This window comes from Erinaceus europaeus, chromosome 7 (genome assembly GCF_950295315.1).
Source record: "Erinaceus europaeus chromosome 7, mEriEur2.1, whole genome shotgun sequence".
NCBI lineage: Eukaryota > Metazoa > Chordata > Mammalia > Eulipotyphla > Erinaceidae > Erinaceus > Erinaceus europaeus.
In genome coordinates, this window is record NC_080168.1 from 72,007,834 (window position 1) to 72,296,191 (window position 288,358).

At 41.6% G+C, this 288,358-nt stretch overlaps 4 protein-coding genes across 9 annotated transcripts in view; 2 read left to right on the plus strand and 2 right to left on the minus strand.

The window, feature by feature from the left end:
- The first annotated feature begins 44,600 nt into the window (after positions 1-44,600).
- On the plus strand, positions 44,601-68,144 carry LOC103118739 (zinc finger MYM-type protein 5). 2 transcript variants are annotated; one of them, XM_007528947.3, is made up of 6 exons: positions 44,601-45,081; positions 45,319-45,412; positions 57,317-57,602; positions 59,200-59,365; positions 64,009-64,221; positions 66,772-68,144. In XM_007528947.3, the coding sequence occupies exons 1-6, from the start codon at positions 44,611-44,613 to the stop codon at positions 67,507-67,509; spliced, it is 1,968 nt and encodes a 655-aa protein (XP_007529009.2). In that variant the 5' UTR covers positions 44,601-44,610; the 3' UTR covers positions 67,510-68,144. The 2 variants fall into 2 exon arrangements, with proteins under 2 accessions (XP_007529009.2, XP_060050729.1); XM_060194746.1 differs by lacking the exons at positions 57,317-57,602; positions 59,200-59,365; positions 64,009-64,221; positions 66,772-68,144 and adding an exon at positions 45,547-45,790.
- A 6,376-nt stretch (positions 68,145-74,520) lies between these two features.
- On the plus strand, positions 74,521-176,239 carry PSPC1 (paraspeckle component 1). 4 transcript variants are annotated; one of them, XM_007528941.3, is made up of 9 exons: positions 74,521-74,972; positions 80,292-80,593; positions 86,299-86,394; positions 96,846-97,042; positions 99,373-99,457; positions 106,294-106,399; positions 129,433-129,490; positions 132,449-132,618; positions 134,709-135,650. In XM_007528941.3, exons 1-9 carry the CDS (start codon positions 74,631-74,633, stop codon positions 134,892-134,894), a joined length of 1,542 nt encoding a protein of 513 aa, XP_007529003.1. In that variant the 5' UTR covers positions 74,521-74,630; the 3' UTR covers positions 134,895-135,650. The 4 variants fall into 4 exon arrangements, 2 of the variants coding, with proteins under 2 accessions (XP_007529003.1, XP_060050730.1); XR_009550741.1 differs by lacking the exons at positions 129,433-129,490; positions 132,449-132,618; positions 134,709-135,650 and adding exons at positions 170,070-170,164; positions 170,462-176,239; XR_009550740.1 differs by lacking the exons at positions 129,433-129,490; positions 132,449-132,618; positions 134,709-135,650 and adding exons at positions 170,070-170,164; positions 171,794-176,239.
- Positions 176,240-176,550: 311 nt separating this feature from the next.
- On the minus strand, positions 176,551-235,310 carry MPHOSPH8 (M-phase phosphoprotein 8). Of its 2 annotated transcripts, XM_016190747.2 has the most exons (15): positions 234,873-235,310; positions 224,030-224,185; positions 223,375-223,449; positions 207,736-208,581; positions 204,695-204,794; positions 199,979-200,239; positions 196,430-196,555; positions 195,202-195,290; positions 190,515-190,655; positions 187,717-187,803; positions 185,146-185,300; positions 182,670-182,824; positions 179,390-179,517; positions 179,106-179,189; positions 176,551-177,646 (listed from the first exon to the last, which is right to left on the minus strand). In XM_016190747.2, exons 1-15 carry the CDS (start codon positions 235,083-235,085, stop codon positions 177,602-177,604), a joined length of 2,661 nt encoding a protein of 886 aa, XP_016046233.1. In that variant the 5' UTR covers positions 235,086-235,310; the 3' UTR covers positions 176,551-177,601. The 2 variants fall into 2 exon arrangements, with proteins under 2 accessions (XP_016046233.1, XP_016046234.1); XM_016190748.2 differs by lacking the exon at positions 223,375-223,449 and having other exon boundaries at positions 234,873-235,176.
- Positions 235,311-241,513: 6,203 nt separating this feature from the next.
- The window catches only part of PARP4 (poly(ADP-ribose) polymerase family member 4), a 123,899-nt gene continuing 77,054 nt past the window's right edge, over positions 241,514-288,358 (minus strand). The window contains exons 22-35 of the mRNA XM_060193512.1: positions 285,024-285,161; positions 284,490-284,685; positions 281,953-282,020; positions 280,040-280,227; positions 276,957-277,056; positions 270,972-271,142; positions 269,444-269,524; positions 265,823-265,903; positions 263,000-263,095; positions 262,290-262,412; positions 253,183-254,862; positions 246,896-246,995; positions 244,008-244,140; positions 241,514-242,074 (exon numbers count right to left, since the gene is read on the minus strand). Of these exons, the coding sequence (XP_060049495.1) occupies positions 241,879-242,074; positions 244,008-244,140; positions 246,896-246,995; positions 253,183-254,862; positions 262,290-262,412; positions 263,000-263,095; positions 265,823-265,903; positions 269,444-269,524; positions 270,972-271,142; positions 276,957-277,056; positions 280,040-280,227; positions 281,953-282,020; positions 284,490-284,685; positions 285,024-285,161 (3,351 nt within the window). The 3' untranslated portion in view covers positions 241,514-241,878. The remainder of the gene's footprint in view (positions 242,075-244,007; positions 244,141-246,895; positions 246,996-253,182; positions 254,863-262,289; positions 262,413-262,999; positions 263,096-265,822; positions 265,904-269,443; positions 269,525-270,971; positions 271,143-276,956; positions 277,057-280,039; positions 280,228-281,952; positions 282,021-284,489; positions 284,686-285,023; positions 285,162-288,358) is intronic.

The window sequence follows — 288,358 nt, forward strand, 5'->3', positions numbered from 1 at the left end:
GTCATCTTCCCCTAATATTTACCTCTTTCTAATTAAAAAAAATTTTTAATATTTATTAATTTTCCCTTTTGTTGCCCTTGTTTTTTTTTAATTAATTTATTTATTGTCCCTTTTGTTGCCCTTGCTGTTTTTTCATTGCTGTAGTAGTTTTTTATTATTGTTGTTGTTATTGATGTCGTTGTTGTTGGATAGGACAGAGAGAAATGGAGAGAGAAGGGGGAAAAAGAGAGGGGGAGAGAAAGATAGGCACCTGCAGACCTGCTTCACTGCCTGTGAAGAGACACCCCTGCAGGTGGGGAGCTGGAGGCTGGAACCACAGTCCTCATGCCAGTCCTTGCGCTTTGTGCCACGTGTGCTTAACCCGCTGCGCTACCGCCCAACTCCCGTTTTTTTAAAAAATATTTATTTATTTCCTTTTTGTTGCATTTGTTGTTTTTATTGTTGTTGTAGTTATTATTGTTGTTGATGTCATCGTTGTTGGACAGGACAGAGAGAAATGAAGAGAGGAAGGGAAGACGGGGAGAGAAAGATAGACACTTGCAGACCTGCTTCACTGCCTGGGAAGTGACTCCCCTGCAGGTGGGGATCCGGGGGCTCCAACCAGGATCCTCACTCCAGTCCTTGCGCTGGCTCCAAGTGTGCTTAACCCGCTGCGCTGCCGCCCGACTCCCCCCTTTTTGTTTTTTATTGTTGTAAGTTATTGTTGTTGTTCATTGATGTCGTCATTGTTAGATAGGACAGAGAGAAATGGAGAGAGAAGGGGAAGACAGGGAGAGAGAAAGATAGACACCTGCAGACCTGCTTCACCACCTGTGAAACAACTCCCTTGCAGGTGGGGACCTGGGGGCTCAAACAAGGATCCTTATGCCAGTCCTTGCGCTTTGTGCCACCTGCACTTAACCTGCTGTGCTACCAACCGATTCCCAGGATATATATTTTTTAATAAAGGATGTGAGTTAGAGGATAGAGACAGCCAGAAATTAAGGGAGGAGAGATAGAGACAGATACACCTGCAGCCCAGCTTCACCACTTGCAAAGCTTTCCCCCTGCAGGTGGGGACCAGGGGCTGGTACTGAGGTTCCTGCACACCGTAATATGTGTACTCAAACAGGTGTGCCACTGCCTGCCCCCATCATTTTTATTAATTATTTATTTATTTGTAACCAAAGCACTACTCAGTTCTGGTTTATGGTGAGGGGGATTGAACCTGGAACTTTTGGAGCCTCAGACATGAAATTCTCTTTTCATAACCTTTATGCTATCTAACCCCCCCCCAATTTTTTATTTTTTAAATTTTATTATCATTATATACTTATTGGGTAGAGACAGTCAGAATTCAAGAGGAATGGGAAGATAGGAATAGAGACAGAGAGACACCTGTAACACTGCTTCACCACTTTCCCTCTGCAGGTGGGGACCTGGGGCTTGAACCTGGGTCATTGTAACATGTGCACTCAACCAGGTGCCCCACCATCAGGCCCATTTAATTTTTTACTATTATCTATTTATATGATGATAATAATAAAGAAATAAAGAAATCGAGAGGGAAGGGGGAAGTAGAGAGGAAGAGAGACAGCAAAACACCTGGACCACTGCTCACTATTTGTGAAGCTTTCTCCCTGCAGGTGGGGACTGGGGGCTCGAACCTGGGTCCTTGTGCATTGTAACATGTGTGTTTAACCAGGTGCACCACCACCTGGCCCCCAATAAATCATTTTTTAAATGTTTCTTAAACTTGTGAAAACTATGGAGGTTTGGAAGATCAGAGTGTGGTGACAGAACTTTTGTGGCGAGTGTGCTGTGGAACTATACACTGTAATCTTACAATCTTAACTACTATTAACTACAAAAAAAATTAGATTAAATTGTGGTCCAGGAGGTAGCGCAGTGAATAAAGCATTGGACTCTCAAGCATGAGGTCCTGAGTTCAATCCCCAGCAGCACATGTACCAGAGTGATGCCTGGATCTTTCTCTCTCTCCTCCTATCTTTCTACTTAATAAGTAAATAAAATCTTTAACAAAATTAAATTAAATTAAAAAAATAAGAAATGAGAAAAATAAAGGAAGGAAAGAAGGTTTACAGTCGACAGTAAAATACAGTAGTTTGTCCATGTCTATTTCTCAACTTCCCACATAACAATCTAACCTCCTCTAGGTCTTCCTCTGCCATCACGTTTTTTAAATATTAATGCTTAATTTGAGCACAGCTAAATTTAAGGTGACCTCTACTGGAAATATAGAATTTAGACAATGAGCTGGAAAGTCAATGATTAAATCACTTTAAGTGTGGGTAGAAGAGTTGAGAATGGATAAATCACTGACAGGAACAGTCTCTAAAAAGGGGGTGGTAGCCAGGCAGTGGCGTACCTGGTTAAGCACACGCATTACAATGCACAAGGACCCAGGCTCAATACACTGGTCGCCAGCCACCTGCAGGGGGAAAGCTTCACGAGGGGTGAAGCAGGGTTGCAGATGTCTCTGTATGTCTGTGTCTCTCTCTATCTTCCCCTCCCCTTTCAATTTCACTGTCTATATCCAGTAATAAATAAACAAACAAGCAAATAAATATATATATTTTTAATTTATTTCTTTATTGTGGAATTAATGTTTTACATTCAACAGTAAATACAATAATTTGTACATGCATAACATTCCCCAGTTTCCCATTTAACAATACAACCCCCACTATGTCATTTATCATCCTTCATGGACCTGTATGGGAAGGGTAGGGCAGGAGAGGGAAAAGGAGCTTCTTCTAATATACCTTTTCCACCTATGCTGTGGGAAGGCTTCAGGTACCTCTCCACCTAGTGCAATGCTCAATTTGGTCGGCAGAGGGTAGTGGAGAGTAACAGTGGGAAGAACAGACCTGTATTCACTGAGCTTCACAGTGTAGGTGTGCTGCAGGGATGCATTGGATCGACCTTCTCGTGGTGCATCCCGTGAGTACCCATTCATTGGGGAAACTGACGATCCTTCCTAGCCGACTGAATCCACATGGATCCCAGTCACTTTCAAAGCCACCAACAAGCAGCTCCTGACAGCTTTCAACCTGATGCTGTTGACTGGCTACAGAAGAAGGGCAAACGCTAGAAGAACAGTGTAGGTCACTGTTTCTCTGAAATCAGGTTTCATAAGAGTTCAGCCTTTCCATGGAGTCCAGGTCTTGCAGTAACCAGTGGCCAGCAGCAACAGTTTCCCTGGAAATCCAGCCCCTCAACAGCTTTTGAAGGGGCTTTTGCTCTGCACTCATACACTGAATCTCCCAAGTTCTAATGAGTTTCAGTAAGCTACACCAGCAAACACCCAGAATTCTAGTGTATTTCAGTTGGCATATTTCCAGAAAGTTCTAGTGGACTATGTCCCATCCAACAATGTTATAATGTAGTATAATATAATTAACATAATATAATATTATTTTATTTTATTTTCTGTAGGTGGTTAACCCAGGGCTGCCTGTGTACAGTGCCAACACAGAATAGTCTCCTTAGGCCAGTTTTTTGTAATATTTTTTTAAAAGATTTTATTTATTTATTCATGAGCAATGATAGGAGAGAGAGAAAGAACCAGATAGCACTCTGGTACATGTGCTGCCAGGGATTGAACTTGGGACTTCATGCTTGAGAGTCCAAAGCCTTATCCACTGCGCCACCTCCCGGACCACAAGAAGTCTTGTTTTTGTTTGTTTGTTTGTTTGTTTGTTTTAACCAGAGCACTGCTAAGTTTTTTGTAATACTTTTGGAGAGGAAGAGATAAATGAGAGAGAGGCTGAAAGAAAGAGACAGAGAGAAGAGAATCCATCATCCATAGAGCTCCCTGCTTTCTACGGTATCCCCATGTGGTACCCTATCTGATGGAGCTGTCACCTACCTCCCTTTTTTTTTTTTTTTAAAGATTTTACTTATTGATGAGAAAAATAGGAGGAGAGAGAGAAAAGAACCAGACATCACTCTGGTACATGTGTTGCCAGGGCTTGAACTCAGGACCTCACGCTTGAGAGTCAAGCGCTTTATCCACTGGCCACCTCCTAGACCACACCTTTTTTTTAAAAAAAAAAAAAAAAAGAGAATCATTTCTTTTTAAAAAATATATTTTTTAATAGTGCCTGACATTCACTGTTTTTTTTTTCGATCACTGTTTTTTTTTAATAATTTATTTATTTATTCATGAGAAAGATAAGAGGAGTGAAAGAACTAGCCATCACTCTGGTACACGTGCTGCTGGGGATCGAACTCAGGACCTCATGGTTGAGAATCCAGTACTTTATCCACTGTGCCACCTCCCAGACCACTAAAAAATATTGTTATTAAGATTTTATTTATTTAATTTTAATGAGTGAAAGCTACAGAGAAAGACCAGAGCATTACTCAGCTCTGTTTTATGGGGGTGCTGGGAATTGTACCTGGGACATAGAAGCCTTAGGCATGAAAGTCCATTATGCTGTCTCTCCAGCACTATTTTATTTTTCTTTCCTTCCCTTTTCTCCTCCTCCTCCTTCTCTTCCTTTTTTTTTTTTTTTTTTTTTTTTTACCACAGCACGGCTTAGCTCTGGCTAATGGTGGTGCAAGGAGATTGAACCTGCTACTTTGGAGCTTCAGGCATGAGAGTCTCTTTGCATAACCATTATGGTGTCTACTTCTGCCCTATTTTATTTTTCTAGAAGAGTGAGAGACCAAAGTACTACTCCATCATCCATAGTGCTAGACCTGTAGTCTTACTGTTCTCATGTGGTGCTGGCCATGAAATACAAGGGGAACCCAGGGCCTTCACATGAATCCTCAGTAGAGAAACTGTTGTGTCATAGGTTCTTTTCTAGTGTTAAGAGAAATCTCGATTGTTTTCCAGATAGAATGGGCAAATTTATGCTCCCACCAAATGTGTAGAAAGGTTAAAGAAAAAATATTTTGTCATTTCTTTTTCTTAAAAAAAAAAGATTTTATTTATTAATGAGAAAGATAGGGGGAGAGAGAGAAAGAACCAGATATCACTCTGTGCTGCCGGGGATTGAACTCAGGACCTCATGCTTGAGAATCTAGTGCTTTATCCATTGTGACATTTCCCAGACCACTATTTTGTCATTTCTTACAGCCTATTAATATTCCACTGAATATACATACCTCAAATTTTTTTTTTTTGTAAGTGCTCAATGTTTTACTCACTGTGTCATCTCTTAGATCACATATGGTAATTTTCTTTCTTTCTTTTTTATCTTTATTTTGGGGGGAGATTAATGCTTTACAGTCAACAGTAAAATACAAGTTTGTTGGTTTGAGCCCCTGACTCCCCACCTGCAGGGGGTCTATTCCCAGCAGGTGAAGCAGGTCTGCAGTTGTCTTTCACTCCCCCTCTGTCTTCCCCTCCTCTCTCCATTTCTTTCTGTCCTATCCAACAACAACATCATTATCTACAACAACAATAAAAAACAAGTGCAACAAAAGGGAAAATAAATATAAAGTTAAAAAAAAGAAAATGGGAGCCGGGGATTAGACTTCCAGAGGCAAAGCTACCAGCAGCAGATCGCTTTCTCTCCTCTCCTCTCCTCTCCCAGATCAACTAGGAATACCAAAGGAGACCACCTGGGACCAAAACAAGACAGGACTAGAATGACCACAGGAACCCAGTAAATCACCCTTGAGTACAAACACGTGTGGTTGGTGACAGAGAGGAGAGAGGGGCCTAAAGAGAGATTAAGTGACTGCTAACAATTCAGCAGTTAATCAGTTGAGACACCACTTCCAGTCTGCTCCACCAACAATGGGACAGTTTAAGGGAGGAGAGGACTCCCCAGAGACTCACCAAGTGCAACTCTGAGTCTCCATTGCTACTACCTTCAGAATCTGGAGCAGCAACAGGGAGGGACACCAGGGGACAGAGAATAACCAGGAAACTCAGAAGACCTATACCTCAGTGGCATAGCTGAGGGGCTATGAAAGTCTCTTTGCATAACCACTGGATTATCTCTGCCACACCCTGCTTTATCTCTTGGTCAGGAGTCAGTGATTAAGCTAAGAAGCCTATTGATAGTTTAAAAGCCCTCAGGCTCCCATAGCCTACAGGGAAGAAAAAAAAAAAAGAAAAGGCTTTTAAACCACTGAGCTCCAACTCAGAGATTGAAACAACTGTTAACTTCAACCACTGTGAACCCATTAATTAACTTACTTAGACACCAGTCAATACAGGCAATAGTGATCAAGAATTTGAAAAGTACTGATAAAGGGAACTCATAACATAATATATAAAATGGTTAAAACAACAAGAAGAAATATTGGATAATTGAACCAGGACAAGAGTCCAGCTAAAAGTCCTCCAGAGGGTGAAGCACAAAATAACAAGTACAACATCCAAACATTAGCTAAGGAAATAATAATGGGAGTGAGTAAAGAATTTGAAAAAATTGTAATCAGAAATGCAGGAACAACAAATGAGACTATGGAAGAAAATACTAATTATCTCATGGTTATTAGAGAGCTGAAAGCTGAAATCGCTGAGCTAAGAAGGCAACTAGCTGAACAAGCTAAAACAGTATCAGAGCAGGGCAACAAAATAGATGAACTCCAGAAAACAGTAGAGGGCAGAGAGAATAGAATCTATGAGGATGAAGACAGAATTAGCAAGATTGAGTATGAATTAGAGACAACTAAAAAAGAAGTAAGAGATCTCAAAAAGAGATTAAGAGATGCTGAAAACAACAACAGAGTCCTATGGGATGACTTCAAAAGAAATAATATACGCATTATTGGCATATCTGAGGAAGAAAGAGAAGGAGAAGAAGAAAGCATTTTCCAGGCCATAGTAGCTGAAAACTTCTCTAGTCTAGACAACATCAAAGACATAAAGATTCAAGAAGCCCAGAGGGTCCCAAACAGAATTAATCCAGACCTAAAGACACCAAGACATGTCATACTTAGAATGGAAAGGAATAAGGATAAAGAAAGGATCCTCAAGGCTGCAAGAGAAAAACAAAGAGTCACCTACAAAGGAAAACCCATAAGATTAGCAGCAGACTTCTCCATACAAACACTACAGGCCAGAAGAGACTAGCAAGATATCTATCCAGTGCTCAATGAGAAAGGCTTTCAGCCAAGAATACTATATCCTGCTAGACTGTCATTCAGACTAGATGGTGGCATCAAAACCTTCTCAGACAAGCAACAGTTGAAGGAAGCAACCATCACCAAGCCTGCCCTGAAAGAAGTTCTGAAAGGTCTCCTATAAACAACCAGACCACCACAAATAGGACATATATCAAAAACACTCTAAAACTCTACAAGAATGGCGTTAAAATATCTTCAATCTTTGATATCAATAAATGTCAATGGCCTGAATTCACCTATCAAAAGACACAGAGTAGGAAGATGGATCAGAAAACACAGCCCAAATGGACCTACCCTATGACCCTGCAATTCCCCTCCTGGGGATATATCCTAAGGAACCCAACACATCCATCCAAAAAGATCTGTGTACACATATGTTCTTGGCAGCACAATTTGTAATAGCCAAAACCTGGAAACAACCCAGGTGTCCAACAACAGATGAGTGGCTAAGCAAGTTGTGGTATATATACACAATGGAATACTACTCAGCTGTAAAAAATGGTGACTTCACCGTTTTCAGCCGATCTTGGATGGACCTTGAAAAAATCATGTTGAGTGAAATAAGTCAGAAACAGAAGGATGAATATGGGATGATCTCACTCTCAGGCCGAAGTTGAAAAACAAGATTAGAAAAGAAAACACAAGTCGAACCTAAAATGGAATTGGAGTATTACACCAAAGTAAAAGACTCTGGGGTGGGTGGGTGGATGGGTGGGGAGAATACAGGTCCATGAAAAATGATGAATGAAATAGTGGGGGTTGTATTGCTAAATGGGAATCTGGGGAATGTTATGCATGTAAAAAAAAAAAAAGAAGTAGAAACGCAAAGCAGAAATTGACTGAGTTTGGAGTATGGCACCAAAGTAAGAAAGCAGAAGTATACTAGAGTTTGCAGTGAGTACCTCCCTAATACTGCCTCTCCACTTTTCCAAGCTTTGGGTCCATGATTGCTCAACAATTTGTTTGGCTTTGTATGTTAACTCTCTTTTCAGTCACCAGGTTCCAGGTGTCATCAGGATGCCAGCCAGACTTCCCTGGATTGAAGACACCACCAATGTGTCCTGGAGCTCAGCTTCCCCAGAGACCCATCCTACTAGGGAAAGAGAGAGGCAGACTGGGAGTGTGGACCGACCAGTCAACGCCCATGTTCAGCGAGGAAGCAATTACAGAAGCCAGACCTTCTACCTTCTGCAACCCTCAATGACCCTGGGTCCATGCTCCCAGAGGGATAGAGAATGGGAAAGCTATCGGGGGAGGGGGTGGGATATGGAGATTGGGTGGTGGGAATTGTGTGGAGTTGTACCCCTCCTACCCTATGGTTTTGTTAATTAATCCTTTCTTAAATAAAAAAAAATTAAATTAAATTAAATTAAAAAAAAAAAAAACACAGCCCAACAATATGCTGTCTACAGGAAACCCACCAAATTTCTACTGAAATTCAAACTTCTACTGAAAGAGCTACAGCAATATATTAACAGTAACACAATTATAGTAGGGGACTTCAGTACCCCACTCTCTCAACTTGACAGATCATTCAGGCAGAAAATCAATAAAGACAAGGGAGCTAAATGAAGAGATAGATAAACTAGAACTATTGGACATTTTCAGAGTCATTCACCCCATGAAACTGGAATACACATTTTACTCAAATCCACATGGGTCATTCTCAAGGATAGACCATATATTAGGCCACAAAGACAGCATCAGCCAATTAAAGAGCATTGAAATCATCCCAAGCATCTTCTCAGACCACAGTGGAATGAAACTAACACTTAACAATCAACAAAAGATTAGTAACAGTACCAAAATGTGGAAGCTCAACAGTACACTTCTTAACAACTTCTGGGTCAAAGAGGAAATCAAGGAAGAAATCAAAATGTTTTGAGAATTCAAAATATTTGGGACACAGCTAAAGCAGTCCTAAGAGGGAAGTTCATAGCTATACAAGCACACATTAGGAAACAAGAAAAAGAACAAATAAACAGCCTGATTGCACATCTTAAAGACCTAGAAGAAGAACAACAAAGGAACCCTAAAGCAACCAGAAGGACAGAAATCACTAAAGTTAGGGCAGAAATAAATAACATTGAGAATAGGAAAACCATACAAAAGATCAACTAAAGTAAATGTTGGTTCTTCGAAAGAGTAAACAAAATCAACAAACCTTTAGCCAGACTCACAAAACAAAAAAGAGAGAAGTTCAAATAAATCGGATAGTAAATGAAAGAGGAGATATCACAACAGACACTGCAGAAATTCAACATATCATGCGAGGCTTCTATGAACAACTATATGCCACCAAGCTAGAGAACCTGGAAGAAATGGACAATTTCCTAGATACCTACCAACTTCCAAAACTAAGTAAAGAGGAAGTGGATAACATGAACAGGCCCATCACAGCTAATGAAATTGAAACAGTTATCAAAAATCTCCCCCAAAATAAAAGTCCTGGACCAGATGATTTTACAAATGAATTCTATAAAACCTTCAAAGAAGAACTAATAGCTCTACTTTTAAAAGTCTTCCAGAAGATTGAAGACACTGGAATACTCCCTGCCAGCTTCTATGAAGCCAACATCACCCTGATACCAAAACCAGACAGGGACACAACCAAAAAAGAAAACTACAGACCAATATCTCTGATGAACATAGATGCGAAAATATTGAGCAAAATTCTAGCCAACCGGATACAACAGTATATCAAAAAGATTGTTCATCATGACCAAGTGGGGTTTATCCCAGGCATGCAAGGTTGGTTTAATATACGTAAATCAATCAATGTGATCCACCACTTCAACAAAAGCAAGACCAAAAACCACATGGTCATATCAATAGATGCAGAGGAAGTCTTTGACAAAATACAACATCCCTTTATGATCAAAACACTACAAAAAATGGGAATAGATGGAAAATTCCTCAAGATAGTGGAGTCTATATATAGCAAACCTACAGCCAACATTATACTCAATGGTGAAAAACTGGAAGCATTTCCACTCAGATCAGGTACTAGACCCGGGGTGCCCACTATCACCATTACTATTCAACATAGTGTTGGAAGTTCTTGCCATAGCAATCAGGCAGGAGCAAGGAATTAAAGGCATACAGATTGGAAGAGAAGAAGTCAAACTCTCTTTTCTAATCTTAAAAAAAAAAAAAAAAAAGAAAACACAAGTCGAACCTGAAATGGAATTGGAGTATTACACCAAAGTAAAAGACTCTGGGGTGGGTGGGTGGGTGGGGAGAATACAGGTCCATGAAAAATGATGAATGAAATAGTGGGGGTTGTATTGCTAAATGGGAATCTGGGGAATGTTATGCATGTAAAAAAAAAAAAGAAGTAGAAACGCAAAGCAGAAATTGACTGAGTTTGGAGTATGGCACCAAAGTAAGAAAGCAGAAGTATACTAGAGTTTGCAGTGAGTACCTCCCTAATACTGCCTCTCCACTTTTCCAAGCTTTGGGTCCATGATTGCTCAACAATTTGTTTGGCTTTGTATGTTAACTCTCTTTTCAGTCACCAGGTTCCAGGTGTCATCAGGATGCCGGCCAGACTTCCCTGGATTGAAGACACCACCAATGTGTCCTGGAGCTCAGCTTCCCCAGAGACCCATCCTACTAGGGAAAGAGAGAGGCAGACTGGGAGTATGGACCGACCAGTCAACGCCCATGTTCAGCGAGGAAGCAATTACAGAAGCCAGACCTTCTACCTTCTGCAACCCTCAATGACCCTGGGTCCATGCTCCCAGAGGGATAGAGAATGGGAAAGCTATCGGGGGAGGGGGTGGGATATGGAGATTGGGCGGTGGGAATTGTGTGGAGTTGTACCCCTCCTACCCTATGGTTTTGTTAATTAATCCTTTCTTAAATTAAAAAAAAAAAAGTTAAAAAAAATAAAAACATAAAAGAAAAAAATAAATAAATAAAATAAAAAAATAAAAACAAACATTCCTTTTAAGATAAAAAAAAAAAAAGAAGTCAAACTCTCCTTATTTGCAGATGACATGATAGTATACATGGAAAAACCTAAGGAATCCAGCAAGAAGCTTTTGGAAATCATCAGGCAATACAGTAAGGTTTCAGGCTACAAAATTAACATTCAAAAGTCAGTGGCATTCTTCTATGCAAACACTAAGTTAGAAGAAATTGAAATCGAGAAATCAATTCCTTTTACTATAGCAACAAAAACAATAAAATATCTAGGAGTAAACCTAACCAAGGAAGTGAAAGACTTGTATACTGAAAATTATGAGTCACTACTCAAAGAAATTGAAAAAGATACAAAGAAGTGGAAAGATACTCCATGTTCATGGGTTGGAAGAATTAACATCATCAAAATGAATATATTACCCAGAGCCATCTACAAATTTAATGCTATCCCCATCAAGATCCCAAGCACATTTTTTTTTGTTTTTTTTTTTGTATTTTATTTTATTTTATTTATTTATTTTTTAATTAAAGAAAGGATTAATTAACAAAACCATAGGGTAGGAGGGGTACAACTCCACACAATTCCCGCCACCCAATCTCCATAACCCACCCCCTCCCCTGATAGCTTTCCCATTCTCTATCTCTCTGGGAGCATGGACCCAGGGTCATTGAGGGTTGCAGAAGGTAGAAGGTCTGGCTTCTGTAATTGCTTCCTCGCTGAACATGGGCGTTGACTGGTCGGTCCATACTCCCAGTCTGCCTCTCTCTTTCCCTAGTAGGATGGGTCTCTGGGGAAGCTGTCCCAAGCACATTTTTTAGGAGAATAGAAAAAATGCTACAAATGTTTATCTGGAACCAGAAAAGACCTAGAATTGCCAAAACAATCTCGAGAAAAAAGAACAGAGCTGGAGGCATCACACTCCCAGATCTCAAACTGTATTATAGGGCCATTGTCATCAAAACTGCTTGGTACTGGAACATGAATAGACACAGCGTCAACCCGGCTTTGACCTAGTACATTATGATTGGGCCCTCCTCAATCGCTATCCAACAGGCCATGGCCGGTGCGCCGCTATGTTCCATCGCTGGGGAGCCAGAGACGACCCGAACTGCCCCTGTGGCTACAGACAGACTATGACCCACATAGTCAACGACTGCCACCTCTCCAGATTCAAAGGAGGTCTCGAAACTTTACATCAGGCTCAACCTGACACTGTTGACGACTGGCTATGGAAGAAGGGCAAACGCTAGAAGAAGAACCATAAGCCAGAGATGAGTAGTGCTCTTAAAAAAAGAAATAAAGCAAAAGGAAAGGAAAGGAATAATGACTGAAAACATCCTACGTTTTAATGAAAGTCATGATAATTTAAGAAGTTCAACAAAGGGAGTCTGGCTGTAGCGCAGCTGGTTAAGCACACATGGCGCCAAGCCCAAGGACCTCCGTAAGAATCCCGGTTCGAGCCCCTGGCTCCCTACCTGAAGGGGAGTTGCTTCACAGGTGTTAAAGCAGGTCTGCAAGTGTCTTTCTCTCCCCCTGTCTGTCTTCCCCGCCTCTCTCCATTTCTCTCTGTCCTATCTAACAACGACGACATTAATAACAATAATAACTACAACAACAATGGCAACAAAAAAGGGAAAATAAATTAATTAATTAAAAAAAATCACCAAATTAAAAGTCAAATAAGGGAAGTAGGGCGGTAGTGCAGCGGGTTAAGCGCATGTGGCACAAATCTCAAGGACCAGCATAAGGATCCTGGTTAGTTAGCACCTGGCTCAGCACCATGCCAGGGAGTTGCTTCACATGTGGTGAAGCAGGTCTAGGGGTGTCTGTCTTTCTCTCCCCCTCTCTGTCTTCCCCTCTTCTCTCCATTTCTCTCTGTTCTGTCCAACAATGACGACATCATAACAACCACAATAATAACTACAACAATAAAACAAGGGTAACAAAGGGAATAAATAAATAAATATTAATTAAAAAAAGAAATAAGCAAAATGAAGGCCCTATTTAAAAAAAAAAAAAGTCAAATGAGGGGCCAGAAATTCATTTGAACTTATAGAGATCCATACTGAGAAATACTACAATGATTAAACTTTGCCAAGTCAAAGCCAAAGTTGATGAAAACAACCACATTAAAAAAGAAACTAAATCGGGAGTCGGGCGGTAGCGCAGCCAGTTAAGTGCAGATGGCACAAAGTTCAATGACCAGTGTAAGGATTTCTGTTAGAGACCACAGCTCCCCACCTGCAGGGGAGTCCCTTCACAAGCAGTGAAGCAGGTCTTCAGGCGTCTATCTTTCTCTCCCCTTCTCTGTCTTCCCCTCCTCTCTCCATTTCTCTGTCCTATCCAACAACGAGGACATCAATAACAACAACAGTAATAACTACAAAAAGGGCAACAAACGGGAATAAATAAATAAATATTTTTTAAAAAGGGAACTAAATCTTCACCAAAGAAGATATCTAGATAGTCAAAGTCACTGACTATCAGTTAAATTCAAATAAAGACAACAATAAGATACTACTTTATACCTGTGGTAATGTCATACATCAGAAATGACAGAAGCAAGTGCTGGTAACAATGTGTGTGTGTGTGGGGGGGAAACAACTCTCTGGGACCAGGTGATAGCATACTTGGTTGAGCACACACATTACAATGTTCAAGGACCTGGGTTCAAGCTCCTAGTACCCACTGGCTGTGGGTTTTTTACATGTCGTAAAGTTGTGCTGCAGGTGTCTCTCTCTTTATCTCACCTTTTTTTTTAAATTTATTTCTTTATTGGGGAATTAATGTTTTACATTCAACAGTAAATACAATAGTTTGTACATGCATAACATTCCCCAGTTTCCCATTTAACAATACAACCCCCACTATGTCATTTATCATCCTTCATGGACCTGTATTCTCCCCACCCACCCAGCCACCCCAGAGTCTTTTACTTTGGTGCGATATGCCAATTCTATTTCAGGTTCTACTTGTGTTTTCTTTTCTGATCTTGTTTTTCAACTTCTGCCTGAGTCTATCTCACCTTCTTCTCTCAATTTCTCTCTGTCCTATCAAATTAAAAAATAAATATTAAATAAACATTTAAAATTTTTAAACAAAAGGCGGGGTAGATAGCATAATGGTTATGCAAAGTGACTCTTGTACCTGATGCTCCAAAGTCTCAGGTTCAATCCCCTGCACCACCATAAGCCTGAGCTGAGCAGTACTTTGGTTAAAAAAAAATTAAACAGGAGGGGGAAGGAAGATGGTGGACTGAGAAGCCGCTAGCAGCGTGAGCTCTGATTACATCTTCTGGAAACGGTTCCAGATGCCACCAGGATGCTGGCCAGGCTTCCCTGGATTGAAGACCCCACCAATGTGTCCTGGAGCTCTGCTTCCCCAGAGACACACCTTACTAGGGAAAGAGAGAGGCAGACTGGGAGTATGGACCGACCAGTCAACGCCCATGTTCAGCAGGGAAGCAATTACAGAAGCCAGACCTCTACCTCTTCAACCCTCAATGACCCTGGGTCCATGCTCCCAGAGGGCTAGAGAATGGGAAAGCTATCATGGGAGGGGGTGGGTTATGGAGATTGGGTGGTGGGAATTGTGTGGAGTTGTACCCCTCCTACCTTATGTTTCTGTTCATTAATCCTTTCTTAAATAAAAAATAAAAAAAAATTAAACAAATACTTTTACATTGCTGGAAAGATTGTGAATTCAATCCCTGTGGAAAATAGTCTGGAGTTTCCTCAAAACATAAAATGGCCTCCAAGAACAGTAGATTCATCTTGTAGGCAACAAGCCCCAGAAATAACCCTGGAGGAAAAAAAAGGAGATGGGGGAAAAAGAAGAAGAAGAGGAGGAAGAAGGAGAAGGAGGAGGAAGAGGAAGAGAAGGAGGAGGAGGAGGAAGAGGAGGAAGAGGAAGAGAAGGAGGAGGAGGAGGAAGAGGAGGAGGAGGAAGAGAAGAAGAAGGAGGAGGAGAAGAAGAAGGAGAAGGAGAAGGAGAAGGAGGAGGAGGAGGAGGAGAAGGAGAAGGAGAAGGAGAAGGAGAAGGAGAAGGAGAAGAAGAAGAAGAAGAAGAAGAAGAAGAAGAAGAAGAAGAAGAAGAAGAAGAAGAAGAAGAAGAATATTGGGACTATGTGTAAGACTGATAGAATTTAGGGAGAACCACCCCCTTCCTTGGATGGAGGTCTGAGAAGATAACCTCTTGGTAAGTCTCTCTCAACCAAAGTAAGCATAAGGGGGGAAACTCAGATTTGGTTCTGTCCTTCTTGACTCTCAGGCCCACAGAAACCCCAGTACTTCCCTCCATTAACTGTAGGCCACATGGCTGCAGATTCACTTATTCAAAGTCACCTTCTGATCACAGAAGAACACACCTTATCACATACCTCAGACCCCAGAGAAGAGAAATTCCAAACTTTATGGCCTTTTGATATCGATCTTCTCTCTGTCTCACCCTATGGGTTTAACCCCTATGTTTCTCTCAAATACCTTTGAATAATTAAGTTGCTTGTGTCATGGAGAATAACTGTCTTGTATCTCATCAATTCCTGTCATACCAGCCCCCTACCTTAGGGGCATGGCGACCTTTAAGAAACCTGTAATTTCTGACATATTTCAGTAATAATTCCTTCCATTGTTTTTCTATTTAACTCATGTCTATCTTGCTAATAAACGAGTTCTGAATTCTGAGTTAACACACTGAGGAGCTCCCTGGTGTCTTTTACTTCGTGTCACCCCTGTCGTGAGCGAGAAAGAACCAGTCCATTACCTTTCCCCTGGAGATCACCCCAACCAGAGAGAGACCTGAAAGAAGAACAAGAACAACACATAGCTCTAGTATATGTGCTGCTGGGGGTTGAACTCAGCACCTCACACTTGAGAACCCAATGCTTTATCCACCGAGTCACCTCCCAAACCACTAATTTGTAATAGGCTAAATATGGAAGCAACTCAGATGTCCAACAACCAATAACTGGTTAAGGATTTTTTTGGACCTGTATTCTCCCCACCCACCCCAGGGTCTTTTACTTTGGTGTGATATGCCAATTCAATTTCAGGTTCTACTTGTGTTTTCTTTTCTGATCTTGTTTTTCAACTTCTACCTGAGAGTGAGATCATCCTTCTGTTTCTGACTTATTTCACTCAACATGATTTTTTTCAAGGTCCAATATTTTATTTATTTTATTTAGATGCAGACAGAGACAGACACAGAGAGAAAGAAACACCAGAGCACTGCTCAGCTCTGGCTTATGGTGGTGTGGGGGATTGCACCTGGGACTTTGGAGCCTCAGGCATGAAAGTCTGTTTGCATAACCATTATGCTATCTCCCCCACCCTGGTTAAGGATTTGAGATATATATTGCAATTATAACTGCAATATATATAAACAATTACAGAAGCCAGATTTCCAACCTTCTGTGCCCCATAGAGATCTTTGGTCTGTACTCCCAGAAGGATAAAGAATAGGGAAGCATCCAAAGGATGGGATGGGATATAGCATTCTGGTGGTGAGAAGTGTATGAATTATACCCCCTCTTATCCCACAATCTTGTCAATAATTACTAAATCACTAATAATAATTGAAAAAGAAGTTAAGAAATAAGAAAACACAAAGAAGAACTTGGAGTGGGTTTGGTGTACTGAACCAAAGTAAAAGACTGAGTCCCTGGAACCAGAAAAGACCTAGAATTGCCAAAACAATCTCGAGAAAAAAGAACAGAGCTGGAGGCATCACACTCCCGGATCTCAAACTGTATTATAGGGCCATTGTCATCAAAACTGCTTGGTACTGGAACATGAATAGACACACTGACCAGTGGAATAGAATTGAGAGCCCAGAAATGAGGCCCCACACCTATGGACATCTAATCTTTGACAAAGGGGCCCAGACTATTACATGGGGAAAGCAGAGTCTCTTCAACAAATGGTGTTGAAAACAATGGGTTGAAACATGCAGAAGAATGAAACTGAATCACTGTATTTCACCAAATACAAAAGTAAATTCCAAGTGGATCAAGGACTTGGATGTTAGACCACAAACTATCAAATACTTAGAGGAAAATATTGGCAGAACTCTTTTCCACATAAATTTTAAAGACATTTTCAATGAAATGAATCCAATTACGAAGAAGACTAAGGAAAGTATAAACCTATGGGATTACATCAAATTAAAAAGCTTCTTCACAGCAAAAGAAACCACTACCCAAACCAAGAGACCCCTCACAGAATGGGAGAAGATCTTTACATGCCATACATCAGATAAGAGTTTAATAACCAGGAGTCGGGCTGTAGTGCAGCGGGCTAAGCGCAGGTGGCACAAAGCACAAGGATCTGCATAAGGATCCTGGTTCGAACCCCGGCTCCCCCCCCACCTGCAGGGGAGTCGCTTCACAGGCGGTGAAGCAGGTCTGCAGGTGTCTATCTTTCTCTCCTCCTTTCTGTCTTCCCCTCCTCTCTCCATTTCTCTCTGTCCTATCCAACAACGACAACAACAATAATAGCTACAACAATAAAACAACAAGGGCAACAAAAGGGAATAAGTAAATAAAATAAATATTTTAAAAAATTAAAAAAAAAAAGAGTTTAATAACCGGGAGTCGGGCTGTAGTGCAGCGGGCTAAGCACAGGTGGCGCAAAGCACAAGGACTGGCATAAGGATCCCAGTTCGAACCCCGGCTCCCCACCTGCAGGGGAGTCGCTTCACAGGCGGTGAAGCAGGTTTGCAGGTGTCTATCTTTCTCTCCTCCTCTCTGTCTTCCCTTCCCTCTCTCCATTTCTCTCTGTCCTATCCAACAACGACAACAACAATAATAACTACAACAATAAAACAACAAGGGCAACAAAAGGGAATAAATAAATAAATAAATAAAAACAAACAAAAAAACACACACATACACAAAAAAAGAGTTTAATAACCAACATATATAAAGAGCTTGCCAAACTCAACAACAAGACAACAAATAACCCCATCCAAAAATGGGGGGAGGAATTGGACAGAATATTCACCACAGAAGAGATCCAAAAGGCTGAGAAACACATGAAAAAATGCTCCAAGTCTCTGATTGTCAGAGAAATGCAAATCAAGACAACAATGAGATATCACTTCACTCCTGTGAGAATGTCATACATCAGAAAAGGTAACAGCAGCAAATGCTGGAGAGGGTGTGGGGTCAAAGGAACCCTCCTACACTGCGTCTATTCGAGCGTAAACGTGGGAAATGAACTTAAATGATGCCGCATCCCGACGAATATCTGGCGGGGCGATGTTGCTAAGAACTGGCAGCCATGGAACCGGGGTGGAACGGATGGTTCCAGAAATTCCTCATGGAGGAATGTAATTTGGAATCGACCAAGTGGACATGGGGGCTACGGAACCATACTGGGGCACAGTATTCTGCAGTGGAATAGCATAATGCCAGAGATGATGATCGTAGTGTGGAAGCGCTCGCGCCCCATGAGGAGCTGGCCAGTCTTGCAATGATGTGATTCCTCGCGCCCACCTTTGCTGCAGTTTTTATGAGATGTTCGTGAGATGACAGAGTGCGATCGAGAGTAACACCAAGATAGACTGGCTGGGCTTCATGCCGGATTCTCGTATCGTCAAGCTGCACATTAAGCTCACGCGAGGCCTAGGCATGGTGTAGATGGAAAACAGATGATACCGTTTTTGCAGTGCTAGGGATTAGTCGCCATTTTTTACAGTAATCAGATATCAGAGACATGTCTTTCGTGGCTTATTGTAATAAAGGGAATTGAACCTGGGACTTTGGAGCCTCAGGCATGAGAATCTCTTTTTTTAATTATTAGTTTCTAATCTTTTTTTTTTTTTTTTTTTTACCAGAGCAGCACTGCTCAGCTCTTGCTTATGGTGGTGTGGGGATTGAACCTGGGACTTTGGAGCCTCAGGCAGGAGAGTCTCTTTGCATAACCATTATGCTGTCTATCCCCTTTTAACAAACACCTCATCACAGACCCCTGCAAGTGTCAACCCGGCTTTGACCTAGCACATTATGATTGGGCCCTCCTCAATCGCTATCGAACAGGCCATGGCCGGTGCACCGCTATGTTCCATCGCTGGGGAGCCAGAGATGACCCAAACTGCCCCTGTGGCTACAGACAGACTATGACCCACATAGTCAACGACTGCCACCTCTTCAAAGGAGGTCTCGAAACTTTACATTAAGCTCAACCTGACGCTGTTGACTGGCTACGGAAGAAGGGCAAACGCTAGAAGAAGAAGAATTATTATTTTCATTAGCTCTGGCTTACAGGATTGAACCTGAGTTTTTGGAGTTTCATGTGTGAGAGTATCATTACATAATGATTATGCTATCTATCCCACCTGGCAAGAGAATCTCTTTGCATAAGCATTATGCTGAACCCACTGCCCCAATTTTTTTAATCTTTTTTTTTTTTTTTTAATCAGCACACTGCTCAGCTCTAGTTTATGGTGGTACAGGAGACTGAACTTGGGACTTCGGTGCCTCAGGCAGCAGAGTCTCTTTTCATAACCATTATGCTATCTAACCCTGCCCACCCTCTCTTTTCTGGAACTCCCATGACATGTTCATTCATTTGATGGCTCCACAGAGCCCAAGGACTATGTTTTCTTTTCTTTTTTTTTAAATTATATTTATTTATTTATTTTCCCTTTTGTTGCCTTTGTTGTTTTTTATTGTTGTTGTAGTTATCATTGTTATTGTTATTGATGTCATTATTGTTAGATAGGACAGAGAGAAATGGAGAGGGGAAAGGAAGACAGAGAAGGGGAGAGAAAGATAGACAGACACCTGCAGACCTGCTTCACCACCTATGAAGAGACTCCCCTGTAGGTGGGGAGCCAGGATCTGGAACCGGGATCCTTAAGCCAGTCCTTGTGCTTCATGCCTGGTGTGCTTAATCTACTGTGCTACCACCTGACTCCCAGGACTATGTTTTCTTTTCAGTCTTTATTCTTTTTGTTCCTCGGGTTCCTTTTCTTTTTCCTTCTCTTCCTTTCTCCTCTATATTTAGAATGAGACAAAGAGATAAGAGAGGGGCAAAGACATATAGAGATGGACGGAGAGATACTTAAACCCTGTGAAACCCTATACACCACTCATCAAGCTTCCCCTCTTCAGGCATGTATTGGTCTGGGGCATAAAGCCAGATCCTTGTTCATGACATGTGTGCTCTATTGGCTGGAGCCACCTGCCAGTCCCCAGTTCTTTGAGCATCTTTAAGGTGATTAGCATTGTCTAAGGTGATTAGTATTATCTAGTGTATCTGTGATTTCACTTGTTATGGTGGGGCTTCACCATTCCTGACCAACTTTTTCAGATAGAAAATGAGAGAGGGAAAGATACCACAGCACAGGAGTTTCATCCAGGGCAGTGAGGGGCAGGCTCAAACTTGGGTCATAATATAAAAAAAGGGTGGGGGGGCTCGGCGGTAGCGCAGCAGTTTAAGTGCATGTGGCACAAAGTGCAAGGACCGGCCTAAGGATCTGGGTTCGAGCCCCTGGCACCCCACCTGCAGGGGAGGCGCTTCACAGGCGGTGAAGCAGGTCTGCAGGTGTCTTTCTCTCCCCCTCTGTCTTTCCCTCCTCTCTCCATTTCTTTCTGTCCTATTCAACAACGATAACAACAACAACAACAATAGTAACTACAACAATAAAACAAGGGTAACAACAGGGAATAAATATTTTTAAAAAGGTCTCCATTAAAAAAATATATATGTATATATAAAGAAGAAGCTTGGGTCATAAGAATGGGTCTGGGAGTAGCACATCAGGTTAAGTACATATGGCACCAAGCACAAGGACTGGAGGAGCCTCCAGCTCCCCACCTGCAGGGAGTCCCTTCACAAGTGGTGAAGCAGGTCTGCAGATGTCTATCTTTGTCTTCCCCTCCTCTTGTGATTTCTCTCCACCCTATCCAACAGCAATAACAGCAACAAGGGCAACAAAAATGAGAATGGGAAAATGACCTCCAGAAGCAGTGGACTCAGTGCTGCTACTGAGCCCCAGCAATTGCCCTGGAGGCAAAAAAAAAAAACCAGAACAACCAAACAGGCACATTGTCCATGTGAACCATCTTGCCACTTGTCTTTTTTTCTTTCTCTCTCTCTCTCTTTTTTTTTTTGTGTATTATATCACTTGCTTTTTAAGTATTTCATTTATTTTTGGATAGGCAGAAATAAATTGAGAAGGGAGGGAGACTGAGGATAGAGACAGACACCTGCAGCACTGCTTCGCCACTTATGAAGCTTACCCCTACAGATGTGGGGTGGGGACTTGCTCACTGTAATACGTGAGCTCTGCTGGCTAAACCACTTTTTCAAGAACAGTTATTGATTTGTTTCGTCTTTGAGTCATATTTTCCTACTTCTTTTTTAAAATATTTATTTTATTTATTTATTCCCTTTTGTTGCCCTTGATGTTTCATTATTGTAGTTATTATTGTTGTTATTATTGATGTCGCCATTGTTGGATAGGATAGTGAGAAATGGAGAGAGGAGGGGAAGATAGATAAGGGGAGGAGAAAAATAGACACCTGCAGACCTGATTCACTGCTTGTGAAGCAACTCCCCTGGCAGGTGGGGAGCCGGGGGCTCAAACTGGCATCCTTACGCCGGTACTTGCACTTTGCACCACCTGCACTTAACCCGCTGTGCTACCGCCTGACTCATCCTAACTTCTTTTTTAAATTTCTTCTTCCTTTCTTTTTCTTTTTTCTTTCTCTGGTTTATAGTGGTTCAGGGGATTGAACCTGGGAATCTGGAGCCTCAGGCATGAGAGTCTCTTTGCATAGCCATTATGCTATCTACCCTCTGCCCTCGTTTTTTAAATTTCTTTATTAATGAGAAAGATAAGAGGAGAGAAAGAAAAAAAAAACAGATATCACTCTGATATGTGCACTATTAGGGATAGAACTTGGGACCTCATGCTTGAGAGTCTTATGCTTTGTCCACTGCACCATCTCTCAGACCACATAAAATGTCTTTTTATTTTATTTATTTTGTTATTATTATTTGATATTTATTTATTTATGTTTTGTTGCCCTTGTTTTTTTATTGTTGTAGTTAGTATTGTTGTTGTAATTATTATTGTTGTTGTTATTGATGTCGTTATTGTTAGATAGGACAGAGAGAAATGGAGACAGGAGGGAAAGTCAGAGGAGGAGAAAGATAGACACCTGCAGACCTGCTTCACCACCTGTGAAGCAACCCCCCTGCAGGTGGGGAGCCAGGGCTCGAACTGGGATCCTTATGCAGGTTCTTGCGCTTTGCATGACATGCGCTTAACCCACTGCGCTACTGCCCTACTCCTTATTATTATTATTATTATTATTATTATTATTATTATTATTTTACCAGATCACTGCATAGCTCTGGTTTATGGTGGTTAGGGGGACTGAACCTGAGATTTGGGAACCTCAGGCATGAGAATCTCTTAGCATACTCATTATGCTATCTATCCTTACTAATTTCCTACTTCTTTTTAAGCTTTTGGCTTTGGTGATCCCACACTGGACATTTTCTTGGAAGTATATGGTAATCATAATGGCTAAATTAGTTTCCTTGCTGAGTGTTTCTTTTTCTCCTTTCTTTCTTTCTTTCTTCCTTTTTTTTTTTTTTTTTTTTACCAGAGTACTAATCAGCTCTGGCTTGTGGTGGTGCAAGGGATTGAATCTGGGACTTTGGAGCCTCAAGCATGAGAATATCTTTGCAGAACTATTATGTTATCTACCCCCACCCTTTCTTTTTTTCTTTCTTTTTTTGCCTCTAGGGTTATCAGTAGGGCTTGGTGCCAGCACTAAGAATCCACTGCTCCTGGAAGCTATTTTTCCCATTTTGTTGCCCTTGTGGTTATTGTTGTTATAGCTGTTGTTGGATAGGACAGAGAGAAATGGAGAGAGGAGGGGAGAAAAAGATAGACACCTGCAAACCTACTTCAATGCTTGCAGAGCGACTCCCCCTGCAGGTGGGGAGCTGGGGGCTTAAACCCAGATCCTTCAGCCGGTCCTTACACTTTGCACCATGTGCACTTAACCCACAGTGCTACCACCCAACCCCTGCTACCCCCCACACTTTCTACCTCCTCCTTCTCCTCTTCCTCCTCCTTTTAATTTAATGATAGCTTTTGTTTTGAGTGTAACCTTGTTTTACACCAATATTCCTCCATCAGAGTCCACTGGCTACTTCTCCCCTCAGAACCCCTTGACACCCCTATTCGCACTGTCTGAACCAGTCAGCCACCACAGATGCAGCTGGACTGCAGTGAGTGACTGTGACAGAGTTGATAGAAGTACAAGTATTGTTGGGCTAGTGACTTGAGAGAGATGACCCAGGAACCTAGCTCATGGAGGCAAGGCAGTTCAAATCTTTATTTATCCGGGCTCCCCAGAGTTGGGCCATAGTACAGCGAGTTAAGTACACATGGCGCAAAGCGCAAGGGCCAGCATAAAGATCCTGGTCAGAGCGTGCCCACTCTTCTATGCTGGAAAATGGAAGTCACGAGTTGGAAATGGAAGTGGCTTGACAATACCATACATGGTTAGGAAAGGGGTGGAAAACGGTAAAAGGGGACTGGGAAAGACAGGAACTTCCTTAGCAACTGTTGTGAGCGGTTTAACTGGTAGGATTAATAATATCCTGTAGGCAGGGAGGGTCTTGAGGGTAGGAAAAGAATATATCAAATGAGCAGACTGGGTGGGGAATAGGGAGGAAACCTTAAGTCATTTGTTAGACAAAGCAGAACATTGATATGTAGATAATAAGAGAGCAGGCCATTGTATCAAGGAATGCGGGGTGAAGCAGGGGAGCTGGCTTAATGTTTTAAGGAATGCTGAGCCACTGGAGGCAGAAAAATGTAGGGTTTCTGGAGACAGGGAGTGACTGACAAGGAAGCAAAATATTGAGGCCGGTACTTTCTCCCCAGCTCAACCTTAGCAAGAGGGAGTCTGACAGAGAGATTCGTTTCCTCAGTTCCCCATTTTTCAAAGGGATAAGCCTCACCACGCTCAACCTGGTTCTCACAGTATTCCCAGCAAAGTATCATTTTAAAAATTGTCCCTTTAGGGGGTCGGGCGGTGGTGCAGTGGGTTAAGCGCTTGTGGCGCAAAGCGCAAGGACCGGCGTAAGGATCCCGGTTCGAGTCCCCAGCTCCCCACCTGCAGGGGAGTCGCTTCACAGGCGGTGAAGCAGGTCTGCATGTGTCTGTCTTTCTCTCCCCCTCTCTGTCTTCCCCTCCTCTCTCCATTTCTCTCTGTCCTATCCAACAACGAACAACATCAACAATGGTAATAATAATAACCACAATGAGGCTACAACAACAAGGGCAACAAAAGGGGGAAAAAATGGCCTCCAGGAGCGGTGGATTCATGGTGCAGGCACTGAGCCCAGCAATAACCCTGGAGGAAAAAAAAAAATTTTTAAATTGTCCCCGGTGGGGAAATAGCATAATGGTTATGCAAATAGACTCTCATGCCTGAGGCTCCAAAGTCCCAGGTTCAGTCCCCCATACCACCATAAACCAGAGCTGAGCATTGCTCTGGTGTTTCTGTGTCTCTCTCTGTCTGTATCTCTCTCAAAAATAAAATAAATAAAATATTTTTTAAAAATTGTCCCTTCTTTGTTACAGTTCTACCTGGACATCTAGCTCAGGTTCAAGGGGCCCACAGATATGTTAAATCTGTCTTTTGACTCTTAGTTTGGCTTCACTGTGCTCTCAGTCCATCCTCACACTACAATGTCGCACTGTCTTAACTCCTACAGCTTAATTAGAATTATTTTTTGTTTGGGCAGATCATCTTGACACTAAGCCTCAGCATTGCCTTGCAGATTTCTATTGTATTCACAGCCACTTCCTCTAATGGCAGCACGTCCCTAGCTTCCCAAGTTGTAGCCAGAGAAAAAAAGGGGTAAGTACAGAAATATCTAGGATATGACTCCTACAAAACAGACTATCTAGTGGTGAAATACCTGCCTATAAAAGCTATTCGTAAGACCGTGTCCTCCATGGGAAGAATGAAGTAGCCTCATGCTGCAGGTTTGGGATTGTGGCACTCCAGGGAATCACACTTCATCTGAAGTCCACTCAACTCCCTGTCCAAATTCTGGTGTGGAAAGTTTCTCAGGACTTCAAAATGGCTCTGAGCTTCTAGAGTGCAACTGTCTGTGCTTGGCAAGAGACAAGTGCAGCTGCCTGGCTGATCTTTTTGAAGAAACCAGTATGTGTGCTACCCATGATGAAAGTAGGATAATTAGGACAAAGCACATCCAGCTATCATACTTATGGACAACTGATTTTAAAACATCAAATGGAGAAACGAGTCTTATCTTTCTTTTCTGTATGTTAGTTTATTATTTTTTTTATTTTATCGTTGTATTGGGGATGGGGGTTAATGGTTTACCATACAATTGTTGATACAATGAGTACAATTTCTCAGTTTCTTTCTCTTTTTTCCTTTCTTTCTTTTTGTCTTTCTTCTTTCTCTCTCTCATTTTTTAACCATAGCACTACTTAGCTCTCACTTATTTATTTATTTTAAAAGATTTCCTTTTTTAAATATTTATTTAAATTTTATTTATTTATTTTTATTTATTTATTTTTTTTAAAGAGATGCAGAGAGAGAGACGCACACACTGAGAGAAACACCAGAGCACTGCTCAGCTCTGGTTTATGGTGGTGCGGGGGGGATTGAACATGGGATTTAGGAGCCTCAGGCATGAGTCTGTTTGCATAACCATTATGCTGTCTCCCCCGCAGCTCTCACTTATGCTGGTGTGGTATGGGGTATTGAACTTTGGATTTTGGAGCCTCGGGCATGAGGGCTTCCTTACATAACCATTACGAATATCTATCCCCACCTATGGGTACCTTTTGTCATCTCTCTGTGATAAGTGTCTGCAAAACTTACATATTAGAGGAGAAAACATCTAATACATGGAAGAAAACATTAAAATGTGACACAATGTTTGGTTTGGAATCATCTATGAAGACTCAAATCCAAAAGCAAGGAGGAAAAAATAAACCAACAGAACATCAAATTGAAAAGCTTCTCCAGGGCAAAGGACACACCACCCAAACAGAATGACACCCTACTGAATGGGGGAGCATCACCACACACCATACGTATTAAAGGAATATTAACCAAAATATGCAGAGAATTCACAAAATGCAGCAACAAGAAAACAAATGACCCCATTAAAAACGGGAGAGGACATGGACAGACTCTTCACAAAGATAATCCAGATGGGTGACAGACCACTGTTAACCCAGAGAATATGGTGAGAAATAAGAGGCTTAACAGCAAGGCAGCAAAAGTGGACTTACCAGTGCCTCCGACTAGAAGGATATGCGTGGTGCATGGGGTGATGGTGCAGCAGCGCATGGACAGGCTTAAGGATCCTTGTTTGAGTGCCCAGCTCCCTACCTTCAGAGGAGTCGCTTCACAAGAGGTGAAGCAGGTCTACAGGTGTCTATCTTTGTCTGCCCCTATCTGTCTCCCCCTCCTCCCTCAATTTCTCTTTGTCCTATCCAACAACAATGACAGCAATGGCAACAATAATAATAGCAGCAACAATGATAAACAAGGGCAATAAAAGGGGGGAAATGGCCTCTAGGAGCAGTGGATTTGTAGTGCAGGCACCTAACCCCAGAAATAACCCTGGAGGCAAAAATAAAAATAAAAATAAGACACCCACACCAAATACACAGACAACACACACACCAGACACACCACATACACATACAACACACACACCAGACACACACACCAGACACACACATACAACACATACACATGCACACAGCCCACATACACCACACACACCACACACACATACACCACACACATACAACACACACAGAGCACATACACATACCCCACATACACAGGACATACACACACAAAAAAAAAAATAAAAATAAAAAAAAATAAAAATAAAAATAAAGTGGTCCGGGAGGTGGTGCAATGGCTAAGGCACTAGGCTCTCAAGCATGAGGTCTTGAGTTCAATCCCTGGCAGCACATGTACCAGAGTGATGTCTGGTTCTTTCTCTCCTATCTTTCTCATTAATAAATAAATAAAATCTTAAAAAATAAAAGTAAAAAGGTCATTCACCTCCTTTGTGAGATCTCCCCATGGTATTTTTGGGCTCAAATATAAATATAAACAGGATTGAGTTTTTTATTTCCCTTTCCTTTGACTACTTTTTTGTATACAGAAATGCCACCGATTTATGTGTATTGACTTTGTATTCTGCTATTTTACTGAATTTATTATTTCCAGTAGTTTTTTGGTGGAGTTTTTGGGGTTTTCTAGGTGGTGTAATAATATCATGTCATCAGCAAATCGTAATAGTTTGGTTTCTTCTTTTGCAATTTATATGCCTTTAATATCTCTTTCTTGTCGGATCTGCAAAAGGCTTTCAGACCTGAGGGTCTGAAGTCCCAGGTTCAATCCCTAGCACCACCATTAGCCAGATCTGAGCAGTGATCTGGTCTCTCTAGTTCTAGTTCTCTCTCTGCATCTATTACATTGAAACAAATAAACAAAAAAACAAATAAATAAATATTAAAAAATCTGAACTGTCATTAAAGAGCGAGCGAGAGAGTTTTGCATGAGACAAAGAGACAAATAAGAGTACCACTTTAGGGAGTCGGGCTGTAGCCCAGTGGGTTTAGCACAAAGCGTAAGGACCAGCATGAGGATCCCGGTTCCAACCCACAGCTCCCTACCTGCAGGGGAATCGCTTCAAATGGTGAAGCAGATCTGCAGGTGTCTATCTTTCTCTCCCCCCTCTGTCTTCCCCTCCTCTCTCTATTTCTCTCTGTCCTACCCAACGATGATGGATCAATAACAACAGTAATAATTATAACAATAAAACAATGGCAACAAAAAGGAATAAAAAAATATTTAAAAAAGAGTACCACTTTAGTATATGTGATGCCAAGAACTGAATTGGCAACCTCAGGCCTGAAAGTTCAGTGGTCTATTATTGAGTTATCACCCCAGTTGCACAAGTAAATTTCTCTTTCTTTTTTTAATTTATTTACTGGGGAATTAATGGTTTACAGTCAGCAGTAAAATACAATAATTTGTACATGATAACCATTTTCACATTTCCTTTCAACCCCCATTAGGGCTTCCTCTGCCATCATGTTCTAGGACCTGAACCCTCCCCCCTCCCACCACAGAGTCTTACTTTGGTGCAATACACCAATGTAATTTCTTTTTCTTTTCTTCTTCTTTTTTTTTTTTAAGAATTTATTTTATTGCTCAACAAATTGTTTGGCTTTGTATGTTAACTCTCTTCTCAATCACCAGGTTCCAGATGCCACCAGGATGCTGGCTAGGCTTCCCTGGATTGAAGACCCCACCAATGTGTCCTGGAGCTCAGCTTCCCCAGAGACACACCTTACTAGGGAAAGAGAGAGGCAGACTGGGAGTATGGACCGACCAGTCAAAGCCCATGTTCAGCGGGGAAGCAATTACAGAAGCCAGACCCTCTACCTTCTGCAACCCTCAACGACCCTGGGTCCATGCTCCCAGAGGGCTAGAGAATGGGAAGGCTATCATGGGAGAGGGTGGGTTATGGGGATTGGGTGGTGGGAATTGTGTGGAGTTGTACCCCTCCTACCTTATGCTTTTGTTCACTAATCCTTTCTTAAATAAAAAATTAAAAAAAAAAAAGAATTTATTTTATTTATTCATGAGAAGTCTAGGAGGGGAGAGAGAGAGAAAGCCAGGCATCACTCTGGTACATGTGCTGCCAGGGATTGAACTTGGGGCCTCATGGTTGAGAATCCAGTGCTTTTTCCACTGTACCACCTCCCAGACCACAGCAATGTAATTTATTATTATTATTATTTTTTTAATATTTATTTATTCCCTTTTGTTGCCCTTGTTGTTTTATTGTTGTAGTTATTATTATTATTGTTGTTGTTGTTGGATAGGACAGAGAGAATTGGAGAGAGGAGGGGAAGACAGAGAGGAGGAGAGAAAGATAGACACCTGCAGACCTGCTTCACCGCCTGTGAAGCGACTCCCCTGCAGGTGGGGAGCCGGGGTTCGAACTGGGATCCTTATGCCAATCCTTGCGCTTTGCGCCACCTGCGCTTAACCCGCTGCGCTACAGCCCGACTCCCTAGCAATGTAATTTCTTATGGATGGCAACTAAATGGTGGACTTACTATGTGCTACAACGATCACTATACTTTTCTGAGCAACCTACACACACTTGCACATTTTTAATTTAACAAGTTATTTGTCTTCTTGTGTTCCTATAAACTTGCTATTGAAACAGTAAACTAGAAGAAACTGCCCTAGTTATTCTTGGGTTATTGCTCTCTCACATCAAACTATACACTAAGCTTGTCAGGGTCACACAGACAAATAAAATGGTGTTATATTAAATGTGTTAGTTGGAGAAGAAGGGTTATCCTTTGGATACTAAAGTGCCTACTAGGCTGGTTGGTGGTACATGTGACTGTTGAGGTAGTTTCCTCATCTCAGACTCACTGATATTTGTTGGAAATTGTTACCTTTGCATCTATGTTTGCAAAATATATGTTGTCTGTCTGCTAGGTATATTCTTTTGAATAATATTCCATGAGGCCTGTGTTTCAGGCTGTGTCCTGTTATCACAGGAATCCTGCTCTAACGTGAAGTCCAGATATCTCAGAGATTCTACCCATAGGCAGCAGAGGGTCATATAGTCACATGAAATCGCCCATTGACTCTGATGTCTGGCTGCTTCCCTAAGACTTTGGAGATTGTGCATGGGATAACTAAAATAACATCAATATTTTATGGCATCATAGAATGTACCTATATAATGACATTTGGATAATGGCATTTTTAAGCACCCTTATCCTGATGTTTTCCCTCTTAGGAATGTATTCTGATATTTTCCTATGTGGTATATATAACCACCCATTATTTGCACCTTAATACATACCCTTGGGAACTTGGAATGCATAGACACAAACTTGGCACTGTCCCAGCTAGAGATGTCCTATGCGTGTGTTCTTCATGACTTCTGGAGCCGGAATCTCAACCTGGGATCCTTATGCCAGTCCTTGTGCTTGGCACCATGTGCGCTTAACCCGCTGCACTACTGCCCAACCCCCTTATTTAGGTTTTTAAATCTAAAAGAATATACTTCTGTTCAAAATATTTGGTTGATACCTTACACATTTTTTTTTATAAATTAAGTTTATTTATTTATTTATTTTCCTTTTTTGTTGCCCTTGTTGTTTAACATTGCTGTGGTTATTAATGTCGTTGTTGGATAGGACAGAGAGAAATGGAGAGAGGAGGGGAAGACAGAGAGGAGGAGGAGAGAAAGACAGACACCTGCAGACCTGCTTCACCGCTTGTGAAACGACTCCCCTGCAGGTGGGGAGCCGGGGGCTCCAACTGGGATCCTTACACAGGTCCTGGCGATTTGCGCCACGTGTGCTTAACCGGCTGCGCCACCGCCCGACTCCCTCCTTACACACACATTTTTTAAAAATATATTTATTTATTCCCTTTTGTTGCCCTTTTTTACTGTTGTTGTTATTGATGTCATCGTTATTGGATAGGACAGACAGAAATGGAGAGAGGAGGGGAAGACAGAGAGGGGGAGTAAAAGACACCTGTAGACCTGCTTCACCGCTTTCGAAGTGACTCCTTTGCAGGTGGGGAGTCAGGGGCTCGAACTGGGATCCTTGCACTTTGTACCACCTGTGCTTAACCCGCTGCGCTACCGCACAACTCCCCACATTTCTTTTCTGTCCTATAAGTTTTTTTTTTTTCCCCTTTCAGTTTGTTAGTTAACAGAGATGAAACTGATTTTGGGAGCCAAGTGATGCAGCACCCAGTTAAGCACACATAACACAAGGACCCGAGCAAGGATCTGGGTTCGAGCTTCTGCTCCTCACCCACAGGGGGTCCACTTCAGGAGTGGTGAAGCAGGTCTACTGCAGGTGTTTATCTTTTTTTCTTCCATTGCCTCCAGGGTTATTGCTGGGCTCAGTGTGTGCACCATGAATCTACTGCTCCTGGAGGCCATTTTTCCCCCTTTTGTTACCCTTGTTGTTTTAGCCTTGTTGTGGTTATTATTGTTATTGTTGATGTCGTTCATTGTTGGGTATTACAGAGAGAAATGGAGAGAGGAGGTGAAGACAGGGGTAGAGAAAGACAGACACCTGCAGACCTGCTTTACCGCCTGTGAAGCGACTCCCCTGCAGGTGGGGAGCCGGGGGCTCGAACCAGGCAGGATCCTCAAGCTGGTCCTTGCTCTTTGCTCCACTTGCGCTTAACCCGCTGTGCCACCACAGGACCCCAAGTGTTTATCTTTCTTTCTCCCTCTCTATCTCCCCCTACTTATTTTCTCTCTGTCCTATCCAATAAAAATTAAAAAAAAGTCCTCCAGGCGCAGTGGATTCCTAGTGCTGGCACCAAGCCCCAGTGATAACCCCCAGAGGTAAAAAGAGAATAAAAGAAACAGATTTTTAGGGAGTCGGGCAGTAACACAGCGGGTTCAGCGCAAGTGGTGCAAAGCACAAAGACTGGCATAAGGATCCTGGTTCGATCCCCTGGGGAGTCACTTCACAGGTGGTGAAGCAGGTCTGCAGGTGTCTGTCTTTCCCTCCCCCTCTCTGTCTTCCCCTCCTCTCTCCATTTCTCTCTGTCCTATCCAACAACGACATCAATAACAACAACAGTAGTCAACAATAAAAAACAAGGGCAACAAAAGGAAATAAATATAAAAAAAAAGAAACTGATTTTTGTATATTGGTTGCTTATCCAGGAATGGCATAACTTTCCATAATTTCAGTCACTTGTAGACACTTTGAATTTCTCAGCAATCAATCATCTGTAAATATTGATGATTTTATCCTATCCTTCAATGCTTAAGTCTCTTCCTACCCTATCTCATTATCCAATGGGTGTTGCACTAAGGAATTCCTATGAGTGTCCTAGTGTGCTTGCTTATTTTTTAATCTTTTATTTATTTATTGGAATATATAGAGAAAAATTGAGAGGGAAGGAGATAGAGAGAGAAAGAGAAAAAAAGATGTCATGGGTTGGGGAGATAGCACAATGGTTATGCAAAGAGACTCTCATCCTTGAGGCTTTGAGTCTCATGTTCAATCCCCCACCCCTCCATAAACCAGGGCTGAGCATTGCTATGGAGAGAGAGAGAGAGAGAGATGTGCAGCATTGCTTCACTGCTTGGGAAGCCTTCCCACTAAGGTGGCAATGGTAGGTTTAAACTTGGATTCTTGAGCAAGGTAGTATGTGTACCTAATCAGTGTTTTTCTCTGTCTCTATCCAATAATAAATTAATTAAAAAAAATTATAAAGAAAAAGATTGAATCTGGGGCCTTAGGCACGAAAATCTTTTTAGATAACCATTATGTTATCTTCTCAGCCCACTAGAGGCAATAGTTCTTTGAGAAAGCAAAACAGGGTAGGGAAGATAGAATAATGGTTATGAAATAGACTCTCATGTTCTTTTTCTTTCTTAAAATATTTTATTTATTTATTTATTTATTGCCTCCAGGGCTCAGTGCCTGCTCCATGAATCCATTGTTCCTGGAAGCTCGCCCCCTTTTGTTGTCCTTTTTTTCTTTTTTTTGCCTCCAGGGTTATTGCTCGGGCTCAGTGCCTGCACCATGATATCCATTGCTCCTGGAGGCCATTTCCCCCCCTTTTGTTGCCCTTGTTGTTGTAGCCTTGTTGTGGTTATTGTTTTTGTTGATGTCTTTCGTTGTTGGATAGTACAGAGAGAAATGGAGAGAGAAGGGGAAGATAGAGAGGGTGAGAGAAAGATAGACACCTGCAGACCTGCTTCACTGCCTGTGAAGCGACTCCCCTGCAGGTGGGGAGCAGGGGGCTCGAACTGGGATCCTTCTGCAGGTCCTTGTGCTTTGGCCATGTGTACTTAACCCACTGCGCTACTGCCCGACTCCCCAGTAAAAATATTTTTTTAAAAATAAGCTAAAGGTGGGGAGATAGTATAATGGTTATTCAAAAAGACTTATTATGTCTGAAGCTCTGACGTCGCAGGTTCAGTTCCCCTCTGTACCATAAGACAGACCTGAACAGTGTTCTGGAAAACAAAAAAGAATGGTGGGGGTACATAGCATAGTGGTTATACAAAGAGACTCTCATTCCAGAGGCTCCAAAGTCCCAGGTTCAATCCCCTACACCAACATAAACCAGAGCTGAGTAGTGCTCTAGTAAAAATAAGATAAAATAAAATAAACTACCACAAAGCAAGCAAGGGAATGTGGAGGGCCAGCAGCAAAGCCTGCTAACCTGTCCGTTGCTCGCCAAATTAAATTTAGAATAGACTTTAAGTTCTGTAAAAATATAAATGGTGGGGGTTAGGCGGTGGTGCAGCGAGTTAAGTGCACATGGCACAAAGCTCAAGGACCGGCCGAGGGATCCAGGTTAGAACCCCCGGCTCCCTACCTGCAGGGGAGTCGCTTCACAGACGGTGAAGCAGGCCTGTAGATGTCTTTTTCTCCCTCTCTCTATCTTCCCTTCCTCTCTCCATTTCTCTCTGTCCTATCCAACAACGAATGACATCAATAATAATAATAATCACAACAACAACAAGGACACCAAAAGGGGGAAAATATGGCCTCCAGGAGCAGTGGATTCATGGTGCCGGCACTGAGCCCCAGCAATAACCTTGGAGGCAAAATATATATATGATTTGGGTGAGGGAGATAGGATAATGATTATGCAAACAGACTCCCATGCCCGAGGCTCTAAGGTCCCAGGTTCAATTCCCCGCACCAACATAAGCCAGAGCTGAGCCGTATTTTGGTGTTTTTCTATGTCTCTCTCTCTCTCAAAAAAAAAAAAAAAATATATATATATATAATTGATTTTAAGATATTTAGTTATTCGATAGTTAAAGAGAAACTTGTTTCTCTCTTATGAAGTCCCCCCCCCCCGCAAACTTGAACCTATATTCTTGCATCTTCCCCACCCCTCATTAATGAGAAATAAGAGAACCAGAACATCATTCTGGTACACATGGAGTACGTGAGACTTTATCCATTGTGTCACCTCTGGGACCACTATAATTGATTATATATATATGTATATTCTCTGTGTGTCTCTATCTAAAAACAAACTCATGGGGATAGTGCATTTACTTTTTCCTCATCGATTCGGAATGTCTGGTGCCGTAGTGTCCGGTGGCTATTGCCTTGCTGGACCGCAAGCTGACCAGCTCCAAAAGCGACCAAAGAAGGCTCAATATGTGACAGATACTCATCTCTACTTCCCAGAATTGTGGGCAAGCGGTGTTTGCCAGCTTGCAAGCCCCCCCCCCCCCAACGCCTCTGCGGTCACTAACTCCTCCAGGCCTTCTACACCCGGGAACTCCAAAGCCCGAGCCAGCGGTGTAGACCACAAACAAAGAGAAGCCGGGTCGGTGTCGCCTCGCGCTCTGCAGTCAGCGCTGGGGCTGGGGGCGCGCGGGGGCTCTCCGAGGGGGCAGCGCCCCCAGGAGGGGACCCGGGACTCAGTGCCCCTTAGGCGGGGCCCCCGCGGTGGGGCGCTCCCCTGCGGCAGCCCCCACGGCCTCCTCCACCTTGGCGCCTCCTCCCCGCCCGCGGGCCCATGGGGACCCGTGGAGACTCTGCGGCCCCCGAGGGTCTGGGCTGCGTCGGTGCCACAAAATTGAAGGACGCGGCTGCTGCACGACCGCAACGGTCCCTACGGGAGTCGGTGCCCCTCGGCCTCGCCCCGCGTCCCCGTACGCCCCAGCAGCCCGAGCCTCCAGACCCACTGCCACGGGCCGGGGCGGGGCGGACGGGGTGGAGCCGCATGGGTGTGGGCGGGACCTAAGGCTGATGACCGCTCTCCCGGACCACCCGCTTTCCCAGGAAGGCTTCCGGAAGGAAGGGCTCGCTGGCCAATGGACGCACCCAAGCTCGCGCTCCGCGACCGCTAATGGGGGCGCGTGGACTAGGCCGCCGCCTCCTCCGCCTCCTCCCTGCGCGGAGCCGGGCAGACGCTAGGGAGGTTGCGCGCGGGGCAGAGGGGGCGGGCAGGAGGAGGCGCGCTCTGAGGGTGGCGACCGGAACCGGTGAGGCCCAGCCCGGCCGCGGTGCGTGTCTGCGTCCGACAGTGGGGTCGCCGGTTCGGCGGGTCGGCGGGTCGGCGCGACCTCGACCGAGGGCGGAAGCAGCCGGGATCCCGACCGGGACCGGTCTCGCCGCGTAGGCCAGCTGGGCCGCGCTAGGCGGCGTTTCTCTGCGGGGTAGTGCGGTTCGGGCCCGGGGGCTACCGGGTGTGCGTGGGGGGTTTCCGGCGTCCCAGCCGGCGGCTCGCTTGGGATCCGAACCCGCTCTGACCTCAGGTCCCAGCTGGGGCCGCAGCACCTAGGTCTTCTGCGGGGTCCCCAGCACCCGAGTCGGGGCGCCGGTCTGCGCGGCCTTCCGCACGTATTATTTGCGGCGTTTATAGCGGCCGAGGCTGCGGGGTGGGGGGCGGGGCGCTGCCATTGGCGAAGGGTGCCCCCGGCGGCCGGGCGTCGCGTGTTGGGAGCTTAGGGGGCCGCGCCCCGTCAGTTGGGGGCTGGGGGCCACTCCTTCACGCCGCGTCTCCCTCCAGAACCAGCAGCCGCCCTGGGCCTCCCGCCGAAGCCCCGGCAGAAACTGGAAAGCCTCCCGGTGTGAGTCCCCCTGCAGCCTGCCCGGGGCCCTCCTGCAGCCGGGGGTTCCTGCCGCGCCCCCTGGCCGGGAAGGTGTCCTGTCCCCCTGGCTGCTGTGTGCTCCGGACCCAGAATACCACTCCAGTTTCTTGTTTTTGTTCATTTATTTCTATTTTTATGTCTTTATTTGGGGATTTAGGGTTTACAGTCGACAGTAAAGTTTGTATATGTATAGCATTTCCACATAATTAAAAAATTTTTTAAAAAATATTTCCTTTTTGCTGCCCGTGTTGTGGATATTATTGTTGCCGTTGTTACTGCATAGGACAGAGAGAAATGGAGAGAGATGGGGAAGACAGAGAGGGAGAGAGAAAGACATCTGCAGATCTCCTCCACTGCCTGGGAAGTGACTCCCCTGCAGGTGGGGAGCCGGGGGCTCGAACTGGATCCTTACACCGGTCCTTTGAGCCACGTGCCCTTAACCCGCTGCGCTACCGCCGAACTCCCTCCACATAATTTTTAAAAAATGTTTCATGGGAATGGATTTATTTTCATTTCTGCTCAGGATGAACACACATCCACGAAGTCTCCTGTCTTAATTTATTTTTCTTTTCTTTTAAATATTTATTTTAATGAGACATACGGAGAGAGGAGAGAGACCAGATCACCGCTCAGCTCTGGCCTATGGTGGTGCTGGGAATTGAACCTGAGGCCTTAGAGCCTCATGCCTGAAAGTCTCTTTGCATAACCATTATGCTGTCTCCCCAGCCCTATTTTTCTTTTCTTATGAGAGAGAGAAGAGAGGGTGGGGGAAGAGAGACCAAGACCCAGAGCATCACTCTGGCACATATGAGAGTCCAGTGCTTTATCCTCCGCAGCCCCTCTCAAACAACGGTTCCTGTTTCAAGGTGGATGATTTTGTAATGTATTTCCCTTGTGTTTCAGGAGAATTTAGATTTGGGTGGCCTGACAGACCCACATCTAATATCCATAATTTATTCAATAGCTGTCACTTGCTTAGCCACTTGGAGCTTGACCAGGGAATTCGTGGTGACAACCTGATTGATCCCTCGTTGTGAACTTCATGTGCTTCTGCTTGCTGCCAGAAAGTGATCTTGTGCTGCACATTTTAGTCCTATAAAACGTCGTCCCTGCCAGCTCTTCAGTTAATACAGCAGGCAGCTTAGACCTAAGACACTGGATGTCAAGTGCTATGACCAGCTTTTAGGAGCCAGTATTGTTTCAACTGGGTGAGTTTCATGGGTTTCTAAATGGGGTGATACTTTATATGTGATTGGGTGTGATTGTGGTTTAGAGCTATAATGAAGGGGTGATGGAGATAGCATATCATTATGCAAACTGACTCATATGCCTGAGGCTCCCAGGTCCCAGGTTCAGTCCTCCGTACCACCATAAGCTAGAGTTGAGCAGTGCTCTGACAAGAAAAAAAAATTAAAAATAATGAAGCAGCTCAGTGAAAGAGTGAAAGGAGGTTACTGGGGACTGATAAGTTTGGTAAGTCACTAAATAAGATAAATACTTTCTGAGGCCCCCTTGTGGCTCATCCAATAGAGCACACATGTACTGTGCCGGAGGACCAAGATCAGGAGCTTCACGGTAGCTTCATGAAGTGGTGCTCTTTCCCTATCTCCCTCTTATCAATTTCTCTGTCTTTATCAAAAGAAGAAAAAGATAATAATAAAGGGAAAAAAATGGTTGCAGGAAGGAGTTAATTGGTTGTGTAGACACTGAACTCCAGCAATAATCTGGTGGCTAAATAAAAATTTAAGAAAAAGGAAACTATATTGGGGTTGATAGGCAGTAGCACAATGGGTTAAATGCACATAGTGCAAGGCACAAGGACTGACATAAGGATCTGGGTTCAAGCTCCTAGCTCCCCACCTGCTCGGGGGAGAAGCACAAGCAGTGAAACAGGTCTGCAGGTGTCTGTCTTTCCTCTTCTGTCTTCCCCTTCTCTGTCGATTTCTTTCTGTCCTATCCAACAACAATAATAACAACTATAAACAACAAGGGCAACAAAAGGGGAAAAAAATAGCCTCCAGGAGCAGTGGATTTGTAGTGCAGGCACTGAGCTCCAGTGATAACCCCGGAGCCAGAAAAAAAGAAAACTATATTAGAACTCTAAACTGTCCACTTTTTTTTTTTTTTTAGATTTTATTTATATATTAATGAGAAAGACAAGAGAAATAACTAGACATCATGTGCACATGGTACATGTGCCGCTGGGGATTAAACTCATACTTGAGAATCCACTGCTTTCTCCACTGTGCCACCTCCTGGATCACTGTGTTCACCTTTTTAAGCTTGTCATGAGAATTGAAATGTGTATGTAATTGGGGAAAATATTTGATGCATAAATTATGGAATTCACATGTAAAAAAAAAAAGGAATCTTGCGTGGTCCGGGAGGTGGTGTAGTGGATAAAGAGTTGGATACTCAAGCATGAGGTCCTGAGTTCAATTCCCAGCAGCACATGTACCAGAGTGATGTCTGGTGGTTCTTTCTCTCTCTCTCCTTCTATCTTCATGAATAAATAAATAAAATCTTTAAAAAAAAAAAGAATCTTGGGAATGGTTTTACAAAGACTTTCATGCTTGAGGCTTCAAAGTCCCAGGCTCAGTCCTTCCCCCCACCACAGGGCAGAGCTGAGAGATCATAATGGTTCTACAAAAGATATTCATACCTGAGTCTGATATTCCAGTTCAGCAGAGGTCAAATAAAAAACAGACAACCTGGGGTGGTTAAGCACAAACACATATCACCAAGCACAAGGATGGAGGTGGAGCCTGATTTCCCACCTACAGGAAGGACACTTGATGAGCAGTGAAGCAGGTCTGCAGGTGTCTTTCTCTGTCTTCCCTTCCCTCTCAATTTCTCTGTGCTGTCAAAGAAAAATAAAGTAGACAAAGAAATGGCTGCCAGAAGTTGAGGAGTTGCAGTGCCTGCACTGGTCCCCAGTGATAACGCTGGCAGCAATAAAAAAAAAAAAAAAATCAATTGGGAGATAGCTGTAACTCAACAGACTTGCATGCCTTAGGCACCAGAAGTCCCAGGTCCAATCTCTGACATTATCACAAGCCAAGGTTGAGCAGCTTTCTAGTAAAGATAAGTAATGGGCTGGAAAGAAGATTAATGGTCTGGGAGGCATTGGACACTCAAGCATGAGGTCTCAAAAATTTTTTTTTTTTTTTTAGTATTTTTTAAAAATACTCCCTTTCGTTGCCTTTGTTGTTTTATTGTTGTTATTGTTGGATAGGACAGAGAGAAATGGAGAGAGGAGGGCAAGACAGATAGGAGGAGAGAAAGATAGACACCTGCAGACCTGCTTCACTGCCTGTAAAGTGACTCCCCTGCAGGTGGGGAGCTGGGGGCTTGAACCAGAATCCTTACGCCGGTCCTTGCGCTACTACCTGACTCCCTATATTTTTTATTTCATATTCTTTTTTTAAATTTATTTTTTATTGGGGGATTAATGTTTTACAATCAACAGTAAATAAAGTAGTTTGTACATGTATAACATTTCCCAGTTTTCCACATAACAATACAACCTGCACTAGGTCCTTTGCCGTCATGTTCCAGGACCTGAATCCTCCCGCCCTCCCACCCCAGAGTCTCAAATTCAGTCCCCAGCGGCACATGTTACAGAGTGATGTCTGGCTCTTTTGCTCTCTCTCCTCCTATCTTCCTCATTAATAAATTAAAAATAGGGAAGCAGATTAGAAGAGTGAAAGTGTTACCTGTAATTTCCATGTTCTTTTTGCTAGTAATGGAAAAAACTCTGAGCTATCTATAGTACTGTATTTTCTTTTTTCATTATTTTTCTAAAAAATTATTTATACAATAGAAACACTGACAAAACCATAGGATAAGAGGAGTACAGTTCCCACCACCAGAGCTCCATATCCCATTCCCTCCCCTGATAGCTTTCCTGTTCTATTTTTATTTTTTATTTTATTTATCAATGAGAGAGGTAGGAAGAGAGAGAGAAAGAACCAGATGTCACTCTGGTACATGTGCTGCCTGGGATTAAACTCAGGACCTCATGCTTGAGAATCCAATGGTTTATCCACTGTGCCAACTCCAGGACCACTTTTTAAAAAATTTTAAAAATATTTATTTATTCCCTTTTGTTGCCCTTGTTTTATTTTTGTAGTTATTATTATTGTTGTCATTGTTGGGTAGGACAGAAATGGAGAAAGATGGGGAAGACAGGAGGAGAGAAAGATAGACACCTGTAGACCTTATTTCCTTAAAAAAATTTTTTTAAAAAAGTATTTATTTAGTGGTCCGGGAGGTGGCGCAATGGCTAAGGCAGTAGACTCTCAAGCATGAGGTGCTGAGTTCGATCCCCGGCAGCACATGTACCAGAGTGATGGCTGGTTCTTTCTCTCCTCCTATCTTGCTTATGAATAAATAAATACTTAAAAAAAATTTTATTTATTCCCTTTTGTTGCCCTTGTTTTTATTGTTGTAGTTATTATTGTTGTTTTTATTGATGTTGTCGTTGTTACATAGGACAGAGAAAAATGGAGAGAGGAGGGCAAGACAGGAGGAGAGAAAGATAGACACCTTTAGACCTTATTTCTTTAAAAAAATTTTTTTTAAATATTTATTCCCTTTTGTTGCCCTTTTTTTATTGTTGTAGTTATTATTGTTGTTTTTATTGATGTCGTCGTTACATAGGACAGAGAAAAATGGAGAGAGGAGGGGAAGACAGAGGGGGAGAGAAAGACATTGTGAAGCAGGTCCCCTGCAGGTGGGGATCCAGGGGCTCGAACCAGGATCCTTATGCCAGTCCTTGCTCTTTGTGCCACCTGCACTTAACCTGCTTCACTACCGCCCGACTCCCTACAGCTTTCCTACTCTTTATCCCTCTGGGAGTATGAATCCAGTGTCATTATGGGGTGCAGAAAGTGGCAGGTCTGGCTTCTATAATTGCTTCCCCACTGAGCATGGGTGTTGACAGGTTGATCCATACTCCCAGCCTGTCTCTCTCTTTCCTTAGTGGGTGGGGCTCTGGGGAAGCTGAGCTTCAGGATACATTGGTGAGGTTGTCTGTCCAGGGAAGTCCGGTTGGCATCATGGTAGCATCTGCAACCTGGTGGCTGAAAAAGAGAGTTAACATATAAAGCCATACAAATTGTTGATTAATCATGGACCTAAAGGCTGGAATATTTCAGAAGAAGATTTGGGGTTTCTGTTTTGGAAATAGCTAGTAGAGAACCCACTGCTTTCTCCACTGTGCCACCTTCTGGATCACTGTTTTCACCTTTTTAAGTTTGTCATGAAAATTGAAATGTGTATGTAATTGGGGAAAATATTTGATGTGTAAATTATGGAAATAATTTTGGAAATAACTAGTAGGTCTATTTTAGGTATATTCTAAAGGGCCCATGATTTTATGAGTTTTTGCCTGAGCCTGACATCTGATATGCAGGTGGACCCAAGTTACTGTCTGGGGAGATGATGTCATGGAGGACTGTATTTTCTTTCTCTCTTCCCTTCCACAAGCTCACTCCTTCCTAATTCTGCAGAGGGTATTTCCAAGAAAGTAATCTTCCAGAAAACAAGCATTCACCTGTGTTTTGTGAACATAAGCCAAAGGTCCTCTGTTCTGTCCTTTACAGAGAATAAATATCTAGCTGGCCCACCTGTTGAGCACACATGTTACAGTGCACAAAGACCGGGATCAAGCCCTGTATCCCCACCTGCAGGGAGAAAACTTTACAAGTGGTAAAGTTGTGCTGCAGGTGTCTCTTTGTCTTTCTTCCTCTCTTCTCCCCCTTGCCTCTCAATTTCTGACTATTTCTATCAAATAAATAAAGATTAAAAAAAAAAGGAGTCAGGTGGTAGCGCAGTGGGTTTAAGTGCAAGTGGTGGCAAAGCACAACAACTAGCGTTAGGATCCCAGTTGGAGCCCCCAGCTCCCCATCTGCAGGGGAGTCGATTCACAAGCTGTGAAGCAGGTCTGCAGGTGTCTTTCTCTCCCCCTCTGTCTTCCCCTCCTCTCTCCATTTCTCTCTGTCCTATCCAGCAACGACAACAATAATAACTATAACAATAAAACAACAAGGGCAACAAAAGGGAATAAATATTTTTAAAAAAGAGTGAACATCTAGTATGTGTCAGGTGAGGAAGCACCTGCCATCACTCTGGAGGGAAGTTTGGGATTGAGCATCTCTGTATAAGTACCACACGCTAACCGATTGCGCCACTGGAGCTCCAAGGGTTTGAGCATCTCTGATGCTTCTCATGTTAGCCTTTCACCCTCTACTCCCGTAATACCAGAGATTACAGGTTCCCAAGACTCCTGAGGATGCTACTGTGTCCGGTTTATTTCTCAGCTTTTTGCCACGAGCATTTTAGGTTCATTACTCAGGTTGACTGAGTTAACCACTCAATCATTTCTCTTCAGATTATAAAATTTAATTATATTACTTTATCTTCTTTATTCTTGAGAATACGAACTACACTTGGGGGAAAGGGGTCAGGAGGGAATTACTTAGTTTGGGGTTGTCACTCTGACAGCAGAATACTGATATAGTCACTCTGACAGCAGAATACAGTATATTGATATCTAATAGTAATTTTGTACTTAGCCACTGAAATAATCCCCTTGTTATTTGCAATAATTTTTCATTTGATCTTTTGTCTAATTTCATAATGTAACATAAAAACTCATAGCATAGGGGTTAGGTAGTGGCGCACCTATGTGATCATACACGGTATGCACATGGACCTGCAGTTTGGGGCTTACGGGGGGAAGCTTCACAAGAGGTGAACCAGTGCTTCAGGTGTCTTATACTCTCACTCTCTTTTTTGCCATCGCTCCCAGTAGCCTTTTTATTTCTTCTTCATTTTTCCATGTTATTTGATAGGACAGAGAACTTGAGAAGGGAAGGGAAATAGGAAGAGAGAAAGGTAGACACCTGCACATCTATTTCACTGTTCATGAACTGTTCCCCCTGCAGGTGAGGAGCAGGGGCTCTAATCAGAGACCTTTTACATGGTGATACATATGCCTAACTGGGTGTGCCACAACCTGGCTGCCCTCATTTTCTTCCTCTCCTCCTCCCCCTCTCCTCTCAATTTCTTTATCTAAATTAAGTATATCTTTAAAAAAATTAAAAAAAAAAAAGAGTTGGGCGGTAGTGCAGCTGGTTAATTGCACGTGGCACAAAGCGCAAGAACCAGCTTAAGGATCCTGGTTTGAGCCCCTGACTGCCCACCTGCAGGGGAGTCACTTCACAAGCGGTGAAGCAGGTCTGCAGGTGTCTCTCTTTCTTTCCCCCCTCTCTGTCTTCCCCTCCTCTCTCCATTTCTCTGTCCTATCCAACAATGACGACATCAATAACAATAATTACAACAGTAAACAACAAGGGCAACAAAAGGGAATAAATAAATATTAAAAAAAAAAAACTCATAGCATGATGCATGATTCCATGACAGGGACAGGAGAGATTCTGAAAAATAGAAAATACTGATTCATAGGCAGAAAGTTTGAAAATGACAAAAGACACTAGGAGGTCTGGGATGGATAATATCATATTCACTTAAGTATATAGACGTATCTGTACTATAGTGATTATATTTGGACCCTGGGTTACTAGTACTGGTAGAATTATTCTGTTACTGTTTTCTACTTCAAAGAGAGATACAGTTTTTTGTTTTGATGTTTTTCTTACTGTAATGGGTGAGAAGGTTGAATTAAGTACTGTAAATATGTTTTTTTTTTTTTTAAGACAACCACCTAAAATTGGATAATGAGTTTCTATCAAACTCTGAAGGAAATAAGCATTAAATGGCTAATGGGAGAGGAAAAGCAGTATGGGGCATGTTTTTTTTTTCCTGTAGTAGTTAGATAAAAATCACAATAATAGGTGGTCGGGCAGCAGGTTATGCACATGTGGCGCAAAGCGCTAGGACCGGCGTAGGGATCCCAGTTTGAGCCCCCAGCTCCCCACCACAGGCGGTAAAGCAGGTCTGCAGGTGTCTGTCTTTCTCTCCCCCTGTCTGTCTTCCCCATCACTCTCAATTTCTCTCTGTACTACCCAACAACGAACAACATAACAACAATAATAACCACAACAGGCTACAACAAGGGCAACAAAGGGGAAAAAATGGCCTCCAGAAGGAGTGGATTCATGGTGCAGGCACTGAGCCCCAGCAATAACCCAAAAAAAAAAATCACAATAATAGGGCCAGGTGGTGGTGCACCTGGGTTGACTGCACATTACAATGTGCAATGACCTGGGTTCAAGCCCCCACTTCTCACCTGCAGGGGGAAAGCTTTGTGGGTGGCGCAGCAGTATTGCAGGTGTCTCTCTGTCTCTCTCCCTCTTTATCATCCCCATGCCTCTCTTATTTCTGGCTGTCTGTACCAAATAAATAAAGATAATTAAAAAATAATAAAACGAAAAAAAAAAGCACATAATAGGGACCCAGCCATGATACACCTAGTAGCTTAAACATGTTAAAATACACAAGGACCCTACCTACAGAAGTAAAACTCCACAAGCAGTGAAGGTGTCTGGTTTATGATGGTGTGGGGGATTGAACCTGGGACAAATAAGTATACAAAATATTCAAAATAAGTAAATAAAAACTTTTTCTGCATTATCTTTGTTTATTGGACAGACAGCCAGAAATCAAGAGGGAAGGGAGTGATAGAGACAGAGAGAGACACCTGCAGCACTGCTTCACCATTGGCAAAGCTTTCCCCCTACAGGTGGGGACCAGGGGCTGGAACCTGGGTCCTTGAGCACTGTAATAGGTGCGCCACCACCCGGCGCCTAATATACAAAAATTTCAGTCACAGTGACAAAAAATGTTTAATATCATTGGTATTATTTCCTTGAAATGAAATAATAATATAATATACCAGGATTTTTTTTTTTTTTCTTTTACAGGTTATTTGGCATGGATAAATTCTCAGTGGGAGGATTAAAATTGACTGAACCGACTCCTGTCTTACTAGGGAGCACTGCCATTTCAGTTAGTCACATGGAAGCAGGAATTTCTCTTGGTGACACAACAAATCCTCTAGTTAATAGATCAAGAAACTCTTCTATGCCAGAAGATGAGGATGATGATGTTGTGTTTGTTGAATCTATACAACCTCCTTCAACTTCTGCTCCAACAGTAACTGATCAAAGAAATATATCAAGACATGAAAAACTCCAAGGGAATGATTCTCTAACTCTTCCTTCCTCAAGAGATTTGGCTTCTCAGAAGGGAAGTGTAAGTGAGACGATAATTATTGATGATGAAGAGGACATAGAAACAAATGGAGGAAATAAAAAAAATTCATTCAGTTGTCTTGAATGGGGGCTTCCTGGAACTAAGAACAGAACCAATGATTTCTCCACTACCAGTCTTTCAAGAAGTAAGGTAAATGCAGGAATGGGTAATAGTGGTATCACTGCAGAATCGACTCTGAAATTCGTATTACTAATGTTACAACTTTAGAAACAGGTGTAAGCTCTGAATGATGGGCAAGATATGAACTTAATGATTACCCATGTAACATCACTATAGAATATCAACTTGGGAAATGTCGCTAATGGACAACAGTCAAGTGATTTTGGTGATAACATACAAATATACACCCCATCTTTAACTTCACAGACCAAGAATGCTGTAGGACCTTTTAATCCTGGTAGGATGAGTGTGGCAGGAGGTGAATTCCAGAAAGGAGGATTGGCAGCTCACCATAGTCCTGGTAAGCAGTAAATAATAACATGACACATTTCACATCCCTGAGAAGACAAAATTTTGGTTGTTATTTTTTATTTGTTTATTTTCCCTTTTGTTGCCCTTGTTGGTTTTTATTGTTATTGATGTCACTGTTGTTAGGACAGAGAGAAATGGAGAGAGGAGGGGAAGACGGGGAGAGAAAAAGAGACGCCTGCAGACCTGTTTCACTGCCTGTGAAGTGGACCCCCCCCCCGCAGGTGGGGAGCCGGGGGCTCGAACTGCTTATGCTGATCCTTGAGCTTTGTACCACGTGTGTTTAACCCACTGTGCTACCACCCAGTTCCCCATTATTTCTTTTTTATTTTATTTATTTTTTTTAAAAAGATTTTATTTATAAGTGGAAAGATAGGAGGAGAGAGAAAGAACCAGACATCACTCTGGTACATGTGCTGCTGGGGACTGAACTCAGGACCTCATGCTTGAGAGTCTAATGCTTTATCCATTGCGCCACCTTCCGGACCACTTTATTTTAATTTTTTTAATTATATTTATTTATTTATCCCCTTTTGTTGCCTTTTTTGTTTTATTGTTGTAGTTATTATGATTGTTGTCATCGTTGGATAGGACAGAGACAAATGGAGAGAGGAGGGGAAGACGGGGAGAGAAAGACAGACACTTGCAGACCTTCAGCACTTGTGAAGCTGCTCCCCTGTAGGTGGGGAACTGGGGGCTTGAACTGGGATTCTTATGCTGGTTCTTGCGCTTTGCACCATGTGCACTTAACCCGCTGCGCTAACGCCCAACTGCCATTATTCCTTTAAAAAATTTTTAAAAATATTTATTCCCTTTTGTTGCCCTTATTGTCTTTATTATTGTAGTTATTACTGTTGTTGTTATTGATGTCATCGTTGTTACATAGGACAGAAAAATGGAGAGAGGAGGGGAAGACAGAGAGGGGGAGAGAAAGACACCTGAATTCCTGCTTCACCACTTGTGAAGTAACTCCCCTGCAGGTGGGGAGCCAGGGGATTGAACGGGGATCTTTACGCTGGTTCTTGTGCTTTGCGCCACCTACGCTTATGTTGCGCTACCACCTGACTCACCGTTATTTCTTTTTTAATACCCAATACTCTTTACTCATCAGAGGTTTTTTTGTTTCTTTATCTTTATTCATTGGATAGAAACAGAAATTGAAAGAGAAAGGGGTGATAGAGAGGCACCTGCCTGCAGCCCTGCTTCGCCACTCGCAAAGCTTTCCCCCTGCAGGTGGGGACCAGGTGCTCAATCCTGGGTCCTTGTGCATTGTATGTTCGCTCAACCGGGTGCACCACCACCCAGCCCCTTTTTTGTTATTTCTATTGTCTATCTTTTAGTTACATTCCGCATATGCGATATTTTCTCTTGTCTGTTTGATATTAAGATAAAATATTTTACTTAGTTAAAACTCGATAGTCCAGAGAATGTAGGTCAGTGGTAGAGTATTTGCTTCAATCTTAGGCACTAGGACTGCTCTCTGAATTTTCAGGCTTTTAAATTGAACTAGCCAATGTAATTTACATCTCAACGTTTTGATGTAAACCTCTTTAACTGGCACCCTCATTTACTGTGTATATTTGTTATAATGTGAAAACCGCAGAATAAAAAGATGAGCACTGGGGAGCAAGATTCACTGGATAGTCTGCATGCCTTATTATGTCCAGGTTCCAGCCCTGGCACCACATGGCAAGTACTTTGTTTTTGGTACCAGGGTTAGTGAATACCACTCCCCATGGCCATTTCTTCTTTATTTTCTTAGAGTATGAGAAACAGATAGAAGGGGAGAGAGGCAAGAGAGAAGGAGAGATGCTGCAGTATCACTCCACCACTAGTGAATCTGAAGCCCCGCAGGCCATATGGTGGACAGTGTCTCAAACCTAGGCCCTTATGCATGGTGATGTGTGAGCTCTACCAGGTAAACCTTCTGCTGGCCACCTAAATTAAAACTTTAAATTAAAAAAACAAAAATTACCATGGTCAAGCAGGTGGTGCAATGGATAAAGCATTGGGTTCTCAAGCATGAGGTCCCAAGTTCAGTCCCCGGGAGCACATGTACCAGAGTGATATCTGGTTCTTTCTCTCTGCCTACCTTTCTCATTAATAAATAAAATAGTGGTTCGGGAGTTGGTTCAGTGGATAAAGCATTGGATTCTCAAGCATGAGGTCATGAGTTCAATTCCTGGCAGCACATGTGCCAGAATGATATCTGGTTCTTTCTCTCTCTGTCCTTCTATCTTCATGAATAAATACATAAAATCTTTAAAATAAATAAATAAATAAAATCTAAAAAAAATTATCTGAGCAGTCTTGTTCTGGAAATACTTAAATGTAATGGAAGTTTATTTTCCTTTTTTTTTTTTTCCCCCTGTGGATCAAACCCATGGCCCCATTCATGTGAAACACTAGCGTAACATTTAGCTACATATATGATCCCTTAATGAAGCTATATTAAAATTAGCAGGGTAAGGGAGATAGCATAATGGTTACTCAAAGGGACTCAATGCATGAGGCTGCAAGGTCTCAGGTTTAATATCCCCTTCCCACACACACGAATACCCACCAGCACCACCACCCTAAGATAGATTTGGGCATAAGCCAGAGCTGAGCAACGCTCTGGTAAATTAATAATAATAATAATAATAATAATAATAATATAATAATAATGGGCTGGTTGGTGGTGCACATATATTACTAAGTGCAAGGACCTGCACAAAGAGCTGAGTTCCAGCCTTTGCCCCCCACCTGCACTGCAGGAAGAAAGCTTCACAAGCAGTGATGCAGGTCTGCAGGTGTCCCGCTGTCTTTCCCTCTTTACCTCCCTTCCCCTCACAATTTCTGTTGTCCTATGCAATGAAATGGGAAAAAAGATGGCTGCCAGGAGCTGGCACCGAGCCCCAGTGACAACCCTGGAGGCAAAAATAATAATAAAGTAAGAAGTAGTAGATCTTGTTTGGCTTCCCCCCCAAAAAAGTATTTTTTTCATGCTTTTAACAATATCTATATTTAGAATTTTGGGAAACCTAATTAGTGTTAGTACTCCAATGGAATGTTGTCTTTTTCTTTTTTTTTGCTTCCTTTTTTAAAACATTGGCTTTTGTCTCTTTTGTTTTAAGAATACTGTGGTGGGTGGGGCTGCCAGTGCCATACTGCATAGAGCCCACATATTACAATAACCGCAAGAACCGTGGTTCAAGGACCCATGTTCATGCCTCCTGTCACTACCTGCAGGAGGAAAGTGTCACAAGTAGTGAAGCAGTACTGCAGGTTTCTCTCTTAAGTTATCTGTTGATATCTGTTCCCTCTTAAGTTATCTGTTGATTCAAAATAAATAATATGCTTACGATACCATGGTGTGTGTGGGGTGGGGGCGGCAGGGGAGCACTGGCTTCCATGGGTAAGCTTTATTTTTATTACCTTTATTTATTTATTGGATAGACACAGCCAGAAATTGAGAAGGAAGGATGATAGACATTTGCATCCCTGCTTCACCAGTTGCAAAGCTTTCCTTTAATGTTTACTCCCTTTTGTTGCCCTTGCTGTTTCATTGTTGTAGTTATTATTGTTGTTGTTGTTGTTGTTGTTGCATAGGACAGAGGAGGGGTAGACGAGGTGGGGGGAGAGAAAGATAGACACCTGCAGACCTACTTCACTGCTTGTGAAGTGACTTCCCCTGCAGGTGGGGAGCCCGGGGATCGAACCTGTATTCTTATGCCGGTTGTTGCACTTTATGCCACTTGCTCTTAGCCACCTGCGCTTAGCCAGCTGCGCTACCACCTGACTCCCTTTTAAAAAATTTTTTTTTTTTTTTTACCCAAGCACTGCTCAGCTCAGGCTGATGGTGCAGAAGATTGAACCTGGGACTTTGGAGCCTCAGGCATGAGAGTCTCTTTGCATAACCATTATGTTATCTACCCCTGCCCACTACCATTAAAATTTTTTTTTCTTTTTTTTTTATTAATGATTTACAAAATTACAAAATAACAGGGGTACAATTCCACACGATTCCCACCACCAGAGTTCTGTGTCCCCATTCTTCTTATTGAAAACTGCAGTGGCTCTCCCAAGGTCACAGATAAGAGTTGACTTTTATTTCTATTTTTTTTTTAAAAGTATGTATTTCCCCACCCCCCCATGGTCCTTCCAAATGTCCTTCCTTTTTTCCTCTTCTGTCTCTGGGGTCCTAATTAACTTGGGTTTTAGAGCCCTGTAGTCATCTTCCCCTAACATTTCTCCCCCTCTGAGAGTCTGGACCAAAAAAATTGGGGGGGGGGGGATGCAGAAGGTGAGAGTTCTGGCTTTTGTAATTACTTCTCTGCTGGACATGAGCATTGACAGGTTGATCCATACCCTCAGCCTATTTCTATCTTCCCCTAGTTGGGGAGGGATCTAGAGAGGTGAGGTTCTGGAACACATTGGTGAGGTTATCTGCCCAGAGGTCAGGATGGAATCATAGTAGTAGCATCTGCAACTTGGTGTCTAAAAGGCAGTTAAGATATGAAACAAGACCAGATGCTTAACAAACAGGAATCAGAAAGTAGAATAGAGCAGGTAAGAATAGGGATTTTATGTATGCATAAAGTCCTGGGTTCATACCCTGGCAGCAGTAGGTATATAGTCTCACTTCATTTTTGAGAAAATATTTACCAGGCGCTATAAGTGGAATAATACTTTGTTTGGTGCTTTCGATTGACTTGAAACTCAATCTCACCAGTGTTTTTCCTCAAAACAATCTTCATATTTTGGATGTTTTAATTTTTTTTAACTTATTTTCCCTTTTGTTGCCCTTGTTTTTTTATTGTTGTTGTAGTTATTGTTGTTGATGATGTTGTCATTGAAAATTTTTTTTTTAATATTTAGTTATTCATTTCCCCTTTTTGTTGCCCTTGTTGTTTTTATTCTTGTTAGTAATGTCATTGTTGGATAGGACAGAGAGAAATGGAGAGAGGAGGGGGAGATAGAGAAGGGAGAGAAAGATAGACACCTGCAGACCTGCTTCACTGCTTGTGAAGTGAATCCCCTGTAGGTAGGGAGCCGGGGGCTTGAACCGGTCCTTGTGCTTTGCGCTAGTTTTTTTTTTTTTTTTTTAATTAAGGGTAAGAGACAAGGAGAGAACAATAAATTTACTTGCTGTGGCAGGGATCATGGTTAGGCAAATTGTCACACTATTGAGGTGGAGGTTTTTAATTATAACCTTTTGGTTATGATACATGGCAATAAATTCTGATTCATTATAATGTTCCTGTGATTACTAATATTTTATTTCAGGGGACAACTGTTATAGAAATATATCCTTTGGGAGTTGGGTGATATCGCAGCAGGATAAGCGCAGGTGGCGCAATGCACAAGGACCGGTGTAAGGATTCCAGTTCAAGCCCTCAGCTCCCCACCTGCAGGGAGTTGCTTCACAAGCGGTGAAGCAGGTCTGCAGGTGTCTCCATTTCTCTGTGTCCTATCCAAGAAATGACATCAATAACATCAGCAATAATAACTACAACAATAAAGCAAGGCCAACAAAAGGGAATAAATAAATGAAATATAAAAAAATTATTAAAAGGGAATAAATAGATAAATATTCAAAAATAAAAGTATATCCCTTAAGTAATATTTAGTCTAGAATGTTCATGGGGGTCAGGTGGTGGTGCTCCTGGTTAAGTGATCACATCACAGTGCACAAGGACCCAGGTTTAAGCCCCTGGTCCCCACCTGCAGGGGGAAAGCTTTGCGAGTTGTGAAGCAGGTGTCTGTCTCTCTTCTTTATATGTCCCCCTTCCCCCTTGATTTATGAGCATCTCTATCAAATAAAGATAATTTAAGAGCGGGAGTAGATAGCATAATGTTTATGCAAAGCAACTCTGGTGCCTGACGCTCAAACATACCAGGTTCAGTCCTCTGCTCGACAATAAAATAATGATAATATTAAAATTAAAAAATTAAATAAATATATATCTTAAAATAGTTTTTAAGATTAAGATTTTAAAGGTGGCAGCGCACTGGTTGGTGCATTGGACTCTCAAGTGTGAGGTCCCGGGTTCAAGCCCTGGTAGCACATGTACCAGAGTGATATCTGTCTGGTTCGTTCTTTCTCTCTCTCTCCTATCATTTCTCATGAATCAATAAAATATTTAAAAAACAAAACAAAGATTATATGTGATAGCCATCTAAGTTGAGATCTCATATTTACTTGAAAGTCCAGCACTTTAGCCACTAGTGCCACCTCCCAGAGCAGATGTTGGATGATAACTCAGCTGGGTAGTACTCCTGCTTTGTCATGCATGCAATCCAGGTCCAAGCCTGATTGATCCCCACTGGAAGAAGTTTTAGTCCTGATATCTTTTTTTCTTCCCTCCTTTCTCTCTCCCCTCCCTCCCTCCCGGGTTATCACTGGGGCTCAGTGCCTGCACTATGAGTCCACAATCCACTGCTCCTGGAGGCTTTTTTTTTTGGATAAGACAGAGAAATTGAGAGAGGAGGGGGAAAATAGAGAGGGAAAGAGAAAGATAGACACCTGCAGATCTGCTTCACCACTTGTGAAGTGACCTCCCTGCAGGTTGGGAATTGGGAGCTTGAACCGGAATCCTTGTGCTTTGTACTATGTGCACTTAACTCGTTATGACACTGTCTAGCCTCTCACACCCCCTCTTTTTTTTTTTCACCAGAGCACTGCTTAACTCTGGTTTATAGTGGTGTAGGGGATTGAACCTGGGACTTTGAAACCTCAGACATTAAAGAATTTTTGCATAACCATTATACAGTCTCCTCCACCATGTCTCCATCTTTACCTGAAATAAGTCAGCTCAGAACTGCGAAGTCCTGGTGACAACAACCACAAAAAAGATTCCTGAAAGGGAAGTCACTTGTCGAAAGAGCTGTCTTGTTAGTGTTACTGTTTTCCCACTATTAAACCTGAATGTAGAATTGTAAAAAATGTCTAATTTTAGTATTTATTAACACTAAATTTTGTTTTTTTCTTTCTGTCAAAATTAGTATAACTAAACAAGATGACTTTAGAGTAAGAAAGCAACAGTCATGTTGTTACTGTGAGGAAAAAGTATCTAGAGTGTTTTGTTTTTGTTTCTGTGGCATAAAGGCTGGGATATAGCTTACCTGGTAGAAGAATACACTTCACAGTGCCCTAGTACCCAGGAGTGAGCCCCTGGTTACCATTTAGGAACACCATGCTAAAGAAACGAGAAGCTTCTAGGGTAGTGTAGCAGTTTTGTGGTGGTGTCTCTCTTCCTCTCTGTGTCTGTCTGAAGGAGAAGAATTCTGCAGATGTGGAGCCCCAGTGAAGCCCTAGGTCAAGATGATTTTTTTTTTTTTTTTTTGCAGGGGGGAGTAAAGTTGCATTTAAATCTAGGTCTGAGGGAGTTGGGCGGTAGCCCAGCGGTTAAGCGCACGTTGTGCAAAGCACAAGGACCGGCATAAAGATCCTCCGACTCCCCACCTGCAGGGGGTTCACTTCACAAGCGGTGAAGCAGGTCTGCAGGTGTCTTTCTCTCCCCCTTTCTTTCTTCCCCTCCTCTCTCCATTTCTGTCTTATCCAACAACAACATCAGTAACAACAGCAACAATAAAAACAAGGGCAACAAAAGGGAAAATAAAATAGAATAAAAAAAAGATAAATCTAGGTCTTATAGGCTTAAATTTAACTACGAGTGGTCCCCATTTTGTGAATGGGTGTTATTCCTTAAACTAGATAATAAAATTGTCAGTAAACTAGCAACTGCCCCATTATCGGTATTTAGGCTTGCTAAGAGTGGTTTTTCAGTCTTCAAATTTTAGTTTATTGCTACCTTTTGCATTATTATTTTATGTTTTTTTGTTTGTTTGTTTGTTTATTTTTAATGCCCAGGGTCTGACAAGATAGCTCAGTTGGATGGTGTGCTTACTTTTGTCATGGGTACAACCCAAATTGCCACCGACCCCCATAAAGAAGGAAGCTTCAGTGCTGTAGCGTCTTTTTCTCTTTGTTTTTCTTTTTTTTAAATTCTTTTTATCTTTATTTATTTATTTGTTGGTAGAGATAGCCAGAAGTCGAGAGGAAGGGGGGGAAAGAGATAGAGATACCTGCAGCCTGGCTTCACCACTTGCAAAGTTTTCCCCCTGCAGGTGGGTACCTGGGCTCCAACCTGGGTCCTTGAGCATTGTAACATGTGTGCTCAACCAGGTGTGCCACCACCCAGCCCCTTTCTTTGTTTTTCTACCTGAAATAGCCTGGAGTAGTAATGCCACAGTGATAACAGAAAGTTCATTCAGTAGTGTACTAAATATTATAATGTAATTTAAAAAATGGCTTAACTCAGAACTAGGAAAATGTCCACTCTGAATACCTTGAGTTAAAACTTTTTTTTTTCCTAGGGAGGGGTAGACAGCATAATAGTTATGCAAAGAGACTCTCATGCCTGAGACTCTGAAGTCCCAGATTCAGTCTTCAGCACCATCATCAGCCAGAGCTGAGCAGTGCTCTGGTTAAAAAAAAAAAAAGTATTTATTATTGGATAGAGATAGAATTTGAGAAGGGAGAGGGGGATAGGGAAAGAGACAGAAAGACATCTCCAGTCCTCCTATTGTCTTAGCATGTCATCCTGCAGAAAAAAAGATACACAACAATATGATCCTGTACATTTCTAGTTTGAGTTGTGTACTACCTATACATAATTTGCCGTTTCAAAACTAACAGTAATGTGTCATGAATAGATCCCCATATGAATTTAGGAAAACAGTCTTTTCTGTTCTTTTGAAATTTATAAAACATCAGTAGCTAGAAAGAATTACATTAAAATGTTAAGTCTAAGTGACCCTGGAAGGTGGGGTATTGGACTCACAAACATGAGTCCTAAGTTTGATCGCTGGTACCACATATGCTAAAATGATGCTCTGGTTTTCTCTTATTATTATTAAGTGCCACCAGGGTTATTGATAAGGCTTAGTGCCTACCACTCTCTATATCCTTTTTTAAAAAAATTTTCTTAATTTTATTTATTTTCTCTTTTGTTGCCCCCTTTTTAAAAAAATTGTTGTGGTTATTATTGTTATCGATGTTGTCATTGTTAGGGCAGAGAGAAATGGAGAGGAGGGGAAGACGGGGGGGAGAAAGAAAGACACCTGCAGACCTGTCTCACCGCCTGTGAAGATGGGGAGCCAGAGGCTCGAACGGGAATCCTTGCGCCAGCCCTTGTGCTTCACACCACGTGCACTTAAACCGCTGCACTACTGCCTGATTCCCTCTCTACAGCCTTTATTTATTTTCTTAATTTGGTAGGACAGGGAAATTGAGAGAGGCTGGGGAGACAAAGAGGGAAATAGAAAAGTAGACACCTGCAGCACTGCTTCACTACTCATGAAGTATCCCCCATGCAGGTAGGGAGTAGGGGCTTGAACCGGGCTCCTTGTGCATGGTAATGGGTGTCCTCAATCGTGTGTGCCACTGCCTGGTCCCTGTTATTATTTAAGATAAATCTAGGGATCAGGGCAACAACAGTGCTATGTAGCAGACTTTGATAACTGAGACCCCAGAGGTCCCAGATTCAATCCCTATTATCATGTACCAGAATGATGACTGGTTCTTTTTCTCCTTTTTCTCATGAATAAATAAATAAATTATTTTTTAAAATATTATTTATTTATTTTTATTTTATCAGCACTGTTCAGCTCTGGCTTATAGTGGTATGGAGCGTTGAACCTGGGCTTTTAAAAAAATTTTTTTTATTATATTTATTTTCCCTTTTGTTGCCCTTGTTTTTTCTATCGTTGTTGTAGTTAGTATTGTTGTCATTGTTGGATAGGACAGAGAGAAATAGAGAGAAGGAGAAGACAGGGGGGAGAGAAAGATAAATACCTGCAGACCTGCTTCATTGCCTGTGAAGCGACTCCCCTGCAGGTGGGGAGCCGGGGGCTCGAACTGGGATCCTCATACCGGTCCTTGTGCTTTGTGCCACTTGTGCTTAACCCGCTGCACTACCACCCAACTCCCGAAACATACATACATATATATAATTTATTTATTTACTTTCCCTTTTGTTGCCCTTGTTTAACATAGTTGTGGTTATTGATGTCGTTGTTGTTGGATAGTACAGAGAGAAATGGAGAGAGGAGGGGAAGACAGAGAAGGAGAAAGACACCTGCAGACCTGCTTCACCGCTTGTGAAGCGACTTCCTGCAGGTGGGGAGCCAGGGGCTTGAACTGGGATCCTTACGCCGGTCCTTGTGCTTTGCGCCATGTGCGCTTAACCTGACTCCCTGAAACATATATTTTTAAGAATTTATTTATGGGAGTCCGGCGGTAGCTCAGCAGGCTAAGTGCACGTAGTGCAAAGCGCAAGGACCGGTATAAGAATCCTGGTTTGAGCCCCCGACTCCCCACCTGCAGGGGAGTTGCTTCACAAGAGGTGAAGCAGGTCTGCGGGTGTCTCTCTTTTCTATCTTCCTCTCTGTCTTCCTCTCCTCCATTTCTCTCTGTCCTATCCAACAACGACGACATCAATAACCACAATAAAAAAATATATATATAACTTGTCCGGGAGGTGGTGCAGTGGATAAAGCATTGTGCTTTCATGCATGAGGTCCTGAGTTCAGTCCCTAGCAGCACATGTACCAGAGTGATGTCTGGTTCTTTCTTTCTTCCTGTCTTTCTAATAAATACTATATATATATATATATATATATATATATATATATATATATATAACAAAACAAGGGCAACAAAAGGGAATAAATATTTTAAAAAGAAAAAAGTATATATGTATATTTCTTAGTGATAGTTTTTTTTTTTTTTTTTCCCTGGGGGAGGGAGGACCAGAGCATCACATATGATTCTGGGGACTGAACTCAGGACAGACCTCATGCTTGAGAATCCATCGCTTTACCTACTACGCCTCTTCTTCTTTTTTTTTTCCTTTTTTTAAAAAGGTTTTATTTATTTATTTATTTTTATTTTTTATATAATTTATTTCTTTATTGGGGAATTAATGCTTTACATTCATCAGTAAATACAATAGTTTGTACATGCATAACATTTCCCAGATTCCCATTTAACAATACAACCCCCACTATGTCATTCATCATCTTTCATGGACCTGTATTCTCCCCACCCACCCACCCACCCACCCCAGAGTCTTTTACTTTGGTGTAATACTCCAATTCCATTTCAGGTCTACTTGTGTTTTCTTTTCTGATCTTGTTTTTCAACTTCTGCCTGAGAGTGAGATCATCCCATATTCATCCTTCAGTTTCTGACTTATTTCACTCAACATGATTTTTTCAAGGTCCATCCAAGATTTACGCCTCTTCTTGGATTGTTCTTTCACTTTCTGTATGCTAGAAGTCTCCATACTAAAATGTTGGAGGACTGCAGTAAAATATTGCTTTGTTATATAAATAGATAAAAAATACCAGACTCTGCCTTTGTGTTTGTATATTTGCTTTATTCTCTGTTGTATTGCTTTCCTCTTAGGCAAACAAGAAAAATAGCTAATGTTATTTGCAATTGCCCTGTGTACCAGACATAATGCTTTCCTATATGTATTATTTCAGTTACTCTTCAGGTTTCATTGCCAGCTTGTAGCTGAGAAAAGCAAACTGCAATTTAATGTACTTGCAAAGTGTAGTAAACTCAGGAAATGCATTTTGAGCCTGGGGAATCTGACTTAAGATCTGTTGGCTACCCATTGCCCAATTCCAAGCTGTCATTTACATTGTTGGCATAGTATAGTATCATCACTTAAATATAAAGTGGATAGTTCTCTTGGGATCATGCTGCAAGGTTCTCTGGCCTTATGTAGTGACCTTACAGCTCTTTGAACTTGAACATTATGAATATTTTGAATGTTTTTCTGATAGGAATTTCAGATTGTTCCATGATTTTTTTTTTTTTTTTTTTTTTTTTTTTTTTAAGATTCTTGGATCTCCCAGTCAGCATCATTTCCACGTAATCAGAAACAACCTGGAGTGAATTCCTTATCTGCAGTGGCCTCATTTCCTAAACAGGTTGTCCAGACTTCAGTCAAGCAGCACCTTACTAAACCAGCTAGAATCACCTGTGCACACTGCAAAAACCCTTTGCAAAAGGGGCAAACAGCTTATCAACGAAAAGGATCAGCTCACCTCTTTTGCTCCACCACCTGCCTTTCATCCTTCTCTCGTAAACGTACTCCAAAGAAACGCAATGTGACGTGTAAAAAGTAAGCTCTTCCTTCTAACATGGCTCCATATGGTTGAATGCCACCAGTATAACTGTATGTTCTTTTTTTCTTTAATATTTATTTTCCCTTTTTGTTGCCCTTTTTTTTTAATTGTTGTAGTTATTATTGCTATTATTGATGTCTTCATTGTTAGATAGGACAGAGAGAAATGGAGAGAGGAGGGGAAGGCGGGGAGAGAAAGATAGACACCTGCAGACCTGCTTCACCGCCTGTGAAGCAACACCTCTGCAGGTGGGGAGCTGGGGCTCAAACTGGGATTCTTGCACTTTGTGCCACCTGCGCTTAACCTGCTGCGCTACCGACCGACTCCCAACTATATCTTCTATGTTATCGGAGCTGTGTAGATTCACAGTTGTAATTGTTAGTGTCTTCATTCAAGTTCATTGAGCTTGAGTGACCCTAGAGCATGTTTGAGCTGTGAGCTCATTTGTACTGTATTTACTCTTGGCAACAAGTGGAATACAAATACGAAATAGACGGACACTTTCCCTCCACCTTTGCCTCACCTCCTCTCCCATCTTACTAGTTCTGCCAAGTAGTTACCAGCCTTAGTGGGTTTTGCTTAATTTTTTATTTATTGAGCCAAAGTAACAGCACAAGGACCAGAGATCCCAGATTCAGTCACCCACATTACCTACCGTATGCCAGAGCTAACAGTGCTCTGGCAAAATAAATAAATAAACATTACATATTGTAGCCTGGGATATGGCATGGTAGATAGAGTGTTGGACCTTCGGGCATGAGCTTCTGAATTCAAATTCCAACAACACATGTGCCAGAATGATGCCCTAGGCTTCTTTTTCTCTTTATAATTACTGAATAAATAAGTCCTTTTAAAATATTTGTGAGAGAGCCAGACTAAAGTACCACTCTAGCTTACTTGGTCTGGTGGATCAAACCAGGGCTTCAAACGTGCAAGACCTTCACTGTAGTTACTGAATTGTCTTCTCAGCTGCACTACTAGCTTTTTGTGAATGCTTCTTCCAGTCTGACAAGCCTGTAACAAGGTGTCTGTACTTCACAATATTTTACCTCCAGAACTTCTCTTTCCATACTACTTTTTTAAATGCTATTTTGAAGCTGTACATATTTTAATTTTTTGTTATCTTTATTTATTTATGGATAGGGATAGTCAGAAATTGAGAGGAAGGGGGAGCTCAGGAGAGAGACACCTGTAGCACTGCTTTACCACTTGCAAAGCTTTCCTCCTATAGGTGGGGACTGGGGGACTTGAACCTGGGTCATTGTGCACTGTAACATGTATGCTCAACCAGGTGTGCCACCACCTGGCCCCCTCTTTCCATACTACTTAAAAATTTTTTGTTTTTCTTTTGAAACAGACCACTGCTCAGCTCTGCCTTATAATGGTAGCAGGGGCTGAACCTATGACTTTGGAGTCTCAGGCATAAAAGCCTTTTGCACAACTACTGTGCTATCTCCCTAGCCCCATTTTGAAGCTTTTGACAATGCAACCAAGAAGTAGATTTTAGTAGATCTGAAAAATAGATGATTCCTAGAACTAAAGCCTGTGAAAGTGAGCACTGTTTTTAAATGAGTTGTCAATCCTGTTTTTCAGAGATGCACCTATTAAAAAGGCTGCTGTTGTTCCTCAGGTGGAATCGAGTGAATCTTTCCAAACATTTGCTAGTAAATCTTGTGTATCTCTGTATGAAGACAATCAAAATCTTAGAAAAAGACTACTGGCTAAATCAAGATGTATAATCTGCGGTCAACTAACAGAGGTCTGGATTTTTTCTTTTTTCTTTTTTTCTTTATATTTATTTTCCCTTTTGTTGCCCTTGTTTTTTTTTGTTGTTGTTGATGTTGTTGTAATTAGTGGTGTCGCCATTGTTAGATAGGACAGAGAGAAATGGAGAGGAGAAGGCAGAGAGGAGGAGAGAAAGAGACACCTGCAGACCTGCTTCACTGTCTCTGAAGTGACTCCCCTGCAGGTGGGGAGCCGGGACACCAACCAGGATCCTTAGGCCAGTCCTTGCGCTTTGCGCTATGTGCACTTAACCTGCTGCGCTATAGTCCGACTCCCGGATTTTTTCTTTTTAAACATTTTTATTTATTTGATAGCACAGAAAGAAATTGAGAGGGGGAGGAGAGATCAGAACAACACCTGCAACACTGCTTCACTGCTCGTGAAGCTTCCCCCTGCAGGTGGGGCCAGCAGCTTGAATCCAAGTCCTTGAACCCTAGTCCTAAACTAGATGTGCACTGCTAGTTCCTGTGATTTAATTTTTAAAAAAATTTATTTCTTTATTGGGGAATTAATGTTTTACATTCAACAGTAAATACAATAGTTTGTACATGCATAACATTCCCCAGTTTCCCATTTAACAATACAACCCCCACTATGTCATTTATCATCCTTCATGGACCTGTATTCTCCCCACCCACCCACCCCAGAGTCTTTTACTTCGGTGAGATATGCCAATTAACATTTCAGGTTCTACTTGTGTTTTCATTTCTGATCTTGTTTTTCTTTTTTTTTTTTTTTCCTGATTTTTTTTTTTATTGGGGAATTAATGTTTTACATTCAACAGTAAGTACAATAGTACATAGTAACAGTACAATACAATAAGTACAGTATAATACAATAAGTACAATAGTAATAGTAAGTACAATAGTACATGTATAACATGTACATGTATAACATTCCCCAGTTTCCCATATAGCAATACAACCCCCACTAGGTCCTCTGAATCCTTCTTGGATCTGTATTCTCCCCACCCACCCACCCCAGAGTCTTTTACTTTAGTGCGATACGCCAATTCCATTTAAGGTTCTACTTGTGTTTTCTTTCTGATCTTATTTTTCAACATCTGCCTGAGAGTGAGATCATCCCATATTCATCCTGTTTCTGACTTATTTCACTTAACATGAATTTTTCAAGGTCCATCCAAGATCGGCTGAAAATGGTGAAGTCACCATTTTTTACAGCTGAGTAGTATTCCATTGTGTATATAGACCACAGTTTGCTCAGCCACTCATCTGTTGATGGACACCTGGGTTGCTTCCAGGTTTTGGCTGTTACAAATTGTGCTGCCAAGAACATATGTGTACACAGATCTTTTTGGATGGATGTGTTGGGTTCCTTAGGATATATCCCCAGGAGAGGAATTGCAGGGTCATAGGGTAGGTCCATTTCTAGCCTTCGGAGATTTAATTTTACTTTAACATTTTTTTAAATATTTGTTTATTTATTCCCTTTTGTTGCCCTTGTTTTATTGTTGTAGTTATTGTGGTTATTGATGTCGTCATTGTTGGATAGGACAGAGAAATGGAGAGAGGAGGGGAAGACAGAGAGGGGGGAGAGAAAGACACCTACAGACCTGCTTCACTGCTTGTGAAGCGACTCCCTTGCCGGTGTGAAGCCACGGGCTCGAACTGTGATCCTTACACCAGTCCTTGCACTTTGAGCCACCTGTGTTTAACCCGCTGCACTACCACCCGACTTTCTATTTCAAATTTTAAAAATTTCTAGTAATTTATTTATAAAATAAAATATATCGACAAAGTTGATCCATACCCCCAGCCTGTCTCTTTCTTTCCCTAGTGGGGCAGGCCTCTGGAGAGGTGAGGTTCTCAGTCCAGGAATGTCAGGTTGACATCATGATAGCATCTGCAACTTGGTGGCAAAATGCTGGAACTGGAAGATTGACATTCCATGCGTGGTTATTTTAACTTTTAAGACCTACTATATGTTCTTCTGTGTACATAGTGCACATACCTTGAATCTACACAGTATTGTCTTTGGGATCAATAAGGATATGTTAGATCTGTCTCTCAAACAAATACTTAGTTTGCACAGTAAGGAAAATACACATCTATTTCTATGGAATTAGATGTACTTATAAACCAAGCAATAGTTTGTGGAGAATTTTTTTTAAATTTATTTCTTTATTGGGGAATTAATGTTTTACATTCAACAATAAATATAATAGTTTGTACATGCATAACATTCCCCAGTTTCCTATTTAACAATTGTGGAGAATTTTGTTCTTACTAGTAACACAAACTTAAAATGTCAGTTCAGGTGGTCTGGGAGATGGCACAGTGCATGAAGCATTGGAATCTCAAGCAGGAGGTCTGGAGTTCAATCTTTGGCAGCACATGTACTGGAGTGATACCTGGTTTTTCCTCTCTCTTCTACCTTTCTCATTAATAAATAAAATAAAGTAAATAAGTTCAGGGGGCTGGACACACATGGTCAAGTGTGTGTCATAATGCATAAGGAGCCAGGTTTAAGCCTCTTGGTCCCCACCTGCCATTGGAAGGTTTATACGCTGTGAAGCAGTGCTGCAGGTGTCTGCCTATCTTTCTCTTCTTCTTTATTTTTGTATTATCTTTATTTATTATTGAATAGAGACAGCAGAAATCAAGAAAGGGGGTAAAGGGAGATAGGGAGGGAGACACCTGCAACACTGCTTCACCACTTGCAAAGTTTTCCTCCTGCGGGTGGGGGCTTGAACCTGGGTCCTTGAGCATGGTAACGTGTCCACTCAACCAGATGCACCACCACCTGTCCCGTCTCCCTCCTTCTCTGTTTCCCTTCCCTCTCAGTTTCTTTCTGTCCCTATCAAGTAAAGTTAAAAACATTAAAAAGATAGACTTTAAGTTCAGGGCATGAAGCAGATGATACTAATGCAAGAGCATGTGGAAGAAATAGAATGAAAGTATATCAGAAGTTGGGCAGCAGTGCAGCGGGTTAAGCGCACGTGGCGGCGAAGCACAAAGACTGGCTTAAGGATCCCAGTTCAAGCCCCTACTCCCCATCTGCAGGGGAGTCACTTCATGGTGAAGCAGGTCTGCAGGTTTCTATCTTTCTCTCCCCCTCTCTGTCTTCCCCTCCTCTCTCCATTTCTCTCTGTCTTATCTAACAATAACGACATCAATAACAGCAACAATAATAACTACAGAAATAAAAAACAAGGGCAACAGAAGGAAAAATAAAAAATATTTTAAAAGTAGGTCCGCCAGTAGGGCAGCATGTTAAGTGCACGTGGCGCGAAGCACAAAGACCGGCAAAAGGATCCTGATTCGAGCCCCTGGCTCCCCACCTGTGGGGGGGGGTCACTTCATAAGCAGTGAAGCAGGTCTGCAGGTGTCTTTCTCTCCCCCTCTCTGTCTTCCCCATCTCTCTCCATTTCTCTTTGTCCTATCCAACAACGACATCAATAATAACTACAACAATAAAAAACAAGGGCAACAAAAGGGAATAAATATTTTTTTTTAAAAAAAGGGAGTCGGGCGGTAGCACATCGGTTAAGCACAGGTGGCATAAAGCACAGGGACCTGCATAAGGATCCCGGTTCGAGCCCCTGTCTTCCCCACCTGGCTCCCCACCTGCAGGTAGGTCGCTTCGCAAGCGGTGAAGCAAGTTTGCAGGTGTCTGTCTTTCCTCCTCTCTGTCTTCCCCTCAGCTCTCCATTTCTCTCTGTCCTATCCAACAACTACGATGTCAATAATAACTACAACAATAACAAAAAACCAAAAGGGAATAAATATTAAAAAAAAAAAAAAAGAGTCACCTTACATGCACCCTGTATGTAGGTGATGCTGGTTCCCTAAGTCTCTCCCACAGTTTATCTAAGGCAGTGAAGTTTGTCAGCTAAGAACTCCCAATCCATTTCTTTTAAGCAAATCACCTCAAAAGTCCACTGCACCACATCTCAAACTACTGGTCCCCCCTCTTCCTTTCTTTCTCCCCTCCTTTCTTGGTTTCTCTCTGTCCTATCTGCAGGTGTCTTTCTCTCCCCCCCTCTTTGTATTTCTCTCCTCACGCCATTTCTCTCTGTCCTATCCAACAATGACAACAACAATAATAACTACAACAATAAAACAGTAAAGGGCAACAAAAGGGAATAAATAAATATATTTTTTAAAAATTCCCTTGAATGATCCAGGAGGTGACACAATGGATAAAGCAATGAACTCTCAAGCATTAGGTCCCTAGTTCAATCCCCAGTAGCACATGTACTGGTGTGATGTCTGGTTCTTTCTCTCTCTTCTATCATTCTCGTTAATAAATTTTAAAAAATTAAAAAAAAATTCCCTTGAATTTTTTTTCTTAATCTCTATTCACATGCTGGATAGACATAGCCCGAATTGAGAGGAAAGAGGGTGATAGAGAGGGAGAGACAGAGGGACATCTATGGCACTGCTTTGCCATGTGTGAAGCTTTCCACTTGTAGGAGGGGAGCAGGGGCTTGGGTCCTTGTGCACTGTAACAAATGCGTTCAACCAGCTGTGCCACCATCCGGCCCCTTGAATATTTCTTTTACTGATAAATTCCTAGTAAGTCTTTGTCTATATTACTATGCTAATTTGACTTACCTAATAATTCTGTTTTTTTTTTTTTTTTCGTTTCCCTCAGATTCGCCATGAGGTCAGTGTTAATAACGTGACACACAAGCTGTGCAGTAACCAGTGCTTTATTAAGTACAGGTTGGCCAATGGTTTGGTCATGAATTGCTGTGAGCAGTGTGGCGAGTACTTGTCCAGTAAAAGTTATGGAAGCAACATTCTGATTATTGAAGGTCAGCAGACGAGATTTTGCTGCCAAAGTTGTGTTAACAAATATCAGCAGGTAATTCTCTAAATTTGTTTTAAATGACCAGGTATACTATAACTTCTCATTGTTCCTTCACCATGTTGATCCTCGAATCTTATTTGGTTTCATTTATATTATTCTGTTACTGAGATGTCACACCTCAGATTGGTACCGAAATTAATTGTTGAAGGGAGCTGGGCGGTGGTACACTTGGTTAAGTGTACATAGCCCCAAACACAAGGAAAAAGGCTTGAGCACCCACACCCTACCTGCAGGGAGACCTGTTTTGTGCGTGGTGAAGCGGGCATGTAGGTGTTTTATCTTTCTCTCTTTTTTTTTTGCCTGCAGGGTTATTGCTGGGGCTCGGTGCTTGCACCATGAATCCACTGCTCTTGGAGGCCTCTCCCCCCCTTTTTTTTTAGCCCTTGTAGCCTTGTTGTGGTTATTATTGTTATTGTTGATGTCGTTCGTTATTGGATAGGACAGAGAGAAATGGAGAGGAGGGGAAGACGGGGAGAGAAAGACAGACACCTGCAGACCTGCTTCACCACCTGTGAAGCGACTCCCCTGCAGGTAGGGAACCGGAGCTCAACCAGGATCCTCACACCGGTCCTTAGGCTTTGAGCCACCGCTGACCCCCTCTTTTTTTTTCTCTCTCTCTTTTTCTTTCTTTCTTTCTTTCTTTCTTTCTTTCTTTCTTTCTTTCTTTCTTTCTATTTCTTTCCTTTTGATAGGACAGTGAAATTAAGAGGGGAGGGGAGGAGAGAAGAGGATAAAGGCTTGAATCAGGTACTCTGACCTCTGTCTTCCCTCTACCTCCTGTGAAACTCAGTGTAATAAATCTTTTACAATATTACATCTAATAGGATACCAGTCAGATCATATATATATATATATATATATATATATACACATATATATATATTTTTGTTGTTATTTTCAGTTGTGTATTTTTCTACTCTAAAATTGTAATTTGATGTGAAAATGTATCATATTGTCAAGATCCACCTATGCTGCAATACAGGTCTTGTTTTTATTGCTAAATACTGTTCCTTTGTGTGCATAATTCCACATTTTTTTATCCATCAACAGTGGGTATTTCAGTTGAGTTTACTGTTGTGACTAATGTTGCTATTAAGTTTCCTCAAGTCTGTGTGGACAAGTAATTTCTTTTTTTTTTTTTTAACATTTTATTTATTTATGAGAAAGATAGAAAGTTAGAAAGAGAGAGAAAGAACCAGACATCACTCTGGCACATGTGCTGCCGGGGATCAAACTTGGGACCTCATGCTTGAGAGTCCAAAGTTTTATCACAGTGCCACCTCCCAGACCACGTAATTTCTTTTTATATTAGAAAGTCATTTGGCAACTTTTTACCTTTTGAGAAATTAAGGGCGCTGGGCAGTGGCACACCCAGTTAAGTACACATAGTATAATGCTCAAGGACCCTCACAAGGGCTTGAGCCCGCAGCTCCCCACCTGCAGGGGGGACATTTCACAAGCTGTTAAGCAGCTCTGCAGGTAGGTGTCTCTCTTCCTCTCTATCTCCCTTTTCTCTCTCAATTTCTCTGTCTTACCCAATAATATGGAAGAATATCTGCCAGAGTGGTGGATTCGTAGTGCCAGCACTTGAGCCCCAGTGATAACCCTGGAGGCAAAACGAAAACCAGAAACTACAGACTGCTTCAAGTTAGTTGTGCCTATTTACATTCTCATCAGTTCTTTAGAAAGGTTACAGGTTTTTCACACATTTCTGTACTTGTCATCTTTTTTTTTTAATATTTATTCCCTTTTGTTGCCCTTACTGTTTTATTGTTGTAGTTATTATTGTTGTCATTGTTGTTGGATAGGACAGAGAGAAATGGAGAGGAGGGAAGACAGATAAGGAGAGAGAAAGATAGACACCTGCAGACCTGCTTCATCGCTTATGAAGCGACTACCCCTCCTGGGGGGGTTGAACCGGGATTCTTATGCTGGTCCTTGCGCTTTGCGCGCCACCTGCACTTAACCCACTGTGCTATTGCCCAGCTCCCAATTGTCATCTTTATTATGGCTATCCTAGTGGGTGTGAAGTGGTGTGAGGTAGTTTTAATTTGTATTTCCTTGATAACTAAGGATGACCATCTTTGCATATTTATTTTTTATTTACCTTTTTCTTTCTTTATTTTTTATCTTTATTATTTCTTCCTTTATTATTTTTTTTAAGATATTATTTATTTATGAGAAAGATAGGAGGAGAGAGAAAGAACCAGACATCACTCTGGCACACATGTGTGCTGGGGATTGAACTCGGGACCTTATACTTGAGCGTCCAGAGCTTTACCACTGCACCACCTCCCAGACCACTTACTTATTTTTATTTTATCTTTTTTATTGATGGGGTTAATAATGCTTTACAGCATAGTCATTGATATAAGTGTAATGCACCAGGACCCCCCAGTCTTTTCCACCCCTCCTTTCTCCAAGTCGTTTGCTTTGATGCAAAACACCATATTTATCTACTGCGGCACCTCCCAGGTCAAAGCACCATATTTATTTCACATTTTTTGTGTTGCTGACTAAGTAAAATCATCTATTTATCCCCAGATGGAAGCCATATCACAGCAATTGCCAACACCAGAAGAGCGAAAAAGGAATGCTGCTCAAGAAGAAAGTGAAAGAAAACTGAATTCTTGCTTAGGAAGAATTGATGGAATACAAGAAAAAAGGGAAAAGATGCCTGAGCTGCAGGACTCAGCAAGCGGTAGTGCAGCTGTCTCACAGAGCTTACAGGACATGAACTTACCTTTGTCTGTGTCAGCCTTACCTGATAAACTTCAGGAGCAACTGACAGAAGACTCTGTTTTACCCATTGTGCTCTCTACAGACCCAGGTACATGGCCCCGACTTCTGAACATTAAGCAACGGGACATTCTTGTTGAAAATGAACCACATCAAGTAAGAGATTTTAACTTTCCAAAAGACAATACAGGAAGAAAGTTTTCAGAAGCTTACTATACACGAATGCTTCCAAATGGTGAAAAAACCACTAGGTCCTGGTTACTTTATTCAGTTTCAAAAGATTCTGTATTTTGTCTCTATTGCAAACTCTTTGGGGAAGGGAAAAACCAACTTAAGAATGAGAATGGGTGTAAAGATTGGCAGCATTTATCACATATTCTCAGTAAGCACGAAGAAAGTGAAATGCATATCAACAATAGTGTTAAGTATTCAAAACTGAAATCTGACTTGAAAAACAGTAAAACTGTTGAAGCTGCAGAACACAGATTACTTGTGAATGAGAGGAGTGATAGTGTTGTGCTATTACATTCACAGTTTACCTGAGCTTTCCATGACAGAGCTTTGTGTTTTCTTGGAAAAGCTATGTACCTGGGTAGTACCATTTGGTTTTGAGACTCTATTCAGAGTAGCTTGCAAATATTTATTGCAATAATTACAGTAGCGAATAAGGAGTAAAGCATATTTATGTTCCAAATTCCAAGCTAACTGGAGTCAGTAAGCACTAATGCTGATTTCACCAAAGGCAACTGTTAATTTTCAATTCCCACCATTTAAATTGATGTTTGAAGACTGGCAAGTTTGGTTAATTTTCTATATTAATTACTTTGAAAGAAGGGGAGAGATGTGAAATTTATCAACACCAGTTTAAGCACTATACTTAAGTGAACCAGTGTTCTCAATATGATAAAAACACTCAGAAACTTTCTAAGAACATAACGATATCTGAAACTACATACAGCTTTTTGCTATCAAACCAAATATTTGATTTCGGTTGAGAAAAATAGTATTATTTGTTAAATTAAAACAAAAGCCATTTTCATTTGTGTTATATTTTAATTTGTGTTGTGCTTTAATTTAATTTGTAAATGTTTTGGCTTTATTATGCAATATCTATAATAAAGAGTATTTTTATGTTATAAATAAAAGAATTATTAAAATGTATTAATTTTTGAGGGTAAGGGTTGTGTTGCCTTTTTTTTTGTTTTAATTCAGGGCTATTGCTGGGGCTCAATGCTGGCACTAGGAATCCACTGCATTAAGAGATCATTTTTTTCCCTTTTATTGGATAGGACAGAGAGAAGCTGAGAGAGGGAAGATAGGGAGAAAGATAGACACCTATAGACCTACTTCACTGCTTGTGAGGTGACCCCCCTTCCCGCAGGTGGGGAGCCAGGGCCTTGAACTAGGTTCCTTGTGCATGTCCTTGCGTTTTGTACTATGTGCACTTAGCCAGGTGCTACTGCCCAACCCCCACATTTCTATGTGAAATTTGAGAAATGCAAAATGAAAATGAAGAAACTGCATTTAGAAAATATCCTTTATTTTCTTATGTATTTTTTTCTTTATTGGGGGATGGTTTACAGTCAACAGCAAGAGACAGTAGTTTGGACATATGTAACATTTCTCAGTTTTCTTTTTTACCAGAATACTGTTACGCTCTGGTTTATGGTGGTGTGAGGGATTGAACCTGGGGCTTCAGGCCGTCAGGTATCAGAGTCTATTTGCATAACCCTTATGCTATCTACCCCCACTCACATTTCTCAGTTTTCCACATAACAGTTCAATCCCTTCTAGATCCTCCTCTGCCATCATGTTCCAGGACTTGAACCCCCCTCTCCCCCAGCCTGGATGGAATCTTTTACTTTGATATCCTTTATTATTTATTTAAAATTTATTTTTGTTTACTTTTTTGATAGGGCAGAGAAATTGGCATGGGGGAGGGAGAGACATCTGCAACATGATTTCAGAGTTTGTGAAGATTTCCCTCTGGGCAAGGGTAGATTGCATAATGGTTATGCAAAGAGATTGAGGCTCCCAAACTCCCAGGTTCAATCCCCTGCACCACCATAAGCCAGAGCTGATCAGTGCTCTGGTAAAAAATAAAAATAGGGAATGGGATGTTAGCGCAGCAGGTTAAGTGCAGGTGGCACAAAGTGCAAGGACTGGCTTAAGGATCATGGTTCAAGCCCCCAGCTCCCCACCTGTAGGGGAGTCGCTTCATAAGTGGTGAAACAGGCCTGTAGGTATCTCTTTCTCTACCTCCTCTGTCTTCCCCTCCTTTCTCCATTTCTCTCTGTCCTATGCAACAATAATAACATCAATAACAACAATAACTACAGCAATAAAAAACAAAAGGGCAGGGAGTTGGGCAGTAGTGCAGTGGGTTAAGTGCACATGGCACAAAGCGCAAGGACCAGTGTAAGGATCCCGGTTCAAGCCCCCCAGCTCCCCATCTGCAGGGGAGTCACTTCACAGGCAGTGAAGGTCTGCAAGTGTCTTTCTCTTCCCCTCTCTGTCTTCCCCTCCTCTCTCCATTTCTCTCTGTCCTATCCAACAACGGTATCAATAACAACAATAATGACTACAATAAAACAAGGGCAACAAAAGGGAATAAATATTTTTTAGAAAATTATCTTGAAGGGGGTTGGGCGGTGGCGCAGTGGGTTAAGCGCATTTGCAAAGCGCAGGGACCGACCGGTAAGGATCCCATTCGAGCCCCTGGCTCCCCACCTGCAGGGGAGTCGTTTCACAGGCGGTGAAGCAGGTCTGTAGATGTCTTTCTCTTCCTCTCTCTGTCTTCCCCTCCTCTCTCCATTTCTCTCTGTCCTATCCAAGAACGAACAACATCAACAATGGCAATAATAATAACCACAATGAGGCTACAACAAGGGCAACAAAAAGGGGGAAAAATGGCCTCCAGGAGCGGTGGATTCATGGTGCAGGCACAGAGCCCAGCAATAACCCTGGAGGGAAAAAAAAATTATCCTGAAATCGATTTAAGAGAATTAGAATAGCTTGGAACAACAACAACAAAAAAATTACTTCATATGAAAATGTCTCCAGATGGGGGTAGATAACATATTTATACAAAGTGACTCTCATGCCTGAGGTTCCAAAGTCCTCCATACCACTGTAATCTAGAGTTGCACAGTGCTCTGGTAAAGATAAATATTAAAAAAATGTTTTTACATAAAGTGGAGAGGATCCAGGCCTGTATGGTGGCATGCCTGGCAGAAAACATTACAGTGTGGAAGGGCCCAGGTTCAAGTCCCTTAGTCCTCACCTGCATGGGGGAAATTTCACAAGCAGTGAAACAGTGCTACACATTTCTCTATCTCCCTTAATTTCTACCTATTCAAAGTAAAAAATTAAAGAAAAGAGAGGGTCAGGAGTCCGGTGGTAGCGCAGCGGGTTAAGTGCATGTGGTACAAAGCCCAAGGACCGGTGTAAGGATCCTGGTTTGATCTCCCAGCTCTCCACCTGCAGGGGAGTCGCTTCATAAGTGGTGAAGCAGGTCTGCACGTGTCTATCTTTCTCTCCCCGTCTCTGTCTTCCCCTCTGCTCTCCACTTCTCTCTGTCCTAATAATGACAACATCAATAACAATAATAACTACAAAACAATAAAAAGACAACAAGGGCAGCAAAAGGGTAAAAAAATAGAGGGTCAGATGGAGTTGTACCCAGTAGACCACACGTTACCATGCACAAGGACCTAGGTTCTAGCACCAGGGGGAAAGTTTCACAAGACATGGAACAGTGCTGCAAGTGCCTCTATTTTTTTGTGTTCTTGCTTTTTTTTTTTTTTTTTTTTTATAAAAAGGAAACCCTGACAAAACTATAGGAGGGGTACAACTCCTCACAATCCCCACCACGAGAACTCTGATAACAAACGTAACTGAGGCAAGAACAAAAACAGCAGAGAACCTCCTGAGGCAAGAGATATACCAAAGGCTGAAGTAGAAAACAAGACCATAAGGTAGAGTAGGCTACTAAAAAAAAAATGTGGGGGGTGATGAAAGGCTGGGGGGGTGGCTCTCCCCGTTAAGCACACATATTACTATGCTCAAGGTCCCAGGTTTGAGTCCCTACTTACCACCTGCAAGGTGGTGGGGGCGCTTCAGAAGTGATGAAGCAGGACTTTCTCTTTTTTTTTTTTTTGTAACCAGAGCACTACTCAATTCTGGCTTATGATGGTGTAGGGGGATTCAACCTGAGACTTGGAGTCTCAGGCAAGAAAGTCTCTTTGCCACAACCATTATGCAGTCTCACACTTCCCCACCCAGCAGGTATTTCTCTTTCTGCCTCTCTATTTTTCCTTCCTTTCTCAATTTCTCTTATTCCAATTAAAAAAGAAAAGTCACTGGGGTCAATGTATTCGTAGTGCTAGCACCGAGCCCAAGCAATAACCCTGATGGCAACTAAAAAAAAAAAGTATATATATATACATACATACATACATACATATATGGCCAAGAGATGGTGCACCTGTTTAAGCACACAACCACTCAGGCTCAAGCCCCTGGTCCCCCGCCTGCAGGGGAAAAGCATGATGTCAGCTGCAGGTGTCTCTTTTTCTATTTCCTCTTCCCGTCTCCATTTCTCTCTGTCTCTATCCAACAATAAATAAATCAAAAATTTTTTAAAAAATAAAGTACACAGCACCTAGATATGGACCAGTTCCCAAGAGATAAAGCACATGTGTACATGTATCCATAAGTTAGGGGAAAATATAGACCTTAAAGCAAAAAGTGCACAATGGTTTGCAGTGACCCAATTAGTGCAGCAAGCAAGTAGAAAGACCTAAAAAAGATAACATAAAGTACTTAAATAGTTTCTACTTAGACCTAGATATCCTCTTCATCTGCTTCCTATCTCACTTCCCTCAATAACTCTGAGGACTTCAAAAACTGGATAAGAGAAGAGACCAGCATACTTTAATGATGGCTTTTTTGGTTTTACTACCAGGTCACCTCATCTCCTGGGTCCCTAGTCAGGGAGTCCTGGGATTCTCACACAGACATGATGGGCCTAGACCTCTAACAAATCCTTCTGTCCACTGTCACTGCTCATCTCCACCAGGAACAACATAATGGATCATTTTGTGGGCTCCTATAGGACCTTGACCTCAATGTGGATCAACAATGGTAGAGAGACTGACTCATTCTCTGAAGGGAGGTTGGGTCAAAATCCCCTACCACTCGAAGAAGATGGATCTGGCAATGGGTGCAACCCAGAGTGTTCCTAGCTGTAACCACAGAATGCAAGCTCATACCTATAGGGATACAGAGGTTATACAGGCTCCTGCATTGAATATAGGTTTATGGGTTTATAGTTAATGGTATTTATATACTTTTATACATATTTGGGAGTTACTATCTTCCCTGATCCAGCTGTCTACTACTATTTCCAACTCTGACACCATCTCCCCAGACAATTCCTTTGGCTCACTTGCATATTAGCTGTCTGTCTCAGGCAAAATTTAGTAAATTCATGGGCCCCCTAGAATATACCTAAAATAGATTTCCTAGATTTTTCCAAGATGGAGACCCCAAATCTCATCTGCTATATTCTTTTTTTTTTTTTTAATTTTTTGCCTCCAGGGTCATCACTGGGGTTCGGTGGCTGCACTTCTTCTTCTAGCGTTTGCCCTTCTTCCGTGCTAGGTCAAAGCTGGGTTGACGCTTGCAGGGGTCTGTGATGAGGTGTTTGTTCTTTACCTCAGCTGACTGCCAGCTCTGTTTCCAAGAGACTGGAACAGAGAAGTTCAGTGTAGGCGTAGGGGACCAGATTGGGTGACGAGACGTCAAGCGTTGAACAGGGTGGGCGAAGATATCCGCGTATATTGGCAGGTCCGGTCGAGCGTAGACGTGGGAAATGAACTTAGATGATGCTGCATCCCGACGAATATCTGGCGGGGCGATGTTGCTAAGAACTGGCAGCCATGGAACCGGGGTGGAACGGATGGTTCCAGAAATTATCCTCATGGAGGAATATAATTTGGAATCGACCAAGTGGACATGGGGGCTACGGAACCATACCGGGGCACAGTATTCTGCAGTGGAATAGCATAATGCCAGAGATGATGATCGTAGTGTGGAAGCGCTCGTGCCCCATGAGGAGCTGGCCAGTCTTGCAATGATGTTATTCCTCGCGCCCACCTTTGCTGCAGTTTTTATGAGATGTTCGTGAAATGACAGAATGCGATCGAGAGTAACGTCAAGATAGACTGGCTGGGCTTCATGCCTACATGTGGCTGCACTACAAATCCATTGCTCCTGGAGGCCATTTTTTCCCATTTTGTTGCCCTTTGAACCGGGATCCTTTTGCCGGTCCTCGTACTTTCTGACATGTGCGCTTAACCTGCTGCGCTACCGCCCGGCCCCCTCATCTGCTATATTCTTGCCTTTAGGTTCCTGATTACTAAACAATTAGTTATTTTTTTAAAAGTATTTTTTAGAAAAATGTTTTTTTTTAATTATCTTTATTTATTGGATAGAGACAGCCAGAAATTGGGGATGGGGTGGGAGATAGGGAGAGACACAGAGACACCAGCAGCACTGCTTCACCACTTGTGAAGATTTCCTCTATAAGTGGGGGCCAGGGACAACAGTTTGTTCTTCTTTATATCTTATTGCTTTTTCAGCCACCAGGTTCCAGATTGCTACCATCATGATGCCAACCTGACATTCCTGGGCAGGCAGACAACCCCACCAATATGTCCTAGAGCCCAGCTTCTCCAGAGCCCCACCCTACTAGGGAAAGAGAGAGGCAGACTGGGAGTATGGATGGACCTGTCAACACCCATGTTCAGCAGGGAAGCAGTTACAAAAGCCTTCAACCTTTTGCACCTCATAATGACGTTGGGTCCATTCTCCCAGAGGGATAAAGAATAGGAAAGCTATTAGGGGATGGGATGGGATACGGAGGTCTGGTGGTGGGAACTGTATCTCTCTTATCCTATGGTCTCATGGATATATTTTTATTTTATAAATAAAAAATAAAAAAAAAAGCTCTAAAAGAAAAAAGGGTGGGTGGGTGAGTGGGACTACGCAGTGAGATGCCTGGTTGTTTATTTTGAGCAGTACCTTGTTCAGCTCTGGTTTATGAGAGTGTTGGGGGTTGACCCTGGGACCTTTGATGATCTATGCATAATTATCTTGCATAACCGCTGTTTTATTTCCCCAGCCCTAATGAATAAATCTAACGAAAACAAAACACCAAACCCGAAAAGGGATATCACTGTCAGCCCTCACAGCGGGTGGAGCGCGATAGTTGCATAGCTGAGGCTCCTGGTTGGGTACTGGGCGCCCAGTGGCCCGCGATGCTACCCTGGCTTGTCTCAGAGAGACGCTCCACCTCAGGTAAATCAATCAAACAAAGAAGGCACGATTGAGCTTTCATCCGCGCTCATCCGAGTCCCGCATCGGCGCGCGCACACCACCGCCCGCTAGCGCCATCTGCTGGCCGCCAACCAGTGGTGGCGCGGTGCAGTGCGCACGCGCGCCGGCGGGGGCGGAGCTCCGCGGCGGCGTTTCTCCTCAACTGCGGCTGCCGGCGGCGCCATCTTGGACGCGCTGCGGCTCGGGCCAGGCGGGAGCGTCGCCTTCTTCTCGTCGGGTCGTCAGGACTCGCAGCCCGGCGCCCGCCCGCGGAGCGCCCCGAGATGATGCTGAGAGGAAACCTGAAGCAGGTGCGCATCGAGAAGAACCCAGCCCGCCTGCGCGCGCTCGAGTCGGCGGCAGGCGACGGCGAGCCCGCGGGCTCCATGGCGCTGCTGGCGGCCGAGCCGGCCGAGGAGCGTGCGGCCGACGAGGTGGGCTTCACCATCGACATCAAGAGCTTCCTCAAGCCGGGCGAGAAGACCTACACGCAGCGCTGCCGCCTCTTCGTGGGCAACCTGCCCACCGACATCACCGAGGATGACTTCAAGCGGCTGTTCGAGCGCTACGGCGAACCCAGCGAGGTTTTCATCAACCGCGACCGCGGCTTCGGCTTCATCCGCCTGGTGAGCGGCGCCCGGGGCCGGCCGGAGACCGACGGGCAGAGGCGGGGGACCGAGGGGGCCCCCACTGTCGGCCGGGCGTCCTGGGCCGCGGGAGACGCCCCCACCCTCCGTCGGGCGTCGCCTCCTCCCCCCACGCCCCCGGGAGGGCTCAGCCTTCGTGGGAATGGACCTCCCGTCCGTCCCTTCCATCTTCCGTGTGCTGATGCGACAATAGTGCATTCGAGCGCGCCCACCCTCAGCATGCATTGGCATTGGTGGCGGTTCTTCTATGTTTTATTTATTGAGGACAGAGACTGGAGGACGTTGACAGGGAGGGGGAGGGGTGGCCAGGGAGCAGGGCACCTGCGGCTCTGCTCGGCCGCTTGGGCAGCTTCCCCGATGCTATTGGGGACCGGGGCCTTGAACCCGGGTCTCTGCGCACCGCTCAGTGTGTGCGCTCAACCAGGAGCGCCACCACCCAGTCCCTGCACTGGTTTGCTTGATTCAGTACTTTCTTATCTTTATTTATTAAAGGCCAGAGACAGAGCAATTGAGAAGGGAGATAGAGAGGGAGAGACAGAGAGACACCTGCAGCCCTGCTTCACCACTCGTGAAGCTTTGCCTCCCTGCGGGTGGGGTCCAGGGTTTGAACCCAGCTCCTCGAACACTGCAGTGTGTGCGCTGAGTTAGGTGCTCCACCACCTGGCCCTCATTTCTTTGATTTATTTGAGAGAAGCTGACATCACTGGCAGGTGCAATGCCAGGGATTGAAGTCGGACGTCATGCTTGTCAGTTCAGTGCCCCCCTCCCAGATCTCACTTTACCTTCCTTTCTTACCTTCTTCTTCCCCCTTCCCTGTATCTTTCTTTATTAGAAGGATGGGGCTGGCAGGGAACCCCAGATAATTATTCTGGGAGGGTTGGAACACAGGACCTCATGTTTGGTGTTCCAGAGCTCTGTCCACTGCACCAACTCCTAGGCTACTGCTTTGTTTTTTTTTAATGTTTATTTATTTATTTATTCCCTCGTTGCCCTTGTTATTTTATTGCTATAGTTATTATTATTGTTGTTATCATTGTTGGATAGGACAGAGAGAAATGGAGAGAGGAGGGGAAGACAGAGAGGGGGAGAGAAAGACACCTGCAGACCTGCTTCACCGCCTGTGAAGGGACTCCCCTGCAGGTGGGGAGCCGGGGCTCGAACCAGGATCCTTACACTTGTTGCGCTTTGCTCCACCTGCGCTTAACCCGCTGCGCTACAGCCCAACTCCCTAGGCTACTGTTTTAACCTTTAAAAGAAAATAGATTTTACTCATTTTCATAGGACAGAGACCAGAGCACTGCTCAGTTTTGACATGTGGTGCTGTGGGATTTGATCTCATGACCTTGGAAGCCTCAGGCATTCTAGTGTGGCTTCTCCAGTTCCTTTTTTTGGTTTTGTTTTGTTTGTTAAAAGATGAACTTGTTTATTAGACAGCCAGAGCATTAATCTGGCACAGGTGATGCTGGGAACTGAATTCTGGACCTCATGTCAGATGCTCTACTGGACTTCCTGTGGTTCCACTCCTCTTTTAATCTAAAGGTTTTCCAACCACATAAAATATTTTTAATTTTTAGCTTGAACAGTAAGGATTTATACACCTACACTGCAGAATCTCTCCTAGGTCTTCTTTGTGCTATGCCAGCTACACAGAGTTGCCATTCATGTTACATAATGGGTTAAAGTAAAAAGAAATCATTCATTCATTCGATATAAATAGAGAGAAATCAAGAGGGAAGGGGGAAAGGAGGAGAGAAAAGGAAAGAGATCTGCAGCACTGCTTCACCAGTAGTGAAGCCTTCCCCCTGCAGGTGGAGGCTGAGTGCTTGAACCTGGGTCCATTTAACGCATGCACTCTACTGGGTGCACCACTCCTGACTCCACCCATAATGTTGATTTTATTTTATTTGTGATTAGTAGTGGTTTACAAGATTATGAGATTACAGGGTTCTACATACTGCACCCACCTCTGAAGTTCTTTTTATTTTCTTTTTTTCCTTTACTTTATTTTTATTTATTTATTTATTTATTTATTTATTATTGGATAGAGACAAATTGAGAGGGGAGAGGGAGAGAGATAGACACCTGCAGCCCTGCTTCACCACTTGTGAAGCTTTCCCTCTGCAGGTGGGGACCAGGGGTTTGAACCTGGGTCCTTGTGCACTGTAATGTGTGCACTTTACCAGGTATGCCACCGCCTGACCCCTTCCTTTATTTTATTTTATATATTTCTTATTTCTTTATTTATTGGATAGACACAGCCAGAAATTGAGAAGGGGGTTGTAGAGAAGGGAGAGAGACGGAGAGACACCTGCAGCACTTGCTTCACCATTTACAGAGCTTTCCACCTTGGGGGGGTGGCGGGACTGGGGCCTCAAACCTGGGTCCTTGCTAATTGCCACATGTACGCTCAACCCAGTGCGCCACCACCCGGCCCCCTATTTATTTATTTATTTATTTTTAAAATATTTATTTTATTTATTTATTCCCTTTTGTTGCCCTTGTTGTTTTATTGTTGTAGTTATTATTGTTGTCGTTGTTGGATAGGACAGAGAGAAATGGAGAGAGGAGGGGAAGACAGAGAGGAGGAGAGAAAGACAGACACCTGCAGACCTGCTTCACCGCCTGTGAAGGGACTCCCCTGCAGGTGGGGAGCCGGGGTTCGAACCGGGATCCTTATGCCGGTCCTTGTGCTTTGCGCCACCTGCCCTTAACCCGCTGCGCTACAGCCCGACTCCCTATTTATTTTATTTTTTTAAAAGACATATCTAGCGTGTCACCACCACCTGGTCCATAACATTTGTTTTCATTTTCTTCCTATTTGATAGGACATAGAAATTGAGAGGGGAGGGTGAGATAGGGAGGGAGAGAGAATGACCCATGCAGGCCTGCTTCACCACTAATGAAGTGGGGAGTAGGGGCTTGAACCAAGGTCCTATAAAGTATGTGCTCAAATTAGGTACACCAATGCCTGGGCCCCCAAACATTGCATATTTTCTCCCCAAACATTGCAGTTTTTATTGCCCTTGTTTTTTTTTATTAATGTTGTAGTTATTGTTGTTATTGATGTTGTTAGATAGGATAAAGAGAAATGGAGAGGAGGGGGAAAGACACCTGCAGACCTTCTTCACTGCTTGTGAAGCGGGCCGGATGATGGAACTGGGATCCTTAAGCCAGTCCTTGCGCTTTGCGCCACCTGCGCTTAACCCGCTGCGCTACCGCCCGACTCCCACATTGCAGTTTTTAAAAGGACATCATCAGATATTCTAAGCGGCTTCAACAGAGTAGTAGTAGTATTACTAACATTTGGGAATTCTCTTAAAATTTCAATCAAATAGTACATTTTGTACATAAAACTGTAAGTACATTCTAGGGGCATTACACATTTGGGCTTGTTAATAATATTGCATTATGTTGGCATTTACAGAAACAGGCCAGTTGGTAAGATTTTTAATATAAAGCAGACATCTTTTACCAAAGGATCCTTATCCGGGTCCTTGTGAATATACTGGACTCTCAAATATGAGTTCCTGAGTTCAGTCCTTGGTAGCACAAGTTCCAAAGTGATGTCTGGTTCTTTCTCTTTCCTATCATTCTTCATGAATAAGTAAAACATTAAAAAAGATATATGAATAGAGACCGGAGACCTGCTCAGTTCTTGTTTATGATGGTGCTAGAGATTAAACCTGGAATTTTAGAACATCTAATATGAAATCTTTTTGCTTAACCTTTTGCTATCTCCCCAGCCATCTTTTTTTTTAACCATAATACTGTCAAGCTTTGACATATGGTGGTGCTGGCAGTGGAACATTGGGCTTCGGAGCCTCAGGCATGAGAGAATCTTTTGTATAACCATTATGCTATCTATCCCCCCCCACTTTTTTTTTTTTTTTTTTTTTTGCCCCTCGGGTTCTCCCTGCACTGCAAATCCTCTGCTCTGGTGGCCATCTTTTTTCCATTGTTGGATAGGACAGAGAAACACAGAGGAGGAGAAGATAGAAAAGGGGAGAGAGGGACTGCCCAACCCCCCAAGTTCAACCCTTCTTATATACCTCTTGGACTCTTATATACCTCTTGGACTCTTATATACTTATAGAGCCAGGCAGTGGCGCACCTGATTAAGCACCAACATTACAGAGCCCAGGGACCAGGGTTCAAGTTCCACGTCCCCACCTGCAGAAGGAAAGCTTCAGGAGTGAAGCAGGGCTGCAGATATCTGTCTGTCTCTCCCTATCTCCCCCTCTACTCTCAATTTCTGTCTCATAAAATAAAATAAAATAAGAAAATAAATTTGGAAGCTCTTATATACTTATATACCTCTTGGGTTGGGATGTTCTACTTAAAATGTTTAGAATTAGTTATCATTGAATAGTTAATGAAAAATGTGACACCAGGGAGTTGGGCACTAGTGCAGTGGGTTAAGTGCAGGTGGTGCAAAGCGCAAGGACTGGCATAAGGATCCCGGTTCGAGCCTCCGGCTCCCCACCTGCAGGGGAGTCACTTCACAGGTGGTGAAGCAGGTCTGCAGGTGTCTTTCTCTCTTTGTCTTTCCCTCCTCTATCCATTTCTCTCTGTCCTATCCAACAGCAACGACATCAATACCAACAACAGTAATAACAATAAAGCAAGGGCAACATTAGGAAATATTAAAAAATATTTATTTAAAATGTGATACTAGGGCCGTCGGTAGCACAGTGGGTTAAGCGCACATGGCTCCAAAGGCAAGGACAGGTGGAAGGATTTAGGTTCAAGCCCCCTGCTCCCCACCTGCAGGGGGATTGCTTCACAAGTGGTGAAGCAGGTCTGCAGATGTTTATCTTTCTCTTTCCCTCTCTGTCTTCTCCTCCTCTCCATTTCTCTCTGTCCTATCCAACAACAACAACAACAATAATTGTGGTCCAGGAGGTGGCACAGTGGATAAAGCATTGGATTCTCAACCATGAGGTCTTGAGTTCGATCCCTGGTAGCACATGTGCCAGAGTGATGTCTGGTTCTTTCTCTTTCCTCCTATCTTTCTCAATTAATAAATAAATAAAATCTTTAAAAAATAACAATAATATTAACAATGATACACAACAAGGACAACAAAAGAGAAAAAAACGGCCTTCTGGAGCAGTGGATTTGTAAAGAGTGAGCCCCAGCAATAACCCTGGAGGCAAAAAAAAAAGTGACACCAAATTTGAAAGACAAGATGACCTTTAGTTATTTCCTAAAATTTTAGTTCTCTTTCCTAAGGGGAAAAAAGTCACTTTTAAATGTATGTACTATTGTCTTTAAAAAATGATTTTTCCTCCTAAAAAGGAATCCAGGACACTGGCTGAAATTGCAAAAGCCGAGCTGGATGGCACCATTTTGAAAAGCAGACCTCTTCGAATCCGCTTTGCTACACATGGAGCAGCTTTAACTGTTAAGAACCTTTCGCCAGTTGTTTCCAATGAGCTTTTGGAACAAGCATTTTCCCAGTTTGGTCCAGTAGAAAAAGCTGTTGTGGTTGTGGATGATCGAGGTAGAGCCACAGGAAAAGGTTTTGTGGAATTTGCAGCAAAGCCTCCTGCAAGAAAGGCTCTGGAAAGGTGTGGTGATGGGGCCTTCTTACTGACAACGTAAGTTTTAAACATTTTTCTCATTCTCTGTAGTTAATTGTTCACTTAATATGTTGTGGAATTTTGTGTCTTTGTAGTTACCTATAAGTGTTAAGGAATTTTGTCTTTTTTTGTAGTTTATTGTAAGTAGCTATTGAATTAATAATTAATACAATATACCCCAAGTATACCTCTCTTTAGGAGTCACACTTTAAACTTCATATTCATTGATTCATTCTCAGCAATGTTTACTTAAATCAGCTCTGATTTAGAGAAGGTTGTAGCTAGGACTTCTGTAGCCTCAGGCATAAAAGTCTTTCACCTCCCAAGTGTTGGGCCCTCATCAATTCCAGTGCCCCAGGACTGGTCTTTAAATCTCTAAAAAAATCTTTCTGGGGGTGGGGGTAGATAGCATAAGGATTATGCAAAAAGTCTCATGCCTGAGGCTCTGAATTCCCAGGTTCAGTCTCTAGCGCCCCACCATAAGCCCCACCACCCCACCATAAGTGAGAGCTGAGGTTTTTTTTTTTTTTTTTGGTTTAAAAAAAAAAAATTAATTTCCTTTTGTGATACCCAGGCATTGCTCATAACTCATTTCATCATTCTTGGGCCAACATTCTTTCTTTTTTTTGCCTCCAGGGATATTGCTTGGGCTTGGTGCCTGTAGCACAAATCCACTGCTCTTGGAGGCCTTTTCCCCATTTTCTTTCCATTGTTGTATAAGATAGAGAAATCGAGAGGAGGGGAAGACAAGAGGGTAAGAGAAAGATAGACACCTGCAGACCTGCTTTACTGCTTGTGAAACGACCCCCCCCCCCCCCCCCGCAGGTAGGGAGCTGGGGGCTCAAACCAGGATTCTTGGCTTGGCCTGGTCCTAGCACTTTGCACCTTGTGTGCTTAACCTGCACTACTGCCTGCCCCCCCAACTTTTCTATTTTTATTTCTCAGAGAGAAGGAGCAATACCATAACATCACTCCATGGAGCTTCCCTTGGTGCATTTTGTCTCTATGTATTGCTGGGATTCGAACACACGCCAAAGTCTGTTCTTTGTTGGGCTTGCTTTCTTCTAGGCATAGGTACACACCTCCCTATGATTTTTTTTTCTTTTGCCTCCAGGGTTATTGCTGGGGGTTTGTTGCCTGCATCACGAATCCACTGCTCCTGGAGGCCGTTTTCCCCATTTTGTTGCCCTTGTTGTTGCCCTTGTAGTTGTTATAGCTGTTGTTTGATAGGACAGAGAGAAATTGAGAGAGAAGGAGAAGACAGAGGAGGAGAGAAAGACACCTGCAGACCTGCTTCACTGCTTGTAAAGTGAGCCCCTTGCAGGTGGGGAGCCAGGGGCTCGAACCGGGGTACTTGGGCTTTCCCCATGATTTTATATGGAGAAAGACAAAGAGCAAGAGGGTATTCACAGTGCTGTTCCACCAGCAGGGAGCTTCCATTGGTGGTGGTGTGCTTCCATGTGTTGGGGCTCAAACCTGGAACCTTCAGTTTGGTAGAGTGTGCTCTCTACCGTCAAGCATTTATGAATTTGTTAAACATTCATGGTAAAGTTCTTCTCTCAGACTTGTCTCCTTTGCTTAAAACTCTCCAGATTGTTCACAGACCCTACCCGTTCGTATTTTGTTAAGCTACTATTTCATCTGGGAGGATGACTTTTTTTTTTTTTAATTTTAGCAGAGCACTGCTCAGCCCTAGCTTATGGTGGTGCCTTATTTCTTTTTATTGCTACCACTAGGGTTATTACTGGGGCTCAGTGCTTACACTGATCCATTATTTCCTTTTTTTTTTTTCTTTTTTTCTTTTTTAACCAGAGCACTGTTCAGTTCTGGCTTATGGTGGTGCGGAGGATTGAACCTGGGACTTTGGAGCCTCAGGCATGAGTCTCTTTGCATAACCATTATGCTATCTATCCTACGCTCTTTTTTCCTTTAATTATATCGTATAATATATTCATTATTGGATATAGACAGAAATTGAGATAAGAGGGGAAGGTAGAGATAGAGACAGAGAAACATGCAGCCCTGCGTTGTGAAAAGCTTACCCCTGCAGGTGGGGACCAGGGGCATGAACCAGGGTCCTTGCATACTGTAATGTGTGTGCTTAACCAGATGCACCATTTCCTGCTCCCCTTTTTTTCCATTTGTTCTTTCCCTCCAGGGTTAGCCACTGCTCCTGGAGGCCATTTTTATTCCGATTGTTCTTGTTGCTGTTACAGTTGTTGTTGTTGGATAGTACAGAGAAATTGAGAGAGGAGGGGAAGAGAGACACCTGTAGACCTGCTCCACTGCTTGTGAAGGGACCCCCCCCATGCAGGTGGGGAGCTGGGGGCTTGAACTGGGATCCTTGGGCTTCTCACTTGTGCATTTAACCTGGTGTGCTACCTCTAGCCGCTCTTTTTTCTATTTTTTTAATATAATACAACAGAGAGATTGAGATGGGAGGGGGAGATAGTGAGGGAGAGAGAAAGATAGACACCTGTAGACCTATTTATTTCATTGCTTATTTTTGCCTCCAGGGTTATTGCTGGAGCTGGTTGCCTGTACTACGAATCCACTGCTCCTCGAGGCCATTTTACCCCCTTTTGTTGCCTTTGTTAAAAAAAATATTTAAAAATATATATTTATTGGAGGAGTTGGGTGGTGGCACAGCGGATTCAGCACAGGTGGTTCGAAATGTAAGGACCGGCATAAGGATTCTGGTTTGAGCCCCAGCTCCCCCACCTGCAGGAGGGTCACTTCACAATCCGTGAAACAGGTCTGCAGGTGTCTTATCTTTCCCCCCCTCTCTGTCTTCCCCTGCTCTCTCCATTTCTCTCTGTCCTATCCAACAACGACATCAATAACAACAATAATAACTACAATAAAACAACAAGGGCAACAAAAAGGAATAAATAAATGTTAAAAAATATTTATTTGGCCAGATGGTGGCACACCTGGTTAAGCACACATGCCACAGTGTGCAAGGACCTGGGTTCAAGCCCCTGGTCCCTACCTGTGGGGGAAAATTTCATGAGTGGTGAAGCAGGGCTGTAGGTATCTCTTGTCTCTTTCCATATCTACCTCCCCTTCCCTTCAATTTCTCTGTCTATCCAGTAATAAATTAAAAAAATAAAAGTATTTATTGGATAGACATAGAAATTAAGGGTGAGGGAAATAGCATAATTATGTACAAAGGGCAGAGCATTTGAGGCTCTGAGAAAAATCAGTAGGATGGGTGGGGGTATAGCATAATGGTTATGCAAAGAGACTTTCATGCCTGAGGCTCTCAAGTCCCAGGTTCAATCCCCCACACCACTATAAGCCAGAGCTGATCAGTGCTCTGGTAAAAAAAAAAAAAAAAGAAAGAAAAAGAAAAATCAGTAGGGAAGAGGGAGAGAGAAAAGAGACCTGCAGCTCTACTTCACTTCTAGCAATGCTTCCCCTCTCCAGGTGGGGGTGCTGGGGTTTCCAACCTGGGTCCTCATATATTGTAACATGTATGCTGTACCAGCTACCAAGTACGCTACCACCCAGCCTCCAGCACTAATTTTTTAAAAAATATTTATTTATTCCATCCTGTTGCCCTTATAGTTTTATTGTAGTTATTATTGTCATTGTTGGATAGGACAGAAAAATTGAGAGAGGAGGGGGAAGGGTTATTGCTGGGGCTTGGTGCCTGCATCACAAATTCTCTGCTCCTCGAGGCCATTTTTCCCATTTTTGTTGCCCTTGTTGCATTTGTTGTTGTTTTTATTGTTATTGTTATAGCTATTGTTGTTGTTGATTAGGACAGAGAAATTGAGAGAGGAGGGGATGACAGGGAAAGACAGACACCTGCAGACCTGCTTCACCGCTTGTGAAGCGACCCCTCTACAGGTGGGGAGCGGGGTCTAATTGATATCCTTATGCCGGTTCCTTGCGCTTTGCGCCTTGTGTACTTAACTGACTGCGCTACCGCCCAGCCCCTGGCTTAACAGTTTTTTTTTCTTTTTAGTATTTTATTTATATTAATGAGAGAGACATAGAATGAGAGACCAGAACACTGCTCAGCTCTGGTTTATGGTGGTGCTTATTGGACTTTGGAGCCTCAAGCATAAAAGTCTCTTTTTGCGTAACCATTGTACTGTCTTCCCAGCCCTCTGAACACTTTCTTTTCTTCTTAACACTCTTAAAACCAAAACAGTGGAAGATAGCATAATGGTTATGCAAAGTGACTCTCATGCCTGAGGCTCCCAAGTCCCAGGTTCAATCCCCTACACCACCATAAGCAGAGCTAAGCAGTGCTCTGGTAATAATAATAATAATAAAAAGAAAAAAACAATCTTTAAAAAAAAAAAAACCAAAACATGTTCTAATAATTCTTGTCCACATAACAAACTTACATTAATTAGCTAAATGGGCAGGGCATGCATATCACTTGGATTAGTTTTGTGTTCTTACGTTTTTTTTGTTTGTTTTTTAAAGCAGAGGACTGATCAGTTCTGGCTTATGGTGCTTGAGGTTGAATGAGGACCTTTCGGTGCCCCAAGCATTAAAGATTTTTTTGTGCACAATTATTATGCTAGCTCCCCAGCCTAAAATTTATTTATTTATTTACTTTTTTTTTTTTTGCCATGTGTGCAGCAAGCCAGAGTACTATTCTGGTACATCCAGTTCTGGGGTTCAAATCAGAACCCGAAACATGGAATTTTGAAGTCCTGACTGTTTAAATATTTCCCCAGTTGCAATCACAAACTTTATTAAAAGTGATACCTTCGAGTTACATCAGATGTATAAGTAACTTCACATCCAAAAAGCCTAAGAAAACATTCTAGAAGGTCTAAAATGATTACCTAGTGAATACACTTTAGGCTAATTGTGAAATATATCATTTATTTATTTTTTAATAGGACAGGTTGAAATTGAGAAGGGAGAAAGAGATTCATGAAGCCCAACAATTTTTTGTAAAGAGAAGTTGTATCATAAGGAAAGTAGAATATGAGGGGCCAGGTGGTCCGCACCTGCAGATGGAAAGCTTCACAAGTGGTAAAGTAGGGCTGTAAGTGTCTCTCTGTCTCTCTCCCTCTCTATCTCCCCATCTCTTCATTTCTGGCTGATTATTTCTAATACATAAAGATAAAAAAAAACATTACTCTGGTCTTGCCGGAGAGTAAACTCAGAACCTTGTGCTTCAGAGTCCAGTGCTTTATCCACTGTGCCACCTCCCGGACCACATAGTCTACTTATTTATTTATTTATTTTATTTATTGCCTTATAGAGACAGAAATTGAGAGGGGAGGGGAGATGCACTCAACCAGGTGCGCCACCACCCGGCCCCCCGATGTCTGGTTCTTTCTCTCTTCCTGTCTTTCTCATTCATAAATACAATTTTTTTAAATTGGGGAATTAATGTTTTACATTCAACAATAAATACAATAGTTTGTACATGTATAACATTTGCCAGTTTTCCGTATAACAATACAACCCCCACTAGGTCCTCTGTCATCCTTCTTGGACCTATGTTGTCTTCCCCCCTTTCTACCTCCCGCTTGATTGTAAAGGTTCATAGTTTTGATTTATTCTCTGTACTCTAAAACTTGCATTCTTTGTCTCACTTTGACGTTTACCTCTGTCTGGTGCAGCACTTAGTGATGAATTTTAACATTTTTATGAATATTTTTATACTTTCAAATTGTTGTAAACATTTGTCAGGATTTTAATTCTAGATGCTACATTAATATTAATAATGCTTTTCATGTCTTCAGGACCCCACGTCCAGTTATTGTGGAACCAATGGAGCAGTTTGATGATGAAGATGGGTTGCCAGAGAAGCTGATGCAGAAAACACAACAATATCATAAGTACGGTTTTATTAATAAAAATATTTTAGATATGTGCTATAAAGGATATATCATATTTGGTTTAAAGTATTCTTTGAGTGTAAGTTGCTTAGTCAGTCATAATCTAGTTTGTAGTAAGCGGCATGGCCGACATGGAATCCTACTTTTTTTTTTAAGAAATTTTTAATATATATATATATATTTTTAAATTTATTTTTTATTTAAGAAAGGATAAATTAACAAAAACCATAGGATAGGAGGGGTACAACTCCACACAATTCCCACCACCCAATCTCCATATCCCATCCCCTCCCCTGATAGCTTTCCCATTCTCTATCCCTCTGGGAGTATGGACCCAGGGTCATTGTGGGTAATATTTTTTTTGAATATTCCCTTTTGTTGCCCTTGTTGTTTTATTTTGTGTTTGTTACTGTTGATATTGATGTCCTTGTTGGATAGGACAGAGAGAAATGGAGAGGGGAGGGCAAGACAGAGAGTGGGAGATAGAGATAGACACCTGCAGACCCGCTTCACTGCCTGTGAAGCGACTCCCCTGCACATGGGGGGGCTCGAACTGGGATCCTTATTCTGGTACTTGCACTTTGCGCCACGTGCAGCGGGCGCTGTGCTACCGCCTGACTCCCTTTTTTTTAAAAAATATTTATTCATTCCCTTTTGTTACCCTTGTTTTTTATTGTTGTACTTATTGTTGTTATTTGATGTCGTTATTGGATAGGACAGAGAGAAGTAGAGAGAGGAGGGGAAGTCAGGGGGAGAGAAAGATAGACACCTGCAGTCCTGCTTCACTGACTGTGAAGCGAATCTCCTGCAGTTGGGGAACTGGGGGCTCGAACCAGGGTCCTTAGCTGGTCCTTGTGCTTTGCTCCACCTGTGCTTAACCTGCTGCACTACTGCCTGACTCTTTTTGAGAGAGATGCAGACAGAGAGAAACACCAGAGCACTGCTCAGCTCTGGCTTATGGTGGTGTGGGGGAAACCTGGGACTTTGGAGCCTCAGGCATGACAGTCTATTTGCATAACCATTATGCTATTTCCCCCACCCTGACTCCTTTTTTTTTTTTTTTTTATTTGTTAATGAGAAACTTAGGAGGAGAGAGAGGAACCAGACGTCACTTTGGTATATGTGCTGCCGGGGGTTGAACTCAGGACCTGCTGCTTCAGAGTCCAATGCTTTATCCACTGCCCCACCTCCCGGACCACACTACTATTTTTTTTTTTTATAAGTAAAACATTAATTTTCCTTAATTATTTCTATAATGGGGAGGGGTGGGTGCACAGGAGGGGACTGTCAATATTTATGTTAGAGAAACAAATAGAGGTTTAGACTTTCAGAAAACTTTATTATTTGCCATCAAGGTTATTGCTGGGGCTTGGTCTACTTGGTGGACTGTCTGACTCTTGGTGGCCATTTCTTTTTTTGATAAAGACAGACATTTCAGGGAAGGGAGAGTCACACACACACCACCACCACCACCACCACCACCACCCTCACCACCACCCCATCCCTGCAATTGGGGGCTTGAAATATTCCCCTGCCTAGTTCCTCCCCTATAGGTGGGAACTGAAGGGTTGAATCCAGGTCCTTGTGCATGGTAATATGTGCACTCTACCTGGTGGTGTGTTACCACCTTGCCCCAGAATTTTAAAAATTAGTATGATAAGTTATTTTGTTTTTTAAAATATGTATTTGTTTGAGACAGGAAAGTAGGGAAAGCGAAGCAGAGAACCAGGGCATCAGTCTAGCATATGTGATGCCAGGGATTGATCTTTGGGTTTCATGCTTGAGGGACCAGTGCTTTTATATGTTGTGCCATCTCCCAGACTGTAGGCATATTTTATTTATTTATTTTCCCTTTTGTTGCCCTTGTTTTTTATTGTTGTTGTAGTTATTGATGTCATTGTTAGAGAGAAGCACTATAGCACAGCTTTCCCATTGTAAAGCCTCTACTTTGCTTAGTGCTCACACCTGGTGGCAGGAGCTTGAACCATGGTCCCCTTGGATGGTAGAGTGCACTACACTATGTGAGCTATCTCTCCGCCCCATATATATGTATCTATATTTATATATATATTTTAGTATTTATTCCCGTTTGTTGCCCTTATTGTTTTATTGTTGTAGTTATTATTGTTATTGATGTTGTCATTGTTAGATAGGACAGAGAGAAATAGAGAGAGATGGGGAAGACAGAGAGTGGGAGACAAAGATAGACACCTGCAGACCTGCTTCACTGATTGTGAAGCGACCCCCCTGTAGGTGAGGAGCCGGGTGCCCAAACTGGGTTCCTTACACTGGTCCTTGCGCTTTGCACCATGTGCGGTTAACCCGCTGCACTACTGTCTGACTCCCTTTTCTTTGTTTTCTAAACTTTATTATTTTTGTTCTTTTTGTTGCCCTTGTTTATTGTTCTTGTTATTGCTGTCGTTGTTGGATAGGAAAGAGAAATGGAGAAAGGAGGGGAAGGCAGAGGGGGAGAGAAAGATAGATACCTGCAGACCTGCTTCACTGCCTGTGAAGTGACTCCCCTGCAGGTGGGGAGCTGGGGGCTTGAACTGGGATCCATACGCCGATCCTTCACCTGCACTTAACCTGCTGCGCCACTGCCTGGCTCCCTGTATTTATATTTCATGAATGAAAGATCAGAGCACTGCTTAGCTCTGGCGTGTGATAACAGATCACTTGATTATTATAGTAGAATTGTAACACTTATTTACATATATGAAAAACAAATTATTGGAGTGCCTTTGTGCCAGGCACTGTGCTAGGTGTCTGCAGTACAACTTTGAACTGTCTCTGCCCTCGTAATGCTTAAATTCTTTTAAAAATTTTTTATTTATTTATTCCCTTTTGTTCCCCTTGTTTTATTGTTGTAGTTATTATTGTTGTCATTGTTGTTGGATAGGACAGAGAAAAATGGAGAGAGGAGGGGAAGACAAAGACGGGGAGAGAAAGATAGACACCTGCAGACTTGCTTCACCATTTGTGAAGTGACTCCCTTGTAGGTGGGGAGCCGGGGCTCGAACCAGGATCCATAGGCCGGTCCTTGCGCTTTGCGCCACGTGCGCTTAACCCGCTGTGCTACTACCTGACTCCCAAATTATTTTTATTGTTATTATTATTTTTATTTTATTTATTAGATGGAGACAGCCAGAAATTGAGAGGAAAGGATGGGATAGAAAGACACCTGTAGCACTGCTTCACCACTTGTGAAGCTTTCCCCCTACAGGTGGGGACCAGGAACTCGGTCTTTGCGCATTGTAACATGTGTTCAAACAGGTGCCCCACCACCCGGCTCCAGTGCTTAAATTCTTAGAGGTAGAGAATAACTAATAAGCAGTGAACTAAGTATTACAAAACACAAGTTAGATAATGACAAGTCTAAAAGCTTTGTTAATAGGGAAGAAGGAAATAGAGAACCAGAGCATCACTCTGATGTGTGTAATGCTAGGATTGAACTCAGGATCCCCTTGGTTGAGAGAACAGTATTTTGCATTTTGTATCACCTCCCAAACCAGAGTATGTTTGTATTTATTATTTAGTATTGCTAGGGCCTTGTGTATGAGTGATTTCTCTGCTCCTGGGCCATTTGTTAAATAATAGTAATAATAACTTATTATTTTACTAATTTATTTACTTGCATTATTATTATTATTATTACTTTACAAAAGATCTCTAACCTTATTTAGCTCAGTGAGTTAGCGGATAGCAAACCACAAGTAAGTTATAACAGTATGTATGTTTAAAGTTTAAAGTGGATTGGTATGGGAATGTTTATCCAGAAATTAACAGTTACATTTATTGTGTGTGTCTGCAGGCATTTCAGACATACACAATAAATACATATTCACAGCCTCAAGCATGAGTGTCTTCACATAACCATTATGCTATCTGCCCCTGCCTTTGTAGTTGACTTTAAAGGACAAATATGAGCATTTGCTTAAGTGACTGATACTGGCAATTTATGAGGCAATTTATGAAAGATGGAGGGGGGATAAACTAAGTAAATCCTAGTAAAACTAAGGAAAAATGGGAGCTAGGGAGTGGAGTAGTGTGCTTTTTTTAAAAAAAAATTAGGGTGGGGGGTAGATATTACAATGGTTATGCAAATAGACTTTCATTCCTGAGGCTCCAAAGTCCTAGGTTCAATTCCCCACACCATCATAAACCAGAGCTGAACAGTGCTATGGTTAAAAAAAAAAAATTAAAAAATTTTTATTTTATTTTATTTGCCTTCAGGGTTATTACTGGGGCTTGGTACCTGTTCTATGAATCCATTCATGGCAACATTTTTTTCACTTTATTGGATAGGAGAGAGAAATTTGATAGGGAGGGGGGAGATAAGAGAGGGAGAAAGAAAGATAGACCTTTGTGCAGACTTGATTCAGCACTCGTGAAGTGACCCCACTGCAGGTGAGGAGCTGGGGGCTTGAACCAGGATCCTTACATGGGTCCTTTGCACTTTGTACTATGTACACTTAGTCAGGCGCACCACTGTCTGGTCCCCAGTGTGATCTTTTGTACAGGTGATTAGGGAGCCCTACCTGAGAAGTTGCCATTTGATGAACAGCTTGAAAGAGGGAGGGAACTTTCAAAAATGGAGTAGAGGGGCCAGGTGGTTGTATACGTGTTTAATGCATATGTTGCCATGTGGAAGATTCTGGGTTCAAGTTCCTGGTCCCTACATGTAGGAAGGAAGCTTCACAAGTAGTGACGTTGTGCTGTGGGTGTCTCTCTTAACATCTCCCCTCTTGAGTTCTCTGTATTGATCCAAGAAAATAACAATAAAGTATTTAACAATGTGGAATAGACTAGAGACTTACATCCGCAAAGCCCTGAGGAAGAGGGCTTGCTTACAGTGTTCCTAGGGGCTGTATAGAGGCTGTTTTAGTTGTGTAATATGATGAAAGGTGTGGGAATCAGTAGTGATTGAGCTGCAAAAGGGACATATTCAGAAGAGTCCTGATTGCTGGACTTCATAGGTTGTCTACATTAATATTTTTTTTAAAGTTTTTTATATTTATTTTCCCTTTTGTTGCCTTTGTTGTTTTTCATTGTTGTTGTAGTTATTGTTGTTATTGATGTCGTTGTTGTTAGGACAGAGAGAAATGGAGAGAGGAGGGGAAGACAGAGACGGGGGAGAGAAAGACAGACACCTGCAGACCTGCTTCACTACCTGTGAAGCGACTCCCCTGCAGGTGGGGAGCCGTGGGCTCAACCGGGATGCTTAACGCCGATCTTTGTGCTTTGCGCCACGTGTGGCTTAACCCGCTGCGCTACTCCCTACATTAATATTTTATGGGGAAGGCAAGAGTAGAGTGTGACTTAATTTTTGGTATAATTTAAGCTTCCTGATTGCTGTTCTAAAAGTTTATTATAAAGAGTGAAAGGTATTTTTGATACCTGTTGAGTGGTAATAGTGGTGAGACGAGAAGCAGTTAGATTCTTGGATTTACTTTATGAAGGGACCTTGTGGTTTGTTGATACACATAGAGAAGTGCAGAGTGTTAGAAGGACAATTACAGGGGAGTCGGGCTGTAGCACAGCGGGTTAAGCGCAGGTGGCGCAAAGCACAAGGACCGGCATAAGGATCCCGGTTCGAACCCCGGCTCCCCACCTGCAGGGGAGTCGCTTCACAGGTGGTGAAGCAGGTCTGCAGGTGTCTATCTTTCTCTCCTCCTCTCTGTCTTCCCCTCCTCTCTCCATTTCTCTCTGTCCTATCCAACAACGACAACAACAACAATAATAACTACAACAATAAAACAACAAGAGCAACAAAAGGGAATAAATAAAATAAAATAAAATAAAAAAAAAAAGAAAAAAAAAAAGGACAATTACAGCCAGAGAAGTTTTCACTGTTAATCATCAGAGCTTGCCTGCTTGAGGTCCTGGGTTTGATTCCTGATGCCACATATGCTGGAGTTGTGCTCTGATCTTTCATAAAATAAGTAAGTGGTTACACAGACATATACAAACACATCTTGAGAGCTTGTTTGGAGGTTCTAGTAGGGGAGTGCAGCTACTCATTTACCCTCGACCTAAGGAAGACCTGTCCGTCTCTATTCTGAGAAGGCCATCCTCTTTGACCAAGAGAGCACAGCTTTGGGAGGGACGAACATGGAGTGGTGAGGGAAGGGGACACCTGCCTAGCCAGCCAGATCAGTCAAATCAACCCTGGCGATCAATGGGGTGACAGGTGTCACAGCCAGATCTCCCTCACATCCATACATACAAACACATCTTAAGGGGCAGGGAAATGGCTCGCTCACATTGATAGTATGCTGCTTTGCCATGCACACAACCCATGTTCTAACCAAAGCCCACCACAATGAACTAAGCTTCCATGCTGTAGTCTCTCTCTGCCCCTCTGTCTTTAGAAAAGATTATCAAACGCAAGGACCGATGTAAGGATCCTGGTTCGAGCCCCCAGCTCCCCACCTGCAGGGGGGTGCTTCACAAGTGGTGAAGCAGGTCTGCAGGTGTCTTTTTTTTAAAATTTCTTTATTGGGGAATTAATGTTTTACATTCAACAATAAATACAATAGTTTGTACATGCATAACATTTCCCAGTTTTCCATATAACAATACAACCCCCACTAGGTCCTCTGTTATCCTTCTCGTATCTGTATTCTCCCCAACCACCCACCCCAGAGTCTTTTACTTTGGTGTAATACATCAATTCCAGTTCAGGTTCTACTTGTGTTTTCTTTTCTAATCTTGTTTTTCAACTTCTGCCTGAGAGTGAGATCATCCCATACTCATCCTTCTGTTTCTATTGATGTCGTTGTTGGATAGGACAGAGAAATGGAGAGGGGAGAAGAGGGGGAGAGAAAGATAGACACTTACAGACCTGCGCTTCACGACTTGTGAAGCTACTTCCCTGCAGGTAGAAGCTGGTGGCTCGAACCGGGATCCTTACACCAGTCCTTGCACTTTGTGCCACCTGCACTTAACCCACTGCACTACCACCCCTCCCAGATAATACATTTTAGAAGGCTTTCAAATGGATGAACCACGTGAAAATGGGGGCTAGGAGATAGTACATTCAGTAGTGAAAACACTTTACCAAGCACAAGGACCTGAGTTTGAGCCCTGGGCTACCACTTGGAAGCATCTGCACACGGTGCCTCTTTTACTTTCTCGGTCTCTGCTTCCAGTCTCTCCCTGTCTGTTTTTCTGTATTGAGAGCATAGAATAGTATGGCTGCTGGGATCCGGTAGAGTCTTGCAGTCACTTAGCCCCAGTGATAATCCTACTAGCAATAAAAAAGGGGAGTGGGACACACAACAACTAGAGGTCGGGAGATGGCTCTCCTGGTAGAGCACACACTGTATACCAAGTGGTGCAAAGCAAAAGGATCTGTGTTTGAGCCCCCGGCTCCCCACCTGCAGGGGAGTCACTTCACAGGTGGTGAAGCAGGTCTGCAGGTGTCTTGTCTTTTGTCTCTCCTTCTCTGTCTTCCCCTCTTCTCTCCATTTCTCTCTGTCCTATCCAACAATGATGACAGCAATAATAACTACAACAATAAAACAACTAGGGCAACAAAAGGGAATAAATAAATAATTAAATATTTTTTTAAAAGATAGAACTAGGGGGCCGGGTGATAGTGCAGCGGGTTAAGCGCATGTGGCGCAAAGTGCAAGGATCCCAGTTCCAGCTCTGGCTCCCTACCTGTAGGGGGGTCACTTCACAAGCAGTGAAGCAGGTCCGTAGGTGTCTGTATCTCTCCTCCTCTTTGTCTTCCCCTCCTCTCTCGATTTCTCTCTGTCCTATCCAACAGTAACAACAAGGGCAAGAAAATGGGGAAAATGGCCCCAGGAGCAGTAGATTCATAGTGTTGGCACTGAGCCCCAGCAATAACCCTGGAGGCAAAGGAAAAAAAAAGGCAGAACTAGCACTATAGTCAGTGTTTGTATAATTTAATTATACCAACAAGACACACGACAGGATATGACATGATATGATTAATAGAAATGTACAACACAAATGGGAGCTAAGTGACTAAGCTCCGTATTCCCTCCCAGGTTTTAGCACCACATGTCTGAAATGGGAGGCACTAAGTGAGACATGTAGCGTCAGGAGTGTAATCAATGGAAAGTTTAATCAGACAAGTTGAGAGAGTGGCAATTTTCCTGGCAGAGTGACAGAGCTGAGAGGTGAGAGACCTGCTTCACCACCTGTGAAGTGACTCCCCTACAGATGGGGAGCCGGGGGCTCAAACATAGATCCTTTCGCTTTGCACCACTTGGTATACAGTGTGTGCTCTACCAGGAGAGCCATCTCCCGACCTCTAGTTGTTGTGTGTCCCACTCCCCTTTTTTATTGCTAGTAGGATTATCACTGGGGCTAAGTGACTGCAAGACTCTACCGGATCCCAGCAGCCATACTATTCTATGTAAGCTGGGGGCATATCCCTGCCCTGATGCTGTCTCTTTCATGAACATACTTTACAAAAATTCAAGTCATTACTCATGTGATAATGTTGTAATTAAAGACACAAAGTTGAATCTATCCTGGGCCCAATGAAAAGAATCCTTAAGACAGTTTTGCTATAAATTAAAGCTCCAGAAAAATTCTAAGAAATAGCATGGTTTAAACTTAAAAAAATTTTTTTTAAATATTTGTTTTCCCTTTTGTTGCCCTTGTTTTTATTATTGTTGTAGTTGTTATTGATGTTTTAGCTGTTAGATGGACAGAGAGAAATGGAGAGCAGAGAGGAAGACAGACGGGGAGAGAAAGAGAGACACCTGCAGACCTGCTTCACTGCCTGTGAAGCGACTCCCAGGCAGGTGGGGAGCCAGGGGCTCGAACTGGGATCCTTACTCTGGTCCTTGCCCTTTGCACCACGTGCGCTTAACCCACTGTGCTACTGCCAGACTCCCAAACTTAAAAAAAATTTTTTTTTATATTTATTTATTCCCTTTTGTTGCCCTTGTTGTTTCACTGTTGCAGTTATTATTGTTGTTATTGATGTTATCATTGTTAGATAGGACAGAGAGAAATGGAGAGAGGAGGGGAAGACATAGGGGTAGAGAAAGATAAAACACCTGCAGACCTGCCTCACCATTTGTGAAGCGACTTCCCTGCCGGTGGGGATCTGGGGACTTGAACCAGGATCCTTATACGCTGGTCCTTGCGCTTTGTGCCACCTGTGCTTAACCTGCTGTGCTACCGCAGGACTCCCTGGCTGGGGGCATTTTTATACGATATTGGGCTCATTTATTTCTGGCATGAAGGGACGATTCATGTCACAGGATTTATGACCCATTTAGAGATATTTTTGGTCACCCTTTGTGGGTGAGGGGTCTGCTTATTTCTTAGCACCTCCCTTTCAGGTTGTTTGAGCAAATTAAGTTCTTTTCGTGAGAATCAGGCGTCAGACCTCAGCATATTTCCTTCAATGATAATGATTATGATGTAAGGAGAGTCAGGCAGGCTATATAGTAGCATATAGGGATCAAACTTGGGACATTATGCTTTAAGGTCCAAAGCTCTAGTAGCCATTGTGCCACCTCTAAACTAAATTTAAAAATCGTAAAAAGATTTGTTTACTTAATGAGAAAGAAAATGAGACATTAGAGCTTCATTCTGAGAAGTGATGCTGGGGGTTAAAAGCAGGACTTTGGGAGTCGGGCTGTAGCGCAGCGGGTTAAGCGCAGATGGCGCAAAGCACAAGGACTGGCATAAGGATCCCGGTTCGAACCCCGGCTCCCCACCTGCAGGGGAGTCGCTTCACAGGCGGTGAAGCAGGTCTGCAGGTGTCTTATCTTTCTCTCCTCCTCTCTATCTTCCCCATCTCTCTCCATTTCTCTCTGTCCTATCCAACAACGACAACAACAATAACTACAACAATAAAACAACAAGGGCAACAAAAGGGAATAAATAAATAAAATAAATATTTAAAAAAAAAATTCTAAAAAAAATAAAAATAAAAAAGAGCAGGACTTTGTGGTCTGGGAGGTGCCATTGGATTTTCAAGCATGAGGTCCTGAGTTCAATCCCCAGCAGCACATGTACCATACTGATGTTTGGTTCTTTCTCTCCTCCTTTCTCATGAAAAAATAAATAAATTCAAGACTTCACTAAAGTAAGTCTGTAACCACCACCACTCCACTCCCTTGGTTGCGTTATATAAAATTGTTGAGTTAAAAACCAGTGATGTCTTAGTGGAGACGATAATTATAGAAGTCAGGTTGTAGCCCCTGATTACTTTTGTTTGAATCCTAGTTCTGTTACCTATTAGCTCAGCATCCTTGAAGAATTTCTCAAATTCAGGCTTGGTAAAACCGCATTACAATATTGCCTTAAGGTAACTTCATTACTTGGCAGGCATGGGGCCATGAACATTATAAAGTACTCAGTTAAATGGTTTTTTTTATCTTATTTTTTGTTGTGTTGTCTTTTTCTTTTTTTAAAAAAAACATATATCTCTGAATGTTCTTAAATGTAATACTTAGGGAAAGAGAACAGCCACCACGTTTTGCTCAACCTGGAACATTTGAATTTGAGTATGCATCTCGATGGAAGGCTCTTGATGAAATGGAAAAGCAGCAGCGTGAACAGGTTGATAGAAACATCCGAGAAGCCAAAGAGAAACTGGAGGCAGAAATGGAAGCTGCCAGGCATGAACATCAGTTAATGCTAATGAGGCAAGGTAATACGGACTTTTTAAAAAAGCAAAATCTAGTTTTTGAAGTGACCTTGGTATACATGACTACAACATAAGTGTTGCAGAATTACAAGTATAAACACCTTCAGAAATGCTTTGCCACACTACACCTTTCACCAAAGTACCAGTATTCATCTACCAAAATTAAATGGATCCCTTCCAGCCATGCAACCTATCGGGTTTTTGGAAAAGTTTTTTTTTTTTTTTTCCTTTTCAGTCTGCAGGGTTATTTCTGGGGCCCAGTGCCTGCACTACAAATCCACTGCTCCTAGCAGTGGATTTCTTTTTTGAGTTTTTTTTTTTTTTTTTGTGGATAGGACAGAGAGAAATTGAGAGGGGAGGAGGAGATAAAGAAGGACTGAGACAGAGAGACACCTGCAGCCCTGCTTCACCACTTGTGACGTGACCCCCCCTTGCAGTTGTGGAGCTGGGTGCTTGAAATGGGATCCCTGTGCAGGTCCCTATACTTTGTACTATATGCACTTAACCCGGTGTGCCACCACTTGGCCTCTGTCATGACTCAGTTTTTCAGAGAAAAACTAAGAAAGGGAGCTGGGCAGTAGTGCAGCGGGTTAAGTTCATAGAGTGCAAAGAACAAGGACTGGTTGAACGATCCCAGTCTGAGCCCCAGGTCCCCACCTGCTGGGGAGTCACTTCACAAGCAGTGAAGCAAGTCTGCAGGTGTCTTATCTTTCTGTCCCCCTCTCTGTATTCCCCGTCCTCTCTCCATTTCTCTCTGTCCTATCCAACAACAACAACAATAACAACAATAACAAGGGCAACAAAAATAGGAAAAAATGACTTCCAAGAGTAGTGGATTCATAGTGCAGGCACCGAGCCCCAACCCTAGAGTTAGAGAAAATAATAATAAAAAGTAAAGAAAAAGAAAAACATAAAGATACTCAACTTTTCCAACAACCCGGTAGTTCTTCCCCCAGTCCTATTTGGTATAGTACAAATCCATCCATTTTACTACCTCCTAGCACACTGGAAAGCTTTTTAACATTGTGTCTTCAAACCTGAATGATAAACTAATTGAATATACTATTCTTGGCTAAAGGACTTTTCATTTAAAATATTGAATATATCCTTCTCTCTTTTAGTGTTTCTCTATAGCAGCTACAGTACAAATTCTTTCATATCTAATCTAATGAAATTCTGTGGCATGATTGTAGAAAACAGGAAAATATACTCTTCTGAGCAAAGAATAATTCACACTGCATATAAATAGCTAGAGAATAGTCATGGGCTGTTAGGGGGAGATAGCATGATGGTATTGCAAAAGACTTTCAAGCCTAAAGCTGTAAAGTCTAAGATTCAATCCCCAGCAACACCATCAATGACAACTGAGCAGTGCACTGGTGTGCTCATTCCCCACCCCCTCATGAGAAAATCAGTAAATAAATAGCCACAGAGCCTATAAAACTAAAAATAGCACTTTTAAAAAATATATTTTAATGAAAATTACAAAGATGAGAATTTTCTTTCCATAGCACCATAGGACTTTCATGTGACATACTTGAGGCCTCAGACCTGGGCTGGGCATGTGCCTGCAAGCCTTGTTAATATTTTGGTTTTTAGTACTAGTGAATTTTAGCACATGTTTTACTACTACATGTTTTAGTACTAGTGTATTTTAGCACATGTTTTCAAAATTAGAAGTTTATTTCAAGGTATAAATTTATTTTAGTGTTAATGCTACAATTTTTATTTCAATCATTTTTTTTTTTTTCCTCCAGGGTTATTGTTGGGGTTCAGTGCCTTGCCTGCACTACGAATCCACTGCTCCTGGAGGCCCTTTTTTCCCTTTTATGCCCTAGTTGTTTATTGTTGTTATTATTGTTATTGTTGTGGGTTAGGACAGACAGAAATGTAGAGGATGGGAAGATAGAGACGGGGAGAGAAAGACACTTGCAGACCTGCTTCACCACTTGTGAAATGACCCCCACCCCCGCTGGTGGGGAGCTGGGGGCTCAAACCAGGATCCTTATGCTGGTCCTTATGCTTTGCGCCATGTGCCCATAACCTACCGCGCTACCACCCAGTTAAGATAAATGTGTGTGTGGCACTGTTTGCTACTTGTGAAGCTTATTGATCATGCAGATGTGGACCAGGGACTTGAACCCATGTCCTTCTGCACTATCAGGTGTGCCAACCATATGGTTCTTAAAATGTTTTTATTATAATATAGTGAAAAGTTAGTTTATGTGAATATAAGATGCAATGTTTATTTGTAGTAATAGAGGATCTATATGCTTATTGATTTAAAATAGAGAAAGGAATGCTAAGATATTAATCTGTACTCAATTTTATAGATCTAATGAGGCGTCAGGAGGAACTCAGACGTTTAGAAGAACTCAGAAACCAAGAGCTGCAAAAACGGAAGCAAATACAACTTAGGTAAAGCAATATCTCTGTAACATATCTGCAGACATACATAGTTTTCATTGTGTGTTGTTAATAAAGCTCCTCAATAAGTAGGTTTTATGCATTAGAACTAAAAAAAATTGTCAGTTGAATGCCTTAAAACTGTAATTGTTAGTGTTTCTCTTAATTTGTCACGGACACTTTACATACATTGATGGCTTTGGCATCATCGCCTATAATTTATTGTCAGAATTCACTGTAGTTTATTGGATCATTTTTACCAGAGATGGTTACATTTGAGTTGCTTTTAGTTTTTCATATGTTTATTGACATTATTATGAATGTCTGTGCATCTTTTTTTGATAATTTGTTAAAAGAGATTTTTTTTTTTTTTTACCAGAGCACTATTCAGCTCTGGTTTATAGTAATGCTGGGGGTTGAACCTGGGACCTGGGAGCTTTAGGCATGAGAGTCTGTTTATATAACTATTATGCTGTGTCCCCCCATAAAATCCTTTAATCCTTTTTTTTTTTTTTTTTAACCAGAGGTTAAAAAAAAAAGTCTCACCAGAAACCAGAGCTTCACTCCTCTGGTTAAAAACAAAACAAAACAAAACAAAACAAAACAAAACACTTCATGAGTGGTGAAGCAGGGTTGCAGGTATCTCTCTATCTCTTTTCCTCTATATCTCCCCAACTCTCAATTTTTCTCTGTCTATATTCAGTACTAAAATAAGATAAAAAGTGATAACTTTCTTTGTATCTATAATATTTTCTTGTGAAATGTAATGAGATAAATACTTAAAAATTCCTAGATGTAGGGGGCAGGCAATAGAGTGCCTATTAAGCTCATATGCTATTATATGTAGGAACCTGGGTTTGAGTCGATTCTCTACCTCCCTTTTGTTCTCCCCCTCCTAGTTTGTTTCCCCTTCCTTCTTTTTTTTTTTTTTAAAGAATTCATTTATTCATGAGAAAGATAGGAGGAGAGAAAGAACCAGACATCACTCTGGTACATGTGCTGCCGGTGATCAAACTCAGGACCTCATGGTTGAGAATCCAATGCTTTATCCATTGTGCCACCTCCTGGACCACTCCTTTCTTTTTTCTTTCTTTCTTTTTTTTTTTTTTTAATATTTATTTATTTATTCCCTTTTTGTTGCCCTTGTGGTTTTTTATTATTGTAGTTATTGTTATTGATGTCGTCATTGTTGGATAGGACAGAGAGAAATGGAGAGAGGAGGGAAAGACAGAGACCTGCAGACCTGCTTTACTGCCTGTGAAGCAACTCCCCTACAGGTGGGGAGCCCGGGGCTTGAACCGGGATCCTTACATCAGTCCTTGTGCTTTGCGCCACATGCGCTTAACTGCCCGCCTCCTTCCTTCCTTCCTTCCTTCCTTCCTTCCTTCCTTCCTTCCTTCCTTCCTTCCTTTCTCTCCCTCTCTCCCTCTCTCTCTCTCTTCCTTCCTTTCTTCCTTTGTTGGGGGATTAATGTTTTACATTCAACAGTAAATACAATACTTTGTACATGCATAACATTTCTCAGTTTTCCACATAACAATACAACTCCCACTAGGTCCTCTGTCATCCTTTTCCAGGACCTGTATTTCCCCCCACCCCAGAGACTATTTGGTGCAATACACCAACCTCCTTTCTTTATTTTATTTGTTTATTTATTTTATCAGAGCACTGCTCAATTCTGGCTTATGGGGGTACAGGGGGTTGAATCTGGGACTTTGAGCCTCAAGCATGCCAGTCTCTTTGTATAACCATTACTCTATCTACCCCTACCCCCCGGTTTCTTTCTGTCCTATTACATAAAGAAAAAAGTAATGGCTGGTGGGAATAGTAGCTTGGTTATGCAGACACTGAGCCCTAGTGATAAATCCCAGTGGCAAAATAAATAAATTCTGGAGAAAAATCATAGTAATTAGATTTATTTTAATTGTCACTGTGATTATCACTGGGGCCTACTGCTTGCTCATCTAACTCAGTACTCCTGGTATACATTTTGCCTCTTTATTTATTTTTTCCTTTCTTTTTGTTTAATAGGATAGAGTTAGATCAGAAGAGGGAGAAAGAGAGACACCTGCAGCACTACTTTATGGCTTGGTGAAACTTCCCATCCCCAGAGGTGGGGACCAGGGACTTAAACCCATGTCCTTGAGTATAGTCATATGTGCATTCAGTAGGATGTGCTGCCACCCAACTCTACAACTGTCTTTAACAAAGATGTATTCGATTAAAGCAGACTTTAAAATTTTGTTTTTGGAAGTGCTGGAAAGGGAGTTAGGTGTGTTTGATAGGAAGCAGGTGCTTTTGAGAAATAGAAAGTAAAAACATGAAAAAAACTTAATGAAGTTTCCTCATAGCCTGGTGAATCGTAGTAATATTGGCCTCTGTCTGTAGGTACATGTAGTTCTTTTTTGAAAATATTCTAAATTTTACTTTCACCTAGTTATTTTGAAATAATCCTTGCACAGGCTGTATCAAATTATGACCTGGAAAATTGAAAAAGTCTTAAAACTTTTTTTTTTTTGATTTTTAAAAATTTATTTTCCCTTTTGTTATCCTTGTTTTATTGTTGTAGTTATTATTGTTTTCATTGATGTCATGGTTGTTGCGTAGGACAGAGAGAAATGGAGAGAGGAGGGGAAGACGGGGAGAGAAAGACACCTGTAGCCCTGCCTCACTGCTTGTGAAATGACCTCCCTGCAGCTGGGGACCTGGGGGGTCGAACCAGCATCCTTCCTTATGCCGGTCCTTGTGCTTAGTGCCGTATGTACTGCACTACCGCCCAACTCCCCTTTTCATTTTTGCCTTCAGGGTAATCACTGGGCTCTGTGCAGGCACTACTCGTGCAGCCATTTTTTCCTATTTATTGGATAGGACATAGAGAAATTGAGAGGAGAGATACAGAGGGAGAGAGACACTCACCTACAGTCCTCCTTCACTGTTTGTGGGGTGCTGGGGGCTTAAACTGAGATCCCTGAGCTTGGTACTATATGCCTTTAGCCCAGTGTGCCACTGTCTGACTGCCTGACTTGGGGACCTTTGTAACATACTTTTTTTTTTTTTTTCCCTCCAGTGTTATTGCTGGGCTCGGTGCCTGCACCATGAATCCACCGCTCCTGGAGGCCATTTTTCCACCCTTTTTGTTACCCTTGTTGTAGCCTCGTTGTGGTTATTATTATTGCCATTGTTGATGTTGTTCGTTCTTGGATAGGACAGAGAGAAATGGAGAGAGGAGGGGAAGACAGGGAGAGAAAGATAGACACCTGCAGACCTGCTTCATCGCCTGTGAAGTGACTCCCCTGCAGGTGGGGAGCCGGGAGCTCGAACTGGGATCCTTACGCTGGTCCTTGGCTTTGCGCCACATGCACTTAACCCACTGCGCCACTGCCCAACCCCCTGTAATATACTTTTTTAAAGATAAAGAGACCTAGTTTTCTTTTCTTTTTAAATTTTTTTTTAGTATTTATTTTTCCTTTTTGTTGCCTTTGTTGTTTTTTATTGTTGCAGTTATTGTTATTGATGTCATCGTTGTTGGATAGAACAGAGAGAAACGGAGACAGGAGGGGAAGACGGGGGGAGAGAAAGACAGACACCTGCAAAACTGCTTCACCGCCTGTGAAGCAACCTCCCTGTAGGTTGGGAGCTGGGGGCTCGAAATGGGATCCTTCCTCCGGTCCTTGTACTTTGCGACACCTACTCTTAACCTGCTGCGCTACCATCCAACTCCCAAGACCTAGGTTTCTTATTGTTGGACCAGATCAAGAGGCTGAGATTAAAATGAATCCTGTGGTGTTGAGTTGGAATCAGAGGTATCACTATGAACTCAGTGATACTTAATTTGGATATAGAAATGCAGGTGTGTATATGCATAAGTTGATACTTGTAAATGTAATTCAAAATCCTTTTCAGTGAAAGGATCTTTCATAGTAGAGCACACGGAGTGCCCAGATTTTTTTTAAAAAGATTTTTATTTATTTATTTATGAGAAAGATAGGAGAGAGAGAAAGAACCAGGCATCACTGGTACGTGTGCTGCTGGGGATTGAACTCAGGGCCTTATGCTTGAGAGTCCGACACTTTTATCCACTGAGTCACCTTCCGGACCACAGTGCCCAGATTTCTAAACACTGTCTTCTCCAGTAAAAGGTATCAGGACTTTCTTGAAGCAACTAATTTTATGACTAGGAAATCTTAAGAAAATCCTAGAATATTTTGTACCAGTAAGTAAGTAGCCAGAGAGGCTGAAACATACTAGGATGTATATAGTATAGCCACAGTGACGAAATTGTTAACTATTTCAGCAGTAAAGTTAAATATTAAAGAACAACAGCAAATTTTATTTAGTTAGTTAGTTACCAGATCACTGCTAACTTTGGTTTATAGTAGTCCTGGGGGTTGAATGTGGGACTTTTAGTGCTGGAGATATCATAATGGTGATGGAAAATAACTTCAGTGCTTGAGGCACCAGTGGTCTAGGTTCAGTCCTTAGTACCACCATAAACCAGAGTTGAGCAGTGCTCTGGTAATCAAACAAGCAAAAACAAACAAAAAAAACCCCCCAAACATTGTATACTTCAAGCATGAAAGTCTTTTTACTTACCCATTATGCTGTCTCCCTCACCCCCAACAGCACTCAACAAAAAATCCTTTAGTTATATCATTACTTATTCTTAGTGTTTCAGAAGTCCTACAACATATGTGATGCCTGAAAAATAGACCATCTATTGGCATTAAAATTTATCATATTTTTTAGTTCCATCTAAAAATATGTACATAACCTAGGAGTTTATCCTTGAAAGACACTAGATATATAAGAAGTGAAGATTAATATTATGTAATGTGTGTGTGTGTGTATATATATATATATATATATATATATTCAGAATAGGACATGTGTTATCATAGATTTCTCCCACACTCCAGGTGCCTTCCATGAAAAAGTTCTTTCCTGAGTACCTACTGACAGTCACTGTAGAAATAATTGAGCTCTTTTCTTAAACACCCATCTGCTGGGAGTCCAGTGGTAGCACAGTGGGTTAAGCACACGTGGTGCAAAGTGCAAAGATTGGTTTAAGGATCCCAGTTCCTGACCCCGGCTTCCCACCTGCAGGGGAGTTCCTTCACAGGTGGTGAAGCAGGTCTACAGGTATCTACAGGTATCTTTCTCTCCCCCTTCTTTGTCTTCCCCTCCTCTCTTGATTTCTCTCTTGTCCTATCCAACAACAGCATCATCAATAGCAACAATAATAACTACAACAATAAAAAAAAATAAGGGTAACAAAAGGGAAAATAAATATATATAAGAAACAAAACAAAACATCCATCTGCTAACAAATCCCATACAACTATGCAAGGAGTGTCACACAGGCCAAATCAAGGCCCAGACTTTGGACAGTCATGATATGACTGAATCTGTGTATCCTATCTGTAGAGAACAGGGCAGTTTCAAACCCGTATTAGGGGATAAATACTTGGTTGTGGTTTTTGGCCAGCACATATCAGCATGATGAACACATGCTGAATAAACTGGCTAATGGCTATGCAATAAATATTGCTGACTTTGCAAATTATATAATTTCTGACTAGACAGTCAACATAACTCTAATCTGAAGGAAACCATAGCCAATCAGTAAATAGTTATCCTGCCAAACTTCAATTAAAAACTAAATGGTAGGCTTATACCTACTGCAGTGGTCTGCCGAAATGGGGAGAGACGATATATTATGGCTTTCTTTTACACATAAAAGTTCTATTGTAGTCAACAACAACAGCATGGTTTTGTCTGATTTGCTTGTGATGGATCCCAGGGATCTCTCTATACATTTATTTATTTGTTGGGGGCAGAAAGAAATTGAGGGGAGAGCAAGAGAGAGGGAAAGAGACGGCTGCAGCACTGCTTACCATGCATGAAGCCTCGCCCCTGCAGGTGGGCAGGCACCCAGGCTTGAAGCTGGGTCATTGCACATTGTAACGTATGCACCCTACCATGTTGGCCACTGCTGCACATCATCTCAGGATTTCTCATAATATATAAAGTACATGCTAACAGTTTTTATTCTTGATTTTTTTTTTAATTACAAGCTTATTACTATCCAGTTACTGTTGTTGTTCATTTACCCAAGCTATGTGACTTTGATTTCTTTAGTTCTTTGATTCATTAGAAATTTAGAGCCGAGGGTCGGGCGGTAGCGCAGTGGGTTAAGCGCACGTGGCGCAAAGCGCAGCAAAGCACAAGAATCAGCGTGAGGATCCTGGTTCAAGCCCCCGACTCCCCACCTGCAGGGGAGTCACTTCACAGGTGGTGAAACAGGTCTGCAGGTGTCTTTCTCTCCCCCTCTCTGTCTTTCCCTCTTCTTTCCATTTCTCTCTGTCCTATCCATCAACGAACGACATCTACAATAACAATAATGACCACAATGAGGCTACAATAATAAGGGCAACAAAAGGGGGGAAAATGGCCTCCAGGAGCAGTGGATTCATGGTACAGGCACTGAGCCCCAGCAATAACCCTGGAGCCAAAAAGAAAAAGTTAGAGCCAAGGACCCGGGTTTGAGCCCTCAGCCCCCACCTGTAGGGGGAAAGCTTTGCGAGTGGTTAAGCAGTGCTTCAGGTATCTCTCTGTCTTTCCCTTTTTATCACACCCTTCCCTCTTGATTTCTGGCTGTCTCTATCCAATAAATAAAAGATAATAAAAAAAAATTAGAGCCAAAAAAGTGCAGAAAAATATAGTATTCCAGTCATTATTCACTGATTTAGCATGACATATAAATTATTTTGTTTTACCTAAAGTAAAATGACCATCTGTGACTTATAAGTGTGTCTGATGTCTTGAAATTTTATTTAAAATTCTTTTAGACATGAAGAAGAGCATCGTCGTCGTGAGGAAGAAATGATTCGACACAGAGAACAAGAGGAACTGAGGCGACAGCAAGAGGGTTTTAAGCCAAACTATATGGAGAATGTAAGTAAAATGCTAATAACCTAATGTTAGGTGATACATATTTAGAGTTTCTTAGATTTTTCATTGTACAGTTCTATATGTTTTATCTTTCTGAATGTGTCCTGTTTATGCTAAACTAGTGCTTTTTAAAACAACTCTTAACAGTAAATTGAAATTAGTTTCTGAAGATGTTTTATGTTCAACTTTTGTTATTTTGACTTAGTAAGGTACTTTTAAAATATATGCTACTGAATTAGCAGTCTTGCTAAAGCTACCATTTTCATTTAACTGATTTTCGCCATTTATTGATACTAAAACATTTTTTGTTTTGAAACATTTCAGAATATACAAAAGTAGACCTAGTAGTATATGTTCATCATCCAGCCATAATGCTCATTAGTATATAGTTGGTCTTGATCCTTTCATCTCTAAGTATATTCACTTTCTGCAGTCGTTTTTATTAATTTCCACTTTCTTCATATGATTCAATAAATGTTTCAGTATGTATCTTCAAAGGATAAGGACTTAAATACCACTTTTAAAACCTTCTAATGCTTAATTCTGTAATAATTAGTTAAACTGCAAACCTCTCCAGGCCTTTATATATGTATGTGTGTGTGTGTGTGTGTGTGTATACAATTAAGATTGTTACTTTAAAATTTAGTCTTTGTTTTTTAATGATTTTTTTCTCTTTATTAGATTGAGAAAGCCAGAAATTAAGATGTAGGGGGAGATAGAGGGTAAGAAAGACAGAAACAGCTGCAGCCTTGCGTCACCACTTGCAAAGCTTTCCCCCTGCAGGTGGTGACTAGGGGCTCAAATTTGGGCCCTTGTGCATTGCAACTTGCACTCAACCAGGCATGATACCACCTGGCCCCATAATTTAGTTTTGTTTTTTTTTTATTGTTGTAGTTATTATTGTTGTTGTCATTGTTGGATAGGACAGAGAGAAATGGAGAGAGGAGGGGAAGACAGAGAGGAGGAGAGAAAGATAGACACCTGCAGACCTGCTTCACCACCTGTGAAGCGACTCCCCTGCAGGTGGGGAGCCGGGGTTCGAACCGGGATCCTTATGCCAGTCCTTGTGCTTTGCGCCACCTGCGCTTAACCCGCTGCGCTACAGCCCGACTCCCATAATTTAGTATTTTTAATTTATTGTTTTCTTTCCCTTTACCTGACTTTTTTTTTTAAAGAAATGTTTTGTTCCTTACATATGAGAGGTCGAGACTGTCATGACAGAGAGATGGAGGAGATGAGGTAAATCACAGCACTACTGTGATACATGTGGTGTTGGTAATCATTAACATTGGGTTGTTGGAAAAGTCATGACACATTTTTGTGTAGAAAACTTAGAAAAAAATACATCATGACTTTTCTGTTTTTTAAATTATTTTTATTATATTTATTTTCCCTTTTGTTGCCCTTGATTTTATTGTTGTAGTTGTTATTTTTGTTATTTATGTTTTTGTTAGAATAGAAATAGGAAGGGAATACGGAAAGAGAAAAATAGACACCTGCAGACCTTCTTCACTACCTGTGAAGAAGTGACTCCCCTGCAGGTGGGGAGCTGGGGGCTCGAACCAAGATCCTTATGCCGGTCCTTGCGCTTTGCACCGTATGTACTTAGCCCACTGCGCTACCACCCGACTCCCATCATGACTTTTTTAACAACCCAATAGACTGGGAACCTCAAGCATACATGTCTGTTCCCTAGCCTAAACATCACTTACTTTCTGCCTCCACCCCCCCTTTTCAGAGTCTTTGCATTTTGTGTGATCCCACCACTTTTTTGTGGTGTGTTCTTTTTGTTTTTGTTTTTACTAGAGGATGAAAGGGAAAGACACTACAGAGCACTGCCTGGCCCTATATCTTGTTATGCTTCCACTTTGCATGGTGCTCAGCCTGGGTCCTTATGCATGGTAAAGCATACATGTATACACACAGATGCATACTTAGTGTTTTTTCCTCAAACTGTTCAAAAACTGTGATTCTTATATGTAGAAAGCCGGTGTGTGATAGAGGGTACCAGAACCTGGCATTTATGTTGCTGAGGGTACAGCATACAAGTTACTTCCTTTTTTATTTATTGGATAGAGACAGAAATTCAGGGGTTGGGTGGTGGTGTACCTGATTGAGTGCACATAATACTACAGTTTGCAAGGACCCGAGTTCAAGCCCCCTGGTCCCCACCTGCAGGGGCAAAGCTTTGCGATTGGTGAAGCAGTTATGCGTGTGTCTTTGTCTGTTGCCCTATCACCCCTTTCCACTCTTCCACTGTCTACTCACCCCATCCACCAGTTTAAGTGGTTAAACCCACTATCAAGTACTAGGTTTTCCAGAATACCTTTTTTTTTTTTTTTTTTTAAACCAGAACACTGTTCAGTTCTGGCTAATGGGGTGTGGGGGTTTGAACCTGGGATGTTGGAGCCTCAGGCATGAGAGTCTGTTTGCATAACCATTATGCTATCCACCCACGTCTGCCAGAATATCCTTTTAGCTCTGAATTTACTTTTACATCCATTAACAAATTTGTTGAGTGGGTTTTTAAGCATAATTTTTTTGAGTCCTTTGTAGCATTCTTTTGCAATTCTCTTTTCCTAGTTGGATACATTTACTTGTTTAGTGACATTTTAATCTGTGGTCGTATATTTTTGGTTCTTACATTTGAGTATAAATCTGTTGAGTTCATTCATTTGAGGCTATTGTGGAGTAAAACATTTTTTTCTGATCTCATAATTTGAAAACTGGTAAATTTGTTTTTGTCTCCAAATATAAACAATTTCTAAACCACCTGTGATATATTTCATAGGGACACTTAATTTTGGTCCATTAGGCTTAGGAAATTGTTTTTCTACTTAGCTGAACACTGCTTTTGTTGTAATTATAAGTGGTAATGTGGTGGAGTTTGCATTCTTATGCTTTAGTGCCATAGGTTTTCGTTTCAGCAATTGTGTCGCTATTTATAATATGTGTAAATTACTAAGCTAGAAGAAAATTATTAAGTGATACACACACACACACATATATATATATAGTGCTGTTAAAGTTGATACTTTTGTTTTAAAACTCAATTAAAAAAATATTTTTATTTATTTGCTATTGGATAGAGACAGAGAGAAATTGAGAGAGAAAGGTGAGATAGAGAGGAAGAGAGACAGAGAGACACTTGCAGACCTGCTTCACCGACTGTGAAGTCACTCCCTTGTAGGTGGGGAGCCAGGGGTTTGAACTGGGATCCTAACTGGTCCTTGCGCTTAACCCGCTGCGCTACTGCCTGACTCCCAAAACTCAATTTTTTTATTGATATCTCAGTGCTTTTTAAAAAATATTTAATATAAACTAAATAATACACAGACGCACACACCAGATCACTCGGGAAGGGTTCCTCCTGCATTGGGGACCAGGATCTTGAACCTGTATCCTTCCGCACTGTGATGTGTACATTTAATCATATGCCCTGGATTATGCTGGTGCCAGCAACTGAACCTGGAAGTTCAAAACCTCAGCCATGGGGGTGCCGTATGATAACACAGTGCGTTAAGCGCACATGGCACGAAGGGCACAGACTGACGCAAGGATCTTGGTTTGAGCCCCCAGCTCCCCACCTTGTAAGTGGGTCGATTCACAAGTGGTGAAGCAGGTCCGCAGGTGTCTACCTTTCTCTCCCCCTCTCTGTCTTCACCTTCTCTCTTCATTTCTCTCTGTCGTGTCCAACACTTACATCAATAACAAGGGCAACAAAAGGGAAAAAAGTAATCTCCAGGAGCAGTAGATCCATAGTGCAGGCACCAAGCTCCAGCGACAAATCTGGAGGCAAAAAAGAAAAAAAAAAATTCAAAGCCTCAATCATGATAGTCTTTTTGCTTAACCATTATGCCATCTCCCTTGCCCTGCTGTGATATATATTTATTTAATTTTTATCAGAGCACAGATCAGCTCTGGCATATGGTGATACTGAGGGTTGAACTGAGGACCTTTGGTGCCTCATGCAGGAAATATCTATCTCCTCTCTCTCTCTCTTTGCTTTCAAGGTTATTGCTGGGGCTCAGTGCACCGCTGCTTCTGGTGGCCACTTTCTCCCCCCCCTCCCTTCCTTCCTTATTTTAATAGGACAGAGAAATTGAGAAAGGAAGGAGAGATAGAGAGGGAAAGAAAAAGATAGACAACTGCAGACCTGCTTTGCTGCTTGTGAAGCCCCACCACCACCAAAGGTGGGGAGCCAAGGGCTGGAACTCAGATCCTTGCACTATGTGCACTTAACCAGTTGCACCTCTGCCTGTCCCCCCTCTTTTAACCATTGTTTTTCACATGTTCAGAGACATTTAGGGTTGATTTCATTGAATGAGTATCATTTTAATATTTTTATGTTTAGTAAAGTATTTGGAAATTTTGGTACAATGTACAAGTTAAATAATAAATTATTTAAAACAAAAACTCATTGTACTGATGGGTAGAATTTCCAAATACCCTACAAACTTTTGATAATAAACTTAGAAATATTCAGCATATTTATTGGTATTTCAAAAATAGATCAAGATTATGTTCTTTGACATTTGCTAGTTATTTATGTGTATACACACTTTGTTTCCAAGTGTATACTTGAAGTATATTGGTTATTTGAATCCCAAGGTTAATTTGAGTGGGGCCAGTGGGTGCAAACTCTTGATCACTGCACTGGCTCCCTCGGCCCTTTTTTCCCTACCCTCTAATACAGAGTCAAGAATGGTCTTTATAGTCAGTGGTTGGTGGATTAAGAGAAACTTCTTGAAAGAACAGAGAATATATTTTTAATTTACTGCAGACAGAAATTTTGCTGAGTTCTAGGTTGGAATGATTTGTATTTTTTTCTATTTTTAATTAATACTTAAGTAAAAAACTACTAATTCTTAATTTTCTGAACGATAGCCATTTTTATATTATATGTAATGATGAGAGTAAACATTAGAGGATATAAAGTTTTCCAGTTCTAACTCTTTTTAGACTAGAAATTATGACTAGATGCAATCTTGTTTCATAATGCTTGTTTATTTGAACTTAATGCTAAAGAATTAACGAACTAGCCTTTACAGTTCTGTTTTGTGTTAATAGAACCATTGAGGTAATTGTTAGTTATTTTTCATTTGATAACTGCTTTCAGAAGAAATTTTTAAACACTTTCCATGGTTTTTTTTTTGTATTAAAATATTTTGAAATTAGGCCTTATGTACTTTTCTCTTTTTCTTATTGTTTAGTTTAAAGGGAGGAAGCAAATGGTAAGTGGTCAGCTTGTCCAAGTTATAATAGCAAAGTAGGTTTTCTTGGTTTGTTGTAAGATGCTACCTATCCTTTTTTTCAAATATTCCATTAGAAGCATTTTAAACTTTGACGTATAAAACAATCACTGATTTTTATATTTTGTATTTTGAATAGCAGTTTTATAAATTCATATTAGAAGATGAAGGCAAATGCCTCATTTCTGGTGGTGCCTTTCAAGGATATCTATTTCAGCATTTATCAATTCAAGGTTGTAATTTTCTTTCTTTTTTTTTTAAATTAATTTCTTTATTGGGGAATTAATGTTTTACATTTAACAGTAAATACAATAGTTTGTACATGTATAACATTCCCCAGTTTCCCATTTAACAATACACCCCTCACTAAGTCATTTATCATCCTTCATGGACCTGTATTCTCCCCACCCACCCACCCCAGTCTTTTACTTTGGTGCAATATGCCAATTCCATTTCAGGTTCTACTTATGTTTTCTTTTCTGATCTTGTTTTTCAACTTCTGCCTGAGAGTGAGATCATCCCATTCAAGGTTGTAATTTTCATTTCATACCTTATTTCTCATTGGAAAGTCAAGCTCTTTGGTTTCTTTTCTTTTTTTTTTATTTTTTATTTTTTATTTTTTTTTTTTGCTCTTTGGTTTCTGATAACGGTAAAATAATCACTATTTTTAACTCCTATAGCATGACAATTTTGAGTACCTTAAGTAACATATACATTATGTCTCAGTTTACTTATTTGTAGATGCAAATTATCTTGATAAAGGAGAAATTTTAGTTAACATTAAGTTTCTTAGAGTAGACTTTGTTATGCCAAGAAAATGATAATGTAAAATATAATAGCATCAAATAAATTCATTCTAACTTCATTATCTAGTTATGAAAATGTTTTGAATATTTGCTTTAAAACAAATTTATATGCTAATGTAAATATTGTTTCCTTTAAAATGAGTAGTTCTTCAGATATGTTTTAAAATATTAACATACCTTCGTTTAGGATTTTTATTCCCATTTGTGAAGTAATAGCCTTGGATGTTTGAATGAGTATACATAGTATGTTTGGCACACATGCTGAAGTTTGAAGATAAGCCACTTATGTTTCTTTGTCAGAAGTTTTCCATTATAGCATGCGAGCTTTATTTTTAAGTATTCAAGGTAAAAGTGTTAAAAACATACATTTAGTTGCTAAGCGTACAATGGTTCCTTCTAGGTAATGATACTGAGTAGTGCATAATAAACACTCAAGCAACTTTTTAAAAACTGATTTATGGGTAGTGATAGACTTTTGCACACTAACCCTACCAATTTAGATCCTCCACTATGCACTGGGTTTATTTTGTTACATGCCAGAGATTCACATGAGACAAAGAAGCCTAAGCAGCACTCTGGTACATGCATTGGTGAAGATTGAACCTGCAACCCCACTTTTGCAAGTCTTGATGATCTACTTGAACAATCCCCCTAGCTGCTCAGGGTGCTCTTTTGAAAATGTGAATCCTTAGGTATTCAACCTAGAAATTAACTCATTTGTTTTGTAAATACAGTAGATTCATTGATCAGTTAAGAATAGTGATTGAGTTATTGATAGGACAAAGAGTAATCAAGCGGAAAGGTAGATAGAGCAGGAGAGAGACAACGAAAGACACCTGCAGCACTGCATCACTAGCTTGTGAAGCTTCTGTCCTATAGGTGGGGACCTCGGGCTTAAACTCAGGTCCTTGTGCATGGTAGCATGCACTTATAACTTATAAGGTGCATCACCACTCACCTTCTCATTGATCACTTTAAAAACAAACTATGTCTGTTACCATATCTAAATCTGATAGCACCTTGTACCACATCTGTGGAATTTGTAAAGATAACTGACTTTCAGTCTGTCAAATAATTGTTATAATTGGTTGGAATTGATGCCGTGGGATCTGTATTTAAAAAAAGTTTCTTAGCTTTCTAAAATTGAAAACCACCATACATATTTGAAACAAAGTTAAATGGCTTTTTAAAAAAATATATTTATTTATTTATTTCCCCTTTTGTTGCCCTTGTTTTTTATTGTTATTGTAGTTATTGTTGTTGCTGTTGATGTTATTGTTAGATAGGATAGAGAGAAATGGAGAGAGGATGGGAAGTCAGAGGGGGAGAGAAAGATAGACACCTGCAGACCTGCTTCACCGCCTGTGAAGCGACTCCCCTGCGGGTGGGGAGCCAGGGGCTCGAACTGAGATCCTTAAACTGGCCCTTGGGCTTCACGCAACTTGTGCTTAACCCGCTTTGCTACCGCCTGACTCCCTAAATGGGTTTCTTATGGGACCTGTTATTTTGAGTGAAGGAAGGACTTATTGGAGCATTCAGATTGGGAAGCAGGATCCATATAGTATGGGTAGCATAATACTCTCTTACTAGTGTTCTGTGAGTTTTTCATGATAGTTGGACTGAGTATAAGTAAGTAGTATTTTCTCAAATGATGTACTACATTTCAGTGTTTTAAATATTTAATCTGAATTTCGGGATTGACGAATTAAGGTAGGTAGTCCAGGTCCTCACCAAATCTGAACATTATGTTGTGGAGTAATTTTCTTGAAACATAGCCTGCTTTACCCCAAAATGACAGAATTTACTAGTTGTAGCAAAAGTGTGTAAGACTGTATTGGCTATAGTGAATCCCTACTGTCTGACCCTTCACCAGAGTTTGCCATCCCCTGATTTAGGGCTACTCAGAATTGAAGGAAAATATTTATAAAGTGGCTCATGCTAACCAAACTCAAGAATATTTAATTAAAATACAGTTTTATTAATTTATATGTTCTTTTCCAGTGGTTTTAGAAGGCTCACTGAACAGAGCACCTTTTACAGTAAAACCAAAGATCATGAAGATTCCAAATTAGTGTGCAGAAGGCTCCTTGATAGTCTTATTTTGTAAATCAGAGCAAACATTAATGGGGAAAACTGATAGAGCATCAGTGTGCCACTGCTGTATCTTGGAGATTCCAAATCTTTGTTTTTGTTAGTGAAGACACACTACATTGTTACATTTCCTGATCATTGATAATTTCAGATTTGATCTGTTATTTAATCAGTCACTGCTTATGTCAGTTTTCCCTGCTTCTTGAGTTATGATTGTCTGTCACCGTCTTTCCTTGGTTTACTTATAATCAGACACCCTCTGATATTACTTTGTACAAAATTCAAAATTGGAAGTGCTAATGAATAATTTTACTTTCATTAGTAGATGCTAACAGAAATGATTCCGTTGTTAGTAATGAATGTATATATAAAAATACATTTTTTTTGAAATGGTTTGTGTATTTGTAGGAGAATCATCTGTTTTGAGGTTTTCACATGGCCATTTAAATCAAATCGCAAAATGTACTGCTACAAATTAGCTCTAACAAGTGATTTCATTGTGTTACAGTAGGCTATTTTTTGAAAGTTTAAAATGCCGAAGCATTCAGAGGATATGCTTGACGGGATGTTCACAACCTCTTCATCATCCTTTGGAAGTAACCGGAGAATTAGTTGGTGTCATATTTAGGTGTGATCTGCTGGGTAGGTCATTATCTCTGACTGGTAAAATGGCATCTCAGTTCCATTGCTTTGTGATGGAGGGAACAAAATTGGCAAAAAAAAAAGTTAATTTTAGTAATCTTGTATTTATGACCAGATTTGTGACCATATTTTTGTCAGTATTTTTATTAATGCACTAAAATAATTAATTTGTAGTTCTTTCTAGATGTTACATATTGGGAGTTTGATTTAGGCATTTGTAGTGCATGGATACAGAAAAGGGACAAGTGTTTATTTACATATTCTCTTAGAATGAGCTTTGGGAATTTTGATGACTTGGGCTGATAATATGTACTATATATAGCCAGGTGTATACAATTTCAATCTCAATTCAAAAAGATAAGAATTTTATTTATCTTACTGGGGCTAGTGAATATAAATGTGCATAGTGAATGCAGACTCACTATTTTTAAAAACTATTCACTTTTTTAGATATAGGCATGAAAGTGGGATATATGATCTCTCATTTCATGACTATAGGTAGTTCATTCCCCATTTGTGTGTACCTTTCATCTTTTATATTCTTCTGAATTAATCCAGTTTGAAACATGGATTTCCTCTGGCATTTTCTATAACATTAGCAGTGGACACCTTATTGTACTTAATTGTTTCTGTATAAGACATATTTTTCTTTTATATTAGTTATGAAAGTGTTCTTTGAGGCATCATATATATATATATATATATATATATATATATATATTACATTTAGAGAGAGAGACAAATAGATACCATTCATGACATTTCTGTGGTGTTATCTCCTGAAACCTTAAGCTTTTATTTATTTTATTTACTTTTTTTGGATAAGAGAGGAAGAGAGAAACCAAAGCTCTGAAGCTTCCTTCAATACCTTGAACTGTGTCATAAGCATGGCAAAACAGCACACTGTTTAAGGGAGTTGTCTCTCCTCCCCTTAGTTTTGTTTACTTTTTACGTTTTCTTCTTAAAAATGTGTGTGTGTGTGTGTGTGTGTGTACGTGTATATATATATTATTGGATAGAGACAGAAACTGAGATAAAAGAGAGGAAGAGAGGCAGGGAAACACCTACATTGCTTGTGAAGTTTTCCCTGCAAGTGGGGACTAGGAATGTGAGCTAGAATCCTTGGGCATTGTACCATACCACCAAGTAGGTCACCACCGGCTATGCATTTATTTATTTATTTATTTATTTATTTATTTATTTATTTATTAATTATCATAGAACTGTTCAGTTCTGGCTTGTGGTGTGTGTGTGTGCGCGGAGCGTAGGTTGAACCTGGGACTTCCATGCCTCAGGCATGAGAGTCTTTTTGCATAACCATTATGCTTCTCCTGTTCCCCCTTCTTATTAGATATGCTTATTGAGAGAGACAGGCAGAGAGAGGGAGGGAGGGAGAGAAATAAAGAGGGCAGAGAACTGTTGTGGCATAAGTGGTGAATTTGAAAGTAGGATTTCAGCCTACAAGTCTGTTTGCTCTATCAGCTTCTCTATTTGTCCTTTTTTTTTTAAATTTGTTCTTTTTTTAAAAAGAAAAATATGTTGATTTATATTTAATGAAAGAGAGAGACCAGAGCCCTGGTCAGTTCTGGCATATGGAGGTTGTGGGGATCAAATCTGGGACTTCAGAGCCTCAGGCATGAAAGTCTTGCAGAATCATTATGTTCTCTATTCAGCCCTCTAGTTGTGTTTTTTATTTTTGTGCTCTTACTCAAAAAACTAATCAAATCATGTAACACATGAATACAAGTCTACAATTAATTTAACAAACTTAAATGATCTAAGACATATTAAGCTTTTTTAAATGCTTATTCTTAATCCTATTCTTATTACATGCAGACCCCACTTGACATGACATAGCTACATGTCATGTCTTCCCTTTTATGTTAACCTTTCTAGCCACCAATATCCTTTTCTAACATGTTGACACTTTGGCATATGCCCTTACAGGGAATGCTGTATGAAAGAGTCCTTTATTTCTTGATGATTAATCACACCATGAATGCATTTCTTAGGAGTCCAGAGAAATTAATCTTAGATCTAGAAATAACATCAGTCATAGAAGTTTTTTATACCCTATTCAGTTTTGTTGTTGATTTTAATAGTTACTGTGTATTTACTGTCCTCAAATTATTTTCTGACTTTAAAAAAAAACAACAAAAACTTGGGAGTCGGGCAGTAGCCCAGTGGGTTAAGTGCAGGTGGCACAAAGCGCAAGGACCGACATTAGGATCCTGGTTCGAGCCTCTGGCTCCCTACCTGCAGGGAAGTCGCTTCACAGACGGTGAAGCAGGTCTGCAAGTGTCTTTCTCTCTCTCCTCCTCTGTCTTCCCCATCTCTCTTCAGCTTTCTGTCCTATCCAACAACGACGACATCAATAACAACAACAATAATGACAACAATAAAACAACAAGGACAGCAAAAGGGAATAAATAAATAAATATATTTTTAAAACTTTTCTAAAGTTTTGGTTGTTTTTTTGTGTTTTGGGGCCTTCACTGCTCTGAGCTGACTTTATCAAATAGAAGGCCACTAAGCACCTATGCAGGGTGCTATTTTGCCAATATGTTGCATTTACTGTTATATATAATATATTTTAATCATACAGAGAGAATGCATAGCACTGCTCCACTCTGGTTTATGGTAGAACAAGGGACTGAGCCTTGGACTTCAGAACCTCACTTGTACTTAACTTTGTAAGTACAAGCGATTTACATGATTTTTTGAGAACTTAATTTTTTTTTTTTTCAAAAACAAGTACAGCTCTATTACATGGTTCTCATTAAAGTAAAAACTTCTATGTATTGTATTAAACACTTGATTTGAAACTTAAGTGGCTCAGTTCATTTAGGCTTGCATGAAGATTTATATGTTTCCACTTCATAAGAAAAGTTTGCTTACTGTTTAAAATATAATGCTGGGATAGCATAATGGTTATGCAAAGAGACTGTCATGCCAGAGGCTCCAAAATCCCAGGTTCAACCCCCTGCATCACCATAAGCCAGAGCTGAGCAGTGCTCTGAATAATAAAATAAAATAAAATGCTGAGTATCCTGATGGAAACATGAATGAAGAACAGTAATTAAGGTTATCATGTCTAGACTATATAAAGGCAGAATGAGGGGTTGGGCGGTAGTGCAGCGGGTTAAGCGCACGTGTTGCAAAGCTCAAGGACCCATGTAAGGATCGAGGTTCCAGCCCCGGCTCCCCACCTGCAGGGGAGTTGCTTCATAGGCGGTGAGGCAGGTCTGCAGGTGTCTATCTTTCTCTCCCCTCTCTGTCTTCCGCTTCTCTCCATTTCTCTGTCCTGTCTAACAACGAAGGACATCAATAATAGCCACAATCAACAAGGCTCCGACAACAAGGGCAACAAAAAGGGGGACAGATGGTCTCCAGGAGCAGTGGATTCATGGTGTAGCACTGAGCCCCAGCAATAACCCTGAAGGCAAAAAAAAAAAAAAGGCAGAATGCCCGTGTAGAAATATATTCAGAAATAAACCCAGGCCTGAGATTTTAGAGAGACTTTTCCCCTCGGGAATGTCAAAGTTATTACTGAATAGTCTGATAGCTCTGTTAATAAGATTATTTTGAGTTTTGAAACTGATGTAATTGGTATATCTATTGTTGTAGGTATACATAATATCTTTTCAGTGTAAATGGTAAATTCTTATCTTACTTCTGAATAATAAGATCTTTTAGCTAATCCTTTTTGTGGTATTGGAGTAGAGCCAAGATTGGTGAATAGAAGTGGTTAACCAAATATGTCCTTGAAATGTCTAGTATGTGTAGTACTGACAGTAAATTTTTTGTATGTTAAGTACTTTGAGTTAATGATTAAGATTCTAGGAATATTAGAAATTTTGATATGTAACTACTGCATTATGACTTTGTAATGTGTTCTTTAGAAAAAAAAGCACACTCTTTTAGGTGTTCCCATACAAGGTCATTATGGAGAAAAACTTTATTACTATTTTGGGGGGGGGGGCAGGAGGAGGGAAATCAGTATCTGTTATCTTTGGTACTGATATGAAAGGCATGGAACTCTCTTTGATAAAAAAGTTACAATATTGAGGGCCATGTGGTGGTGCACCTGGTTAAGTGCACACATCATAGTGCGTAAGGACCTGGATTCAAGTCTCTGGTCCTCACTTGCAGCTTCATGAGTGGTGAAACAGGCCTGCAGGTGTCTCTCTTTCCCTCTCTACCTCCTCCTCTCCTCTGGATTTCTGGCTGTATCTATCCAATAAATAAAGGTAATTAAAAAATACTTAACAATATTTAGACTTTTGTACCAAACTATATACATTTTAATGCAGTGTACATGTTTAATTATTAATGGTTATGGGCTAGATAGAATCTTTGAGCATGTAAACATACTCTGCTGACAAGTTGAATTTTCAGTTGTTTTGTTAATATGTCTTAAAATCATAAAATTTTAAATACTTTTTAAGAATTCAGATAATTGAAACTGTTTGGGTAAGTTAATTACTTTGTTTTATGGCATCTTCCACTATATCATGCATGTATTCGAAATCCTGGCTTTTCTGGTTATACTTTAAATACACAGTTTATTTGACTTATTAACGTTTTCTATAACCTGCTTTAAAGTAATTGATTTGTTCTTTTTTTTTTTTTTACTTATTTTTTTTGCCAGTTTCATATTCTAACAACTTTCTTTATATTCATTTTGTTGATTTAACTTCTTAGAAAAATATAATTTGTCAAAAATGCAAAGTTTATGATAGTCTATTAAGATAGTTTGTTAGTATCAAACAGAAAAAGCTAATACATATTAGATATGTACTAATTTACTCATTCATTTACCTCATTCTTTGCTTTTTCCACTACTGCTTTTCATAGTTATTTTTGAATTTTTTCCTTTGCAATTTATATTTTTCCTTTTGTTTTATCTTTCAAATGTTTACCATGAGTTATTTTGGTTTAAAGTAGGTTATGTAACTGAGACATTATGGCTAGCAAAATGCAAATTATTTATCAGCTACTTGAACTTTGGTAGAGCGCTGTTAAAGTATCAAGTTTGTGGTATTGTGGATATCTGTATTGTTGATTTTTATCTAGAGTTTGGGATAACTAAAATGAAGGATAAAATAGTCTCAGTCACATTCATATTTTATTTTAATTTAATTTAATTTAATTTTATTTTATTCCTCTGAGCGGTGAACCACCGGCTTCTGGGGAGGACAGGCTTTGAACCTGAAGCTCTGTCTGCCTTAGAGTCCTTGGACAGAGCTGCTACACCAGCTTGGCAGTCTCACATTCAGGTTTTAATACTACTTCTTGAAAGAGTTTGTTATGACTATTGAAAATGTTTCTTTGGTATGCAAATAAAATTACTGAATATAAATTGGTTTGAAAAATTGACATGTCTCAAATACTGTTGCCCTATTTTTTTTTAATGTATAACATTTATCTTCAGTTAGAAAGCTAACTTTTATATATCTGTCAGTGATATATAGTCAGTTGAGTCTGACATTGACAGATACATAGTCTATGCATACATCATTCTAGTTTAAGACTTTAGGTTAATGAATATAATTTCTTCCTATACTTCTATTTATTAATCTTATTTCTGATTCAAAATATGTCAAGTAACATAATGGGTTGTCAGAAAAGCCATGGCATTTTTGCATGGAAAAACAGAAGAATACATCACAACTTTTCAAAAACCCAATATTTCATGATTAAGACCTGTGATGAAAATTTAGATCCGATTTATTTTTAATTAAACTTCTAAGAGCTCATATTACTAGATTTTAGAGTAGTTATGTTGATAACATATTTGAAGAGAAGATACATATACCTCCTTCCTCTACAGAGACATCCTTCACTGTCAAAATCCCACACCACATCTCCAGGAGTTTTTTAAAATTATACCTTATGATCCAAAGTTCATAGTTTATATTAGGGTTTACTCTTGTGTATTCTGTTAATTTTGACAAATGATATCTGCCCACTGTAAATAGTGTGTCATAACGCTAGTCAGGATCGTTTTACTGTTCTAGAAGTCCTATCTGCTATGCTTACCTTCCTTCTTCCATGTCCTGTTGCTTTAACTTTTTCCATTGCTTTCTATTTACAAAATGTCAGATAATTAGAACTACGTATGCAGGCTTACTGTAGTGGCTACTCAATAACCCATCTTTCTTCTCTGACTCTCCATGGCTTGATAACTCATTTACTTTTATTTTTGAGCAATGTTTCATTGTTTTCATATATCACATCCCCATCTGTTCACCTACCGAGGGGTATCCTGATGATTTCAAACTGCTGGCAATTGTGAATATACTTTCTGTAAACATCTATGTTCAGGCTTTTGTATTTTCAGCTCCTTTGGGTTAAACACTAAGCAGTATTGCTAGATAGCATGGTAAGAGTGTGCTTAGTTTTGTAAGAAACTGTTAAATTGTTTTCCAAAGGACATCTGTTCAGGGTTTTTTACTCCAGAGCTTTCTATGTTGTCCCAATATAGGACTTTAACCATTCTAAAGTATATACTGTAGTATTTCATTTCAATTTACAATTCTCTAGCGATCTTATGATGAAAAGTTTTAGTTTTAACAATTATAAAAGAAATATTTTTCCAGTATTCACAGTTAAGAGATGTTATATAATGTACTTATGAGGTCTTATGCATATTAAAAGATTGTCTTATGCTACTAGAAACATTTACACACTACTGTTGAGTAATCAGTAATGGTATGCTTTGCAAACTATTGTTTTTGATTGCTTAAACTATAATTTTTAAGTCTTCCAAGCATTTCATGATAATAATGCAAAATTTGCATGGTATTATTTCGTCTTAATTATCGGCAATTTGTCTTTCCTTTCTCAAATGTTTTTTAAATTGATTATATATATTTGATAGAGACAGCCAGAAATTGAGGGCGTGGATAGAGAGGGAAAGTGAGAAAGAGAGACACCTTTAGCCCTGCTTCCCCACTCGCAAAGCTTTCCGCTTGCAGGTGGAGACTGGGGGCTGGAATGCTGGTCCTTGCACATTATAACATTTGCATTAAATCAGGTGTGCCACTACCTAGCCCTGTCTTTCTTTTCTAGTATAACATTTTAATTTTATTAATTGTTGGTTTTTATTTAGTTTTGTTATTTTAAAAATATATAATTCCAGTCTATGCTCTTGGTACACCTGATTGAATACACATATCAAGGGTTCAAACCCTTATTCCCCATCTGCATAGGGGAAGCTTCACAAATGATGAAGCAGTGCTGCAGGTGTGTGTCTCTTTCTTTCTGTACCTACCTCCCTTTTATATAAATTCTTTTAAAAATTATATATATTTTATTAATACTCTGCATACTTGAATTCTGACCCATTCTTCTACATACATTATTTTTGGATACCACCAGCTCTAATTTCTCCCATAAAGATTTTTTGTTTTGCTTTGTTTCTTCTGGAATGCTTTTTCATTCAGATAGCAAAGGAGAAACACCACAAAATTAGCTTTCCACCTGGCATGTCCCATGTTTGGTTTAGTGTTGGACTTGAACTCAAGTGCTCAATGCAAGCACGCATATCCCCTACCCTAAGAGCAGTCTCTGACCTTTATGAAGTTTTTTGGCTAATTAATCCTTTTTTATTTAAGTTTTTATAGTCTTTTTTATTTATTGTATAGAAACAGCCAGAAATCAATAGAGAAGGAGGAGAGATAGATGCCTGCAGACCTGCTTTGCCATTCTTGAAGCTTTCCACCTGCAGGTGGGGGCTAGGGTCCTGAACCTGGATCCTAGCACATTGTAACTTGTGCTCAACCTGGTGCATCATCACCAGTCCCAATAATAATAATAATAATACTTTCTTCTTTTTTTTTGGGGGGGGGTTTGGCCCTTGGTATTGTTGTTTTTGCTGCTGCTGCTGGATAAGACAGAGAGAAATGGAGAAAGATGGGGAAAATGGGAAAAGATAGACACCTGCGGACTTCCTTCATTGCCTATGAAGTGACCCCCATGCCAGGTGGGAAGCTGGGGGCTCAAACTGGGATCTTTAACGCTAGTCCTTGTGTTTTTGCACTATGTGCACTTAACCCTCTGCACTACTGCCTGGCCCCCAGTAATCCTTTCTATGGAAAATTCCTGTGAAGAAGACGTACCCAAGTGTTTATTTCCTTCCTACCTTTTCCGTCTCTTTTCTCATTTCTCACCCTAGCTCTTCTCAACTCTAATTATGGCTTGATATCTCCAGGCCTTAGCTCAACTTTTTTTTTTCCCTACCCATCTCCCCTTAGCTCAACTTTTTAATAAAAGTTTCTTTTAGTCAGTAATTTTAGAATATTCAGTTACCAAAAAAAAAAAATCATGTCACTAATTGATATGTGTTTCTTTGGAATTGTATTTATCTCAGTGAATTAATATTTAAGAAAAAATCATTTGGGGCCAGGTGGTGGTGCACATGGTTGAGTGCACGCTATAGTGTGTGAAGACCGGGTTTGAGACCCTGGTTCCCACCTGCAGAGGTAAAACTTTGCAAGTGGTAAAGCAATGTTGCAGGTGTCTTTCCTCCTCTTTATCACCCCCTTCCCTCTTGATTTCTGACTGTCTCTATCTAGTAAATAAAGATAATAAGAAAATTAAAAAAAACATTTATTTTAATGAATGAGATAAAGAGAGAAAGAATAGTGTACTACTCAGCTCTAGGTTATGGTAGTGCTGAGGATTGAACCTGAGACCTCAGAGCCTCAGACATGAATTTGTCTTTCATTTTTCCTCTTTCGTCTCAGATAAGAGAAACAGTTTCTGACTTCCTCTGGTGTTTTCCAGATTCCCTTGCCTCTCAGTGATATAAAAACAAAGAAGTCTAGTGACAGATGTTCCAAGTCCTGGTGGAATTGGGGTTGAGTCCTCTGGAGGCAAGAAAGTCTTTTTGCATAACCATTATGCTACCTCCCAAGTCCACAGATTAAGATTTTTCTATATTTGCATTTTTACATTAGGAATCTTAATTTCTTAGAGTCTAAAAAAAAGCACATGTTGATCTTTAGACAGTTATTATCGGTGTCTTTTTTTTTTTTTTTTTTAAAGAATTTATTTATTTGTGAGAAAGGCAGAGAGAGAGAAAGAACCAGACATCACTCTGGTACATGTGCTGCCGGTGATCAAACTCAGGACCTCATGGTTGAGAATCCAATGCTTTATCCACTGGGCCACCTCCCGGACCACTGTCGGTGTCTTTAGTTTGCATTGAGAGTCTATGAGTTAAAGAATAATGATGATTGTGTCTGTCTACTTACATTGATCATGTGTTAGATGAAGATATATTCATTGATTATATATATATATAATCAATTATATATATTCAATGTATATATACATTGATTACAAAATGTAACTTTAGCTGCTATGTTATTTAACTAAATGTGTTAGCCTTTCTTTTTCTTTTTTTTTTTTACACATTATCTTGTACCATGTACCTTCTTTAAAGTTGGTAACCTAAAGTATAAATATATCTAAGTCCTAAATAGTGAAAGATCTGTTCTATATAAAATAATGTTCCACACTTTAGGAAATCCTGTGATTAATTTATTATTATTACAAATCTCTTTTGCTTTAAGTTTCTGTGAAAAACCATAGACTGTAACTGATGAACAGTAGGTATCAGGTTTTTTATGTTGCAACATAGTAAAAATTATTGGATCTGACATCTTTCAGGTAGCTTTCATTTCATTAGGTTCATCATATTAGACATTAGAGAAAAGATCTATGATGTGTTCAAATGAGAAAAGTGGCCTTTTACTATTATTAATCTCTTTACTGTCTGATTTTAATGTGGTGGGGAGTATGGCATTGTGCTTTTTAAGATTAGTTCAATGTGTGATTTCATCTAAATTGGCAGTCTTCGTATATTTCTGCATTCCATCTGTTGCAAAATGGTCTGGGCTTCTTACGGATAAGTAACTTGTAAATTAAGACAAATATATGTTAGTGTTTTCAGATAAGTGTCTATTCTTTGCAATAGTAAAACTATAAATGTCAACAAATGTATAAACTATTGTAAGTCAGATACATGTTGATATTCCTTGATACTGTATAAAACTATGGTAAAACTTGACAGCTATTAATTTCTTACTGTTTTACATTTACATTCTACTGAGCTACCTTGGTTTTTGAGTAACTCTTTTACCAGCCATGCACAATTTTATGTCATGCAGTAAACATTAGAATAATACTGATCAAGTCAGTAATATAATTTTTTTCAAATATTGATGTGTTACACAAAATTATAAACAGATGATGCTTCTTAATATTAGTCATGATGTCATCAGGAAATAACAACCATGTCAGTTATTGCGGTCTGTCAAATACTATTTCAAGTAAAAATCTTCCAAGAAAGAATGCTTCAACCTAATCACAAAACCTAATTCAGAAAGCAATAGAAATCTTTATATATGTATCCTGTCTTGCTGATTAGAATATTGGAAAGGCATACCCAAGGATAACAACTTACTACAATTTATTAAAATTAATCCTTTTTTTCCTCCTTCAGTCTGTTTAAAATGGAAAACTTTGAGGCTGCTGTTGTATCATATGAAAAACATGGTAAATAATAGAAAAAATTGGAAGTACGTACCTTGATAAATGCTGACACCAGGATATTGTTTTTGTGCCATCTTGGAATGCCTGTGGAGTGAAATGTCTAAATCGTTGCATTATAGTTTCTATTGTTGCTAAGACATGAAACAGTTTTGATTTTGTGCATTTCCTAAAGGGATTTTATATGAGTCACATTTTGAGTACTGCTGTCTAAATGGAATATTGCTTTACTATATGGGGCTCTGGAAGTTGTGTTTTACTTTTTGGTCATGTGTAAACTTAAGCATACTTAACTGTGAAACTTTTAGGAATACATATGCATAATAGGTAGCCTTTGATGGAATTTCTTAAAAAAAAGCGAGATTTATAAATTCTACTTTTCTATACATCTGTAGATTACCTCTGTCACTTACTACTATCTATATTACTGTGAGTAAACTACTTAACAACTCTGTGCCTCAGTTTTAAGATTTTTGAAACTGAATAGCAGTTAACCAAATAGGGTTGCTTTGAAGAGTAATGGTTCAATCATTTTCAATAAGTTTTTATTAATAACAGTATACGTTATTCATGTTAACATCACAACTGTTTTTGATAAAATAATCACGGCATCATTAACATTTATATTGCAAGAATATCACATACTGTGGATCAATTTTAATTTGTGTTAGAAGTAAATCATGGGCAAAGTAAATGGTCTTATATACTTTTTGTGTGGTTACAAAGTTAAGAACTTGAAGCAGTTCTTTCTGATGTTCCGTATGTTAAAATATGATACACCGTTTTAATTTTTGCTTATGTAAAGTGCCCTCTTCCAACTTTTCTTGGATTCATAGACTATAACAGTGAGATTAAGACATGACTACGAAGCTGGAAGTTTCTGGAGCTTCTACAATGGTTAGAAAATATGCTACCTTTTAAAAAAATACGTATATTTACATAGTATATTGTGTTCTTACTGTATTTAGCAATTTTTAAGAAAATGTCAACAGTCAAAGACAACATATATTTAGTGAAAAAATGTTTGCATTGGTACTATAATGATATGGTAATTCAGCATAGTTTACTGAAACATAACCTGGTTTTCTTATTTAAACTAATAGATGTTACAACTGGATCTTAATATTGCAGATGATAGTGTCCTCCCACACCTTCCCTCCAAGATAATAGCTCTCCAGTTTGGGATTTGAGTATATAAACATTAGCGTTTATAGTGTTTATATACTGTTCAAAATGTTCATACTATATTGCTTAACTAGTTGGTAATCAAGATTGTATTTCTAATCTTTGTTAATGAAGGCAAATCCCAAAGTATAAACACCATTAACACTTTCAGCTGTTGTTTACCACTTCTTCCAAATGTTTTGATCATAAAATTCATATGTTTCACTCAGTGGTTCTGGAATGCAGCCATCTTTTCAGTAACAGGTATGCTCTGAATAGTATCTGGAAGGTTTGGGACAAACTGGAGCAAATCTGTACTTTAGTGAAGAGGAAATGGTGACTTGATTTATCAGTACTACTGTTACATGTGATTATAAAGTTTTATGTCCTTTTTACAAATCTTACAAAGTTTTTTCAAAAGATTTGTTAGAGGAGTCGGGTGGTAGCACAGTGGGTGAAGCACATGTGGCGCAAAGCACAAGGACCTGTGTAAGCTTCCCGGTTCCAGCCCTGGCTCCCCACCTGCAAGGGAGTCGCTTCACAGACGGTGAAGCAGGTCTTGCAGGTGTCTTATCTTTCTTTCCCCCTCTCTGTCTTCCCCTCCTCTCTCCATTTCTCTCTATCCTATCGAACAGCGACATCATCCATAATAATTATAATTACAACAGTAAAACAAGGGCAACAAAAGGGAATAAATAAATATTTAAAAAAAGATTTGTTAGTTGAACCAAATTGATAGTCAGAAAAGAGCACTGAGGGACTGTAGCTCACCTGGTAGAGTGTGTGCTTTACCCTGTGCAAGAACCCAGGCTCAGGCTTCATACACCATGTTGGGAGCATCGCACCACATAGATTGTACTCAGCCAAAGCTCCATGAATGGTGAAATGATGTGGTGTCTCTCCTCTCTGTGATTCTTTTCTTCTCTGTCAATCTGAACTTTAAAGAAAATAATAGATCAATGATGACCCCCGCCCCCAAAAGAAAAAAAAGAAAATGTCCTTGGAGGTTCGTCTCTCTTACTCCCTCCTTTCTTTTTTTCTCTTGCTTGCTTACTTTCTTTTTCTCTTAGTGCTGGAACTCTAATCCAGGACATCACATATGACAACATGAGCCACCTCTGTGCCCTGATGTTTTTTTACACAATGTGTCAAACTGTTTTCTTTATAATGCTGTGTGGGTAGTCATTTTAAGATTTTATTTGATAGGACAGAGATTAATTGAAAGGGGAAGGGGAGATACAGAGAGGGGAAGATGCCTGCAGCTCTGCTTCACTACCTGAGAAGCTTGCCCCTTGCAGATGGGGACTACTGGCATGAACCCAGGTCCTTGTGCACTATAACATTGTGTTATCCGGATTTGCCATCATCCAGCCTATTACATTTATTTATTTATTTATTTATTGGATAGAGACAGCCAGAAATCAAGAGGGAAGAGGGTGATAGAGAATGAGAAAGACTGAGGCAATTGTAACACTGCTTCACTCACAAAGCTTACCCCCCTGCAGGTGGGGATCAGGGGCTTGAGCCTGGTTCTTTGTGCGTTGTAATGTGTACGCTCACACAGGTGAGCCACCACTTGACCCCCTGTTACCTTTATATTCAGTTTAACTTTTTTCCCAATGAGATTGAGATGAGTAAGCCCTGATAACATCTTAGTAAAATAATAACTGCTTTCCATAGGTTTAAACATTGCTTTTTTTCCCTCCATGTTTTATCCTACATTTAACACATATATCTTTGAGATTATCAGAGGCTAATGGAAATCAGTTATAATATGGTATTAACTAGAGATTTCATTGACGTTATGTTAGAGACATAATCAAATAATTTCTGTACATATATTAAAATTTTAAACTTTTGTATGACCCTTTGTGTCACAGTTAACCTCGCATATTTGTTTCAGAACTTGCCAACTGCACTGTACCATTTTTATTTAGGTTTCCAAATACAGCTGTTCAAATAAAGGAAAGCAAAACTGTCTAGCTTTTAATAATTACTTGTGGTTAATGGGGATATTTATAATTCTTGATGAAATAATGCTTGAGAACTAGAATAAAAATACAAGATGAACTATAACACGATCTGAATATTGAGTATACATTTACTTTTAGCTATTCCATCCACTGTTTTATGTTTAAATGTATTTACATATAAAGGTGGTAATAGTCTTTCCTGTTTTAAGAAATGAATTGTCTCGAGGAAAAGTAAACTCATTCTGGTGATTATTACTAGACTTTTGCTTAGAATCTAGGTATTTGTCTTTGATCTATAGGAATACAAGATTTTATGTAATAAAATCTTTCTGACTGATAATCTGGTAGTATTAACTGGGTGCTTTTAAGGTCTTTAAATAGAACTGAAATCTGAAGTTTCTTTCATTGTTCCTATTACATAAATGACATTGCAAAATTAAGTTAATGGAAAATGATATTCCGGTTTACTCTTTTCTTTTTGATTTTAGATGGGAAATGTAAAGTCATAACATTGATAGGTTGACTGTGACAACTATGCTTGCTTACAGAGAGAACAGGAAATGAGAATGGGTGATATGGGTCCCCGTGGAGCAATAAACATGGGAGGTAGGGATTTGAAGCAGAAGATTTCTGTAACTTCTAATTCTTTGGGGGATTGTACATGTGTTTGTGCTATCTACATATCAGTTAAACACAAAAATATGGGACAAAAATTTGTAATGGTGAAAAACCTTACATTTTATTTGGTTGAAATTAATTAAGTATATAATGTGTAGGAGAAACAAGTACATATGCATAGGAGAGACATCTGGTTTTGCTTAAACTCAAAAAGCTATATTTTGTTTTAGAGATTTAATAAAAGAACTTTTTGAGTTTTTTTTTACAAGTTTCTATTTTAAGATAGTCTTTTTTAACTTTAGAGCTATGTTATTTATTTTATTTTAGTAGTAGTTATTTTTCCTTAATCTGCAGTATTGTGCACAGAAAAGCATTGTTTGGAGGTACCTTTATGACTTCTCAAAGAAAAAGGTTCCTTACATATTTAAATTTTTATACACATCTCTAGACTTGATAATTTTGAGATAGTGCTCAGTATTACCAGTTTTACTTTTAACTGTCTATACAGCCTGATTATCAGGGAATCGGTTATCAGGTAAAGTGAGGAAAACATAAATCTTGGTTGCTAACAATTTTTTTCTTTTACTAAAATTGAACTTTACATAATGCACTAAATTTTAAGTTTTTTAAAAATCTTTATTTGTTGGAGAGAGACAATCAGAAATTGAGAGGGAAGAGGGTGATAGAGAGGGAGAAAGAGAGAGACCTGCAGCACTGCTTCACCACGTGTGAAACTTTCCCTATGCAGGTGGGGACCAGGGGCTTGAACCTGGGTCTTTGCGCACTGTAACATGTGCACTCAACCCAGGTGCACCACCACCTGGCCCCTGTGAACTAAATTTTATACATTCATTTCATATTGGTTCATACTACATAGTACGAGCTAAAATATCTACATGCCACAGAGGTACATACTGTAGATACATTACCATCGCATAGCATGTCAGCATGCACATTGAGAAAATACAGATAGCATCTAGAAAATACATTGTATGGAGTAAAGAAAGGAATCTTCAAATACCTGACGTTTGGAGTGAGCGTTTTCTGTGACCAGTTCTCTCAGTTTATCTCTCATGCCAGTTTCTTTAACCTTGGCAGTCAGGTAGTCTAGTTGTTGCTTACATGGTTACATTTCTTTCTGTACTGGACATCTCTGGTATGCAAAGAAAACATGTCAGCACTCTGTCCCTTAATGTGTGATAGATCTGGGAAATAGTGAAGAGAGCTCTGCTCCAGATTAATAATTATGTTCCGTTTAAAAAGTCCTGGTACTTAATATTCTTTTTTGGGGAAAGTTCAGATAAGATTTTTCTTAGACACTGTCTCTAACTTAGATTTCCCTTGTGGGAAATGTTGAAGTTTAGTTAAAATTTTTATAGTTATGTTAAAGGAATTGAAATGTTCCTAGATTAAGTTAATGTTTTATAAGCAAGAACTTTCTATCATTAAGAAAAGCAGGAAAATTGCTTGGTTAGAGTTGTTAGATTCTTTTGGGATTGGGTTCAGAAAGAATATATTGTGTGTTGCCAAGGAACTGGTAGAGAATGAAATTTCTTCCTCTCTGTTGTTTCACATATATATTAACATGCACACACAGACGCATGCACATACTCACAATACAGCTGCGCTAGGCTTGTTTTTAGATTTATGGGGTTGGATGAAAACTTCAATTCGTGATACAGTGTCTTGATAAATTGAGCTAAGAATGCTTTAAAATTAATAAAATATTAGAAGAAATCTCCAAATCAGACATTATATTATTTAAATAAACATAAAGTATGAATACTTTTAATATGTAATGAAATTGAGTGATACCTAAAACTGTATTTCAGGCCATTAGAAACAGTCTTTCAGCTATCACTCTATTTCAATTAATATGAGGAAGGTGATTGTCATTGAAATAATACAGTACATACTTCATTGTTTCATTTCTAGAATTTCATTTATTTGGAAAATTTTCAGGTTTATTTGAAAAAATCAAAATAGTTGCATACTTATTTTAATGATTTGGTTGCAGTTTTCTAAAATAAGCTTTATTTTATTTTTATTTTTTTTTGTTCAGACTGCTTATTATATATATATGTATTTTTAAAAATTGATTTCATTTGGATAGAGACAAATTGAGAGGAGGGGAGGTTAGAGAGGGAGAGAGATACTTATAGCACTGTTTCATTGCTTATGAAGCTTTACTCTTGCAGGTAGAGGTCAGGGGTTTGAACCCGGATCCTTGCACACTGCAATGTGTTAGCTTAACCAAGTTTGCCACGTGTCAGCCACAATTTGTACATGACTTTCTTAAACAGTTAAAAGTATTGATTTCAGAATTGATTGCTTTTTCTTTATTATTTATTTATTTTTAACCAAAGTATTGCTCAGTGGTGCTGAGGTATATTACTTGGACTTAGAACTTAGGGCATGAAAGTCTTTATATTTAATTTAATTTAATTTTTTTTTTTTAACACACCAGAGCACTGCTTACGGTGGTGAAGGGGATTGAACCTGGGACTTTGGAGCCTCAGGCCTGAGAGTGTTTTGTATAACCATTATGCTATCTACTCCTGCCCATGAATATCTTTTTATATAAATATTAGGCTATTTCCCCAGCCCTTTAAATTGGTAGTTTATAGTCACCATTGTTTTGAAGTATTTTGATAAATCTAGGCTACATCAAACAATACTACTTTTTAAAAAAATTTCATGCATTTACTACCTCATAGGCCCTAAAATAATTGATAGTTGGTTCATTTGTTTTATATGTTCATTGAGTTGTAGGATGAAAATTTTATTATTGCCTTGGTGTCCCATTCTCAAGAAAAAAAAGTGATCCTGATAATTAGTTATATTGTATAGATTGCATAAGTGTTGTTAAAAATTTTTGCTATTAAAAATTTTGCTATTTTATTATACTAAGATAGGACAGCTCTAAGTTTAGATTGTTTTGCATAGATGCGTTTAGCCCAGCACCTGCTGGTAACCAAGGTCCTCCTCCAATGATGGGTATGAATTTGAACAACAGAGGAACTATACCTGGCCCACCAATGGGTCCTGGTCCTGCCATGGGACCAGAAGGAGCTGCAAATATGGGAACTCCAATGATGCCAGATAATGGAGCAGTGGTAATGTATCATAAAACATTTTGCTTATATACTATAATATATACTTCTGTCCCAAAGATAACTTCACACTTAGTATAACTTGGTGTCACTTTCAATGAAGAAAGAGTAATTTTGTGAAGTTATATGCAGATTTAAAAGATAATTTTTAAATATCTCAAGAGCTAAGATTACTGTCTGCTTTTTTTATGCTTAATATATTTTTAGTGCAATAAATTTTTAATGCCTTTTACCAGCATTAAGTGCAATAGATATTTTATAATTGTGTTCTTAACCATTATGGACTACTTTATTTTAGTGGAAGATAAATTGTGTTACAGAACGTGTTTTAGCAAACATTTTAAACAAATAGGATACTTGTGATTAATTTCAGAGAGTTTATGAAACTAAACTCTAAGATACATTTTGATCTTGCATTATTGCATTTATATTATAAATTAATGTTAATAAATTTAAAATAGACTACTTAATGGCTTAAATTTAGAGTGTGAAGATGTCTTTGTGGCTTAAATATTATAAAATCAATGTTCTGATTTTTTTTACCATATTTATTATATTTTGATATTACTACATAGGATACCTTTTATCTCTCTTGAAGCCCATCATTATTTGAGACGTTATATTGGCAAAGCATTTTGTTTTTTATTAATGGATACCGTGTTAACATTTAATTGAGTTTTGAACCAAATACAATAAATTTTAAGCTACCATTTAACTCTGACATGTCATTAGTTGTAAGTCTATCCTTAATCTCAGAAATGCTGAAAGTGGATGTCCATCTTAGAAAAGATGGATGGGAGATTTATTCACTTTTAATTTGGGGGAGGTGATTGGAGAACTTTGTGCTGACACGATCCCACTCCTCATGACCAACATCGTGTAATTTCATATAGAGACAGAGAGGGAAATAGAGACAGGGACAAGACAGAGCAAGGAAAGATACCACAGCATCTCCTCACTGTCTGTGAAACTTCCTTGATGATGTTCACATGTGGCATCTGGCTTTACCATGGTAAAGTGTATCATCAGGTGATCTAACTACTACCTATGGGAACATATCTCAATCGTTTACAAATTTATTTATTGTAGAATATTGTAGAATATAATCTTTTAAAGAATTTGTAAACAGGAGATGAGATAGGTAGTTTGCTGTCATCAGTTTGAACATAGAGTGTTTGCTTTCTTTAGTGAAGGCTTTATCTTATAGTAAATATTTGCAAGTTACTAGAGATTATTTTAGTTAAGCTTGTGTGTGACATGTACTTATGAGCAATGACTTAGTAATAATAATTTCTAAGAACTTAAAGTAGTGAAAGAAATTAATAATAAACTTTATTTACTTCCTTCCCCCTGAAATTGTGAACTTTATTTAAATACCACCTGTTTATTTATTTATTTTGTTCTGTTTTGTTCTTTTCTATCGACACTTTACTACTTCCATAGATAGATTCTCAAGTTTTTAGATTAATATATGTGGTGATTATTTTGCTGTGTTTCAGAACACCTGATTCAGATGCTTAATAGTGCTATAATAGGTCATATTCATTACCATTTAAAAAGTAAATGTCCAATAATTTTCATTACAGAAGACACCTCACATTTCTCTATATAAATAATGGTCCACTGTATTTGTACTATTACTTTCTTTTTTTTTTTTTGTACTATTTCTATGTTAAAAGCATTGCTGTTGACATTTTAAGAATGTAATTTTAAAACATAAAGTATGTTACTGCTCCATAGTATTATTTAATTTTAAAGTATTTTTATTACACAGCATAGTTCAATGCAAGCCTTGAACAAAAGAGCTCAGAGCAGTATTAATATTTTAAGATTGCATTCAGTTTGTAAGTTCTTTCTTCAAGAAATCGGGGGCATAGCATTATTAATGTGTAATTCTTCAGATGCTTCTTTTTTCTTTTTTAAGCATGGTAACTAATTAAATTGCTCCTTTCTTCCTTCTATGTATGATCCTGAATCTGCTGGACTTTCTGCTGAACTTCATGACATCACCACTTGGGATTTTGCCAATTTTTCTTGTAACTTAACTTTGGCGTGTTCCAAATGGACTTCGTATTTATTACGTGTCATTATAGCATAGTGATAGATTTCCTCAAGGACCACCATCTCAGATGGGATCACCTATGGGGAATAGAACAGGTTCCGAAACCCCTCAAGCACCAATGAGTGGTGTAGGTCCTGTTAGTGGCGGCCCTGGCGGTTTTGGTAGAGGAAGCCAACCAGGCAACTTTGAAGGCCCTAATAAGCGTCGCAGATACTAAATATTCATATCTGGCTACATAGAGTGGGGGTGGGGCAGGGTGGGGGGTGGGGAATTAGTGGTATGCCTTTACACTTTTATTTGTTACTTGGAGAAATGGTTTTATTGTTACTGTCTTCTGTAGACTTTAAAGTTTTTCTTTTGTAAAACTTAAGGGTTTTGTATTTTTCTTTAGTCATAACCTTTGTAGATTAGAATGGTAATGATGATGTTCATCATTGTGAATGTTAAAATGTCATGACTAACTAAATATAAGTATGCCATAGTACTGTGACGTCTATGTAGTCATTTAATCTCAATAAAGAAATCATTTTGGATAATTTAAAAATGTTTTTAGTGGTATTCTCTTATAATTTCTCTCAACTTTGCTGTTAACAGTAATATTTTGTTTTAAAAAGGAAGTTAGTTTTTCCTTTTAGTTTGTGAAAGTACACTTAAAACTGAAGTTTATTGAAAGTTAATGTTTGTACAAACCATTGATGTTCTGTGAAATCAGAGTAACTGTCTACCTTTCATACAGATATTCTGACTATTCAAATATTCTCAGAAGGAATATTAAGCAACTCATTGTTCTGTGCTGATTTTTTCCAAATAAATCTTTTGAATCTTGGAAAAAATAAAAGAACTGTTTGAAGGCAAATCTCTCTTGATTTTACAAAATGTCTGTTTTTAATCTTACCATTTTTTAAATTTGTTGTCAATTCCTAGAGCTTGTCCTTTAAACTTTTGTTAAAATAAAGCAATACTTTAGGTTCAATCCTATTTGCTATTTATTTGTTGTTAATATCTAGAAATTTTAATTTCATTCACTAAAGCAATTCTTCAGGTCAAAGTTAGTTTGGTTGTTAAAGTGAGGATTTCCTATGTGGTTTAGAAGAATCTGCGTTGAGAATTTTTGCTTTCTAGAAATTAAAGGGGCCAAGCAGTGGTGCACCTGGGTTGAGTGCGCAAGTACTTGGGTTTGAGCCCTTGCCACTCACATGCAGGAGTGATCCTTTACAAGATATATAGTAGTTCTGCATGTGTCTGTCTTTCTCTTTCCCTTCCCCCTCAATTTCTCTTATTGGATAAAGTAGGAATAAAGAGAGAAAGAAAGGAAGAAATAGTTGCTGGGGACATTGGCTTTGTTGTGCTGGCACTGAGCCCCAGCAATAACCGTGGTGGCAATATAAAAAAATAAATAATGATGCCTGGTTCTTCAGTATTGCAAATTAAAAAAATTATTTGAGAGAGAGAGAGCCAGATATCAAGGGGGAAGGGGAAGATAGAGAGGAAGAGAGAAAGAAAGACACCTGCAGACCTGTTTTACTACTAGCGAAGCTTTCCCTCTCCAGGTGGGGACAAGGGCTTGAATCCAGGTCCTTATTCATTGTAACATGTACGCTCAACTAGGTGTGCCACCACCTGGGCCCTGTGTTGCAATTTTTTTTTCCTAGTCTATTACTAAAATTGTCTTATAAGCTTGATGTGTGTGTTTGCAGGGAATGCAGTTCCAGTGGTTATTTTTAAAAGTAGGGCCATTGGAATCTACATTGGACCCATTTATTGTCAGATACGGATTATCGTTTTAGGGGCCGGGTGGTGGCACACCTTATTAAGTGCACATGTTATAGTGCACAAGGACCTGGGTTTGAGCACCCAGTCCCCACCTGCAGGAGGAAAGCTTTGTGAGTGTTGAAGCAGTGCTGCAGGTGTCTATCTCTCCTCTCTCTCCCTTTTCCATCTTGGTTTCTGGCTGTGTCTATCAAATAAATAAATATAATAAAACAATTTTTAAATTTAATTTTATGGGGAGTTGGGCAGTAGCGCAGCCGGTCAAGCATACATGGTGTAAAGCTCAAGGACTGGTGTAAGGTTCCTGGTTTGAGCCTCCGGCTCCCCTCCTACAGTGTGGGGCACTTCACAAGTGGTGAAGCAGGTCTGCAGATATCTATCTTTCTCTCACCCTCTCTGTCTTCCCCTCCTCCCTATATTTCTCTTTGTCCTATCCAACAACAACAGTAATGACAACAACAATAATGACACAAGGGTAACAACAAGGGCAACAAAAATTGGGAAAAATGGCCTCCAGGAGCAGTGGATTCATAGTACAGGCCCCGAGCCCAAGCAATAACCCTGGAGGCAAAAAAACAGACAAAACAAACAAAAAACATTTTAATTTTCAGTACCAGGAAGAAACTGACTTGTCATAGTATTGGTTCCAAAGCAAAATCATTACTATGTTTTAATATTTCGTACTTAATTCATGCTTATTTTAATATTACATTTAAGGAGTCATTACTGAAACCAGCACTATTCTCAGATCATTGAGTGTCATAATGCTTTGAGTGCTTGCAATATCATGTTTTTAGTATTTATCTGAAGTTTATTATGGTGTTGTGAAATAATTTCTAAATATCTCATATTTCTGGACAGCATACTTTGGGAAATAAATAAACATTTCCTTTAGAATACTCTTCCATAAAAGCTGTTGGTTGTGGGACTGGGCCAGTGGTGCACCTGGTTGAGCACACACATCTTGTGAAAAACTCAGGTCATGCTCCTGGTCCCCACCTTTAGGAGTTGGAGAAGGACTGCAGGTGTCTCTCTCTTTCCCCTTCTAATTCCACTTCCTCCCACCCTGATCTCTATCATATTAAAAGAAAGGGGGAAAGTACGAAATTTATAAAAGTTGTGCATAATTTAAATGCATTTTCTTACCTATTCATACTCTTTAAAGTGGTAGTATGGGTGGAGTTATTTTCTTTTTTTAAAAAATTATTTATTCCCTTTTTGTTGCCCTTGTTGTTTTATTGTTGTAGTTATTATTCATGTCGTTGTTGTTGGATAGGACAAAGAGAAATGGAGAGAGGAGGGGAAGACAGAGGGGGAGAGAAAGATAGACACCTGCAGACCAGCTTCACCGCCTGTGAAGCGACTCCCCTGCAGGTGGGGAGCCAGGGGCTTGAACCAGTATCCTTATGCCGGTCCTTGTGCTTTGTGCCACGTGCGCTTAACCCACTGTGCTACCGCTCGACTCCCGGGTGGAGTTATTTTCTAAAGTGTGTTTTATCTAGTCTTTTTGTCATTGCAAGTTTTTGAAGAAAAAAAAAAGGTAAAGAAATACTGTGAAGACTGTTCTCATATTTCTCATGAATATGGACTGTTAGGGAGGGAATGTTTAATTTCTGATGTAAATTGTATGGGAAGTTATAAAACCAAATATACCTTTCCCATAGTTTTACTTAAACAGTCCTTTGGAAAGTTTTAACTAATATATTTTGCTTCAAAACTTAATATTGTTGAGAAACTCTGTCCTTTGATGTTAACAGCATACTGTATTTAGCCTAGTTTGTGAAATTCTATTTTTAAGATTCTAGGAAATTGGAAAGCCATTGTCAGGCAAGAGTAGATAGTATAATGATTATGCAACGAGATTCTCATTCCTGAGCCTCTGAGGTCCCAGGTTCAATCCCCTGAACCACCATTAGCCAGAGTTAGCAGTGCTCTGGTTTAAAAAAAAAAAAAAAAAAAGCAAAACAAAAAACCTCATTGTCCAAAGAAATGAATTAATCTCCAACTCAGCTCTGTCTTTAAGAACAGAGTTCTGCACAGCTTTTTCCCCTGCATTATTAGGAAATTTCTTGTTCTTTTGTTTGCAAGGTTTAGTTGATCAGTTAGCTTCTGAGTGACACTCAAGTGGAAGATCTGTGAACTCCTAGTTACTCAGTTTTTTATGGGTTTTTAATTTATTTACTTATTTTCCCTTTTGTTACCCTAGTTTTTTATTGTTGTAGTTATTATTGCTACTATTGTTGTTGTCATCATTGTTGGATAGGACAGAGAGAAATGGAGAGAGGAGGGAAGACAGAGAAGGGGAAAGACAGACACCTGCAGACCTGCTTCACCGCCTGTGAAGCGACTCCCCTCCAGGTGGGGAGCCAGGGGCTTGAACTAGTTCCTTGCACTTTGCACCATGTGTGCTTAACCCACTATGCAACCGCCCGACCTTTAATTTTTGTTAATGACTGGTTTCGTCGGTCTTGTTTTCTTATTTCCTTGTGAAATATACCAAGAAAGATTTTTCAATTTAATCGTGTCCTTTAGGGTGGTAGAAATAATAGTTTAACTTTTCCTAAGTAATAAGTGAATTTGTCATGTATCAGTAAGATGTTTTTGTGTCATGGTTTGGAACATACAAGTTTAAAAACTATATTTGTTATGCTATTTGTTTTATTAATCTTAATTACAAAATATTAAATTATTTTTATTTAAATTATAAAATATTTTATATTAATTTATTGGTTTATTTTGGATAGAGCGAGTAAAGGGGTAGATAGAGCAGAAGAGAGAAAGAGACAGACACCTGCAGCATTGCTTACACCACTTGTGTAGCTTCTCCCTACAGATGGGGATCAGGGTTGTGAACTAGGGTCCTTGTATACTCAATGTGTGTTTTTATCCAGGTACATCACCACCTGACCTATTTTATGCTGTTTATAATTAATATGCGCAGTTGCATACAGCAATAACCCATTTCCTAACTGGCTTATTTTTAGCAATGGTTTTTATCAGAATGTCTTTTACATTTAATTTGCTATAAACCTATTGAGATTTTAAAATTTTTATTTATCTTTATTAATTTAATGGATAAAGACTGCCAGAAATCAAGAGAGAAGCAGGAGATAGAGAGAGGCAGAGAGACACTTGCAGGCCTGCTTCACTACTTGTGAAGTTTTTCCCTTGCAGGTGGGGACCAGGGGCTTGAACTAGATCCTTGTGCACTGTAACATGTGCACTCAACCAAGGGTGCCATCACCTGGCTCCTGGATTTTTTTTTTGACATAATTTTTTAAAAAATTTTTTATTTAAGAAAGGATTAATGAACAAAAACATAAGGTAGGAGGGGTACAACTCCACACAATTCCCACCACCCAATCTCCATAACCCACCCCCTCCCATGATAGCTTTCCCATTTTCTAGCCCTCTGGGAGCATGGACCCAGGGTCATTGAGGGTTGCAGAAGGTAGAAGGTCTGGCTTCTGTAATTGCTTCCCCTTGACATAATTTTTAAATAATTTTTGGTTCACTTTTATTTCATGTTATTCTTACTAGAGCTTTTTCAATTTTTGAATTTAAAATCATTGCTGAGATGAGCTGGGGAGACATCATAAGTGATATCAAATAATTTCCATGCTTGAGTTCCCTGATTCAGTTCCCAGCACCACTATAAATTAGAGCTGAGTAGTGCTCTGATTTAAAAAAAAAAAAAGTTGCAGGGTATTCAGTGGTAAATATATAATATATAAATATATATTTTAATGCTAAAATATTAGCAGTTATAGAGGAAAATACCTCTTTAGCTGGAATTGTTATTTAATGGACAAATTGTAAGTGTGAAATGATACATAAAAAGATAATGTTATATCTTCTTCAAATACTAGAAACTTCACATTCACAGTTAATGTTAACATAGTTATTAAATATATATGGCTTCATGTTTTTATATAAAATAATTTTCTATGTGGACTAATAATAACAACTCTAACCTAGATTCTGAGTTAGAAAAAGAGAAAATATGTCTGACTAAAAGCAAATATATTTTGAGGACAGAAAGTAGGAAAAGGGGCCAGGTGGTGGCGCACCTGGTTGAGCGCACATGTTACAATGAGCAAGGACCCAGGTTCGATCCCCTGGTTCCCACTTGCAGGGGGAAAGCTTCACAAGTGGTGAAGCAGGGCTGCAGATGTCTCTCTGTCTCTCTCCCTCCCTATCACTTCCTTCCCTCTCGATTTCTCCCTGTCTCTATCCAATAAATAAAGATAATTAAAAAAAAAAAAAGAAAGTAGGAAGAATGAATCTATAATCTTTTATAAAGAATTGAAATTTCATGTCAAATGGAACTATTCAAAAAATAAAAGGGACCATGATTTTCTTGAGATGGTTCCTTTAGGAGTATTGTAGTTTTGGGGTGTGTGTGTGCGCGCTAAAGGTATTATAAGAGCTGATAAGTATGTCAAATATTTCCTGAAATTCACTGATACTAATGATCTTAAAAGTTAAATGTTTTAAAGCGTAAGACAAAATACATGTAGGCATTTTCATGCATATATAGATAGGTTTGTACACATAGATTTATTTTTTACAGGAAACAATTTTAGTTCACTTAAAATTTTTTTTCCAGTTATATAAAATTTGCTGCTCTCAGTTGCCTTTTTTCAGAGGGGGATAAGGGAAGACCCGCCAGCACTGAAGCTTTCTTTGTGTCATTTGGGCTGGGACTGCTTTGAGGAAACATTACTGAGTTTGACTATTTTTAAAATTCATCTTTAAATTGTGACTATATACATATATATAACTCATTTTTTTATAATAATACACCTAAGTATAGGCAACATTTTGAAATTTTCTCGATTGCTGAATCTTACTGTAGATATACTTAAATTTCTTAGCATAATACTGTTATCTTGAGAGTAATATTTGACCTCTTTCTATAAAGCCAAATTTTGATCTTTTCAAGGGTTCTTTTTGGGTTGATAATAATTTTTCAAGTATATTATTTAGCTCATTAGCAATATATATTTTATGATACGCTTATAAAAATTTTTATAGATTTTTAAAATACTCCCTTTTGTAACCCCTGTTTTATTGTTGTAGTCATTATTGCTGTAATTGTTAGGACAGAGAGAAATGGAGACGATGGGAGAAAGAGACAAAGATAGACACCTGGAGACCTGCTTTATCGCCTGTGAAGCGACTCCTCTGAAGGTGGAGATCCTTTCTTGGGGTTCTTGCACTTTGCACCAGGTGCGCTTAACCCGTGGTGCCTACCGCCCAACTCCCCAGAGTGCCTTTTAAAAGATTTATTTAATGAAAACCGGATCATCACTTCGGCATGTAGTGTGGAATCTGGAACTTGGTACCTCTCTATACCTGCTGTGCCACCTACTCAGCCTTGGATAGGGTATTTTTGTTGTTGGGAGAGGATTCACTTCTCTAAAATGACCCTCAGATTGGACCCGGTGGGGGCAGTGGTGAGAGATACTGCAGCACTGAAGCTTCTTCCCTGCTGTTGATTCATGACTTGAATTACAATCATCAATATCATCTCGTATTCTCTATTGAAGATGTCTTTTTTTTGTTGTTGTTGTTAAAGGTGTCTTATTTCTTTTAAAAAAAATTCTAGGGGCCCCTGGGATGATTTGAGGTAGCATAGAAATGTTTACTAGAGGGACTGGGCTGTGGTGCACATGGCAGTGTACACACATTACCATGCACAAGGATCCTTGTTGAAGCCCGTGGTCTCTACTTGCAGGGGGAAAAACTTCATGAGGTACAGCCATTTGCAGTGTCTGTTTTCCTCCACCTACTACCTCCTCCATTTTTTCTGTTCTATCTAATTGGGGTGGGGGGGAGTCAAAGGAAAAAACCTACTGGCATGGTGGATCCCTGGTTGCAAAAAAAAAAAAAAAAAAAAGCTAGAGTTGCTGTTTTTCAGACTGACTTTCTGATTTACAGAACTTAAAGAGATTTTTCAATGCCTTTGAAGCACATATACCAGAGTGGAAAAAACAAAACTTTTAAGAGAAACATTCTTCTAGTAAGTACATAAAATCCCAGCTCTGTCACAAAATACATTCCTATAGCTAATTCTTTGCCGGTTTTCTCATGTGAATTTGATACAGTTAAATAAAGTGTAGAATTATTACAAACCAGAATTTGAATATATTTTCTTTTTTTAATTTTTTAAAAATATTCCTTTTGTTGCCCTTGTTGTTTTATTGTTGTAGTTATTTTTATTGTAGTTGTTGTTGGATAGGACAGAGAGAAATGGAGAGAGGAAGGGAAGACAGAGGGAGAGATAAAGACAGACACCTGCAGACCTGCTTCACCACCTGTGAAGCGACTCCCCTGCAGGTGGGGAGCTGGGGGCTCGAACTGGGATCTTTATGCCGGTCCTTGTGCTTTGCACCACATGCGCTTAACCTGCTGTGCTACTGGCCGACTCCCTCTTTTTAAAATTTTTTTGCTTATTTTTTTAAAAATACTTTTTTTAGATTTTTAAAAATATTTTTTATTCCCCTTTTCTGCCCTTGTTTTATTGTTGTAGTTGTTGTTATTGATGTCTCTGTTGTTGGATAGGACAGAGAGAAATGGAGAGAGGAGGGGAAGACAGAGAAGGGGAAGAGAAAGACACCTACAGACGTGCTTCACCGCCTGTGAAGTGACTCCCCTGCAAGTAGGGAGCTGGGGTCCTTGAACCGGGATCCTTACGCCTGTCCTTGCGCTTTGCGCCACCTGCGCTTAACCTGCTGCCTTACTGCCCGACTCCGCAGCTTATTTTCTTTATTGGATAGAGACAGTCAGAAACCGGGGGCGGGGGGCGGGGCAGGGCGCGGAGTCGGATGGTAGCACAGCAGTTTATGCTTAGGTGGCGCAAAGCTCAAGGACCAATGTAAGGATCTCGGTTCGAGCCCCTGGCTCCCCCACCTGTAGGCGAATCGTTTCACAGGCCGTGAAGCAGGTCTGCAGGTGTCTTTCTCTCCCCCTCTGTCTTCCTCTCCTTTTTCCATTTCTGTCCTCTAACAACGATGACATCAATAACAACGACAATAACTAACAAAAAACAAGGGCAACAAAAGGGAAAATAAATATAAAAATTAGAGAAATCGAGTGGTGAGAGACAAAGTGACATCTGCAGCACTGTTTCACCACTTGAAAGCTTTCCCCTTGTAGGTTGGGACTAGGGGCTCGAACATGGGTCCTTGCGCATTGTAATGTGCTCTCAGCCAGGTGCACCACCACCCAGCCCCAATTATTTTCTTTTTAATTTTAAAAAATATGTAGTCAATAAGAAATTGTTGCTTATTGACAACAAGGGCAACAAAATGGGAAAAGATTGCCTCCAGAAGTAGTGGATTCATCTTTTTAGATTTTCTTCTATACAAAATGTCAACCAACTAGAGTTTTGTGAATGTATTAAGATTCTCATGTAAAAATAAAACATTATGAGACTTGTGAAAATCACAAAAACGGAAGTTGGGCCGTAGCGCAGCAGTTTAAGCGCACATGGCAGAAAGCCCAAGGACCAGCGTAAGGATCCCGATTCGAGCCCCTGGCTCTCCTGCATGGGAGTTAATTCACAAGAGGTGAAGCAGGTCTGCAGGTGTCTGTCTTTCTATGCCCCTCTCTATGTACCCTCCTCTACATTTCTCTCTGTTCTATCCAACAATGACATCAATAACAACAATAATAACTACAGCAATAAAGGGCAACAAAAGGGAATAAATAAATATTAAAAAGAAAATCACAAAAACAGTTATACTTTTAGCCAGAGTAATCTTACAATTTCTCCTTTTTAAAAATTTCTTTTTTGTATATTTATTCCCTTTTGTTGCCCTTGTGGTTATTATTGTTGTTATTGATGTCGTCGTCGTTGGATAGGACACAGAGTAATGAAGAGACGAGGGGAAGACGGGGAAAGAACGGCAGAAACCTACAGACCTGCTTCACAACTTCTGAAGCGACTCGCCTGCAGGTGGGGAGCAGGGGGCTCGAACTGGGCTCTGCCTTGGGCTTTGCACCACGTGTGCTTAACCCGCTGTGGTACCGCTCGGCTCCCACAATTTATCCTTTATATCACATCACTAACTAACATAAATTTGTACCAGATATGATACTCGAGGTTTATTAATATTTCCTAGGTTTTTTTTTTTATGTAATAAACATTTCAATGATTCTTTTAATATTTTCTGTTTTTTGTGTATGTGTGTGTTGGAGGTTAGTAATTTGTTCAGTGGATACCATCTCCCCTCCAATCCCTGTATTACTTTATTAAGGAAACAGCTCAGGGTTTAATTAAACTGTTAACTTTCTTATTTGGAAAGGTCACTTTAGACCAGACTGGCACTGGCACACCCAATTAAGTGCAAACATTTCCATGTGCAATATTGGGTTCAAGCCCCTGGTTCCCACCTGTAGGGGGAAGAATAAAACAGTTACTTGTAGACTTAATTACAGTTCCTTCCTTCCTTCCTCCCTCTCTTCCTTCTTCCCTTCCTTATTTTAATTTTCCAGATAGACTAGTCCTCTAAAATTGGGAGCTGGGTAGTCAACAGCACCAAAACTTTTGCGTTGTGGTGAGGGCCTAGATCTAACTTGGGTTGTATGTATAACAAAACAAGTTAGCTTTTTTAATTATCTGAATCAATAGAGTTTACAGTTTTTTGTTCTGAGCCTAATTTCTACAGTTCTTATACTCTGACTTTCTTAATCGTGTACTTTTTTTTCTTTTTTTTTTGCCTCCAGAAATATTGCTGGGGCTCAGTGCCTACTACGAGTCCACTGCTCCTGAAGGCCATTTTTTCCCCTTTTGTTGCCCATTGTTATTATTGTGTTATTATTGCTGTCATTATTGGACAGGAAAGAGAGAAATGGGAGAGAGGAGGAGAAGACAGAGGGATAGAAAAAGATAGACACTTGCAGACATGTTTCACTGCTTGTGAAATGACCGCCCCCCTCCCACATAGGTGGGAAGCCAGGGGCTGGAACCAGGATATTTAAGCTGGTCCTTGCACTTCTTGCCATGTGAGCTTAATTTGCTGTGCTCCCCTCCTTTTTTTTTTGCCTCCAGAATTATTGCTGGGGCTTGGTGCCTACACTATGAATCCACTGCTTCTGGCATCCATTTTTTCCATTTTTTTGTTGGATAGGACAGAGACACCTGCAGACCTGCTTCACCACTTGGGAAGCCAAGTCCTTTATAGGTGGGGAGCTGGGAGCTCAAACCAGGATGTTTGTGCTAGTCATTGCACTTCCTGCTATGTGTCCTTAACCCAGTGCTGTGTGGCCCCCTTCATAGAGATTTTCTGAAGAGCCATGACATTCAGAATGTCACTACATCTAATTATCCTTTTTTTTTTTTTTTTTGCCTCCAGGGTTATTGCTGGGGCTTGGTGCCAGCACTACGAATCCACTGCTTCTGGAGGCTATTTTTTTCCCATTTTTGTTGCCCTTTTTGTCATTGTTATTGTTGGTTCTGATGATGTTGCTGGACAGAGAAAGTTGTTGCTGAATAGGACAGAGAGAAATTGAGACAGGAGGCAAAGACGCAGAGTGAAAGATAAACACCGGCAACCTGCTTCACCTCTTGTGAAGCGACTTCCCTGCAGGTGGGGAGCTGGGGTTCCAACTGGGATGCTTAAGCTGGTCTTGGCTCTTTGCGCCATGTGCTCTTAACTGGCCTCACTATGGCCTGACCACCTCTCTCTCTTTTTTTTTAAGATTATATTTATTGGGAGTTGGATGGTAGTGCAGTGGGTTAAGCACAGGTGGCGCAAAGCACAAGGATAGGCATAAGGATCCCGTTTCAAACCCTGGCCCCCCACCTATAGGGGAGTCGCTTCACAAGCAGGTTGCTTCACAAGCAGGTTGCCGATGTCTATCTTTGTCTCCCCCTCTGTCTTCGCCTCCTTTCTCCATTTCTCTCTGTCCTATCCAACAACAATGATGACATCAATAACAACAGTAATAACTACAACAATAAAAATAAGGGCAACAAAAGGGAATAAATATTAAACAAAAGGTTTATATTTATTCATGTAGAATGATAGGCAGAGAAAGAACCAGGTGTCACTTTGGTACATGTGCTTCTGGACCTCATGCTTGAGAGTCCCACACTTTATCCACTGCATCACCTCCCCGAGTACTTATTACTCATTTTACACATCTGTGCACTTTTATCTTCATTTCTAGTTGTAACTTTATTTTTTAATTTTTTTTTCCAGAGCACTGCTCAGCTCTGGCTTGTGGTATGGGGGGATTGAAACTGCGACTTTAGGGCTTCATGTATGAGAGTCTCTTTGCATAACCATTATGCCACCTACCCCCATCCACATTTTTATTTATGTATGAGAGATAACAGAGGGAAAGACACATAACACACACACACACACACACACACACACACACACACATAGTAGAGCACTGATCAGCTCTGGCTTTTGTTGGTGCTGGGGATTAAATCTGGGATCTTGGAGCTTTAGGCATGAAAGCCTTTTGTAAAACCCATTATGCTGTATCCCCAGATGTTCAGAACTGTCTCAAGAGCAGTAACAGAGTCCTTGGAAGTTCATGGACTTCCCTCTAAATCATTGTCTAATAAAATTCTAAATCACCTTTAGGGATAATAGAACAGATGTATGTTGCCTGTACAAGAATTTGATCCTGCTGGTCTCAGGTTAATAATGGTTCATAATGTGCATTGCTATACAGTTTCCGGGTGACTTGGAGACTTCATTTTGAGTGTATCTGTTGTGAAGTGTGTTGATCTTTGTGGTTGCCTCATAATGCATATCCTGTTGCACTAATATTTTAAGGATCCCTGCCTAATCACTGAAATAATTCCACTCAGTGATTTCTAGCCAGTTGTCAGTTGGCATACTGCAAAAACTTAATTTTGACGTCATGAATATGTACTAAGTACTAAATAAATACTGTGTATTTGTTAATCCATATTTAAGCTATTTTATGTGTTCAGAAGTTTAGGAATTTCAATTAATGGTTTGTGTTCTCTAATGATTCTATAAAGGTTTTCATTCAATTGACTTTTAACTCTTAACTTTCTATTCTAGAGAGAGATTAGAAATAGTGTGATCTATTTTCATGTCAGTGCTTATGCCCCATACAAGGCCTGGTGGGTGAAGATAATAGGAATTTGAGTTAAGCAGTTACACTCCTAGTAGAGCAGTGCCTTGCACCAGGACTATGGTTCAAGCCTCATCCCTAATTTCAAGTGGAACAGTGGTGGAGGAATCTCTCTCTCTCCCCTTCTCACTCCTTCCTCTCTCTATTTCTGTCTCTACCAGGAGACAAAAAGAGGACAAAGGGGAAAAAAAAAATAACAACTATATCAAAGCCAAAAGAAATTGTTCTAGTTTTTATTCTGGTAGCTGAATGATTTTGATGTATTAAAAGGTTATTGAGTCTTTCATGTGATTTAATCTTTTGTTCTAGATTGAAGATGAACATGTGATAAATGTATACTCTAAAGCTATGTATTTCAAATATGATTTTCTTTTCAGATTCATTATTTGTCATTTTAGAAAGTAAAGTCCACTAAAGAATTTAGTAGATGGCGGGGCTAGAGGACTGTTAAGTCGTTTTATTGCAAAACTTACCACCTCACCTTTGAGACTTTAAAATCAACATGTTTGGACTAGAGACTTTTCAAGATTATGTAGTATATGAAAGTAAAATAAATCAGTTCATAATCAGAGTCTATAGTTGCTATATTTACATATTTCTTTCCAAAGTAAAAAAAAAAAAGCGATTACATATAGTACATGTGATGCCTGGGATTAAACTCAGGACCTCAGATTTTTAAGTCTTGTACTTTAGCTACTGTACCATCTCCTGGACTACAGAAAACTTGATTTTCTACTATGTTTCTACTTCATACAGTTAATTTCTGATTCATTTTATGGTTTCCATATATGCCTTCATCAATTTACACGTCACATTAATCTCCTGTTTAGATTACACTTGTTCTATTGATCTGCTTTGATTTATGTGTGGTGGTTATTTAATAGAGCTTTTAGCCATTTTTGCTTTATATTTTTTATATGTATATTGTGCTATGTTAAATTATCTGAAAGCAGATATTTAAAAAAAATTAGTCTATGGAAAGTCAATATACTGGCAAAAGAGATCCTCTGAATTTATAGAATGGGAAGTACAATGAAAACGAGCATTGATATTCTTCAGTTTTTCGTTAACTATTTTATTATTTTTATTATATACCAGAGCACCGTTCATCTCTGGCTTAAGGTGTACTGAGGAATTGAACCTGGGGCTTTTGACTCTGGCACACAAGTCTGTTACATAAACCACTGTCTTTTCCTGCCCTTCAGATTCTTCATTTCTTCCTTTCAAATATAGTATAATTATTTAGGAGATATCTTTGACTTATATCTTTGAATTCCTCTATAAGTGTGTAAATTAAACTTTGGTAGTGGATACAGCTATTTTCCTTTAGACATGAATGAGGTAGTGTTCCCAAGGTTGACTGAAAATACAGTTTAAAACTTCAGTTATTATCAAGGGAGGGGATGGGATACGGAGTTTTGGTGGTGGAAATTGTGTGGAGTTGTACCCCTCTTATCCTATGGTTTTGTCAGTGTTCCTTTTTATAAATAAAATAAAATTAAAAAACCAGTTATTTTTCAGTGACTTTGAACTATATGAAGGATTATAACTGCCAATTTCTAGTCACTTTTTGGCAAGTCACATGTTACATAATTTAGCAACATTTAAAACACTCCGTGTGAGTTTTCTACAGTTTCTGTATTGATAGTCTGTGAAAGTAGATCAACTCTCCTGATACATGTGTTCCTGATAATGAAGAAAAAATAGTCATAAATGCAGTTGAAAAAAGTTATCGCTTAGTCATAAAGCCAGAGAAAACTACTATTTTAGATAAAGGAACTGTCAGGTAAGGTTGGGAAAACAACCAATTATGTGATTTTCTGATCAAATGAGTTGTGGCGAATTTCATGGATGTCTTAAATGTAGTAACTTCTGGCTGCTGAGACTTTGGAATGGAACTAGGAAGACTCATGTTTAATGTCACTGTAACTCTAGTCCAGTGATCAGTACAATGATACACATTTGAAACCTCTGCATCTTAAATTTAATGAAAGCAACACAATCATGGGAGGAAGGTTTCCATTTGAATTAGATATGTAAAATATGTACAGGTTTTCTAAGAGTGGAGATTATGAGTATCTTGTATGGCTACATGTTGAAATGACAATCTGGAAATAATGGTCTCTTATAAAAGGTGCTGTAAAGCCAGTTTCACTTGATGCTACTTTCCCCTCAAGATAGCTGTAATGTAACTTCGGAAAATTTAACATTTCATGCATGCCCACCTTTTTCGTTTTAAGTATAGCTTTCTAGACTCCAATATTTATTTTACTTATGTGACTATAATCCCAGAATAATCACATAATCTAACTTTTTTTCTTTTCTTTCCAAGTTAACAGTTTAAGACAACTTCCAGTGTTTACATGTGTATTCACTGTGAGGTAGATTTTCTCTGTCATTATTACTTGTTTGTGGGTAAATGCAAGCAAGGAGTTTGAGCATCTACTTCTTAGGAAATAAATCATTGACATTTACAGCTACTCTTTTTTTTCTTTCCTTTTTTTGGTTACTGTTACAGTTACATCTCTTTTGTGTTTTTATCTACTTGGTACTTCTCATAAAATATTTGCACAAATGTACATCCCTGATTAAGTTTTGCTATGATATGGAGCTCTCTTAAAAACTATGTGAGGTTTTCATGCTTATATTTGTTCACATTATGTAGAATGTCAGCTCCTAAAGTGTAGGTACCTTGTCTAGTGATAGACTGTTAAAATGAAGAGAGAAATTAGGTCACCTTGAGATTGATAGTTGGATGGGTGCTTATGAGCATTAAGCAAGCTGCCTGACCAAGTAGTAATGAAGGGAATAGGAAATGTTCTGAAGATCTAGAAGTGAATAGCTGCTTATATGTGGAAGACTTCATTAAGGGGATAAATTTTAGCACATCTTAAAGGTGAGTAATTACTTACCAGCTGCAGTTTTGGTTTTGGTTTTTGTTCTTGAAGGAAAGAATGAGAATTATGCAGTAATGAAATGGTATCATCAAGAGGAGAATAAGAATATCAGTGAGAGGCTGTATCCATTTAGACAGGCATTTTGCTCTGTACAGAGACTGAGTCCCAAGTCCCAGAACTGTCTGGGAGCATGTGGCCTGTGGGAGTCCTCTACTAGAGGTGAAGTGAGGCTGTGAACTCGTTATTTCTGTCTCTCTGAAATAGAGTGAAGGAGTTGGCCTGGGATCAGTGGAATACTGCATGCCTAAGGTCCTGATGATGTTTTAATAAAAAGCAATCATCCTTATCAACTAGTAAAGAACTAGAGAGGTCATGGTCCGGAAGGTGGCGCGGTGGATAAGGCATTGAACTCTCAAGTATGAAGTCCTGAGTTCAATCCACAGCAGCACATGTACCAGAGTCATATCTGGTTCTTTCTCTTTCTCCTATCATTTCTCATAAATAAATAAATAAATACTATGTAAAAAGAACTAGAGAGACCTAAGACTGGAGAATGGAATAATAAAGTTTAGATAAATGTGATTTAATTTAATCTTTTAAGTCCTAGAATGATTAGATCAGAAATAGTCAACACTGATTATACTCTACCCAGCATGATACTGGAAAGAATTTTTAGTGATTGCGATGATTGTAAAGATTCTAGATGTTAGGGGCCGGATGGTGGCTCACTTGGTTGAGTGCACATGTTACAGTGCACAAGAATGTGGGTTCGAGTCCCCGGCCCCCACCTGCATGGGGCAAAGCTTCACAAGTGGTGAAGCAGGGCTGCAGGTGTCTTTCTGTCTCTCTCCTTCTCTATCACCCCTTCCCTCTCGATTTCTGGCTGTCTATCCCAGTAAATAAATAAATAAATAAAATAAAAGATTCTAGATGTGAGTAATTCAAAAATAAAAAGACTGGCTGGCAAGTGATTTTGGTGGGAGGGAGGGAGGGAGGGGCAAGGTAATCTGGAGAGTTTCTAGTGTGGATGATGTTAAGTGAAATACGGAAGGTAAGTGCACACATGACTGGGAGAGGGGAATCTAAGGGGAGAGGTAGGTGTGATTCACTTAACTTTTGAATATTATGCCTTTTTTAAAAATTTTCTGTGGTGGTTAACTTGGATTGAAAAAACAAAAACCAAACAAATCTCTGGTAAATAACATCATTGTTCTAGACACTATCATTATTAACAGTGACAATACTTTCCTCACTTGTCTTACTTTTACAGTTTGTTTTCCAGATAGTATCTAGGGCATATTGTAAAAACATGAATTATTTCCAGAGTACATGACTTTTTTTTTTTTTTTTTTAAATCTTTGTCCAGAGTGCTGAACAGCTCTGGTTTATGCTGGTACAGGGGATTGAACCTGGGACTTCAGAGCCTCAGGCATGAAAGTCTCTATAATCATTATGCTATCTACCCCTGACCCCATGACTTTTTTTTTTTTTTTTATTTAGTTCATTTAATAGCATAGAGACAAATCAAGAAAGAAGGGGATAGAGGAGAGAAAAAGAGACACACCTGCAGCACTGCTTCACCACTTCAGAAGTAGTGGGGATTGGGGCTTGAACCTGTGTCCTTGCACATTGTAATGTGTGATCTTGAATGGGCATGCCACTAACCTGGCCCCTTGATTTGATTGTTTCTTAGTCTCTTTTTAACCTCATACTTTTCACCCTTGGTAAAATCTTACTAGTCAACATGAAGGTGGTTCCTTTCCCAGATATTTCTGTAGATCTCCTAAGAAAACCTATCACCAATAAAATTTTTGACAACTATCTCTTTCATGCATACCCCCCTTTTAAAAATAATTATTTATTAATATTGGATAGAGTGGGCAGAGAGAAATCAGTAGGGAATAGGGAGATAGGGAAAGAGACAGCTGCAGCACTGCTTCACTGCTTGTTAAGCTACCCCTCTTGTAGGTGAGAACCAGGGACTGGACACCCTCTCCCCCCCAACCCCAACACCCCATTCCTTGCACATTTTAATACCTGTGCTCTGACAAGTAAGTATATCACCCCCTAGCGCCATATGCCACTTTTCTCAGTATGTTTGCTTTTGCTTTTAACATTTTCCTTCCTTCTCTCTCACCCTTTTCTACCAGAGCAATTTAGCTCTGACTTGTGATGCTTTACCTTTGGAATTTTGGTTGGAGAGTCTCTTGCATAACAATGATGTTAGCTTCTTGGTCATTTGCTTCACAGCATCACAGCACAATGTTTGACTTCTTCAGCCAATTGAAAGAAGATCATGAGGAAAGTATTAAATAATGACAGATTTTATAGTTTTAGTAACTATGATAATTCCATATTTGCTCTCTTAATAAATATTGAACTTTATTCTCTCAGCTTGTGGATATAAGAGAAATTTGTATTGGTTCCTGCCTGCTTGGAGACTAGTGAATTTTAAGTGATATAGGCAGAAACCATGGTTTGCTTTGAAAGCATGTATTGGCTGGAGTAAATGGAGTGGTGCTCTGGCATTAAGAGGATCAGAGAAACTATTGCAAAGGATTACCTGCAATGTCAAATCCTAGTCATACATCTTTCTATGAAAATGTTTTTTAAAGAAAACAAAAACCTAGTTAGAATATTTTACATAATCTTTCTTCATCTATGTGTTTTGGTATACACTGAAGATTAGAAGCTGTAAAAGTGGGGAGTTGGGCTGTAGCGCAGCGGGTTAAGCGCAGGTGGCACTAAGCATAAGGACCCGCATAAGGATCCTGGTTCAAGCCCTGGCTCCCCACTTGCAGGGGTGTCGCTTCACAAGCGGTGAAACAGGTCTTGCCGGTGTCTATCTTTCTCTCCCTCTCTCTGTCTTCCCCCTCCCCTCTCCATTTCTCTCTGTCCTATCCAACAACAATGACAACAATAATAACTACAACAATAAAACAAGGGCAACAAAAGGGAATAAATAAATAAAAATAAATATAAAAATATATATATTTTAAAAAAAGAAGCTGTAAAAGTGATGCAAGACTGACTGCTAAGAGCAAATAGGAAATATTCAAGGCTTTTTTTTAAATTTCTTTATTGGGGAATTAATGTTTTACATTCAACAGTAAATACAATAGTTTGTACATGCATAACATCCCCCAATTTCCCATATAACAATACAACCCCCAGTAGGTCCTCTGTCATCCTTCTTGGACCTGTATTCTCCCCACCCACCCACTCCAGAGTCTTTTACTTTGGTGTGATAACTCAAGGCTTTTCTCCTTTTTTTCTTCCTTTTTTTTTTTTAATTTCTTTATTGGGGGATTAATGTTTTACAGTCAACAGTAAATACAATAGTTTGTACATGCATAATATCTCTCAATTTTCCACATAATAATACAACCCCCACTAGATCCTATTCGAGGACCTGAACTCTACCACCCACCCTAGAGTTTTTACTTTGGTACAATACCCCAATTTTTTTTTTTAATTTTATTAAATCATTTTCCCTTTCTGTTGCCCTTGTTTTATTGTTGTAGTAGTAGTTGTTGTTCATGTCATCGTTTTTGGATAGTACAGAGAGAAATGAAGAGAGGAGGGGAAGACATTGAGGAGAGAGAAAGACACCTGCAGATCTGCTTTACCACTTGTGAATCGACTCCCCTGCAGGTGGGGAGCAGGGGGCTTGAACCGGGATCCTTAGGCGGGTCCTTGGCGCTTGGCGCCACCTGTGCTTAACCACTGTGCTAACCACCCAACTCCCCCAATTTTTTTTTTTTTAATTGCCACCAGTCCACCTCTTTCAGTGGCTATTTTTTCCTTTTTTCTCTTTCCTATTTTTTTTTAAAATTTTTTATTTTAAGAAAGGATTAGTGAACAAAAACATAAGGTAGGAGGGGTACAACTCCACACAATTCCCACCACCCAATCCCCATAACCCACCCCCTCCCATGGTAGCTTTCCCATTCTCTAGCCCTCTGTCTCTTTCGTATTTTATCTGATAGGGCAGAGAGGAATTGAGAGAATAGGTGGGATCAGTAGCATAATGGTTATATAAAGAGACTTGCCTGAGGCTCCAAAGCCCCAGGTTCAATCTCCTGCTCTATCATAAACTGGAGTTGGGAGTGCTTTGGTAAAACAAAAACAATCAGAAAAAAAATTATTGCTATGAAAAATTGAGAGAGGCTAGGTAGATATAGGTAGAAAGAAAAAGACAGACACCTACAGACTTACTACACTCTCTGTGAAGTGTCCCCACTACAGGTGGACCCAGGGGGTTGGTTCATACTCTCAGTGTGTTTGCTCAACCAGGTGCACCATCATCCAGCCCTGAATTATCCTAGTTAATAAACCTGCAACAGCTTCAGTTGATAGGATTACCTGTGAACATTTTTAAGTGTGTTCAAATATGCTAATACAATAACTAATTATGTTGATACTTTTTTTTTGATACTTCTAATAATTGCAGTCAAGATACTCTACCACTGAGCTATACCCCCCGATACTTCTGATAATTGAACTCAAGTGATATCATGGTTAAAATTTCATAGATATGTACTTTAATAAAATCCTCATCTTACATGAGAGGGATACTGTTGCATATACCAAAAACATTGAAATACCTCTACATATTTTAGGAGCCAATGCCTCTGATTCATAATTTGAAGAAACAGTTCTCTGATTTGCTCTTTGGAGTTAATGATTCCTATTCAAGAGTGTTCACTACTCTAAATCTCTATGGGGTTCCTGAAAAGATAGCCTCTTATCTTCTCATTGTTTATATTATAACATTATTAAATGTATCTGATTTCTTAAAGTGTTTCTGTACATGTTTAGTTTATGTCATTTTACTCTTGTTTGATTTACACATTTTCCTTAGTAGACATTAGCAGTAGTTACATAGACTAGGAATGACTGATTCTGCAGAAAATATTAGTGGTGTGCAATATTGACTCCACTTGGCAAGTATTTTCTCCAAGACTAAAGTGGTTGTAGTGACAGTCCTTATGTTTCTCAACTACTCATCCTTGGGGAGTCTAGATTACCTTATAATCATGGTCGGATATGGAAACGGCTAAGGGAAAAGTGTAAGAGTGGTAAATATAGAAGGGGTATGGTACATTTTAATGTTCTTGCCTTACATTTGTATAAATTACTAGAAGAATGATGAATTTCAAGACTGTACACATGGACACAAAGTAAGACCTTGAATATATCTTGTGATTGGCTTCTTAGAGGGCCACATGATAATAGGTTACTTAGTATCCTGTTATCCATTAAAAATCACCTGCTACCACAGCAAGGCTACAACAAGGGCAACAAAGGGGGAAAAAATGGCCTCCAGGAGCAGAGGATTCATGGTACAGGCACTGAGCTCCAGCAATAACCCTGGAGGCAAAAAAAAAATCATCTGTTGTGTCCAGCTTCTGTGTTTGGACACAGGTAACCTGACACATTACACACAAAAACATGTAACCAAAATTGTTAAGAGTTTGGAGAACAGAAATGAAATTGAGAGGAAATACTTGAAAAGGAGTTGCTTAGGTTGTATAAGAAAATGTCCCATTAGGAGTGGATTGTAGACGGCAGTCAAATCTTGTAGAGATAATCCTTTACGTGTCTTTTTACTTTAGAAATCATTAACATCTAATACAGATCAGCTAAATATCAAATGTTAGTGATGTATAAATTTTATTATCTTTGGATTTTTAATAATATGTATCTGAGCCTAAGTCGGGGTGAAAGTGTTCTGCAGATATCTATGAGATATCAGACGAGATATCATGTGTTAACTGATGTGCTGTAAGCCATTACCTCTCTGGTAAAGAAATTTGAAAATAATAAAAGTTAAGTATGCATCTGATATAAATATCAGCACAAAACGGCTTGTACATTTCTCTACTCAGAGACAACCATAGTTACTAATTTCAGATGATTGCTCACAAGACTTCTGTGTATTCTCGGGCATGTTTGTATACATTCTGTTTTGTTGTTAAGTTGTATTTACTTCTAGTAGCGAGGCCTGATGTGCCCTACCTGCAGAGCCACCACTGCTTTTTTTCTTTTTAAACAAGGGTGTCACTTCACTTTCACAATGTTCTAGTTTTTGTCTTTTTATGTGGTGCTGTGAGAAACTCACAGACCTCATCTATGATGACATGCTACCTTGCATATAACCTGCCTTATAACATATGTAACTACATACTATTTTGTAATTTGACTTTTTTTAATGCAGTATTTAACTTTGGAGATTATTCCATATAAGTATAGTAAGAGATTTCTCAGTCTTTCTACAGTATTCATAGATTATTGTTAGGTATGTATGAGGGTTTTTTTTCTTCTTTCTAATTGATTATTTCCTTTATTTCTAATCCTATATGCTCTGTAAGGATCTCACTAGACATGTAATAAGGACCATGTGTGAATCCATACCCCCAGCCTGCTCCTGTTTTTCCCTACTGGGGTAGGGCTGTGAAAAGGCAAGGTTCCAGGAGACATTGGTGAGATCATCTGCCCAGGGAGGTCAGGATGGGAGTCATAGTGGCATCTGTAACTTTGTGTTTGAAAGTCAGTAATTTACAGAGCAGCACAAAATGTTTAAAAAAGTCAGAAGCCAAAAAGGAAGAATAAAGCAGATGAGAAAAGGAACCTGAGGATGGAAGGAAGCTAGGAAGTCTATTAATAGTTTTGTTCCTAGGAGCCCATGTCTTTAGTATAATCTTTGCTTGAACTTGATAGCTAATATGGAGGTGGACTAGAAATATTTTCTGAGAAAATTGTGTCAGAATTGAGAATAGAACTAGGAAGCAGGATTACGGCAATTTGAATCAAATATATAAAAATTAACTTTTTACCACATTGATCTAACCCATATCTATTCAGATTTAGCAGAGCAGCCTATATAAGTTCAAATCCCTGTCAGACTGAGCTCACAGTCCATGCTCACAGTTGTGAACATTCTAGACTGTACTCGTTTTCAGGACCAGTCTGTGTGACATGCAGAGTAGGATGACCCAGCCTCCCTTAGGAGAGTGACACAGTTCTTAGCATTGCTAGTTCATAGTGAGAGCAAAGTCCTGAAGAGGCCCACAAGAGGGCTTATGATGTTATAAGTGGCCAGTGATGGAGTGAGGGGTCTATTAGAGGTGTAGGCCCATTGTATCTCTGTGGGAATCCAAACATTTCTTGAGTAGGGCCCCCCAGGTGGTGGGGTGGCCTGCTTTGAGCCAAGAAGGTCCTCATTAAGTTGGCCACTGTTTTGCCTTTTTCTATTTTTTGTAGTCCTTTTGAAATTATTTATTCATTGAACAGAGCCAGAAATCAAGAGGGATGAGGAGATAGGGAGGAAGAGAGACACCTCCAGCCCTGCTTCACCACTTGCAAAGCCTTCCCCCTGCAGGTACAGACTGGGAGCTTGACCTAGTCCTTGACCATTATAATGTGTGCTCAACCAGGTGCACCACCACCTGAGCCCTGTAGTCCCTTCATTGGGAAGCTTAGACTTTCTCCCAATTCTTAATGTTGAAAGTGTTAGGTTTATGGAGTCTGGCCCTGAGTTAGAAAGAAAATAGACCTAGGTTTTTAGTGTCATTTAAATTAACTTAAAGTTTATTTTTGCATTTACTTGTTTGATGATTCTAATAAAGATTATCATTGGGACAATTATCCTTGATGTATGCATTTTTGCTAGTATGTATTTTGGCCAATTGTATATAGTACTTCTTCTAAAGACTGGCAAAGGGTAATAATAATCTTGATGCCCTGTCAAAAATGGATCTAGGTAGTCCCATGTGTTAGGAAAGATCTCACTAGGTTAAAGGAGTTGGGAGGTTGACATTTCAGGGTTGGCATCTCTGGAGACAATCCTCAGCAAAAAGGCAGTAGCAGCATGTCTTGGCATAGCAGCACTGGTAGCATTGATTTAGTTGAGACAATGGTAAGGGATTAAGCGAAGTTTGACACCAAGGAATAAAGGCAAAGTCCCAGAGGTCTTAGGAGCTTTTTTCATGGCAACACTAAAAGGCTATTTTTGTAGTTGGTAATTTTATATGACCTGCAAATGATACTGTAAATACTCATACAGCCTCTGGTGATCTGGTCTTAACAATAAGCATAACTTTCTCATATGTTGTATTTATTACACTTACTGGAATTGCTTATTGAGTACGTATTAGAGTACCAGTAACTATCATAGGTGCTGGGGGTAGAACTAGAATATATGCATCATGGTGGATGTGGAAACACATGTCAGACTTAACACAGATGTTCTGATGATACCTGAGTCATTGAAAGGAAACTTAAAAGCTGAACACAGTAGCACAGCGGGTTAAGTGCACATGGCACAAAGCAGAAGGACCAGTGTAAGGAACCCGTTTCAAGCCTTCGGCTCCCCCCTTGCAGGGGAGTCACTTGGTTTGCAGGTTTCTTTCTCTCCCCCTCTGTCTTCCCTCTTCTCTCTTTCTCTGTCCTATCCAACAGCAATAACAATAGCAATAATAAGGGCAACAAAAATGGGAAAAATGGCCTCTGGGAGCAGTGGATTTGTAGTGCTGGCACCAAGCCCCAGTGATAACCCTGGAGACCAAAAAAAAAAAAAAGTTGAACACAGTGTTGAAAGTGAGCGCATTTCTTTTTAAAATTTTTTTTTTAAAGATTTTATTTATTTACTAATGAGAAAGACAGAGAGAGAGAAAGAACCAGACATCACTTTGGTGTACATGTGCTGCTGGGGACTGAACTCAGGACCTCATGCTTGAGAGTCCGATGTTGTATCCACTGTGCTGCCTCCCAGACCACTCTTTTTTTTTTTAAATCTTTATTTACTTATTGGATAGAGATAGCCAGAAATCAAGAGTGAAAGGGGGATAGAGAGGTAGAGAGACACCTGCAGCACTGCTTCACCACTGGTGAAGCTTACCCTTGCAGGTGGGGACCGGGGACTTGAACCTGGGTCCTTGGCGCATTGTAACATGTGCACTCACCACTCGGCACCCTGTGGGCACATTTCTATTTTTTACTTTAATCTATTTATTTATACAGTGGAAACACTGCCAAGACCATAGGATAAGGGTACAGTTCCCACCACCAGAGCTCTACATCCCATCTCCTCCCCTGATAGCTTTCCTATTCTTTATCCTTCTGTGAGTATGGACCCAGGGTCATTATGGGATGCAGAAGATGGAAGGTCTGGCTTCTGTAATTGCTTCCCTGCTGAACATGAGCGTTGACAGGTTGATCCATACTCCCAGCCTGCCTCTCTCTTTCCCTAGTAGGGTGGGGTTCTGAGGAAGCAGAGCTCCAGGACACATTGGTGGGATCATCTGTCCAGGGAAGTCTGGTTGGAATCATGGTAGCATCTGCAACCTGGTGGCTGAAAAAGAGTTAACATATAAAGCCATACAAATTGTTGATTAATCATGAACCTAAAGGCTGGAATATTTCAGATGAAGATTTGGGGTCTCTGTTTTGGAAATAGCTAGTAGGTCTAGTTTAGATATAGTCCAAAGGACCCTTGGCTTTTTGGGTTTTTTCCTGAGCTTGACATGTGATATGCAGGTGGACCCAGGTTATTGTCTGGGGAGATGATGCCATGACTGGAAAAAGGACTAGATCTAGAAAGCTAGATCAGGGAAGAAAGTAGTGTGTAAATATTGTTAACTGTAAACCCCATCAATTTGATCTGGGGCCCATATTCAGCATAGGAGCCTATGTAACCTCTGTATTGCTGTAGGTCCGAATTTACATTCTGTGGTCATGAGTAGGAACATTCCGAGTTGCAACAGTTTCAGGGCCCATCTTCATTTCAGGTGGTAGAGTGTGTTATCCAACCCCCTTTCGGAAGATGGAACATTCTCTACCATTGTGTTGATCCACATTGAGGGCAAGGTCCTATGGAGGCCCCCAAAGGGATTGGGGTCCATTATGTTGTTCCTGATGGAGATGACCAGTGATAATGGAGAGAGGGATCTATTAGAGGTCTAGGCTGTGAGCGCATTTCTGAGGGTATTTCCACTTAAGCAGTGAAGAAAGGGTTTCTGGAATTGAGTGGAAAGAAAAGATTAAGAGGTTTTTCAGAAATTTGTTTTCTCATTATTTTGCAAACTTTTTAATTTTTTTAACTTTTTTTTTTACCAGAACACTCCTCAGCACTGGCTTATGGTGGTGCAGGGGATTGAATCTGGGACTTCGGTGCCTCAGGCATGAGAGTCTTTGCATAACCATTATGCTATCTACCCCTGCTCTTAACATTTATTTTTTATTGGATAAAGACAGAGAAATTGAGAGGGGAGGGGCTATAGAGAGAGAGAGAGACATCTGTAGCCCTGCTGCATCACTCATGAAGCTTTCCCCCTGCGGATGGAGACTGAAGGTTTGCACCTCCCCTCAATTTTTCTCTGTCTCTAAGAAATAAAAAAAAACATATAGTCACTTTGAGTGACGGGTTCATCATCCAGGTGTTGAGCCCCAGTAGTGACCCTAGTGGGCATTAAAAAATAATTTTAAAAAATGTTAACACCATAGCTGTTGATATCTTTCATTTCTGTGCTTCTTATACAAAAGGTAAGATTAGATTTGTTCCCACCCCCTCCTTCACTTCCTGTTTTCTACCTCATTGTGAGTACATGATATCAAGACTATTCATTTGGACCCTGCATTTTACTCAAGTATGATTTCGCTGCTCTAGCCTGATTTTCCCATTCAAGTAAGAGAGGAGAAAACATCAGAGCACTGGGACTTCCCTTGGTGTCACAGTCTGTGGAGGGACAGAGGGAGACCAGAGCTATGGTGTGTGGTGATGCCAGGGAATAAACTTGGGACACTGGAACCTCAAGCATACCAAGGTTGTTCTCTAATTTACTGAGCTATTTCTCTGGATGAAACTTTTTGAAAATAGAGTAGTCCAAGGACCTGGTAAGTGGCATAGTAGACAGAATGTTGAGTATGGAGTCTTGATTTCTGTTCCCAGCATTTTCTGAGTTAAGTGATGCGGTTTCTCTTCCTTCTAATTAGTAATTAAGTAATTATTTGTTTATTGAAAATAAAGTGATCCAGGGGGCCGGGGTTGTACCACACCTAGTTGAACTATGTGTAAGGTTCCCAGTACAAACCTCCAGTCTCCACCTGCCTGAGAGAAGCTTCATAAGCAGTGAAACAGTGTTTCTGGTGTCTGTCTTTTTCTCTATCTCCTTCCCTCCCTCTTAATTCCTCTTTGTCCTATCAAATAAAATAAATATTTTTTAAAAGTCCAAAAAAGAAAAAGCAATTCATTGTCCCAGAATGTTTTGCAGTGGGCAGAATTCTAGTCTTACAAGCATGAATTTGAGCTTCAGCACCACATACACCAGAGTGAGGCTCTGGTTCTCTTCTTAATAAAAATATTAAAATAGGGGTTCGGTGGTGGTTAAGTGCACGTTGCACGAAGCTCAAGGAAGGACCAGTGTAAGGATCCCAGTTGGAGCCCCTGGCTCCCCACCTGCAGGGGGCTTGCTTCACAGGCGGTGAAGCAGGTCTGCAAGTGTCTTTCTCTCCCCCTCTGTCTTCCCCTCCTCTGTCCATTTCTCTCTGTCCTAACGACGACATCTATAGTAACTACAACGATGATTTAAAAAAAAAGGGAAAATAAATATAAATTAAAAAAAAAATCTTGGGGTTTAGACATTGGCTTACTGGGTTAAACTAACACAATAGAAAGCATAAGGACCTGTGCAAAGATCCTGGTTCAAGGCCCCAGCAAAGCAGCATATTTTCCACGAGATTTTTTTTTTTTTTTTCTTCCGGGGTGATCCCTGGGGCTCTGTGCCTGCACTACAAATCCACTGCTCTTGGAGGCTATTTTTCCTATTTTTGTAGCCCTTGTTGTTGTTACTGTTATTTTTGCCATTGCTGCTGCTGTTGTTGGGTGGGACAGAGAAATCAAGAGAGGAGAGACCTGCTTCACCACTTGTGAAGCGACTCCCCTGCAGGTGGGGAGCCGGGGGATCAAACTTGGATCCTTATGCCAGTCCTGTGCTTCGTACCATGTGTGCTTAACCCGCTGCACTACTGCCCAGCCCTGGAGAGAAGTCTTCATTTATTTATTTAAAATTTTTTTTGTTATCTTTATTTTATTTATTGGGTAGAGACAGCCAGAAATCTAGAGGGAAGTTGGTGATAGGGAGAGACAGACACCTGCAACATTGCTTCACCACTCGCAGTGCTTTCCTCCTGCAGGTGGGGACTGGGGGCTTGAACTCAGGTCCTTGTGCATTGCCACATGAGCGTTCAGACAGGTGTGCCACCACCTGATCCCAAGAAGTGGTTTTAATTTATAAAAAGGAAACACTAACAAAAACTATAGAATAAGAGGGGTACAACCCCACACAATTCCCACCACCAGAACTCCATATCCCATCCCCTCCCCTGATAGTTATCCTATTCTTTATCCCTCTGGGAATATGGACCCATGTCATTGTGGGTTGAAGAAGGTGGAGGGTCTGGCTTCTGTAATTGCTTCCCTGCTGAACATGGGTGTTGACAGGTTGATCCATACTCCAGCCTGTCTCTTGTTCCCTAGTGGGGCGGGGTTCTCCCCAGAATCCCGCTTCCCCGAGAAGTATTTTTAAGGATTGACTTACTAATGTGTAGAATTGGCACATGCAATACCAATATCAAACTTTCTACTTTACATTTGAGAATGCAGCTCTATCCAGTGTGTAGTAATTCTGGTCTCAAGAGTATCTGGGGGGGGGGGGAGTCCATGAGGTTTCTCTGGCACTTCCCACAGCTCTCTGGGGACCAAGGTCTTTGCTGGAATGTGTGTGTGGTCAGCAATGTGCTGTCCTGGCCCCGAGCTGACTGCCCTTTTCATGAGCTTTTTTACCATTCAGATACTTTGTGATGTCCTTTGGGTTTACTTCATTGTACTTCTGTTGCTATTTGTGACTAGGTTTTGTGGTTTTATTGGCGCATAACTTGAGCTATGTACAAAGACAAGGAAATTGCGCCAAAGTAAAGGGCTCTGGGGTGGGAGGGAAAGTGATGATGTGATGGAGAGGCCTGGGCTCCTGGTGAATGATGGTGGAAAAGGGCCTAAGTTGGGGGAGTGTCTTACAGACACCTGTTATGCGGAGATGAGAGGTCGTACCTGTATGTTAACAACTGTATTGTAAACTATTAAAAAAAAAAAAAAACCCATAAAGTGAAGGGAGGCATCAAAGTTATGGGTAGCTTTATTTCACTTCTGAAAAGCATTTGATGTTGGGAATCCAGAATTGAAAGTTCATGCTCAGGTTTTTTTGTTTCCTGCAAAACTTCAACTTTTCTTATGCTGTCTAGCATGCTAGCTTGAGTGGGAGATGTTAAGATTTAATAGAAAAATAGTGCATTAGAGGGCGAGGCGGTGGTGCACCCAGTTGAGCACACATTACCATGCACAGGCACCTGGGTTCAAGCCCTCAGTTCTCACCTGCAGGCGTTGGGGGAAACTTCACAAATGGTGAAGCACCTCTCAGTTTCTCTCTGTCCTATCAAAAACAAACAAAACCAAAAAAAAAAAACCAGTGGATTCCTAGTGCTAGTACCAAGCCCCAACCTAACCCTGCTTGTACCAACCTAACCTCTTATAAAAAAAAAAAAAAAGAGGGAAGGGTGGGGAGAGAAAACAAAAACAGTGTCCTGTGACTGAAGAGTTAACCCAAGTAGGTGGAGTGCAGGACCAACCTGTGAGCTGCTGCTGCTTCCCGTCCCCAGCAGGTGCATGTGCTGCAGGGAGCTGCGCTCTTGCCTTTCTCCCTCAACACAAATACATCTGCGCCTTCAAAGTCGCGTAGCAGGTGGTGTGCTGGACTTGCAAGCATAACTCATGCCCTGGCCCTCCTCCCTCTCCCCCTCTCCTCTCGTCTTTACTCAAACAAATAAAAATAAGTATAGTGGGGTCCCGGGAAGTGGAGCAGTGTGTAGAGTCTGAACTTGGAAGCAGGAGGGTCCTGAGTTCAGACCCTGTCATTTCATGTGCCAGAGTGATGCTCTGGCATGCTTGTATGAGATATCTCTCTCACTCTCTTTCTGCCTTTTCCTGTCTTCTTTAAATACCTTCTTAATAGTCTAGCTAACCTGGAGGTGATGTAGCATCTAAAGCTTTAAACTTAAAAACCTTTTTTTTAGGAGTCAGGCTGTAGAGCAGAGGGTTAAGCGCAGGTGGCGCAAAGCACAAGGACCGGCATAAGGATCCCGGTTCGAGCCCCGGCTCCCCACCTGCAGGGGAGTCGCTTCACAGGCGGTGAAGCAGGTCTGCAGGTGTCTATCTTTCTCTCCTCCTCTCTCCATTTCTCTCTGTCCTATCCAACAATGACAACAACAATAATAACTACAACAATAAAACAACAAGGGCAACAAAGGGAAAAAATAAACATTTTTTAAAAAAACCTTTTTTTTTAAAGAATTTTTCTCCCATGCATGCTAACCCCCCCCCATCTTTATTGAATAAAGAGCCAGAAATCAAGAGGGAAGGGGGTGACAAGGAGAAAGACAGAGACTTGCAACACTGCTTCACCACTCAACTAGTTGTACCACCAGCCGGCTCCAAATCATGTTCTGTGTTTAGTCCTCCGCATGGCATGTGCAAGTTTTAATCCACAAGTCATGTCTCCCTGGCCCTAATTTTTACTCATTTAAAATATTATGAGGCTGGGGAGATAGTATAATGGTTCTGCAAAGACTTTCATGCCTGAGGTACCAAAAGTCCCAGATTTAGTCTCCAGCATCAGTACAGCCAGAGCTAATTAGTCTTTGGGGCAGGGGGCTGGTGCATGGTGGTGCACTAGGGTAGGTGTACATAGTACTAAATGCAAGGACCCCACTTCAAGCCCCCGGCTCCTCACCAGTGTGTGTGTGTGTGGGGGTGTCTCTTCCCATGTGGTGAAGCAGGGCTACAGGTGTCTATCTTTCTCTCTTTTCTCAATTTCTGTCTGTCTTACCCTATAAAATGGAAAAAAATGGCCACCAGGAGCAGTGGATTCATAGTGCAGACACCAAGCCCCAGTGATAACCCTGGAGGCAAAAACCAAAACAGTCCTCTGGTAAAAAAACAAGACAAAAAATTATATTCTGGTAAGCTGTACTGTTTGCTCAGTAGTTACAGTTGTGTTACATCAAAAAGTAGGAAAGTGGGGAGACATAGGACTTGCTTACCTAAGATTCCCGCCACTTTCCTCAGCCCCATATGTACTAGACCTCATTAGTGCCCTGCTCTCACAAAAAAATAAAGTTGTACTTTGTAGATATATTGTTGACATTTTTTTCTTTAATTCTCCATTTGCATATGCACTTCTTCATTTTCTTTTGAATATGATTCACATTTATATGCATACGTGTTTTTTTTTTCCTTAAAGATTTTATTTATTAATGATAAAGATAGGAGGAGAGAGAAAGACCCAGACATCACTCTGGCACATGTACTGTCAGGGATCTAACTCAGGACCTCATGCTTAAGAGTCCAAAGCTTTATCACTGTGCCACCTCCCAGACCACACAATTTATATATATTTAAATATTTTATTTATGAGAAAGATAGGAGAGAGAAAGAACCAGACATCACTCTGGCACATGTGCTGCCTGGGATCGAACTCGAGACCTCATGATTGAGATTCCAAAGTTTTACCACTGCATCACCTCCAGGACCACTATATGTATATGTTAATAGGAAACATTCAAGGGGCTGTAGAGATAGGTCACAGACTAGGGGTATCTTTTTTTTTTAAAAAAAAAATTATTGGATAAAGACAAATCTAAAGGGAAAGGGGAGATAGATATGAAGAGAGGAAAGAGAGACACAACAGTGCTTCAAGTTCAATCCAAGGGAAGAATTTCATTAAAAAAATTTTTTTATTATCTTTATTTATTAGAGACAATCAGAAATTGAGAGGGAAGGAGGAGATAGAGAGGGAGAGATTCAGAGACACCTGCAACCCTGCTTCATCACTTGTGAAGCTTTCCCCCTGCAGGTGGGGACCAGGGGCTCGAACCTGGGTCCATGTGTACTCAACCAGGTGCACCACTGTCTCGTCCCTTTCATCATCTCTCTCTCTATATATATATATGTGTGTGTGTGTGTGTGTGTATGTATGTATGCACATATATATATTACATTTTACAGTTGATTTTCTAATATTAACCCTATAACTTTTTTTAAAAAACATTTTTTATTATCTTTATTTATTGGATAGAGACAGCCAGAAATTGAGACGGATAGAGACACCTGCAGCTCTGCTTCACCACTTGTGATGCTTCCCCCTTACAGGTGGGGACTGGGGACTTGAACCTGAGTCCTTGTGCATTGTAACGTGCCCTCAACTAGGTGCACCACCACCACCCAGCCCCATAACTTTTAAAAAATATTTATTTATTAATGAGAAAATAGGAGGAGAAGAGAGAAACAACTCTGGTTCAGACATCACTCTGGTACATGTGCTGCTGGGGATCTAACTCGGGACCTCATGCTTGAGAGTCCAGTGCTTTATCCACTGCACCACTTCCTGGACCATATATATCGCATTTTCTAAACAAATTTTATTTTTATTTAAGTATTCTCTTTTGTTGCCCTTGTTGTTTTCCTGTTGTAATTATTGTTGTTATTGATGTCCTTATTCTTGGATAGGACAGAGAGAAATGGAGAGAAGAGGGGAAGACAGAGAGGGGAGGAGAGAAAGATAGACACCTGCAGACCTGCTTCACCGCCTGTGAAGCAACTTCCTGCAGGTGGGGAGCCGGGGCTCGAACCGGGACCCTTATGCCGGTCCTTGTACTTTGTGCCACGTGTGCTTAGCCCGCTGTGCTACCACCGACTCCCAGTTTTTATTTTTTTATTGGATAGAGACAAAAATTGAGAGAGGAGGAGGAGATAGGGAGAGAGACACCTACAGCCCTGCACCACTCGTGAAGCTTTCTTCCTGCATTGGGGACCTGGGCCTTGAACCTGGGTTCTTGTGCACTATAGTGTGTGCACTTAACCAGGTGTGCCACCACCTGGCCCCTATATCACATTTACTTAAATCTCAGGGCTGTTTTTGTTTTGTTTTTGCCTCCAGGGTTATTGCTGGGGCTTGGTGCCTGCACTATGAATCCACTGCTTTGGAGGCTATTTCCCCCCCCCCTTTTTTTTTTAATTTTTTATTATCTTTATTGGATAGAGACAGCCAGAAATCAAGAGGAAGGGCGTGATAGGGAGAGAGACAGAGAGACACCTGCAGCCCTGCTTCACCACTCATGAAGCTTTCCCCCTGCAGGTGGGGACTGGGGGCTTGAACTCAGGTCCTTGCGCATTGTAATACGTGCTCTCAACCAGGTGCGCCACCACCCGGCCCCTGTTTTTCCCCCTTTTGTTGCCCTTGTTGTTTATCTTTGTTAATTATTGTTGTTATTGATGTCATTGTTGTTGGATAGAACAGAGAGAAGTGGGGAGAGGAGGGAAAAATAGAGAATAAAATATAGAGAATAAAGAATCCAGTGCTCTAATCAGGCTTTTGTTTACTAGAGCACTGCCCATCTCTGTTTTATGGTGGTGTGGAGGCATTGAACCTGGGACCTTGTAGCCCCAGGCATGAGAGTTTTTTGCATAACCATTATGCTATCTACCCCTGCCTTTTCTTTTATTAGATAGGACAGAGTAATTGAGAGGGGAAGGGGGAGATAGATACCTGCAGATCTGCTTCATCGCTCTTGAAGCTTACCCCTTGCAGATGGGGGCTGAGGGCTCAAACTCAAGTCCTTGTACATGATGATGTGTGCACTAAAACAAGTACAACACCCCTCACCACGCACGCGCGCGCACACACACACACACACACACACACACACACACTCTTTGTTATAGCCCCCTTGTGAGATCCTCTGGTATTTGTCCTTCTGGTTTATAGCATTCAGCATGATTCCTTCTGTATTGGAGTACAGGAAAATATATGGTCATTTTCATACCACTGTGTAGTATTCCATTGTATGTATATGCCACAATTATTTATTTATTCATTTGGCCTCCAGGGTTAGTGTTGGGGCTCAGTGCCTGCACTATGAATCCACTGCTCCTGGAGTCCATTTTTTCCATTTTTGTTGCCCTTGTTATTGCTGTTATTATTGTTGGATAGGACAGAGAGAAATGGAGAGAGGAGGGGAAGACAGAGGGGAAGAGAAAGATACCTGCAGACCTGCTTTACCGCTTGTGAAATGAGCCCCTGAAAGTGGGGAGTTGGGGGCTCTAACTGGGATCCCTATACCAGTCCTCGCGTTTTGCGCTGTGTGCACTTAACCTGCTGCACTACTGCCCGGCCCCTATGATTTTTTAAATTTTATGCACAACTTCTTTAACCATTCATTTGTTGTTGGACATTTGGGTGGTTTCCAAATATTGTCTAGAGATAGCACTGCCACAAACATAGGTGTGCACAGATCTTTTCAGATAGGTGTTTTTTGTGTTCTTTGGACAGATGCTTAGGAAAGGCTTTCCTCCTGTCTTCCCTTCCTCTCCATTTTTCTCTGTCCTATCCAACAATGACGACAGCAGTAATAACTACAGCAGTAAAACAAGGGCAACAAAAGGGAAAATAAATATTAAAAAAAAAAAGGAAATAACACATGGCACAATATTCAACATTTCCTCACCAGATTTGGAGGTTCTGCTCTTTTTAAATTTAATTTTATTTATTTATTAATGAGGGGCATAGGAGAGAGAGAAAGAACCAGACACCACTCTGGTACATGTGCTGCCCGGGACTTCATGCCTGAGAGACTAACGTTTTATCCACTGCACCACCTCCCGGACCATGGAGGTTTTGCTCTTAATGTCAAAACACAACCCTGAGCCAGATTTTATTTATTTATTTATTTATTTATTTATTTTCAATTTCCAAGTCAACTGAGCCAGATTTTAAATCCATTGATGCAGGCTGTTTTTCTTTAAGCAGTGAGTCTATTCATAAAAGGCATCCATCAGCAGGCTAAGTGTATGCTTGATTTAGAGAAATGCAAAGCAGCCTGACTCCTGTCTGCTTGCTGAGTAGATGAAGTGTTCAGTTAGAGGGATATCACTCCATATTTTTTCCCCTTTAGTTGCCCTTGCTTATTGTCATTGTTGTAGTTATTACTGTTGTTGCTGGATAGGACAGAGAGAAATGGAGAGAGGAATGGAGACAGAGAGAGGTGGAGAGAAAGATAAGACACCTGCAGACCTGCTTCACCACCTGTGAAGCGACTCCCCTGTAGGTCGGGAGCCCAGGGGAGTCAGGAGGCTCAAACCAGGATCCTTATGCCAGTCCTTGTACTTTGTGTTTTGTGTGCTTAACCCACTGAGCCACCGCCTGGGTCCTGACATCACTGCATTCAGAGCACTCTGGCTCAGTGAGAGAAGGTAGAGCTAGGCATGAGTCTGGCCATGCAGTTTCACTGTTGCTGGGCTGCTTTTTCATACAGATAGAGACACAGCTGGGGCCCGTGGTGCTTGGGCCCCTTGCCACCTGCACGGCAAAATAGGCACCCTACCAGCGAGCTAGCTTGCCTGCCAGACCTCTTCATGGAATCTGATTACTGTTAGACATTTTGAATAAGTTAACACTCAATTCATTTTTTACTTTGTTCTATTGTAGGATAAAAGACTACATGGATGAGGCTACCTGCTGAAATTCAGCAGTCAGTGAGAAACAAGCTGAGAGGCAGCACGCTCGAGCCACATTCCTCTCAGGTCAGTAGAGTCTGTTGAGAGCTTGCTCATTGCTTCTGGGTTTCTTTTAACTGAATATGTTTGAAGTTGCTGGAACTTCTGTGAATAGTTTGGCTGATCTTGAAGCCTTTGCTGTCTACTGGTGGAAGTGCTAGCTAGCCTGGTATGTTTAGTTTCAAGTTGTCCCCTTTGCTGTAACACTGGTAATAAGACACACACACACACCCCGTGCTTAACCACTCTGAGCTGACTGCTTTGGATAGAAAGAGGTGCATGCTCAATAATTTGTTTGGCTTTGTATGTTAACTCTCTTTTCAGCCACCAGGTTCCAGATGCCATCAGGATGCCAGCCAGGCTTCCCCGGACTGAAGACCCCACCAATGCGTCCTGGAGCTCCACTTCCCCAGAAACTCTCCCTACTAGGGAAAGAGAGAGGCAGACTGGGAGTATGGATCAACCAGTCAACGCCCATGTTCAATGGGGAGGCAATTACAGAAGCCAGACCTTCCACCTTCTGCAACCCACAACGACCCTGGGTCCATGCTCCCAGAGGGATAGAGAATGGGAAAGCTATTGGGGAGGGGATGGGATATGGAGATTGGGTGGTGGGAATTGTGTGGAGTTATACCCCTCCTACCCTATGGTTTTGTTAATTTATCCTTTCTTAAATAAAAAATAAATTAAAAAAGAAAAAGAGGTGCAAGGAGCCTTGAAGGTGGTTGAAGTGGTAGAGCTCTACTTAGATTTAAGTATTAGGTTCTGGGGAGGGGAGAAAGCAAAATGGTTATAAATTGACTCTGAGCCTGAGGCTCCCAGGTCCCAGGTTCAGTCCTCTTAACCACCATAAACCAGAGCTGAGCAGTGTTCTGGGGGAGGGAGACTTTAAAAATTCTGAGTTTGAATCCCAGCACTGCATATGCCAGAGTGCTGCTTTCCTTTCCGGCTTATGAAATGAATTTTTAAAATGTATGTGTATTGTGGTCCAGGGGGTAGTTCAGTGGGTAAAATGTTGGGCTTTCAAGCATGAGGTTCCAAGTTCAGTCCCTGGCAGCACATGTACCAGAGTGTTACCCAAGTGTCTTTAACTCTTTCTGTCTCTCATATTAATAAATAAAATCTTAAAAAAAAGTGTGTGGGGAGAGGCAGGCAGGAGATGACATAATGGATAAAATGTTGGACTCTGAAGCATGAGGTTCAGAGTTTAATCCTCCAGTCTGGTTCTCTGTCCCTTCTTGTGTTAATAAATAAGTAAATCTGAGAGGAAAGAGGGAAAAGGAGGAAGGGAAAGAAGAGGAAGTTGAGGAACAGTGAACCTTCCTCCAGTGTGGTGTGGGTTGGGCTACATACATGAGAGAATTATCTAGGGGAGCTATATATATATATATATATATTTTTTTTTTTTTTTTCAGGGGAGCTGTTTGCCAGGTCTTATTTATTTTACCAGAGCACTGCTCAGTTCTGGTTTATGCTGGTATGGGGCATTGAACCTGGGACTTTGGAGCCTCAGGCATAAGAGACTCTTTGGATAACCATTATGCTATCTACCCATCCCCTATTCTTGGTTTTTTTTTTTTTTTTTTTTTTTTTGCCATTGGCACTACAAATCCACAGCACCTGACAGCCTTTTTTTTTCTTTTCTATTTTTTGAAGGACAAAAAGAAATTGAGAGTGAAAAAGATAAGATACCTGCATACCTGCTTCACCAATCAAGGTCGAAAGTAGGGGCTCAAACCCAGGTCATTGCACATGGTAATGTACACTTAACCAGGTGCACCACCATTGCGTCTCCATCAATGTCTTAATAAACCAGATCCAGCCAGAGAGACTGGTGCCATATTTTCTCATCAGCACAAAAATTCATGGGAGATGGTGCAGTGAACAAATCATTGAACTCTCAAGTATGAGGTCCTAAGTTCAATCACCAGCAGAACATGTACCAGAATGAAGTCTGGTTCTTTCTCTCTCTTCCTCAATAGTAAATAAAATTTTTTAATTTATTCCCTTTTTGTTGCCCTTGTTTCCATTGTTGTTGTAGTTATTATTGCTGTTGATGTCATCATTGTTCGATAGGACAGAAAGAAATGGAGAGAGAAGGGGAAGACAGAGAGAGGGAGAGAAAGATAGACACCTGCAGACCTGCTTCATCGCCTGTGAAGCGACTCCTCTGCAGTAGGGAGCCGGGGGCTCGAACCGGGATCTTTGTGCCGGTCCCTGCGCTTTGCGCCATGTCCACTTAACCTGCTGCGCTACAGGAGCAGACACCTGCAGACCTGCTTCACCACTTGTGACGCAAACCTCCCCTGCAGGTGGGGAACTGGGGGCTCAAACTGGGATCCTTGCGCTGGTCCTTGCGCTTCATACCATATGCACTCAACCCACTGCGCTACTGCCCGACCCCTGATGATGATTTTGTTAATTTTTCTGCAAGTGTGTTTCTTGCCTGAGTTTCTTGAAGTACAGATGTTCAGGCCTGTGTTAGCAAGAGCCCAGGGCATCTGCAGGCATCTGAGTGGAAGCACCAATGTCCCCCCACTTCACCAGGTGTTGCCTATTACAAATACCTGGCACCTCATGCAGCAGAATGAATGGCTGTTCTGCTTTAAACAAGCTGTTAAGCCTTGTTCCCCAGGCTGGTCTCCTAACCAGGCCGCAGAGTGCATGCTTCCCCTGTAGAGACCGTGGGCTGTTGACAAGCCCTGTGACTGAACCAGTTTTAGCATTGTCTTTTTTAGATTTTCATGCCTGATGCTCAAAAAGTTCAATCTCCAGCACCACCATAAACCAGAGCTGAGCAGTACTCTGGTAAAACACAAAAATGTGTCTATAGACAGTGATTTTGTGTTATTTAAATTTGAAATTGCTTTATATGTTGATCCCTTAAATAGAATGTGACGAAAATCTCACAATAAACTGCTAAACAAATTAGAGGGATGCCGACATGAAAGACCTGAAAAGCCTTTCAGAAGGGGGATTTGTCAGTCACTGGAGCTTTAGTTTCCACATTACTTTTGTTAAAGTGATATGCTTTATTTATTCAAAATATGTCCTGTTAGAGATTTTATTTTTCTAGTTAGTGAAAAGAATTGGTTCATTCCAGAAAGATAATTTTATTAACTTAGAAAAATAAGATGTCTGGTATTAAATGATTACCCTATACTTTGAGATAGTAAGATTCTATTAACAGGATGTGACAGGGCAGTTCATTCCCTAACTTCAGGTCATCTTTGAGATTTTCTCAGCTGGACGTTCCCAGGTGATGCTATTTCTTGAATATTTAGGTATACTATTCAACATTTAATTTTTTTAAAATTTTATTTGTGAGAAAGGGGAGAGTAAGAACCAGAAATCACTCTGGTACATACATTACCAGGGATTGAACTCATGCTCAAGAAGAGTTCAGTGCTTTAGCCACTGCTCTACCTTCTAGACCACCACCTTAACAAATTCTTCTATGTTAATGTGCTTACTAACATGTACTCTTTTTTCTCTTAGAAGAAATTTTGTGGCAGAAATGCATTTACTGACCTGGAGAAACAAGTCTTTCTTCATTTGCTCTCAGGCCTCACCATACAAACACAAGGATGCAGAGCAGCACTCTGGCATGTGTTGCTTGGGACAAAACTCAGGATCTCTGCTACCAGTCTTGCCTTCTACCAGACTGCTACTTTAAGGACAAAGTTTTACGTTTCCAATATGTGGCCTTGTGTCTTATTTTCATTAAGATGTGTGGCTTACAGTGTAGCTTTCCTAAGGATGTGGTGGCTGGGAAGATTGTGGCAGCAACCAGATAATTACCCCTTCACCTCCCTGTTGAAGCACCAGTAGAGGGCTTGTTTCATTTCTTACCCTGTCACTTGCAGTTGTCTATAATACTCACTCAAAATTTGGCAGTGAGAAAAATTGTTTTGAGGAGCCAGGCAGTGGTACACCTGGCTGAGCACACACAACACTGTGCGCAAGGACCCAGGTTCAGGTCCCTGGTCCCCACCTGCAGCGGGAAAGCTTCATGAGTGGTAAAGCAGGACTGCAGGTGTCTCTTTCCCTTTCCCCTCTCAATTTCTGTCTCTAATAAGTAAATAGTAAGCTGAACCCCTAAGAAAGTGAATGATGGGGGAGTGAAGTCAGAAGTACGCAGATAAGGTTGTGTTGAGATTCCACTTGCGGCTCTTGAGTACTTCAGGATAATTGTTTCTGTTTATTTTCCCTTTTTTTTAAAATTGTTGTAGTTATTGATGTCATCATTGTTAGATAGGCCAGAGAGAAATGGAGAGAGGAGGGGAAGACAGAGGGGTAGAGACTTGCTTCACTGCTTGTGAAGTGACCACCCTGCAAGTGGGGAGCCAGGGGTTCGAAACAGGATCCTTATGCCGATCTTTGTGTTTCATCTGCTGTGCGACTGCCTGACTCACCTGGATTTTTTTTTTAAAGATATATTTAGTTGTTTACTTTAATACGACATAGAGGTATTCAGGGTTAGGGGCACTGCTCTGGTGCTTGCAGAACTTCCCCCTGTAGGTGGGGAGCAGGATCTTCACCCCCCAGAGGTCCTTGTGAACTAGATATACCCCACCCTGGGATTTTGATTGTTTTGAGCCATCACTTCAGTTCACACCAATTTGTGTGGTTCTAATCCCAGATTTGATGTTTACCTATAAGACAGAAGTGTGAATTCCAGCATGGGATTCTATTTACTTAGCAGAGATTGGGTACCAATTAACTTTTAAAACTTTAGTGCTTCTTTAATGAAATAACATGCTTTTTTTTTTATTCTGGTGTGTTTTTCCTCATGTCATTTTACCTCCTATCTTTCATTAACATTCTGAATGCTGTGCTGTATGTACCCTTAACTTTGCAAACTACTGTTAAGTGAGTAGACTGGAAAATTGCAAATTGTGACATTCCACTGACAAGTCCTACAGGTCTATTAACTCAAGATGAGGCTTGAGGAAAGAACGGTCTGAAATCTCTAAGTTTTCATATAGGTAGAAGGAATATATATTATGCTTTTTATTCAAAGCTCAGATGAATTTAAAGATGTGTTTTTTGCTGCTCAGTGAGTGGACAAAATGACACATCCCATTCCCCATGCTTCTCCCAGCCACCTGGGTGTAGTGGGTGTCGCCTCCTGCCTTGGGGAGCTTATGTGTTGAGTGTATCTGTACACCATTTTGTAAGGTGCTGCTTATGAATTGTTTATTTTCTAGAGAAATCATTGCTCATACTTTGTTCAGCATAACCTGCCAATCTGATGGGTTGGCAGCCTCACTTAGAGACTGAAAAGTTCTCTGGAATTGCCTATTCAAGTTCTTCAGAAACAAGAACTTATAGCAAAATACACAAAATTATTTATGCAAAGCAAACTTTCCATTCTTGCTGTCTTGTCAGGTTTTCTTTTTCTAAATCTTTTTTTTCTTCATGCTTTATTATCTTTATTTATTGGATAGAGACAGGCAGAAATGAAGAGAGGAGTCAGAGACACACCTGCAGACCTGCTTCACCATTTGTGAAACTTTTCCCCTGCAGGTGGGTACTGGGGGCTTGAACCCAAGTCCTTGCACATTGTAACATGTGCGCTCAATCAGATGCACCACCACCCAGCTCCTGTCAGTTTTTTCTTTTTTTAAACTTTTTGTTTTTTAAATTTACTTATTTCTTTTGTTGCCCTTGCTTTTTTTTGTTGTTGTAGTAGTTATTATTGATGTCATCGTTGTTGGATAGGACAGAGAGAAATGGAGAGAGGAGGGGAAGACAGAGAGGGGGACAGACACCTGCAGACCTGCTTCACCACCTGTGAAGTGACTCCCCTGCAGGTGGGGAGCCGGGGGCTTGAACCGGGATCCTTACCCTCCTCCTTGTGCTTAGTGCCACCTGCGCTTAACCCGCTGTGCTACCGCCCGACTCCCCAGTTTTTTCTTATCACTCATCCTAAACTGTTAAATTTTCTACTTGGTCTTTACCCCAGAGTCTGGCCTTTTTTTTAAACATTTTTTAATATTTATTTTCCCTTTTGTTGCCCCCCTTTTTAAAATTGTAGTTATTGTTGATGTCGTTGTTGGATAGGATGGAGAGAAATGGAGAGAGGAGGGGAAGGCAGAGGGGAAAAATAGACACCTGCAGACCTGCTTCACCACCTGTGAAGCGGCTCCCCTGCAGGTGGGGAGCCTTACTCAGGTCCTTGTGCTTCACGCCACGTGCGCTTAAGCCAGTGCGCTACCGCCCAACCCTGGTATCTCATTTTCTATTACTCTGTAAAGCAGCATAGAAGGGCTGGGTTTTTAGGTTCTTAACAGCTGTTAATTTTCACTCCTAGGTGTCTTTGGCTTAAAACAAAACAAAACAAAAAATATATATATACCATACATTTGGTATTTGTAAAATCCTGAGAGTCAAGATAAAAAGGAAATAGAAATACTAACATTGTGGTGTTTTATTAAGAAAACTAACAAAAGGCAGTGTTAAGCTGCAAAATAAAAAATGGCTCTTTGAAACGCCTGTACAGTGTGATGTCTAAGGTAACATTCTAAGAAATTCCAGTAGCAGTTTTGTTTCCATTGTCCAGATCGATTTTAAAAAATATTTTAAAAACTATTATTGGATAGAGACAGATAAATGGGGGGGAGAGATAAAGAGCGAGAGCACCCCTGACTCACCACTTGTGAAGCTTTCTCCCTGTGGAGGGGCGGGGGACGGACCAAGGGCTTGAACCTGTTACAGTGTGCAATTAACCACATGTGCCACCACCTGGCCCTCTATCTTGATTTTTTTTTTTTAACTGAGTATTTCTTAATATAAGTTCTGTGAACAATCCACAGAAAAACAGATTCACTTGAGTCTTGGTGTGGACAGGCCCAGCTGAGATGGAAAGGCTTTCTTCAAAGACTTAAATTTACTTGACAGGCCATAAGAACAAGAGTAAAATTTCACCCCTTACAGACTTCACACGGCTTTTAGCTCTATTTTAGGATTTGACCTTTATCATGTTGCAATCACAGCAACTTTAAAAAGCTGATACCTCCAATTTTAAAACTGGTAGCTGTATATCAGAAACAATCAGACCCTCCCTCACACCTTCCTAGCAGGCTAGTCAGACACTTTGGTGCTTGCTTCACTTGAAGATGTGTTTCTTTTGCTACTATAAAAGCAAATAACAGCTTTATATTGTCTTAAGCAGAAATCCACCAGCTGTAGCAGGAAATTCCAAGGTAAATCTGAGTTTTCATAAACAGTCCTTAAACACAAACCATTCCACATTGTGGAAAACGGGAAATAAGCAGTCTGGTCGCAATGATCTTTCAGAATGTTGGCACAAATATATCTATATTAGCGTCTACCACTGTGTTTCAGCTTAGACTACAACAGAGGACAGGTTTCAAAGTGAAGAGGTTGTGCCAGAATCCCAAACTGTTTCCAACAGAGCAGAGACAGGTCTGCAAAGTCGTCCATTCCCATCTTGCCGGGTCACTGCACCAGCTGCACTCTGTAGGCCCCGATCAGCAGCTTCACCTGGGAGGGAACATGGCCGGGTCAGCAGAGAAGCAGAGCGCCACAGGAGCTGCTCAGAGCTTAACTGTCAGTGCCATCACTAACCTAGTTTAGGGTGGTTGAGAGGATGGAATAGCATAATGATTATGCAAACAAACTCATGCCTGAGGCTGATATCCCAGGTTCAATCCCCCACACCACCATAAGCCAGAGCTGAGCAGTAGTCTGGTTTAAAAAAAAAAAAAAAAAGGGAGTCGGGCTGTAGCACAGCGGGTTAAGCGCAGGTGGCGCAAAGCACAAGGACTGGCATAAGGATCCCGGTTCGAACCCCGGCTCCCCACCTGCAGGGGAGTCGCTTCACAGGCGGTGAAGCAGGTCTGCAGGTGTCTATCTTTCTCTCCTCTCTGTCTTCCCCTCCTCTCTCCATTTCTCTCTGTCCTATCCAACAACGACAACAACAATAATAACTACAACAATAAAACAACAAGGGCAACAAAAGGGAATAAATAAATAAATAAATAAATAAATATAAAAAAAAAAAAAACTGAAGTTTGGACTTCTAAGTACTGAGATGTGTTCTCATAAAAAAATGTATGTGGGGAGTCGGGCGGTGGCGCAGTGGGTTAAGCGCACGTGGCGCAAAGTGCAGGGACTGGCGTAAGGATCCCGGTTGGAGCCCCCGGCTCCCCACCTGCAGGGGAGTCACTTCACAGGCGGTGAAGTAAGTCTGCAGGTGTCTATCTTTCTCTCCCCCTGTCTTCCCCTCCTCTCTCCATTTCTGTCCTATCCAAAAACGAACAACATCAACAATGGCAATAATAATAATAACCACAACGAGGCTACAACAAGGGCAACAAAAGGGGAAAAAATGGCCTCCAGGAGCGGTGGATTCATGGTGTAGGCACCAAGCCCAGCAATAACCCTGGAGGGAAAAAAAAATGTATGTGTATATATGGAGACAGAGAGAAAGGGGGTAAGTGGGCACACTATTTTCATTTTTAATGAGTCTTTTTCTTTAAACACCTCTAGCATTTTTTTTTTTTTTGCCTCCAGGGTTATCGCTGGGGCTCAGTGCCTGCATTAAAAACCCATTGCTCCTGGAGGCCATTTTCCCCTTTTGTTGCCCTCGTTGTGTTTGTTACTGTTATAGCTGTTGTTGTTAGATAGGACAAAGAGAAATCGAGAGAGGAGGAAAGAAAGACACCTGCAGACCTGCTTCACCACTTGTTAAGTGCCCACTCCTACCCCACCTCCAGCAGGTGGGGAATGGAGATTCGAACCTGGATCCTTATATATGGAAATGTGTTCAGTTGGGTGTGCCACCACTTGGACCCCACCTCTAGCATGTTTTATATTCAGATAGAGGTTAGCAGGCACTGCTCTAAAGGAATCTACATGTGTCCAAAACAGGCACACACCACCACTCCTGAATACCAAATGATAATCTGAAGTAACAGTTTTAACTGTGGGAAGATTTTACCTTAGCAAAGGGTGCTTCTGTTAGCCTTAAGAAGAGCTTATTGAGGCCTGCCACAGGGCTGAACGAGTAAACAAAGTGACTGTCCTAAGTGAAAGAGAGACCAGAACAGTTATTCAGACAAATTTCTATGACACCCCCCAAAACTTGACTGATGACTTAACAGCCACAGTTTTAGAGACCAGCAACTTCCATAACTATAATGAATTATAGTGAACATATTTTCTAAATGTACTGCAACTTAAGTCATCTGTGCTTCAGTAATCTACAAAACAAAAACATCTTACCAGAAAAATAGGAAGTTGAAATCTGTCATTCAAAACTACAGCTTGCACACTACATGGTCCACAGAGCCGTGCAATGACTTCTTTACCCAAAAAGTTTGCGTGAAAAATAAACAGCAGGATCCCGGAACCTGAACAGGGGAGAGGTAAGTAGGTTTCATTCAGCATCAACCCCAACACCCCTAGAGTGAGAGTCCTGAGAGAGTGCACAGCAGTCTTCCCTACGCAAAAAGGTGGCAACATGCTGCATTTTTTAAACTACCTTTTGTGCATACTTGGACATACTCTTACTTCATGAAATGGGCTTTAACAATAGTTTTCAAAGTAAATTTGATAAGCGGTGCACTTTTTTTGGGGGAGCTGAGGCCCCATGTTACATGCCGTTACTATGCTTTTTTGAAGATGACACACCACAGCATGTGACTTGGGCCACTTTTTTTTTTTTTTTGACACTTATTCCACTTTCTTCCATCTATTTTCTAAGGGGATGTCATAAGTGTCATAAGTTTCTTCAGCCTTATCATAAAATTTTAAAATACAGAAGAGCAGACAGTACAATGAGTATCTGTTAGCTACTTAAATTTACTGTTAGCAGGCCAGGAAATGGCTCGCCCATAAGTGTGAGTGTCACCATGGTCAAGGATCCAGGTTCAAGACTCAGCCACCACATGACAGTGCCTGCAGGGGTGGTGGTGGAGCAGTGCTGCAGTGTCTGTCCTCAGTCTGTCTCTCACTGTGCGTGTGTGTAAAATAAAACTCCACAAATTGGATAATATATATATATATTTTTTCCACCAAACCATTAAAAATTGACTATAGATAATAAATAATTAACTATAGAGAGGTGGGTGGAGGCACATTATATAGTGTGCAAGGATCCAGGTTCAAGCCCTGGGTCCTCACCTGCCTTGGGGACACATACACATACACACCCACCCCATGGTATTATACCAAGAGACAAGGTCCTAGTGGTTGCAGAGTGTAAACTGGCCAGCCTAGAGTTAAGGGCCCCTCCCAGCTCTGCTGTGCCTGTGCTGTGGGCTGGACTGCCCCTGCCCGCACACTGTAATGTATGTGCTTAACCATGTGCACCACTGCCTGGCGATTTTTTTTTTTTTACCAGAGCACTAATCAGCTCTGGTTTATGGTGGTTCAGGGGATTGAACCTGGGACTTCAGAGCTTTAGCCATCAATCACTTCACTTAATCATTATGCTATCTACCTCCCCCCCCTACTAATTTTTAAATAAGGATTCTAAGCAAACAAAAACACCAGTCTCAGTTTCCCACGTTCAGGCAGATGCTGTGTCCTGGAGAGTTCCAGGGCTGTGGTCTCGCACAGAAAGCAGCTGCTCAATAAAGGTCAGGCAGCAGGACTCAAGTTTCCATTTCTTGTTACTAAACTTTACCATGGGGCAATTCCTTTTTAAATTATTTATTTATTTTTTTGTTATCTTTATTTATTGGATAGAGACAGCCAGAAATTGAGAGGGACTGGGAAGAGAGAGACACCTACAGCCCTGCTTCACCACTCGTGTAGCTTTCTCCCTGCAGGTGGGGGCCAGAGGCTTGAACCTGGGTCCTTGTGCACAGTAACAAGTGTGCTCATCCAGGTGTGCCACCACCTGGCCCCGCAATACCTATTATTCGTTTAGTTTTTAAAAAGTGAAGAGTGTTACTAATAATAATGAGTAAGAAAAGTAATTGATTCTGTGATTAGAATCATGAAACAAAACTTTATAAATCTAAATTTATTAAAAACCAGTATATTATTAAAACTTATTATTATAAAAGTGTGCACATAGGATTTATTAATGAGATACAGAATCACCACAGCACCACACTGGCACATGAGGTGTCACACTGAACCTAGGAGCTCATCCTTAAGTAGCCAAGGCTTTATCATCTCCTGGGCTGCTCTACAAGTTTTGTTTTTGTTTATGCCAGAGCACTGCTCAGCTCTGGTTTATGGTGATGTTACAGATTGAACTTTATTATATGCTATCTCCCCAGCCCTGCTCTACAAGTGTTTTTTTTAAAGGTTGTATTTATTAATTTATTTACTTGTTTGTTTATTTATTTTACCAGAGTACTTGCTCAGCTTTGGCAATATGGTGGGGTATTGAACTTGGGACTTTGAAGCTTCAGCCATGAGAGTTTATTTGCATAACTATTATGCTATCTACCCCCACCCATGTATTTATTTTATTAATGAGGAAGATAGGAGAGAAAGAACTAGACATCACTCTGGTACATGTACTCCAGGGGATTGAATTTATGACCCCCTGCTTGAGAGTTCAGTGTTTTCTCTACTGCACCATCTCCTAGCCCACTGCTCTGTTTACAAATATTATCATCTCTGTAGATCTCTTAGAAATGTGTGGGTGTCACTTTCACCTCTGTTTGCCAGGCTAGCTTTGCTGTTAACTCATTCATTCATTTTTGCCTCCAGAGTTATCGCTGGGGCTTGATACCTACACTACAACTGCTCCTGGAGGCCATCTTTTCCATTTTTTTTGCCATTGTTGTTATTATTGTTGGATAGGACAGGGAGAAATCAAGAGAGATGGGGAAGACAGAGGGGGGAAGAGAAAGATTGGCTGCACATGTTATAGTGTGCAAGGACCTGGGTTCAAGCCCCTGGTCCCCACTTAGCTTCAGGGGTTTCTCTCCCTCTCTATCTCCCGCTTCCCTCTCGATTACTGGCTGTCTCTATCCCATAAATAAATAAAAATAATAATTAAGAGAGAAAGGGAGAGAGACACCTGCAGAGCTGCTTCACTACTTTATTATTTTCCCTTTTGTTGCCCTTGTTGTTTAACGTTGTGGCTATTGATGTCATTGTTGGTGGATAGGACAGAGAGAAACGGAGAGAGAAGGGGAAGACAGAGAGGGGGAGAGAAAGACAGACACCTGCAGATCTGCTTCACCGCCTGTGAAGCGACTCCCCTGCAGGTGGAGAGCCGGGAGCTTAAACTGGGATCCCAGATCTTTATGCAGTCCTTGCGCTTTGTGCCACATGAGCTTAACCCGCTGTGCCATCGCCCGACTCCTGCTTCACTACTTTTGTGAAGTGGAACCCCTTGCAGGTGCAGGGTGGTAGTTTGAACCTGGGTCCTTGCACTTAGTACTATGTCCACTTAAGTGGGTGTGCCACAACCTGAACTCTTTTACATAACTTGCTTACTATACTCAGTGGAATATTTTAAAGGTCTTCTTCAGAGTTCTGTCTAAAAAAAGCAGCTAAATCAGGGTCATGTTTCAAACAGAAAGCCTGGGCTTACCTTCTGGTATGTTCTGAGGGGGTCTGTAATTGAAGTCTGTTGAAAAATCTGGCCCCTCACAGAGACGGTGGCATGCTATAGGGAAGACTGGCTCCAGCAGAATGAGCCGTGATTCGAAGTAATCTTTTATTGTTTCTTCTGCTACTCTGGAAAGCCTGACCAAGACAAAGTAGAGGAAGAGTTGTTAATACTACGTAGAATATTTACGAGTCATAGAAGTATTTAATAGATGAAGTATCAGCGAGGTCTTCCAGACCAGCTTTTACTGTACCTCATTCTAACAGTCTGTCAGAAAAGTCATGATGTATAGAAAATTAAAAAATATGCTTTGACTTTTCTGACAAACCAGTAATTTTTCTTGGACATGTGGGATATAATTTTTGCCTCTTGAAACATAGGAATTTAGGATCGAAGAACAAGCTATACCCCTTCCCCAACACACACACACTGCTCTCATCTTCCTTCCTCTAGAGCAGTCCCCACCACAAGGACAGGACTCAGCACAATGAATACATCTGTCCAATGAACCATCAGCTCCAACAATCAAAATCAGGACGAGGGCTGGCAAGATAGCTCACCTGGATAGTGCACACACTTGGCCAAGCATGTGATCCAGGTTTGAGTCCAGCTTCCACTCCCTTGGTGGAAGCTTTGGTGTTATGTCTTTCCCACCCCCAAACCCAATTTACATAAGTTGGCCTGGAGCAATGAAGCCCCAATGATGACAAATAAAGAAAAATCGGGAGTCGGGAGGTAGCACAGCTGGTTAAGCGCATGTGGTGCCAAGTGCAAGGACCGATGTAAGGATCCCAGTTCGAGCCCTCGGCTCCCCACATGCAGGGGAGTCGCTTCCCAAGTGGTGAAGCAGGTCTGCATGTGTCTTTCTCCCCCCCCTCCTCCTCTCTCCATTTCTCTGTCCTATCTAACAACGGCATCAATAACAACAAATACAATTAAACAAGGGCAACAAAGGGGAATAAATAAAGAATACATTTAAAAAAAAAAGAAAAATCAGAATTCCATTGGGTGGGGGTAGACAGCATAATGGTTCAAAGAGACTCTTGGAGTCCCACAGTCCAAGGTTCAATCCCTCCACACCACCAAAAGCAAGAGCTGAGCTCTGGTTAAAATAAAATAAAAAAAATAACAGAATTCAGCTGACTGACTGGAGCCCTAGAATCACAGAGGGGGCACCATGACCCTAGGGGAAATATAATTGGTGTGAAGTCTGTAATGAAAAGGAAATGGGTGGTGGGTGGTGGCACAGCTAGTTGAACACACATGTTATAATGCACAAGGACCCAGGTTCAAGCCCCTGGTTCCCCACCTGCAGGGGGGAAAGGTTCACAAATGGTGAAGCAGTGCTACAGGTTTATCTCTGTCTCTCTCCCTTAGCAGTGCTCTCCAATTCTGGCTCTATCCAGTTGGTTGGCCCAGGAACATCAAGAGGCCCCAGTACGGGGGTGGGGGGGGCGGGGGTGTGTGAAGTAGATAACATAATGGTTATGCAAAGAGACTCTCATATCTGAGGTTCTAAAGACCCAGGTTTAATCTTCCCCTTGCCCGTACTATAAACCAGAGGTGAGCAATACTCTGACTTTTCCCCCAGCCTTCTCTTTGTTCCATAATAAATCAATATTAAAAAAAATAATTTTTAGGAGATATTACTATGTACAGTAATGTCAAGCATGCTAATTTTTTTTACAGATTTTTTTGATATTTATTTATTCCCTTTTGTTGCCCTTGTTATTTTCTTATTGTCGTAGTTATTGATGTCATCATTGTTGGATAGGACAGAGAGAAATGGAGAGAGGGGAAAGTGGGTGGGGGAGAAGACACCTGCAGACCTGCTTCACCACCTGTGAAGCGACTCCCCTGCAGGTGGGGAGTGGGGATCCTTACACTGGTCCTTGCACTTGGCACCACCTGCGCTTAACCCACTGCATTACCACCCAACTCCCTCTAAGCTTGCTAATTTCTAAGACTGTAACAGTTTGCAGATAATAATAATTCACATGGCACTTCTCAAATTCACGACTGATTAAGAACAGAGAGCCCAGCAGTCTGGCGGCAGCACAGAGGGTTAAGCACACACGGCGCAAAGCGCAAGGACCGGTTTAAGGATCCCGGTTCAAGCCCCTGGCTCCCCACCTGCAGGAGTTCGCTTCACAAGCAGTGAAGCAGGTCTGCAGGTATCTTTCTTTCCCCTCTCTCCATTTCTCACTGTCCTGTCTAACAACAGCAATGATGACAACAATAACAAGGCAACAAAATGGGAAAAATGGCCTCCAGAAGCAGTGGATTTGTAGTGCAGGCACTGAGCCCCCTGGAGCCAAACAAACAAACACAAAAAAACAGAGACCCCCCCCTTCCCCGCCCCACAGGCCTTTTCCTAGAAGATCTGAGCAGTTACTCACACACAGGCCATTCCAGCTACATACCCGAGTTAACCAGAGTCCGTTTACTCCACACTTACGTCTCTAAATGGCTCTTCAGCAGTTTGTACACCAACATGTTACTGCTCTGTTTTGCAAAGTGCAGTGCACTATTTTGATGCTTTGACAAAATATTGCAGTCAGCTCCACATTCAATGACAAGGCGCACAATGTCTGAATTTCCTCTTTTACAGGCCTACGTGAGAAAAAAATAATAATAAGGAAAAGATTTCTAACTGCAAACGGGGATACCCATTAGAGTTTCTCTCGAGCCTGGGAATTCCTGACATAAAACCGAGTGCCATGCTCCTTTCACCAGGGAAGGGAGAGAAATCTGTGTGCTACATCCGATTCGTTTCTTCTCTGAATGTGAAGGAGAAGGGCAAGTGTGTGTCCCTCCCTAAGAGAGGTGGGCACTGGAAATCACTCCAGCACTTGGTAGCACCACCAAAGAATGTCAAAATATCTCCCAAACAGTTGCTTTAAAGGCGGCTAATGAATACCTTTCTCCTGGGTTTTCTTTTTATCAGGTGGCTTTAGGTCGGCCCCTCAGTTTAACTGAGCCTCCCTGTTTCCACTTGTCAGGAAACAGCATTGATGCTGACTGACCAGGCTTTAAGCCGTCCTCTGAGGACAGTGAGGCCCAAACCCAGCCACCTGGCTGTACTGTCCACAGCCCAGATTCTAGGAGACTAACAAGGAGTCTGTGGGAAGACTGAGACCCAGTAGGAGACACCCCTGGAAGTGTGTGCTGAGTCAGTGTTCTGGCTGTCACAGCAGAGCAGGTATTGCTGGCACCTAGAGACACTGTAAAGCCAGCTGGGGTACACGGGGGAGGGGGGGAGAAAGAATCTGCGAGCAGTGGGGAAACCTAGCAGCCCCCTCCCACCCCCCCCACCCCCGGCCAGTCCTAACATTAATAGTGAGCAGTGGCCCATTTTTTCACAGGATCTTGAGATTAAAAAAAAAAAGTTTTGTGTGGTCCGGGAGGTGGCACAGTGGATAAAGTACTGGATTCTCAACCATGAGGTCCCGAGTTCAATCCCCAGCAGCACATGTACCAGAGTGATGTCTGGTTCTCTCTCTCTGCCTATCTTTCTTGTGAATAAATACATACTTTAAAAAAAATGTTTTGGGCAGAAGGTAGATAGCATAATGGTTATGCAAACAGACTCTCATGCCTGAGGCTCCAACATCCCAGGTTCAATCCCCTGCACCACCACAAGCCAGAACTGAAGTGTTTTGGTATTAAAAAAAAAAATATATATATATATATATATATGTTTTGTTTTAATTTCTGAAGATCTTTCCCCATGTTTTTAATTTTCTCATACAAAAAAAAGTCTTTGGTTGTTGCCGCCAGGACTTTATAGGAAGAAATAAGAGATACTACAGCACTGACACTTCCCCCGGTGTGGTGGGGCCAGACTAATTATGAAGTTCAATGAAATTGATTTAATGTGCTAAATTCTTTTTTTTTTAAACTTTCAAAAAATATTTATTTCCTTTTGTTGCCCTTGTTGTTGTAGTTATTGTTGATGTCGTTGCTGGATAGGAAAGAGAGAAATGGAGAGAGGAGGAGAAGACAGAGAGGGGGAGAGAAAGATAGACACCTGCAGACCTGCTTCACCACTTTTGAAGCGACTCCCCTGCTGGTGGGGAGCGGGGGTTCGAACCGGGATCCTTATGCCGGTCCTTGCGCTTTGTGCCACGTGGGCGAAACACACTGCACTACCACCCGACTCCCAATGTGCTAAATTCTTAAAAGCAATTAAAATGTGTCTGTGAAAGTAGACAGAAGCAATCTAGCACTAAAACTCTAGCTAGCTGTGCTCTTGGTACCTCTCTGGAGGGCACCACAAAGCCATGGGCAGGTACACGCCTCACACCCTGCACCCTGTGAGGCCTATGCAGGTCCTCTGTGAACACCTGCTCTCTTGGTGCTACAAATTTCCCCACCTCTGACTTTCACCCAACTTCACTAGTTCTCTAGGCTTTTCCCTCTTCCCCACCTCCTAGTGGGTGACTCCATTCTTAGCCTCAAGCTGAGACCACTGCACACACCTCCCTGTGAGTGAGAAACACAGGGGGACACCCCAGCATCTCTGGCCTAAGTGCAGTGTATAAAGGCAGTGCTCCCTGTCTCCACTTAGGAAGCACACTTCCCAGGGTGCACCTTCAATTCCCAAGTCTTAAGAATTCAGCCTCAACTGCATTTTCAGCTCCACTATCTCCAACTGAGAATAGACTATTACTTCATTCAAAATTATAAACCCGATCACAAAATCTGTGATCCCAGGGGCTGGGAGCACTCACCTTACTGCTACAGGAAAGCTTTGGAGCTGGAAATAGGCATCTCTGTAGGCATGACTGGCTGGGCCTCACGAGCAGCCTAAGATGTCAAGCTGCCTACACCAGAAGCTGACCTCATGCCCACAGATAAGTGCAAAACTACAGCAGTAAGTAGAGAGAAGACGTGTGCATGCCGCTGCCTCTTGCTGTCCCACTCCAGACTCTTGCTGTCCCACTCCACTAGCAGCCCAGGGCCTGGAGGTGCAGGCCGTAGACAAACCTCTGGGTAGACACCAAAGGAAGGAGCCCCAAACACTTACCTTCATCAGAGCAGTCTCCCCATTGCTCTGCTGGACATTCACAAAAGCCCCTGCTTCCAAGAGAATAGCCACTGTTGTCAAAAAGTTCTATTAAAGAAAGAAAGCAAGCAAATTTAGTTCATAAGAAAGAACCTTTATGCCACGTGTGAGGGAGAAAGCATAATCGTGATATTAAAAAAAACCTTTCATGCTTGAAGCACTGAAGGCCCTAGGTAACAAACACCTTTATGCCAATTTCAAAGACTGATTTACTGATGGAAGAACTAAGCTTTACTGGCACATACAGTGCAAGTCGCACCTCTGCCACTACACATCCTGAGCACCCCCCCCCCCATCGTTTTGTTTAAAATTTGGTGGCGGAGGTAGATAGCATAATGGTTATGCAAAGAGACTCTCATGTTGGGGGCTCTAAAGTCCCAGGTTCAGTCCCCCCGCACCACAAGCCAGAGCAGTGCTCTGGTAAAAAAAAAAAAAAAAATGGTGCTGAGGACTAAACCTGGGACTGCAGACAACCACTATTCTATCGCCCTAACCCCAATATCCAAACCTTTAAAAGATTGTTTTTAGACATTTTAAAACATTCAGATTCAACTCCAGGCCACTGGGCGTTACTATAGAGTATAATGAGGGAAGGGGGTCAGAGACCCCCTCCCCCACAACCACCTCTGCCATAGCCATGTAACATTTTGCCAGCAAATTTGGTTTGCGATTTAGGCACTGATTTCAATATCCGTTGGCCTGGGAGACAGTAGAATGTCTAGAGCACTGAACGTAATACAAGTATGAGGCCCTCAGGTTTAATCTCCAGCAACACAGGCGCTCTGAAGTTTTCTCTTGTTCTTTTTTTTTTAAATATTGTATTTATTTATTTATTTAGTAGATAAGAGACAGAAATTGAGAGAGATGGGGAAGATGGAGAGAGACAGAGAGATATCTGCAGACCTGCTTTACCACCTGTGAAGCTTCCCCCCTGCAGGTGGGTACCAGGGGCTTGAACCTGGATCCATCCTTGCACAATGTAATGTGCAAGGTGCCACCACCTGGCTGCCTGAATCTTGTTCTCATTAATAAATGAATGTATCCTGGGGCCAGGAGATAGCACAGTGGTTCTGCAAAATTTTCATGCCTATGGCTCCAATGACCCTGGTTTAATTCCCTAGACCACCATAAGCCAGAACTGAGCAGTGCTCTGGTATAAAAAAATAAATAAAGGAGGTGGTCCAGGAGATGGCATAGTGGATAAAGCATTTAACTCTCAAAACAGGAGGTCTCAAGTTCAATCCCCGTAAGCAAATGTACCAGAGTGATGTCTGGTTCTTTCTCTCTCCTCCTGTCTTTCTCATGAATACACAATATAGCACACCTGGTTAAATGCACATAGTGCTATATATGCAAGGACCTGCACAGGGACCCAGGTTGGAGACCCTGCTCCCCACCTGCAGCTCTCCTTCCTTTCTCAATTTCCCTCTATCCTATAGAATAAAATTAAAAATAAATTTAAGAAAATCTCTCTTTTAAAAAGGTAATATTTTAGAAACTTTCAAACTGAAGTAGCCAAAAGGAACATTCAGCTGGAAAACATTTTTATTTAAAGATATTTAAAAATATTTATTTATTCCCTTTTGTTGCCCTTGATTTACTGTTGTATTATTATTATTGTTGTTATTGATATCGTCATTGTTGGATAGAACAGAGAGAAATGGAGAGGAGGGGAAAACAGAGAAAGGGAGAAAAAGACAGATATCTGCAGCCCTGCTTCACTGTTTGTGAAGTGACTCCGATGCAGGTGGGGAGCCGGGGGCTAAAACTGGGATCCTTACACTGGTCCTTGTGCTTCGTGCCACATGGACTTAACCTGCTGCGCTGCCTCCCGACTCCCTGGAAAATATTTTTAAATTGTCTAAGACAGAAATCAACATTAGGGAGCTGGATAGTAGTGTACCTGGTTGAGTACATATGTCACAAGGAGCCAGGTTCGAGCCTCCAGTCCCTACCTGCAGAGGGAAAGCTTTGCAAGTGATGAAGCAGGGCTGCAGGTGTCTGTCTGTCTCCCTCCTTCTCTAGCTACCCCTTCCCTCTCAATTTCTGGTTGTCTCTATCCAATAAATAAAGACAAAAATTAAAAAAAAAAAAAATCAACATTATTATCTTAACAAGATGTGTTCCTCAGTATAATTAACTTTCCACTAGATAAGTAGCACTTTGAAAATTCAATTATAGGGGCCAGGTGGTGGAGCACCTTAGGTACACACATTACAGTGATTAAAGACCCAGGTTCAAGCTCCTGGTCCCCACCTTCAGGGGGAAAAGTTGCACAAATGGTGAAGCAGGGCTGTAGGTGTCTCTCTACTCCACTCTTCTCCATTTCTGTCTATATCTAATTATAAATCAATAAATAATATTTATAAAAGAAAAAGAATATTCTTTTTTCACTATTGTTTCAGAATGGGAGGCAGGGCAGTGGATCATGCACTGACTGGACTCAAGCATGAGGTCTGGAGTTTGCTTCCCAGTCTTTGCATGTGCCAGAGTGATGCTTTAATTCTCTTTGTGCCAACCCCCCCCCCCCCCCCGCCAATCCCAGCATGAATAAATCTTTTTGGGAGTGAGAGTGTTTTGCAGACACTTATCACGGTGAGATGAGAATTGTACTTCTGTACCAACAACTGTACTGTAAACCATTAAGCTCCTAATAATCTTTTTTTAAAGCACCATTGTTGATAGAACTCCACCCTCAAAGATCTGTCTGAGGAGCTACGACCCCTTATCTAGGGCTGGTCTCCCAGCAGCCTGCTCACCTTCTCCGCGGCGTGGATGAGCGCAGTGGTCCCGTTCTTCTGTCTCCGGTTCACATGGGCCCCTTTCTTGAGCAGCAGCCTCAGGAGGTCATCCTGACCACCCGCAGCCGCCAGCATCAAAAGTGTCATCCCGCTCGAATCCTAGGTGGTTTGGTTCAAGAAAAACACATCAGTATGTGCGCAGCTGGGCAGAATTTACAACTACTTTTCCACATCTTTTATGCAGAAGATGTCGCTGTGTCATCACTAAAATGCGCTGATGAAAACATCTACTTGGGGGGAGCTGAGTGGTAGTGCAGCAGGTTAAGCGCAGGTGGTGCAAAGCACAGGCGGTGAAGCAGGTCTGTAGGTGTCTATCTTTCTTTCCCCCTCTCTGTCTTCCCCTCCTCTCTCCATTTCTCTCTGTCCTATCCAACAACAACATCAATAACTACAACAATAAAACAAGGGCAACAGAAGGGAATAAATAATAAATATTAAAAGAAAAAAACCATCTACTTAGGGTTTTCACTTAATACACAAATAAGTTAGTGACCTTTAGATTTGCCTCATATGTAATCATTACATTAAAACTGACAGCCTCTATGTATTAAGTTCCAAAGACACATCAAAATTTGACATGATACAAAATGAACTGCAAGTCTTAATGATGTATGTTTAGATGAATATTTATCTCACTCAGGTCCAAAGCCTCTTTATATTCTGGGTAAAACAGGCCACACTCATAATCATACTTACTGAGCTGGACGGAAGATAAAAGTTAGGATGGCCTATAAAAACTCTTGACAAGGGAGAATGGGTTACTCTCAGGATAAAGATAATTCAGGGGGAGTCAGGCAATAGCACAGCGGGTTAAGCGCAGGTGGTGCAAAGCGCAAGGACCAGAGTAAGGATCCTGGTTTGAGCCCCCAGCTCCCCACCTGCAGGGGTGTTGCTTCACAGGTGGTAAAGCAGGTCTGTAGGTGTCTATCTTTCTCTTCCCCTCCTCTCTCCATTTCTCTCTGTCCTATCCAACAACATCAACAATAACTAGAACAATAAAACAACAAGGGTCACAAAAGGGAATAAATATTAAAAAAAAAAAAAGAAAGAAAATTCAGGGAGTTGGGCGGTAGTGCAGCAAGTTAAGTGCAAGGACTGGCATAAGGATTAGGGTTTGAGCTCCCACCTGCAGAAGAGTCACTTCACAAGTGGTAAAGCAGGTCTGCAGGTGTCTATCTTTCTCTCCCCCTGTCTTCCCGTCCTCTCTTGATTTCTCTCTGTCCTATCCAACAACGATGACAATAATAACTACAACAATAAAACAAGGGCAATAAGAGGGAATAAATATTAAAAAAAATTAGGGGGCTCGGCAGTAGTACAGTGGGTTAAGCGCACATGGTGAAAAGTGCAAGGACTGGTCTAAGGATCCCGGTTTGAGCCCCCGGCTCCCCACCTGCAGGGGAGTCACTTCAGGCAGTGAAGCAGGTCTGCAGGTGTCTTATCTTTCTCTCCCCCTCTCTGTCTTCCCCTCCTCTCTCCATTTCTCTCTGTCCTATCCAACAACAATGACAATAATAATAGTAACAACACCACCAATAAACAAGGAAGAGCAACAAAAAGGAAAAAATGGCCTCCAGGAGCAGTGGATTCGTAGTGCAGGCACCGAGCCACAGCAGTAACCCTGGAAGCCAAAAAAAAAAAAGAGACCAGACATATAACACTGACAGGATTAGTTGCTGACAGGCACACATTAGAAAAACAAAAGAGGGGGGAGTCGGGCTGTAGCACAGCGGGTTAAGCGCAGGTGGCGCAAAGCACAAGGACCTGCATAAGGATCCCGGTTCGAACCCCGGCTCCCCACCTGCAGGGGAGTCGCTTCACAGGCGGTGAAGCAGGTCTGCAGGTGTCTATCTTTCTCTCCTCCTCTCTGTCTTCCCCTCCTCTCTCCATTTCTCTCTGTCCTATCCAACAACGACAACAACAATAATAACTACAACAATAAAACAACAAGGGCAACAAAAGGGAATAAATAAGTAAAATAAATAAATAATTTTTAAAAAAAAGAAAGAAAAACAAAAGAGGGGCCAGGTGGTGGTGCACCCAGTTAGCACACATGTCACCATGCTAAAGGGTCTGGTTTCAAGCCCTCTTCCTACCCCTCTCCCATTCTCACCTGCTGGGGGGATGCTTCATGGGCAGTGAAACAGTACTGCAGGTCTCTCTAGCTCCCCTTTTCCTTAGTTCTCTGTCTCTATTCCATAAAATAAGTTTAAAAATAAATCACGAAAATGCTTTGACAAGAAATAAAAATCACATAAACATGTCATTTATTTATTGAATTGATAAGAGAGAAACCAACAGGGAAGGGGAATATGGAGAGGTAGACAAAGATACCTTCAGCACTGCTTTACTGCGGTGAAGCTTTCTTTCCCCTTGCAGATGGGGACTGGAGTCTTGAACCCATGTCCTTGCACACTGTAACAAGTTTGCTCAACTGGATAAGCCACCTCCTGTTCTCTTAGCTAAAATATTTCCAATCATAGTTCGGAATAAGCACCATGAGAGAAAACCAACAATGTGTGTTTAATTTAGGGTTAATCTCAGTTTACTGGGTTTGTCTACCCGAGAAATCTGATAGAAATGCAAGAAAAATTGTTTCTAGGGCTGGGAGATAGCTCATCCAATAAAACGTACATCTTTTTTTTGTTTGTTTTAAATATTTATTTATTCATTCCCTTTTGTTGCCCTTGTTTTATTGTAGTTATTATTGTTGTTATTGATGTTGTCATTGTTAGATAGGACAGAGAAATGGAGAGAGAAGGGAAAGACCAAGAGGGGGAGAGAAAGATAGACACCTGCAGACCTGCTTCACCGCCTGTGAAGTGACTCCTCTGCAGGTGGGAAGCCGGGGGCTCGAACCAGGATCCTCAAGCCCGTCCTTGCGCTTTGCGCTACATGTGCTTAACCCACTGCGCTACTGCCCGACTCCCTAAAACGTATGTCTTATGCTGTGAGGCCTTGGGCTCAAGCCCTGTCACCACATGGAAACATCACAAATGGCACCAGAGAAGCTCCATATATAGTGCAGTGATTCAGTGGCATCTTTCTTTTTTTTTCAAAACAAATGAAGAGTGGAGCAGTGCTAGCATGCCTATCCCTTCTCCTCTCTGAAATGAAATAATAAAAAAAAAATCCACCAAGAGCAGTGCAATTATGTGCCTGTGTGTGTGGGGGGGGGAGGGAGATTCTATAATAAACACGTAAGTACACAGAAATCAACTTTAGAAAAAAACAGAAACTTGGGTTGGGGTAGACAGCATAAGGGTTATGCAAAGAGACCCTCTTGATGCTGGAGGCTCCAGAATTCCCAAATTCAATCCCTAACTCTGCCACCGTAAACCAGAACTGAGCGGTGCTCTGGCAAAAATAAAATTTAAAAGTAATAATAAAACACGGGATGGGGAGAAAAAAACTAAAGAGTAAGAGAGTGAACCTTAAAAGTAAACCCTAAGGGGCCAGGTGGTGGCACTCCTGGTTTAGTGTACCTGTTACAGTGTGCAAGGACCCAGGTTCAAGCGCCCAGGCCCCACTTGCAGGAGGGAAAGCTTCACCAGTGGTGAAGCAAGGTTGCAGGTGTCTCTTTGTCTCTCTACTTCTCTGTCCCCTATTCCTCTCAATTTCTGGTTGTTTCTATACAATAAATAAAGATAATTAAAAAAAAACAAACCTAAAGATAAAGAAGACCTGAAAGTAAAATAATGAACACGACTCAATGTAGAGAAAAAGATCCACAAACTTCTGCCCAGGAAATGGCACAGTGGTGGGAGCACTGGACTTCCAAGTATAAGGCTTTGAGTTTGAGCCACAGCAGCAGGGCATATCACATGTATCCGAGTATATATTGGCTCTTTCTCATGTTAGTATATTTATGAAAAAAAACAAACAAAAAATAACTCTCAGCTAAATAAATCCTCTATTTCATGTAAATTTTATGAAGTATGAATGATTTAGTTAACCAAGAAAATATGGAAAAAACAAACTTCCAAATCACTTTTTTTGAGGGGATAATTTGGGAGTCTGCACACCACTCCCACCCCTAAATCAGGTCTCTGCCACACTTGACTCTCTTCATATAGAGTTCTTTGCTTTGGTGCAATAATGAAGATACTTTCTAAAATGAGATATGCAAAAGTCATATAGGAAAAGACTGGCAGATGAAACTACTTAGAAGTAAAAGTCTTTTAAAGGGGAAGACAAAACAAACAACAATAAAACCTTCCAGGAGTGGTGGAGTTCTCTTGCAGGCAAGAGGCTCATAGCAGCTGAAGCTGAACCACAGACAGCACAGTTTACAACTAAATGAAATGGTCACTTTGTGGAGTTAGAATTAGTAGGGCTCTTTTCTACGTTGTATGTTCCTATGTTTCACAATCTTTTTTTCTTTCTTTTTTCTAGACACCTGCAGACCTGCTTCACCACTTGTGAAGAGCCCCTCCGAAGGTGGGGGGAAGAGGCTCAAGCCTGGTTCCCTTGAGCATGATAATATGTGTGCTTTACTAGGTGTATTACCACCTGTCCCCCTTCCTATAATGTCAATTTTATAAATGAATGTGTATTAATTTTGTAATTTAAAAAAGGAGGGGGGTGACAACTGACTTCTCTTCAAAGAGCTACTTTAATTTGTCATTTTTCAAAGGCCTATTACCTCTTGGTCCAGGTTGTAGTCTTCATTTGAATTAAGTGCAACCTTCACAGTAATATAATCTCCATTTTTTACTGCATCCCTTAATGTCTCTAAAGTAAAAGAAAAGGCAGCTTTAATTTTTTTCTTATCTTTTTAAAAATTATTATTTTTATTAATTGAATAGAGAAGGGGAAGATAGAGGGAGAGAGACAGAGAAACCTGCAGCACTGCTTCACCACTTGGGAAGCCTCCCCCCTACAGGTGGGGACCAGGGCTTGACCCCTCACCCTTGTGAATTATATTAACATGTGCACTCAACCAGGTGAGCTACCACTCAGCCCCAGTTTAATTTATAATTTTGTTTCATGTGAATTGGTGGAGATGGTGTAGTATTTATGCAAAAGACTTTCATGCCTGAGACTTTTTTTTTTTTAATTGCTTTCATTTTACCAGAGCACTGCTCAGCTCTGTCTGATGGAGGTGCAAGGGATTGAACCTGGGACCTCAGAGCCTCAGGCATGAAAGCCTCTTTGCATAACCATTATGCTATCTACCCCAGCTTATGCTTGAGACTCTTAAATCAAAGGTTCAATCTCCCACAACATAAGACACAGCTATGCTGTGTTAGGCATGCAAGTACTGTACTTTTTTTTTCTTTATTGGAGGGACTAATGGTTTATAGTTGACAGTAGAATGCAATAGTTTGTACATGTATAACATTTCTCAGTTTTCCACATAACAATTCAACCCCCACTATGTCCTCCTCTGCCATAATATCCCCCCTCACCACAGTCTTACTTTGGTACCAGCAAGCCCTGTACTTTAGCCAGCTAAGCTGCTTTTCCTGTCACAGGTTTAATACATTTCTTTCTCTTTTTAAAAAAATATTTTTAGGGGGTCAGGGGTGGCGCAGTGGTTTAAGCACATGTGGCACAAAGTGCAAGGACCGGTGTAAGGATCCTGGTTTGAGCTTCACAGGCGGTGAAGCAGGTCTGCAGGTGTCTATCTTTCTCTCCCCCTCTTCTCTCCATTTCTCTCTGTCCTATCCAACAACGAACAACATCAACAATGGCAATAATAATAACCACAACGAGGCTACAACAACAAGGGCAACAAAAAGGGGGAAAAAATGGCCTCCAGGAGCGGTGGATTCATGGTGCAGGCACTGAGCCCAGCAATAACCCTGGAGGAAAAAAAAATTTTTTTTTAGATTCATGAAGAGGGTGTATATAGGGTCCAAACTACTCACTACTTGGAATTGCATCAGCTACGGTAATATTTTCATCTTCCCCATCAAGATGTTTTTGAAAGTCTTCTAATTTCATCCACTCCAATTGCAAGTCCATTCCCAAACTCAGAATCTGTTGCTTGCCATCTGGAAAATAAATGCATGTCATTAAGGCACTTTTCTGAAGTACCATAAACTGGAATGCTGTTTTTATTTAATTAGTGTTGTTTTTAGCACAAGATCTATGCATTTCTTAATATGTGTCTTCATATGACTGAGTATATGATTAATTTTCTGATTTTTCCTTGGAAATACAAACTACACACATCTGGCTGTCACAGTGCTCAAAAGGCATAAGATAAACAGGCACCTATAAAAATCTTTTAAAGTTCAAGACTAAGTACCTAAAGGATGGCAGTCTCAGTAAGGTGGACAATGACTTCTCCATGCCCATTCCTCTTGGATATGCTTTGCTTTCAGTCATCTACACCCTCCTCCTCCTCCTTCTCCTCCCACACAGTTAAGAGTAGACACCATGCAGGTCAGGCCCAGCACACCCCCACCCCCCACACTGACATGCCAGCCCCAGGTACTTGTTTCCAATCCATGGCTATAAATAAGCGATCCTCACGACTCCTCACACAACTAAAGCATTTTACTTACTAGATTACTGGTTTATTGTAAAAGGATGTAACTCAGGAGCAGCAGGGTGGAAAGTGGGGACTCCAGGTACCCCACTCTCCCAATCTCCGCTTGTTTGCCAATCCAGAAACTCTTCTACTCCTTTGAGGTTTCTAAGGAGGCTTCTTTACAGAGGCACAAAGGACTAAATCAACCTCCAGCCCAACCCCCAACCCCTCCCTAAAGGGTGGGAGGGAGGTGGGACCCTCCAATCAAGCCTAAGGGCTTTCTAGATCATTTCCAAACATAACAAAAGATGCCTAATGGCTCTCAAAAGTTTGGAAATTCCAAGGGCTTTGGGAATTCAATGCCAGAAAAGAGGATGGGGTAGGGGGTAGATAGCATAATGGTTATACAAAGAGACTCTCATGCCTGAGGCTTGAAAATCCCAGGTTCAATTCCCCACACCACCATAAGCCAGAGTTGAGCAGCGCTCTGATAAAAAAATAAATACATAAATAAGTAACAATAAAATAAAACTAAAAAAGAGGATGAAGATCATATAGGGGGTGGGTGTAGATATGGCTATGCAAAGAGACTCTTATGCTTGAGGCTTCAAAGTCTCAGGTCCAATCCCCAGCACCACAAGTCAGAGCTAGATCAAGTTTTTCTCTGGTTAAAGCAAAATATAACATTAAAAAAAAAAGAAAGAAAAAAAAATCTTAAGTTTTTGCATGTTTTCAGCATTTATTCCCCCCTCCTTTGTTTTTTTGTTTGTGGCTAACTGCTAACTTTTCCTCAATCATCTGCTTATCTTTCAGAGTAACAAAATTTTTTAAATTTCATTTTTATTTCAATAGCATGTGGAATCTATGCTCTAAATAGAACTTTTCTTTGATCATTTCATTTGATGTTTTCAGCTTTATAAAAATTGATGCCTTTGAGGGTCGGGCAGTAGTGCAGTGGGTTGTGAACGCACATGGCACGAAGTGCAAGGACTGGTGTAAGGTTCCCGGTTTGAGCCCCTGGCTCTCCACCTGCAAGGGGAGTCGCTTCACAGGCCGTGAAGCAAGTCTGCAGGTGTCTGTCTTTCTCTCCTCCTCCTCTCTCAATTTCTCTCAATTTCCTCTTCCCCTCCTCTCTCAACTTCTCCCTGTCCCAGCCAACATCAGCAGCAATGGCATCAATAACAATAACGACAATAACAAGAGCAACAAAAATTGGGAAAATGGCCTCTAGGAGCAGTGGATTTGTGGTGCAGGCACCAAGACCCAGCGATAACCCTGGAAGCAAAATCATTATCATCATCTAAAAATAAATAGGGAGTTGGGCGGTAGTGCAGCGGGTTAAGCACAGTTGGCGCAAAGCACAAGGACCGGCGTAAGGATGCCGGTTTGAGCCCCCAACTACCCACCTGCAGGAAAGACAATTCACAAGTAGTGAAGTAGGTCTACAGTAAGTACCCCCCCCTTCCCCTCCTGTCTCTATTTCTCTCTGTCCTATCCAACAACGATGACATAAACAACAATAATAACAATAAAACAAGGGCAACAAAAGGGAATATTTTTAAAAAATGGACACACAGACCAGTGTGCCATATAATCTGAGATATCTGAGAATTTTTTTGTTTTTTTAAAGACTTTACTTATTTATTAATGAGAAAGATAGGAGGAGAAAGAACCAGACATCACTCTGGTACATGTGTTGCCGGGAAAACTCAGAAACTCATGCTTGAGAGTCCAATGCTTTATCCACTGTGCCACTTCCCAGATCACTAGAATTTCTTTAGCAGTTCCTCAAGATTTATTAAAATTATAAAAGGCTTTTTTAAAAATTTGCTCGACCATCTATAAGTTCAGATTGGTTTATGGTGCTGCTAGGGAATGAACTGGGATGCTTTGGTGCCTCAGAATCAGTGAATGACATTTTACAAAAACACTATACTATCTCTCCTCAGTCATCAAACTATCTTATTGGGTTTGTTCTGTCCAGGCTATAACTAAGTAAATAGACACTCATTTTTTTTTTTACTCCTAATAAAGAAATGAAAAAGTGAATATTCATTTTCCAGTAGCCCAAACCTACTAAACTCTTTCACAAGTGGTCCTATGCTTCTCAGCCAATTTCAATATGCCAAGATAGTGTTTACAATATGACTTTATTAAGAAAAAGTTATTTAATCACAAGTTAGAAGAGGAGAACCCAATTGTGTTTATCTTTTTAATTTTTTTTTTTCAAAACAACCTCCACCCCCCACTAAGTCCTCTGTCATCCTTTTTCAGATAATTGTTATTTATTTGTTTCTTTACCAGAGCACTACTCAGTTCTGGTTTATGGTGGTGTAGGGGATTGAACCTGGTGTTTTGGAGCCTCAGGCATGAGAGTCTCTTTGCATAACCATTATGCTATCTACTTCCACCCGAATCTAACTGTGTTTATATATGACAATTTTCTGGAAGGAATGAGTAATTAGTCTGTTCACAAGAGGAAGTAAAGGAGAAAGCCAGAAATCTTCATGACTTCTAAATGTGCTAATCATATCATAAAATCTCTGAAGATGGGCAGTGGTAGATAGCATAATGGTTATATAAACAGACTCTCATGCATGAGGCTCCAAAGTCCCAGGTTCAGTACCTCCCCCACTACCATAAACCAGAGCTGAGCAGAACCTTGGTAAAAAAAAAATAAAAAACAAAAATCTCTGAAAATTTTTGATGAATTTGGAAATCACAGAATGACCTATTTTATTGAATCTCTTTACTCAGGAAAGTCAAACAAAATCTACTTCAGCATTTCCTGATCTTGTAGAATCAGGAAATGCTTGTTTAAATTGTTACAAATATATAAATATTATTTTAAATAATTCTTATCAGAACTTTACTGGAAGAGAAGGATAAGGGAAATTTTGCCACTATTCTAAGAATACAAAATGATGACAAACACACTCACCAGAATGTTCATCTGCTTGGCACATATTATCAAGAGTCTCTTGCTCTCCTTCTGTAGCTATGTATGTCCATGTATCTGTTTCATCTCTTACACTTTTCTTTTCTTTAAATAACTGCTTGTTTTCCTTGGTTTTGTGATCTTCAGTGACTACTTTATAATCCAGCAGGGTTTCTTCTCTTTTTCGATTATTCTCAGCAAAGTCATTTTTATCTTCGGTATCTAATTTAAATACATCAAATGCATTTCTGAATTCCTTTAATGCTACTGAAAAGAAGTAAGTATGAATCACAAATTTTGTTATCAAGAAGAGAAAAATCTAGGCTAACAGAGAACAAGAACTAGAACGTGATACCTCCGCACATTTGAGCCAAAAATCAAACTCAGGATCTCATGCTTTTACAAAAAGGCTTGAGCCACTGAGCTACCTCCCAGGTAGATTTTCTTAGTTTTTACTAATTTCTGCCTAGGCCATAAAGCACAGTAAGATTTATTATGAAAGCTATGAAGTTATTTCAATTATCTTTATTCTTTCTTCTTTTTAGTAGTTTTTAAAATAGTTTATTTGTTCATGAAGAAGACAGGCAGAGAATAAGAATCAGACATCACTCTGGTACATGTGCTGCCAGGGATTGAACCTGGGACCTCATGCTTGAAAATCCAGTGCTTTATCTACTGTGCCACCTCTGAGACTGAGATATACTTTTTCTCTTCTCCTCTTTTCTTCGCTTCCCATCCCTCCCCTCTCCTTCCTTTCTTTCACCAGAGAACAGCTCAACTCTGTGTTGGGAATTTGGAGCCTCAGGCATGAAAGACTTTTTTGCATAACCATTATGCTATCTCCTCCACCCTCAACTGGTCTTTCTACTAGCTGAAGATGTTTATAAAGAGTAAATCTTTCAGAATGAATGACTTTTAATTTGCAGTTCTGAACTCTTCCGTATTTCGACAAAGGCCTACTGAGGACAAAGACCCTCAGCATAATTAATGTCACTGAGGCCAACAAGTCTATCTTGTCTTAACTTTGTACAAAAAATAATTCCTGTGGTAGCACACCTGGTTGAGTTCACATGTTACAATGCGCAAGGATCCAGGTTCGAGCCCCCGGTTCCCATCTGCAAGGGGAAAGCTTTGCAAGTGGTAAAACAGTGCTGCAGGTATCTCTCTTTCTCTCTCCTCTATCTCCCTCTTCCCACTCAATTTCTAGCTGTCTCTATCCAATAAAATAAATAAAGATGAAAAAATAATAATTCCTTGTGTCAAGTGGGGGAAATGAAGTGGGGCACGGCACTAACTCTGTCTGCCTAGTAAAAATGCCCATAAAAACTCACTCATGGGGCTGGGTGGTGGTGTACCTGGTTAAGTGCACACATCACACTGTGCAAGGGTATAGTGAACATGTAACCATAGTAACCATAGTGCACCTACATAGTGTGGTAAGACAAAAACATATTTAAGTCGGATAAGAAATACTATGATGTCAACCCAAACCTGATTGGCCAATAGTGATATAACCTTAAAACCAGAGGATAGTTAGTATAGAGGCTCACAAACCAGATGAATGAAGCGCCATCACCGCCGGGATGCTGCCGGTGGTGCTAAAAGAATTAAGCACACACGGCTAGGCTAAGTAACTGCTTCCCTAGCTTCCAGAGACCCTCGTTCATGAATTAAGCACACACGGCTAGGCTAAGTAGCTGCTTCCCCAGCTTCCAGAGACCCTCGTTCATCTGGTCGTGCCAGCGGACCAAAGGACATCAGTTCGGCCACACAGCGACACGTCATGAACCTTACCTGCGAATGGCTACTGATTAAGGAGAGGTATCGGGTTGACTGTGTGTTGTGTGAATTGTGTGACTCTTCAATAGCATCTAAGTAAGTAAAGAATTATTGCTTAACCCCGGGCATGCTCTCCGAGTGAGTCCTTACTCTTATACCTTTCTCGAGATAAAGGGCCTGGGTTCAAGCCCTGTCCCTACTTTAGGGAGAAAACTTTACAAGCAGTGAAACAGGTCTGCAGTTGTCTCTCTGTCTTTCTCCCTTCCTATCTCCTTCCCTCTAAAATTCTCTCAGGGAGCCAGTTGTTGGCGCACCTGGTGGAATGCACACATTATAGTGCACAAGGACCTCAGTTCAAGCCCCTGGTCCCCACCTACAGGGTGGGGGGGGGAGCTTCAGGAATGGTGAAGCAGATCTATAGGTTTCTGTCTCTTCCTCTCCCTTCCCCCTAAATTTCTCTCTGTCTGTATCTAATAATAAATACAAAAATAAAAACAACTATTTTGGGGCCAGGTGGTGGTGCACCTAGTTGAGTGCACATGCTAAAATACAATGCACAAGGACTCAGGTTCAAGCCCCTGATCCCCACCTGGACGGGGAAAGCTTCAGAAGTGGTGAAGCAGTGCTACAGGTATCTCTATCTTTATCCCTCTCTATCTCCCCAGTCTCCTCTCAATTTCTCTCTGACTTTATTCAAATAAATAAAATAAAACAAAATTAACAAAAGAATACAGTAGCTTTAAAAAAAATTCTCTGCCCCATCAAATAAAATAAATTTAAAAAAGTAAAAATAAAATAAAACTAACTCAACTTTTAATGAAAGAAGATAGGTTGGCAAAGCACTGAAATAGGCATAACTCCCCCAAAATAGAAAAGAACAAACTATGAACTAGAAATACACACTGGGGTTTATTCTATAATGATGATTTACAAAGCAGTAGTTGCAGTATTGGCATGTGTTAGGGATTTTCAATTATAGTTTATCTTGATTATTCAAGATCTATACTCAATGATATACTTAGATGAATTACCTAGAGCTAAAGATAGTACATAAAATAATTTGTCTCATTTAGCATTAATTACATGTGGCAAGTGTTCAAGTCCCTAGTCACCATCTACAAGGGGGAAGCTTCAGGAGTGGTAAAGCAGTACTTTAGGCGCCTCTTTCAGTCTCCCTATCTCTTCTTTCTTAGTTTCTGTCTTATATTAAAAAAAAAAAAATAGGGGGCCAGGTAGTAGCGCAGCGGGTTAAGCACACTTGGTGCGAAGTGCAAGGGCTGGCTTAAGAATCCCAGTTCGAGCCCCGGGCTCCCCACCTACAGGGCAGTTGCTTCACAGGCGATGAAGCAGGTCTGCAGGTGTCTTTCTCTCCCCCTCTGTCTTCCCCTCCTCTCTCCATTTCTCTCTGTCCTATCCAACAACAAAGACATCAATAACAATAATAATAACTATAACAACAATAAAAAACAAGGGCAACTAAAGGGAAAATAAATAAATATTAAAAAAAAAAAAAACACCACTCCCCCCAAAAAAAAATTAACTATAAGAGATGTATTTAACTCATTTCTTATCTCTGTAATTCTACTTATTTATTGGAGGGGGTAATAGTTTACAATAAATACAGTTGTTGATACCTGTGTAAAATTTCTGTTTTCTGCAAAACACTCTCACCCCCATCCTAGGTCCTCCTCCACCCTCATGCACTAGGCCATTAATGCCCCCCATACCCCTAGAGTTCTTTACTTTGGTGCAATATACCATTATCCCGGAGCCGGGTGATGGCACACTTGGTAACACATGTTACAGTGCACAAGGACCCAGGCTCGTGACCCTGTCCCTACTTGCAGGGGAAAAGATTTGGCAGTGGTGAAGCAGTACAGCAGGTGTCTCTCTACCACCTCCTTCCTTCTTGATTTCTGGCTGTCTCTATTCAGTAAGTAAGTGAGTAAATAAATAAATAAATAAATAAATAAATTTAAAAAGTAATACACCATTATCTCTGTGATTTATTTATTTATTATTATTATTATTTTTATCAGAGCACTGCTTAGCTCTGGCTTATGGTGGTACAGGGGATTGAACCTGGGACTCTGGAGCCTTAGGCATGACAGCCTCTTTGCATAAGCATTATGCTATCTACCCTCCACCCTATTTCTGTGATTCTAAATACTCCCCATTGTCATGCTCAAAGGAAAAGGAAAAAGGTGAAGAGAGGATAAAATCAGTTACAAAAGCAACTGTGAAGTAACAGTGAGGGGAAATCCTGTAGCTGAAGCTATCAGAAAACTGGATCTGGTGGCCCAGGAGGTGGCACAGTGATAAAGCTTTGGACTCTCGAGCATGAGGTCCTGAGCTCGATCCCCAGCAGCACATGTGCCAGAGTGATGTTTGGTTCTTTCTTTTTTCTCCTATCTTCTCATTAATAAATAAATAAAAAGTCTTTAAAAAAAAAACAAAACTGGATATGGTGGTCCGGGAGGTGGCGCAATGATAAAGCTTTGGACTCTCAAGCATGAAGTCCTGAGTTTGATGCCCGGCAGCACATGTGCCAGAGTGATGTCTGGTTCTTTCTCTCTCCTCCTACCTTTCTCATTAATAAATAAATAAAATCTTAAAAAAAAAAAACAAAAACTGGATCTGTATGCTTCAAACTCCAGATTCCATCCTGGGTGCTACAAGTGCCAAAGTAGAGCTCTGTGCCCTCTCTGTGTGTCTCTTTCTCTCCCCCTTTATGAAATACATAAATCTGTTTGTTTTTTTAAAAAAAAAAAAAAAAAACCCAAACCTTATTAAACAATAAACAAAGCACACAAGGTTGTAAACTTTGTGGAGTGGAAGACACTGAGGTTGTGTGACACTGTAAGGCAGAAACTCTTATCTTCACCTAGAGTCTCTGTTTAAAGATGGCAATAACAGTGAAATGTTAGGGTTCACACTCACTCTTCAATCCTTTTGGCTCTTTTCGTCCTTTTTCTTCCTTGTCCAAATCATTTCTTTTCTGAGATTTTTCTTTTGGCTCTGATTTTTTGGTCTCTTTCTCCTAAAAAAAAAGATGCACATCAGACCCAAAATAAGAAGATACAGAAGTAACACTATAACCTGGACTCTGGAAAACAGGCTCTGGAGGCTACACTGCCACCGTGCACTGTGTCACAAATGCTGATTATAAACCGTTTCACATCTGCTTCCTCAAGACTCTCCACCCCTCAATCAGAACACATAAAACAGCACCAATCTCTTCACTCTCCTTTAAGAATTTACTTATTATGTGGTCCAGGAGGTGGTACAGTGGATAAAGTATTGGACTCTCAAGCGTGAGGTCCCTGGCAGCACATGTACCTGAGTGATGTCTGGTTCTTTCTCTCTCTCCTCCTATCATTCTCATGAATAAATACAATCTTAAGAAAAAATGACTTGTTAACAATAAAGAAAAAATTTTAAAAATTCAAATACTAACCAGACATGATTTATATTTTTTTTCCTCCACATTCTCCTTCTGATTATTTTAATTTGGTTGTTTAAAATTTATTTTCCTGATGAGCTAGCTCACCAGCTAGAGAGCATATTCCGCCACTCATGAAGACCTGGGTTTGAGCCCCTGAGTACCACACAGGAGCACATTAAGAGCACCTGAAAGGGAGAAGCTTCACAAGTGGTAGAGCAGTGCTGTGTGTATGTGCGCACGCCCTCTCTCTCTCTCTCTCTCCTTTCCTACCTAAACGAGAGAGAAAAGAGTTTGCCAGAAGTGGAATTGCGCAGCCCCAAAGTTCAGTGATAATCCTGGTAACAAAACAAAATTAATGAGTAAATAAAACTTATAAAGATGGGGCCAGATGGTGGTGGTGCACATGACTAAGCCCCTCGTCCCCACTTGAAGGGGGAAAACTTCATGAGTGGTGAAGTAGGGCTACAGATGTCTAGCTCCCCCTTTCTTCTCAATTTCTGTCTCTGTCCAATAATAAATAAACATTAAAAAAAACTCATACAGATGTATTTCTCTAAGATTATATTAATAGGTATGTAGTTTTCTTTTATTATTTTTAAACTTTTATTTATTTATTGCCTCCAGGGTTATTGCTGCCTGCTAAGAATCCACTATTCCTGGTAGTCATTTTTTCCCATTTTTAATTGGATAGGACAGAAAGAAATTGAGAAGGGAGGAGGAGATAGAGAAAGAGAAAGAAAGAGAGACACCTGAAGACCTGCTTCACCACCTTCTCACCCCTGCAGGTGAGAAGCCAGAGGCTCAAACCGGGATCCTTCCATGGGTCCTTGCGCTTTGTACTATGTGCGCTTAACCAGATGCGCCCCTGCCTGGCCCCCAGTACGTAGTTTTCTTTATTGTCACTTTCTTCAAACTTCAAATTCTGTATTACATTATTTTAATGTGTTTAATAATATATTAATATTTTAATGTAGTTAACCTTTTCATATATAACAGTCATCAAGTTAATACAACATTTTTGTGACTGTTTCCTTCCCTGCTAGGGAGTACTTTCCCTGAGTAATTTTGTTGATAAATCCTGAAGATAAATCCATAAAAATGGGAGTGGAGTAAGCAATTTCCTTTTTTATAGTCCTTGATATCTTTATGTATGAATAATTTCCTAACATGAAAAGTATTATTTTGTAAAACTACATAGAATAATCTTATTATAATTGCTTGAACTATTAAATATACTATGTAAGAATTAAGAGGAGATGGACCAGAGATAAAGCACAGTTTCCATGTACAAGGCCCTTGGCTCAATCCCTGGCACCACATGGGAGCACTATGACAACACCAGGGATGGTGAAGCTGTGCCGTCTCCCTCTCTCAATGTCTTCAAAATACCAAGGGTTAAAACTGGGCCAACAGGAGTAGGGCGGTAATGTGGCAGGCTAAGTGCAGGTGGCGCAAAGCGCTAGGATCCCGGTTCAAGCCTCCGGCTCCCCACCTGCAGCGGAGTCACTTTACAAGTGGTGAAACAGGTCTGCAAGTGTCTTTCTCTCCCCTTCTCTGTCTTCCTCTCCTCTCTCCATTCCTCTCTGTTCTATCCAACAACAACATCAATAATAACTACAACAATAAAACAAGAGCAATAAAAGGGAATAAATAAATATTAAAAAAAAACAAACTGGGCCTTGCAAGGCAGCTCAGCTCAGGTATGGAATGCATTCAAGGGCCTAGGGCTGCTCCCAACACCACACATAAATGAATGGATGAATACTTAAGGCCTAAACCGCTAATGTAGTCTGATAGCATTTTAATAAAACACAGTATACCATTAAAACAATAGAAAAACATCAATAGCATGTGAAAAACTAATATAAACTGATCAAGTGAGCGGCTATAAACTAATATAAACTGAAGTGATCAAGTGGTGCACCTGGTTAAGCTCATGCATCACAGTGCACAAGAACCCAGGTTCAAGCCCCTGGTCCCTACCTGCATGAGTGGTGAAGCAGGGCTGCAGGTGTCTTTCTGTCTCTATCTCCCTTTCCCCTCTCAATTTCTGTCTCTATCCAATAATAAATAAATAAATAGATTTAAAGATAAATAAAGTGATAAGCTTTACTTCAGGCAACCTAGAGATATCAGAAGACACATTAACTTTTTTCACAATTAGATTTCAATTTTTAAAATATATAGTTGAAAAGAAGTCTGACTATTAAAAAGAAGCTGAAAAGTTCTAAAAGTTAGATGGTCTTTAGCATTTATAACTAATAACTAAGCCATTATAATTGTCTGCTACTAGTCACAGTATTTAAGTAACTCCTTAACAATAGAAAACCTTTTTTTTCCCCATAACTTGTCTCCTGAGCCCCAGAAAATCCATTCCTAAGAGTCTTAACCTTTTTACTATTTCCTTTTTACTATCTGTGAATGAATGAAGCTTCTTCACCAAAGAGTACCTGTTGGTTGATACTGAACAGTTGAATATCCTTTACGATTGCACCTACTGTCCTCCAACCAAACCCTCTGAACCCCTGGTACTCACCTCTCCAGTGGATTCCGCAGGCCTGAGGCCTCTTTCTTCCCCGGCCAATCTTGAACTTTTCTGTGTTTGGACAAATGCAGGGCTCAACTTATCTGACTCTGGGGCTCCTTTGCCTCTGTCTTGGTTCTTCTGTTTCCTGTGTATACTTTTCTTCTCTGAGAAGAGGCACCTGTTTTCTGGCTTACTGTTCTCTCTCAGCTCCTCCATCTTCCTGGGCTTCTTCTTCTTCCTCTTGTTTTTGATGTCGGCGTCCTCATCAGCACTCCCAGAGCCATCCAGTTGTTCATCAGCCCCAGTGTCTGGCACTGTGTCTGGCCAGGCTTTATCCTTCACACCTTTACTCTTCTGTCTCTCTTCCTGATGGTCAGAAAATAAGTCCTCACCATCCTCTTCTTGAAAAGATGACTCGGTAAATACACTTGATTCGGATTCCAACTGAGAGTCTGCACATTTCTCTTTTTTTGTCTTTTTGTTTTCTTTAGCGTCTTCTCTTATTTTAGCCTTTAAATCTCGTAGTTCAATCCTCTTCAGTTTCTTTAATTCCTTAGTTTCTTTCATATCATCCTTTCTGGGCTTTTTTGACTCCTTCAATTCTTCTTTGGCTTCCAAGATTCTTTTCTTTGTCCTTAAATCACAAACTAAGCTTTCAGAGCCTTCCAACTCTGGTTTGGACTTCTCTTTCAGCTTCCCAGTCTTTGCCTTTTTCTTCTTCAGCTCATCTGGACTCTTCTCTTCTCTACTCCTTAATTTTTTCTTTTTCTTCTTTGGAGAAGTATCTTCTTTTGCTTCACTTTGCTGATCACTGTCAGAGTTTGCTTCAAATATGTCATTATTTAAAGATAGTCTCTATAAAATATAAAGAATATTTAAGTACTTTTCTAACAGCAATTTACAAGGTAATGAAAAGTGCAACTCATGAAATCTGATACAAACTTGTTTTTTTTCAAGCAGGTTTCTCAGCTTTTTAAAAATGACTTACCTAGGGGCTGGGCAGTGGCTCACTCAGTTGAGTGTACACATTATCATGCACAAGGACCTGATTTCAAGTCCCTGTTCCCTACTTGCAGGGGGAAGCTTCACAATTGGCTGGGGCTGGGTGGCGATGCACCTGGTTGGGCGCACATTATAATGTGCAAGGGCCTGGGTTGGATCCCCTGGTCCTCACCTACAGGGGGAAGCTTCACAAGTGGTGAGGCAGTGTTATAGGTGTCTCTCTGTATCTCTCCTTCTCTATCTCCCCCACCCTCTCAATTTCTGGCTGTCTCTATCCAATAAATAAAAGATTTTTAAAAAGAAGTGGTGAAGTAGGTCTGCAGGCATCTATCTCTCTTCTCTATTTCTACCTGCCCTCTCAATTTCTTTCTGATTTATCAAAGAAAAAAAAAAAGGCTCCTGGGAGCCCCAGTGATAACCCTGGTGGCAATAAAAATAAAAATAAACTACTTACCTAAATTGAAAGTATGTTTTAAAAAAAGGTCTTGGTGATGAGTATCAACAATAACACAAATAAACACACACAGAAGGATAGAACATTGGTGGTGCTTAAGGTACCTAAGACAGAAGTAGACAGTAACTATCCTATGGAGGATTAGCTATGACCTGAATTTAAATTTTCCAGTAAGACCAAGGAAGCAATTTGTATATACTTTTCTTGATTGCCTTCCCTAACCCAAAGCTACCAATCTAAAGATCTTTTTTTAAAGACTTTTGATCACAAAGTACCCTTCAATTTACCATTACATTTCAGTTATCTGAGGACTGAGGAAGACTGCACACCAGACTAACAGACTTTCAAATATAATCCAAAATCCTAAGAGGGGGAAAAAAAAAAAAGAAAACAAGGCATTTGTATAGATACAAAAACATCATATAAAGGGACCAGGCGGTGGCGCAGTGAGTAGAGTGCTGAACTTGGAAGCATTAGGTGCCAAGTTAGATCCCTGACATCCCACGTGCCAGAGTGATGCTAGTCCTTGTGTAAATAAACAGAATCTTGAGAGGAAAAAAAAAGTTCAGATAGTGTTGTTTCTTTCTTGACCAAAAATCCCAGATATTTTCTGATGAAATTCATTGAACTATTTTGTTGTAACATTTGTTTTCTGGAGGAGAGCCAGCCTCCCATACCACTATCTAGATTTACAGGGAATCAGGCTTTACACACTGTCTACAATGTATAGAGATGAGAAAGTATCATAAAACCTCTTATTTAAATATTAAGAAAGGCACTGTGCATAAGTATTTTTTCTTTTTTAAAATATTATTTATTTACTACTGGATAGAGACAAGGAGAAATTGAGAGAGGAGAGGGAGAGAGATAAACACTCATAGTACTGCTTCACCACTCTCAAACTTTTCCCCTTCCAGGTGGGGACCAGGGGCTTGAACTTGGGTCCTTGTGCACTATAATGTATGTGTTTAACCAGGTGCACCACCACCTGGTCCCTTTCTTTTTTTTCTTGCCACTAGGATTTCAGTGGTGCTTTGTGACTGTATGCTTCTATAACTCTGTCAGAACTACCTTTTCTTTCTCCAGATAGAGTGTAAAAGGGAGACAGACAAAAAGAAGAGACACTACAACACTGCTTCACCACTCTCCCCTCTGCATGATGCTCTTATGTGGTGGCCAGGGGCTTGAACCCAGGACCTTAAGTATGTATGTGCTTTACCAGGTGAGCCCTCTCCTGGCCCACACAAAGTACTGTCACTCCCTCCCATATTCATCTTCTCAGTGACCTGAGGGTGAGAAAAAGAAAAGACAAGTGTACTTTATTATTATTATTACCTTTATTTATTGGCTAGAGACAGCCAGAAATCGAGAGGGAAAGGGGAGAGAGGGTGACAAGAGACACCTGTAGCACTGCTTCTTCACTTGTGAAGCTTTCCCCCTGCAGATGGGAACCAGGAGCTTGAACCCAGGTTCTTCCACATTGTAGCATGTGCATTCAACCAGGTGGCCCACCAGCCAGTCCCAAGACAAGTTTACTTTAAAAAGTGTGTCCTACAATGCCTAAGAAAGTAATCTCACTGAATTGCTTAACTAGAAGACAAAAAAAACTCAGACAGGGGGCTGGGCATTAGTGCAGGGGGTACATGGAGTGAAGCACAAGTACTGGCATAAGGATCCCGGCTTGAGCTCCTGGCTCCCCACCTGCAGGGGGGAAGGTGTCGCTTCACAAGCGGTGAAGCAGGTCTGCAGGTGTCTTCCCCTCTTCTCTTGATTTCTCTCTGTACTATCCAACAATGGCAGCAATGACAACGATAACAACAAGGGCAACAAAAATGAGAATAAATGGCTTCCAGGAGCAGTGGATTCATAGTGCAGGCACGGAGCCCCGGCGATAATCCTGGAGGCAAAAAACAAAACAAACAAACAAACAAACAAAATTCATTGGCAACAAAATGAGGTGGCAAAATACACGTAGGAGCCCAAAACACAGCATAGTGGGGATGAACCACCGAAAGCTGTGAGGAAGAAGCAGAAGATGGCAGCAGGAAGAAACACTAGGACACCGAGAGTCAACTGACAAAGAGAAGTCATGCACTGGGGTGGTGGGTACATGTTGTGAGAGGTGCACCGCAAGCTCTGCTAACTCATTTTTTTAGACAGAGAAGCAGAATGAAAGAGATCACAACACTGGAGCTTCCTTCAATGTGGTGGGTTCTGGGCTCCAGCATGGGTTACACACATGGCAAAACTTGCACTGTCCATATAAGCTATTTCACTGACCACCAACTCCCGGCCCCCCCCCCCCAGTTAGTTCTTTGTTAAGTTCTTTGTAAAGTTCTTTGTTAATATGGAGGGAGAAATAGAGAGGGAGGGTGGGGGGGGGGTGGAGGAAGAAAGGGAGGGGGGGTAGACAGCATAATGGTTATGTAAATAGAGTCCTAGGTTCAATCTCCTATAGCACCATAAACCAGAGCTGAACAGTGAGCTGGTTAAAAAAGAAAAAAGAAAGAAAGAAAGAAGAGAGAGAGAGAGAGAGAGAGAGAGGGACACAGCACAGTATCTGGCATATTTGATGCCAGTGATCCAATCTGGGACCTCCTGCTTGTAAATGTACTGCTCAAGCCACACTGCACCACCTCCTGGGCCCGTTCTCACGAGGAACCAGTGAAGAGTCGATGCTATGAAAATTAGATTTCAAATGTAGAACAGGGAAAACAGAAACAAAGAAAAGAGAAAATTCGGGGAGGAGGTGCAGGCGGTAATGCACCAGGTTAAGCACACATAGTAAGAAGGACTATTGCACCAAAGTAAAAGACTCTGGGGTGGAGTGGAGAAGGGGGGGGGAAGGGAAGGGCTCAGGTCCTGAAACATGATGGCATAGGAGGACCTAAGTGGGAGTTGTATTGTTACGTGGAAATGTTATGCATGTACAAACTATTGTATTTTACTGTTGACTGTAAACCATTAATCCCCCAATAAAGAAATTGAAAAAATAAAAAAGCATAAGGACTTGCGGCAAGAAATGCCGGTTCAAACCCATTTCCCACCTGCAATTCACTAGTGGTGAAGCAGGTCTGCAGGTGTCTTTTTCTCCCCCTCTCAATTTCTCTGTCCTTTAAAAAAAAGAGAAAAAAAAAAGACAGGTGTCGCAAAGCGCAATGACTGGCATAAGGATCCCAGTTTGAGGCCCCGCTCCCCACCTGCAGGGGAGTCGCTTCACAAGCGGTGAAGCAGGTCTGCAGGTGTCTATCTTTCTCTCCCCTTCTCTGTCTTCCCCTCCTCTCTCCATTTCTCTCTGTCCTATCCAACAGCGACATCAGTAACAACAACAATAATAACTACAACAATAAAAAAACAAGGGCAGCAAAAGGGAACAAATTAAAAAAAAAAAAAGGAAATAATGGCCTCCAGGACAATGGATTCATAGTGCCATCACTGAGCCCCAGCAACAACCTTGGAGGCAAAAAAAAAAGAAAAGAAAAAAGAAAATTCAGAGGTAAACAGGGGTGGAGATAGTGCAGTAGGACCAGAAAAAAAATAAATCTCATTAAGCATAAAACCAGATTATTGAACCTTTCTTTTTCTTTTTACCTTCAGGGTTATTGCTGGGACTTGGTGTTGGCACTGCGAATCCACTGCTTCTCAGGTCACCTTTTCCATTTCATTAAATAGGACAGAGACAGACTGAAGCGGGAGAGGGAGATAGAGAGGGGAGAAGAAAGATACCTGCAGACCTGCTTCACTGCTTGTGAAGTGTCCCCCCTTCAGGTAAGGAGTGGGAGCTTGAACCCAGATTCTTAAGCAAGTCCTTGCTCTTCGTAGTATGTGTGCTTAAACCATGCACCACCGCCCCAGCCCCCTATTGAACCTTACCTAAAAATAATAAAGAAGAGGTTACTCTCAGACCTCAAGCAAAAAATTGTCCTATTCCCCTCTGCTATCAGGAAAAGCAATTTCACATACAAATAAGCCACAGAAAATTATTAGAATGGAGTTTCTTACCAGTTATCTCAAGAGATGAGACTAAGGAACCATCCTAAAAATAGTAAAAGTATTCCAGAAAGACATGCCCACAGAATAGCAGAGAACACCAAACAAAACTTTGAGGTGTCAGATGAAAAAGAAAGGCACTCAAATTGGTCTTTAGAGAATGTCTTAAGTCAGAAGACAATGGAATAACATGTTAAGCTTAAAAAACAAAACCAAACCTGTGAAACAAAGAATTTAAACCCAGGCAAACTGGCAGCCAATAAACTGTTAAGAAGTATGAGAACGCTGGGAATTTGCTCAGGAGCCGCCCTCCCACTAGAGGTTCTGCAGCTCAAGTGTGCAACAGAATAGGCTCCCAAAGCTCAGCACTGGGCCCACTCAACAGCACATGTGCTCAGATTGTACCTCTAAGACCTTATATGAGGACATGCTACACTGATAATCACTGTCATAAAGAATGGTGCTGGATAACTAGAAAAGACCTGACAAAGTTCAATGCAAAGACAACCTAGTATATATGTATTTCCAGAATTGAGGCCAAATGATGTTTAGAAGGGACTATGTACAACTAGTCCTCAATTAGGGACTTATTTGTCTACCACTAGGAGGTGTAACCAGATCTCTGAGGAGTTGGTACTGTGGCAAGAACTTGGCTCACGGAAAATGGCAGTGCAAGGGCTCAGCCTGAAGCATGTCACCTTGCATTCCCTCTGCTTCAGTCTTGTTCCTACAGTTGGTGGACACTAATATTTTTCATCTGTATGCTTGTACTTTATTATGCAGCCCTAGTATAATTTATTCCACTTTTAGTGTACAGTATACTGTAAGTGAATATTTAAATATATATTACATTAAAAATGTTATAAATGATGCAAATGCTTAAGCTATTTAAAGATGGATGACATCCTACCAGTATAGTATATTATGCCTGAGATACCAGTTAAGCGGCAGCTTGTGGGAAAACATGTAGGCAAGATACCTTGGCATGCCAGGCTTGTGTTTGCACGGACTTGTACAACCCATGGTCCGATTACTCTACACAACCAGCAAAGGTCTGTAACTCCTCAAACACTGAAAGATGTCAGGATGCCAAAGCTCCAAGCCACAGCTAATTTGATACCTGATGTGATGGAGGGGGTATGTGAAATGTTGACCACTGCAGCAATCAACCTGCTGAGCTTCCATTAGGATTGCTAGTTAGGCGAGACCTTACAATAAAGAATGTTAGTTAGAGAAGATTTTAGGGCTTGCTTCCCCTTATCAGTGGTACAGCCCTTTGTAAATGTCCCTGTTCCACTTGTTCCCCTCAACAAATTGTTCTGCTCTTAGCTGAAATAAGTTGTTTTGGAATTCCTTTGAATATCTTCAAACTAATAAAAGGCAAGCAACCCAATGGCTGGCGGTTGACCATTTATAATCCTCCTCTAGGAGTATAAATTGGTACAAGTTCTTCTGGGCTTTCTAAGACCAGGCTCGAGTCCTTAAGTTATCAATTATTTCTGCACTGGAAAATGATATTAGCAATTCTTTTACTGACAAATTTCATGGATCCACAGTACGTAGTGACTAAATTTTTGGACAGTGGTGATAAAATACTGCAAGTTTAATATGCTTGCTAACTCCTTTTCCTAGATGTGACTTGGGAGTAAATGCACAGTACTTCAAAGCAGCAGTGGGATAGAGAATCCAGCAGGTCCTCCGGTAATGGCTTTTTGTTAACACTGACAAGGAAAGAAAAATCAGTTCCTGGTCAGGGTCAATGTCTGTGGAATTGGCACATTTTCCAATGTGGGTTTTCTCCAAGTTCTCCCGGCCTCCCTCCACACTGAGAAGCTGCACATGTTGTACGGGAGTTCACAGGCTTGTCTCACCTGGCCTGTGAGTGGGTGTATTTGCTTCTCTGTGATGGCTGAGCAGCTTGTCCAGTACCAGGGTCCGCCTTGCACCCCAAACTTGTGGAAAGGCTCCAGTCAATTCTTGACCTTGGACTGGAACAGTGAGTTGGATAATGAATCATTGTTTCATATTAGAAATGTTTATGTCTCTATTTAAAAGTTCAGGATTATGTGTGTGTGTTCAAAATTATGCTATGGGAAAATTTTGACTGGCCTGTGGTGAAACTGGTTTCATTCTATTTTATTTTGCTTAAAGTCAACTGAAAAGTGGTCTGGGAGGTGGCGCAGTGGATAAAGCATTGGATTCTTAACCATGAGGTCCTGAGTTCGACCCCCAGCAGCACATGTACCAGAGTGATGTCTGGTTCTTTCTCTCCTCCTATCTTTCTCATGAATAAAATAAAATAAAAATAAATTCTTAAAAAAAAAAAGTCAACTGAAGACACAAACAACTGTGGAGACTTATAGATAAAAAACAAACCTGTTTATGAAATTGATAATCACTGCTGAGATAGAAAAAGAAGGAATAATTCAATTACTTTGAGAATACTCCCTCTGGAGGGGGCTGGGTGGTGGAGCACCAGGTTAAGCGCACATACTATGAAGTGTAAGGACCCGAGAAAGGATACTGGTTCAAGTCCCTGACTCCCCACCTGCAGGGGAGGGCATTTTACATGAGGTAAAGCAGGTCTGCAGGTATATATCTTTCTCCCTCTCTCTATTCCCCATCTCTTTCAATTTCTCTCTGTTCTAGCCAATTAAAATGGGGGAATAGGGGGCCGGGCAGTAGTGCAGAGGGTTAAGCGCACAAGGTGCAAAGCACAAGGACCTGCATAAGGATCCCTGTTCAAGCCCCTGGCTCCCCACCTGTAGGGGTGGTGGGGGTCGCTTCACGGGAGGTGAAGCAGGTCTGCAGGTGTCTGTCTTTCTCTCCCCCTCTCTTGATTTCTCTCTGTTCTATCCAACAACAGCAAGAACAACAATAATAATAATGACAACAACAAGGGCAACAAAAATGGGAAAAATGGCCTCTAGGAGCAGTGGATTCGTAGCGCAGGCACCGAGCCCCAGCAATGACCCCGGAGGTAGGGGAAAAAAAAAAAAAAAAAAAAAAAAATATATATATATATATATATATATATATAAAACCTCTGGAATATATATACTATGTGCTGCAGAGCTGAAACTGATTTCTTTTTTTCCCATCCAGGTACTAACCAGGCTCCACCCTGCTTAGCTTCCGAGATCAGACATGTTCAGGGTGGTTTGGGCGAAGACTGATTTCTTTTTCTTTTCTCCTTCCTTCCTTCTTGCTTTCTTTCTTTCTTTCTGAATTTCAGAAAGAGTCCACACTCAGGATAGAAAAAAAAAAAAAAGAGGGGGCTTTGTGGTAGCACACCTAGATGAGCGTACATGCTAGTCCACAAGGATCCAGGTTCAAGTCCCTGGTCCCCACCTACAGGTGGAAAGCTTTGTGATTGAAGAATCAGGGCTGCAGATGTCTCTCTTTCACTCTCCCTCTCTATCTGCCCCTACCCTCTTGAATTTTGACTGTCTATATCCAACAAATATATAAAGATGTGATAATAATAATAATGAGATAGAAATCTGGTTGCAAAAGACCATGTGGTTGTGACAGAATCTCAAAAGAAATTTTTTATTTTGAACAAACAAGTATCCCCCCCACCCCTTAGCTCCATCAGGGGCCTAGAATGACAACACCTAAGTAACAAAAAACACATCTTAGCTCCTAAATCCCATTCCTAGGTGAAGCTGATACCAAGACTATAGCAGAAAAGGTCATGGTGAGGCTGAGCATCGAGATAACTGGTTGAGCATACATATTACAGCATGCAAGGACCCCAGTTCAAGCCTAAGGCCCCTATCTGCAGGATGCAGACTCATAAGCAATGCTGCAGGAGTCTCTTTCTCTCCCCCTTCCCTTTCTTTTTTTTTTATTTAATTTTTTTATTATATTTATTTTGTTTGATAGAAACAGCCAGAAATCAAGAGGGAAGGGGGTGATAGAGAAGAAGAGAGGCAGAGAGACACCTGCAACAACTACACCACTTGAAAGCTTTCCCCCTGAAGGTGGGGGCCTGGGACTTGAACCGGGGTCCTTAGGTCCTTGCACACTGAAATGCACGTGCTCAACCTGGTGTGCCACCATCTGGCTCCTCCCCCTTCCCTTTCAACTTGTTTCTATCAAAAACAAATAAAATACTCTTTAAAATAAATCAATTAGGGGCTGGGCAGTAGCGCAGCGGGTTAAGCACACAGTACAAAACACAAGAACTAGAGTAAGGATCCCAGCTCGAGCCCCCGGCTCCCCATCTGCAGGGGGTCACTTCACAGGCAGTGAAGCCGATCTGCAGGTGCCTATATTTCTCTCCTCCTCTGTCTTCCCCTCCTCTCTCAATTTCTCTCTGTTCTATGCAACAACAGCAATAACAACCACAACGATAAAACAACAAAGGAAACAAAAGGGAAAAAATATCCTCCAGGAGCAGTGCACTGACAGTGTAGGTACCCGAGTCCTGGTAATAACCCTGGAGGCAAAATAAATAACTAAATAAAAAGAAAGGTTATGGTAATGCCCAATGCTACTTCAGAAAAAATTTCTAACAAAATTATAGGGCAGAGAGAGCTCACTGGACAGGACCAAGGTTTATGCTAGCACCATGTGTCAGCACACTGGAGGAAACTCTATGCTGGTGTCCCCTCCCCCCCAGTGAAAAAGCAGGCTGGAGCAGTGATCAAGGCCCCAGCTCTACAATTCAAAACAAAACAAAAATCTTAGTTCGTTAGACTTTTACCTGAAAGAGAGAAGAAACACTTTCCTACAATTCCTCAACATACATTTCCTGCCCAAATCTTTCTCAACAATTCTTAAGCCTGCTATGAGATTAGCCATCTTCACCTGGATGACAAATAAACTGCTAATCGAAGTGCTCACAACCAACCAGCCTGTTCTCATTAGTGATACCTGTCACTCACCTGGGTTCTTTTTTTTTTTTTTTGCTAGGATAGAGAGAAATTGAGAGGGGTGGACAAGGGGGGGGGAGATAGAAAGAGAGAAAGGGAGTGGGGCGGTAGCACAGCGGGTTAAGTGCACATGGTGCAAAGCGCAAGGATCGGCTTAAGGATACTGCAGAGGAGTCGCTTCACAAGCAGTGAAGCAGGTCTGCAGGTGTCTATCTTTCTCTCCCCCTCTGTCTTCCCCTCGTCTCTCCATTTCTCTCCAACAACGACGAAATCAGTAACAACAATAACTACAACAATAAAACAAGGGTAACAAAAGGGAAAATAAATAAAAATAAATATTAAGAAATAAAATCTTTAAAAAAAATTTTTTAAAGAGAGAAAAATAGACACCTGCAGACCTACTTCACTACTTGTTAAGTGACCCCCCCTCCCCCTTCAGGTGGAGAGCCGGTGGCTTGAACTGGTCATGATTCTGAGATAGGGAGGTGAAGAACTGAGCAGAAGCTAGAGAACGCTGATTCCAGTGCACAGCACTTAGTGACTGATCTGATGTAGGTAAGATGACTACTTTTAGAACCTGGGTGAGTGGGAGTTGGGTGGTGATGCACCAGGTTAAGTACACATAGTATGAAGCACAAGGGTCCCGGTCCAAGCCACCAGCTCTCCACCTGAAGGGGGGGGGCAGGGGGAGGGTGTCCACTTCACAAGTAGTGAAGCAGGTCTGTAGGTGTCTATTTCTCTCTTTCTATCTTCCCCTCCCCCTCTCAATTTCTCTCCTTGAAAAAAAACAACACCCAGGTGAGTGACCGGTATCACTAATGAGAACAGGCTGGTTGGTTGTGAGCACTTTGATTAGCAGCTTATTTGTCATCTAGGTGAAGATGGATAGATAATCTCATGGCAGGGTTAAGAACTGATGAGAAAGATTTGGGCAGGAAATGTATATTGAGGAATTGTAGGAAAGTGTTTCTTCTGTCTTTCAGGTAAAAGTCTAATGGACTAAGATTTTTTTGGTTTTGAATTGTAGAGCTGGGGCCTTGAATAACAACGACAGCAACAACAAAAATAACAACAACAATAAATGAGGGCAACAAAAAAAGAAAAATAAATAAAAAGGCTACATTAAAAAAAAAAAGAAAGTTGACTGGATGGAGGAAATTGAGTTTGATTTTAAAAAGACTCAAAATGGGCAGCAGTGCAGCGGGTTAAGCACATGTGGCACAAAGCAAAAGAACTGGAGCAAGGATCCCAGTTCGAGTCCCCACCTGCAGGGGAGTCGCTTCACAATCGGTGAAGTAGGTCTGCAGGTGTCTATCTTTCTCTTCCCCTCTCTGTCTTCCCCTCCTCTCTCCATTTCTCTCAATCCTATCCAACAATGACATCAACAACAATAATAACTACAACAACAATAAAAACAACAAGGGCACAAAAAGTAAATAATATTTTTTAAAAAGACTCAAATGGTATTTGTACCTACAACTTAATTTATGTTTTTAAATTTTATTTTTATTTATTTTTTTAAAAATATTTATTTATTTATTCCCTTTTGTTGCCCTTGTTGTTTTATTGTTGTAGTCATTGGTGTTATTGATGTTGGATAGGACAGAGAGAAATGGAGAGAGGAGGGGAAGACAGAGAGGGGGAGAGAAAGACAGACACCTACAGACCTGCTTCACCGCCTGTGAAGTGACTCCCCTGCAGGTGGGGAGCTGGGGGCTTGAACCGGGATCCTCATGCTGGTCTTTGCGCTTGTGCCACCTGCACTTAACCCGCTGCGCTACCGCCCGACTCCCTTACTTTTATTTTATTACTGGATAGAGACAGAGAGAAATTGAGGGGAGGGGAAGATAGAGAGGGAAAGAGACAGAGAGACATCTGCAGTCCTGCTTCACCACTCATGAAGTTTTGCCCCTGCAGGTGGGGATCCGGGGCTTGAATTTGGGTCCTTGTGCACTGTAATGTGTGTGCTTAAGCAGGTGTGTCACAGCTTGGCCCCCTTAAAAAAGCATCTCCCAAATATTAGGACCTGGGTCCAAGTCTCAAAAAACCATACAGGAGTACTATGCACAAGGAAAGCTTCATGAGGAGTACTGTGTTCTCTCTCCTTATTTTCTCTCCCTCTCTTTCTCTAGACTCCCATATTACTAGGGACTAGTTAGGAATAGTCTATGAGAAATCATCCTCATTCAGACCATAATCAGTAGTTTTACATCAAGATGGCTGCAAGTTGGTTTTAGCTAGAGACTTAGCAAACTGAAAAGGACAACAGAGCCAATATTCTTTGATCAGGAATCACCTTTATATTATTATTATTTGGAATAGTTTATTTTTATTGACACAAGACTTCTTGGGAAAGTTGCAGCAAATTTATCTTATTAAAAGGAAGGAAAGTGAGAATTACCTATTAGGAAGATTTCAATCAAAAAGCCCATATTTTGAAGGTAACAAAAACCAATAAATTAAACAGTTGTATTTCTGTGAGACAGAAAGCATGTTTTAGGGAAAGAGGGAGATGGCACTTATTCTAGAAATGTAAAGTTTAACACTAGCAAAAGAACTAGAGAGTGAGGGGAGAGTCTCTAATTTGAACTTATCTTGTTAATATTTTATTTATTTGGATAAAGATGGAGAGAAATTAAGAAGGAGGGGGGAGCTAGAGTAAGGGAGAGGGAAAAAGATTTGTTTCACCACTCATGAAGTTTTCCCCCTGCAGGTGGGGGCTGGGGGTTTGAATCTGGGTCCTTGTGCATTGTAACGTGTGCTCAACTGGGTTCCTCACTGCCCAGGCCCTGGATGGATTTCCTTTTGTAAAAAAAAAAAAAAAAAAGAAAAAGAAAAAAAGAAAAAAAGCAATTTCTTAGTAATTTCAAAGCTACAATCTATATTTACTAAAGGTGTAGCCACTACAGCATAAATTTCTTTTTTCTTTTTTTTTTTTTCAAACCAGAGCACTGCTCAGCTCTGGCTTATGGTGGTGCGGGGGATTGAACCTGGGACTTCAAAGCCTCAGGCATGAGAGCCTATTTGCAAAACCATTATGCTATCTACCCCCTAAATTTACTTTTTACTTTTTTTTTTTAGTATAAATTTAAAAGACTTAAATTTCCATTCTTCTAAATGGATATCAAACTCCAGCCCAAAGCAAAATATAACTTACCATAATGTTTAAGGCTGCAGCTACCTGGCTCAGCCATTACTAACTGGTGAACTAGGATAGTTATTAGTTTACGTAAGCCTCACTTTCCCATCATGATTCATATAAAGTGCCAGCCTAATATTTGGTAACACAGTGTAAGTGCTGTGTTGTTGCTATTATTATTGTTACTAACATTGTCATTACTATTAACAACCACTACAAATGATCAAAACTGGGCCCTCAGTAGGGAAATGCCTTAATTGAGAGAGCATTGAGATTCCATGCCTGAGGTTCCCAGTTCAATTCCAGGCACTGCATGTAGGAGGGTAGTAGTGCTCTCTGTCTCGGGTGAAACTCTCACATGTAATAAATAAATCTTAAAGAAATAATCTGAGACCTTAGTATTGTTTTAGACATCTAAAAGTTTTCTAAATATTTTTTAACATGTGGTTGAAATTCAAATAGTATGAAGAGAAGGGAGCAAAGGTCAGTTCTTAAGACAAAGACTTTAGGGGAGTCGGGCAGTAGCTCAGCGGGTTAAGCACAGGTGGTGCAAAGCGCCAAGGACTAGTGTAAGGATCCCAGTTCGAGCCCCTGGCTCCCCACTTGCAGGGGGTTTGCTTCACAGGCATTGAAGCAGGTCTGCAGGTGTCTATCTTTCTCCCCCTCCTCTCTCCATTTCTCTTTGTCCTATCTAACAACGACGACATCAATAACAACAACAACAATAACTACAACAATAAAAAACAAGAGCAACAAAAGGGAAAATAAAAAATAAGAAAAGATAAAGACTTTAATATGTAAGGATTTATTACTGTTGAGAACATTTCACTATATAAGTTATAAGTTCAAGAATTTCTGCAATGTACTAAATGTGATAATTTCTAATAAAAAATAAAAACTGAAAAGGCAACAGCAAGATGCCTGAGATGGAGTTGGCTCCATTTACAAATAATAACTATAAATGAAAGGTGTTGGAGGGCTAATGAAATAGCTCACTTGAATAGTGTACTGCTTTGCCATGAGCACAGTCCAGGTTCAAGTTCAGCCTCAATTCCACTGAAGGAAGTTTCTGTATTGTGTTTTACACACACAAACACACACACAACAACAACAAAACAACACACACACAAAGAGAGAGAGAGAGTGAGTCAGTCTTATCTGTCTCTCTAAAAAATAAAAAGAAAAATATATGGAAAAGTAAAAGACTAATAGATAAAGTCAATTCAACTAATTGTAGGGTAAGAGATTAAATATAAATAGACAAGTAAAAGAAAAAAAACTTAAATCAAATGTATGCGTTATTCTTAATAACAGCCCATAACAGTCTACCATCAAATCTTTCTCTAAACTGCTGTCAATAAAGGATTTGTTTTACCAAAGCACTGCTGAACTCTGGCTTACAGTGGTGTGGGGGGCTGAACCTGAACCTAGGACTTTGGAGCCTCAGGCATGAGTCTCTTTACATAATAACCATTAACCACTATGCTATCTACCCCCCACCCAAGGTTTGATATATAAGATCCTTTGATCTCTTTATTCTTGTTTACCATCAAGAATTACTAAAATGCAGTAACTGAAGACTGAAGTGTGAATAGAAGAGAAAAACAAAAGACTCTGACAATCAGACCCATGGATAATCTGAAGTGATAGCTTAAAACAACAAGGGCAACAAAAGGGAAAATAAAGAAATAAATTTAAAAAAAATGTATAGCTTATTATTTATTTGTTCATGAAGAAGATAGGCAGAGAGAGAGAGCTAAGACACACCAGACATCACTCTGGTACATGTGCTACTGGTGATTGAGCTCGGGACCTCATGCTTGACAGTCCAGTATTTTATCCACTACACCACCTCCTGGGCCACTAAACATATTGCTTCCTAAAGTGGTCTAAGAGTTCACGAGATAGTTCAACATTAGTGAGCAGGACTTGCATGTCTACAGCCTCTGAGATCCTAGATTCAATCCACAGCACCACCCTAGCCAGAGCTGGACAGTGCTTTGGAGCATCTTTCTCTGAACTCTGTACTTCTTTCTCTCTCTTTCTCTCTCTTTCACACACACACACACACACACACACACACACACACACACACACACACACACACGTAAGGCAGTGGTGCAACCAATAAAGTGCACAAGTTACCATGCATGAGGACCCAGGTTCAAGCCCCCAGTCCCCACCTGCAGGGAAGAAGCTTCACACACGGTGGAGCAGGTTGAAGGAGTCTCCATCTCTTTCCCTGTTTCATTCTGTCTCTATCAGAATTAAAAAATAAATAAAACATAATAAAAACAAAATAAATAAAACTCAAGTGGCCTAAGAATTGTTTTAATTTTAATTAGCAGAAAAAGTTAATAAAGTAGATTAAATACAAAAGCACAAAGCGTATCTACAAAAGTATAACTGTGAAGTTAATACTGAATAGCACCAATAACAACTACAACAAAACAAAAAAACTACCAATAACAACTACAACTACAACAAAACAAAAAAACTTCCAAAAAACAAAAGATATTCTCACAGCATGGATTAATAAGTAAGGCTTCTTAGTGGCTTTTTTCCTACTCCACTGCTATCATACTCTTAAAGACAACAAATACATCTAAACTACATTTGTTTATCAATTGTAATAACATGTTAGCTACAAAAGAAGTTGGTAAAAATCAGTGAAGGCATTCTGTGAGAATCAATTAGTTAAGTAAAATTTACAATAGTAATATTATATACTTATTTTGTAAATTTTCTACTGCTTACTCTTTACATCAATAAAATTCATGATACAGGCATTCTTACTAAAAAATGAGATAAAACATAAGGTGAGAAAAAGCATAATACCTGAATATCTTTTTTGACTGGTTTAGCTTTGTTTTCCACAATTTTGTTCTGAAATTCAAGAAGCACTTCTTTGCAATCCTCAAGATGAACCTCAGGCTCCCAGGTGTCATCATCGGATGTGTAACCTTTCCAACGAACTTTATAAAGAATTTTACCCTGTTATGCAAAATAAAAGTAGGCCTTGATTAAATTTCAGAAAATGCAATTGCTAAGAATATGTGAAAGAACTTGAAAATGGCATCTAAATTTCATTGACTACATCACAAAGTAAATTCATCTTGCTCAAGCAGTAAGAGCTTAAGAAAAAAAAAAAAACGCTATACCACTAGGAAAAGATAGAAACAGGCTGGGGATATGGATTGACCTGCCAATGTCCATGTCCAGTGGAGACGCAGTTACAGAAGCTGGAACTCCCACCTTCTGCATCCCAAAAAACATTTTGGTCCATACTACCAGAGAGGGAGAAATATTAGGGTAAGATGATCAGAGGGCTCTGAACTCCAACTTCATCAGGACATTATTAGGTGTAGGTGTGACATAGAAAGGAAGAGAAGGCAGGGCCATTAAAAAAAAAAAAAAGAGCAGACATATAAACAGATAGTTATAGAAATGATAGTCAACCCAGGTCTGCAACCATAGGAGAAGCACTGCAGTTTCCAGTGGTGGAAATGGTGTAGAATTATACCTGTTAACTTATAATTTTGTAAACCAATATTAAATCATTAACAAAAAAAAAATGGAGAAAAAACACTATAATTAATTCACACCCAATCTTTTTTTTTTAGCCAGACCACTGTGCAATAAACATCCTATATGATTTAGGTATTTAAAAAAAAAAACTAGAAGTTATAGCCAAAAGGAGTAAAGTAAAATTAAAAAGACCAGAAAATTAAGGAATAGTAGTAGAAATTCATGACATAAAAAACAAATGTTAGTCAACAAATTGTTTGGCTTTATATATTAACTCTCTTTTCAGCTACCAGGTTCCAGATGCTAATGATGCCAACCAGACTTCCCTGGACAGACAACCCCACCAATGTGTCCTGGAGCTCCGATTCCCCAGAACCCTGCCCCACTAGGGAAAGAGAGAGGCAGGCTGGGAGGGAGTATGGATCTACCTGTTAATGCCCATGTTCAGCGGGGGAGCAATTACAGAAGCCAGAACAATTACAGAAGCCAGAACGTCCACCTTCTGCATCCCACAATGACCTTGGGTTAAAGACTCCCAGAGGATTAAAGAATAGGAAAGCTCCCCACACCTATGGACATCTAATCTTTGACCAAGGGGCCCAGACTATTACATGGGGAAAGCAGAGTCTCTTCAACAAATGGTGTTGGAAACAATGAGTTGAAACATGCAGAAGAATGAAACTGAACCACTGTATTTCACCAAATACAAAAGTAAATTCCAAGTGGATCAAGGACTTGGATGTCTATGATCCTGCAATTCCTCTCCTGGGGATATATCCTAGGGAACCCAACATATCCATCCAAAAAGATCTATGTACACATATGTTCTTGGCAGCACAATTTGTAATAGCCAAAACCTGGAAGCAACCCAGGTGTCCAACAACAGATGAGTAGCTGAGCAAGTTGTGGTATATATACACAATGGATAATCCATACTACTCAGCTGTAAAAAATGGTGACTTCACTGTTTTCAGCCGAACTTGGATGGTCCTTGAAAAAATCATGTTGAGTGAAATAAATCAGAAACAGAAGGATGAATATGGGATGATCTCACCCTCAGGCAGAAGTTGAAAAACAAGATCAAAAAAGAAAACAGAAGTAGAAACTGAAATGGAATTGGTGTATCGCACCAAAGTAAAAGACTCTGGGGTGGGGGTGGGTGGGTGGGAAGAATACAGGTCCAAGAAGGATTCAGAGGACCTAGTGGGGGTTGTATTGTTATATGGGAAACTGGGGAATGTTATGCATGTACGAACTATTGTACTTACTATTGAATGTAAAACATTAATTCCCCAATAAAAAATAAAAATAAAAAAATAAAAAGGACTTGGATGTTAGACCAGAAACTATCAGATACTTAGAGGAAAATATTGGCAGAACTCTTTTTCGCATACATTTTAAAGACATCTTCAATGAAACGAATCCAATTACAAAGAAGACTAAGGCAAGTATAAACCTATGGGACTACATCAAATTAAAAAGCTTCTGCACAGCAAAAGAAACCACTACCCAAACCAAGAAACCCCTCACAGAATGGGAGAAGATCTTTACATACATCAGATAAGAGTTTAATAACCAACATATATAAAGATAATAATAACCAACATATATAAAGCTTGCCAAACTCAACAACAAGACAACCAATAACCCCATCCAAAAATGGGGGGAGGACATGGACAGAATATTCACCACAGAAGAGATCCAAAAGTCTGAGAAACACATGAAAAAATGCTCCAAGTCTCTGATTGTCAGAGAAATGCAAATAAAGACAACAATGAGATATCACTTCACTCCTGTGAGAATGACATACATCAGAAAAGGTAACAGCAGCAAATGCTGGAGAGGGTGTGGGGTCAAAGGAACCCTCCTACACTGCTGGTGGGAATGTCAATTGGTCCAACCTCTGTGGAGAACAGTCTGGAGAACTCTCAGAAGGCTAGAAATGGACCTACCCTTTGATCTTGCAATTCCTCTCCTGGGGCTATATCCTAAGGAAGCCAACACATCCATCCAAAAAGATCTGTGTACACATATGTTCTTGGCAGCACAATTTTTAATAGCCAAAACCTGGAAGCAACCCAGGTGTCCAACAACAGATGAGTGGCTGAGCAAGTTGTGGTATATATACACAATGGAATACTACTCAGCTATAAAAAATGGTGACTTCACCATTTTCAGCTGATCTTGGATGGACCTTGAAAAATTCATGTTAAGTGAAATAAGTCAGAAACAGAAGGATGAATATGGGATGATCTCACTCTCAGGCAGAAGTTGAAAAACAGGATCAGAAGGAAAAAAAACAAGAAGAAACTGAAATGGAATTGGTGTATCGCACCAAAGTAAAAGACTCTGGGGGTGGAGAATACAGGTCCAAGAAGGATGACAGAGGACCTAGTGGGGGTTGTGTTGTTATATGGAAAACTGGGGAATGTTATGCATGTACAAACTATTGTATTTACTGTTGAATGTAAAACATTAATTCCCCAATAAATTAAAAAAAAAAAAAAGGAAAGTATCAAGGGAGGGGATGGGATACAGAGTTCAGGTGGTGAGAATTGTGTGGAGTTGTACCCCTCATCCTATGGTTTTGTCAGTGTTTCCTTTTTATAACTAAATTTTAAAAAAATAATTAAAATTTTTCAATATAAAAATATGTAATCTAAGATATTAAAAAGCCAACTGCTGTTACCCAGGTGACAGTGGTTAAGTCCCAGACTTGCAGTCACCACCACTATACTAGCTAGAATGCTGTTCTGTCCTATATCAATAAATAAACAGATAAATAGGTGGGGGCAGATTGGTGGCATCTGTGGTTGAGTGCACACATTACAGTGCATAAGGATCTAGGTTTAAGCCCTTGGTTCCCACCTGCAAGAAAAACACTTCACAAGTGGCAAAGCAGGTCATCAGGTGTCTATCTCTCTCCCTCTCTATCTTTCCCTTCCTTCTCAATTTCTGTCTCTAACTAATAATAAATAAAAAATATTAAAAGAAAAAAACCACAAACCCACCTCCCCAGAGCCCATGTCCAGCAGAAAAGCTATTACAGAAGCCCCAGCAATAACCCTGGTGGCAATTTAGAAAAAAGTATATTAAAAAATAAAGTATTTAAAAAGTGACAGATCTGCTTAATAAAACCAACCCCTTAGATGGTATTAAATACATAACAATTTCAAGTAAAACACTCATATGTAATCTGAAAGGCAAAGCAATAGAGTTTTATTTTGTTTTGCTTTTTACCAGAGCACTGCTCAGCTCTGGCTGATGGTGGTGCTAGGGATTGAACCTGGGACTTTGAAGTCTCAGGCATAAGAGTCTCTTTGCATAATCATTATGCTATTTCCCCCAACCACAATAGGGCTTTTTAATACGGAAAAAAAAAAAACAAGACACTTAGGATAAAGATTTTTCCAACCACACAAAAATCTCTCAACAAGATAAAGGTTAAGCTTTCTACAGTAGTCACATGGCCTTCTGATTATTAAAAAGAGCAAGAAAAGTGGTCTGGGAGGTGGTGCTGTGGATAAAGCATTGGACTCTCAAGCATGAGGTCGCGAGTTTGATCTCCAGGGCACATATTCAGAGTTATGTCTGGTTCTTTATCTCTTCCTTTCTCATTAATCAAAAAGAGAGATTTGGAACTTTGGTTTATCTATTTGTCTTCAGGGTTAATGCTGGGGCTCGATGCCTCCACTGCTCATGGTGGCCAATTTTTCTTTTCTCTTCTTTTTACCAGCTCTGGTTTATGGTGGTGTGGGGCGGGTTTGAACCTGGGACTTATGCTATCTACCCTCTGCACCCCCCCCCTCCTTAACTGAATAGGACAGAGAGAAATTGAGAGAAGGGAAAGATAGAGAAGGTGAGAGACAGATAAGACACCTATAGACCTGCTTCACCACTTGTGAAGTGAGTCCTTTGCAGGTGGGGAGCTGGGGACTCAAACCAAGATCCTTGCACAGGTCCTAGTGTTTTGTATTATATGCATTTAACCCGGTGTGCTACTGCCCAACACCCTCCCTCCCCCATATTGTGACTTCTAAGACATATATATGACCAAAACATTTTCCATATCTATTTGTTCTTCATCAATATACTTCTTAGCTCAAAAATCTTTATGTACAGAGACAGATAAAGATGGGCTTTGTCATGTGCAGCATGAAGGGCTACCTGAACCCCTCACCCAGAGATGGGAACCAACTTCTCAGCTCTCTGTCCTCAACACTGCCATCGTTGCTGTGGTTCTCTGTGTAGTCACTGGAGCTGTGGTTGGACCTGTGATGTGGAGAAAGAAGCACTCAGGAGGAAAAGAAGGGATCTACATTCCAGATGCAAACAGTGACAGTGCCCAGGGATCTGATGCATTTCTCAAGGATCCCAAAGTGTGACACATGGGACTTAACTGATGGATGATTTCTTCATGCTTCTGCTTTGTTACTTTAAAATCCACTGATTCTCTTTCTGCAAATGGCATCTCAATGTGTCTGTATTCCTTTAACATGAAGTGGGGATGTGGGGAGAGTTGCACCCTTACCCTCCAACACCCCTTTTACGAATTGACTTGTGTTCTCTTCCCTGATGCTGTTCCTTGGGAGGTGGGTCTGGTCTATCTCTATCCATGTTTTCCAAGTAGCATCAACTTCACATAAAAATAAGAGTACAAGGAGTTGGGTGGTAGCTCAGTGGGTTAAGCGCATGTGGCACAAAGCGCAAGAACCAGTGTAAGGATCCCGGTTCGAGCCCCTGGCTCCCCACCTGCAGGGGAGTCTCTTCACAGGTGTTGAAGCAGGTCTGCAGGTGTCTTGTCTTTCTCTCCCCATCTTCCCCTCCTCTCTCCAATTCTCTGTCCTAACAACGACGACATCAATAACAATAATAACTACAACAGCAATAAAAAACAAGGGCAACAAAAGGAAAATAAATTAAAAAAAAAATATATATATATATATAAATATGAGTGCATGGGAGTCAGGCGGTAGCGCAGCGGGTTAAGTGCACGTGGCACAAAGTGCAAGGACCGGCATAAGGATCCCAGTTCAAGCCCCAGCTCCCCACCTGCAGGGGAGTCACTTCATAGGCGGTGAAGCAGGTCTGGAGGTGTCTTATCTTTCTCTCCCCCTCTCTGTCTTCCCCTCCTCTATTTCTCTCTGTCCTATCCAACAACAACAACAACAACAATAACTATAATAATAAAACAACAATGGCAACAAAAGGGAAAATAAACGAAATCTTTAAAAAAATTTTTTTTAAATATGAGTGCAGACTTGAATTTGTTATTTTCTTTATTTGGGGGTGGGGTTGTAAATGAATTTGTTCTTTTCTTTTTTAAAAAATTTTAATATTTATTTATTATTTTCCATTTTGTTGCCCTTATTGTTTTTATTGTTGTTGTAATTATTATTGTTAGTGATGTTGTCATTGTGACTCCCCTGCAGGTGGGAAGCTGGGAGGCTTGAACAGGGATCCTTATGCTGCAAGAGGTGTGGTTAACCGGCTGCGCTACCGCCTGACTCCCATGAATTTGTTATTTTCTATGGGGCTGATGGCTTAATCTAGAAGAATATGCCTAAAAACTGAGAAAGAAAATAAATGGAAGAACTTTCCAAAAAAAAAAAAATGTGTTTTGTTACTGTGAATGAGGTAAGAATGGGAAAATGGTTGCCTAGACAACCAACTATACAATCAGCAGGGCTAGAACTCCCAGTCTATGCCAGACCACTGGAGAAGTGGAAAAGAGTTAAATACTGAACTCTAGAGCCAATGGCCAACAAGCTCATCAAGTACATCTACGTAATGAAGCCACCGTGAAAGGCCCCAAAAGAGAAGCAAGGCTTCACGGCCTCTCAGGCTGGTGGTCACATGGGGCTTTGAGGAGAATAGTGGGCCTGCAGAGGGCAGGGCAACTCCTCTCCACATCTCCCCTTCTGTACCTATTCCATTTGGGTGTTCCTGAATGATACTGTAACAAAATCAAAAAGGGATTAAAAGTTACTGTTAGGAAAGGAACTCTCTTTTGTACCCCTCTGTGATACCCACAGACTTTTCCTGACAACAACCAGGTAAACAAGAGGCCAGCAGGCACACCAGAAAAAAGAACCACCTCCTTTCTGCATATTCTGCATAATCGTGATGGAAAAGGAATACTAGGCAATCGTTTTACAAGGTGCACTTTTAGACTACCAATTCGAAAATGTGGAGTCCTGTGTGTACACGTAGAGGCTATATAAGAGAAAAAGGACAGTAATCCACACTCGTGGAGATCGGTCTCAGGACACCAATTCAGTCATACATCACCAACAAACAATGTGAACTTAGACTATATAAATGACTTCAACAAATTGATAAAGCTCAGTAGAAAGTGATCTGAAGGGTCAAGTGGTGGTACACTCAGTAGAGGGCACATGTTGCCATGCACAAGAACCTGGGCTCGAGTCTCCAGTTCCCACCTATGGGGGGAAGCTCATGAGAGGTAGAACAGTGTTGTAGTGTTGTTTCTCTTTCCCCCTTCATTTCCCAAACCCTTTCAATTTTGCTCTATCAAAAAATAAAATAAAATAAAAAGACTACCAGGAAGGTGAATTCGTCATGTAAGCACTGAGTCCCAGCAATAGCACTGGTGGCAATTTAAATAGAGAATTGAGGGAGTTGGGTGGTAGCACAATGGGTTAAGCACATGTGGCGCAAAGCGCAAAGACCGGGTAAAAATCCTGGTTCAAGCCCCCGGCTCCCTACCTGTAGGGGAGTCACTTCACAGGCAGTGAAGCAGGTCCTGCAAGTGTCTATCTTTCTCTCCCCCTCCTCTCCCCATTTCTCTCTGTCCTATTTAACAATGACATCAATAACAACAACAATAATAACTATAGCAACAATAAAAAACAAGGCTAACAAAAGGGAAAATAAATAAAAATATATATTTTTTAAAAATAAGGAACTGAACTTCACAAAAAGGCAAAGCCACAGGGGTGCATGGCTGGGTTAAGAGCACACAGGGCAAAGCACCACTCAAGGATCTGGGTTTGAGCCCCCACCTCCCCACCTGCTGGGTGGGGAGGGTCGCTTAGCAAGCAGTAAAGCAGGTCTGCAGGTGTCTATCTTTTTCTCCCTTTTTCTGTCTTCCCCCTCCTCTCTCAATTTCTCTCTGTCCTATCCAGCGGCAACGCAACAACAATGGAAAAGATGGCCTCCAGGAACAGTGAATTCATAGTGCTGGCACCAAGCCCCAGCGATGATAAACAAAACAAACAAACAAACAAAAAAACTGACAATACCAAATCTTGGCAGTTTGAGAAACAAAAAGGATTCTCATGGATGGGGAGACAACATAATAGTTCTGAAAAGACATTCATGTCTGAGAAACTTAGGTCCCAGGTTCAGTCCTTCACACTACTATAAGCCAGAGCTGAGCAGTGTTCTGTTATCTATCTTTCTCTCTGTCCTTCTTTCTCAAAAAAATAAAATATATAAAAAAAGAATTCTCATAAACCATTAATAGCAATGTAATATAAATTAGTACAACCACTTTCTAAAGTTTCCATTTGTGATCAAGAAGTGGTACTGACGCAAGAGCACTGAGCTTGCAAACTTGAGGCCCTGAGTTTGATCCCCAATGCTGAATGTGTCAGAGTGATGTTCTCGTTTTCCTGTTAATAATAAATAAACCTTTAACAATAAATAGGGCTGGCAAAATACCTCGCCTGGAGAGTGTGTTGCTTTACCACAACTCATGTTCAAGCCCAGCTTCTATCCACTACATGACAAGAACTCTGGTGCTATGGTCATCTCCCCATTCTTTCTTTGCTATATATACAAAGTACCTGGTTTCAATTGCTTTTGACTATAATGTGGAGTTTTAAATACAGTACTTAAAATTCTTTAAGACTGGCAAAATCACTATATGAATGCTTATTTATTTTAACCAGAGCACTGCTTAGCTGTGGTTTATGATGGTGCCAGAGATAGAATCTGGGACTTTGGAGGCTTTGGTATAAGTTATATTAATGGTAGTGGATTTCAATTATTTGCCCCCCAAGGACAAAAGAACTTATCAGTGTCAACAACTAGATTATGTGACATTTCATCTTTATGTCCTCAGTAACCACCACTGTAGCTAGAACATGAATAGTTAATTTAAAAAAATAAGTCTTTTGAAAGAAAAACTGACAGTGGAACAGGTAGTAAAAAGACAGCAAAGAGACCCCCCCCCTTCCATGTGAGATCTTTAATCTTTTTATACCTATCTACTCAGAGAGATTCTTTTCTTACTGTCCATCCTTCCAACTTCTCCTCTTCCACAGAGGCTCCAACCCACAACCCACCTACTCATTTTAAAGTATGGCATACCTGAGATTGCCAGTTCCCATATGTACTGGCATATGGTGGTACTCTAGTTTCTGTCTCCCTCTGCGTCTCCTGAAAGTGTCTGTCACATGCAGTAAATAAAACAAGTTAATCTGGCACATACCATGCACCTCCTGGAGGCTGAATTAAGTATGAACGCTCAGAGAAGAACTGAAAGTCACATACGCATCTGGGTAAAGAAGCCCACAACCTTGGTGTATTGCACCAAAGTAAAAAGACTCTGGAGTGGGGGGAGTCGGGCTGTAGCACAGCGGGTTAAGCGCAGGTGGCACAAAGCACAAGGAACGGCATAAGGATCCCAGTTGGAACCCCGGCTCCCCACCTGCAGGGGAGTTGCTTCACAGGCGGTGAAGCAGGTCTGCAGGTGTCTATCTTTCTCTCCTCCTCTCTGTCTTCCCCTCCTCTCTCCATTTCTCTCTGTCCTATCCAACAACGACGACAACAACAATAATAACTACAACAATAGAACAACAAGGGCAACAAAAGGGAATAAATAAAATAAATAAATAAATAAAAAGACTCTGGAGTGGGGAGGAGGGTTCAGGTCCTGGAACATGGTGGCAGAGGAGGACCTAGTGGGGGGGTGTATTATTATGTGGAAGACTAGGGAATGTTATGCATGTGCAAACTATTGTACTGGCGCCTCTAAACCATTAATCCCCCAATAAAGAAATTAAGGAGGAGGAGGAGCAGAAGTAGAAACAGAAGTAGAGCAGCAACAGCAGGCAGCCTACAACCCAGCAGGGGAGAAAGCTATCAGGAAAGGTAGTGAGCGCTTTTAAGGCTGCAGCTGACAGCCGGCTCTGCAGGGATCAGGAGGCCCAGGGGACCTGGGTGGACCTCAGCTCCCCAGGATTTTCTCCACCTACAATCAGAACCGGTTCCAGGGACCTGTCAGCGGGGCGCCCCTCCTTGGGGAATTCTCAACCGATGCCGACCCTAAAAGACTCAGGCAAAGACTCAGTCGGTGATAAGCAAAAGAAAAAGCGCTAAGAATTACCTATTCTGTGGTCCAGGAGGTGGCGCAGTGGATAAAGCACTGACTATCAAGCATGAAGTCCTGCGTTCAATCCCTGGCAGCACAAGTACCAGAGTGATGTCTGGTTCTTCCTCTCTTCCTATCTTTCTCATGAATAAATAAAATGCTTAAAAAAAAAAAAGGAATTACCTACTCTAACAAACAGTACTGCCCGCTCCCAAACTCCTGGCCCCCGAGATAAGACAAAAGACAAACTCCACGCCTCGCCTCGATGTGGCAACCCCCTCCATGGGACTGATAAAGCTTTTGCTTCTGCAAACCTCCGCTTCCTGCTGGGTCCGAAAACTCTCCCATGATGAATGACACAGTTTTTTTTTTTTTTTTTTTTTTTTGCTTATTTCGTGTGTGTCTGTGTGTGTGTGTGTGTGTGTGTGTGTGTGTGTGTGTGTGTGTTCCCAATGGCAGGTTTAAACTTCCCCGCCCCGAGATTCTCCTGCCTTGGGGCGGATAAATACCCGTGCTGTACAACAGTTCAGAGCTGGCTGGCGGGGACGTGATAAATTGATGCAGGTCCGCTGGGTTCCGGCAGGCCTGGAATTCCTGCACCAGCAGCTCGGTGGCCGCGGGCCGGGCCCCATTTCTGCTTCTTCTTGCAGAGGAAGCAGCGACGCCGCCCGACGACTCCCACGGCGCGGCCTGCAGCACCTGTCACGCCTGCACAGCCCGTCTCCGCCGCCACCCCCTGCCCCGCGGTAGGGAGCCCAGCGCCGGGGTCACCTCGGTCCGGGCCGACCCCCGTCCTGACCCCGCCGCACATACCCCCTCGGTCTTCATGTCCAGGATCTGCTCCACCTCGAACACATCCTCGCCGTCCTCCTCGCTGTCTCCGGTGGCCTCCGCTCCTCTCAGGGCCGCGACCTTCTTGCTCGCCGCCGCGCCGCCTCCATCCGCGACGGGAAGTCCGCTACGGCTGTCGGCCCCGGAGTCCGGCCTCGTCGCCCGGCCCGCCCCCTCTGAGGAGGCCGCTGCCATGTCTGTAACGAGCAAACCGCCGAACACTCTGTGGAACCCACCCGCGTGGCGGTGCACCGCGTTCTGAGGCGCTGTAGGTCGGCCGCCAATAGGAGCGGCGAACCCAGAGCGACACACGCATTCGCCAATCGGAAGAAGGCAGGCGTCCCGAGCCTTCCGGAAGCGAATGGGAGGGCCAAGTGGACTCCCAGTTCGAAGGGCGTCAATGCGGTGAAGGGGCTTGGCGGGGGCGGGGCGTCAACGCGGAAGGGAGGGTCTCGTGGGCAGGGGCGGGGCGTCAGTGTTGGGGGCGGGGTTTCCGAGTGGGTTGAGCTCTGGTTTGCCCAGGCAGTGGCGGGTGTTTAAACCTAGGTCCCGTACACCGCAAAGCAGTGCACCACCCAAGTGAGCTATTTCACTAGCCCTTAGAAAAAAAAAGCTAGACACCTGCAGACCAGCTTCAGGGAGCTACTCTCTTCCCTGATCCAGCTTCCTGGTCCTTTTTTCCAGCCATGACATCATTTCCCCAGACAATAACTTGGATCAACCTGCATATCAGATATCAGGCTGGGGTGGGGGGAGGAAAGAGAGAGAGAAAAAAACTAGTATAGCCACAGGCCCTTTGGAATATAACTAAAATATGCCTACTAGCTATCTACAAAACGGAGACTCCTTCCAACTCTTCATCTGCACTATTCCAGCCTTTAGGTTCATGATTAGTTAACAACTTGTTTGGCTTTATATATTAACTCTCTTTTCAGCCACCAGGTTCCAGATGCTAGCTGGATGCCAACCAGAATTCCCTGGACAGACAACCCTACCAATATGTCCTGGAGTCTGATTCCCCAGAACCCCACCCTACTAGGGAAAGAGAGAGGCAGGCTAGGAGTATGGACTGACCAGTCAACGCCCATGTTCAGCACGGAAGCAATGACAGAAGCCAGACCTTCCACCTTCTGCATCCCACAATGACCCTGGGTCCATACTCCCAGAGGGTTAAAGAACAGGAAAGCTACCAGGGGAGGGGATGGGATACGGAGTTCTGGTGGTGGGAATTGTGTGGAGTTGTACCCCTCTTATCCTATGGTTTTGTCAGTGTTTCCATTTTATAAATAAATAATAAAATAAAAAATAAAGTTTTTTATCATGATGGTGGAGGAGCTGGATGGGTGGGGGTTAGACTGTTATGTAGAAACTGAGAAATGTTACACATATACAAACTACTGTAATATATATATATATTTCCCTTTTGTTGCCTTTGTTGTTTTTTATTGTTGTTGTAGTTATTGTTGTTATTGATGTCGTAGTTACATAGGACAGAGAGAAATGGAGAGAGGAGGGGAAGACAGAGAGGGGAAGAGAGAGATAGACACCTGCACACCTGCTTCACCGCCTTTGAAACGAACCTCCTGCAAGTGGGGAGCAGGGGGGGGGCTCGAACTGGGGTCCTTGTGCCGGTCCTTGCACCTCAAGCCATGTGTGCTTAACCCACTGTGCTACTGCCCGACTCCCAAACTACTGTATTTTAACTGTCAACTGTAAACCATTATTCCTCCAAATAGAAGACAATATTTTTTTTTATTTTATTATTTTTATTTTAATTTTTTTAATTTTATTTATTTTATTTATTCCCTTTTGTTGCCCTTGTTGTTTTATTGTTGTAGTTATTATTGTTGTTGTCGCTGTTGGATAGGACAGAGAGAAATGGAGAGAGGAGGGGAAGACAGAGAGGAGGAGAGAAAGATAGACACCTGCAGACCTGCTTCACCGCCTATGAAGCGACTCCCCTGCAGGTGGGGAGCCGGGGTTTGAACCGGGATCCTTATGCCAGTCCTTGTGCTTTGCGCCACCTGCGCTTAACCCGCTGTGCTACAGCCCGACTCCCTATTTTTTATTTTTTATTTTATTTTATTGCCTCCAGAGTGCCGGGACTACAAATCAACTGCTCCTGCGTGGTGGCTGTTTTTTTCCTTTTTTTTCTTCCATTTTATTCAATAGGACAGAGAGAAATTGAGAGGAAGAGGAGATAGAGAGGGAGAAAGAAAGATAGACACTAGGGATTCAGGCGGTAGCACAGTGGGTTAAGCACACGTGGCACAAAGCAAGGACCAGCATAAGGATCCCGGGTTTGAGTCCCCAGCTCCCCACCTGTGGGGGGGGGGTCACTTCACAGGTGGTGAAGCAGGTCTGAAGGTGTCTTTCTCTCCCCCTCTCTGTCTTCCCCTCCCCTCTACATTTCTCTCTGTCCTATCCAACAATGAAGACAATGATAATAACTACAACAATAAAACAATAAGGGCAACAAAAGGGAATGAATAAATAAATAAATATTAAAAAAAAAAAGAAAGACACAGACCTGCTTCACCACTTGTGAAGTGTCTCTGCTGTAGGTGGGGAGTGGGGGCTCAAACCTGGGTCCTTACACGTGTGCTTAACCTGGAGCACCACTGCCTGGTCCCCTCGAATAAATCCTTAAAAAACTAAAAATAGAACTGTGTCCTGCTTTTATTTTATTTTATTTTGCCTCCAGGGTTATTGCTGGGGCTCAGTGCCTGTACTATGAATCCACTGCACCTGGAGGCCATTTTTCCCCATTTTGTTGCCCTTTTTGTTATTTTTGCTAATGCTGTTGTTGTTTGTAGGTCTAATGCATGTTTGAGCATGGATGGTTGACCCCCTGGAAGCTCGTCTATCAGTCTCCCCTTGGCATGCCAGCCCTGTGGTCGAGTGAGATGTACCCAGAGTTCCAACCAGCCTATCAGTCTCGCAGCATCACCCCACCCCTCCTCCCTCTGGTGGGCTTCACCCTCTTTAAGTTTCTATTTCCCATTCCTGTATTACCATCCATACCTTCTCATTGCCTTGTTATCTTTTTCCTTATAAGGAGATATTGGTCTCATTGGCCAGCTTGGCTACTTCCTCTGCACAGCTATCCCTTTATAAACTTGTAACTGCCAGGGAGTCGGGCGGTAGCGCAGTGGGTTAAGCATACATGGTGCAAAGTGCAAGGATCGGCCTAAGGATCCCGGTTCCAGCCCCCGACTCCCCACCTGCAGGGGAGTCGCTTCACAGGCAGTGAAGCAGGTCTGCAGGTGTCTATCTTTCTCTCCCCTTCTGTCTTCCCCATCTCTCTCCATTTCTCTCTGTCCTATCCAATAATGATGACATCAATAATAACTACAACAATAAAACAACAAGGACAACAAAAGGGAATAAATAAATAAATACAAAAAAAAAAACACCTTGTAACTGAAACAATAAAGCTGCCACAGTACCCTGAGGGTTTGGCGAACCATCTGCTGCCACAGTACACTAGAAGAATGCTCAGCGAGCTCACCCCTGCCCGCTTTTGGCCCGAGATTCTCCGCACTGTCTGTCTGTCTCCTGGTGGCCAAAAGGCCAGGTGGTGAAGTGGGAGCTGGACTGGCCTGTTCCCCAGTTGTTGTTGGATAGGACAGAGAGAAATTGAGAGAGGAAGGGAAGACAAGAGAGGGGAAGAGAAAGATAAGATATCTGTAGCTTTGCTTCACTGATTCTGAAGGGATCCCCCCCTTCAGGTGGGGGTCTGGGGGCTCAAACCGGTGTCAGGAAATTGTGAGGAGCCTCACAAAGCACCCTGAATTTTTCTGCCTCCAGGAGCCTGGCATTCCTTAAAACATTAAACCAGCTCCCCCTGCTCCACCCTGCATTACTGATACTATGGCCTATCTACATAATCATTGTTTTGCCTGAAAGATCCCCACCCACTCCATTCCTTTGATCTATCTTCTTTCTACCCTCAAGACCCTCCCTTGCCTGCAGGGTATTATTAACCTACCAGGTAAAACCCTCACAATAGTTGCTAAGGAAGTTCCTACCTTTCCAGCACCCTTTTTCTACCTCCGCCCCTTTCCTAGCCATTTCTGTTTCTGGCTTACCACTTCCGGGTCTGCCCTTTAAAAGCCTTGCCTCTCAGATCAATAAAGATATTGCATTGTCTCACCACCACGAGTTTGGTTCCTGAGTCATCTCCCTCGCATAGCTGAGTGAGTAGCAGCCCAGGCTGGCTCCGGTTGAGTTCTTTCCAACCCAGAGAGTACGTGCCTGGAAAAGAGGCACCCCCATGCTAGCCCTGCAAACTGGATCCTTATGCAGGTCTTTGCCCATCATGCCATGTGCACTTCACCTAGTGCGCTACCACCCGCCCTGTGTGTTCTTTTTAATAAATATTTTTTGCGAAGAAAAGAAAATTTTACATGAAAGAGATGATATGACAGAAAAAGAAAAGCACTCTCTCCTGTGGTGTGGGACTCGATGCTGGATGGGCAGTGCACATGGTGAAGCCTAAGTCCTACATGGTGAATTCTCTCTCCTGCCCTGAAGTTGCATCCCCAAGTGCAGAGTTCACCCAGAGAGGAATGAGGTAAGAAATGATCTCTTGAGAGCCTCCCAGAGAGGAGAGAAGACAAGTGTGAGAAGGCCCAGTGGGGAGTCAGGCTGTAGCGCAGCGGGTTAAGCGCAGGTGGCGCAACGTGCAAGGACGGGCTTAAGGATCCCGGTCTGAGCCCCCAGCTCCCCACCTGCAGGGGAATCGCTTCACAGGCGGTGAAGCAGGTCTGCAGGTGTCTATCTTTCTCTCCCCCTCTCTGTCTTCCCCCTCCTCTATTTCTCTCTGTCCTATCCAACAACGACGACGACAACAATAATAACTACAACAATAAAAAAAAATCAACAAGGGCAACAAAAGGGAATAAATAAATAATTTTAAAAAAAGATAAAAAAAAAAAGAAGGCCCAGTGGTAGGTCCTCATAACCCCTCCCCCACTCTCAGGCACCCCAAAGATGGCCATGTGCGCGTGGCTAGCTATGGTTCAAGTCCAGAGAGTGAAACTACAACAAACTACTGGTCATCACTTAAGAGGAAGCCAGGGCAGGCATCCACGGGGGTGGGGGATATTAATGGTTTACTGATTTATCCTGGGAGTAGCAGTAGGAACCTCACACTTTACACTAGCCCTAACTTGATACTAAAATTTGAGTGCAAAACGCAAAATTTACGGAGGGTGTGGCACCAGGTTAAGTGCACATAGTATGAAGTGAAAGGACCCATGCAAGGATCCCAGTTTAAGCCCCCAGTTCTCCACCTGCATGGGGGAGGGACCTCAAATTCTCTCTGTCCTCTCCAATAAAATGAAAAAAAATGGCCGCAAGGAGCAGGTATTTGTAGTGCAGGCACAGAACCCCAATGATAACCCTGATGGGGGAAAAAAAAGTTATTTTAAAAAACATAACAAACAACACCCCTCCCCCACAGAACTCATCACTCTCCAGATCATCAACCTAGAAGATTCAGATAACCTTAGGTAGTGAGACTTCAGATATTGACACCAAGTGCAGAGATGCTAGAGATAGCAAGCTTCTCCAAGAGGTGAGAAATGTGTAGAGCCGCCTGTAGACCCAGAGCCACCCCCAGTAGACGTATACCCTGAGGTCAGGGCCTGCTAGCTGGAAACCTGAGGGAAGCTGACAGGTCTTTGGAATCTGCCACAGCCCTTGGTTTTTACCAGTCTACTTAGTTTGCTGCACCAATGCTGTGTTAGACTCCTAAGAGAGGAAGGACAGGAGCTTCTGAGACATCTAGCTGCTTCTCAGCACTTTAAAACATTTAAACACAGGAATCAGGCAGTAGCGCAGTGGAGCGCAAGGACCGGCATAAGGATCCTGGTTTGAGCCCTCGGCTCCCCACCTGCAGGGGAATTGTTTCATAGGCGGTGAAGCAGGTTGGCAGGTGTCTGTCTTTCTCTCCTCTTCTCTGTCTTCCCCTCCTCTCTCCATTTCCCTCTGTCCTATCCAACAATGACGACATCAGTAACAACAACAATAACTAAAAGGGCAACAAAAGGAAATAATTATTTTTTAAAAAATGTCAAGATACTATCCTCCCTGATAGAAGTGAATTCAATAAACTTAATTAAAAAAAAAAATTAAACACAGGGGTCCGGGGCTGGCAGAACAGCTCACCTGGATAGTGTGTTGCCTTGACAACTGAGAACCAGGTTTGAACCCAGCTACCATCGCACTGGAGGGAGATTTGGTGCTGTGGTCTCTTTCATTCTCTCTGCTTATTTCTATGTAAAAAAAATTAATAATAAGTAAATAAACACAAGGGGTCATCAGGTGGCTCATCTATAGATTGTACATGTTACCATGCACAAGGACCCAGGTTTGAGCCCCAGGTCACCACATGGGAGCAACTGCAGAGAGGGAAGCTTCACAAACAGTGAAGCAGTGCTGTGGCATCTCTCCTCTCTCTACTTCTCTTTCCATCTATACATCTCTTTGTTTCTCACCCTCTAGCCAGAGGAGAGAAAGAAAAAAATAAAGTTCCTGGGAGAGTCGTGCAGGAACCAAACTCCAGAGATAACTTGGAAACTCCAGAGATAACTGGGGTGGGAGGATTAAACACAGTCTGCAGTACTATCATTTTTATTTCATGCTTATTAGTACATTATTATTATTATCATTTTAAATATTTATTCATTCATGAGAGAAAGGAAAAGAGAGAGAAGCAGAGCATCTTTGGTATATGTGCTGCTGGGTCTCAAACTCAGGACCTCATGCTTGACAGTCTAGTGCTTTATTCACTGTGCCACCTCTTGGGCTACAGTTAGTACAGTTGTACATCAATTTGTTTGAGGGGGGCTGATGACTAGCTGGAACAGAATCAGAACTAAATTTCAAGGCAGGCATCTAGGAGCGCTTGATTACTGTAGACAGAGAAGTGCAGGTAAAGTCTTAACACATGGCTTCACTGGACTGTAACTTGGCTGTAACTTCAGCCTTGGCTGTAATTCAGAACTCTGTGAAGAGGTGAAGAGGCATTGATGGGTTCCATCCCCAGCAGCCGCTTAGTTGCAGATTCCCAGTTTTTTCCCAGTTCCAGCCGCTGGCAGATAGATGGATACTGCCTCTCTGTTCTTCTTACCCACTCGCTAGCCATCTTTATCTTCTCCAGTCCCCAGGAAACATGCCTAGACAAGAAAACATTTCCACCCACTTTAGAATACGATGATATGAGTAGGGGAGACAGCATAATGGCTACGCGAGAGATTTCCATGCCTGAGGTTTTGAGGTTCCAGGTTCAATCCCTGCTACCACCATAAGCCAGATCTCAGCAGAACTCTGGTTTCCCTGTCTTTCTCTCATTAAATAAATAAAATGCATTTTTAAAAAATATTTATTTCCTTTTTGTTGCCCTCGTTTTTATTGTTGTTGTTATTGATGTCGTTGTTGTTGGATAGGACAAAGAGAAATGGAGAGAGGAGGGGGAAACAGAGAGGGGAGAGAAAGATACACAGTATAATTCCAGGTACATTATACCCATCACCTGGCTTGCTGCCTTAAGGCTGACTCAAGCTCCTAACCTCAATTTATGTCTCTTTAAATAGCCCTGCTCCACCAGATTGGAGGAAGCTTTGGTGCTGTGGTCTCTTTCACTCTTTTTCTCTACCAAAAAAAAAAGAGCTGTCTCTTCTCTTAAATAAGATACTTAAAATCTTGTGATTTATTTATTTATTTGGTACCAGTACCTCAAATATATGTGCAGAGCTTGACCCAATGTTGCAGTGTTCCCTTGTGTTGCCGGGGCTCGAACCCAGCCCTACATATGGCAAAGGGAACATCCTGCTGGGTTAGCTGTCTTCAGCCTCTGGCACATGCACTGCTCAGAACTGAACTTGGAACTTGATGCTTGAAAGTCTAAAGCCTATCTATAGCGCCACCTCCTGGGCTGCTAGCACAAAATTTCTATCAAGGGCCAGGCCGTAGAGCAGCTGGTTTAGCTCACACAGCGCCAATAGCAAGGACCTGCATAAGGACCCCAGTTCAAGCCCCCGGCTCCCCACCTGCAGGGGGGTTGCTTCACAGGCGTTGAAGCAGGTCTGCAGGTGTCTGTCTTTCTCTCCCCTCTCTGTCTTCCCTTCCTCTCCCAATTTCTCTCTGTGCTATCCAGAAATAACAATAACAATAACAACAACAATAAACAACAAGGGAAACAAAAGGGAAAAAATAGCTTCCAGGAGCAGTGGATTCATAGTGCAGGCACTGAGCCCCCGGCAAAAACCCTGGAGGCAATATATATATATATATTTCTATAAGTAGTTGGCTGGTATGATATTTACTTATTTATTTATTTGCCTCCAGGGTTATTGCTGGGGCTCAGTGCCTGCACTACAAATCCACTGCCCTAGAGGCCATTTTTTCCCATTTGTTGCCCTTGTTGTTTATTGCTGTTGTTGTTATTGTTGCTATTGCTGTTGTTGTTGTTGTTGGATAGATGAAGAAAAATCTAGAGAGGAGGTGAAGACAGAGAGGGGGAGAGAAAGACAGACACTTGCAGAATAGCTTTAACACTTGTGAAGCAACCCCCTGCAGGTGGGGAGCCCAGGGCTCAAATCAGGATCCTTACGCTGGTCCTTGAGCTTTGTGCCATGTGTGCTTAACACACTGTGCTTAACCCAGCCCCCAGCTGATATGATTTTTAAAAAATATATTTTATTTATTTATTAATGAGAGGGATAGGAGGAAAGAGAAAGAACCAGACATCGCTCTGATACATGTGCTGCCACAGATCGAACTCAGGACTTCATACTTTAAAATCCAGTGCTTTATCTACTGTGCCACCTCCTAGACCACAGCTGGTATGATTTTTAAACATTTAAACATTTAGATGTGTCACATGTGGGCTCCCATCTGTGTTCTATATCACAGGCCCTGCAACAGTTGAGAACAGGCCTATCATGGGACTTAAAAGAGCACATGGGATCAAAGTCCTACACACAAACCCTATGGAAGAGTGTGGACACAGTTACTCCATTTGATAAAACTTGCCTGCATCCCTTTGTCAAGATTAGTGAAGAAAGAGTGGGAACTGTGAGGAGGTTAGCCCTACAGTGAAACACTTACCAGGAAACTGAGGCCTCATCCAGCTTCATCAGCGACTTGATGGCAAATCCCTCCTCTTCCAGCTTGGTACGAAGGAACTGTAGTACCAACAGTGTGGCGATCAGGTCCAAGAGACAGTCTCTTCCTTTTGTACCTGAAAGTGAAACATCTCCTACTTTATGCCTGTTAGGAAGGCTGCATTTCAAACTGTGCCAATTTATTTATTTTGTCATCATGGTTATCACTTGGGCACGACAAACTACTACTCCTGGTGGTCACTTTTTTTCCTTTTTCTTTGATGAAGGGTGAGAGACAGAGATAGAGGAGGAGAGATACCTGTAACACTGCTTCAGTGCTCAAGAAATTTATCTGTACACGTGGGGATTGAGGCCTTGAATTTGGGCCCCATGAATGATAACATGTGTGCTCTACCAGGTGTGCCACCACCCAGCCCTGTCCCCATTTATAGAAAGTTCTATCAGATCATTAAAATACAATGAAACCACATTCCACTAGGTCACAAAGCATCATAACATGTTTCAAAGCCCTTGATTGGCCAGCTGTTTAAATGAAAAGTGTGGCTGGTAGAGCAGAAACCCATTACGGTTGTGTGAAAAAAGGGCATTATATCCAGAGCTCCCCACCCTCCTCTTGCCATCTGGGCTAGCCAGAGATTCAGGCTAACAGTTTATTTTCATATAAAGAAATTCAGCCTAGGGTTAGCATTTGACCTTCAAATCACCTGCTGGTTTGAGGTTGTCCATGGTCTCTGCCCCCACGACCTTCCTTCATCATCAGAACAAGAAAACTGACTCTGGAGGTAGAGAGACTTGGTCTGGCAGAAGCCCAGTAGATGCCCCACAAGGCTACAGTATAGTGCTCAGTCCCCTGAGTCCAGCTTGGGAAGGAGCCCTTACCACATTTGCTCTCTCCCTCCCTGCTCCCACACAGAGGGTGCCTGAGTCAAGTTTTCTCCTTCTCACCAGAGAAAGAGACAGTAATGATGGTATATTTTATTTTAAAGATAATAATGATGGTATATGGTCTCTACAGGATGGTGTGAGTGGGAACTTCCCTGCTGACCAACATTAGATTGTGATATGGGCAGGATAGTTATGTAATAATAATTTGGATATGAACATAATAATTGCTATTATTTGCCACCAGCATTATCAGTAGGGCTAGCACCTACATGACTCCAATGCTCTTGGCAGCTATTTTTCTTTCTTTTTTCCTTCCTCACGATAGAAGGTGAGAGACAGAGAGACAGAGAGGGAGAAGGAGTCAGAAAAGAGAAACATTGCATCACTACATATATATTTTTTAAATATTTATTTATTTATTCCCATTTGTTGCCCTTGTTGTTTTATTGCTGTAGTTATTACTATTGTTGTTATTGATGTCATCGTAGTTGGATAGGACAGAGAGAAATGGAGAGAGGAGGGGAAGACAGAGAGGGGGAGAGAAAGATATCTGCAGACCTGTTTCACCACCTGTGAAGTGACTCCCCTGCAGGTGGGGAGCCAGGGGCTCAAACCAGGATCCTTACGTGGTCCTTACACTTTGCACCGTGTGTGCTTAACCCACTGTGATACCACCCGACTCCCATCACTATATTTTTTATAAAGATTTTATTTATTTATTAATGAGAAAAATAGGAGAGAGAAAGAACTAGACATGACTCTGGTACATGTGCTTCTGGGGATTGAATTCAGGACCTCATGCTTAAGAGTCCAGTGCTGTATCCACTGCGCCATCTCCCAGACTACACTACATCACTGTTTTACTGCTTCTAAAGCATTCCTCCCTGAAGCACTCTTATATTGTAACTTGGGGTTTGAAATCAGGTCCTTGAACATGGTAATGTGTGTGCACTGCTCAGAGAGCCTCCTGCTGTCCTTCAGGAAAGCAGGATTTAATTTAGCTAAATTACTGAGATTTTGGATTTTTTAAAATAATAGTCATTATTGCTAAGGCTAATGAGCTGACATAGGCAATACACTAATTACTAGTAAAGATGTTACTAGAAGATAGTTACATTTTGGGTTTGGGGTGGTAGCGCAGCAGGTTAAGCGCATGTGGCACAAATCACAAGGACCAACTTAAGGATCCCGGTTTGAGCCCCCAGCTCCCCACCTGCAGGGGAGTTGCTTCACAGGCGGTGAAGCAGGTCTGCAGGTGTCTATCTTTCTCTCCCCCTGTCTCTGTCTTCCCCTCCTCTCTCCATTTCTCTGTCCTATCTAACAACGACGACATCAACAAAAACAATAATAACTACAACAACAATGAAAAACAACAAGGGCAACAAAAAGGGAAAATAGTTACATTTTTCTGTTCAGCTAACAAAATTTTACTCTTTTTTATTTTGTTTTGTTTTGTCACCAATGCACTGCTCAGCTCTGGCTTATAGTGGTACAGGGGATTAAATCGAAGATCTTGGAGCCTCAGGCATGAGATTCCCTTTCTATAACCATTATGCTATCTCCCCCACCCACAAAATTTCATTCATATGCTTCTTAGATAATTCTTAGAATAACAGTTTACAAACACATTTAACAATTAAGAACATACCATTTAATGAATAGAAAAATAGTCACGAGGGGCCAGGTGGTGGCACACCTAGTAGACACACATGTTAGCATATACAAAGATCTGGGTTCAAATCGCTGATTCCCACTCTCAGGGGAGAAGCTTCACAAGCAGTGGAGCAGAGCTGCAGGTGTCTCTCCTTCACATTCCTTCTCTATTTCCTCCCCTCTCAGTTTATTTGTCTCTATCTACCCTCCCCCCCCCAAAAAAAAAAAGGTCCCTGGGGTCAGTGGATGCATTGTGCAAGCACTTAAACCCCATAGATAACCCTAACAGCAATACATAACAAAAAGGGAAGGAAAAAAATAATAGCGACTTACCTAGAGATCGAATGCCTTTTTGTTCTAGAAAACTAATTAGAACACTGGTGTCAACATTTAAAATAAGTCCTAGTTCAGGTGTAAGTTTCCAGAAGCCTTCCTAGGAAATTAAGGAAAAACAATTAAGCCAATTACTGCAATTAACAATTACTGTAATTTCTTCACATGAGAAAGTATATGATGAATAGTAAGTTTCTATTTTTTAAAGCTTTCTTTCTTTCTTTCTTTCTTTCTTTCTTTCTTTCTTTCTTTCTTTCTTTCTTTCTTTCTTTTGCCTCCAGGGTTATCACTGGGGCTCAGAATCCACTAATCTTGGCTGCCATTTTTTTTCTCTTCTTATTTTATTTGACAGGATAGACAGAAATTGAGAGGGGTAGGGGAGAAAGAGAAGGAGAGAGAAAGATAGATACCTGCATACCTGCTTCATTGCTTGGGAAGTGTCCCCACTGCAGGTGGGGAGTGGGAGCTTGAACCTGGGTCTTGCACATAGTACTGTGTGAGCTTAACTGGGTGTGCCACTGCCCAATCTCTCTAGTAATTTTTTTTTCCCTCCAGGGTTATTGCTGGGCTCGGTGCCTGCACCATGAATCCACCGCTCCTGGAGGCTATTTTTTCCCCCTTTTGTTGCCCTTGTTATTGTAGCCTCATTGTGGTTATTATTATTGCCATTGTTGATGTTGTTCGTTGTTGGATAGGACAGAGAGAAATGGAGAGAGGAGGGGAAGGAAGAGAGGGGGAGAGAAAGACAGACACCTGCAGACCTGCTTCACCGCCTGTGAAGTGACCCCCCCCTGCAGGTGGGGAGCCGGGGGCTTGAACCCGGATCCTTACGCCCAGTGTTTTTTGTTTTTTTTTTAAAAAGAGAGAGGATTGTTTTGTTTTTGCCTCCAGAGGGGCCCAGTGCCTGCACTAGGAATCCACTACCCTTGGAGGCCATTTTTCCCATTTTTGTTGCCCTTGCTGTTGTTATTATTGCCACTGTTGTTGCTGGATAGGAGAGTAAGACAGACTGGTTGGAGAGAAAGACACTTGCAGACCTGCTTCACTGCCTGTGAAGTGACCCCCCTGCAGGTGGGGACTGGGGGCTCAAACCTGGGTCCTTGCACATTTGTAACACATGAGTTCAATCAGGTGCACTGCCACCAGCCACCAAGATTTTATTTCTTATTGTTTCTTTATGCAGTGCCAGGGAATGAACCCAGGACCTCACACATCTGTGTTACTGCTGAACTGTCTACCTGGCCCAGTTTTAATTCTTTACTCTTGGGGGTGGTATGAGGAGCAAGAGAGGAGGGGGGAGACAGGAGAGGAACTGCACCATTGCTCTGCAATCCATGGAGCACACCCCCTCCCCAACATGTACACACACCTGTGCTGTTTGTGGTGCTTCCATGTCATGCAGGGGCTTGAACCCATGGCCTCATGCATAGTAGAGCATTCACTCTAGTGGGAACTGGGGGCTTGAACACGGGTCCTTGGGTATGTTTATATGTAAGCCACCACTCAGCCTCCTGCAGTCACTTCTTACGGAAAACTACTATTAATTTCACTTTTCAGAAAAGGACATTGAGGCACAGGAAGTTTAAGAAAGTCACAGAGGGGCTGGGTGGGTGACAACCAGTAGAGCACATACATGCAAGGACCTAGTTCAAGCCCCCAGTCCACACTTGCAGGGGGAAGATTCACGGGCAGTGAAGCTGTGCTGCAGGTCTCTCTCCCTCCCTCTCTCTAGCCTCCTTCTATATCAATTTCTTTCTATATCCAAAAATTAATTAATTAATTAAAAAAGAAAGTCATAACTATGGGCCAGGAGGACAGTTCAATGCATAGGGTATATGTCTTGCCATGTTCAAGGCAGGGTATTAGATCCAGCACTGTATGGGAGTGCCATGGCCCTGGATGAAGCCCTGGTACAATGCCCCCCCCCCGGCCCCCATACCTGAAATAAAAGAACGAATAAGTCAACAGCATGAGTAATAAATTATTCATGTATGAGGTCCTAGTGATGAGAGAAAGGAGTAAAAGTCACAGAGCTAGCAAGAAGTAGAAGCTGGGGGCTGGTGAGCACATATGTTATAATGTGCAAGGACCAGAGTTCAACCCCTGACTCCTACCTGCAGAGGGAAAGCTTTGCCAGTGATAAAGCAGTGTTGCATGAGTCTCTGTCTCTCTCCCTCTCTACTTCCCCCTTCCTTCTTGATTTCTGGCCATCTCTATCCAATAAATAAAAGATAATAAAAAATGTTTTAAAAGAAAACCTTAAAAGAAAGGGGGTTGAGTGGGCAGTAGTGCACTGGGATAAACGCACATAGTACAAAGTGCAAGGACCTGCTCAAGGATCCAGGTTTGAGCCCCCAGTTCCCTGCTTGCAGGGGAGTCACTTCCCAATTGGTGAAACAGATCTGCAGGTGTTTATCTATCTCTTTCCCTCTCTCTTTTTCCACATGTCTTCTCAATTTCTGTCTGTCTTATTCAATTAAAAAGTCAAACCAAAATAAACAACAATAACAAAAAAAAAAAAAAGAGAGAAAAAAATGGCTGCCAAAAAAAAAAAAGTAGGTGGTCCAGGAGGTGGCACAGTAGTAAAGTGCTAGATTCTTAAGCATGAAGTCTTGAATCCAATCCCCAGCAGCACATACACCAGAGTAACAACTGGTTCTCTCTCCTCCGATCCCTTTCATTAATTAAAAAAAAAAAGTTAGAAGTAGGATTTAAGTCCCAACATGTGTCCCCAGATATAGCATCTGCTATACTGCTTCCTGTGCAACTTCCTGTCTATTCTTTCAGGAAAGTAAACTTCTTTTCCCTGTCTCACAACTGCTTTTTGAGGGAGACATAATGATTATCCCTATCTTGTGGATGAGGGAACTGAAACTTGCATGGACTTGCCCTATGTGGTCACAGAGTGGTCAGCCCTATGTGGGCTGCTTTTCCACTTGACATCAAAAACAAACAAACAAACAATGCAGACAGAAGATTGAGACTTAGTACCACTGCAGTAGCTATATTTAAGGGTATGTGTTAGCGTCATAAAGGAAGCTACAAGCTCAAACATAACTTTACATGTTGAGCAATATGCCCAATGACTGCTTGTAAAAATACTGGGCACATACTTACAGTGCATTTGTTTTAATTCACAGGAACCAATTTGTATGAGTTGCAACTCATCAGTTTTCCAACCCCAGAAACTTAACATCTTTCCCCATGATCCATTTGGGCTGCTAAATTTCAACTGAGGAAGGGTAATATTCACTAGTACAAAGATATGCAGTTAAAAATAGGTTAATGCAGCTGGGGAGATCGCATAATGGTGATGCAAAAAGGAATTTTCATGCCCAAGATACCAAAGGTCCCAGGTTCAGTCCCCAGCACCTCCATATGTTAAGAGTTGAGCAATGCTCTGATAAATAAATAAATAACCAAACTACTGCTAGTCACCATCAAGCATACTTTGTTCAGCTGTTTTTTTTTTTCTTCTTTTGCCACCAGGGCTGTGGTTGGGGCTTCACAGCTGTCTTATTCTTCTGTTCCTGGAGAACCATTTTTTAAGATAGTGGGTGGGAGATAAAAAAGGAGAGAGACACACAGAGAGGAGAGATACCACAACACTACTCAGATACCTGTGAAGCTTCCCCTCTGTGGTGGCTGGGGGCTCAAACCCTGCTCCTTGTGCAGGATATAAAGCGTGCTCTTTTATCTAATGAACTACCTCCTAGAGCCCTGACTTTTTTTTTTAAGACTGATTTATTTATTTGCAGGAGACAGAGTATTGTGGGACCTGGAACTGAACTCAGGTCCTCATGCTTGAGGTGCAGCACTTTATTCACTGGAAGGCTCCACCTCCCAGGCCATGACATTTATTTATTTATTTATTTATTTATTTATTTATTTATTGCCTCTGGGATTATCATTGGGGTTCAGTACCTGCACCATGAATCCACTGGTCCTGGTAGCCACCTTTTTTTGTTGTTGTTGTTGGAGAGGATAGAAATTGAGAGAGGAGGGGGAGACAGAAGGGGAGAGAAAGATAAACACATGCAGACCTGCTTTGGCCATGACATTTTTTTTTTTTATCGCTGGGGCTCAGTGCCTGCACTAGAAATCCACTGCTCCTGGAGGCCATTTTCCCCATTTTGTTGCCCTTGTTGTTATTGCTGTTGTTGTTGGATAGGACAGAGAGAAATAGAGAAAGGAAGGGAAGACAGAGAGGGAGAGAGAAAGATAGACACCTGCAGACCTGCTTCACCATTTGTAAAGCTACACCCCACCCCCACAGATGGGGATCCGGGGGCTTGAACTGGGATCCTTATGCCAGTCCTTGTGCTTTGTGCCATGTGCTCTTAGCCCAATGTGCTACCACTAGGCATCCACTAGGCCCCCGGCTGTGACTTTTTAAAGAAAATATTTATTTACTTAGAGAGAAATTGAAAGGGAAGGGGAAGGGAGAGAGCGAGAGAGCAAGAGAGACCTATAGATTTGCTTCACAACTCATGAAGCTTCTCCCCTACAAGTGGGAACCTAGGGCTTACACCTGGGTCCTTATGCACTGTGATGTGTGCACTCAAGCAGCTGTACTACCACCTGGACCTGGCCATGACTTTTTTATTTTTATTTTTTAACAGATAAGTCTTTTTCTTTTAAAATTTTTATTATCTTTATTAGATACAGACAGCCAGAAATTAAGAGGGCAGGGGAGATAGAGAGATAGAGAGAGAGAGAGAAAGAGAGACACCTGCAGCTCTGCTTCAACACTTACAAAGCTTTCCCTCTGCAGGTGGAGACCGGGGACTCGAACCTGGGTCCTTAAGCACTGTAACATGTGCATTCAACGAGGTGTGCCACCACCTGGTCTCTACTTTTTAATTTTTATTGCCACCAGGGTTATCTCTGAGATTTGGTGCCTTCATTCCTGGTGGCCACTTTTCTTTCTTTCTTCCTTCCTTCCTTCCTTTCTTCCTTTCTTTCTTTCTTTCTTTCTTTCTTTCTTTCTTTCTTTCCTTCTTTCCTTCCTTCCTTCCTTCCTTCCTTCCTTCCTTCCCTTCTTTATTAGGACAGAGAAAAATTGGGGGAGGGGGATAGAGAGGCAGAGAGGCACCTTTAGGTTTGCTTCACCATTCATAAGCTTTTCCCTTGCATGTGGGGAATGGGGTTCAAACGTGGGCCCTTGTGCATGGTAATATATGTGCTAACCTGGTGCACCACCACCTTTTATTTTTTATTTTTGTCTCCAGGGTTATTGCTGGGACTCAGTGCCTGCACTACAAACCCACTACTCCTGGAGGCCATTTTTTCCTTTTGTTCCCCTTGCTGTTTATTGTTGTTGTGGTTATTATTATTGTTGTTGTTATTGTTGTTGGATAGGACAGAGAAACCGAGAGAGGAGGGGAAGAGACAGGGGGAGAGAAAGATAGACACCTGCAGACCTGCTTCACTGCTTGCAAAGTGAACCCCTACAGGTGGGGAGCCAGGGGCTCAAACTGGGATCCTTTCTCCGGTCCATGTGCTTCACGCCATGTGTGCTTAACCTGCTGCACTACTGCCTAGCCCCTTACCTTTTATTTTTTAAGGATTATATTCTCATGGGTGAGGGAAGAGGAGGGGTAGGAGAGGAAGGAGGGGGAGGAGGGGAAGGAGGGGGAGGAGGGGGAGGAGGGGGAGGGGGAAGAGGGGGAAGAGGGGAAGGAGGGGGAGGAGAAGGAGGAGGAGGAAGATGTTCTCCATAAAAAGAATCAGTGTAGGGTAAGGGCTGGGTGGTGGCATACTTGGTTGAACACACATGTTACAATGTGCAAGGTTTAAGTCCCTAGTCCCCACCTCCAGAGGGAAAGCTTCACAAGTGGAGAAGCAGGGCTGCAGGTGTCTTCCTATCTCCCTTTCTATTTCCTCATTCCTCTTGATTTCTGGCTGTCTCTAATAAATAAAGATAATAATAAGAATAAAAACTTTACACTTAAAAAAGAAGGGGGCCAGGTGGTGATATACCTGATTAAGTGCATAAGGACCTGGGTTCAATCCTCCAGTCTCCACCTTTAGGGGGAAAGCTTTGCAAGTGGTGAAGCAGGGCTACAGATGTCTCTCTCCCTCTCTCCACCCTCCTTCCCTCTCAATTTCTGGCTGTCTCTATCCAATAAGTAAATAAAATTAATAACAAAATTAAAAAAGAAGAAGAAGCAGTGTATAAATTTCCATTCTGGTACAAATCCCTAGCCTCACTGCAGTAATCTCCAGTGTGATCACAAGTGATGTTCAAATTAGTCCCCCACAGACTTGAGAGAGGAGACTCCTACCTCGGTCTGCAGATCGCGGAGCTCAGGCCATGCCTCTTCTGTGTCGCTATACACAGAACATCTGAGACTCTGTCTTCTCCTGGGCAAGTAGGAGGAGAATCTGCTGGCACCAGACTTTGGCATCACTTCTGACAAGCTACTGTGCCAGGAGGCTGGTTGCGTCTTGTGATTTTCTCCTTCGAAAGAACTTCCCCAATAGTTGGCTGTTTGAAAATCATGTTGGAGAGGCTGTGATAATGCCTTCTGATAGAGAAGGGTTTTTCTTTTGGTAGAGATGCTTTGAGAAGCAGCCAGAAAAGATGGGAGGGCTGGCAGGTGACAACTGGCTCTCTGAGGAGCTGAGGGGTATGGGGAATGCAGAAGGGCTCTGGGGGAAGGAGGAGGAAGAGGAAGAGAAGGAGGAGGAGGAGGAGGAGGAGGAGGAGGAGGAGTGATTTGAGGAAGGGGAAAACAGGGAGGAACTCCAAAGAGACCACCAGCAGGAGTGGCTAGAGCAGGCAGAGGAGCTCCAGGACCACCAGGAAGAGGGGATGGAGGAGGGATAGGGAAACCAGGCAGGAGGGGAGAAGGAGGGGGAGGAATGCTACTAATACCAGGAAGAGGGAGTGGAGGAGGGATAGCAAAACCAGGCAAGAGGGGAGGAGGAAGGGGGACAGTAGGACCACCAGGAATGGGGAGAGGAAGAGTTGGGGGAGGAATGTTACTAATACCAGGAAGAGGGGGTGGAGGAGGGATAGTGAAACCAGGCAAGAGGGGAGGAGGAGGGGAGACAGTAGGACCACCAGGAACAGGGGGAGGAGGGAGGAGACCACCTGAATGAATGACAGGAGAAGGGAGAGGAGCTCCAGAATAACCAGGGAAAGGGTGAGGAGGAGGAGGGAGACCACCCACATGCATGGCAAGAGGGGGAGGAGCTCTGAGAAAGTTCTGCCCAGGAGAGTGGAGGCCAGCAGGGGTGCAAGCATAACTGATGTGCTCACCCTCCATGTTGGCAAGGCAATCTGCAGATAGAACGGTGTCATCCATGAAATCAGAAGACATGCTTTCGGAATCATAGGGAAGACATTCCTTCATGACAGGCAGATTGAAAGGTAAATCTGAATTGGAACTGCCGGTAGAACTGCCTGTCTCAGGGTCACACAGTGGGGCACCAGCAGTAACTGGGGGGACACCAAACAGTGGAGCACCAGCAGGAGAACCAGCCATTCTAGTACCAGCAGGAGAACTGAACAGTCCACCAGCAGCAGAACCAAACTGAGGGGCACCAAGAGTGGAACCAAAGACTCCAGTCGCAGTAGAGAAAGTAAACTGTTTGGTGCTAGCAGCAGAATAAAACTGGGGGGCATGAGAGAGAGGTGAGAGTGGAAAGTGATTAGGATCAACAGGCGGCGCATCTCGGGAACTCAAAGTAAAAGGAGCAGCAAAAGCTTTAGAAGGACCACTGTCTCCTGGAATGGCTTTCTTGACAGGTTGCCTCCCGAAGAACAATCGAGCTTGCAAGTGTTGTGTAAATGTCCTCTGGCTGACGTCCAGGGGTTTTTGTATTTTATATTCAAGTGGCGGGATCATGAGCTTAGTTGGTGCACTCTTTTTATATATTGTCGCTGTAGAGGATTTAAGTTTCTTTCTCATTGAACTAGTGCTGAAAGCTTCTTCATTTCCTGCGAAGGAGACGGTCAGCTACGGGACAGAAATAATGTCAAGGAGAAATCAGAATGAATCAGTCAAGCAACATATTTCCTCTAGATGAATTCTACCAGCTACACAAGTGCTTCTCCCTGAGAGCATGGAACAAAGGAATTCTTTAGGGTCATTCCAGAGCAATGACTATATTCTTGGGGATTCTTCCAACAACAGAAAGAACACCAATCATCTCTACAGCAAGGGTCTTAGTCTTTGTTCTTCAACTCATGGCATTGTAGACACTTCTCATTTTAGACAAGGAAAAACTAAGAACCACAGAGGTGACACACCTAAGTTTCTACAGTTAGTTGTATCATCCTGTATAAATTGACACACCAGTGAGCTGCTAATTAAAAATAAATTACTGGGGGCTGGGCTGTAGCGCAGTAGGTTAAGCGCACGTGGCGCAAAGCGCAAGGATTGTGATAAGGATCCCGGTTCAAGCCCGCAGCTCCCCACCTGTGGGGGAGTCACTTCACAGGCAGTGAAGCAGGTCTGCAGGTGTCTTTCCCTCCTCTCTCAATTTCTCTCTGTCCTATCCAACAATGAACAACATCAACAACAACAATAATAACCACAACAAGGCTACAACAACAGGGGCAACAAAAGGGGGAAAATGGCCTCTAGAAAAAAAAAAAGGCCTCTAGGAGCAGTGGATTCATGGTGCAGGCACTGAGCCCCAGCAATAACCCTGGAGGCAAAATAAATAAATAAATAAATAAAAATAAATAAATTACTATGGCTGAGGAGACAGTGTAGTGGTTCTGCAAAAAGATTCTCATACCTGAGGCTCATAGGTCCCAGGTTCAGTACCCAACCCCATCATAAGCCTAACCTGAGTAGTGCTCTGGTCTTGTTCGCTCTCAGTACTCCCTTCATTAAAATAAAAAATATTTAAAAAATTAATTATTGGCCCAGGAGGTGGCATAGTGGCTAGAGGGTTAGACTCTTAAGCATGAGGTCCTGAATTAGATTCCCTGGCATTGCATGTTCCAAAATGATGCTCTGATTCTCTCTCTCATAAATAAATAAATAAATCTTTTGGAGTAGGGCATCAAAGTGAAAAACGGTGGGTGAGGGTGGATGTTCGGCTTCATGGGGTGGGGGGAAGGGGGGAGATGGATGGGACATAGTCTTTTGGTGGTGGGAATGTTGTTTATGTACACTCCTATTAATTTGTAGCCATAGAAATCACTATTTAATTAATATGAGAGGAGAAAAATTGAATGTCTCTTACTTTTGAATGCACAGGCCATAGGCTGAGTCTTTGATATGTTGACTCTCTTAAAAGCTTAGACCAGGGAGTCGGGTGGTAGCGCACTGGGTTGAGCACACATGGCGCAAAGGACAAGGACAGGCATAAAGATCCCAGTTCGAGCCCCCGGCTCCCCACCTGCAGGGGAATTGCTTCACAGGTGGTGAAGCAGGTCTGCAGGTGTCTATCTTTCTCTCCCTCTCTCTGTCTTCCCCTCCTCTCTCCATTTCTCTCTGTCCTATCCAACAACGATGATGATATTAATAACAACAATAACTACAACAACAATAAAAAAGGGCAACAAAAGGGAAAATAAATCAAATTTTAGAAAAAAAAAGAAAAAAAGCTTAGACCAGGGAGAACAGTAGCAACTGGTGGCACAGCTATATACAAATGTCAAAGGACATAAATTATGATGATGTTGGGAGTCGGGCTGTAGCGCAGCGGGTTAAGCGCAGGTGGCACAAAGCACAAGGACCGGCATAAGGATCCCGGTTCGAACCCCAGCTCCCCACCTGCAGAGGAGTTGCTTCACAAGCGGTGAAGCAGGTCTGCAGGTGTCTAGCTTTCTCTCCTCCTCTCTGTCTTCCCCTCCTCTCTCCATTTCTCTCTGTCCTATCCAACAACGACAACAACAATAATAACTACAGCAATAAAACAACAAGGGCAACAAAAGGGAATAAATAAATAAAGTAAATATTAAAAAAACCATTTAAAATAAAAAAAATTATGATGATGTTGTGTATGATACAGCAAATCCTAACAAAGGGATTTTTCGAAGTTAACACAGTTGCCAAATAATGTGATTATAGCAATAACTATCTATTGTCTTCTTAAACCCTAAGGCAGCAGGAACCTCCCACTTCCTCTACAGAGGTTATATTTCCCCAGTCCTGGGACCTCTAGGGTGGGGCTCACTTTCCTGCATGCTTCTCTCAATTCATACCAAATGATATTGCATCTGCTGATCCCAACCTAATCAATGCAATGAGTACCACCTCCGCATGCTTCACTTCAGACTGTGTCCAGAGATGTCAGGTATAGAATGTCAACCCTTCAGCCTCCTTACTAGGGTGAGACCTTTCCTTTCATAGGATTCTCTAATTCCATTCCAGGTGGTTCACTTCCTAACAAAGTCCCAAAATCTAGATATAGACCACATCCCATGAGATAGGGCATATGTTCACATGTATCCATAAATTAGGACAAAATATATACCTGAAAGCAAAAGTACACAATAGTCTGCAGTGAGTCAGTATGAAGTTCATAATGAAATAGTGTCTACTTAGACTTAGATACCCTCCTCACCTATTTCCTATTATATTTCCCTCACTCACTCCCAAGCTATCCTTATCAAAGCAAGGACTGCAAAAGTTGAATAAGGGCAAGAGACTGGCATAATTTAATGATGACTCTTTAGTCACCATCAGGCCACCCCATCAGCTGGGGCCCTAGTTGGGGCATCCTGAGATTCCCAAACAGACATGATGGGCCTATACCTCGAATATATCCCTCTCTCCATTGTTACCGGTCATCTCTATCAGGAACAACAAAACAGACAACAGGAACAACAAAACCCCTTTGTGGGCCCCCATAGGACTTTGCCCTCAACTTGGATCAACAATGGTAGAGAATGTTCCATCTTCTGAAGGGGGGATGGACAACATACTCTATGCTACACCTGAGGAAGATGGGTCCTGATATTGGGGCAGCTTGGAACGTTCCTACTCATGACCACAGAATGTGAGTTCAGATCTACAGGGAGGCAGAGGTCACATAGGCTCCTAAGATGAATATGGGCCCCAGATCACATCAAATCGATGGGGTTTACAGTCAACAATATTTATACACCTTTCCCATATTTGGGAGCTACTCTTTTCCCTGATCTAGCTTTCTGGTCCTTTTTCCAGCCATGACATCGTCTCCCCAGACAATAACTTGGATCCACCTGCATATCAGATTTCACGCTGGGGAAAAAAAAGAAAGAAAGAAAGAAAATAGTATAGCCACAGGCCCTTTGGAATATAACTAAAATATGCCTACTAGCTGTCTACAGAATGGACACCCCCCCCAACTCTTCATCTACACTATTCTAGCCTTTAGGTTCATGATTAGTCAACAACTTCTTTATATGCTAACTCTTTTTTCAGCCATCATGATGCCAACCAGACTTCCCTGGACAGACAACCCTACCAATGTGTCCTGGAGTTCCAATTTCCCAGAACCCTGCTCCACTAGGGAAATAGAGAGGCAGGCTGGGAGTGTGGATTGACCTGTCAATGCCTATGTTCAATGGGGAAGCAATTACAGAAGCCAGACGTTCCACCTTCTGCATCCCACAATGACCTTGGGTCCATACTCCCAGGGGTAAGAGGGTTAAAGAATAGGAAAGCTATCAGGGGAGGAGATGGGATACAGAGTTCTGGTGGTGGGAACTGTGTGCAGTTGTACCCCTCTTATCCTATGGTTTAGTCAGTGTTTCCTTTTTATAAATAAATAAATAAATAAATAAATAAATAAATCTTTTAAAAATTACTAGGGCCTGGCAAAAGAGCTCACTTGGATAGTGTGCTGCTTTGTCACATATGACCCAGATTTGAGTTCAGGCCCCCCTGCACTGAAAGACACTCCAGTGTTGTGATGTCTCTTCCTCTCTTTCTGCCTCTCTGTTTCTGTCTCTATCTGAAGAAGTGAAGTCCCAGAGATGACAAATGTAAATAAATAAAAATAGAGAATTCTAGTCTGTAATGTTGCTTTATAGCAATACTAAGAAAAGGAAAGGATTTTCAAACTAAATGAATACACAAACTAAATGAATACATCTTTATAGCATGTTTTAGACAAGATGTAGAACATTGAGGGCTAGGCAGTGATGCACTGGGTTAAGCACGCATAATATAAAACGTAAGGATCCTGGGTCTAGCCTGTGGCTCCCCACCAGCAGTGGGGGGGTCACTTCATAAGTGGTGAAGCAGGTCTGCAGGTGTCTTTTCTATCCTTATATTCCGCTCTCCTCTCAATTTCTCTCTGTTACATCCAATAAAATGGAAAATGTGGCTGCCAAGAGCAGAGGATTTGTACTGCAGGTACCAAGCCCTAGACATAACTCTGGAGGCAAAAAACAAACAACAACAACAACAAAAGAAAGAAAGGAAGAAAGGAAGAAAGAAAGAGAATAAAATAGTAGAACAAAATGGAATGAATGATACTAGGTTGTATTTTTTTTTTTCCATCAGAGAGCACTGCTCAGCTCTGACTTGTGGCGATCCTGGGAATCAAACCTGGAACCTCAAAGCCTCAGGCATAAGTTTTGTTGTTGCTGTTTTTCTTTTTTGCAATGATCTCAAAACAGTAATGCTTTATTAATAATATATATGCACTTGTTTTAATACAAGTAATGACAAGTGACTAAAATATATCCAGAGTTCTTATATTGTCAATATATAAATGTTCATTTATGTTTTGCACATTAATGACACAATAGACACAGCTACATAAAAATATATACAAAGGTAGACTTGATACTATTTGGCTTATAATGTGTGTAGATGCTACATAAAAATGAGGATCTAATTTTCAGAAAAGTAAAACAACCAATATTATTTTTTTTGCCACCATGTTATTGCTGGGATTCAGTGCCTGCACCATGAATCCACTGTTCCTGCAGGCTATTATTTTTTCATTTATGTTGCCTTTATTGCTCTTGTTGTTGTTGTTGCTAGATAGGACAGAGAGAAATTGAGAAAGGAGGGGAAGACAGAGAGGGGAAGATAGACACCGGCAGATCCGCTTGTAAGGTGACCCCCCTGAAGGTGGGGAGCTGGGGGCTCGAACCAGGATCCTTGCCCTGGTCCTTGCTCTTCACACCATGTGCGCTTAACCCAATGTGCTACCGCCCAGCCCCCCTGATTTTACTTTTTTAAAAATTTATTTGTTTATTTAAGAAAGGAGACATTAACAAAATCATAGGATGGGGGGATACAATTCCCGCCACCCAATCTCCATATCCCATCCCCTCCCCAATAGCTTTCCCATTCTCTATCCCTCTGGGAGCATGGACCCAGGGTCGTTGTGGGTTGCAGAAGGTGGGAGGTCTGGCTTCTGATTTTACTTTTAAGATAGAGATGGAGGGAGGGGGGAGAGAGAAAGTGAAAGAGAGAGAGACCATAGCACCAAAGCTTCCTTTACTGCAGTGTGTGTGTGTGTGGGGGGGGGGCAGACTTGAAGCTGAGTTGCTCATATGGTAAAGGTAAGCTATTTCACCCTGCTCAATTTTCTTTAATTATTTTTATTTATTCGATGGAGACAGCTAGAAATTGAGGGAGTAGGGGGATAGATAGGGAGAGAGAGAGAGACCTGTAGAACTGCTTCACCACTTGCATGGCTTTCCCTCTGTAGGTGGGGACCGAGGGCTAGAACCCGGGTCCTTGTGCATTATAATATGTGCGCTCAACCAGGTATCCCACCACCTGAACCCCCATTCATCTTTTATTAAATCAGATTATAAGCTACAGTGACAGACTTGACCTATTAGATAGTAAGGCATTTTCTGTAAGTACAATAATAACAACAAAGAGATCAACAGAGCAGAGCAGATGATCCAGCACTACAAATTCTGGGACTTCAGTAGCTGATAAAGAAGGTCTCCCTCTTTTTTTTTTGCCTCCAGGGTTATTGTTGGGGCTCGGTGCCTGCACCATGAATCCACTGCTCCTGGAGGCTATTTTTTCCCTTTCTGTTGCCCTTGTTGTTTATCATTGTTATTATTGTTATTGTCATTGCTGTCATTGTTGTTGGATAGGACAGAGAGAAATAGAGAGAGGGCGGGAAGACAGAGAGGGGAAGAGAACATCACCTGCAGACCTGCTTCACCACCTGTGAAGTGATCCCCTGCAGGTGGGGAGCCTGGGGATTGGACCAGGATCTTTGAGCAGGTCCTTGCAATCTGTGCCATGTGTGTTTAACCTGCTGAGCTACCGCCCAGCCCTCTTTCTTTTCTTTCTTTCTTTTTCTTTTTCTTTTTTTTTTCCCTTTTTCCCTCCAGGGTTATTGGTGGGCTCGGTGCCTGCACCATGAATCCACCGCTCCTGGAGGCCATTTCTCCCCCCCCTTGTTGCACTAGTTGTCGCAGCCTCGTTGCGATTATCATTGCCATTGTTGACGTTGCTTTGCTGTTGGATAGGACAGAGAGAAATGGAGAGAGGCGGGGAAGACAGAGAGAGAGGGGGAGAGAAGGATAGACACCTGCAGACCCGCTTCACCGCCCGTGAAGCGACTCCCCTGCAGGTGGGGAGCCGGGGGCTCGAACCGGGATCCCTACGCCGGTCCCTGCGCTCTGCGCCACGTGCGCCCAACCCGCTGCGCCACCGCCCGACCCCCTTCTTTCTTTCTTTTTCTTTTTTAGCTTTATTTTATTAGTTAGGACAGAGAGAAATTGAGAGAGAAGGAGGAAATATATTCTTTTTTAGCTTTATTTTATTAGTTAGGACAGAGAGAAATTGAGAGAGAAGGAGGAAATATTGAGGGAGACAGAAAGAGAAATAACTGCAACTCTGCTCTACCACATGTGAAGCTTCCCCCTTGTAAATGGGGACCAGGGGCTTGAACTCAGGTCCTTATGCAAGGTACAATGTGTACTTAACCAGTAGGTATGCCACTACCCAGCCCCTCCCTTTAAGAAATATTCTTATTTATTTAAAGATAGAGAGCGTGCAAGAGCCCAGAACATTACTCAGCTCTGGCTTCTGCTGGGGCTTTGGATTGAACCTGGGACCTTAGAGCCTCAGGTGTGAAAGTCTATTTGCATTACCATTATGTTGTCTCCCCAGCCCCAGATGATGGCATATCAAATCTTTTCTTTTTTTTCCAGAGCACTGCTCAACTCTGGCTTATGGTGGTATGGGAGATTGAACCTGGGACTTTGGAGTTTCAGGCATGAGATTCTCTTTGCATAACCATTATGCTGTCTACCCCCATCCATCTTTTTTTTTTAATTAAATTTTTTTTTGTTTTCTTTTTAGCATTTTTTTTTTTAAGCATTTCAAGCCAATGGCAGAAAACAGAAACTTGTTTGACCAACAGTGTTGGGAAAAACTGATCATCCATCTGAAAAAAGAATACATTAGGTTGCATATGTCCCATTTTATTGTATTTGGAAATTAACATTTACCTGGGCCCCACTGCCGCCTGGCTGCTTCTCCTGCCAGCTCATGTAGGGTAGAAAATCTACATCTTCTTTGGCAATCAGTTCCAAAATATTTGGAGTATCAGGAAGAGGTGACTCATCACCATCCTATATTGAATCAAAATTGGGTGAAAAAGAAAAAAAGAGAAAGAGATATTATCACATCAAATGATGGCTGTCTTTGAAAGCCCTGTGCATGTGTGGTGGGCAGTGTGTTTGGATGTGTAAGACAGGTGTGTGTGTATGTGTGTGTGTGTGTGTGTGTGTACATGTGTGTGTGTGTGTGTGTGTGTGTGTGTGTGTTGGGCCACAAGACGGATGCAGTGAGAAGGAGGTTATGTCACATGGTTGGCTTCCTATGGGCAGTTTATCCCATAGGCCTCCCCCAGATTCTGCTCCTGAACTTGTGAAGGACAAAAGGTCTTGTCCAGGGTAAGCAGAGTCCTTTTCTAGTCTCTGAGGACGTTGGAGTAATGGAAGCTGAGAAATTGACAATGGTATTACCAAAGTACCTGTGCATATACTCAGTAGTCATGACATCAAAATTGGTGACAGGAGGGACCAATACAGAGCTCATGCAGAGGCTCTGAGCTGGCAGAGATTTGGCTCTGGCCTGGACATGGCAAGGGCAATGTCCTTAATGTGGATGTAAAACAAACAAACAGAAACAGCAATTGGCTAGTGCCGATACGCACCCTTTTCTCAACTGCCACAAAGCTTGTGAATTGGGTTATAAGAGAGTTTTCTTTACTGAGTTTTATAATCAGGGCTTTTAAGAGTTGCTTCTTCATCTAGAAAGAGAATAAAATAAAATTAGGTTGTGTTTTTATTTTCACTACTTAGCTATGTCCACTAAAGTGGGTATAAAGTTAACTCAGCCGTTACTAGGAAAAGCAAGTCATGGGGCTGGGTGGTGGTGTACTCTGTTGGAGGCACATGTTAACATTGCAAGGACCTGAGTTCAAGCCCCTGCTCTGTGGGGGTGAGAGGAAGAGGGAGCTTAATGAGCCATAGAGCAGTGTTGAGGTGTTTCTCTTTCTTTCTTCCTATCTCCTCCTTCTATCTCAGTTTTTTTTTTTCTCTCTCTCTCCCTCTCCCTCTCCTTCTCCCTCTTGCTTCCAGGGTTATCGCTGGGGCTCAATGCCTACACTACAAATACACTGCTTCTAGAGGCCATTTTTTTCATTGTTGTTGCTGTTGGACAGGACAGAGAGAAAGAGAGGATGGGAAGACAGAGAGGGGGAAAGAAAGACAGGCACCTGCAAATCTGCTTCACCACTTGTGAAACAACCCCCTTGTAGGTGGGAAGCTGGGGGCTCGAACCTGGATCCTTGAGCCAGTCCTTGTGCTTTGCACCATGTGCACTTAACCCAGTGTGCTCCTGCCCAGTCCCCTTAGTTTCTCTTTATCTCTATCCAATACATGAATAAAACAATTAATTAAATTAAAAAAAAGAAAAGAAAAAACAAATCATCATGGAATCCATAGCTCAGACAAATTATTACGAGAATGATCCTGCCTGAGAATCTTGAAGAGGTGAGTCAATGCTCCCTCCAAAATGGAGTCAGCTGACATACACTAAATTATAGAGAAAATAGTTTACACATCTATGTATCTATTTTCCACTAGAGTTATTGCTGGGGCTCTGTGTCTGCACAACTCTACCACTTCTGAAGGCCATGTTTTCAAAAGATTTTATTTATTTATTAATAAGAAAGATAGGAGGAGAAAGAACCAGACATCACTCTGATGGTACATGTGCTGCTGGGTATTGAACTCAGGACTTCATGCTTGAGAGTCCAATTTTTCATCCACTGAGCTACCTCCTGAACCTCAAGGCCATTTTTTTAAAATAGAAGGCAAGAGAAAGAGAGGGAAAGAGATAGACAGAGACACCTAGAGCACTGCTTTGACACTCATGAAGCTTTCCCCCTGCAGCTGGGGACTAGGAACTTGGACCTAGGTCCTCAAGCATGGTAACATTTGCGCTCTGGGTGAGCCACCACCTGCCTCTTGTATTTTAATAGCAGGTAAGGGGAACCAGTGGGGCTACAAAATCACTTGGTCTGGCCCCACCAAGACAACCGTAGGTGTTATAAGTAACATTAAGTGCTATTTTGTTGAAGATTAACATATGGAGGAGGAAAGAACCAGGGGATACTCCAGTATACTTGATGCAGGGGGATCAAAATCAGGACCTCACGCTTGAGCCTAACATCTTATCCACTGTGCCACCTCCCAGTCTACAAGTGCTGAGAATTTTGTGGCCCACAAATGGTGCCATAAATAACCAAATGACTTGGCAGAATAAAGGCTCCCCACTGCTATTTCGTAGTCTACACAGCACTCCCACACACGGACATTTTGGCGGCAGACTTTTACAGTCCATTCTCCCCATGTCACTGAATAAATAGGAATAGCAGGAGTGGAGGGGAATAACTTGTTCAGTGACTTGATAGATGGAAAATAAACAAAATTATAAATAAATAAAAAGTTTCTAGTTCTGAGGGATCTGCCAGGCCCTCAGGGTGGCCTATCTGTGTGGACCCTCTGTCAGGGCCAGATCTCCCCTGAGTAGGGAGGCACAGTGGTCTTGGTTCTGCTATGTCCCTAGACAGATCACCACCTGTCCTGCACCTGGGCTGCTTTCAGTACGAGGGAGACGCTATATATACTGTCTATAGTAAACAACATGTGAGGTTGTCTGTCACAGTGATGCTCTCTGAGCTCTTTAATCTCTCTCTGATGGGTAAAATCGTAATAGGATGTGGCCTGAGAGATGGCACAGTAGATAAAGTGTTAGATTCTGAAGCATGAAATCCTGAGCTTGGTCCCAAGCACTGCATGTGCCAGAGTGATACTCTGGTGTGTCCTCTCCCTCTCCCTCTCTCTCTCTCTCTCTTACTGGTAAGTAAATAAATCTTTTTTAAAAAGTTTGGAGCCAGGCAGTACTGGTAGAGCTCACATCTTACCATATATAAGGATCTGGGTTCAAGTCCTCAGTTCCCACCTGCAGGGGGAAGCTTCATGAACAGAGAAGCAGTTCTACGAGTCTTTCTATCTCTATTCCCCCCTTTCTCCCAATTTCACTTAATATAAAAAAGGAAGAGAGAGAGAAGAAGGAGGAGGAGGAGGAGGAAGAGGAGGAGGAGGAGGGGAAAATTGACTTCTGAAAATTTACTTCAGTAAATTAATTCTGCAAGGCACCCAGCCCCAGGGTACCCCTGGTGGAAATGAATGAAAGGAAGAAAGAAAGAAAGAAAGAAAGAAAGAAAGAAAGAAAGAAAGAAAGAAAGAAAGAAAGAGAGGGAGGGAGGAAGAGAAAGAAAGGAAATAAAGTCTTTAAAAATATGATCACAGTTATATATGTTTTGTTAACTCATTCCAGAAATATTCATGGAGTACCCAGGACCAGACAATGGGTGGCCCTACACCCCAACTTTCCCATCCAGGCTCCCTCACTGTCATTTCTATGTGCACAGCAGTTGAAGAAGAGTCAAAAGCAGTGGGAAGACAACCTGGTGGCTTGTTTCATTTTCATGGAGGACGCCATCTTCGTAGTCTCTGATGAGAGCCCGGGCTGTCAGCTTGTGCAGCATCTGTGTGCACACAGAGGAAGGAAGAAAGAATGAGATGGTCTCCCATCCAGGTCTAACAGAGTAAACCCTTCTCTAAGTGGAAGCACCAGATACAAGGAAACCCACCCTGTGAAGTATACGATGTGATGAGCTCTTAAAGGTTTCAGTTGTATAACCTCTACCAATCCCTTTACCTTAAGAAGTTCCCTTGTGGGGGTTGGGCGGTAGCACAGCGGGTTAAGCGCATGTGGTGCTAGCACAAGGACCACATAAGGATCCTGGTTCGAGCCCCCGGCTCCCCACCTTCAGGGGAGTTGCATCACAGGTGGTGAAGCAGGTCTGCAGGTGTCTGTTTTTCTCTCTCCATCTCTCTCCATTTCTCTCTGTCCTATCCAACAACGAACAACATCAACAACAACAATAATACTACAACAATAATACCACAACAAGGCTACAACAACAAGGGTAACAAAAAGGGGAAAATGGCCTCCAGGAGCAGTGGATTCATGGTGTAGGCACTGAGCCCCAGCAATAACCCTGGAGGCAAAAAAAAAAAAAGAAGTTCCCTCGTGCATCCTTTTATACTGCTGATGAGCATGCGCTAGTACAACTCCTGTGGAAAATAGTCTGGATATTCCTCAGAACACTAGAAATGGACCTACTTTATGACCCAGTACTTCCTCTCTGGGTGTCTATCCAAAAACACAAAAACACCTCCATTCAAAGAGACTTATGCACACCTAATGTTTGTAAAAGCATTGCTTGTAATAGCCCAAACTTGGAAGCAATCCAGGTGCCCAAAGACAGATGAGTGGCTTAGAAAATAGTGGTCTACATACACAATGGAATACTACTCAGCTGTTATAAATGAACTCTTCTCCTTTTCTATATCTTGGATGGAACTTGAAGAAGCCATGTTAAGTGAAGTAAGCCAGAAGAAGGATGAATACTTGATGATCTCACTCATAAGTAGGACTTTAAAGCAATGTAAGTGGTCTGGAAGGTAGCACAGTGGATAAAGCATTGAATTGTCAAGCATGAAGTCCAGAGTTCAATCCCCGGTAGCACATGTACCAGAGTGAAGTCTGGTTCTTTCTCTCTCTCTCCTTCTATCTTCATGAATAAATAAATAATTTTTTTTTTAAAAAAAGCAAGGTAAGAAAAGGGGAACACAGGGTGAAACTGGGACTGGGTGGGTGTATCTCAGCAAAGCAAAGGACCCTGGACTAGGGGGAGATGGGGAAGAGGGTGTCCGGTAGTGCAGGACAGGATAGTGAAGACAACTTGGGTTGGTGGTGGCAGTAGTCTGCAGACATCTATCACAGGGAAATGGGAAACTGCTCCTGTATCAACAACTGCTCTGTACCCATTACTTCCCCCAATAAAATGGTTTGAAAAACAAAACAGGGAGTCGGGAGGTAGCGCAGCAGGTTAAGCGCACGTGGCACAAAGTGCAAAGACCAGTGTAAGGATCCCAGTTCGAGCCCCCAGCTCCCCACCTGCAGGGGAATCGCTTCACAGGTGGTGAAGCAGGTCTGCAGGTGTCTGTCTTTCTCTCCCCCTCTCTGTCTTCCCCTCTTCTCTCCACTTCCCTCTGTCCTATCTAACAACAACAATATAAACAACAACAACAATAATAAAAAACAACAAGGGCAACAAAAGGGAAAATAAATTTAAAGAAAGAAAGAATGAAAAACAAAACAAAACATAAAGTACCCTTTCATCCCTCTGTTGTGGCTCCAGCCAGCCCCTCACAAACATTCTGACTGTACATTTATTGTGTTTTGTAGAAAAGATGGTCTTGCTAATTTAACTTATTTCAAACTAAACCAGCAGATGATTCACAAACAGAACAGAACTCAAAGAAAGTGTCCATTTTCAATAATACTAGCTCTTGTGATTTTGTTATTAATAAAACCATAGTTCCCAAATGAAAAACAACTTGCAGGGACAGAGATGTCATTGGAAAAAGGAAAAAGGCTTCTTCACAGGTAAGGTTTTTTTTTTTTTTTTTTTTCCCCAGAGCACTGATCTGCTCTGGTTTATGGTGGTAGTGGGGATTTAACCTGGGACCTCATAGATTCAGGCATGAAAATCTGTTTGTGTGACTAGTTAGTTATGCTTTAGGTTCCACTTAAAAAGCAATATGGACATTTCCTTAAATTTTATACAGTGTTGCATCTAGTAGGGAATACACATTACAGTGCACAAGGACCTAGGTTCAAGCAGGCGGAAACTTCATGATTGGTGGAGCAACGTTGCAGGTGTCTCTCCCCCCTCACTCTCTATTTCTCCCTTCTCTCTCAATTTCTAGCAACAAAAAAGAGACAAAAGTAAACATTATTGATTCAGTACCTGTTGGTCTGCTTCTAAGACCCCTTCTGTTGCGTTGCTTAACGCTGTGGTCTATTTACATAATCATTGTTTTGCCCGTACTGGTTTAATCCCCACTGGTTTGCACTCTTTTTCCACTCCGCCCCCTCTCCTAGTCACATCCTGTTTTCCACCATTTAATCTCCACTGGTTCAAGCGCTTTTTCCTTCTTCCCACCCCCCTATTCTACGTACGTCCTCTTCCGACCTGACACTTCCACCTCAGGAGATATATAGGACAGGATTGTGATTAGAGATAGCTAGCTTGCACTGCATTCCTCATCAATAAAGACTGAACTGCGTCCCACTAAACCATGAGTCCCTGGTCGTCTCTCTCCCGCCCGCGAAGCTAGACCGGCAAGTACCAAAAAATGAGTTATGTTTAATCTAATGCCAAATAAAAGCCAGTCATGCCTGGGAGGTGGTGTATCTGGTTATATGTCTTCTGCTATAAAAAGCCAGCTAGATAGAGAGCTCTGGTAGGCTAGGAATGTCTCAGGTCTACCCTATGGCAGGTCTGGTGCTAATGTAAATGAGATATGCTCTCTTGTGAGATCTACTTGCTTTTGCAGTATTGTAATTTATAATACATACCTCCTTGTTCAGAAAGCCCAAACATATTTCTCCTACATATCTGTCAGGATTGAGTTAATTAGGGTAGAATTTTTTACCTCTGTCAATTGCTTGTTGGTGTGGGGAGACCTACACTCACACGCTGGCTTGGAGTCCAGGAACTTACTCAGTTTTTAATCCGCAAGTACATAAAACAAAGCACATCCCTAAATATATGATATAATTGACACTTAGTCCAAGACTGTTATACTTAACATTCTTAAATGACGTAGGTGCACCAGTGTCATTGGACATTCATGGAAACCTTTGAAAATAACCCTCACATTTTTCTCATGCATAAGCTACAATATATAATTATAGTTTTTTGCACCTATTATGCCCACAGGGGTATCCACTGACTCAAGAATCCCAGATGAAGTAGAGTGACATGAGAAACTGAAGTAAGTGTCTTAATCAGTCAGAGAACAAGTTGCTACACCGTATGCCATGTACTGAAAGGTCATCACAGAAAAACTCTCCCAGCAAAGGAAGGACGCAAACTATTATATATGAAAATTCAAAAAAAATGCTTATAACTCTCCAGCAGTGACCCCAGTGGTCACGTTCTGCATCTTACAGTTCCAGTTGTCTTCTGAAGCTCGGTCGTTGACACCATTGTAGAAAATTCCTTCTCTTGGATCAGAGCGCACAGAGTTGCCTGAAATGGGGTGGTGGGGGAGGGAATTTTGTCAGGTTTTCTAGTCTATAAATTATGGGTGAGTCTAATAGTGAGGCTTCTTTCTTTCTTTCTCTCCCTCTTTCTTTCTTTCTTTCTTTCTTTCTTTCTTTCTTTCTTTCTTTCTTTCTTTCTTTCTTCTGCCACCAGGGTTATTGTGAGGCTTGGTGCCAGCACTACTAATTCACCCATTCTCTCTTTTATTATTTTTTGCCACCAGGATTATCACTGGGGCTTGGTGCAGGCACTATGAATCCACCACTCCCGATAGCCATTTTTTTCCTTCCTATTTTATTTGACAGGAAAGAGAGAAATTGAGAGGGGAGAGGAGATAGAGGGGGAGACAGAAACAGACACCTGCAGACCTGCTTCACTGCTCGTGAGGCATCCACCCTGCAGGGGGGAGTGGGGTTTGAACAAGGGTCCTTGCATGGTGTTAGATGCATTTAACCAGGTGTGCCACTGGCTGGACCCCTGAATCCACCATTCTCAGTGGCCATTTTTTCTTTTTTTAAATTTTATTTGTTAGAACAGAAAGAAATTGAGAGGGGAGGGAAAAGTAGAGGTGAGAAGAGAGAAGGAGAGACATCTGTAGACCTGCTTCACTGCCCTTAAAGCTTCCCCTCTATAGGGAAGGAGTGGAAACTCGAGCCCAGGTCCTTGTACATCATAATATGTGTGTTTAACTGGGTGTGCCATACCTGGTCCCTCTTTTTATTATTATTATTTTTTAAACATTTCATTTATGAATGAAAGAGAGAGAGAGAGATAACCACAGTAGAACACCACTCTGGTTACAACTTTCTTTTCAGTGAAAATTAAAATGATTTTCAATATCCCAGTTAACCACCTACTATGTTCCAGGGGAACATGTGTCCCTATATAATTAGGGGAAGAGGGAGGAGGAAAGAGAAGGAATAAATAAAGCAAGGACCCAGGTTTGAGTCCCCAACCCCCACTTGCAGGAGGGAAGCTTCACAAGTAGCAGAGCAGTACTGCAAATGTCTCTGTCCCTCTTTATCCTACTTTTCACCCTATTTCTTTCTTTCTCTATCATAATTTTAAAAAGGAGAGAAAGAGGGAGTTGGGTGGTAGTATAGCGGGTTAAGCATAGGTGGCACAAAGTGCAAGGGACAGCATAAGGATTCTGGTTCGACCCCCGGCTCCCTACCTGCAGGGGAGTCGCTTCACAGGCAGTGAAGCAGGTCTGCAGGTGTCTATCTTTTTCTCCCCCACTGCCTTTCCCTCCTCTCTCCATTTATCTCTGTCCTATCCAACAACAACGGCATCAATAATAACTACAACAATAAAACAACAAGGGCAACACAAGGGAATAAATAAATAGATATTTTTAAAAAAAGATAAGAGAGAAAAGGAAGAAAAACATAAGCAGATCCCACTGTTGTTGTCATAGCAACCCAGCTCTTACCTGTGTGCAGTGAGGAATGAAGCCATAGACAAGGAGCAGGTCATTGTGGAACAGAGACTGCACCTGGGCTGGTGCCTGCAGGGGCTCAGAGGCTTCTCTGCTGAGTTGCTGCCACTTGACAGAGATGGAGTGACAGCTCGGAGAACGTATCCGAGACATTTGGTCTTCTATCTGTTTATGGAAAAGGAGTGGTTTATCTTTCAATGTTACATCCAGAAATAAGTTATTTATGTATTTATTTTTTTAATATTTTACTTATTAATGAGAAAGGAAGAGAGAGAGAAAGAACCAGATATCACTCATGTGCTGCTGGGATTGAACTCAGGACCTCATGCTTGAGAGTCCAATGCTTTATCCACTGCACCACCTCCGAGACAACGAAATGTTATTTAAAACAATAATCCTTTGGGATTTGTAAACTCTTTAGTTTTTAAAAATATATATATTTGACAGAACAAAGAGAAATGGAGAGGGGAGATAGGGAGAAAGAGAGACACCTGTAGCACTGCTTCACCACACATGAAGCTTCTCCCCTGTAGGTGGGACCAGGGACTTGAAACTGGGTCCTTTTGCATGGTAATATGTGTGCTCAACCAGGTGTGACACTACCTGGCCCAGACTCTCTTTTACAGGACAACTGTTGACATATGAATACAATTTATTTTCTTTTTTTTGCCTCCAGGTTTATTGCTGTGGCTTGGTGCCTGTACTATGAATCCACTGCTTCTGGAGGAAATTTTTTTCCCCAAGTTGTTGACCTTGTTGTTCTTATTATTATCACTGTTGTTATTGCTGATGTTGTTGGATAGGACAGAGAGAAATATAGAGAGGCGGGGGGCGGGGAAGATAGACACCTGCAGACCTGCTTCACCGTTTGTGAAACGGTCCCCTTGCAGGTGGAGAGCTGGGGGCTCAAACCCAGTTCCTTGCACTTTGTGCCATGTGCTTAACTTGCTGCACCACCGCCTGGCTCCCAGATATAATTTCTTTTTATTTTATTTAATTAATTTTTTTTTTATTTTCCCCTTTGTTGCCCTAGTTGTTTAACACTGTTGTGGTTATTGATGTCATTGTTGTTGGATAGGACAGAGAGAAATGGAGAGACGAGGGGAAGATGGAGAGGGGGAGAGAAAGATATACACCTCAGACCTGCTTCACTGCTTGTGAAGCGACTCCCCTGAGGTGGGGAGCCAGGGGCCCGAACCTGGATATTATTTCTTATCTCCCTGTGATAGTTGTATGTACACTGCTCCCAGTGCCAACCCATGACATCATGTTCATCATGAGTACCCAGCACCTTCTCCCCTCACTTCCTAGCCTCCTAGTCCAAAGCGTTTCTTTTTCTTCCTCCTAGGATATGATACTTTCTTTTCCAAAAGGATTTTCTTATTATATTTAATTTACTTATTAGATGGAGATAGCCAGAAATTGAGAGGGAAGGGGTTGATAGAGGGGAGAAACACCTGTAGCACTGCTTCACTACCTGCAAAGCTTTCTCCCTGCAGGTGGGGACCAAGGGCTGGGACCCTGGTCCTTGTGCATTGTAACATGTTACACTAAACCAGGTGCACCACCACCGGCCCCCTCAAAGGATTTTCAATGGCAAATTTAATAGTAGTATGGACACATAATTTAAACTTACCAACAAAACAACAAAAACCAAATAAAACCAAACAAACAATATTCTAAAACTATTCCCTTAGTAAGTTGTTGTGACCCCAGCATGAATTTGGGACAACTAGCATACGAATGACATCAGTCTGACTACAGAGCAGACTCGCAAGGGACTGTGGGTGCAGTGCAGGGACTATAGAAAGCAAGGACCTGGAGCAGCTTGCTCTCTTGATTGGAAGACCTGCATCATAGCACTCTCTTGCTGGTGTAGCTCTAGACTGATCCTGACCTCTTCACATGGTCATCTTGGGTAGCTTAGTTGCAGATTTTGGACTTTTACCAATTCTCTTCGCTAGACTTTCCTCCCCTCACTTTCATCACGGTGATTTTATGAATAAACTTCTCACTTGTTTACCCCTAAACAGAGTCACATGTTGTTTTGCAATAGTGAGTTACAACTGTGACATGAAAATATCCATGTATGAAAATTACTCCTGCCCCAGATCAAACTGGTGGGGTTTACAGTTGACAATATTTATATACTTTCCCCATATTTGGGAGCTACTCTCTTCCCTGATCCAGATTTCTAGCCCTTTTATCAACTATGACACCATCTCCCCAGACAATAACCTGGGTCCACCTGCATATCAGATGTCAGGCAAAGGCAAAAAATAGTAAAGTCATGGGTCCTTTGGAATATACCTAAAACAGACCTACTAGCTTTTTCCAAAACAGAGACCCCAAACATCTGCAATATTCTTGTCTTTAGGTTCATGACTAGTCAACAGTTTGTTCTGCATTATATTTTAACTCTTTTTCAGTCACCAGGTTCCAGAAGATACCCTGATGCCAACCTGACTTCCTTAGGCAGAGGGACCCCACCATCTGTCTTGGAGCCCCACCTCCCCAGATCCCTGCCCCACTAGGCTGGGAGTATGGATCGACCTGTCAAAGCCCATGTTCAGTGGAGAACCAATTACAGCAGACAGACTTTTCACCTTCTGCACCCCACAATGACCCTGGGTCCATACTCCCAGAGGGATAAAGAATAGGGAAGCTATCTCCAGAGCCCCACCCTACTAGGGAAAGAGAGAAGCAGGCTGGGAATATGGATTGACCAGTCAATGCCCATGTTCAGCAGGGAAGCAATTACAGAAGCCAGACCTTCCACCTTCTGCATCCCACAATGACCTTGGATCCATACTCCCAGAGGGATAAAGAATAGGGAAGCTATCAGGGGAGGGGATGGGATATGGCATTCTGGTGGTGGGAATTGTGTGGAGTTGTACCCCTCTTATCCTATGGTTTTGTCAATGTTTCCTTTTTGTAAATTAAAAAAAAAGAAAAAAGAGTAACTAAAAAAAAATAGGGAAGCTAGTGGCACAGTGGATAAAGCAGTGGAGTCTCAACCATGAGGTCTTGAGTTCAATCTCTGGCAACACATGTACCAGAGTAATGTCTGGTTCTTTCTCTCATTCCTATCTTTCTCATGAATAAATAAATAAATTCTTAAAAAAAAAAAGAATAGGGAAGCTATCAAGGGAGTGGGTTGGATATGGATATGGAGCTCTGGGGGTGGGCATTGGGTAGAAATATCCCCCTCTTATCCTGTAGTCATGTCAATAGTTCCATTTCATAAATAATAAAAGAAAGAAAATTATTCCTACAGAGGACCTGAGCAGATATTTCTCCAGAGCAGATATACAAAGGGGGCAACAAGCACATGTAAATTCACTCAGCATCACCAGTCACTTGTGATGCTGGGATGTTTGGGAGACCCCAAAGAGATACAACTCCATACCCATCAGACCGGGAGATAATCTACATACAAAAGATGGAGACAATCCAAATGTCTATCAACAAGTAAAGGGGTAAAGAAATGTACTTTTCACAGACAGAATCTTACAAGCCTGAAAAAGGAGGCCAAAGCTGATAGGTACTTTAGCATGAGCAGAACTCTGAAAACATGTCAAATGAAATGAGGTAGATACAAAAGAACAGACACTGTATAATCTCTCTTATGTGAGAGACCTAGACTGGTCAGGATCATAGAGAGAGAAAGCAAACTGTGTGCAGCCTGAGAAGTGGTCCAGAGGCTACAGCATGAAGTCCCGATTTTGATCCCCAGTATTACATGTGCCAGAGTGATGCTATTTCTCTCTCTCTCTCTGTCTCTCTCTCTCCTCTCATAAATAAATCTTTAAAGAGAGAAAGAAGAAAGCAAACTGGTGATTACCAGGGCGGGGGTGTGGGTGTGGATGGGGAGTGGGGAATGGCGACTTGTGTGATGGGAACAGAATGAAACAGTTCTAGAGATGGATGGAGGTGACTGTTGTAGATCATTGTGACTGTATTTAAAATTGGCTAAAGTGGAGAGTTGTGTGGTAGTGCAGCGAGTTAAGCACAGGGACCGGCAGCTAAGTACAAGGACCGGCGTAAGGATCCCGGTTCAAGCCCCCAGCTCCCTACCTGCAGGGGGGTCGCTTCACAAGCAGTGAAGCAGGTCTGTAGGTGTCTTTCTTCCCCCCCCGTCTTCCCCTCTTCTCTTGATTTCTGTCTGTTCTATCCAACAACGACAGTAATAATAACAACAATGATAAACCACAAGGGCAACAAAAAGGAAAAAATAGCCTCCAGGAGCAGTGTATTCATAGTGTAGGCACCGAGCCCCAGCAATAACCCTGGAGGAAAAAATTAAATAAAATAAAACAAACAAAAAATTGGCTAAAGTGATAATAGTTGTGGATATTTTGCTACAATAAAAAATTAATCACAGCAAAACATGTATGATACTTGTTAAAAAATCCCAGGGATGGTCCGGGAGGTGGCACAGTGGCTAAGGAACTAGACTCTCAAGCATGAGGTCCTGAGTTCAATCCCCAGCAGCACATGTACCAGAGTGATGTCTGGCTCTTTCTCTCTCTCCTCCTATCTTTCTCATTAATAAAATAAAATCTTAAAAAAAAAAATCCCAGGGGCTGGGAGGTGGCTCATTTGGTAGAGGACATACTTTACCAAGTACTAGGACCTGAGTTCAAGTCCCCTGGCAACCAGATGAGAGCACCTGTACAGGGGAAGCTTCAGAAGTGGTAGAGTGATGCTCTGGTATCTCTCCTTCTTTCTCTGTCTCTCTCTCTTCTCCTTTCCCTCCCCCTCTTCTTCTGCCTCCAGAGTTATTGCTTGGGGCTTGATATCAGCACTATAAATACACTGCTCCTGGTGGCCATTTTTTCCATTAAACCCCCCCCCCCATTTTATTGGATAGGACAGAGAGAAATTGAGAAGGGAGAGGAAGGTACAGAGGAGTAGAGAAAGACACCTGCAGACCTGCTTCACTGCTTGTGAAGTGACCCCTCTGCAGGTGGGGAGCCAGGGGCTCCAACCAGGATCCTTGCTCAGGTCCTTGTACTTCATGCTATGTGCAATTAACCCGGTGCTCTGGCCACCTCCCTCTCTATCTCTTTCTCCTTTTTTTTTTATTTCTCCCCCTTTGGGTAAAACAAAATAAGGAAAAAAAGGGTCTGTAGGGAAAAAAGAAAACATGTAGGCACAGAGTACCAGCAATAACTCTACTGGACAGTAAAAATAAAAACAAACAAACAATATAATGAAATGGAAATCAGACTGTCAATATTAAATACCTTTAATTGTAAATCCACTGATTTGATCTGGGGCCCATATTCAGTGCAGGAGCCCATGTAACTTCTGTATCCCTATAGGTCTGAGGTCGAATTTTGTGCTCATAGCTAGGAATGTTCTAGGCTACCCCCATTGCCAGACCCATCTTCCTTGAGTGGTAGAGGATTTTGGTCCAACCTCCTTTCTGAGAATGGGCCAATCCCTACCACATTGAGGGCAAGGTCCTGTAGGGGTCCACAGAGGGGTTGTTATGTTGTTCCTGATGGAGATGACCAGTGATGGCGGAGAGAGGGACCTATTAGAGGTCTAGGCCCATCTTGTCCGTGTGGGAATCCAAGGATTCCCGGACTAGGGGTCCATACTCCCAGATAAATAAAGAATAGGAAAGCTTCTAGTGGAGGGGATGGGATATAGAACCCTGGTGGTGGGTAATGTGTGGAATTTTACCCCTCTCATCCTATAGTTTTGTTGATATTTTCTATTTTTTATTTTATAAATAAATTAAATAATAAAAAATAAAATAAAATAAAAAGTGTCAATATTAGCTAGAAGGAGGACCCAACTAAATAAGAACTGGGAGAATACTGAAAGGCATCTAACAGAGGAGATTTGTATTTTTGGTACCTTTATTTCTGTCTACTAATAAAAATCATAGAAGTCACTAGATTTATAAGAACATAATAAATAATGTAATAAACAGAATTCGAGAAACAAGATGCCTGGCCAACATACCTGCTTTTTCCAGCTGCGCTTGGATTTTGGGTTAAAATATTCAAATACTCCAGAACAAGACTGGGACAAAATCCTTAAGATATGACGATTTGCTGTGGGACTGATCACATGTCACAGATTTTAGTGTTCAAGAATATTCAGAGACATTTTCAAAGCCCACACAGTTAACAATGTCATGCAGTACAACACATCTGAACATCTAGATAACCGTTTCTCTCTTTCTTCCTTTCTTTCTTTCTTTCTTTCTTTCTTTCTTTCTTTCTTTCTTTCTTTCTTTCTTTCTTTCTACCAGAGCACTGTTCAGCTCTGGTTTATGGTGGTGTGGGGGATTGAAGCTGGGGCCTTTGGAGCCTCAGGCATGAGAGTCTCTTTGCATAACCATTATGCTATCTACCGTCTGCACTTGGATAACCTTTTCTTAATGACACCTGCAGCCCTGTTTCACCACTCATGAAGCTTTCCCCCTGCAGGTGGGGACCAAGGGTTTGAACCTGGGTCCTTGTGCACTGTAATGTGTGCTCTTAAACATCTGGGTAATTTAAGCCCTTGCATTTCAGAGGACTCATTTTTCTTTTGTAAGAGAGAGAAAAAAAAGCAAAAACTTATCATTTCAATTTATCAAAGGAGGGAGTAGATGACTCTGAGTTGATTACCCCTCCACCCCATACACACATGATATCAAAATGCTGGTAAAGAGATCCATCTACTTCCAGTGAATGTCAAGTTACCCAAATTGGATACCATGGCACAGAGCTGAATAATGAATCCACAAAAATTCATGTTTAGATTCAGATACACATCTAGATAGTATGTATGTAGATAGATCAATGGTATGGAGAACTAACTCATTCTAGCAAATATACTTTTGATATTTAAATAGCAGTACAGGGGCATTGGCAATGGCCACCTAGCTGAGTACACATTACTATGAGCAAGGGTCCTCATGAGGCTGTGGGGATTTTTCTGTGTTGCTGCTGTGTGGACCTTGGAGAAGGCAGCTACACCAGGCAGGATGGATAGGTGGTGTCAGAACTCATCAGTACAGCAGCTGGAGTCAGCCAGCACACAGTGAATGAGGAACTGATAGAAGATCAGTCACAGCCGACCGTGGCTAACCTTCAGGCTGACCCTCAGTTGACATTCAGACTGACCTTTGGCTGACCTTCAGATTGACCATTACATTGACACTTTACTGACCACTGGGCGGTCACTTAGACTGACCTTTAGGCTGACCCTCGACTGGCCCTCCAGCTGAATCAAGTCACCTCCTTCAGAATATGCAGCAGGCAGATTCTGTGCAAACTAGCCCAGCCCTGTCTGTTACTGGCTTTTCTTATATTTACACTGCCTGTGTCAATTCAATCCCTCAAAAAAAAAAAATCTACCGTGTGTGTGTGTGTGTGTGTGTGTGTGTGTGTGTGTGTGTGTGTGTGTCTAGTGAATTAGTTCTAACAAACATGGGGCCGTGGTCTCCCTAGGGAAGGGCTCTGTGCACATCACAGGGACTGGCAATGCCAATGCTCATAGCAGCTGGAGGTTGGGACAAGGCAGCTAGGTGGGACTCCCACAGCAGGAGCATCCCATGGCCCACTGCACGTAAAGCACAACCAGGAGGATGAGTGCAGGGCCACCAGATGTCCAGGTAACATGGAAGAGGCTGGCCATTTGCCTCTGGGACTGGTCATATGCCCTGTCTGTCAGCTCCTTTCTAGGTGACTTTTCTTTTTTCCCTCCCCTTCCCTCCCCTCCCCTCCCCTCTTTGCAGAACTATTATGCTACATCCCTCAAGCTAGGTGCTTTTTTTTTTTCTTTTTCCTCCAGAGTTATTGCCACCGCTTGGTGCCTGTACCACCCACGAATCCACTGCTCCTGAAGACCATTTTTCCCCTTTTGTTGCCCTTGTTGTTTTATCATTGTTGTGGTTATTATTATTGTTGCTGTTGTCATTGGATAGGACAGAGAGAAACTGAGAGAGGAGGGGAAGACAGAGAGGGGGAGAGAAAGATAGACACCTGCAGACCTGCTTCACCGCCTGTGAAGCGACTCCCCTGCAGGTGGGGAGCCGGGGACTCGAACTGGGATCCTTAAACCGGTCCTCATGCTTTGTGCCATGTGCACTTAACCTGCTGCACTACTGCCTGACTCCCTAGGTGCTTTCTTTAAAGATTTATTTATTTTGCCTCCAGGGTTATTGCTGGGGCTCAGTGGTAATACTACAAATCCAATGTTCCTGATGAACATTTTTTTTCCATTCCCCCCATTTTATTTAATAGGACAGAGAGAAATTGAGAAGGGAGGGGGAGATTGAGAGGGAAAATGATAAGACACTTGCAGACTTGCTTCACTGCTTGTGAAGCATCTCCACCCCCCCAGCAGGTGGGGAGTAGGGGCTCAAACTGGGATCCTTGTGTAGGTCCTTGCACTTCATATTATGTATACTTAATTGGGTGTGCCACTGCCTGGCCCCCAATTTATTTATTTATGAGAGAAAGAACCCAGTTATCACTGTCACATGTGATTCTAGGAATTGAAGTCAGGACCTCAGGCTCAAGAGTCCAACACTTCACTTTGTCCACTGGGTCACAGTAGGGAGTCATTTCCTTCATTCTTTATTATTTTTTTTAAGTATTTCATTTATTCATTTACTTATTTATTTATTTGGATAGAGACAGAGAGAAAATAGGAGGAGATAGGGAGAGTGAGAGACACCTACAGCACTGCTTCACCACTTATGAAACTTCTTCCCTACAGGTGGGGCAGAGGCTTGTACCCAGGTCCTTGTATATGCTAACATGTGTGCTCTACTAGGTGAGCCACTGCTCAGCTCCAGTGGTCATTTTTTCCTTATGGTCAGCCTGCAAGGTGGTCTTTCATTTTAGAAACCAGTGAAAGGCAGTCAGCTCTGGAGCCCCAAGTTGAGCAGCCCAGAGTCCAGGCCTCTGCAGTGTCTAAGCAGCGTCTCTTCCCTCCATCAGATCAGCTTCATGACCCACTCCCCACCCCCCACAAACCCAGGACACTCCCTGATAAGTGGCCTGTCCCAGAGTCTCCCTGGTAGCATCCCCCTACCCATGCCCTCGTACCCCACACCACAGGAGAACAGCCGGGTATGCCGCATGCCTCTCCGCACAAGCTCCAGCGTCAGGCCCTCATTCTGCAGCTGCCCGTCAGAGATGAGGAGAATGTTCCGGAAGCCCTCAGAAGGCTGCAGCAGATTGAGATACCGGAGTGCCTTCCAGAAGTCCGTGTTTCCCATGGTGGGTGTGGCAGACTGGAAGAAACGGACTTGATTATTGACTGTCCCATTTGGTGGGAACAGTTACCACTTACCATCACTGTTTCTTCACAGGCGTGGAGATCTCACTGCAGAGACATTTGTGGAGCCATAACAGCCTTTCAGTTTATTTCACATCCCAAAGTAACTATCACATTATCAAAGGAGACTTTTTTTTTTCCTCTTTGGCTTTTTAAAAAATTTCAAGAAACCATTACATTAAAATAACCCAGAGGATTGGGAAGACAGCATAATATGTATGCCTGAGGCTCCAAAGTCCCAGGTTCAATCCTTAGTATTATAATAAACCAGAGCTAAGCAGTGCTCTGGTAAAAAGTAAATAAATATTGCATTTTAACTAGACTGGGGAGACAGCATAGTGGTTATGCAGAAAGGCCCCTGTGCTCCAGGCACCAAAGGTTCCAGGTTTACACCCCTGCCCCAGCTCCACCAATAGGAAGAGTTTAGCTGTGCTCAGGTAACTCACCTGCACTGGGTTCTGAATGGTCACCTCAGCTAGCTCCTCTGAAGAAACAAGGTAGAAAAGAAACATTCCCAGTGGCTGGGTGATGGCATACCAGAGTGCACACATTACCATGCACCAGGACCCTGGTTTGAGTCCTGCTCCCTACTTACAGGGGGAAACTTCAGGAGAGGTGAAGCAGGTCTGTAGATGTTTCACTTTTTTTTCTTTCTATCTCCCCTGCCCTTTTAATTTCTCTATGTCCTATCAGATAAAAATAGAAATAACTTATAAAAGAGAGAGAAAATGGTTGACAGGAGCAGTGGATTCCAGTAGATTCATAGTACTGGCACTATGAATCAAGTCACAGTGATAATAACCCCGGTGGCAATAAAAAAAAAGAGAGGACCCCACCAATGTGTCCTAGAACTCTGCTTCCCCAGAGACCCACCCTACTAGGGAAAGACAGAGGCAGGCTGGGAGTATGGATTGACCAGTCAACACCCATGTTCAGCAGGGAAGCAATTACAGAAGCCAGACCTTCCACCTTCTGCAACCCACAATGACCCTGGGTCCATACTCCCAGAGGGATAGAGAATGGGAAAGCTATTGGGGAGGGGATGGGATATGGAGATTGGGTGGCGGGAATTGTGTGGAGTTATACCTCTCCTATCCTACAGTTTTGTTAATGTCTCCTTTCTTAAATTAAAAAAAAAAAAGGAGAGGGAGAGGCAGTGAGAGAGAAAGGAGAGAAAATATCCCCAAGGGTCAGTAAAATAGCTCACTTGGATAGTGTGTTGCTTTGCCATGTATCTGACCCAGGTTCAATCCTGGCCCCCATCACACTCTCTTTTTCTCTATCTGAAAAAGTCATTATAGGGGATGGGTGGTGGCACACCTGATTAAGCACATGTGTTACAATGTGTAAGGGGCTAGGTTTGAACTCCCGGTCCCCCACCTGCAGGGGGAAAGCTTCACAAGCAGTGAAGCAGGGCTGCAGGTGTCTCTCTGTCTCTCCCTCTCTATCTCCCCCACCCCTCTCAATTTCTGGCTGTCTCTATCCAATAATAAATAAAGATGATTTTTAAAAATTAATAAAAAAGTTGCGAAGCCCTGGTGATGACAAAAAAGGAGAAAGAAGGAAGGAAGGAAAGGAGAGTAAAGTAAAGAAAAGAATAGAAAAGGAAAGGAAAGGAAAGGAAAGGAAAGGAAAGGAAAGGAAAGGAAAAGGCGATAAAAGTCAGACCCTTGTAACTCACCTTAATGAACTCGGTTGGTGTTTCATAGTTTGTGATGCACGTAGGATAAGAATATAACTCCTGGTAACCTATGAGATAAGACTGGCATGAGTTGTTGCCATTAAATACTCCCTTTAGCAACCACTAGCAAAGTTTGGTCATTTTCACATATAAAATGTTCACTGCAGGGGGCCAGCAGGTAGCTTACCTGGTAGAGTGCACATGTTACCCTGCACAAGAATCTGGGTTCAAGCTCCCAGTCACCATATGAGAACATTTGCATAGGGAATGTCATAAGCAGTGGAGTGGTAGGATAGTGGTCTTATAGTGTCTATCTATCTATCTATCTATCTATCTATCTATCTATCTATCTATCTATCTATCGGAAAGAATAGAAATAGCTCTGGGAGTGGTGGAGTCATGCAGGCACCCAGCCTCAGAGACAGCCCTGGTGGCAAAGAAGAAGAAAAAAGCTGGGGTCAGGTGGTGGCACACTTGGTCGAGTGCACATGTTACAGTGTACAAGGACCTGGGTTCGAACCCCTGGTCCCCACCTGCAGTGGGAAAGCATTGCGAGTGGTGAAGCAGGTCTGCAGGTATCTCTCTCTCTCTCTCCCCCTTTATCTCCCCTCCTCCTCTTAATTTCTGGCTGTCTCTATCCAATAAATAAATGAATATAATAAAAAATTTTAAAAAAAGAAGAGGAAAAAAGTTCATGCCAGCATTCTTTTAAGCAGTTGAGCTCTGGTACATTCAAAGCCCATGCTTGCTGTGCCCAGTGTCCTAGTTGAAATGAGGGTGTACACCTCTGTCTCGTAGCAGAAGGCTTATGCAGAGGAAGGCTCTGGCCCTATGTCATGGCAGGGGTGTCTGTCCCCACCTGCCTGTGCCACTTCTCATGCTTACCTGACCTCTGCCCCCAGCAGTGGCAGCACCTAACTCTTTTGTAAAGAGGCCAGGTCTCCTGCTGAATGGTCCAGAAAGTAAGACTCAACTGGACATAATGGCCCCTTCACTCCATTCTCTGGTCCTTCTCTCCCCCCTTCTTCTGGTGGCTGAAATGTCCCAGGACCTCTGTCTGAGGGACGGTATTACCTCTCCTCTAATAGGGTTGGTTTGAGGCTTCCTAAGATAGTACCATATACATCTTTTATTTCCTTTTTTATTTTTATAGGACAAAGAGAAATTGAAAGGGGAGGAGAAGAGAAAAAGAGACACCAAGCTTCACTGATTGTGAATCAGAAGCACTGATTCACAATCAGTGAAGCTTCCCCCCTGCAGGTAAAGACCAGGGACTTGAACCTAAGTCCTTATGCACAGTGATGTGTTTGCTCAACCAGGTACATTACTGCCCAGCCCCATCATATAGTCTTTTTTTATACATTTTTTTTATTTTGCCTCGAAGGTTATTGCTGGGGCTTGGCGCCTGCACTATGAATCCACTGCTCCTGGAGGTCATTTATCCCTATTTTGTTGTCCTTGTTGCCATTATTATTATTGTTGTCATTGCTGTTGTTGTAGTTGGATATGGCAGAGAAAAGTCGACAGAGGAGGGGAGACAGAGGGAGAGAGATAGACACCTGCAGACCTACTTCACTGCTTGTGAAGTGACCCCCCCCCCCCCCGAAGAATGGAGAGCCAGGGGCTCAAACCAGGATCCTTACTCCAGTCTTTGCACTTGGTGCCATGTGTGCTTAACCCACTGAGCTACCATCTGACCCGCCCCCCATATAGTCTTTTCATTCTTTCTCTCCCTCTACCACCCTCTCTTTCTCTAACTCCTGCTACTGGATTATTTATTTTTTAGAGATCTATTTGTTTATTTATTTATTACAGAGACAGAAATTAAGATGAGAGGGGAGATAGACACATACACACACCTACAGCATTGCTTCACTCCTTATGAACTCCCCACTATAGGTGAGGACTGAGGGTTTGAAACCAGGTCCTTGCTCATGGTAATAATATGCGTGCTCTACAGGGCATGCAACAACCTGGCCCCAGGTTCTTTTTTTTTTTTTTTTAAGCATTTTATTAATTCACTAGAAAGAGAAAGAGATATAACTGGAGCATCACTCTGGTACATATGCTGCTGGGTACTGAACTCAAGACCTTCAAGCTTGAGAATCCAATGCTTTATCCCACTATTCCACCTCCTGGAGTGCCATATAGATTTTTCTATTACCATTTCAAATGTTCTGTCCTTAGCCCGAGGGCTCTCACACTTGAGGGTCTTGCATTTGATATCCACAGTCATATTTATACAGCACTCTCTACGTCACAGGCACTGTTTCAAACCCTTTACACACATTGGCTCAACCCTCACAAGACTCTGAGAGAGAGGAAAGCACCCTCACAGTACAGAAGAGGGAACTGAGGCAGGGAATATTCACGTAACTTGCCCAAGGTGACATTTAGAAGCAAAGCAGTAAGTGGCAGCATGAAGCCTGAGCTCAGGATTGGGCTCCAGCATCTTGGTACTTGAGTTGTAGTGCCGTTCCCTCCAGTGCATAGGCCATCAGCCCTTCACTTGGGGCAGCACAAGCAGAGGAACTCACCAGTGCCAAACCTGATGACGTTGACCTTCTGCTCTTTGCCCACCAGAGACAGGATGTGCAGGGCAAGCTGCTGGGCCTGCAGGAAGGTGACGCTATCCATAGAATTGGAGCAGTCCAGGCAAATAATCACTTCTGTCTGCCTGGCTAGATCCTCGGGTGGGATGTTGAGGTCTGGCTGGAAGACAAGCATGCAGGCCTGCAAGGAGAAAAGGGTGTTCATGGGCTCCAGCTTCAAGTGCCAAGAGATTACAACAGTTCTATGAATCTGGTACAGCTCATTTGGGCTTGGGCATCTGTTTTCAGTAGAGATCGGACTCCAACAAAGAAAGCTCCATTGCTAATGGGGACAGATGGCTGGCCCAACAAGGACTATAAGCTTCAACAAAGGGTGAAATGCAGACCTGGTGACATGGCCTCAAATCTGAGGCCTTACACATGTTAAGGCACACACACCCTACCTCGTGAGTCATCTCCTGACCTGTTTTTTTTTTTTTCCCAGTGCTGCCTTCCACTTTTAGGTAAGAAGCACTGTACCTCACTTTCTTTTTCTGGATGCTTTTCCACCCACATCCTTGGGAGATACGTATCCAACAAACCGATGCGAAGAGAAAATCCAGCGCTGTCTAGGGAGCTGCCCTCCATTGTGCAAATGACAGCTTTGCAATCTGTTCTCTACAAGACAAACATAAACATCCACCCATGGTCAGTGAAAGAGTTATGTCATGTTATGCACCTTACCTCACCTGCTAGGTGGCAAACCCTACACCATTTACACAATGAGTGTGAACAACAGTGTCAAATTCTAAAATAATAAACTGTAGATTTTTTGAAAGTGTGGTGCTGGATTCCCAAGGTCAACTTTTTTATTCTCTGTATTTCAGACAGATGTACAGAAAGAAGCAGACAGGTGGGGGGACCATCACATTGGTCTACCATCCATGAAGTTCCATTGGTGATGCCCATGGTGCTGAGTTAAGAGATGCTACCCATAAAGCTGCCTTGTTGTTGTACTGAGAGACAACCTAGCACTACTCCACCATCCATGGAACTTCCTTGGTGCTGTCCATGGTGCTAAGAAATGAAAAAGAAGAGACACTACAGCACCATTTCACCAGTCATGGAGTTCCCTTCGTGCTTTTCATGGTGCTGACAGAGGGTAAGGAAGACACACCACCATACTGCTTTACCATCAGTAAAGGTCCTTGATGCTGTTCATGGTGCTGAGCAAAGAGAGGTGTTGTTAAAATTTGTAGGCTCTTGCCAGCCGGGTTGGCTTCGCAGTGGTGAACAGAGATGCGGAGACAACAGCTGGGCAGGGAAGCTGTATTTCTTTATTCAGGAACAACGATTCACAAACTAAGACAAACTAATCACCAAACAGAACTCGGCTGTCTCTTTGCTGCGGTGCAAGCACTCTTTCTTTTTCTCTGGAACTCAGGAACCCTCTCCCTTACTCTCGAACTCAGAAACTCTCGCACTCTCGCACTCTCGAACTCAGGAACTCAGGAACTCTGTCACTCTCGAACTCAGGAACCCTCTCCCGGGGTTCCTTGGGGCGGGGCCAAGTAGGCCCGCGAAATTAATAGGACTGATCCAATTCTCTTGGCGGGGGAGGGCTAGAACAAACCAATGTAAAGCATACGACAGAGAGGGACCACAACCCTACTTCAGTCACCATCCAAACTGCTCCCTTGGTGTTGTCCATACTGCACCATACTGCTCCACCGTCTGTGAAGCTCCCCTGGTGCCATCCATGGAGCACCAAGGAGGTTCCTGGGCTTGAATGAAGGACCTTGAACAAAATCAGGTGCTTAACCTACTGAGTAATCTATCTCCCAGCCCCTGGACTATAATTTGACAAGAGCGACCATGACAGAATAATTTCACTCCTGAAATTCAAAGGCTTATGTTACACAATCAAATTTAGGTAGGTTTGAGATAGTCTTGAACCCTAGATCCAAAAATTACAGATGTATATGTCAAAAATTATTGATGTATAAGTCTAGTGAGGCTTATCTGGGCATATAGTAAATAGAGAAAACCAGAGTATCATAACTTAGAGTAGAAACTTCAGTGGAAATAGTCATACATTATTTTGAAATTACACTTTCATCAATACAAAGTAATAAGCTTTGAAAAATTCAGAGCAATGGGGCAGACTGTGGCATAACCAGAGTCTCTCAGTTCCTTTGTGCTGGCCACTTTGCAGTGTGACACTGAAACTTCTCTGCTAAGCCTGTGGCACCACCTTTTTTGCCCTGGGATTTTGAATGGGCTGTGTGACTTATGTGGGGAGCTGTGGTACAAGAAAGGCCTACAAAGCTTGTCATGGGAATTACCCTTGCTTCCTGAGTAATCTGATCCAGTCTGTGGATTGATTAGAGACACAATGCCTTCACTCCAGCTGACACCAGGCCAGTAGCCAAGAGGAAAGACCATTCTAGAACAGCTTGCCTCAGTTAGGCCAACCCTGCTCAGAATATCCTAGAAAATGGCTGTTCTGAATTACACAGTTTGGAGATTGCTTGCTAAACAGCAAAGCCGTCTGACACAGAGCCTCTTGTTTATAAAGGATCAAATACAAATGTTTATCTCTACTCCACAGAAAGACCCCAAATCTCCCTATAATAAGAGAGAAGTGGGAGTCAGGCGCTAGTGCAGCGGGTTAAGCGCAGGTGGCATAAAGTGAAAGGACCAGCATAAAGATCCTGGTTTGAGCCCCCAGCTCCCCACTTGCAGAGGAGTCACTTCACAGGCAGTGAAGCAGGTCTGCAGGTGTCTATCTTTCTCTCCCCCTCCTCTCTCTATTTCTCTCTGTCCTATCCAACAACGACAGCATCAATAACAACAACAATAATAACTACAACTATAAAACAACAAGGGCAACAAAAAGGAATAAATAAATATTAAAAAAATAAAAATAAGAGGGAAGCAAGAAAATAGGTATAAAGTCATAGATATATTGGGGACAAAGACAAGTACAACTGCTGATGAGAGATCGTAAAGTGGTGAGTCAAATCCCGGCCCCCAAACTATTCTTTAAGTTGATTTAAGATTGGCTTTCAGTCAGGAAGGTGCCACATAAAAAATGTTGGACTCTCAAGCATGAGGTCCAGAGTTAGATCCCCAGCAGCACATGTACCAGAGTGATGTCTGATTCTCTTCCTCTCCTCTTATCTCTCATTAATACACAAATAAAATCTTTAAAAAATATATTGACAAGGACAGGCAGTGGTGCACCTGGTTAAACACATACATTATAGTGCACAAGGACCCAGGCTCAAGCCCCTGGTCCCCACCTGCAGGGGGAAAGCATCATGAGTGGTGAAGCAGGGCTGCAGGTGTCTCTTTGCCTCTTTCCGTCATTATCTCTCCTTCCCTCTCAATTTCTCTCTGTCTCTATCCAGTTATAAGTAAAATAAATAAAAAGCATTAGAATATATTGGTTTATAATAGTACTTGATTTTTAAAAAAATTATATATTTTTTAAAATTAAAAAAATTATTTATTTTCCCTTTTGTTGCCCTTGTTTTTTATTGTTATTGTAGTTATTATTGTCATCATTGTTAGGACACAGAGAAATGGAGAGAGGAGGGGAAGACAGAGAGGGGGAGAAAAAGTTAGACAGACACCTGCAGACCTGCTTCACTGCCTGTGAAGCGACTCCCCTGCAGGTGGGGAGCCGGGAGCTTGAACCGGGATCCTTACTTCAGTCCTTGCACTTTGCGCCACGTGCACTTAACCCGCTGCGCTACTGCCCAACTCCCATAGTACTTGATTTTAAGAGTATACCACTCACACACAGTGGACCCACTACCAAAACTCCTGTGCTATCATACTACATGGACATCTTCCACTTAGATCCCCCC

Excerpts from the sequence above, each read along its gene's own strand:
- PSPC1 (XM_007528941.3), top strand. The coding sequence starts at position 74,631 with ATGATGCTGAGAGGAAACCTGAAGCAGGTGCGCATCGAGAAGAACCCA. Across the intron at positions 80,594-86,298 it reads GGGGCCTTCTTACTGACAAC|GACCCCACGTCCAGTTATTG; the intron begins GTAAGTTTTAAA and ends TCATGTCTTCAG. Across the intron at positions 129,491-132,448 it reads TGGAGCAATAAACATGGGAG|ATGCGTTTAGCCCAGCACCT; the intron begins GTAGGGATTTGA and ends TGTTTTGCATAG.
- LOC103118739 (XM_007528947.3), top strand. The coding sequence starts at position 44,611 with ATGGATAAATTCTCAGTGGGAGGATTAAAATTGACTGAACCGACTCCT. Across the intron at positions 45,413-57,316 it reads GGCAGCTCACCATAGTCCTG|ATTCTTGGATCTCCCAGTCA; the intron begins GTAAGCAGTAAA and ends TTTTTTTTTAAG. Across the intron at positions 57,603-59,199 it reads CGCAATGTGACGTGTAAAAA|AGATGCACCTATTAAAAAGG; the intron begins GTAAGCTCTTCC and ends CCTGTTTTTCAG.
- MPHOSPH8 (XM_016190747.2), bottom strand. The coding sequence starts at position 235,085 with ATGGCAGCGGCCTCCTCAGAGGGGGCGGGCCGGGCGACGAGGCCGGAC. Across the intron at positions 185,301-187,716 it reads GGGAGACTGCTCTGATGAAG|GCCTGTAAAAGAGGAAATTC; the intron begins GTAAGTGTTTGG and ends TTTCTCACGTAG. Across the intron at positions 179,518-182,669 it reads CCCTCAGAACATACCAGAAG|GTTCCGGGATCCTGCTGTTT; the intron begins GTAAGCCCAGGC and ends TCCCCTGTTCAG.